Genomic DNA, 288,358 nt, shown 5'->3' on the forward strand with positions numbered 1-288,358 from the left:
ATCTGGAACGCACTGTCTGAGAGTGTGGTGGAAACAGGGTCAATTGAGCGGTTAGGATTTGGAATGCACTGTCTGAGAGTGTGGTGGAGACAGGGTCAATCGAGTGGTTAGGATCTGGAACGCACTGTCTGAGAGTTTGGGGGAGACAGGGTCAATCGAGTGGTTAGGGTCTGGAATGCACTGTCTGAGAGTGTCGGGGAGACAGGGTCAATCGAGTGGTTAGGGTTTGGAATGCACTGTCTGAGAGTATAGGGGAGACAGGGTCAATCAAGTGGCTAGGAACTGGACTGCACTGTCTGAGAGTGTGGGGGAGACAGGGTCATTCGAGTGGTTAGGATCTGGAATGCACTGTCTGAGATTGTGGGGGAGACAGGGTCAATCGCGTGGTTAGGATCTGGAATGCGCTGTCTGAGAGTCTGGTGGAGACAGGGTCAATCGAGTGGTTAGGATCTGGAAAGCACTGTCTGAGAGTGTGGTGGAGACAGGGTCAATCGAGTGGTTAGGATCTTTAACGCACTGTCTGATATTGTGGGGGAGACAGGATCAATCGAGTGGTTAGGATCTGGAACGCACTGTCTGAGAGTATGGAGGAGACATGGTCAATCGAATTGTTTGGATTTGGAACGCACTGTCTGAGAGTGTGGGGTAGACAGGGTCATTTGAGTCGTTAGGATCTGGAACGCACTGTCTGAGTTTGTGATGGAGACAGGGTCAATCGAGTGGTTAGGATCTGGAACGCACTGTCTGAGAGTGTGGTGGAGACAGGGTCAATCGAGTGGTTAGGATCTGGAATGCACTGTCTGAGAGTGTGGGGGAGACAGGGTCAATTGAGTGGTTAGGATCTGGAACGCACTGTCTGAGATTGTGGGGGAGATAGGGTCAATCGAGTTTTTAGGATCTGGAACGCACTGTTTGAGAGTGTGGTGGAGACAGGGCCAATCGTGTGGTTAGTATCTGGAACGCACTTCCGAGATGTGATGGAGACAGGGTCAATTGAGTCGTTAGGATCTGGAAAGCACTGTCTGAGTGTGTGGTGGAGACAGGGTCAATCGAGTGGTTAGTATCTGGAACGCACTGTCTGAGAGTGTGTGGGAGACAGGGTCAATCGAGTGGTTAGGATCTGGAACGCACTGTCTGAGAGCGTGGTGGAGACAGGGTCAATCGAGTGGTTAGGATCTGGAATGCGTTGTCTGAGAGTGTGGGGAGACAGGGTCAATCGAGTGGTTAGGATCTGGAACGCACTTGTCTGAGAGTCTGGGGTACAGGGTTAATCGAGTTTTTAGGATCTGGAACACACTGTCGAGAGTCTGGTGGAAGACAGGGTCAATCGAGTGGTTAGGATCTGGAATGCACTGTCTGAGAGTGTGGGGAGACAGGGTCAATCGAGTGGTTAGGATCTGGAACGCACTGTCTGAGAGTGTGGGGAGACAGGGTCAATCGAGTGGTTAGGATCTGGAAAGCACTGTCTGAGAGTGTGGTGGAGACAGGGTCAATCGAGTGGTTAGGATCTGGAACGCACTGTCTGAGAGTGTGGTGGAGACAGGGTCAATCGAGTGGTTAGGATCTGGAAAGCACTGTCTGAGAGTGTGGTGGAGACAGGGTCAATCGAGTGGTTAGGATCTGGAACGCACTGTCTGAGAGTATGGAGGAGACAGGGTCAATCGAGTGGTTAGGATCTGGAACGCACTGTCTAGAGTGTGGGGAGACAGGGTCAATCGAGTGGTTAAGATCTGGAACGCACTGTCTGAGAGTGAGCGGGAGACAGGGTCAATCGAGTGGTTAGGATCTGGAACGCACTGTCTGAGAGTGTGGGGGAGACAGGGTCAATCGAGTGGTTAAGATCTGGAACGCACTGTCTGAGAGTTTGGGGGAGACAGGGTCAATCGAGTGGTTAGGATCTGGAATGCACTGTCTGAGAGTGTGGGGGAGACAGGGTCAATCGAGTGGTTAGGATCTGGAACGCACTGTCTGAGAGTGTGGTGGAGACAGGGTCAATCGAGTGGTTAGGATTTGGAATGCACTGTCTGAGAGTGTTGGGGGAGACAGGGTCAATCGAGTGGTTAGGATCTGGAACGCACTGTCTGAGAGTGTGGTGGAGACAGGGTCAATTGAGTGGTTAGGATCTGGAACGCACTGTCTGAGATTGTGGGGGAGACAGGGTCAATCGAGTGGTTAGGATCTGGAACGCACTGTCTGAGATTGTGCGGGAGACAGGGTCAATCGAGTGGTTAGGATCTGGAACGCACTGTCTGAGAGTGTGGGGAAGACAGGGCCAATCGAGTGGTTAGATCTGGAACGCCCTGTCTCAGTGTGTGGTGGAGACAAGGTCAATCGAGTGGTTAAGATCTGGAACGCACTGTCTGAGAGTGTGGGGGAGACAGGGTCAATTGAGTGGTTAGGATCTGGAACGCACTGTCTGAGATTGTGCGGGAGACAGGGTCAATCGAATGGTTAAGATCTGGAACGCAGTGTCTGAGAGTGTGGGGGAGACAGGGTCAATTGAGTGGTTAGGATCTGGAACGCACTGTCTGAGAGTGTGTTGGAGACAGGGTCAATCGAGTGGTTAGGATCTGGAATGCGTTGTTCTAGAGTGTGGGGAAGACAGGGTCAATCGAGTGGTTAGGATTTGGAATGCACTGTCTGAGAGTGTCGGGGAGACAGGGTCAATCGAGTGGTTAGGGTTTGGAATGCACTGTCTGAGAGTGTGGTGGAGACAGGGTCAATCGAGTGGTTAGGATCTGGAACGAACTTTCCGAGAGTGTCGGGGAGACAAGTTCAATCGAGTGGTTAGGATCTGGAACGCACTGTCTGAGAGTGTGGGGAGACAGGGTCAATCGAGTGGTTAGGATTGGAAAGCACTGTCTGAGAGTGTGGAGGAGACAGGGTCAATCGAGTGGTTAGGATCTGGAACGCACTGTCTGAGAGTGTGGGGGAGACAGGGTCAATCGAGTGGTTAGGATCTGGAACGCACTGTCTGAGAGTGTGGGGGAGACAGGGTCAATCGAGTGGTTAGGATCTGGAACGCACTGTCTGAGAGTGTGGTGGAGACAGGGTCAATCGAGTGGTTAGGATCTGGAACGCACTGTCTGAGAGTGTGGGGGAGACAGGGTCAATCGAGTGGTTAGGATCTGGAACGCACTGTCTGAGAGTGTGGTGGAGACAGGGTCAATCGAGTGGTTAGGATCTGGAACGCACTGTCTGAGAGTGTGGGGGAGACAGGGTCATTTGAGTGGTTAGGATGTGGAACGCACTGTCTGAGATTGTGCGGGTGACATGGTCAATCGAGTGGTTAGGATCTGGAACGCACTGTCTGAGAGTGTGGTGGAGACAGGGTCAATCGAGTGGTTAGGATCTGGAATGCACTGTCTGAGAGTGTGGGGGAGACAGGGTCAATTGAGTGGTTAGGATCTGGAACGCACTGTCTGAGATTGTGGGGGAGATAGGGTCAATCGAGTTTTTAGGATCTGGAACGCACTGTTTGAGAGTGTGGTGGAGACAGGGCCAATCGTGTGGTTAGTATCTGGAACGCACTTCCGAGAATGTGATGGAGACAGGGTCAATTGAGTCGTTAGGATCTGGAAAGCACTGTCTGAGTGTGTGGTGGAGACAGGGTCAATCGAGTGGTTAGTATCTGGAACGCACTGTCTGAGAGTGTGTGGGAGACAGGGTCAATCGAGTGGTTAGGATCTGGAACGCACTGTCTGAGAGCGTGGTGGAGACAGGGTCAATCGAGTGGTTAGGATCTGGAATGCGTTGTCTGAGAGTGTGGGGAAGACAGGGTCAATCGAGTGGTTAGGATTTGGAACGCACTGTCTGAGAGTGTGGGGGACACAGGGTCAATCGATTGGTTAGCATTTGGAATGCACTGTCTGAGAGTGTGGTGGAGACAGGGTCAATCGAGTGGTTAGGATCTGGAATGCACTCCCTGAGAGTATAGGGGAGACAGGGTCAATCAAGTGGTTAGGATCTGGAATGCACTGTATGAGAGTGTGGGGGAGACAGGGTCATTCGAGTGGTTAGGATCTGGAATGCACTGTCTGGGAGTGTGGGGGAGACAGGGTCAATCGAGTGGTTAGGATCTGGAACGCGCTGTCTGAGAGTCTTGTGGAGACAGGGTCAATCGAGTGGTTAGGATCTGGAAAGCACTGTCTGAGAGTGTGGTGGAGACAGGGTCAATCGAGTGGTTAGGATCAGGAACGCACTGTCTGAGACTATGGAGGAGACAGGGTCAATCAAAATGGTTTGGAAAGGGAAGGCACTGTCTTAGAGTGTGGGGTAGACAGGATCAATTGAGTGGTTAGTATCTGGAACGCACTGTCTGAGAGTGTGTGGGAGACAGGGTCAATCGAGTGGTTAGGATCTGGAACGCACTGTCTGAGAGTGTGGGGGAGACAGGGTCAATCGAGTGGTTAAGATCTGGAACGCACTGTCCGAGAGTTTGGGGGAGACAGGGTCAATCGAGTGGTTAGCATCTGGAATGCACTGTCTGAGAGTGTCGGGGAGACAGGGTCAATCGAGTGGTTAGGATCTGGAACGCACTGTCTGAGAGTGTGGTGGAGACAGGGTCAATCGTGTGGTTAGGATTTGGAATGAACTGTCTGAGAGTGTGGCTGATACAGGGTCAATCGAGTGATTAGGATCTGGAACGCACTGTCTGAGAGTGTGGTGGAGACAGGGTCAATTGAATGGTTAGGATCTGGAACGCACTGTCTGAGATTGTGGGGGAGACAGGGTCAATCGAGTGGTTAGGATCTGGAATGCACTGTCTGAGATTGTGCGGGAGACAGGGTCAATCGAGTGGTTAGGATCTGGAACCCACTGTCTGAGAGTGTGGGGAAGACAGGGCCAATCGAGTGGTTAGATCTGGAACGCCCTGTCTCAGTGTGTGGTGGAGACAAGGTCAATCGAGTGGTTAAGATCTGGAACGCACTGTCTGAGAGTGTGGGGGAGACAGGGTCAATTGAGTGGTTAGGATCTGGAACGCACTGTCTGAGATTGTGCGGGAGACAGGGTCAATCGAATGGTTAAGATCTGGAACGCAGTGTCTGAGAGTGTGGGGGAGACAGCGTCAATTGAGTGGTTAGGATCTGGAACGCACTGTCTGAGAGTGTGTTGGAGACAGGGTCAATCGAGTGGTTAGGATCTGGAATGCGTTGTTCTAGAGTGTGGGGAAGACAGGGTCAATCGAGTGGTTAGGATTTGGAATGCACTGTCTGAGAGTGTGGTGGAGACAGGGTCAATCGAGTGGTTAGGATTTGGAATGCACTGTCTGAGAGTGTCGGGGAGACAGGGTCAATCGAGTGGTTAGGGTTTGGAATGCACTGTCTGAGAGTGTCGGGGAGACAGGGTCAATCGAGTGGTTAGGGTTTGGAATGCACTGTCTGAGAGTATAGGGGAGACAGGGTCAATCAAGTGGCTAGGAACTGGACTGCACTTTCTGAGAGTGTGGGGGAGACAGGGTCATTCGAGTGGTTAGGATCTGGAATGCACTGTCTGAGATTGTGGGGGAGACAGGGTCAATCGCGTGGTTAGGATCTGGAATGCGCTGTCTGAGAGTCTGGTGGAGACAGGGTCAATCGAGTGGTTAGGATCTGGAAAGCACTGTCTGAGAGTGTGGTGGAGACAGGGTCAATCGAGTGGTTAGGATCTTTAACACACTGTCTGAGATTTTGGGGGAGACAGGATCAATCGAGTGGTTAGGATCTGGAACGCACTGTCTGAGAGTATGGAGGAGACATGGTCAATCGAATTGTTTGGATTTGGAACGCACTGTCTGAGAGTGTGGGGTAGACAGGGTCAATCGAGTGTTTAGGATGTGGAACGCACTGTCTGAGTGTGTGGTGGAGACAGGGTCAATCGAGTGGTTAGGATCTGGAACGCCCTGTCTGAGAGTGTGGTGGAGACAGGGTCAATCGTGTGGTTAGTATCTGGAACGCACTGTCTGAGAGTGTGATGGAGACAGGGTCATTTGAGTCGTTAGGATCTGGAACGCACTGTCTGAGAGTGTGATGGAGACAGGGTCAATCGAGTGGTTAGGATCTGGAACGCACTGTCTGAGAGTGTGGTGGAGACAGGGTCAATCGAGTGGTTAGGATCTGGAATGCACTGTCTGAGAGTGTGGGGGAGACAGGGTCAATTGAGTGGTTAGGATCTGGAACGCACTGTCTGAGATTGTGGGGGAGATAGGGTCAATCGAGTGTTTAGGATCTGGAACGCACTGTCTGAGAGTGTGGTGGAGACAGGGTCAATCGTGTGGTTAGTATCTGGAACGCACTGTCCGAGAGTGTGATGGAGACAGGGTCAATTGTGTCGTTAGGATCTGGAACGCACTGTCTGAGTGTGTGGTGGAGACAGGGTCAATCGAGTGGTTAGTATCTGGAACGCACTGTCTGAGAGTGTGTGGGAGACAGGGTCAATCGAGTGGTTAGGATCTGGAACGCACTGTCTGAGAGTGTGTGGGAGACAGGGTCAATCGAGTGGTTAGGATCTGGAACGCACTGTCTGAGAGTGTGGTGGAGACAGGGTCAATCGAGTGGTTAGGATCTGGAATGCGTTGTTCTAGAGTGTGGGGACGACAGGGTCAATCGAGTGGTTAGGATCTGGAATGCACTGTCTGAGAGTGTCGGGGAGACAGGGTCAATCGAGTGATTAAGGCTTGGAATGCACTGTCTGAGAGTGTGGTGGAGACAGGGTCAATCGAGTGGTTAGGATCTGGAATGCACTGTCTGAGAGTATAGGGGAGACAGGGTCAATCAAGTGGCTAGGAACTGGACTGCACTGTCTGAGAGTGTGGGGGAGACAGGGTCAATTGAGTGGTTAGGATCTGGAATGCACTGTCTGAGATTGTGGGGGAGACAGGGTCAATCGCGTGGTTAGGATCTGGAACGCGCTGTCTGAGAGTCTGGTGGAGACAGGGTCAATCGAGTGGTTAGGATCTGGAAAGCACTGTCTGAGAGTGTGGTGGAGACAGGGTCAATCGAGTGGTTAGGATCTTTAACGCACTGTCTGAGATTTTGGGGAGACAGGATCAATCGAGTGGTTAGGATCTGGAACGCACTGTCTGAGAGTATGGAGGAGACATGGTCAATCGAATTGTTTGGATTTGGAATGCCCTGTCTGAGAGTGTGGTGGAGACAGGGTCAATTGAGTGTTTAGGATGTGGAACGCACTGTCTGAGAGTGTGGGGTTGACAGGGTCAATGGAGTGGTTAGGATCTGGAACGCACTGTCTGAGAGTGTGATGGAGACAGGGTCAATTGAGTCGTTAGGATCTGGAACGCACTGTCTGAGAGGGTGGTGGAGACAGGGTCAATCGAGTGGTTAGGATCTGGAACGCACTGTCTGAGAGTGTGGTGGAGACAGGGTCAATCGAGTGGTTAGGCTCTCGAATGCACTGTCTGGGAGTGTGGGGGAGACAGGGTCAATTGAGTGGTTAGGATCTGGAACGCACTGTCTGAGATTGTGGGGGAGATAGGGTCAATCGAGTTTTTAGGATCTGGAACGCACTGTCTGAGAGTGTGGTGGAGACAGGGCCAATCGTGTGGTTAGTATCTGGAACGCACTTCCGAGAATGTGATGGAGACAGGGTCAATTGTGTCGTTAGGATCTGGAATGCACTGTCTGAGTGTGTGGTGGAGACAGGGTCAATCGAGTGGTTAGTATCTGGAACGCACTGTCTGAGAGTGTGTGGGAGACAGGGTCAATCGAGTGGTTAGGATCTGGAAAGCACTGTCTGAGAGTGTGGTGGAGACAGGGTCAATCGAGTGGTTAGGATCTTGAACGCACTGTCTGAGATTTTGGGGGAGACAGGATCAATCGAGTGGTTAGGATCTGGAACGCACTGTCTGAGAGTATGGAGGAGACAGGGTCAATCGAAAAGTTTGGATTTGGAACGCACTGTCTGAGAGTGTGGGGTAGACAGGGTCAATCGAGTGGCTAGGATCTGCAACGCACTGTCTGAGTGTGTGGTGGAGACAGGGTCAATCGAGTGGTTAGGATCTGGAACGCACTGTCTGAGAGTGTGGTGGAGACAGGGTCAATCGTGTGGTTAGGATCTGGAACGCACTGTCTGAGAGTGTGATGGAGACAGGGTCAATTGAGTCGTTAGGATCTGGAACGCACTGTCTGAGAGTGTGATGGAGACAGGGTCAATCGAGTGGTTAGGATCTGGAACGCACTGTCTGAGAGTGTGGTGGAGACAGGGTCAATCGAGTGGTTAGGATCTGGAATGCACTGTCTGAGAGTGTGGGGGAGACAGGGTCAATTGAGTGGTTAGGATCTGGAACGCACTGTCTGAGAGTGTGGGGGAGACAGGGTCAATCGAGTTTTAGGATCTGGAACGCACTGTCTGAGAGTGTGGTGGAGACAGGGTCAATCGTGTGGTTAGTATCTGGAACGCACTGTCCGAGAGTGTGATGGAGACAGGGTCAATTGAGTCGTTAGGATCTGGAATGCACTGTCTGTGTGTGTGGTGGAGACAGGGTCAATCGAGTGGTTAGTATCTGGAACGCACTGTCTGAGAGTGTGTGGGAGACAGGGTCAATCGAGTGGTTAGGATCTGGAACGCACTGTCTGAGAGTGTGGGGGAGACAGGGTCAATCGAGTGGTTAGGATCTGGAACGCACTGTCTGAGAGTGTGGGGGAGACAGGGTCAATCGAGTGGTTAGGATCTGGAACGCACTGTCTGAGAGTGTGGGGGAGACAGGGTCAATCGAGTGGTTAGGATCTGGAACGCACTGTCTGAGATTGTGGGGGAGACAGGGTCAATTGAGTGGTTAGGATCTGGAACGCACTGTCTGAGAGTGTGGTGGAGACAGGGTCAATCGAGTGGTTAGGATCTGGAATGCACTGTCTGAGAGTGTGGGGAAGACAGGGTCAATCGAGTGGTTAGGATCTGGAACGCACTGTCTGAGAGTGTGGTGGAGACAGGGTCAATCGAGTGGTTAGGATCTGGAATGCTTGTTCTGAGAGTGTGGGGAGACAGGGTCAATCGAGTGGTTAGGATCTGGAACGCACTGTCTGAGAGTGTGGTGGAGACAGGGTCAATCGAGTGGTTAGGGTATGGAATGCACTGTCTGAGAGAGTGGGGAGACAGGGTCAATCGAGTGGTTAGGATCTGGAACGCACTGTCTGAGAGTGTGGTGGAGACAGGGTCAATCTTGTGTTAAGGATCTGGAATGCACAGTCTGAGAGTGTGGGGGAGACAGGGTCAATCGCGTGGATGGATCTGGAACGCGCTGTCTGAGAGTCTGGTGGAGACAGGGTCAATCGAGTGGTTAGGATCTGGAAAGCACTGTCTGAGAGTGTGGTGGAGACAGGGTCAATCGAGTGGTTAGGATCTTTAACGCACTGTCTGAGATTTTGGGGGAGACAGGATCAATCGAGTGGTTAGGATCTGGAACGCACTGTCTGAGAGTATGGAGGAGACATGGTCAATCGAATTGTTTGGATTTGGAACGCACTGTCTGAGAGTGTGGGGTAGACATGGTCAATCGAGTGTTTAGGATGTGGAACGCACTGTCTGAGAGTGTGGGGTAGACAGGGTCAATCGAGTGTTTAGGATGTGGAACGCACTGTCTGAGAGTGTGATGGAGACAGGGTCATTTGAGTCATTAGGATCTGGAACGCACTGTCTGAGAGTGTGATGGAGACAGGGTCAATCGAGTGGTTAGGATCTGGAACGCACTGTCTGAGAGTGTGGTGGAGACAGGGTCAATCGAGTGGTTAGGATCTGGAATGCACTGTCTGAGAGTGTGGGGGAGACAGGGTCAATTGAGTGGTTAGGATCTGGAACGCACTGTCTGAGATTGTGGGGGAGATAGGGTCAATCGAGTTTTTAGGATATGGAACGCACTGTTTGAGAGTGTGGTGGAGACAGGGCCAATCGTGTGGTTAGTATCTGGAACGCACTTCCGAGAATGTGATGGAGACAGGGTCAATTGTGTCGTTAGGATCTGGAATGCACTGTCTGAGTGTGTGGTGGAGACAGGGTCAATCGAGTGGTTAGTATCTGGAACGCACTGTCTGAGAGTGTGTGGGAGACAGGGTCAATCGAGTGGTTAGGATCTGGAAAGCACTGTCTGGGAGTGTGGTGGAGACAGGGTCAATCGAGTGGTTAGGATCTTTAACGCACTGTCTGAGATTTTGGGGGAGACAGGATCAATCGAGTGGTTAGGATCTGGAACGCACTGTCTGAGAGTATGGAGGAGACATGGTCAATCGAATTGTTTGGATTTGGAACGCACTGTCTGAGAGTGTGGGGTAGACAGGGTCAATCGAGTGTTTAGGATGTGGAACGCACTGTCTGAGTGTGTGGTGGAGACAGGGTCAATCGAGTGGTTAGGATCTGGAACGCCCTGTCTGAGAGTGTGGTGGAGACAGGGTCAATCGTGTGGTTAGTATCTGGAACGCACTGTCTGAGAGTGTGATGGAGACAGGGTCATTTGAGTCGTTAGGATCTGGAACGCACTGTCTGAGAGTGTGATGGAGACAGGGTCAATCGAGTGGTTAGGATCTGGAACGCACTGTCTGAGAGTGTGGTGGAGACAGGGTCAATCGAGTGGTTAGGATCTGGAATGCACTGTCTGAGAGTGTGGGGGAGACAGGGTCAATTGAGTGGTTAGGATCTGGAACGCACTGTCTGAGATTGTGGGGGAGATAGGGTCAATCGAGTTTTTAGGATCTGGAACGCACTGTTTGAGAGTGTGGTGGAGACAGGGCCAATCGTGTGGTTAGTATCTGGAACGCACTTCCGAGAATGTGATGGAGACAGGGTCAATTGTGTCGTTAGGATCTGGAATGCACTGTCTGTGTGTGTGGTGGAGACAGGGTCAATCGAGTGGTTAGTATCTGGAACGCACTGTCTGAGAGTGTGTGGGAGACAGGGTCAATCGAGTGGTTAGGATCTGGAACGCACTGTCTGAGAGTGTGGGGGAGACAGGGTCAATCGAGTGGTTAAGATCTGGAACGCAATGTCCGAGACTTTGGGGGAGACAGGGTCAATCGAGTATTTAGGATCTGGAACGCACTGTCTGAGAGTGTGGGGGAGACAGGGTCAATTGAGTCTTTAGGATCTGGAACGCACTGTCTGAGATTGTGCGGGAGACAGGGTCAATTGAGTGGTTAGGATCTGGAACGCACTGTCTGAGAGTGTGTTGGAGACAGGGTCAATCGAGTGGTTAGGATCTGGAATGCGTTGTTCTAGAGTGTGGGGAAGACAGGGTCAATCGAGTGGTTAGGATCTGGAACGCACTGTCTGAGAGTGTGTTGGAGACAGGGTCAATCGAGTGGTTAGGATCTGGAATGCGTTGTTCTAGAGTGTGGGGAAGACAGGGTCAATCGAGTGGTTAGGGTTTGGAATGCACTGTCTGAGAGTGTGGTGGAGACAGGGTCAATCGAGTGGTTAGGATCTGGAATGCACTGTCTGAGAGTATAGGGGAGACAGGGTCAATCAAGTGGCTAGGAACTGGACTGCACTGTCTGAGAGTGTGGGGGAGACAGGGTCATTCGAGTGGTTAGGATCTGGAATGCACTGTCTGAGATTGTGGGGGAGACAGGGTCAATCGCGTGGTTAGGATCTGGAACGCGCTGTCTGAGAGTCTGGTGGAGACAGGGTCAATCGAGTGGTTAGGATCTGGAAAGCACTGTCTGAGAGTGTGGTGGAGACAGGGTCAATCGAGTGGTTAGGATCTTTAACGCACTGTCTGAGATTTTGGGGGAGACAGGATCAATCGAGTGGTTAGGATCTGGAACGCACTGTCTGAGAGTATGGAGGAGACATGGTCAATCGAATTGTTTGGATTTGGAACGCACTGTCTGAGAGTGTGGGGTAGACATGGTCAATCGAGTGTTTAGGATGTGGAACGCACTGTCTGAGAGTGTGGGGTAGACAGGGTCAATCGAGTGTTTAGGATGTGGAACGCACTGTCTGAGAGTGTGATGGAGACAGGGTCATTTGAGTCATTAGGATCTGGAACGCACTGTCTGAGAGTGTGATGGAGACAGGGTCAATCGAGTGGTTAGGATCTGGAACGCACTGTCTGAGAGTGTGGTGGAGACAGGGTCAATCGAGTGGTTAGGATCTGGAATGCACTGTCTGAGAGTGTGGGGGAGACAGGGTCAATTGAGTGGTTAGGATCTGGAACGCACTGTCTGAGATTGTGGGGGAGATAGGGTCAATCGAGTTTTTAGGATCTGGAACGCACTGTTTGAGAGTGTGGTGGAGACAGGGCCAATCGTGTGGTTAGTATCTGGAACGCACTTCCGAGAATGTGATGGAGACAGGGTCAATTGTGTCGTTAGGATCTGGAATGCACTGTCTGAGTGTGTGGTGGAGACAGGGTCAATCGAGTGGTTAGTATCTGGAACGCACTGTCTGAGAGTGTGTGGGAGACAGGGTCAATCGAGTGGTTAGGATCTGGAACGCACTGTCTGAGAGTGTGGGGGAGACAGGGTCAATCGAGTGGTTAAGATCTGGAACGCAATGTCCGAGACTTTGGGGGAGACAGGGTCAATCGAGTGTTTAGGATCTGGAACGCACTGTCTGAGAGTGTGGGGGAGATAGGTCCTTTGAGATTTTGTGCGTGAGGGAAGGAATGTCGTGGAGGTTGAGATCCGAGGCGGGTGGAGTGCGGGGCTGGGACCAAGCGAGTTGCTTTTTGAAAGAGAGCAGGCTTGGTCCCGTGACCCCGAAGAGGCTTCTTTCTGTGCCGTTCATGAACTCCGGCCGCAGTGACATTGTCTCTCTCATCTCTCTCTTCCTCGCTCTGTCTGTCTCTGTCTCCCTCCCACCCCATCTCCCTCTCCCTCTCCCGCTCCCTCTCTCTCTCTCTCTCCCTCTCTCTCCAGGCCTGGAGGAGACGCTGGTGCAGCCTAACCTGTGCGGACTCTCGGCCCACCAGAGGATGGAGATCTCCAGTGCTGAGCACCAGGCGGTGCTGACCCTCAGCGAGGAAGGTGTGGAGGCTGCTGCTATCACCACCCTGTCTGTGGCCCGCAATGTCCTGGTCTTCGAGGTGCAGCGTCCCTTCCTCCTGCTGGTCTGGAACGACGACTTGGCTTTCCCCCTCTTCATGGGACGCGTCATGGACCCGTCCCAGTGACCGATCACAAAAGGTGTCCGGCTGCCTCCCCCCACTTCAGCCTTGGGGCAGGGGAGAGGCCGCTCCGCCCATCGGCCTCGGCGCTGACCCCGTCCTGAGCGGGTCAACCCGTCCCACGGTGCCTTTCTGGTCCATCACCTCTCACCCACCTCCCCCCCACCACCCCCCCGCCTCCCCCTCCATCTCTTCTATGGAATCTTCCTGTGCGCTGAGCGCTCTCCAGCCTCCTCCCAGACTGCCCTCGCGATCGCCCGTGTACCCGCTGGCTGTTTTCTCCACCCAACTGCAACACCACCACCCTCCCCCCCTCCTCCCAACACCCGACGCTTTCCCTTCGGTTGTATAATGCCCAATAAAAGGAAATTGAATGGAATCTTTGTCCGATCGTCATCTCTCACAGCCGGCTGCGAGGGCAGTGCCTGACTCTCCATTCCGCACCCCCACCCCCCACCCCCACCCCCCACCTGGAGAGGCCAGGGTGGAACTACTTGAGGTGATGGATTGTTTGGGGATGGTCCCTAACCTTCCTGCAGTTAGATGCGCAGGGGAGTTCATTTGTTAGAGTCTGTGTCTGGGGACGTTCCCTAATATTCCTGCAGTTAGATGCGCAGGAGAGTTGATTTGTTAGAGTCTGTGTTTAGAGACAGTCCCTAATGTTCCTGCAGTTAGATGAGCTGGGGAGTTGATTTGTTTGAGTCTGTATTTAGGGACGGTCCCTAATATTCCTGAAGTTAGATGTGTAGGAGAGTTGATTTGTTAGAGTCTGTGTTTGGGGGTGGTCCCTAATGTTCCTGCAGTCAGATGCGCAGGAGAGTTGATTTGTTAGAGTCCGTGTTTAGAGACGGTCCCTAATGTTCCTGCAGTTAGATGCGCAGGAGAGTTGATTTGTTAGAGTCCGTGTTTAGAGACGGTCCCTAATGTTCCTGCAGTTAGATGCGCTGGGGAGTTCATTTGTTAGTCTGTGTTTGGGGACAGTCCCTAATGTTCCTGCAGTCAGATGTGCAGTGGAGTTGATTTGTTAGAGTCCGTGTTTAGAGACGGTCCCTAATGTTCCTGCAGTTAGACAGGCAGGGGAGTTGATTTGTTAGATTCTGTGTTTAGGGACGGTCCCTAATGTTCCTGCAGTTAGACAGGCAGGGGAGTTGATTTGTTAAAGTCTGTGTTTAGGGACGGTCCCTAATGTTCCTGCAGTTAGATGCGCAGGGGAGTTGATTTGTGAAGTCTATGTTTAGGGACAGTTCCTAATGTTCCTGCAGTTAGACAGGCAGGGGAGTTGATTTGGTAGAGTCAGCGCTTATGGACGGTCCCTAATGTTCCTGCAGTTAGATGGTCAGTGGAGTTGATTTGGTAGATCCTGTGTTTAGGGACAGTCCCTAAAGTTCCTGCAGTTAGACGGGCAGGCAAGTACATTTGGTAGAGTCTGCGCTTATGGACGGTCCCTAACTTTCCATTATTGAAATGGGCCAGGAAATTAGAGAGCCGGGTTTAGGGGTGGTCCCTAACTCTTTGTCAGGCAGATAGGAAGGGAGATGCTTGAGGAGAGTATTGAGCAACAGTACAGCTAGAAAGGAGCTGATAGGTGAAAGTACGGATTTAAGGACGGTCCCTAACATGCATCGAGTAATAATTGAAGAGAGACTATGTTTGGACACAGTCCCTAACCTTCCATGGATTAGATGAGTAAGGGGACTGGTTAGAAACATAGGAACAGGAGGAGGCCCCATTCAGCCCCCCTCCTCCTCGAGCCTGTTACACAGGGACAGGAGGAGGCCCCATTCAGCCCCCTCCTCCTCCAGCCTGTTACACAGGAACAGGAAGAGGCCTATTCAGGCCCTCAAGCCTGCCCCGCTATTCAGTCAGACCGTGTCTGACCTGTGACCTAACTCCACATCCCCTCCTCCGCCCCATATCCCATAATACCTCCGGATAACAAAAACCCATCGATCTCGGATTTAAAATGAACAATCGATCCGGCATCGATTGCCGTTTGCGGGGGAGAGAGTTCCAAACCTCTGCCTCCCTTTGTGTGGAGACGTGTTTTCTAATTTCACTCCGGGAAGGTCCGGTTCGGATTTATCAGACTCTGCCCCACCCCCACTCCTCGACTCCCCAACCAGGGGGAACAGTCTCTCTCCATCGATCCTACCTGTTCCCCTTAACATCTGGAAAACGTGGATCCAATCACCCCCGGATCTCCTAAATTCCAGGGGACACTCTCCGAGGTTGTATCAACCTCCCCTCGTAAGTTAACCCTCGTAGTTCCGGACATGTTAAAGCGGAATTGTGTTCCGCTAACGCGCTGGAGTTTTTTCAGGCGAGGGGACAGAGAGGGGTCGGTGAGGGTCACGTGAGTGTGGCGCTCTACGTGGATTACCAAAAGGCTTTTGGTTTAGTGCCACACGGCAGGCTTTCCAGCGGAGCTGAAGCCCGGGTGGTGAATGGGAAGCTGGCCTCATGGGTACGATGTTGGTGGAGCGACACCAAAACCCACCGTCGTGATGAGCATTTGTGTTCCTGACCGTGTTACGATCGAGGCCGGGGGGTGGGAGTTGGGGGTAGTGCGCTGTCTGTCTCTCGCCCCACTGCTCTGCGGGTTACAACATTCATTTCAATGGTTTCTCCAGCTCGCTAGACGGCCAAATATGTGCTTCACCCATTAATCTCAGAACCACCACTCAAAGCCCAGGATTCTTCAGTAAACAACACAATTATTAGTTTATTATAAAACCAGACTTGTCTCACACACAAACACACACAAATTCACAATTACACACAAACACACACACACTCATCCACACACAGGCAAACACTCACACTCACACACAGTCACACACACACACACACACACACTCACACACACACACAAACACACACACAAACACGCACACACATACGGACTTACACACACACACACTCACATAACATGCATGCACATACACATGCTCACATACAAACATACACACACTCACCCACACACACACACACCCACACACACACAAACACAAACACATTCACACTTACTCACACATAAACACACACACACACACAAACACACACACACACACTTACTCACACACACACACAAACACACACACACACTTACACACACACATACTCACATCACATGCACGCCCACACACATGCTCACACACAAACACACACACACTCACCCACACACACACACCAACACACACACAGTCACACATACTCACACACAAGCACACACACATTCACACTTACTCACACATAAAAACACACACACACACACTCACCCACACACGCACAGACATACACACACACACTCACACACATACACACGGACATACACACACATACTCACACACAAACACACACTTACACTCACACACACACACTCACGCACAGACATACACACACATACTCACACACAAACTCACACTCACACACACACACTCACACACAGACCAAAAAAAATGAAAATTGAGGAATTCTGCCAAACGATTAAAAGTCAAAGATTCAAGGGAAAAGGGAGGCTGGTAAAGTCCTTGCAATGGTGTCCAGGTTATACGGTTGGTCTCACAGCCCTGGTCTGGGAAACAGTGGATGATTCCTGCACTGATTTCCAGGCGGCATCACAGACACACAATTCTAGCACATAGAGCAACCGTGAAACAGCTTCGATTCACTTCCAGCTGCGGACTGGCTCTGGACTGTAAAGAACTGCTGTCTTCTTTACTCAAGCAGTTGGTCCTTCTTTCTCTCCTCCAAAAGCAAAACCAAAGCCAGCTTTTTAAACGCAGTTTTCCAGACATGGTCTTTCCCCAGAGCCATAAACCACCACGTGACCCCCCCCTCTCCTTTTGTAAACAGTCCGCTGGGGTCAAGAGGTCTCCAGCTCCTTTAAAACTACTTAATTACCTTTTCCTGTAAAATGTTAAATGTGTATAAAACACCTGTTCAGCCTCAACTGGAGATCTGTGTCCAGTTCTGGGCTCCGCACTTTAGGAAGGATGTGAAGACTTTAGAGAGATAGTGTGGAAAAGATTCACGAGAATTGTTCCAGGGATGAGGAACTGCAGTGATGTGGAGAGATTGGAGAAGCCGGGACTGTTCTCCTCGGAGAAGAGAAGGTCGAGAGGAGATTTGATGGAGGTGTTCAAAATCATGAGGGATCTGGACAGAGTCGATCGGGACAAACTGTTCCCATTGGTGGAAGGATCGAGAACCAGGGGGACACAGATTGAAGGTGATTGGTGAAAGAAGCAACGGCGACATGAGGAGAAACCTTTTCACACAGCAAGTGGTTAGGATCTGGAACGCACTGTCTGAGAGTGTGGTGGAGACAGTGTCAATCGAGTGGTTAGGATCTGGAACACAGTGTCAGAGAGTGTGGGGGAGACAGGGTCAATCGAATGGTTAGGATCTGGAACGCACTGTCTGAGAGTGTGGGGGAGACAGGGTCAATCGAGTGGTTAGGATCTGGAATGCACTGTCTGAGAGTGTGGTGGAGACAGGGTCAATCGAGTGGTTAGGATCTGGAACGCACTGTCTGAGAGTGTGGGGGAGACAGGGTCAATCGAGTGGTTAGGATCTGGAACGCACTGTCTGAGAGTATGGTGGAGACAGGGTCAATCGAGTGGTTAGGATCTGGAACGCACTGTCTGAGAATGTGGGGGAGACAGGGTCAATCGAGTGGTTAGGATCTGGAACACACTGTCTGAGAGTGTGGTGGAGACAGGGTCAATCGAGTGGTTAGGATCTAGAACGCACTATCTGAGAGTGTGGGGGAGACAGGGTCAATCGAGTGGTTAGGATCTGGAATGCACTGTCTGAGAGCGTCGGGGAGACAGGGTCAGTCGAGGCTCTCAAAAGGGAATTGGATTATTATCTGGGGAGGATCTAGGCAGGGTTCTGGGGAGAAGGTGAGCGAGTGGGACAAGATGAGGTGCTGTTCCCCACTCGTGCCCAACGACTCACTGCATCCTGCCCCTGTCTCCCCATTACCCTCACTGATACCTGGAGGACCAGTCTCTGCTGGGAGCTGCGAGCGTTGGACTGAGTGTTTGCCCCTGCTGAGACAACTCTCGCTCTTGGTCTTTAGCCTCAGGCAGCGGTCCCTGGGAGTATGGAAGCATAAATGCACAAGGGGAACTCTGGGACGATGGAACTGGTGTCATGAGATGGGTAGCAAGAGGTCCATCGTTAAACAGACCCCAAGCCAGGTGGTGAAGTGTGAAACTAGACACAAATCCTTTTCTTGAGTCTAGGGTTATTTACAGAAAGCAGCACTGTGTGCATCTCCCTGCTCCCTGTCAGCACAGTGTCCCAGCAGTTTCTCTTTGTAAGTGCTCTAGGTACTCTTTTTATTCCATTAATCAATGTCCTTGTGAAGGTGGTTGGGAGGTGGTGGGTTTGGGAGGCGCTGTCGAAGGAGCCTTGGTGAGTTGCTGCAGTGCATCTTGTAGATGGTACACACACTGCTGCTACTGTGCGTCGGTGGTGGAGGGAGTGAATGTTTGTGGATGGGGGGGCCGATCAAGCGGGGCTGCTTTGTCCTGGACCGTGTCGAGCTTCTTGAGTGTTGTGGGAGCTGCAACTCATCCAGGCAAGTGGGGAGTATCCCATCACACTCCTGACTTGTGCCTTGTAGATGGTGGACAGGCTTTGGGGAGTCAGGAGGTGAGTTACTCTCCGCAGGATTCCCAGCCTCTGACCTGCTCTTGTAGCCACAGTATTTATATGGCTGTTCCCAGTTCAGTTTCTGGTCACAACCACAACCTTCTTCCTAAAATCAGATTCCAGGGACTCACCCGCTACCGTTCTTATCTCTCTGATCAGGGCCAGAGAACCACTCCAGCTCCCCCACCTTAACCTCCCGTGTTCCCCACACCCCAACACCACACCGAGGATCGATACCCGGCCTCCCTCCCCACTCCCCTCCCTATCCCTCATCCACCTGCTGTACCCTCGGAAACATCGCCCAGGAGACACGATGCTCGTTAACCCTCCCTATCTCTGTAACCTCCTCCAGCCCCTACACCCCTCCTTATCTCTGTAACCTCCTCCAGTCCCTACAACCCACCTATCTCTGTAACCTCCTCCAGCCCCCTACAACCCTCCCTATCTCTGTAACCTCCTCCAGTTCCGACAACCCTCCCTATCTCTGTAACCTCCTCCAGTCCCTATACCCCTCCCTATCTCTATAACCTCCTCCAGCCCCTACAACCCTCCCTATTTCTGTAAACTCCACCAGTTCCCTACAACCCTCCCTATTTTTGTAATCTCCTCCAGGGACCACAACCCTCCCAGCTCTTTCACCTCCTCCAGACCCTACAACCCTCCCTAACTCTGTAACCTGCTCCAGCCCCTACAAAGCTCTCTATCTCTGTAAACATCTCTATCCCCTACAACCCTCCGTAGCTCTGTAACCTCCTCCAGCCCCTACATCCCTCCCTATCTCTGTAAACACCTCCAGGCCCTACAACCCTCCCTATCTCTGTAACCTCCTCCAGCCCCTACACCCCTCCCTATCTCTGTAACCTCCGCCAGCCCCTACAACACTCTCTATCTCTGGAACCTCCTCCAGCCCATACAACCCTCCCTATCTCTGTAACGTCCCCCAGACCCTACAAGCCTCCCTATTCCAGTAAACTCCTCTAGACCCTACAACAGTCCCTATCTCTGTAACCTCCTCCTGAAACAACGACACTCCCTATCTCTGTAACCTCCACAATTCCCTTCAACCCTCCCTATCCCTGTAACCTCCTCCAGGCCCTACAACCCTCCCTATCTCTGTAACACCCTGCAGCACCTACACGAATCCCTATCTCTGTAACCTCCTCCAGCTCCTACACCCCTCCCTATCTCTGTAACCTCCTCCAGCCCCTACAACCCTCCCTATCTCTGTAACACCCTGCAGCACCTACACGAATCCCTATCTCTGTAACCTCCTCCAGCTCCTACACCCCTCCCTATATCTGTAAACACCTCCAACCCCTACAACCCTCCCTATCTCTGTAACCTCCTCCAGCCCCTACAACCCTCCCTATCTCTGTAACCACCTCCAGTCCCTACAACCCTCCCTATCTCTGTAAACTCCTCGAGCCCCTACACCCCTCCCTATCTCTGTAACCTCCTCCAGCCCCTACACCCCTCCCTATCTCTGTAACCTCCACCAGTTCCCTACAACCCACCCTATTTTTGTAACATCCTCCAGGGACTACAACACTCCCAGCTCTTTCACCTCCTCCAGACCCTGCAACCCTCCCTATCTCTGTAACCTCCTCCAGCCCCTACGACCCTCCCTATCTCTGTAACCTCCTCCAGGCCCCTACAACCATCCCTATCTCTGTAACCTCCTCCAGCCCCTACACCCCTCCCTCTCTCTGTAACCTCCTCCAGACCCTACAACTCTCCCTATCTCTGTAACCTCAAACAGTTCCCTACAACCCTCACTATTTTTGTATCCTCCTCCAGGGACTACAACCCTCCCAGCTCTTTCACCTCCATCAGACCCTCCAACCCGCCCTATCCCTGTATACTCCTCCAGCCCCGACAAAACTCCCTATCTCTGTAACTTACTCCAGCCCCTACACCCCTCCCTATCTATGTAAGGTCCTCCAGCCCCTACAACCATCACTATCTCTCTAACCACCTCCAGCCCCTACACTCCTCCCTATCTCTGTAACCTCCTCCAGCCCCTACAACACTCCCTATCTCTGTAACATCCTCCAGCCCATACAACCCTCCCTATCTCTGTAAAGTCCTCCAGACCCTACAAGCATCCCTATTCCTCTAGACCCTACAACACTCCCTATCTCTGTAACCTCCTCTTGAAACTACGACACTCCCTATCTCTGTAACCTCCACAATTCCCTTCAACCCTCCCTATCTCTGTAACCTCCACCAGGCCCTACAACCCTCCGCATCTCTGTAACAACCTATAGAACCTACACACATCACTATCTCTGTAACCTCCTCCAGCCCCTACAACCCTCCCTATCTCTGTAACATCCTCCAGCGCCTACACCCCTACCTATCTCTGTAACCTCCTCCAGAACCTACAACCATCTCTATCTCTGGAACCACCTCCAGCCCCTAAACCCCTCCCTATCTCTGTAACCTCCTCCAGTCCCTACAACCCTCCCTATCTCTGTAACCTCCTCCAGCCCCTACACCCCTCCATATCTCTGTAAGCTCCTCCAGCCCCTACACCCCCTCCCTATCTCTGTAACCTCCTCCAGTCCCTACAACCCACCCTATCTCTGTAACATCCTCCAGCCCCTAAAAACCTCCCTACCTCTGTAACCTCCTCCAGTCCCTACAACCCTTCCTATCTCTGTAACCACCTCCAGTCCCTACAAACCTCCCTATCTCTGTAACCTCCTCGAGCCCCTACACACATCCCTATCTCTGTAACCTCCTCCAGCCCCCTACAAACCTCCCTATCTCTGTAACCACCTCCAGTCCCTACAACCCTCCCTATCTCTGTAACCTCCTCGAGCACCTACAACCCCTCCTAACTCTGTAACCTCCACCAGTTCCCTACAACCCTCCCTATTTTGTAACCTCCTCCAGGGACTACAACACTCCCAGCTCTTTCACCTCCTCCAGACCCTACAACCCTCCCTATCTCTGTAACCTCCTCCAGCCCCTACAAAGCTCTCTATCTCTGTAAACATCTCTATCCCCTACAACCCTCCCTATCTCTGTATACTCCTCCAGCCATGACAAAAATCCCTATCTCTGTAAATTCCTCCAGCCCCTACACCCCTCCCTATCTCTGTAAGGTACTCCAGCCCCTACAACCCTCACTATCTCTCTAACCACCTCCAGCCCCTACACTCCTCCCTATCTCTGTAACCTCCATAATTCCCTTCAACCCTCCGTATCTCTGTAACTTCCTCCAGGCCCTACAAGCCTCCCTAACTCTGTAACCTCCTCCAGCCCCTACAACACTCCCTATCTCTGTAACCTCCTCCTGAAACTATGACACTCCCTATCTCTGTAACCTCCACAATTCCCTTCAACCCTCCGTATCTCTGTAACCTCCTCCAGGCCCTACAAGCCTCCCTATCTCTGTAACAACCTGCAGCACCTACACACATCCCTATCTCTGTAACCTCCTCCAGCCCCTACACCCCTCCCTATATCTGTAACCTCCTCCAACCCCTACAACCCTCCCTATCTCTGTAACCTCCTCCAGCCCCTACACCCCTTCCTATCTCTGTAACCTCCTCCAGGCCCTACAACCCTCTCTATCTCTGCAACCTCCTCCAGCCTCTACACCCCTCCCTATCTCTGTAACATCCTCCAGTCCCTACAACCCTCCCTATCTCTGTAACCTCATCCAGCCCCTACACCCCTCCATATCTCTGTAACCTCCTCCAGCCCATTACACCCCCTCCCTATCTCTGTAACCTCCTCCAGTCCCTACAACCCTCCCTATCTCTGTAACCTCCTCCAGCCCCTACAAATCTCCCTATCTCTGTAACCTCCTCCATTCACTACGACTCTCCCTATCTCTGTAACCTCCTCCAGTCCCTACAACCCTCCCGATCTCTGTAACCTCCTCCAGCCCCTACAACCCTCCCTATCTCTGTAACCTCCTCCAGCCCCTAAAAACCTCCCTACCTCTGTAACCACCTCCAGCCCACTACAACCCTCCCTATCTCTGTAACCACCTCCAGTTCCTACACCCCTCCCTATCTCTGTAACCTCCTCCATCCCCTACAAGTCTCCCGATCTGTGTAACCTCCTCCAGCCCCTACAATCCTCCCTATCTCTGTATCCTCCTCAAGACCCTACAACCCTCCCTATCTCTGTAACCTCTTCCAGACCCTACAACACTCCCTATCTCTGTAAACTCCTCCAGTCCCTACAACGCTCCCTATCTCTGTAACCTCCTCCATCGCCTACAACCCTCCCTATCGCTGTAACCTCCTCCATCCCCTACAACCCTCCCTATCTCTGTAACCTCCTCCAGCCCCTACAACCCCCCCTATCTCTGTAACCTGCTCCAACCCCTACACCCCTCCCTATCTCTGTAACCTCCTCCAACCCCTACAACACTCTCTATCCCTGTAACCTCCTCAAGCCCCTACAACCCTCTCTATCTCTGTAACCTCCTCCAACCCCTACACCCCTCCCTATCTCTGTAACCTCCTCCAGCCCCTACAACCCTCCCTATCTCTGTAACCTCCACCAGTTCCCTACAACCCTCCCTATTTTTGTAACCTCCTCCAGGGACTACAACCCTCCCAGCTCTTTCACCTCCCCCAGACCCTGCAACCCTCCCTATCTCTGTAACCTCCTCCAGCCCCTACAAAGCTCTCTATCTCTGTAAAAATCTCTATCCCCTACAACCCTCCCTATCTCTGTATACTCCTCCAGCCCCGACAAAACTCCCTATCTCTGTAACTTCCTCCAGCCCCTACGACCCTCCCTATCTCTGTAACCTCCTCCAGCCCCTACAACCCTCCCTATCTCTGTAATGTCCTCCAGACCCTACAAGCCTCCCTATTCCTTTAAACGCCTCTAGACCCTACAACCCTCCCTATCTCTGTAACCACCTCCAGCCCCTGCAACACTCCCTAAATCTGTAACCTCCTCCAGCCCATACAACCCTCCCTATCTCTCTAACCTCCTCCTGAAACTTCGAGACTCCCTATCTCTGTAACCTCCACATTCCCTTCAACCCTCCCTATCTCTGGAACCTCCTCCAGGCCCTACAACTCTTTCTATCTCTGTAATACCCTGCAGCACCTACACGCATCCCTATCACTGTAACCTCCTCCAGCTCCTACACCCCTCCCTATATCTGTAAAAACCTCCAACCCCTACAACCCTCCCTATATCTGTAACCTCCTCCAGCCCATACAACCCTCCCTATCTCTCTAACCTCCTCCTGAAACTTCGAGACTCCCTATCTCTGTAACCTCCACATTCCCTTCAACCCTCCCTATCTCTGGAACCTCCTCCAGGCCCTACAACTCTTTCTATCTCTGTAATACCCTGCAGCACCTACACGCATCCCTATCACTGTAACCTCGTCCAGACCCTACACCCTCCCTGTCTCTGTAACCACCTCCAGCCCCTACAAACCTCCCTTTCTCTGTATCCTCCTCCCGACCCTACAACCCTCCCTATCTCTGTAACCTCCTCCAGCCCAGACAACCCTCCCTATTTCTATAACCTCCTCCAGCCCCTACTAACCTCCCTACCTCTGTAACATCCTACAACACTCCCTAACACTGTAACACCCTCCAACCCCTACAACACACGATATCTCTGTAACCTCCTCCAGACCCTACAACCCTCCCTATCTCTGTACCCTCCTCCAGCCCCTACAACCCTCCCTATCTCTGTAACCTCCTCCAGCCCCTACACCCCTCCCTATCTCTGTAACCTCCTCCAGCCCCTACAACCCTCTCTGTCCCTGTAACCTCCACCAGCCCCTACAACCCTCCCTATCTCTGTAACCACCTCCAGCCCCTACAAACCTCCCTTTCTCTGTATCCTCCTCCAGCCCCTACACCCCTCCCTATCTCTGTAACTTCTCCAACCCCTACACCTCTCCCTATCTCTGTAACCTCCTCCAGCACCTACAACCCTCCCTATCTCTGTAACCCCCTCCAGCCCCTACAACTCTCCCTATCTCAGTAACCTCCTCCAGCCCCGACAACCCTCCCTATTTCTTTAACTTCCCCCAGCCCCTACTAACCTCCCTATCTCAGTTACCTCCTACAACACTCCCTCACTCTGTAACCCCCTCCAGCCCCTACAACACTCACTATCTCTGTAACCTCCTCCAGCCCCTATGGACATCCCTTTATCTGCAAACTCCTATAGTCCTTTCAACCCTCCCTAACTCTGTAAACTTCCCCAGCCCCTACAAACCTCCCTATCTCTGTAAACCCCTCTAATCCTACAACCCTCCCTATCTCTGTAACCTCCTCCAGCCCCTACAACCCTCCCTATGTCTGTAACCTCCTCCAGCCCCTACAACCCTCACTATCTTTGTAAACTCCTCCAGCCCTTACAACCCTCCCTATCTCTGTCACCTCCTCTCGCCCCTACTACCCTCCCTAACACTGTAACCTCCTACAACACTCCCTATCTCTGTAAACTCCTGCAGCACCTACAACTCTCCCTATCTCTGTAGCCTCCTCCAGCGCCTTAACACCTCCCTATCTCTGTAACCTCCTCCAGCCCAGACAACCCTCCCTATTTCTATAACCTCCTCCAGCCCCTACTAACCTCCCTATCTCTGTAACATCCTACAACACTCCCTAGCTCTGTAACACCCTCCAACACCTACAACACTCGATATCTCTGTAACCTCCTCCAGACCCTACAACACTCCCTATCTCTGTACCCTCCTCCAGCCCCTACACCCCTCCCTTTCTCTGTAACCTCCTCCAGTACCTACAACACTCCCTATCTCTGTAACCTCCTCCATCCCCTACAACCCTCCCTATCTCTGTAACCTCCTCCAGCCCCTACAACCCGCCCTATCTCTGTAACCTACTCCAGCCCCAACAACCCTCCCTATCTCTGTAACCTCCTCCAGCCCCTACAACCCTCTCTATCCCTGTAATCTCCTCCAGCCCCTACAACCCACCCTATCTCAGTAACCTCCTCCAGCCCAGACAACCCTCCCTATTTCTATAACCTCATCCAGCCCCTACTAACCTCCTATCTCTGTAACATCCTACAACACTCCCTAACTCTGTAACCCCCTCCAACCCCTACAACCCTCCCTATCTCTGTAACATCCTCCAGCCCCTATAACTCTCCCTAACACTGTAACCTCCTACAACACTCCCTATCTCTGTAACCATCTCCAGCCCCTTCAACACTCCCTATCTCTGTAACATCCTCCAGCTCCTACACTCCTCCCTATCTCTGTATCCTCCTCGAGCCCTTACAACCCTCTGTGAACGTGCAGCCAATCAGCTGCCTGGTTAATATTGTCCAGCACAACCATAAAGGGAAACAGGCAGCAGGATTCTCTCATAATCAGTGAGAGAGAGAGAGAGAGAGAGAGGGAGGCAGAAAAATAGTGACAGCGAGAAATAGAGAGAGTGATAGACATCTTGATGGAGGGAGGCAGAAAGAGATGAAAGTAGAGAAAAGCAACAGGGTGAGAGATGAGGCAGGAGAGAGACAGAGACAGAGACAACGAGAGGGAGAGGAACATGGAGAGAGAGACAGAGGGAAAGTGAGACAATGACAGAGAGAAAGGGGGAGAGAGAGAGAAGAATGCAGAGAGAGACACATAGAGGGAAGCAGAGAAGGACAGAGCGAGGGAGTGACAGAGAAAAACAGAGAAAGACAGAGAGACAGAGACAGAATGAAACAGAGTGGAGAGTAGAGACAGAGACACACCAGGAGCAAGAGGGAGTGAGCGATGATCATAGAGAGACTGGGAAAGCAAGAGAGAGAGAGAGATAGGCAGATACAGAGAGAAACAGAGAGACAGAGAGAGAGAGAGACTGAGCAAGAGGGAGAGACAGAGAGAGACAGAGACACAGAGGGAAAGAGGGAGAGAGAGAGGTGGAGGAGACAGGAACTGAGTTGAGAGGCAGTTCTGTTATCATCGTCGTGGGTCTTAGCACCAGTTGTGCCTTGTCAGGATCAGGAAAGACTGCTTGATGCTATCATGACACATGGCATCTTATTCAATATTCTTCCAACTGTAAACTTAGCACAAATCTTCACATCGATCCAACTTTCAGCATCCTCCTGTCATGTGACCTTACCCCACTACCGACGTTGACCGTGTTAAACCTTCCATGTGAACAGAGGACGTCAGAGAGACAGAAAGTGAAATAGAGAGAAAGAGAGAGAGACGGGAAAGAGGGAGAGTTAGAGAGACAGTGAGACAGAGAGAAACAGAGAGAGAGAGAGAGGCAGAGAGTTGGAGAGAGATAGAAAGAGACAGAGAGAAACAGGGAGAAATAGAGAGAAATAAATAGAGAGAAGGAGAGAGAGAAACAGAGGGACAGAAAGAGAGAGAGAGACAGAATGAGAAAGAGAGAGAAACAGAGAAGGTGAGAGGGAGAAAGAGAGAGAAAGAGGGGAGAGAGAGACAACGAGAGAGACAAAGAGAAACAGAGTTAAAAAGAGAGGGACAGAGAGTGAGAGAGAGAGAGAAATGGAGAGAGACAGAGATAGAGTGAGAGAGAGAGAGAGACAGGGACAGAAGGAGAGAGAGAGAGAGGGAGTGATGGGGAGATAGTGAGACAGAGAGAAGCAGAGAGAAATAGAAGGACAGAGAGAGAGGCAGAGAGAAAGAGACAGAGACAGAGAGAGAGACAGAGAGAGAGAGACAGAGACAGAGAGAGAGAGACAGAGAGAGAGAGACAGAGAGAGAAAGACAGAGAGAGAGAGAGGCAGAGAGAGAGAGACAGAGAGAGAGATAGAGGCAGAGAGAGAGGGACAGAAAGACAGAGAGAGAGAGAGAGACAGAGAGAGAGAGAGAGAGGCAGAGAGAGAGAGACAGAGAGAGAGAGAGAGGCAGAGAGAGAGGGACAGAAAGACAGAGAGAGAGAGAGAGAGACAGAGAGAGAGAGAGAGAGACAGAGAGAGAGAGAGAGAGGCAGAGAGAGAGGGACAGAGAGAGAGTGAGAGAGAGAGGCAGAGAGAGAGAGAGGGACAGGGAGAGGGATAGAGAGAGACAGAGAAAGGTTCAGATTCAAGGCACTTGCTCAGTGAATAAAGACACATGACTCCAAAGGGTTTTCAACAAACAGAAATAAACTTTACTCCCCAAGGTTAGAAAGAGAGAACAATTTACAACATGTATCTTACAATCTTAAGATTCAAGGTTAAAATGAGGTGCACGTGGGGCTAACAATCAAACACACCACACCGCAAAATACATGCCAAATGCGACCAAGGCAGATTCCATGGATTTTGCAATAGCCCAGACGTCAGTAACACAGTGAGTCACCCAATCCCACTGAAACTTGGTCTCTCTCGTGCTGCTTTCCAACGTCCCTCTTCGAAGATCTTGCCTAAGAATCGGCTCCGAAAATGGCACAAACTCAGGCCCACCCCCGGACTTCCTTTCTGCGACCTCCCCCCACCCTCCCTCCTCGCCCCTTTCCGTCTCCCTCTGGGAGACACCCCAACCCTGGCGCCCTGCACCCGCTCGCCCGGCTGCCTCTTTCTCTTTTATTCGTCCGGGAGCAGGCCCTGTCACAGAGTCACGCAGAATCTCACAGTGCAGGAGAGGCCCTTCGGCCCATCGAGTCTGCACCGACACGTGAGAAAAACCTGACCTACCTCCCTAACCCCATTCACCAGCACTTGCCCCCATAGCCTTGAATGTTATGACGATGCCGAGTGCTCATCCAGGTACTCTTTAAAGGGTGTGAGGCTAACCCACCTCCACCAGCCTCCCAGACAGCGCATTCCAGACCCTCACCACCCTCGGGGTGAAAAGGTTTCCCCTCACATCCCCTCCTAAACCTCCTGCCCTTCACCTTGAACTTATGTCCCCTCGTGACTGACCCTTCAACTAAAGGGGAACAGCTGCTCCCTATCCACCCTGTCCATGCCCCTCATAATCTTGTACACCTCGATCAGGTCACCCCTCAGTCTTCTCTGCTCCAACCAAAACAACCCAAGTCTATCCGACCTCTCTTCATAACTGAAATGTTTCATCCCAGGCAACATCCTGGTGAATCTCCTCTGCACCCCCCTCCAGTGCAATCACATCCTTCCTATAATGTGGCGACCAGAACTGCACATAGTACTCCAGCTGTGGCCTCACCAAGGTCCTATACAACTCCCAACATGACCTCCCTACTTTTGTAATCTACGCCTCGATTGATAAAGGCAAGTGTCCCAAATGCCTTTTTCACCACCCCACTAACATGCCCCTCCACCTTCAGAGATCTATGGACACACACGCCAAGATCCCTTTGTTCCTCAGAACTTCCTAGTGTCCTGCCGTTCATCGAATACTTCCTTGTCAAGTTACTTCTTCCAAAGTGTCCTCGGCCTGATGGATGCAAAGCTGGTCAGCGCAAGTGCCGCTCACTTCCGGTCTGCGCTCGTGCTCCGGAGGCCTGAAGACTGTCGGGATTTGAGGTTCCCGACAAGCGGGTGAGCAGGGGCTTCACATCCATATTGTTGTCTCTGTGTCCTGTACGAATCCCACCCCACCCCGGGAGATAAACTCTGATCGTCCAATCATGCACTGGGCCCACTCTGTGGCCTGTCCCCCAGTGCTCCGTCCCCCAGTGCCCAGTCCCCCAGTGCCCAGTTCCCCAGTGCCCAGTCCCCCAGTGCCCAGTCCCCCAGTGCCCAGTCTCCCAGTGTCCAGTCCCCCAGTGCCCAGTCCCCAGTGCCCAGTCTCCCAGTGCCCAGTCTCCAGTCCTCAGTGCCCAGTTCCCCAGTGCCCAGTCCCCCAGTGCCCTGTCCCCCAGAGCCCAGACCCCAGTGCCCAATCCCCCAGTGCCCAGTCCCCAGTGCCAAGACCATGCGCCCAGTCCCCAGTGCCCAGTTCCCCAGTGCCCAGTCCCCCAGTGCCCAATCTCCCAGTGCCCAGTCCCCCAGAGCCCAGTCCCCAGTGCCCAATCCCCCAGTGCCCAGTCCCCCAGTGCCCAGTCCCCCAGTGCCCAGTCCCCCAGAGCCCAGTCCCGAGTGCCCAATCCCCCAGTGCCCAGTCCCCAGTGCCTAGACCACGTGCCCAGTCCCCAGTGCCCAGACCACATGCCCAGTCCCCAGTGCCCAGACCACATGCCCAGTCCCCCAGTGCCCAGTCCCCCAGTGCCCAGTCCCCCAGTGTCCAGTCCCCAGTGCCCAGACCACGTGCCCAGTCCCCAGTGCCCAGACCATGTGCCCAGTCCCCAGTGCCCTGTTCCCCAGTGGCCAGACCCCCAGTGCCCAGTCCCCCAGTGCCCAGTCTCTAGTCCCCCAGTGCCCAGTTCCCAATGCCCAGTCCCCCAGTGCCCAGTCCCCAGTGCCCAGTCCTCCAGTGCCCAGTTCCCCAGTTCCCAGTCCCCAGTGCCCGGTCCCCAGTGCCCAGTCTCCCAGTGCCCAGTCCCCAGTGCCCAGTCTCCCAGTGCCCAGTCCCCAGTGCCCAGTTCCCCAGTGCCCAGTCCCCCAGTGCCCAGTCCCCAGTGCCCAGTCCCCAGTGCCCAGTCTCCCAGTGCCCAGACCCCAGTGGCCATTCCCCAGTGCCCATTCCCCCAGTGCCCAGTTCCCCAGTCCCCAGTTCCCCAGTGCCCAGTCTGTAGTCCCTCAGTGTCCAGTCTCCCAGTGCCCAGTTCTGCAGTTCCCAGTCCCCCAGTGCCCAGTTCCCCAATGCCCAGTCTCCCAGTGTCCAGTCCCCCAGTGCCCAGTCCCCCAGTGCCCAGTTCCCCAATGCCCAGTCCACCAGTGCCCAGTTCCCCAATGCCCAGTGCCCAGTCCCCCAGTGCCCAGTCTCCCAGTGTCCAGTCTCCAGTCCTCAGTGCCCAGTGCCCCAGTGCCCAGTTCCCCAGTGCCCAGTTCCCCAGTGCCCAGTCCCCAGTGCCCAGTCTCCCAGTGGCCAGTCCCCAGTGCCCAGTCTCCCAGTGCCCAGTACCCAGTGCCCAGTTCCCAGTGCCCAGTCCCCCAGTGCCCAGTCCCCAGTGCCCAGTCCCCAGTGCCCAGTCTCCCAGTGCCCAGTCCCCAGTGCCCAGTCCCCCAGTGCCCAGTCTCCAGTCCTCAGTGCCCAGTGCCCAGTCTCCAGTCCTCAGTGCCCAGTCCCCCAGTGCCCAGTTCCCCAGTGCCCAGTTCCCCAGTGCCCAGACCACGTGCCCAGTCCCCAGTGCCCAGTCCCTAGTGCCCAGTCTCCCAGTGCCCAGTACCCAGTGCCCAGTTCCCCAGTGCCCAGTTCCCCAGTGCCCAGTCCCCAGTGCCCAGTCCCCAGTGCCCAGTCTCCCAGTGCCCAGTCCCCAGTGCCCAGTCTCTCAGTGCCCAGTACCCAGTGCCCAGTGCCCCAGTGCCCAGTCCCCCAGTGCCCAGTCCCCAGTGCCCAGTCCCCAGTGCCCAGTCTCCCAGTGCCCAGACCCCAGTGGCCATTCCCCAGTGCCCATTCCCCCATTGCCCAGTTCCCCAGTCCCCAGTTCCCCAGTGCCCAATCCCCAGTGCCCAGTCTGTAGTCCCTCAGTGTCCAGTCTCCCAGTGCCCAGTTCTGCAGTGCCCAGTTCCCCAGTGCCCAGTCCCCCAGTGCCCAGTCCCCAGTGCCGAGTCCCCCAGTCCCCAGTCCCGCAGTGCACAGTCCCCAGTGCCCAGTCACCCAGTGCCCAGTCCCGGTTCCAAGTTCCCCAGTGCCCAGTCCCCCAGTGCCCAGTCCCCAGACCCCAGTGCACAGTCCCCCAGTGCCCAGTCCCCAGTGCCCAGTACCCAGTGCCCAGTCCACAGTCCCACAGTGTCCAGTCTCCCAGTGCCCAGTTCTGCAGTGCCCAGCTCCCCAGTGCCCAGTCCCCAGTGCCCAGTTCCCCAATGCCCAGTCTCCCAGTGTCCAGTCCCCCAGTGCCCAGTACCCAGCCCCCAGTTCCCCAGTGCCCAGTCCCCCAGTGCCCAGTCGCCAGTGCCCAGTCCCCCAGTCCCCAGTGCCCAGTTCCCCAGTCCCCAGTGCCCAGTCGCCAGTGCCCAGTTCCCCAGTCCTCAGTCCCCAGTGCCCAGTCCCCCAGTCTCTATTCCCCCAGTCTCCAGTCCCAATTGCCCATTCCCCCAGTGCCCTGTACCCAGTCACCAGTGTATAGTGCCCAATCCCCCATGCCCTGTACACAGTCCCCAGTGTATAGTGCCCAATCCCCCATGCACTGTACGCAGTGTATAGTGCCCAATCCCCCATGCCCTGTACCTAGTGTATAGTGCCCAATTCCCCATGCCCTGTACCTAGTGTATAGTACCCAATCCCCCATGCCCTGTACCCAGTGTATAGCGCCCAATCCCCCATGCCCTGTACCCAGTCACCAGTGTGTAGTGCCCAATCCCCCATGCCCTGTACCCAGTGTATAGTGCCCAATCCCCCATGCCCTGTACCCAGTAACCAGTATGTAGTACCCAATCCCCCATGCCCTGTACCCAGTCACCAGTGTGTAGTGCCCAATCCCCCATGCCCTGTACCCAGTCACAAGTTTATAGTGCCCAATCCGCCAGTGCCCTGTACCCTGTGTATAGTGCCCAATCCCCCATGTCCTGTGCCCAGTGTATAGTGCCCAATCACCCATGCCCTGTCCCTAGTTACCAGTGTATAGTGCCCAATCCCCCATACCCTGTACCCAGTGTATAATGCCCAATCCCCGTACCCTGTACCCAGTGTATAGTGCCCAATCCCCCATGCCAAGTCCCTAGTTACCAGTGTGTAGTGCACAATCACCCGTGCCCTGTAACCAGTGTATAGTGACCAATCCCATGCCCTGCACCCAGTCGCCAGTGTATAGTGCCCAATCCCCCATGCTCTGTACCCAGTGTATATTGCCCAATCCACCATGCACTGTCCCAGTTACCAGTGTGTAGTGCCCAATCCCCCATGCCCTGTACCCAGTGTATAGTGCCCAATCCCCCATGCCCTGCACCCAGTCGCCTGTGTATAGTGCCCAATCCCACATGCCCTGTAACCAGTGTATAATGCCCAATCCCCCATGCCCTGTACCCAGTGTATAATGCCCAAACCCCCATGCCCTGTACACAGTCCCCATTGTGTAGTGCCCAATCCCCCATGCCCTGTACCCAGTGTATAGTGCCCAATCACCCATGCCCTGTACCTAGTCACCAGTGTATAGTAACCAATGCCCCATGCCCTCTACCCAGTGAATAGTGCCCAATCAACTGTGCCCTGTACCCAGTGCATAGTGCCAAATCACCCATGCCCCGTACCCAGTGTATAGTGCCCAATCCCCGTGCCCTGTACCCAGTCCCCAGTATGTAGTGCCCAATCCCCCATGCCCTTTACCCAGTGTATAGTGCCCAATCCCCCATGCCCTGTACACAGTCCCCAGCGTGTAGTGTCCAATCCCCCATGCCCTGTACCCAGTGTATAGTGCCCAATTCCCCATGCCCTGTACCTAGTCACCAGTGTATAGTGCCCAATCCCCCATGCCCTGTACCCAGTAAACAGTGTATAGTGCCCAATCCCCCATGCCTTGTACCCAGTTACCAGTGTATAGTGCCCAATCCCCCATGCCCTGTACACAGTCCCCAGTGTATAGTGCCCAATCCCCCATGCAAAGTACGCAGTGTATAGTGCCCAATCCCCCATGCCCTGTACCTATTGTATAGTGCCCAATTCCCCATGCCCTGTACCTAGTGTATAGTACCTAATCCCCCATGCCCTGTACCCAGTGTATAGCGCCCAATCCCCCATGCCCTGTACCCAGTCACCAGTGTGTAGTGCCCAATCCCCCATGCCCTGTACCCAGTGTATAGTGCCCAATCCCCAATGCCCTGTACCCAGTAACCAGTGTGTAGTACCCAATCCCCCATGCCCTGTACCCAGTCACCAGTGTGTAGTGCCCAATCCCCCATGCCCTGTACCCAGTCACAAGTTTATAGTGCCCAATCCGCCAGTGCCCTGTACCCTGTGTATAGTGCCCAAACCCCCATGCCTTGTGCCCAGTGTATAGTGCCCAATCACCCATGCCCTGTCCCTAGTTACCAGTGTATAGTGCCCAATCCCCCATACCCTGTACCCAGTGTACAGTGCCCAAACCCCGTACCCTGTACCCAGTGTATAGTGCCCAATCCCCCATGCCAAGTCCCTAGTTACCAGTGTGTAGTGCACAATCACCCGTGCCCTGTACCCAGTGTATAGTGACCAATCCCATGCCCTGCACCCAGTCGCCAGTGTATAGTGCCCAATCCCCCATGCTCTGTACCCAGTGTATATTGCCCAATCCACCATGCCCTGTCCCTAGTTACCAGTGTGTAGTGCCCAATCCCCCATGCCCTGTACCCAGTGTATAGTGCCCAATCCCCCATGCCCTGCACCCAGTCGCCTGTGTATAGTGCCCAATCCCACATGCCCTGTAACCAGTGTATAATGCCCAATCCCCCATGCCCTGTACCCAGTGTATAATGCCCAAACCCCCATGCCCTGTACACAGTCCCCATTGTGTAGTGCCCAATCCCCCATGCCCTGTACCCAGTGTATAGTGCCCAATCACCCATGCCCTGTACCTAGTCACCAGTGTATAGTAACCAATGCACCATGCCCTCTACCCAGTGAATAGGGCCCAATCAACTGTGCCCTGTACCCAGTGCATAATGTCAAATCACCCATGCCCCGTACCCAGTGTATAGTGCCCAATCCCCGTGCCCGGTACCCAGTCCCCAGTGTGTAGTGCCCAATCCCCCATGCCCTTTACCCAGTGTATAGTGCCCAATCCCCCGTGCCCTGTACACAGTCCCCAGCGTGTAGTGCCCAATCCCCCATGCCCTGTACCCAGTGTATAGTGCCCAATTCCCCATGCCCTGTACCTAGTCACCAGTGTATAGTGCCCAATCCCCCATGCCCTGTACCCAGTAAACAGTGTATAGTGCCCAATCCCCCATGCCTTGTAACCAGTCACCAGTGTATAGTGCCCAATCCCCCATGCCCTGTACCCAATCACCAGTGTATAGAGCCCAATCCCACATGCACTGTACCCAGTGTATACTGCCCAATCCCCCGTGCCCTGTACCGAGTCACCAGTGTATAGAGCCCAATCCCCCATGGCCTGTACCCAAAGTATAGTGCCCAATACCCCATGCCCTGTACCCAGTGTATAGTACCCAATCCCCATGCCCTGTACCCAGTGTATAGTGCCCAATCCCCCATGCCCTGTACACAGTGTATAGTGCCCAATCCCTCGTGCCCTGTACCCAGTCGTAGTTTATAGTGCCCAATCCCCCATGCCCAGTACCCAGTCACCAGTGTATAGTGCCCAATCCCCCGTGCCCTGCACCCAGTGTATAGTGCCCAATCCCCCATGGCCTGTACCTAGTCACCTACGTAGAGTGCCCAATCCCCTATGCCCTGTACTCAGTCTCCAGTGTATAGTGCCCAATCCCCCATGCCCTGTACCTAGTCACCAGTGTATAGTGCCCAATCCCCCATGCCCTGTACTCAGTCACCAGTGTGTAGTGCCCAATAACCCATGCCCTGTACTCAGTCGCCAGTGTATAGTGCCAATCCCCCATGCCCTGTACTCAATCACCAGTGTATAGTGCCCTATCCCCGGGCCCTGTACCCAGTCATAGTGTATATTGCCCAATCCCCCATGCCCTTTACCTAGTCACCAGTGTATAGTGCCCAATCCCCCATGCCCTGTACCCAGTGTATAAGGCCCAATCCCCAATGCCCTGTACACAGTCCCCAGTTTATAGTGCCCAATACCCAATGCCCTGTACCATGTCACCTGTGTATAGTGCCCAATCCCCCATGCCCTGTACCCAGTCACCAGAGTGTAGTGCCCAATCCCACATGCCCTGTACCCAGTCACAAGTGTGTAGTGCCCAATCCCCCATGCCCTGTACCCAGTGTAAAGTGCCCAAACACCCATGCCCTGTACCCAGTCACCAGTGTGTAGTGCCCAATCCGCCATGCCCTGTACCCAGTCTCAAGTGTGTAGTGCCCAATCCCCCATGCCCTGTACACAGTCACCAGTGTGTAGTGCCCAATCCCCTATGCCCTGTAAACAGTCACCAGTGTATAGTGCCCAATCATCCAGTGCCCTGTACCCAGTCACCAGTGTATAGTGCACAATCCCCCATGCCCTGTACCCAGTGTATAGTGCCCAATCCCCCATGCCCTGTCCCTAGTTACCAGTGTGTAGTGCCCAATCCCCCATGCCCTGTACCCAGTGTATAGTGCCCAATACCCCATGCCCTGTACCCAGTGTATAGTGCCCAATCCCCATGCCCTGTACCCAGTGTATAGTGCCCAATCCCCCATGCCCTGTACACAGTGTATAGTGCCCAATCCCTCGTGCCCTGTACCCAGTCGTAGTTTATAGTGCCCAATCCCCCATGCCCTGTACCCAGTCACTAGTGTGTAGTGCCCAATCCCCCGTGCCCTGCACCCAGTGTATAGTGCCCAATCCCCCATGGCCTGTACCTAGTCACCTATGTAGAGTGCCCACTCCCCCATGCCCTGTACTCAGTCTCCAGTGTATAGTGCCCAATCCCCCATGCCCTGTACCTAGTCACCAGTGTATAGTGCCCAATCCCCCATGCCCTGAACCCAAAGTATAGTGCGCAATACCCAATGCCCTGTACCCAGTGTATAGTACCCAATCCCCATGCCCTGTACCCAGTGTATAGTGCCCAATCCCCCATGCCCTGTACCCAGTCACCAGTGTATAGTGCCCAATCCTCCATGCCCTGTACTCAGTCACTAGTGTATAGTGCCCAATCCCCCGTGCCCTGCACCCAGTGTATAGTGCCCAATCCCCCATGGCCTGTACCTAGTCACCTACGTAGAGTGCCCAATCCCCCATGCCCTGTACTCAGTCTCCAGTGTATAGTGCCCAATCCCCCATGCCCTGTACCTAGTCACCAGTGTATAGTGCCCAATCCCCCATGCCCTGTACTCAGTCACCAGTGTGTAGTGCCCAATAACCCATGCCCTGTACTCAGTTGCCAGTGTATAGTGCCAATCCCCCATGCCCTGTACTCAGTCACCAGTGTATAGTGCCCTATCCCCGGGCCCTGTAACCAGTCATAGTGTATATTGCCCAATCCCCCATGCCCTTTACCTAGTCACCAGTGTATAGTGCCCAATCCCCCATGCCCTGTACCCAGTCACCAGAGTGTAGTGCCCAATCCCACATGCCCTGTACCCAGTCACAAGTGTGTAGTGCCCAATCCCCCATGCCCTGTACCCAGTGTAAAGTGCCCAAACCCCCATGCCCTGTACCCAGTCACCAGTGTGTAGTGCCCAATCCCCCATGCCCTGTACACAGTCACCAGTGTGTAGTGCCCAATCCCCTATGCCCTGTAAACAGTCACCAGTGTATGGTGCCCAATCCCCCATGCCCTGTACCCAGTATATAGTGCCCAATCATCCAGTGCCCTGTACCCAGTCACCAGTGTATAGTGCACAATCCCCCATGCCCTGTACCCAGTGTATAGTGCCCAATCCCCCATGCCCTGTCCCTAGTTACCAGTGTGTAGTGCCCAATCCCCCATGCCCTGTACCCAGTGTATAGTGCCCAATCCCCCATGCCCTGTACCCAAAGTATAGTGCCCAATACCTCATGCCCTGTACCCAGTGTATAGTGCCCAATCCCCATGCCCTGTACCCATTGTATAGTGCCCAATCCTCCATGCCCTGTACACAGTGTATAGTGCCCAATCCCTCGTGCCCTGTACCCAGTCGTAGTTTATAGTGCCCAATCCCCCATGCCCTGTACCCAGTCACCAGTGTATAGTGCCCAATCCCTCATGCCCTGTACTCAGTCACTAGTGTGTAGTGCCCAATCCCCCGTGCCCTGCACCCAGTGTATAGTGCCCAATCCTCCATGGCCTGTACCTAGTCACCTATGTAGAGTGCCCAATCCCCCATGCCCTGTACTCAGTCTCCAGTGTATAGTGCCCAATCCCCCATGCCCTGTACCTAGTCACCAGTGTATAGTGCCCAATCCCCCATGCCCTGTACTCAGTCACCAGTGTGTAGTGCCCAATAACCCATGCCCTGTACTCAGTCGCCAGTGTATAGTGCCAATCCCCCATGCCCTGTACTCAGTCACCAGTGTATAGTGCCCTATCCCCGGGCCCTGTACCCAATCATAGTGTATATTGCCCAATCCCCCATGCCCTTTACCTAGTCACCAGTGTATAGTGCCCAATCCCCCATGCCCTGTACCCAGTGTATAGTGCCCAATCCCCCATGCCCTGAACCCAGTCGTCAGTGTATAGTGCCCAATCCTCCATGCCCTGTACCCAGTGTATATTGCCCAATCCCCCATGCCCTGTCCCTAGTGTCCAATATATATAGTGTCCAATCCCCTGTGGCCGGTACCCAATATATTCTGCCCTATCCCCCATGCCCTGTACCCAATTTCTAGTGCGCAATCCCGCATGCCCTGTACCCAGTGTATAGTGCACAATCCCCCATGCCCTGTACACAATATATAGTGCCCAATCACCCATGCCCTGTCCCCAGTGTATAGTGCCCAATCCACATTCCCTGTACCCAGTGTAAAGTTCCCAATCCCCCATGCCCTGTACCCAGTGTATATTGCCCAATCCCCCATCCCCTGCAACCAGTCACCAGTGTATAGGGCCCAATCCCCATGCCCTGTACCCAGTCACCAATGTACAGTGCCCAATCCACCATGCCCTCTACCCAGTGTATATTGCCCAATCCCCCATGCTCTGTCCCCAGTGTATAGTGTCCAATCCCCTCTGGCCTGTACCCAATGTATTGTGCCCAATCCCCCATGCCCTGTACCCAATTTTTAGTGCGCAATCCCGCATGCCCTGTACCCAGTGTATAGTGCACAATCCCTCATGCCCTGTACACAATATATAGTGCCCAATCACCCATGCCCTGTACCCAGTGTATAGTGCCCAATCCACATTCCCTGTACCCAGTGTATATTGCCCAATCCCGCATGCCCTGCACCCAGTCACCAGTGTATAGTGCCACATCCCACATGCCCTGTACGCAGTCAACAGTGTATAGTGCCCAATCCCCCATGCCCTGTACCCAGTCACCAGTGTATAGTGCCCAATCCCCCATGCCCTGTACCCAGTGAATAGTGCCCAATCCCCCATGATCTGTACCCAGTGTATAGTTCACAATCCCCCAAGACCTGCACCCAGTCACCAGTGTATAGGGCCCAATCCCCGGTGCCCTGTACCCAGTCCCCAGTGTATAGTGCCCAATCCCCCATGCCCTGCACCCAGTCACCAGTGTATAGTGCCCAATCCCCCATTCCCTGCACCCAGTCACCATTGTATAGTGCCCAATCCCCCGTGGCCTGTACCCAGTACCCAGTGTATAGTGCCCAATCCCCCATGCCCTGTACCCAGTCACCAGTGTATAGTGCGCAATCCCCCAGTGCCCAGTCCCCGGATCATAGTGCACAGTCCCCCAGTGCCCAGTCCCCCAGTGCTCAGTCACCAGTGCCCAGTACCCAGTGCCCAGGCCACAGTCCCACAGTGCGGAGTCTCTATTGCCCCAGTGCCCAGTACCCAGCCCCCAGTTCCCCAGTGCACAGTCCCCCAGTGCCCAGTCAGCAGTGCCCAGTCCCCCAGTCCCCAGTGCCCAGTTCCCCAGTCCATAGTCCCCAGTGCCCAGTCGCCAGTGCCCAGTTCCCAAGTCCTCAGTCCCCAGTGCCCAATCCCCCAGTCTCTATTCCGCCAGTCTCCAGTCCGAAATGCCCATTCCCCCAGTGCCCTGTACACAGTCACCAGTGTATAGTGCCCAATCCCCATGCCCTGTACCCAGTCACCAGTGTATAGTGCCCAATACCCCAAGCCCTGTACCTAGTGTATAGTGCCCAATCCCCCATGCCCTGTACCCAGTGTATTGTGCCCAATCCCCCATGCCCTGTTCCCAGTCACCAGTGTATAGTGCCCAATCCCCCATGCCCTGTACCCAGTCACCAGTGTATAGTGCCCAATCCCCTGTGCCCTGTACCCAGTCACCAGTGTGTAGTGCCCAATCCCCCATGCCCTGTACCCAGAAACCAGTGTGTAGTGCCCAATCCCCCATGCCCTGTACCCAGTCACCAGTGTATAGTGCCCAATCCCCTGTGCCCTGTACCCAGTCACCAGTGTGTAGTGCCCAATCCCCCATGCCCTGTACCCAGTCACCAGTGTGTAGTGCCCAATCCCCCATGCCCTGTACCCAGGCACAAGTTTATAGTGCCCAATCCCACTTGTCCTGTGCCCAGTGAATATTGCCCAATCCCCCATGCCCTGTTTCCAGTCACCAGTGTATAGTGTCCAATCCCCCATGCCCTGTACCCAGTCACCAGTGTATAGTGCCCAATCTCCTGTGCCCTGTACCCAGTCACCAGTGTGTAGTGCCCAATCCCCCATGCCCTGTACCCAGGCACAAGTTTATAGTGCCCAATCCCCCTTGCCCTCTGCCCAGTGAATAGTGCCCAATCCCCCATGCCCTGTACGCATTCACCAGAGTGTAGTGCCCAATCCCCCATGCCCTGTACCCAGTCACAAGTTTATAGTGCCCAATCCCCCAGTGCCCTGTACCCTGTGTATAGTGCCCAATCCCCCATGCCCTGTCCCTAGTTACCAGTGTATAGTGCCCAATCCCCCATGCCCTGTACCCAGTGTATAGTGCTCAATGCCCCGTGCCCTGTACCCAGTGTATAGTGCCCAATCCCCCATGCCCTGTCCCTAGTTACCAGTGTATAGTGCCCAATCCCCCGTGCCCTGTCCCTAGTTACCAGTGTGTAGTGCACAATCACCCGTGCCCTGTACCCAGTGTATAGTGCCCAATCCCCATGCCCTGCACCCAGTCGCCAGTGTATAGTGCCCAATCCCCCATGCCCTGTACCCAGTGTATAGTGCCCAATCCACCATGACCTGTCCCTACTTACCAGTGTGTAGTGCCCAATCCCCCATGCCCTGTAACCAATGTATAGTGCCCAATCCCCCACGCCCTGTAACCAGTGTATAATGCCCAATCCCCCATGCCCTGTACCCAGTGTATAATGCCCAAACACCCATGCCCTGTACCGAGTCCCCATTGTGTTGTGCCCAATCCCCCATGCCCTGTACCCAGTGTATAGTGCCCAATCACACATGCCCTGTACCTAATCACCAGTGTATAGTAACCAATGCCCCATGCCCTCTACCCAGTGAATAGGGCCCAATCAACTGTGCCCTGTACCCAGTGCATAGTGCCAAATCACCCATGCCCCACACCCAGTGTATAGTGCCCAATCCCCCGTGCCCTGTTCATAGTCACCAGTGTATAGTGCCCAATACCCCATGCACTGTACCCAGTGTATAGTGCCCAATCCCCCAAGCCCTAAACCCAGTGCATAGTGCCCAATCCCCCATGCCCTGTACCTAGTCGCCAGTGTATAGTGCCAATTCCCCTGTGCCCTGAACCCAGCGTATAGGGCCCAGTCCCCCGTGCCCTGTAACCAGTCCCCAGTGTGTATTGCCCAATCCCCCATGCCCTTTACCCAGTGTATAGTGCCCAATCCCCCGTGCCCTGTACACAGTCCCCAGCGTGTAGTGCCCAATACCCCATGCACTGTACGCAGTGTATAGTGCCCAATCCCCCATGCCCTGTACCTAGTGCATAGTGCCCAAACCCCCATGCCCTGTACCCAGTGTATTGTGCCCAATCCCCCATGCCCTGTTCCCAGTCACCAGTGTATAGTGCCCAATCCCCCATGCCCTGTACCCAGTCACCAGTGTATAGTGCCCAATCCCCCATGCCCTGTACCCAGTCACCAGTGTGTAGTGCCCAATCCCCCATGCCCTGTACCCAGGCACAAGTTTATAGTTCCCAATCCCCCTTGCCCTCTGCCCAGTGAATAGTGCCCAATCCCCCATGCCCTGTACGCATTCACCAGAGTGTAGTGCCCAATCCCCCATGCCCTGTACCCAGTCACAAGTTTATAGTGCCCAATCCCCCAGTGCCCTGTACCCTGTGTATAGTGCCCAATCCTCCATGCCCTGTCCCTAGTTACCAGTGTATAGTGCCCAATCCCCCATGCCCTGTACCCAGTGTATAGTGCTCAATCCCCCGTGCCCTGTACCCAGTGTATAGTGCCCAATCCCCCATGCCCTGTCCCTAGTTACCAGTGTATAGTGCCCAATCCCCCGTGCCCTGTCCCTAGTTACCAGTGTGTAGTGCACAATCACCCGTGCCCTGTACCCAGTGTATAGTGCCCAATCCCCATGCCCTGCACCCAGTCGCCAGTGTATAGTGCCCAATCCCCCATGCCCTGTACCCAGTGTATAGTGCCCAATCCACCATGCCCTGTCCCTAGTTACCAGTGTGTAGTGCCCAATCCCCCATGCCCTGTACCCAGTATATAGTGCCCAATCCCCCATGCCCTGCACCCAGTCGCCAGTGTATAGTGCCCAATCCCACATGCCCTGTAACCAGTGTATAGTGCCCAATCCCCCATGCCCTGTACCCAGTGTATAATGCCCAAACACCCATGCCCTGTACCCAGTCCCCATTGTGTAGTGCCCAATCCCCCATGCCCTGTACCCAGTGTATAGTGCCCAATCACACATGCCCTGTACCTAATCACCAGTGTATAGTAACCAATGCCCCATGCCCTCTACCCAGTGAATAGGGCCCAATCAACTGTGCCCTGTACCCAGTGCATAGTGCCAAATCACCCATGCCCCTCACCCAGTGTATAGTGCCCAATCCCCCATGCCCTGTACTTAGTCACCAGTGTATAGTGCCCAATCCCCCATGCACTGTACCCAGTGTATAGTGCCCAATCCCCCAAGCCCTAAACCCAGTGCATAGTGCCCAATCCCCCATGCCCTGTACCTAGTCGCCAGTGTATTGTGACAATACCCCTGTGCCCTGAACCCAGCGTATAGGGCCCAGTCCCCCGTGCCCTGTACCCAGTCCCCAAGGTGTATTGCCCAATCCCCCATGCCCTTTACCCAGTGTATAGTGCCCAATCCCCCGTGCCCTGTACACAGTCCCCAGCGTGTAGTGCCCAATACCCCATGCACTGTACGCAGTGTATAGTGCCCAATCCCCCATGCCCTGTACCTAGTGTATAGTGCCCAAACCCCCATGCCCTGTACCCAGTGTATTGTGCCCAATCCCCCATGCCCTGTTCCCAGTCACCAGTGTATAGTGCCCAATCCCCCATGCCCTGTACCCAGTCACCAGTGTATAGTGCCCAATCCCCTGTGCCCTGTACCCAGTCACCAGTGTGTAGTGCCCAATCCCCCATGCCCTGTACCCAGTCACCAGTGTGTAGTGCCCAATCCCCCATGCCCTGTACCCAGGCACAAGTTTATAGTGCCCAATCCCCCTTGCCCTCTGCCCAGTGAATAGTGCCCAATCCACCATGCCCTGTACGTAGTCACCAGAGTGTAGTGCCCAATCTCCCATGCCCTGTACCCAGTCACAAGTTTATAGTGCCCAATCCCCCAGTGCCTTGTACCCTGTGTATAGTGCCCGATCCCCCATGCCCTGTCCCTAGTTACCAGTGTATAGTGCCCAATCCCCCATGCCCTGTACCCAGTGTATAGTGCTCAATCCCCCGTGCCCTGTACCCAGTGTATAGTGCCCAATCCCCCATGCCCTGTCCCTAGTTACCAGTGTATAGTGCCCAATCCCCCGTGCCCTGTCCCTAGTTACCAGTGCGTAGTGCACAATCACCCGTGCCCTGTACCCAGTGTATAGTGCCCAATCCCCATGCCCTGCACCCAGTCGCCAGTGTATAGTGCCCAATCCCCATGCCCTGTACCCAGTGCATAGTGCCCAATCCACCATGCCCTGTCCCTAGTTACCAGTGTGTAGTGCCCAATCCCCCATGCCCTGTACCCAGTGTATAATGCCCAATCCCCCATGCCCTGTACCCAGTCCCCATTGTGTAGTGCCCAATCCCCCATGCCCTGTACCCAGTGTATAGTGCCCAATCACACATGCCCTGTACCTAATCAACAGTGTATAGTAACCAATGCCCCGTGCCCTCTACCCAGTGAATAGGGCCCAATCAACTGTGCCCTGTACCCAGTGCATAGTGCCAAATCACCCATGCCCCGCACCCAGTGTATAGTGCCCAATCCCCGTGCCCTGTACATAGTCACCAGTGTATAGTGCCCAATCCCCCATGCACTGAACCCAGTGTTTAGTGCCCAATCCCCCAAGCCCTAAACCCAGTGTATAGTGCCCAATCCCCCAAGCCCTAAACCCAGTGCATAGTGCCCAATCTCCCTGCCAAGTACCTAGTCGCCAGTGTATAGTGCCAATTCCCCTGTGCCCTGAACCCAGCGTATAGGGCCCAATCCCCCATGCCCTGTACCCAGTCCCCAGTGTGTATTGCCCAATCCCCCATGCCCTTTACCCAGTGTATAGCGCCCAATCCCACGTGCCCTGTAAACATTCCCCAGCGTGTAGTGCCCAATCCCCCATGCACAGTAACCAGTGCATAGTGCCCAATTCCCATGCCCTGTACCTAGTCACCAGTGTATAGGGCCCAATCCCTGGTGCCCAGTACCCAGTCGCCAGTGTATAGCGCCCATTCCCCAATGCCCTGCAGCCAGTCACCAGTGTATAGTGCCCAATCCCCCATTCCCTGCACCCAGTCACCATTGTATAGTGCCCAATCCCCCGTGGCCTGTACCCAGTACCCAGTGTATAGTGCCCAATCCCCCATGCCCTGCACCCAGTCACCAGTGTATAGTGCCACATCCCACATGCCCTGTACCCAGTCAACAGTGTATAGTGCCACATCCCCATGCCCTGTACCCAGTCACCAGTGTATAGTGCCCAATCCCCCATGTCCTGTACCCAGTGTATAGTGCCCAATCCCCAATGCCCTGTACACAGTCCCCAGCATGTAGTGCCCAATCCCCCATGCACTGTACCCAGTGCATAGTGCCCAATTCCCCATGCCCTGTACCTAGTCACCAGTGTATAGGGCCCAATCCCTGGTGCCCAGTACCCAGTCGCCAGTGTATAGCGCCCAATCCCCAATGCCCTGCAGCCAGTCACCAGTGTATAGTGCCCAATCCCCCATTCCCTGCACCCAGTCACCATTGTATAGTGCCCAATTCCCCGTGGCCTGTACCCAGTACCCAGTGTATAGTGCCCAATCCCCCATGCCCTGCACCCAGTCACCAGTGTATAGTGCCACATCCCACATGCCCTGTACCCAGTCAACAGTGTATAGTGCCCAATCCCCATGCCCTGTACCCAGTCACCAGTGCATAGTGCCCAATCCCCCATGCCCTGTACCCAGTGTATAGTGCCCAATCCCCCGTGCCCTGTACACTGTCCCCAGCGTGTAGTGCCCAATCCCCCATGCACTGTACCCAGTGCATAGTGCCCAATTCCCCATGCCCTGTACCTAGTCACCAGTGTATAGGGCCCAATCCCTGGTGCCCAGTACCCAGTCGCCAGTGTATAGCGCCCAATCCCCAATGCCCTGCAGCCAGTCACCAGTGTATAGTGCCCAATCCCCCATTCCCTGCACCCAGTCACCATTGTATAGTGCCCAATTCCCCGTGGCCTGTACCCAGTACCCAGTGTATAGTGCCCAATCCCCCATGCCCTGCACCCAGTCACCAGTGTATAGTGCCACATCCCACATGCCCTGTACCCAGTCAACAGTGTATAGTGCCCAATCCCCATGCCCTGTACCCAGTCACCAGTGTATAGTGCCCAATCCCCCATGCCCTGTACCCAGTGAATAGTGCCCAATCCCCAATGCCCTGTACCCAGTGTATAGTGCCCAATTGCCTGTCGCCTGTACCCAGTGTATAGTGCCAAATCCCCCATGCCCTGCACCCAATTTATATGCCCAATCCCACATGCCTTGTACCCACTGTATAGTTCACAATCCCCCAAGCACTTTACACAATATATAGTGCCCAATCCCCCATGCCCTGTACCCAGTGTATAGTGCCCAATCCCCATGCCCTGTACCCAGTGTACAGTGCTCAATCCCCCATGCCCTTTACCCAGTGTATAGTGCCCAATCCCCAATGCCCTGCAGCCAGTCACCAGTGTATAGTGCCCAATCCCCCATTCCCTGCACCCAGTCACCATTGTATAGTGCCCAATTCCCCGTGGCCTGTACCCAGTACCCAGTGTATAGTGCCCAATCCCCCATGCCCTGCACCCAGTCACCAGTGTATAGTGCCACATCCCACATGCCCTGTACCCAGTCAACAGTGTATAGTGCCCAATCCCCATGCCCTGTACCCAGTCACCAGTGTATAGTGCCCAATCCCCCATGCCCTGTACCCAGTGTATAGTGCCCAATCCCCCGTGCCCTGTACACAGTCCCCAGCGTGTAGTGCCCAATCCCCCATGCACTGTACCCAGTGCATAGTGCCCAATTCCCCATGCCCTGTACCTAGTCACCAGTGTATAGGGCCCAATCCCTGGTGCCCAGTACCCAGTCGCCAGTGTATAGCGCCCAATCCCCAATGCCCTGCAGCCAGTCACCAGTGTATAGTGCCCAATCCCCCATTCCCTGCACCCAGTCACCATTGTATAGTGCCCAATTCCCCGTGGCCTGTACCGAGTACCCAGTGTATAGTGCTCAATCCCCCATGCCCTGCACCCAGTCACCAGTGTATAGTGCCACATCCCACATGCCCTGTACCCAGTCAACAGTGTATAGTGCCCAATCCCCATGCCCTGTACCCAGTCACCAGTGTATAGTGCCCAATCCCCCATGCCCTGTACCCAGTGTATAGTGCCCAATCCCCCGTGCCCTGTACACAGTCCCCAGCGTGTAGTGCCCAATCCCCCATGCACTGTACCCAGTGCATAGTGCCCAATTCCCCATGCCCTGTACCTAGTCACCAGTGTATAGGGCCCAATCCCTGGTGCCCAGTACCCAGTCGCCAGTCTAGAGCGCCCAATCCCCAATGCCCTGCAGCCAGTCACAAGTGTTTAGTGCCCAACCCCCCATTCCCTGCACCCATTCACCATTGTATAGTGCCCAATTCCCCGTGGCCTGTACCGAGTACCCAGTGTATAGTGCTCAATCCCCCATGCCCTGCACCCAGTCACCAGTGTATAGTGCCACATCCCACATGCCCTGTACCCAGTCAACAGTGTATAGTGCCCAATCCCCATGCCCTGTACCCAGTCACCAGTGTATAGTGCCCAATCCCCCATGCCCTGTACCCAGTGTATAGTGCCCAATCCCCCGTGCCCTGTACACAGTCCCCAGCGTGTAGTGCCCAATCCCCCATGCCCTGTACCCAGTGTATAGTGCCCAATCACACATGCCCTGTACCTAATCAACAGTGTATAGTAACCAATGCCCCGTGCCCTCTACCCAGTGAATAGGGCCCAATCAACTGTGCCCTGTACCCAGTGCATAGTGCCAAATCACCCATGCCCCGCACCCAGTGTATAGTGCCCAATCCCCGTGCCCTGTACATAGTCACCAGTGTATAGTGCCCAATCCCCCATGCACTGAACCCAGTGTTTAGTGCCCAATCCCCCAAGCCCTAAACCCAGTGTATAGTGCCCAATCCCCCAAGCCCTAAACCCAGTGCATAGTGCCCAATCCCCCATGCCAAGTACCTAGTCGCCAGTGTATAGTGCCAATTCCCCTGTGCCCTGAACCCAGCGTATAGGGCCCAATCCCCCATGCCCTGTACCCAGTCCCCAGTGTGTATTGCCCAATCCCCCATGCCCTTTACCCAGTGTATAGCGCCCAATCCCCCGTGCCCTGTAAACATTCCCCAGCGTGTAGTGCCCAATCCCCCATGCACAGTACCCAGTGCATAGTGCCCAATTCCCCATGCCCTGTACCTAGTCACCAGTGTATAGGGCCCAATCCCTGGTGCCCAGTACCCAGTCGCCAGTGTATAGCGCCCAATCCCCAATGCCCTGCAGCCAGTCACCAGTGTATAGTGCCCAATCCCCCATTCCCTGCACCCAGTCACCATTGTATAGTGCCCAATCCCCCGTGGCCTGTACCCAGTACCCAGTGTATAGTGCCCAATCCCCCATGCCCTGCACCCAGTCACCAGTGTATAGTGCCACATCCCACATGCCCTGTACCCAGTCAACAGTGTATAGTGCCACATCCCACATGCCCTGTACCCAGTCACCAGTGTATAGTGCCCAATCCCCCATGTCCTGTACCCAGTGTATAGTGCCCAATCCCCAATGCCCTGTACACAGTCCCCAGCATGTAGTGCCCAATCCCCCATGCACTGTACCCAGTGCATAGTGCCCAATTCCCCATGCCCTGTACCTAGTCACCAGTGTATAGGGCCCAATCCCTGGTGCCCAGTACCCAGTCGCCAGTGTATAGCGCCCAATCCCCAATGCCCTGCAGCCAGTCACCAGTGTATAGTGCCCAATCCCCCATTCCCTGCACCCATTCACCATTGTATAGTGCCCAATTCCCCGTGGCCTGTACCCAGTACCCAGTGTATAGTGCCCAATCCCCCATGCCCTGCACCCAGTCACCAGTGTATAGTGCCACATCCCACATGCCCTGTACCCAGTCAACAGTGTATAGTGCCCAATCCCCATGCCCTGTACCCAGTCACCAGTGTATAGTGCCCAATCCCCCATGCCCTGTACCCAGTGAATAGTGCCCAATCCCCAATGCCCTGTACCCAGTGTATAGTGCCCAATTGCCTGTCGCCTGTACCCAGTGTATAGTGCCAAATCCCCCATGCCCTGCACCCAATTTATATGCCCAATCCCACATGCCTTGTACCCACTGTATAGTTCACAATCCCCCAAGCACTTTACACAATATATAGTGCCCAATCCCCCATGCCCTGTACCCAGTGTATAGTGCCCAATCCCCATGCCCTGTACCCAGTGTACAGTGCTCAATCCCCCATGCCCTTTACCCAGTGTATAGTGCCCAATCCCCAATGCCCTGCAGCCAGTCACCAGTGTATAGTGCCCAATCCCCCATTCCCTGCACCCAGTCACCATTGTATAGTGCCCAATTCCCCGTGGCCTGTACCCAGTACCCAGTGTATAGTGCCCAATCCCCCATGCCCTGCACCCAGTCACCAGTGTATAGTGCCACATCCCACATGCCCTGTACCCAGTCAACAGTGTATAGTGCCCAATCTCCATGCCCTGTACCCAGTCACCAGTGTATAGTGCCCAATCCCCCATGCCCTGTACCCAGTGTATAGTGCCCAATCCCCCGTGCCCTGTACACAGTCCCCAGCGTGTAGTGCCCAATCCCCCATGCACTGTACCCAGTGCATAGTGCCCAATTCTCCATGCCCTGTACCTAGTCACCAGTGTATAGGGCCCAATCCCTGGTGCCCAGTACCCAGTCGCCAGTCTAGAGCGCCCAATCCCCAATGCCCTGCAGCCAGTCACAAGTGTTTAGTGCCCAATCCCCCATTCCCTGCACCCAGTCACCATTGTATAGTGCCCAATTCCCCGTGGCCTGTACCCAGTACCCAGTGTATAGTGCCACATCCCACATGCCCTGTACCCAGTCAACAGTGTATAGTGCCCAATTCCCATGCCCTGTACCCAGTCACCAGTGTATAGTGCCCAATCCCCCATGCCCTGTACCCAGTGTATAGTGCCCAATCCCCCGTGCCCTGTACACTGTCCCCAGCGTGTAGTGCCCAATCCCCCATGCACTGTACCCAGTGCATAGTGCCCAATTCCCCATGCACTGTACCTAGTCACCAGTGTATAGGGCCCAATCCCTGGTGCCCAGTACCCAGTCGCCAGTGTATAGCGCCCAATCCCCAATGCCCTGCAGCCAGTCACCAGTGTATAGTGCCCAATCCCCCATTCCCTGCACCCAGTCACCATTGTATAGTGCCCAATTCCCCATGGCCTGTACCCAGTACCCAGTGTATAGTGCCCAATCCCCCATGCCCTGCACCCAGTCACCAGTGTATATTGCCACTTCCCACATGCCCTGTACCCAGTCAACAGTGTATAGTGCCCAATCCCCATGCCCTGTAGCCAGTCACCAGTGTATAGTGCCCAATCCCCCATGCCCTGTACCCAGTGAATAGTGCCCAATCCCCAATGCCCTGTACCCAGTGTATAGTGCCCAATTGCCTGTCGCCTGTACCCAGTGTATAGTGCCAAATCCCCCATGCCCTGCACCCAATTTATATGCCCAATCCCACATGCCTTGTACCCACTGTATAGTTCACAATCCCCCAAGCACTTTACACAATATATAGTGCCCAATCCCCCATGCCCTGTACCCAGTGTATAGTGCCCAATCCCCATGCCCTGTACCCAGTGTACAGTGCTCAATCCCCCATGCCCTGCACCCAGTCACCAGTGTATAGTGCCACATCCCACATGCCCTGTACCCAGTCAACAGTGTATAGTGCCCAATTCCCATGCCCTGTACCCAGTCACCAGTGTATAGTGCCCAATCCCCCATGCCCTGTACCCAGTGTATAGTGCCCAATCCCCCGTGCCCTGTACACTGTCCCCAGCGTGTAGTGCCCAATCCCCCATGCACTGTACCCAGTGCATAGTGCCCAATTCTCCATGCCCTGTACCTAGTCACCAGTGTATAGGGCCCAATCCCTGGTGCCCAGTACCCAGTCGCCAGTGTATAGCGCCCAATCCCCAATGCCCTGCAGCCAGTCACCAGTGTATAGTGCCCAATCCCCCATTCCCTGCACCCAGTCACCATTGTATAGTGCCCAATTCCCCATGGCCTGTACCCAGTACCCAGTGTATAGTGCCCAATCCCCCATGCCCTGCACCCAGTCACCAGTGTATAGTGCCACATCCCACATGCCCTGTACCCAGTCAACAGTGTATAGTGCCCAATCCCCATGCCCTGTACCCAGTCACCAGTGTATAGTGCCCAATCCCCCATGCCCTGTACCCAGTGAATAGTGCCCAATCCCCAATGCCCTGTACCCAGTGTATAGTGCCCAATTGCCTGTCGCCTGTACCCAGTGTATAGTGCCAAATCCCCCATGCCCTGCACCCAATTTATATGCCCAATCCCACATGCCTTGTACCCACTGTATAGTTCACAATCCCCCAAGCACTTTACACAATATATAGTGCCCAATCCCCCATGCCCTGTACCCAGTGTATAGTGCCCAATCCCCATGCCCTGTATCCAGTGTACAGTGCTCAATCCCCCATGCCCTTTACCCAGTGTATAGTGCCCAATCCCCAATGCCCTGCAGCCAGTCACCAGTGTATAGTGCCCAATCCCCCATTCCCTGCACCCAGTCACCATTGTATAGTGCCCAATTCCCCGTGGCCTGTACCCAGTACCCAGTGTATAGTGCCCAATCCCCCATGCCCTGCACCCAGTCACCAGTGTATAGTGCCACATCCCACATGCCCTGTACCCAGTCAACAGTGTATAGTGCCCAATCCCCATGCCCTGTACCCAGTCACCAGTGTATAGTGCCCAATCCCCCATGCCCTGTACCCAGTGTATAGTGCCCAATCCACCGTGCCCTGTACACAGTCCCCAGCGTGTAGTGCCCAATCCCCCATGCACTGTACCCAGTGCATAGTGCCCAATTCCCCATGCCCTGTACCTAGTCACCAGTGTATAGGGCCCAATCCCTGGTGCCCAGTACCCAGTCGCCAGTGTATAGCGCCCAATCCCCAATGCCCTGCAGCCAGTCACCAGTGTATAGTGCCCAATCCCCCATTCACTGCACCCAGTCACCATTGTATAGTGCCCAATTCCCCGTGGCCTGTACCGAGTACCCAGTGTATAGTGGTCAATCCCCCATGCCCTGCACCCAGTCACCAGTGTATAGTGCCACATCCCACATGCCCTGTACCCAGTCAACAGTGTATAGTGCCCAATCCCCATGCCCAGTACCCAGTCACCAGTGTATAGTGCCCAATCCCCCATGCCCTGTACCCAGTGTATAGTGCCCAATCCCCCGTGCCCTGTACACAGTCCCCAGCGTGTAGTGCCCAATCCCCCATGCACTGTACCCAGTGCATAGTGCCCAATTCCCCATGCCCTGTACCTAGTCACCAGTGTATAGGGCCCAATCCCTGGTGCCCAGTACCCAGTCGCCAGTGTATAGCGCCCAATCCCCAATGCCCTGCAGCCAGTCACAAGTGTTTAGTGCCCAATCCCCCATTCCCTGCATCCAGTCACCATTGTATAGTGTCCAATTCCCCGTGGCCTGTACCCAGTACCCAGTGTATAGTGCCCAATCCCCCATGCCCTGCACCCAGTCACCAGTGTATAGTGCCACATCCCACATGCCCTGTACCCAGTCAACAGTGTATAGTGCCCAATCCCCATGCCCTGTACCCAGTCACCAGTGTATAGTGCCCAATCCCCCATGCCCTGTACCCAGTGAATAGTGCCCAATCCCCAATGCCCTGTACCCAGTGTATAGTGCCCAATTGCCTGTCGCCTGTACCCAGTGTATAGTGCCAACTCCCCCATGCCCTGCACCCAATTTATATGCCCAATCCCACATGCCTTGTACCCACTGTATAGTTCACAATCCCCCAAGCACTTTACACAATATATAGTGCCCAATCCCCCATGCCCTGTACCCAGTGTATAGTGCCCAATCCCCATGCCCTGTACCCAGTGTACAGTGCTCAATCCCCCATGCCCTTTACCCAGTGTATAGTGCCCAATCCCCCATGCCCTGCACCCAGTCACCAGTGTATAGTGCCACATCCCACATGCCCTGTACCCAGTCAACAGTGTATAGTGCCCAATCCCCATGCCCTGTACCCAGTCACCAGTGTATAGTGCCCAATCCCCCATGCCCTGTACCCAGTGTATAGTGCCCAATCCCCCGTGCCCTGTACACAGTCCCCAGCGTGTAGTGCCCAATCCCCCATGCCCTGTACCCAGTGTATAGTGCCCAATCACACATGCCCTGTACCTAATCAACAGTGTATAGTAACCAATGCCCCGTGCCCTCTACCCAGTGAATAGGGCCCAATCAACTGTGCCCTGTACCCAGTGCATAGTGCCAAATCACCCATGCCCCGCACCCAGTGTATAGTGCCCAATCCCCGTGCCCTGTACATAGTCACCAGTGTATAGTGCCCAATCCCCCATGCACTGAACCCAGTGTTTAGTGCCCAATCCCCCAAGCCCTAAACCCAGTGTATAGTGCCCAATCCCCCAAGCCCTAAACCCAGTGCATAGTGCCCAATCCCCCATGCCAAGTAACTTGTCGCCAGTGTATAGTGCCAATTCCCCTGTGCCCTGAACCCAGCGTATATGGCCCAATCCCCCATGCCCTGTACCCAGTCCCCAGTGTGTATTGCCCAATCCCCCATGCCCTTTACCCAGTGTATAGCGCCCAATCCCCCGTGCCCTGTAAACATTCCCCAGCGTGTAGTGCCCAATCCCCCATGCACAGTACCCAGTGCATAGTGCCCAATTCCCCATGCCCTGTACCTAGTCACCAGTGTATAGGGCCCAATCCCTGGTGCCCAGTACCCAGTCGCCAGTGTATAGCGCCCAATCCCCAATGCCCTGCAGCCAGTCACCAGCGTATAGTGCCCAATCCCCCATTCCCTGCACCCAGTCACCATTGTATAGTGCCCAATCCCCCGTGGCCTGTACCCAGTACCCAGTGTATAGTGCCCAATCCCCCATGCCCTGCACCCAGTCACCAGTGTATAGTGCCACATCCCACATGCCCTGTACCCAGTCAACAGTGTATAGTGCCCAATCCCCCATGTCCTGTACCCAGTGTATAGTGCCCAATCCCCAATGCCCTGTACACAGTCCCCAGCATGTAGTGCCCAATCCCCAATGCACTGTACCCAGTGCATAGTGCCCAATTCCCCATGCCCTGTACCTAGTCACCAGTGTATAGGGCCCAATCCCTGGTGCCCAGTACCCAGTCGCCAGTGTATAGCGCCCAATCCCCAATGCCCTGCAGCCAGTCACCAGTGTATAGTGCCCAATCCCCCATTCCCTGCACCCAGTCACCATTGTATAGTGCCCAATTCCCCGTGGCCTGTACCCAGTACCCAGTGTATAGTGCCCAATCCCCCATGCCCTGCACCCAGTCACCAGTGTATAGTGCCACATCCCACATGCCCTGTACCCAGTCAACAGTGTATAGTGCCCAATTCCCATGCCCTGTACCCAGTCACCAGTGTATAGTGCCCAATCCTCCATGCCCTGTACCCAGTGTATAGTGCCCAATCCCCCGTGCCCTGTACACTGTCCCCAGCATGTAGTGCCCAATCCCCCATTCACTGTACCCAGTGCATAGTGCCCAATTGCCCATGCCCTGTACCTAGTCACCAGTGTATAGGGCCCAGTCCCTGGTGCCCAGTACCCAGTCGCCAGTGTATAGCGCCCAATCCCCAATGCCCTGCAGCCAGTCACCAGTGTATAGTGCCCAATCCCCCATTCCCTGCACCCAGTCACCATTGTATAGTGCCCAATTCCCCGTGGCCTGTACCCAGTACCCAGTGTATAGTGCCCAATCCCCCATGCCCTGCACCCAGTCACCAGTGTATAGTGCCACATCCCACATGCCCTGTACCCAGTCAACAGTGTATAGTGCCCAATCCCCATGCCCTGTACCCAGTCACCAGTGTATAGTGCCCAATCCCCCATGCCCTGTACCCAGTGAATAGTGCCCAATCCCAATGCCCTGTACCCAGTGTATAGTGCCCAATTGCCTGTCGCCTGTACCCAGTGTATAGTGCCAAATCCCCCATGCCCTGCACCCAATTTATATGCCCAATCCCACATGCCTTGTACCCACTGTATAGTTCACAATCCCCCAAGCACTTTACACAATATATAGTGCCCAATTCCACATGCCCTGTACCCAGTGTATAGTGCCCAATCCCCATGCCCTGTACCCAGTGTACAGTGCTCAATCCCCCATGCCCTTTACCCAGTGTATAGTGTCCAATCCCCAATGCCCTGCAGCCAGTCACCAGTGTATAGTGCACAATCCCCCATTCCCTGCACCCAGTCACCATTGTATAGTGCCCAATTCCCCGTGGCCTGTACCCAGTACCCAGTGTATAGTGCCCAATCCCCCATGCCCTGCACCCAGTCACCAGTGTATAGTGCCATATCCCACATGCCCTGTACCCAGTCAACAGTGTATAGTGCCCAATCCCCATGCCCTGTACCCAGTCACCAGTGTATAGTGCCCAATCCCCCATGCCCTGTACCCAGTGTATAGTGCCCAATCCCCCGTGCCCTGTACACAGTCCCCAGCGTGTAGTGCCCAATCCCCCATGCACTGTACCCAGTGCATAGTGCCCAATTCCCCATGCCCTGTACCTAGTCACCAGTGTATAGGGCCCAATCCCTGGTGCCCAGTACCCATTGGCCAGTGTATAGCGCCCAATCCCCAATGCCCTGCAGCCAGTCACCAGTGTATAGTGCCCAATCCCCCATTCCCTGCACCCAGTCACCATTGTATAGTGCCCAATTCCCCGTGGCCTGTACCCAGTACCCAGTACCCAGTGTATAGTGCCCAATCCCCCATGCCCTGCACCCAGTCACCAGTGTATAGTGCCACATCCCACATGCCCTGTACCCAGTCAACAGTGTATAGTGCCCAATCCCCATGCCCTGTACCCAGTCACCAGTGTATAGTGCCCAATCCCCCATGCCCTGTACCCAGTGAATAGTGCCCAATCCCCAATGCCCTGTACCCAGTGTATAGTGCCCAATTGCCTGTCGCCTGTACCCAGTGTATAGTGCCAAATCCCCCATGCCCTGCACCCAATTTATATGCCCAATCCCACATGCCTTGTACCCACTGTATAGTTCACAATCCCCAAGCACTTTACACAATATATAGTGCCCAATCCCCCATGCCCTGTACCCAGTGTATAGTGCCCAATCCCCATGCCCTGTACCCAGTGTACAGTGCTCAATCCCCCATGCCCTTTACCCAGTGTATAGTGCCCAATCCCCCATGCCCTGCACCCAGTCACCAGTGTATAGTGCCACATCCCACATGCCCTGTACCCAGTCAACAGTGTATAGTGCCCAATCCCCATGCCCTGTACCCAGTCACCAGTGTATAGTGCCCAATCCCCCATGCCCTGTACCCAGTGTATAGTGCCCAATCCCCCGTGCCCTGTACACATTCCCCAGCGTGTAGTGCCCAATCCCCCATGCACTGTACCCAGTGCATTGTGCCCAATTCCCCATGCCCTGTACCTAGTCACCAGTGTATAGGGCCCAATCCCTGGTGCCCAGTACCCAGTCGCCAGTGTATAGCGCCCAATCCCCAATGCCCTGCAGCCAGTCACCAGTGTATAGTGCCCAATCCCCCATTCCCTGCACCCAGTCACCATTGTATAGTGCCCTGTAATCTGCCACCAGTGTATAGTGCACAATCCCCCATGCCCTGCACCCAGAGTATAGTGCCCAATAGCCCATGGCCTGTACCTAGTCACCAGTGTATAGTGCCCAATCCCCCAAGCCCTGTACTCAGTCACCAGTGTATAGTGCCCAATCCCCCATGACATGTACCTAGTCACCAGTGTATAGTGCCCAATCCCCCATGCCCTGTACTCAGTTGCCAGTGTATAGTGCCAATCCCCCGTGCCCTGTACTCAGTCACCAGTGTATAGTGCCCAATCCCCCATGCCCTGTACCCAATTACCAGTGTATGGAGCCCAATCCCCCATGCCCTGTACCCAGTGTATACTGCCCAATCCCCCTTGCCCTGTACCCAGTATATAGTGCCCAATACCCCATGCCCTGTACCCAGTGTATAGTGCCCAATCCCCAATGCCCTGTACACAGTGTATAGAGCCCAATCCGCCATGCCCTGTACCCAGTGTATAGTGCCCAATCCCCCATGCCCTGTACCCAGTGTATAGTGCCCAATCCCCCGTGCCCTGTACCCAGTCGTAGTGTATAGTGCCCAAACCCCCAAGCCCTGTACCCAGTCACCAGTGTATAGTGCCCTATCCCCCATGCCCTGTAATCAGCCACCAGTGTGTAGTGCACAATCCCCCATGCCCTGCACCCAGAGTATAGTGCCCAATCCCCCATGGCCTGTACCTAGTCACCAGTGTATAGTGCCCAATCCCCCAAGCCCTTTACTCAGTCACCAGTGTATAGTGCCCAATCCCCCATGCCCTGTACCTAGTCACCAGTGTATAGTGCCCAATCCCCCATGCCCTGTACTCAGTTGCCAGTGTATAGTGCCAATCCCCCGTGCCCTGTACTCAGTCACCAGTGTATAGTGCCCAATCCCCCATGCCCTGTACCTAGTCACCAGTGTATAGTGCCCAATCCCCCATGCCCTGTACCCGGTCACAAGTTTATAGTGCCCAATCCCCCTTGCCCTCTGCCCAGTGAATAGTGCCCAATCCCCCATGCCCTGTACCCAGTCACAAGTTTATAGTGCCCAATCCCCCAGTGCCCTGTACCCTGTGTATAGTGCCCAATCCCCCATGCCCTGTCCCTAGTTACCAGTGTATAGTGCCCAATCCCCCATGCCCTGTACCCAGTGTATAGTGCTCAATCCCCCGTGCCCTGTACCCAGTGTATAGTGCCCAATCCCCCATGCCCTGTCCCTAGTTACCAGTGTATAGTGCCCAATCCCCCGTGCCCTGTCCCTATTTTCCAGTTTGTAGTGCACAATCACCCGTGCCCTGTAGCCAGTGTATAGTGCCCAATCCCCATGCCCTGCACCCAGTCGCCAGTGTATAGTGCCCAATCCCCCATGCCCTGTACCCAGTGTATAGTGCCCAATCCATCATGCCCTGTCCCTAGTTACCAGTGTGTAGTGCCCAATCCCCCATGCCCCGTACCCAGTGTATAGTGCCCAATCCCCCATGCCCTGCACACAGTCGCCAGTGTACAGTGCCCAATCCCCCAAGCCCTGTACTCAGTCACCAGTGTATAGTGCCCAATCCCCCATGCCCTGTACCTAGTCACCAGTGTATAGTGCCCAATCCCCATGCCCTGTACCCAGTCACAAGTTTATAGTGCCCAATCCCCCTTGCCCTCTGCCCAGTGAATAGTGCCCAATCCCCCATGCCCTGTACCCAGTCACAAGTTTATAGTGCCCAATCCCCCAGTGCCCTGTACCCTGTGTATAGTGCCCAATCCCCATGCCCTGTCCCTAGTTACCAGTGTATAGTGCCCAATCACCCATGCCCTGTACCCAGTGTATAGTGTTCAATCCCCCAGTGCCCTGTACCCAGTGTATAGTGCCCAATCCCCCATGCCCTGTCCCTAGCTACCAGTGTATAGTGCCCAATCCCCCGTGCCCTGTCCCTATTTTCCAGTTTGTCGTGCACAATCACCCGTGCCCTGTACCCAGTGTATAGAGCCCAATCCCCCATGCCCTGTACCCAGTGTATACTGCCCAATCCCCTGTGCCCTGTACCCAGTATATAGTGCCCAATACCCCATGCCCTGTACCCAGTGTATAGTGCCCAATACTCCAAGCCCTGTACCCAGTGTATAGTGCCCAATCCCCCATGCCCTGTACACAGTGTATAGAGCCCAATCCGCCATGCCCTTTACCCAGTGTATAGTGCCCAATCCCCCATGCCCTGTACCCAGTGTATAGTGCCCAATCCCCCGTGCCCTGTACCCAGTCGTAGTATATAGTGCCCAAACCCCCAAGCCCTGTACCCAGTCACCAGTGTATAGTGCCCTATCCCCCATGCCCTGTAATCTGCCACCAGTGTATAGTGCACAATCCCCCATGCCCTGCACCCAGAGTATAGTGCCCAATAGCCCATGGCCTGTACCTAGTCACCAGTGTATAGTGCCCAATCCCCCAAGCCCTGTACTCAGTCACCAGTGTATAGTGCCCAATCCCCCATGACATGTACCTAGTCACCAGTGTATAGTGCCCAATCCCCCATGCCCTGTACTCAGTTGCCAGTGTATAGTGCCAATCCCCCGTGCCCTGTACTCAGTCACCAGTGTATAGTGCCCAATCCCCCATGCCCTGTACCTAGTCACCAGTGTATAGTGCCCAATCCCCCATGCCCTGTACCCAGTCACAAGTTTATAGTGCCCAATTCCCCTTGCCCTCTGCCCAGTGAATAGTGCCCAATCCCCCATGCCCTGTACCCAGTCACAAGTTTATAGTGCCCAATTCCCCAGTGCCCTGTACCCTGTGTATAGTGCCCAATCCCCCATGCCCTGTCCCTAGTTACCAGTGTATAGTGCCCAATCCCCCATGCCCTGTACCCAGTGTATAGTGCTCAAACCCCCGTGCCCTGTACCCAGTGTATAGTGCCCAATCCACCATGCCCTGTCCCCAGTTACCAGTGTATAGTGCCCAATCCCCCGTGCCCTGTCCCTATTTTCCAGTTTGTAGTGCACAATCACCCGTGCCCTGTACCCAGTGTATAGTGCCCAATCCCCATGCCCTGCACCCAGTCGCCAGTGTATAGTGCCGAATCCCCCATGCCCTGTACCCAGTGTATAGTGCCCAATCCACCATGCCCTGTCCCTAGTTACCAGTGTGTAGTGCCCAATCCCCCATGCCCTGTACCCAGTCAACAGTGTATAGTGCCCAATCCCCATGCCCTGTACCCAGTCACCAGTGTATAGTGCCCAATCCCCCATGCCCTGTACCCAGTGAATAGTGCCCAATCCCCAATGCCCTGTACCCAGTGTATAGTGCCCAATTGCCTGTCGCCTGTACCCAGTGTATAGTGCCAAATCCCCCATGCCCTGCACCCAATTTATATGCCCAATCCCACATGCCTTGTACCCACTGTATAGTTCACAATCCCCCAAGCACTTTACACAATATATAGTGCCCAATCCCCCATGCCCTGTACCCAGTGTATAGTGCCCAATCCCCGTGGCCTGCACCCAGTACCCAGTGTATAGTGCCCAATCCCCCATGCCCTGTACACAATCACCAGTGTATAGTGCCCAATCCCCCGTTCCCTGTACCCAGTCACCAGTGTATAGTGCCCAATCCCCCATGCCCTGTACCCAATTACCAGTGTATGGAGCCCAAACCCCCATGCCCTGTACCCAGTGTATACTGCCCAATCCCCCTTGCCCTGTACCCAGTATATAGTGCCCAATACCCCATGCCCTGTACCCAGTGTATAGTGCCCAATACTCCATGCCCTGTACCCAGTGTATAGTGCCCAATCCCCCATGCCCTGTACACAGTGTATAGAGCCCAATCTGCCATGCCCTGTACCCAGTGTATAGTGCCCAATCCCCCATGCCCTGTACACAGTGTATAGAGCCCAATCTGCCATGCCCTGTACCCAGTGTATAGTGCCCAATCCCCCATGCCCTGTACACAGTGTATAGAGCCCAATCTGCCATGCCCTGTACCCAGTGTATAGTGCCCAATCCCCCGTGCCCTGTACCCAGTCGTAGTGTATAGTGCCCAAACCCCCAAGCCCTGTACCCAGTCACCAGTGTATAGTGCCCTATCCCCCATGCCCTGTAATCAGCCACCAGTGTGTAGTGCACAATCCCCCATGCCCTGCACCCAGAGTATAGTGCCCAATCCCCCATGGCCTGTACCTAGTCACCAGTGTATAGTGCCCAATCCCCCAAGCCCTTTACTCAGTCACCAGTGTATAGTGCCCAATCCCCCATGCCCTGTACCTAGTCACCAGTGAATAGTGCCCAATCCCCCATGCCCTGTACTCAGTTGCCAGTGTATAGTGCCAATCCCCCGTGCCCTGTACTCAGTCACCAGTGTATAGTGCCCAATCCCCCATGCCTTGTACCTAGTCACCAGTGTATAGTGCCCAATCCCCCATGCCCTGTACCCGGTCACAAGTTTATAGTGCCCAATCCCCCTTGCCCTCTGCCCAGTGAATAGTGCCCAATCCCCCATGCCCTGTACCCAGTCACAAGTTTATAGTGCCCAATCCCCCAGTGCCCTGTACCCTGTGTATAGTGCCCAATCCCCCATGCCCTGTCCCTAGTTACCAGTGTATAGTGCCCAATCCCCCATACCCTGTACCCAGTGTATAGTGCTCAATCCCCCGTGCCCTGTACCCAGTGTATAGTGCCCAATCCCCCATGCCCTGTCCCTAGTTACCAGTGTATAGTGCCCAATCCCCCGTGCCCTGTCCCTATTTTCCAGTTTGTAGTGCACAATCACCCGTGCCCTGTACCCAGTGTATAGTGCCCAATCCCCATGCCCTGCACCCAGTCGCCAGTGTATAGTGCCCAATCCCCCATGCCCTGTACCCAGTGTATAGTGCCCAATCCATCATGCCCTGTCCCTAGTTACCAGTGTGTAGTGCCCAATCCCCCATGCCCCGTACCCAGTGTATAGTGCCCAATCCCCCATGCCCTGCACACAGTCGCCAGTGTACAGTGCCCAATCCCCCAAGCCCTGTACTCAGTCACCAGTGTATAGTGCCCAATCCCCCATGCCCTGTACCTAGTCACCAGTGTATAGTGCCCAATCCCCATGCCCTGTACCCAGTCACAAGTTTATAGTGCCCAATCCCCCTTGCCCTCTGCCCAGTGAATAGTGCCCAATCCCCCATGCCCTGTACCCAGTCACAAGTTTATAGTGCCCAATCCCCCAGTGCCCTGTACCCTGTTTATAGTGCCCAATTCCCATGCCCTGTCCCTAGTTACCAGTGTATAGTGCCCAATCACCCATGCCCTGTACCCAGTGTATAGTGCTCAATCCCCCGTGCCCTGTACCCAGTGTATAGTGCCCAATCCCCCATGCCCTGTCCCTAGCTACCAGTGTATAGTGCCCAATCCCCCGTGCCCTGTCCCTATTTTCCAGTTTGTCGTGCACAATCACCCGTGCCCTGTACCCAGTGTATAGAGCCCAATCCCCCATGCCCTGTACCCAGTGTATACTGCCCAATCCCCCGTGCCCTGTACCCAGTATATAGTGCCCAATACCCCATGCCCTGTACCCAGTGTATAGTGCCCAATACTCCAAGCCCTGTACCCAGTGTATAGTGCCCAATCCCCCATGCCCTGTACACAGTGTATAGAGCCCAATCCGCCATGCCCTTTACCCAGTGTATAGTGCCCAATCCCCCATGCCCTGTACCCAGTGTATAGCGCCCAAACCCCCAAGCCCTGTACCCAGTCACCAGTGTATAGTGCCCTATCCCCCATGCCCTGTAATCAGCCACCAGTGTATAGTGCACAATCCCCCATGCCCTGCACCCAGAGTATAGTGCCCAATCCCCCATGGCCTGTACCTAGTCACCAGTGTATAGTGCCCAATCCCCCAAGCCCTGTACTCAGTCACCAGTGTATAGTGCCCAATCCCCCATGCCCTGTACCTAGTCACCAGTGTATAGTGCCCAATCCCCCATGCCCTGTACTCAGTTGCCAGTGTATAGTGCCAATCCCCCGTGCCCTGTACTCAGTCACCAGTGTATAGTGCCCAATCCCCCATGCCCTGTACCTAGTCACCAGTGTATAGTGCCCAATCCCCCATGCCCTGTACCCAGTCACAAGTTTATAGTGCCCAATCCCCCTTGCCCTCTGCCCAGTGAATAGTGCCCAATCCCCCATGCCCTGTACCCAGTCACAAGTTTATAGTGCCCAATCCCCCAGTGCCCTGTACCCTGTGTATAGTGCCCAATCCCCCATGCCCTGTCCCTAGTTACCAGTGTATAGTGCCCAATCCCCCATGCCCTGTACCCAGTGTATAGTGCTCAATCCCCCGTGCCCTGTACCCAGTGTATAGTGCCCAATCCCCCATGCCCTGTCCCTAGTTACCAGTGTATAGTGCCCAATCCCCCGTGCCCTGTCCCTATTTTCCAGTTTGTAGTGCACAATCACCCGTGCCCTGTACCCAGTGTATAGTGCCCAATCCCCATGCCCTGCACCCAGTCGCCAGTGTATAGTTCCCAATCCCCCATGCCCTGTACCCAGTGTATAGTGCCCAATCCATCATGCCCTGTCCCTAGTTACCAGTGTGTAGTGCCCAATCCCCCATGCCCTGTACCCAGTGTATAGTGCCCAATCCCCCATGCCCTGCACCCAGTCGCCAGTGTACAGTGCCCAATCCCCCAAGCCCTGTACTCAGTCACCAGTGTATAGTGCCCAATCCCCCATGCCCTGTACCTAGTCACCAGTGTATAGTGCCCAATCCCCATGCCCTGTACCCAGTCACAAGTTTATAGTGCCCAATCCCCCTTGCCCTCTGCCCAGTGAATAGTGCCCAATCCCCCATTCCCTGTACCCAGTCACAAGTTTATAGTGCCCAATCCCCCAGTGCCCTGTACCCTGTGTATAGTGACCAATCCCCATGCCCTGTCCCTAGTTACCAGTGTATAGTGCCCAATCCCCCATGCCCTGTACCCAGTGTATAGTGCTCAATCCCCCGTGCCCTGTACCCAGTGTATAGTGCCCAATCCCCCATGCCCTGTCCCTAGTTACCAGTGTATAGTGCCCAATCCCCCGTGCCCTGTCCCTATTTTCCAGTTTGTAGTGCACAATCACCCGTGCCCTGTACCCAGTGTATAGTGCCCAATCCCCATGCCCTGCACCCAGTCGCCAGTGTATAGTGCCTAATCCCCATTGCCCTGTACCCAGTGTATAGTGCCCATTCCACCATGCCCTGTCCCTAGTTACCAGTGTGTAGTGCCCAATCCCCCATGCCCTGTACCCAGTGTATAGTGCCCAATCCCCCATGCCCTGCACCCAGTCGCCAGTGTATAGTGCCCAATCCCAAATGCCCTGTAACCAGTGTATAATGCCCAATCCCCCATGCCCTGTACCCAGTGTATAATGCCCAAACACCCATGCCCTGTACCCAGTCCCCATTGTGTAGTGCCCAATCCCCCATGCCCTGTACCCAGTGTATAGTGCCCAATCACACATGCTCTGTACCTAATCACCAGTGTAGAGTAACCAATGCCCCATGCCCTCTACCCAGTGAATAGGGCCCAATCAACTGTGCCCTGTACCCAGTGCATAGTGCCAAATCACCCATGCCCCACACCCAGTGTATAGTGCCCAATCCCCCGTGCCCTGTACATAGTCACCAGTGTATAGTGCCAAATACCCCATGCACTGTACCCAGTGTATAGTGCCCAATCCCCCAAGCCCTAAACCCAGTGCATAGTGCCCAATCCCCCATGCCCTGTACCTAGTCGCCAGTGTATAGTGCCAATTCCACTGTGCCCTGAACCCAGCATATAGGGCCCAATCCCCCGTGCCCTGTACCCAGTCCCCAGTGTGTATTGCCCAATCCCCCATGCCCTTTACCCAGTGTATAGTGCCCAATCCCCCGTGCCCTGTACACAGTCCCCAGCGTGTAGTGCCCAATACCCCATGCACTGTACGCAGTGTATAGTGCCCAATCCCCCATGCCCTGTACCTAGTGTATAGTGCCCAAACCCCCATGCCCTGTACCCAGTGTATTGTGCCCAATCCCCCATGCCCTGTTCCCAGTCACCAGTGTATAGTGCCCAATCCCCCATGCCCTGTACCCAGTCACCAGTGTATAGTGCCCAATTCCATGTGCCCTGTAACCAGTCACCAGTGTGTAGTGCCCAATCCCCCATGCCCTGTACCCTGTCACCAGTGTGTAGTGCCCAATCCCCCATGCCCTGTACCCAGGCACAAGTTTATAGTGCCCAATCCCCCTTGCCCTCTGCCCAGTGAATAGTGCCCAATCCCCCATGCCCTGTACACAATCACCAGTGTATAGTGCCCAATCCCCCGTTCCCTGTACCCAGTCACCAGTGTATAGTGCCCAATCCCCCATGCCCTGTACCCAATTACCAGTGTATGGAGCCCAAACCCCCATGCCCTGTACCCAGTGTATACTGCCCAATCCCCCTTGCCCTGTACCCAGTATATAGTGCCCAATACCCCATGCCCTGTACCCAGTGTATAGTGCCCAATACTCCATGCCCTGTACCCAGTGTATAGTGCCCAATCCCCCATGCCCTGTACACAGTGTATAGAGCCCAATCTGCCATGCCCTGTACCCAGTGTATAGTGCCCAATCCCCCATGCCCTGTACACAGTGTATAGAGCCCAATCTGCCATGCCCTGTACCCAGTGTATAGTGCCCAATCCCCCATGCCCTGTACACAGTGTATAGAGCCCAATCTGCCATGCCCTGTACCCAGTGTATAGTGCCCAATCCCCCGTGCCCTGTACCCAGTCGTAGTGTATAGTGCCCAAACCCCCAAGCCCTGTACCCAGTCACCAGTGTATAGTGCCCTATCCCCCATGCCCTGTAATCAGCCACCAGTGTGTAGTGCACAATCCCCCATGCCCTGCACCCAGAGTATAGTGCCCAATCCCCCATGGCCTGTACCTAGTCACCAGTGTATAGTGCCCAATCCCCCAAGCCCTTTACTCAGTCACCAGTGTATAGTGCCCAATCCCCCATGCCCTGTACCTAGTCACCAGTGAATAGTGCCCAATCCCCCATGCCCTGTACTCAGTTGCCAGTGTATAGTGCCAATCCCCCGTGCCCTGTACTCAGTCACCAGTGTATAGTGCCCAATCCCCCATGCCTTGTACCTAGTCACCAGTGTATAGTGCCCAATCCCCCATGCCCTGTACCCGGTCACAAGTTTATAGTGCCCAATCCCCCTTGCCCTCTGCCCAGTGAATAGTGCCCAATCCCCCATGCCCTGTACCCAGTCACAAGTTTATAGTGCCCAATCCCCCAGTGCCCTGTACCCTGTGTATAGTGCCCAATCCCCCATGCCCTGTCCCTAGTTACCAGTGTATAGTGCCCAATCCCCCATACCCTGTACCCAGTGTATAGTGCTCAATCCCCCGTGCCCTGTACCCAGTGTATAGTGCCCAATCCCCCATGCCCTGTCCCTAGTTACCAGTGTATAGTGCCCAATCCCCCGTGCCCTGTCCCTATTTTCCAGTTTGTAGTGCACAATCACCCGTGCCCTGTACCCAGTGTATAGTGCCCAATCCCCATGCCCTGCACCCAGTCGCCAGTGTATAGTGCCCAATCCCCCATGCCCTGTACCCAGTGTATAGTGCCCAATCCATCATGCCCTGTCCCTAGTTACCAGTGTGTAGTGCCCAATCCCCCATGCCCCGTACCCAGTGTATAGTGCCCAATCCCCCATGCCCTGCACACAGTCGCCAGTGTACAGTGCCCAATCCCCCAAGCCCTGTACTCAGTCACCAGTGTATAGTGCCCAATCCCCCATGCCCTGTACCTAGTCACCAGTGTATAGTGCCCAATCCCCATGCCCTGTACCCAGTCACAAGTTTATAGTGCCCAATCCCCCTTGCCCTCTGCCCAGTGAATAGTGCCCAATCCCCCATGCCCTGTACCCAGTCACAAGTTTATAGTGCCCAATCCCCCAGTGCCCTGTACCCTGTTTATAGTGCCCAATTCCCATGCCCTGTCCCTAGTTACCAGTGTATAGTGCCCAATCACCCATGCCCTGTACCCAGTGTATAGTGCTCAATCCCCCGTGCCCTGTACCCAGTGTATAGTGCCCAATCCCCCATGCCCTGTCCCTAGCTACCAGTGTATAGTGCCCAATCCCCCGTGCCCTGTCCCTATTTTCCAGTTTGTCGTGCACAATCACCCGTGCCCTGTACCCAGTGTATAGAGCCCAATCCCCCATGCCCTGTACCCAGTGTATACTGCCCAATCCCCCGTGCCCTGTACCCAGTATATAGTGCCCAATACCCCATGCCCTGTACCCAGTGTATAGTGCCCAATACTCCAAGCCCTGTACCCAGTGTATAGTGCCCAATCCCCCATGCCCTGTACACAGTGTATAGAGCCCAATCCGCCATGCCCTTTACCCAGTGTATAGTGCCCAATCCCCCATGCCCTGTACCCAGTGTATAGCGCCCAAACCCCCAAGCCCTGTACCCAGTCACCAGTGTATAGTGCCCTATCCCCCATGCCCTGTAATCAGCCACCAGTGTATAGTGCACAATCCCCCATGCCCTGCACCCAGAGTATAGTGCCCAATCCCCCATGGCCTGTACCTAGTCACCAGTGTATAGTGCCCAATCCCCCAAGCCCTGTACTCAGTCACCAGTGTATAGTGCCCAATCCCCCATGCCCTGTACCTAGTCACCAGTGTATAGTGCCCAATCCCCCATGCCCTGTACTCAGTTGCCAGTGTATAGTGCCAATCCCCCGTGCCCTGTACTCAGTCACCAGTGTATAGTGCCCAATCCCCCATGCCCTGTACCTAGTCACCAGTGTATAGTGCCCAATCCCCCATGCCCTGTACCCAGTCACAAGTTTATAGTGCCCAATCCCCCTTGCCCTCTGCCCAGTGAATAGTGCCCAATCCCCCATGCCCTGTACCCAGTCACAAGTTTATAGTGCCCAATCCCCCAGTGCCCTGTACCCTGTGTATAGTGCCCAATCCCCCATGCCCTGTCCCTAGTTACCAGTGTATAGTGCCCAATCCCCCATGCCCTGTACCCAGTGTATAGTGCTCAATCCCCCGTGCCCTGTACCCAGTGTATAGTGCCCAATCCCCCATGCCCTGTCCCTAGTTACCAGTGTATAGTGCCCAATCCCCCGTGCCCTGTCCCTATTTTCCAGTTTGTAGTGCACAATCACCCGTGCCCTGTACCCAGTGTATAGTGCCCAATCCCCATGCCCTGCACCCAGTCGCCAGTGTATAGTTCCCAATCCCCCATGCCCTGTACCCAGTGTATAGTGCCCAATCCATCATGCCCTGTCCCTAGTTACCAGTGTGTAGTGCCCAATCCCCCATGCCCTGTACCCAGTGTATAGTGCCCAATCCCCCATGCCCTGCACCCAGTCGCCAGTGTACAGTGCCCAATCCCCCAAGCCCTGTACTCAGTCACCAGTGTATAGTGCCCAATCCCCCATGCCCTGTACCTAGTCACCAGTGTATAGTGCCCAATCCCCATGCCCTGTACCCAGTCACAAGTTTATAGTGCCCAATCCCCCTTGCCCTCTGCCCAGTGAATAGTGCCCAATCCCCCATTCCCTGTACCCAGTCACAAGTTTATAGTGCCCAATCCCCCAGTGCCCTGTACCCTGTGTATAGTGACCAATCCCCATGCCCTGTCCCTAGTTACCAGTGTATAGTGCCCAATCCCCCATGCCCTGTACCCAGTGTATAGTGCTCAATCCCCCGTGCCCTGTACCCAGTGTATAGTGCCCAATCCCCCATGCCCTGTCCCTAGTTACCAGTGTATAGTGCCCAATCCCCCGTGCCCTGTCCCTATTTTCCAGTTTGTAGTGCACAATCACCCGTGCCCTGTACCCAGTGTATAGTGCCCAATCCCCATGCCCTGCACCCAGTCGCCAGTGTATAGTGCCTAATCCCCATTGCCCTGTACCCAGTGTATAGTGCCCATTCCACCATGCCCTGTCCCTAGTTACCAGTGTGTAGTGCCCAATCCCCCATGCCCTGTACCCAGTGTATAGTGCCCAATCCCCCATGCCCTGCACCCAGTCGCCAGTGTATAGTGCCCAATCCCAAATGCCCTGTAACCAGTGTATAATGCCCAATCCCCCATGCCCTGTACCCAGTGTATAATGCCCAAACACCCATGCCCTGTACCCAGTCCCCATTGTGTAGTGCCCAATCCCCCATGCCCTGTACCCAGTGTATAGTGCCCAATCACACATGCTCTGTACCTAATCACCAGTGTAGAGTAACCAATGCCCCATGCCCTCTACCCAGTGAATAGGGCCCAATCAACTGTGCCCTGTACCCAGTGCATAGTGCCAAATCACCCATGCCCCACACCCAGTGTATAGTGCCCAATCCCCCGTGCCCTGTACATAGTCACCAGTGTATAGTGCCAAATACCCCATGCACTGTACCCAGTGTATAGTGCCCAATCCCCCAAGCCCTAAACCCAGTGCATAGTGCCCAATCCCCCATGCCCTGTACCTAGTCGCCAGTGTATAGTGCCAATTCCACTGTGCCCTGAACCCAGCATATAGGGCCCAATCCCCCGTGCCCTGTACCCAGTCCTCAGTGTGTATTGCCCAATCCCCCATGCCCTTTACCCAGTGTATAGTGCCCAATCCCCCGTGCCCTGTACACAGTCCCCAGCGTGTAGTGCCCAATACCCCATGCACTGTACGCAGTGTATGGTGCCCAATCCCCCATGCCCTGTACCTAGTGTATAGTGCCCAAACCCCCATGCCCTGTACCCAGTGTATTGTGCCCAATCCCCCATGCCCTGTTCCCAGTCACCAGTGTATAGTGCCCAATCCCCCATGCCCTGTACCCAGTCACCAGTGTATAGTGCCCAATTCCATGTGCCCTGTAACCAGTCACCAGTGTGTAGTGCCCAATCCCCCATGCCCTGTACCCTGTCACCAGTGTGTAGTGCCCAATCCCCCATGCCCTGTACCCAGGCACAAGTTTATAGTGCCCAATCCCCCTTGCCCTCTGCCCAGTGAATAGTGCCCAATCCCCCATGCCCTGTACGCAGTCACCAGAGTGTAGTGCCCAATCCCCCATGCCCTGTACCCAGTCACAAGTTTATAGTGCCCAATCCCCCAGTGCATTGTACCCTGTGTATAGTGCCCGATCCCCCATTCCCTGTCCCTAGTTACCAGTGTATAGTGCCCAATCCCCCATGCCCTGTACACTGTGTATAGTGCTCAATCCCCCGTGCCCTGTACCCAGTGTATAGTGCCCAATCCCCCATGCCCTGTCCCTAGTTACCAGTGTATAGTGCCCAATCCCCCGTGCCCTGTCCCTAGTTACCAGTGAGTAGTGCACAATCACCCGTGCCCTGTACCCAGTGTATAGTGCCCAATCCCCATGCCCTGCACCCCGTCGCCAGTGTATAGTGCCCAATCCCCATGCCCTGTACCCAGTGTATAGTGCCCAATCCACCATGCCCTGTCCCTAGTTACCAGTGTGTAGTGCCCAATCCCCCATGCCCTGTACCCAGTGTATAGTGCCCAATCCCCAATGCCCTGCACCCAGTCGCCAGTGTATAGTGCCCAATCCCACATGCCCTGTAACCAGTATATAATTCCCAATCCCCCATGCCCTGTACCCAGTGTATAATGCCCAATCCCCCATGCCCTGTACCCAGTGTATAGTGCCCAATCACACATGCCCTGTACCTAATCAACAGTGTATAGTAACCAATGCCCCGTGCCCTCTACCCAGTGAATAGGGCCCAATCAACTGTGCCCTGTACCCAGTGCATAGTGCCAAATCACCCATGCCCCGCACCCAGTGTATAGTGCCCAATCCCCGTGCCCTGTACATAGTCACCAGTGTATAGTGCCCAATCCCCCATGCACTGAACCCAGTGTATAGTGCCCAATCCCCCAAGCCCTAAACCCAGTGTATAGTGCCCAATCCCCCAAGCCCTAAACCCAGTGCATAGTGCCCAATCCCCCATGCCCTGTACCTAGTCGCCAGTGTATAGTGCCAATTCCCCTCTGCCCTGAACCCAGCGTATAGGGCCCAATCCCCCATGCCCTGTACCCAGTCCCCAGTGTGTATTGCCCAATCCCCCATGCCCTTTACCCAGTGTATAGTGCCCAATCCCCCGTGGCCTGTACCCAGTACCCAGTGTATAGTGCCCAATCCCCCATGCCCTGCACCCAGTCACCAGTGTATAGTGCCACATCCCACATGCCCTGTACCCAGTCAACAGTGTATAGTGCCCAATCCCCATGCCCTGTACCCAGTCACCAGTGTATAGTGCCCAATCCCCCATGCCCTGTACCCAGTGTATAGTGCCCAATCCCCCGTGCCCTGTACACAGTCCCCAGCGTGTAGTGCCCAATCCCCCATGCACTGTACCCAGTGCATAGTGCCCAATTCCCCATGCCCTGTACCTAGTCACCAGTGTATAGGGCCCAATCCCTGGTGCCCAGTACCCAGTCGCCAGTGTATAGCACCCAATCCCCAATGCCCTGCAGCCAGTCACCAGTGTATAGTGCCCAATCCCCCATTCCCTGCACCCAGTCACCATTGTATAGTGCCCAATTCCCCGTGGCCTGTACCCAGTACCCAGTGTATAGTGCCCAATCCCCCATGCCCTGCACCCAGTCACCAGTGTATAGTGCCACATCCCACATGCCCTGTACCCAGTCAACAGTGTATAGTGCCCAATCCCCATGCCCTGTACCCAGTCACCAGTGTATAGTGCCCAATCCCCCATGCCCTGTGCCCAGTGAATAGTGCCCAATCCCCAATGCCCTGTACCCAGTGTATAGTGCCCAATTGCCTGTCGCCTGTACCCAGTGTATAGTGCCCAATCCCCCATGCCCTATACCCAGTGTATAGTGCCCAATCCCCATGCCCTGTACCCAGTGTACAGTGCTCAATCCCCCGTGCCCTTTACCCAGTGTATAGCGCCCAATCCCCCATGCCCTGCACCCAGTCACCAGTTTATAGTGCCCAATCCCCCATTCCATGGAGCCAGTCACCATTGTATAGTGCCCAATCCCCGTGGCCTGCACCCAGTACCCAGTGTATAGAGCCCAATCCCCCATGCCCTGTACCCAGTGTATAGTGCCCAATCCCCCATGCCCTGTACCCAGTAAACAGTGTATAGTGCCCAATCCCCCATGCCCTGTACCCAGTGTATAGTGCCCAATCCCCCGTTCCCTGTACCCAGTCACCAGTGTATAGTGCCCAATCCCCCATGCCCTGTACCCAATTACCAGTGTATAGTGCCCAATCCCCCATGCCCTGTACCCAGTGTATACTGCCCAATCCCCCGTGCCCTGTACACAGTATATAGTGCCCAATACTCCATGCCCTGTACCCAGTGTATAGTGCCCAATCCCCCATGCCCTGTACACAGTGTATAGAGCCCAATCCGCCATGCCCTGTACACAGTGTATAGAGCCCAATCCCCCATGCCCTGTACCCAGTGTATAGTGCCCAATCCCCCATGCCCTGTACCCAGTGTATAGTGCCCAATCCCCCGTGCCCTGTACCCAGTCGTAGTGTATAGTGCCCAAACCCCCAAGCCCTGTACCCAGTCACCAGTGTATAGTGCCCTATCCCCCATGCCCTGTAATCAGCCACCAGTGTATAGTGCACAATCCCCCATGCCCTGCACCCAGAGTATAGTGCCCAATCCCCCATGGCCTGTACCTAGTCACCAGTGTATAGTGCCCAATCCCCCAAGCCCTGTACTCAGTCACCAGTGTATAGTGCCCAATCCCCCATGCCCTGTACTCAGTTGCCAGTGTATAGTGCCAATCCCCCGTGCCCTGTACTCAGTCACCAGTTTATAGTGCCCTATCCCCGTGCCCTGTACCCAGTCACAGTGAATATTGCCCAATCCCCCATGCCTTGTACCTAGTCACCAGTGTATAGTGCCCAATCCCCCATGCCCTGTACCCAGTGTAAAGTGCCCAATCCCCCGTGCCCTGTACCCAGTCATAGTGTATAGTGCCCAAACCCCCAAGCCCTCTACCCAGTCACCAGTGTATAGTGCCCAATCCCCCATGCCCTGTAATCAGCCACCAGTGTATAGTGCCCAATCCCCCATGCCCTGCACCCAGAGTATAGCGCCCAATCCCCCATGGCCTGTACCTAGTCACCAGTGTATAGTGCCCAATCCCCCAAGCCCTGTACTCAGTCACCAGTTTATAGTGCCCCTTCCCCCAGTGCCCAGTCCCCAGACCCCAGTGCACAGTCCCCCAGTGCCCAGTCCCCCAGTGCCCAGTCCCCAGTGCCCAGTACCCAGTGCCCAGGCCACAGTCCCACAGTGCGGAGTCTTTATTGCCCCAGTGCCCAGTACCGAGCCCCCAGTTCCCCAGTGCCCATTCCCTCAGTGGCCAGTCACCAGTGCCCAGTCCCCCAGTCCCCAGTGCCCAGTTCCCCAGTCCACAGTCCCCAGTGCCAGGTCGCCAGTGCCCAGTTCCCCAGTCCTCAGTCCCCAGTGCCCAATCCCCCAGTCTCTATTCCGCCAGTCTCCAGTCCCAATTGCCCATTCCGCCAGTGCCCTGTACCCAGTCACCAGTGTATAGTGCCCAATCCCCCATGCCCTGTACCTAGTCACCAGTGTATAGTGCCCAATCCCCCATGCCCTGTACTCAGTTGCCAGTGTATAGTGCCAATCCCCCGTGCCCTGTACTCAGTCACCAGTTTATAGTGCCCTATTCGGGCCCTGTACCCAGTCACAGTGAATATTGCCCAATCCCCCATGCCTTGTACCTAGTCACCAGTGTATAGTGCCCAATCCCCCATGCCCTGTACCCAGTGTATAGTGCCCAATCCCCCGTGCCCTGTACCCAGTCATAGTGTATAGTGCCCAAACCCCCAAGCCCTGTACCCAGTCACCAGTGTATAGTGCCCAATCCCCCATGCCCTGTAATCAGCCACCAGTGTATAGTGCCCAATCCCCCATGCCCTGCACCCAGAGTATAGCGCCCAATCCCCCATGGCCTGTACCTAGTCACCAGTGTATAGTGACAATCCCCCAAGCCCTGTACTCCGTCACCAGTGTATAGTGCCCCTTCCCCCAGTGCCCAGTCCCCAGACCCCAGTGCACAGTCCCCCAGTGCCCAGTCCCCCAGTGCCCAGTCCCCAGTGCCCAGTACCCAGTGCCCAGGCCACAGTCCCACAGTGCGGAGTCTCTATTGCCCCAGTGCCCAGTACCCAGCCCCCAGTTCCCCAGTGCCCATTCCCCCAGTGGCCAGTCACCAGTGCCCAGTCCCCCAGTCCCCAGTGCCCAGTTCCCCAGTCCACAGTCCCCAGTGCCAGGTCGCCAGTGCCCAGTTCCCCAGTCCTCAGTCCCCAGTGCCCAATCCCCCAGTCTCTATTCCGCCAGTCTCCAGTCCCAATTGCCCATTCCCCCAGTGCCCTGTACCCAGTCACCAGTGTATAGTGCCCCTTCCCCCAGTGCCCTGCACCCAGTCACCAGTGTATAGTGCCCAATCCCCCATGCCCTGTACCCAGTCACCAGCGTATAGTGCCCAATACCCCATGCACTGTACGCAGTGTATAGTGCCCAATCCCCCATGCCCTGTACCTAGTGTATAGTGCCCAATCCCCCATGCCCTGTACCCAGTGTATTGTGCCCAATCCCCCATGCCCTGTTCCCAGTCACCAGTGTATAGTGCCCAATCCCCCATGCCCTGTACCCAGTCACCAGTGTATAGTGCCCAATCCCCTGTGCCCTGTACCCAGTCACCAGTGTGTAGTGCCCAGTCCCCCATGCCCTGTACCCAGTCACAAGTTTATAGTGCCCAATCCCCCTTGCCCTCTGCCCAGTGAATAGTGCCCAATCCCCCATGCCCTGTACGCAGTCACCAGAGTGTAGTGCCCAATCCCCCATGCCCTGTACCCAGTCACAAGTTTATAGTGCCCAATCCCCCAGTGCCCTGTACCCTGTGTATAGCGCCCAATCCCCCATGCCCTGTCCCTAGTTAAACGTGTATAGTGCCCAATCCCCATGCCCTGTACCCAGTGTATAGTGCTCAATCCCCCGTGCCCTGTATCCAGTGTATAGTGCCCAATCCCCCATGCCCTGTCCCTAGTTACCAGTGTATAGTGCCCAATCCCCCGTGCCCTGACCCTATTTACCAGTTTGTAGTGCACAATCACCCGTGCCCTGTACCCAATGTATAGTGCCCAATCCCCATGCCCTGCACCCAGTCGCCAGTGTATAGTGCCCAATCCCCCATGCCCTGTACCCAGTGTATAGTGCCCAATCCACCATGCCCTGTCCCTAGTTACCAGTGTGTAGTGCCCAATCCCCCATGCCCTGTACCCAGTGTATAGTGCCCAATCCCCCATGCCCAGCACCCAGTCGCCAGTGTATAGTGCCCAATCCCCCATGCCCTGTACCTAGTCACCAGTGTATAGTGCCCAATCCCCCATGCCCTGTACTCAGTTGCTAGTGTATAGTGCCAATCCCCCGTGCCCTGTACTCAGTCACCAGTTTATAGTGCCCTATCCCCGGGCCCTGTACCCAGTCACAGTGAATATTGCCCAATCCCCCATGCCCTGTACCTAGTCACCAGTGTATAGTGCCCAATCCCCCATGTCTTGTACCTAGTCACCAGTGTATAGTGCCCAATCCCCCACTCCCTGCACCCAGTCACCATTGTATAGTGCCCAATCCCCCGTGGCCTGTACCCAGTACCCAGTGTATAGTGCCCAATCTCCCATGCCCTGCACCCAGTCACCAGTGTATCGTGCCACATCCCACATGCCCTGTACCCAGTCACCAGTGTATAGTGCGCAATCCCCCAGTGCCCAGTCCCCAGACCCCAGTGCACAGTCCCCCAGTGCCCAGTCCCCCAGTGCCCAGTCCCCAGTGCCCAGTACCCAGTGCCCAGGCCACAGTCCCACAGTGCGGAGTCTCTATTGCCCCAGTGCCCAGTACCCAGCCCCCAGTTCCCCAGTGCCCATTCCCCCAGTGCCCAGTCCCCAGTGCCCAGTTCCCCAGTCCACAGTCCCCAGTGCCAGGTCGCCAGTGCCCAGTTCCCCAGTCCTCAGTCCCCAGTGCCCAATCCCCCACTCTCTATTCCGGCAGTCTCCAGTCCCAATTGCCCATTCCCCCAGTGCCCTGTACCCAGTCACCATTGTATAGTGCCCCTTCCCCCAGTGCCCTGTACCCAGTCACCAGTGTATAGTGCCCAATCCCCCATGCCCTGTACTCAGTCACCAGTGTATAGTGCCCAATCCCCCATGCCCTGTACCCAGTCACCAGTGTATAGTGCCCAATCCCCTGTGCCCTGTACCCAGTCACCAGTGTGTAGTGCCCAATCCCCCATGCCCTGTACCCAGTCACCAGTGTGTAGTGCCCAGTCCCCCATGCCCTGTACCCAGTCACAAGTTTATAGTGCCCAATCCCCCTTGCCCTCTGCCCAGTGAATAGTGCCCAATCCCCCATGCCCTGTACGCAGTCACCAGAGTGTAGTGCCCAATCCCCCATGCCCTGTACCCAGTCACAAGTTTATAGTACCCAATCCCCCAGTGCCCTGTACCCTGTGTATAGTGCCCAATCCCCATGCCCTGTACCCAGTGTATAGTGCTCAATCCCCCGTGCCCTGTACCCAGTGTATAGTGCCCAATCCCCCATGCCCTGTCCCTAGTTACCAGTGTATAGTGCCCAATCCCCCGTGCCCTGTCCCTATTTACCAGTTTGTAGTGCACAATCACCCGTGCCCTGTACCCAGTGTATAGTGCCCAATCCCCATGCCCTGCACCCAGTCGCCAGTGTATAGTGCCCAATCCCCCATGCCCTGTACCCAGTGTATAGTGCCCAATCCACCATGCCCTGTCCCTAGTTACCAGTGTGTAGTGCCCAATCCCCCATGCCCCGTACCCAGTGTATAGTGCCCAATCCCCCATGCCCTGCACCCAGTCGCCAGTGTATGATGCCCAATCCCACATGCCCTGTAACCAGTGTATAATGCCCAAACACACATGCCCTGTACCCAGTCCCCATTGTGTTGTGCCCAATCCCCCATGCCCTGTACCCAGTGTATAGTGCCCAATCACACATGCCCTGTACCTAATCACCAGTGTATAGTAACCAATGCCCCATGCCCTCTACCCAGTGAATAGGGCCCAATCAACTGTGCCCTGTACCCAGTGCATAGTGCCAAATCACCCATGCCCCGCACCCAGTGTATAGTGCCCAATCCCCCGTGCCCTGTACATAGTCACCAGTGTATAGTGCCCAATCCCCCATGCACTGTACCCAGTGTATAGTGCCCAATCCCCCAGTCCCTGCACCCAGTCACCATTGTATAGTGCCCAATCCCCCGTGGCCTGTACCCAGTACCCAGTGTATAGTGCCCAATCCCCCATGCCCTGCACCCAGTCACCAGTGTATAGTGCCACATCCCACATGCCCTGTACCCAGTCACCAGTGTATATTGCCCAATCCCCCATGCCCTGTACCCAGTGAGTAGTGCCCAATCCTCCATGCTTTGTACCCAGTGTATAGCACCCAATCCCCCATGCCCTGCACCCAGTCACCAGTGTATAGTGCCCAATCCACCATTCCATGGAACCTGTCACCATTGTATAGTGCCCAATCCCCCGTGGCCTGCACCCAGTACCCAGTGTATAGAGCCCAATCCCCCATGCCCTGTTCCCAGTGTATACTGCCCAATCCCCCTTGCCCTGTACCCAGTATATAGTGCCCAATCCCCCATGCCCTGTACCCAGTGTATAGTGCCCAATACCCCATGCCCTTTACCCAGTGTATAGTGCCCAATCCACCATGCCCTGTACACAGTGTATAGTGCCCAATCCCCCATGCCCTGTACCCAGTGTATAGTGCCCAATCCCCATGCCCTGTACCCAGTGTATAGTGCCCAATCCCCCGTGCCCTGTACCCAGTCGTAGTGTATAGTGCCCAAACCCCCATGCCCTGTACCCAGTCACCAGTGTATAGTGCCCAATCCCCCAAGCCCTGTACTCAGTCACCATTGTATAGTGCCCAATCCCACATGCCTTGTACCCACTGTATATATCACAATCCCCCAAGTACTGTAAACAATACATAGTGCCCAATCCCCCATGCCCTGTACCCAGTGTGTAGTGACCAATCCCCATGCCTTGTACCCAGTGTACAGTGCTCAATCCCCCATGCCCTGTACCCAGTGCATAGCGCCCAATCCCCCATGCCTTGCACCCAGTCACCAGTTTATAGTGCCCAATCCCCCATTCCACGGAACCAGTCACCATTGTATAGTGCCCAATCCCCGTGGCCTGCACCCAGTACCCAGTGTATATTGCCCAATCCCCCATGCCCTGTACTCAGTAACCAGTGTTTAGTGCCCAATCCCCATGCCCTGTAAACAATCACCAGTGTATAGAGCCCAATCCCCCATGCCCTGTACCCAATCACCAGTGTATAGAGCCCAATCCCCCATGCCCTGTACCCAGTGTATACTGCCCAATCCCCCGTGCCCTGTACCCAGTATATAGTGCCCAATCCCCCATGCCCTGTCCCCAGTGTATAGTGCCCAATACCCCATGCCCTGTACCCAGTGTATAGTGACCAATCCCCCATGCCCTGTACCCAGTGTATAGTGCCAATCCCCCATGCCCTGTACACAGTGTATAGTGCCCAATCCCTCATAACCTGTACCCATTGTATAGTGCCCAATCCCCCATGCCCTGTACCCAGTGTATAGTGCCCAATCCCCCGTGCCCTGTACCCAGTGTATAGCGCCCAATCCCCCATGCCTTGCACCCAGTCACCAGTTTATAGTGCCCAATCCCCCATTCCATGGAACCAGTCACCATTGTATAGTGCCCAATCCCCGTGGCCTGCACCCAGTACCCAGTGTATAGTGCCCAATCCCCCATGCCCTGTACACAATCACCAGATTAGAGTGCCCAATCCCCCATGCCCTGTACCCAGTGTATAGTGTCCAATCCCCCGTGCCCTGTACCCAGTCATAGTGTATAGTGCCCGAACCCCCAAGCCCTGTACCCAGTCACCAGTGTATAGTGCCAAATCCCCCATGCCCTGTAATCAGTCACCAGTGTATAGTGCCCAATCCCCCATGCCCTGCACCCAGAGTATAGTGCCCAATCCCCCATGGCCTGTACCTAGTCACCAGTGTATAGTGCCCAATCCCCCAAGCCCTGTACTCAGTCACCAGTGTATAGTGCCCAATCCCCCATGCCCTGTACCTAGTCAGCAGTGTATATTGCCCAATCCCCCATGCCCTGTACTCAGTCACCAGTGTATAGTGCCCAATCCCCCATGCCCTGTACTCAGTCACCAGTGTGTAGTGCCCAATACCCCATGCCCTGTACTCATTTGCCAGTGTATAGTGCCAATCCACCGTGCCCTGTACTCAGTCACCAGTGTATAGTGCCCTATCCCCGGGCCCTGTACCCAGTCATAGTGAGTATTGCCCAATCCCCCATGCCCTGTACCTAGTCACCAGTGTATAGTGCCCAATCCCCCATGTCCTGTACCTAGTCACCAGTGTATAGTGTCCAATCCCCCATTCCCTACACCCAGTCTCCATTGTATAGTGCCCACTCACCCGTGGCCTGTACCCAGTACCCAGTGTATAGTGCCCAATCTCCCATGCCCTGCACCCAGTCACCAGTGTATAGTGCCACATCCCAAATGCCCTGTACCCAGTCACCAGTGTATAGTGCGCAATCCCCCAGTGCCCAGTCCCCAGACCCCAGTGCACAGTCCCCCAGTGCCCAGTCCCCCAGTGCCCAGTCCCCAGTGCCCAGTACCCAGTGCCCAGGCCACAGTCCCACAGTGCGGAGTCTTTATTGCCCCAGTGCCCAGTACCCAGCCCCCAGTTCCCCAGTGCCCAGTCCCCCAGTGCCCAGTCACCAGTGCCCAGTCCCCCAGTCCCCAGTGCCCAGTTCCCCAGTCCACAGTCCCCAGTGCCAAGTCGCCAGTGCCCAGTTCCCCAGTCCTCAGTCCCCAGTGCCCAATCCCCCAGTCTCTATTCTGCCAGTCTCCAGTCCCAATTGCCCATTCCCCCAGTGCCCTGTACCCAGTCAACAGTGTATAGTGCCCAATACCCCATGCACTGTACGCAGTGTATAGTGCCCAATCCCCCATGCCCTGTACCTAGTGTATAGTGCCCAATCCCCCATGCCCTGTACCCAGTGTATACTGCCCAATCCCCCGTGCCCTGTACCAGTATATAGTGCCCAATCCCCCATGCCCTGTACCCAGTGTATAGTGCCCAATACCCCATGCCCTGTACCCAGTGTATAGTGCCCAATCCCCCATGCCCTGTACACAGTGTATAGTGCCCAATCCCCCATGCCCTGTACCCAGTGTATAGTGCCCAATGCCCCATGCCCTGTACCCAGTGTATAGTGCCCAATCCCCCGTGCCCTGTACCCAGTCGTAGTGTATAGTGCCCAAAACCCCAAGCCCTGTACCCAGTCACCAGTGTATAGTGCCCAATCCCCCATGCCCTGTAATCAGTCACCAGTGTATAGTGCCCAATCCCCCATGCCCTGCACCCAGAGTATAGTGACCAATCCCCCATGGCCTGTACCTAGTCACCAGTGTATAGTGCCCAATCCCCCAAGCCCTCTACCTAGTCACCAGTGTATATTGCCCAATCCCCCATGCCCTGTACTCAGTCACCAGTGTATAGTGCCCAATCCCCCATGCCCTGTACTCAGTCACCAGTGTGTAGTGCCCAATACCCCATGCCCTGTACTCAGTTGCCAGTGTATAGTGCCAATCCCCCGTGCCCTGTACTCAGTCACCAGTGTATAGTGCCCTATCCCCGGGCCCTGTACCCAGTCATAGTGAATATTGCCCAATCCCCCATGCCCTGTACCTAGTCACCAGTGTATAGTGCCCAATCCCCCATGTCCTGTACCTAGTCACCAGTGTATAGTGCCCAATCCCCCATTCCCTACACCCAGTCACCATTGTATAGTGCCCAATCACCCGTGGCCTGTACCCAGTACCCAGTTTATAGTGCCCAATCTCCCATGCCCTGCACCCAGTCACCAGTGTATAGTGCCACATCCCACATGCCCTGTACCCAGTCACCAGTGTATAGTGCGCAATCCCCCAGTGCCCAGTCCCCAGACCCCAGTGCACAGTCCCCGAGTGCCCATTCCCCCAGTGCCCAGTCCCCAGTGCCCAGTACCCAGATCCCAGGCCACAGACCCACAGTGCGGAGTCTTTATTGCCCCAGTGCCCAGTACCCAGCCCCCAGTTCCCCAGTGCCCAGTCCCCCAGTGCCCAGTCACCAGTGCCCAGTCCCCCAGTCCCCAGTGCCCAGTTCCCCAGTCTCTATTCTGCCAGTCTCCAGTCCTAATTGCCCATTCCCCCAGTGCCCTGTACCCAGTCAACAGTGTATAGTGCCCAATACCCCATGCACTGTACTCAGTGTATAGTGCCCAATCCCCCATGCCCAGTACCTAGTGTATAGTGCCCAATCCCCCATGCCCTGTACCCAGTGAATACTGCCCAATCCCCCGTGCCCTGTACCCAGTATATAGTGCCCAATCCCCCATGCCCTGTACCCAGTGTATAGTGCCCAATACCCCATGCCCTGTACCCAGTGTTTAGTGCCCAATCCCCCATGCCCTGTACACAGTGTATAGTGCCCAATCCCCCATGCCCTGTACCCAGTGTATAGTTCCCAATCTGCCATGCCCTGTACCCAGTGTATAGTGCCCAATCCCCCATGCCCTGTACCCAGTCGTAGTGTATAGTGCCCAAAACCCCAAGCCCTGTACCCAGTCACCAGTGTATAGTGCCCAATCCCCCATGCCCTGTAATCAGTCACCAGTGTATAGTGCCCAATCCCCCATGCCCTGCACCCAGAGTATAGTGCCCAATCCCCCATGGCCTGTACCTAGTCACCAGTGTATAGTGCCCAATCCCCCAAGCCCTGTACTCAGTCACCAGTGTATAGTGCCCAATCCCCCATGCCCTGTACCTAGTCACCAGTGTATATTGCCCAATCCCCATGCCCTGTACTCAGTCACCAGTGTATAGTGCCCAATCCCCCATGCCCTGTACTCAGTCACCAGTGTGTAGTGCCCATTACCCCATGCCCTGTACTCAGTTGCCAGTGTATAGTGCCAATCTCCCGTGCCCTGTACTCAGTCACCAGTGTATAGTGCCCTATCCCCGGTCCCTGTACTCAGTCATAGTGAATATTGCCCAATCCCCCATGCCCTGTACCTAGTCACCAGTGTATAGTGCCCAATCCCCCATGTCCTGTACCTAGTCACCAGTGTATAGTGCCCAATCCCCCATTCCCTACAACCAGTCACCATTGTATAGAGCCCAATCACCCGTGGCCTGTACCCAGTACCCAGTGTATAGTGCCCAATCTCCCATGCCCTGCACCCAGTCACCAGTGTATAGTGCCACATCCCACATGCCCTGTACCCAGTCACCAGTGTATAGTGCGCAATCCCCCAGTGCCCAGTCCCCAGACCCCAGTGCACAGTCCCCCAGTGCCCAGTCCCCCAGTGCCCAGTCCCCAGTGCCCAGTACCCAGTGCCCAGGCCACAGTCCCACAGTGCGGAGTCTTTATTGCCCAGTGCCCAGTACCCAGCCCCCAGTTCCCCAGTGCCCAGTCCCCCAGTGCCCAGTCACCAGTGCCCAGTCCCCCAGTCCCCAGTGCACAGTTCCCCAGTCCACAGTCCCCATTGCCAAGTCGCCAGTGCCCAGTTCCCCAGTCCTCAGTCCCCAGTGCCCAATCCCCCAGTCTCTATTCTGCCAGTCTCCAGTCCCAATTGCCCATTCCCCCAGTGCCCTGTACCCAGTCAACAGTGTATTGTGCCCAATACCCCATGCACTGTACGCAGTGTATAGTGCCCAATCCCCCATGCCCAGTACCTAGTGTATAGTGCCCAATCCCCCATGCCCTGTACCCAGTGTATTGTGCCCAATCCCCCATGCGCTGTTCCCAGTCACCAGTGTATAGTGCCCAATCCCCCATGGCCTCTACCCAGTCACCAGTGTATAGTGCCCAATCCCCTGTGCCCTGTACCCAGTCACCAGTGTGTAGTGCCCAATCCCCCATGCCCTGTACCCAGTCACCAGTGTGTAGTGCGCAATCCCCCATGCCCTGTACCCAGGCACAAGTTTATAGTGCCCAATCCCACTTGCCCTCTGCCCAGTGAATAGTGCCCAATCCCCCATGCCCTGTATGCAGTCACCAGAGTGTAGTGCCCAATCCCCCATGCCCTGTACCCAGTCACAAGTTTAGAGTGCCCAATCCCCCAGTGCCCTGTACCCTGTGTATAGTGCCCAATCCCCCATTCCCTGTCCCTAGTTACCAGTGTATAGTGCCCAATCCCCCATGCCCTGTACCCAGTGTATAGTGCTCAATCCCCGGTGCCCTGTACCCAGTGTATAGTGCCCAATCCCCCATGCCCTGTCCCTAGTTACCAGTGTATAGTGCCCAATCCCCCGTGCCCTGTCCCTATTTACCAGTTTGTAGTGCACAATCACCCGTGCCCTGTACCCAGTGTATAGTGCCCAATCCCCATGCCCTGCACCCAGTCGCCAGTGTATAGTGCCCAATCCCCCATGCCCTGTACCCAGTGTATAGTGCCCAATCCCCCATGCCCTGTCCCTAGTTACCAGTGTGTAGTGCCCAATCCCCCATGCCCTGTACCCAGTGTATAGTGCCCAATCCCCCATGCCCTGCACCCAGTCGCCAGTGTATAGTGCCCAATCCCACATGCCCTGTAACCAGTGTATAATGCCCAATCCCCCATGCCCTGTACCCAGTGTATAATGCCCAAACACCCATGCCCTGTACCCAGTCCCCATTGTGTAGTGCCCAATCCCCCATGCCCTGTACCCAGTGTATAGTGCCCAATCACACATGCCCTGTACCTAATCACCAGTGTATAGTAACCAATGCCCCATGCCCTCTACCCAGTGAATAGGGCCCAATCAACTGTGCCCAGTTCCCAGTGCATAGTGCCAAATCACCCATGCCCCGCACCCAGTGTATAGTGCCCAATCCCCCGTGCCCTGTACATAGTCACCAGTGTATAGTGCCCAATCCCCCATGCACTGTACCCAGTGTATAGTGCCCAATCCCCCAAGCCCTAAACCCAGTGCATAGTGCCCAATCCCCCATGCCCTGTAGCTAATCGCCAGTGTATATTGCCAATTCCCCTGTGCCCTGAACCCAGCGTATAGGGCCCAATCCCCCGTGCCCTGTACCCAGTCCCCAGTGTGTATTGCCCAATCCCCCATGCCCTTTACCCAGTGTATAGTGCCCAATCCCCCGTGCCCTGTACACAGTCCCCAGCGTGTAGTGCCCAATCCCCTATGCCATGTACCCAGTGCATAGTGCCCAATTCCCCATGCCCAGTACCTAGTGTCCAGTGTATAGGGCCCAATCCCCGGTGCCCTGTACCCAGACGCCAGTGTATAGCGCCCAATCCCCAATGCCCTGCAGCCAGTCACCAGTGTATAGTGCCCAATCCCCCATTCCCTGCACCCAGTCACCATCGTATAGTGCCCAATCCCCCGTGGCCTGTACCCAGTACCCAGTGTATAGTGCCCAATCCCCCATGCCCTGCACCCAGTCACCAGTGTATAGTGCCACATCCCACATGCCCTGTACCCAGTCAACAGTGTATAGTGCCCAATCCCCATGCCCTGTACCCAGTCACCAGTGTATAGTGCCAATCCCCCATGCCCTGTACCCAGTGAGTAGTGCCCAATCCCCCATGCCCTGTACCCAGTGTATAGCGCCCAATCCCCCATGCCCTGCACCCAGTCACCAGTGTATAGTGCCCAATCCCCCATTCCAAGGAACTGTCACCATTGTATAGTGCCCAATCCCCCGTGGCCTGCACCCAGTACCCAGTGTATAGAGCCCAATCCCCCATGCCCTGTACCCAGTGTATACTGCCCAATCCCCCGTGCCCTGTACCCAGTATATAGTGCCCAATCCCCCATGCCCTGTACCCAGTGTATAGTGCCCAATACCCCATGCCCTGTACCCAGTGTATAGTGCCCAATCCCCCATGCCCTGTACCCAGTCGTAGTGTATAGTGCCCAAAACCCCAAGCCCTGTACCCAGTCACCAGTGTATAGTGCTCAATCCCCCATGCCCTGTAATCAGTCACCAGTGTATAGTGCCCAATCCCCCATGCCCTGCACCCAGAGTATAGTGCCCAATCCCCCATGGCCTGTACCTAGTCACCAGTGTATAGTGCCCAATCCCCCAAGCCCTGTACTCAGTCACCAGTGTATAGTGCCCAATCCCCCATGCCCTGTACCTAGTCACCAGTGTATATTGCCCAATCCCCCATGCCCTGTACTCAGTCACCAGTGTATAGTGCCCAATCCCCCATGCCCTGTACTCAGTCACCAGTGTGTAGTGCCCAATACCCCATGCCCTGTACTCAGTTGTCTGTGTATAGTGCCAATCCCCCGTGCCCTGTACTCAGTCACCAGTGTATAGTGCCCTATCCCCGGGCCCTGTACCCAGTCATAGTGAATATTGCCCAATCCCCCATGCCCTGTACCTAGTCACCAGTGTATAGTGCCCAATCCCCCATGTCCTGTACCTAGTCACCAGTGTATAGTGCCCAATCCCCCATTCCCTACACCCAGTCACCATTGTATAGTGCCCAATCACTTGTGGCCTGTACCCAGTACCCAGTGTATAGTGCCCAATCTCCCATGCCCTGCACCCAGTCACCAGTGTATCGTGCCACATCCCACATGCCCTGTACCCAGGCACAAGTTTATAGTGCCCAATCCCACTTGCCCTCTGCCCAGTGAATAGTGCCCAATCCCCCATGCCCTGTATGCAGTCACCAGAGTGTAGTGCCCAATCCCCCATGCCCTGTACCCAGTCACAAGTTTATAGTGCCCAATCCCCCAGTGCCCTGTACCCTGTGTATAGTGCCCAATCCCCCATTCCCTGTCCCTAGTTACCAGTGTATAGTGCCCAATCCCCCATGCCCTGTACCCAGTGTATAGTGCTCAATCCCTGGTGCCCTGTACCCAGTGTATAGTGCCCAATCCCCCATGCCCTGTCCCTAGTTACCAGTGTATAGTGCCCAATCCCCCGTGCCCTGTCCCTATTTACCAGTTTGTAGTGCACAATCACCCGTGCCCTGTACCCAGTGTATAGTGCCCAATCCCCATGCCCTGCACCCAGTCGCCAGTGTATAGTGCCCAATCCCCCATGCCCTGTACCCAGTGTATAGTGCCCAATCCACCATGCCCTGTCCCTAGTTACCAGTGTGTAGTGCCCAATCCCCCATGCCCTGTACCCAGTGTATAATGCCCAAACACCCATGCCCTGTACCCAGTCCCCATTGTGTAGTGCCCAATCCCCCATGCCCTGTACCCAGTGTATAGTGCCCAATCACACATGCCCTGTACCTAATCACCAGTGTATAGTAACCAATGCCCCATGCCCTCTACCCAGTGAATAGGGCCCAATCAACTGTGCCCTGTTCCCAGTGCATAGTGCCAAATCACCCATGCCCCGCACCCAGTGTATAGTGCCCAATCCCCCGTGCCCTGTACATAGTCACCAGTGTATAGTGCCCAATCCCCCATGCACTGTACCCAGTGTATAGTGCCCAATCCCCCAAGCCCTAAACCCAGTGCATAGTGCCCAATCCCCCATGCCCTGTAGCTAATCGCCAGTGTATATTGCCAATTCCCCTGTGCCCTGAACCCAGCGTATAGGGCCCAATCCCCCGTGCCCTGTACCCAGTCCCCAGTGTGTATTGCCCAATCCCCCATGCCCTTTACCCAGTGTATAGTGCCCAATCCCCCGTGCCCTGTACACAGTCCCCAGCGTGTAGTGCCCAATCCCCTATGCCATGTACCCAGTGCATAGTGCCCAATTCCCCATGCCCAGTACCTAGTGTCCAGTGTATAGGGCCCAATCCCCGGTGCCCTGTACCCAGACGCCAGTGTATAGCGCCCAATCCCCAATGCCCTGCAGCCAGTCACCAGTGTATAGTGCCCAATCCCCCATTCCCTGCACCCAGTCACCATCGTATAGTGCCCAATGCCCCGTGGCCTGTACCCAGTACCCAGTGTATAGTGCCCAATCCCCCATGCCCTGCACCCGGTCACCAGTGTATAGTGCCACATCCCACATTCCCTGTACCCAGTCAACAGTGTATAGTGCCCAATCCCCATGCCCTGTACCCAGTCACCAGTGTATAGTGCCAATCCCACATGCCCTGTACCCAGTGAGTAGTGCCCAATCCCCCATGCCCTGTACACAGTGTATAGCGCCCAATCCCCCATGCCCTGCACCCAGTCACCAGTGTATAGTGCCCAATCCCCCATTCCATGGAACTGTCACCATTGTATAGTGCCCAATCCCCCGTGGCCTGCACCCAGTACCCAGTGTATAGAGCCCAATCCCCCATGCCCTGTACCCAGTGTATACTGCCCAATCCCCCGTGCCCTGTACACAGTGTATAGTGCCCAATCCCCCATGCCCTGTACCCAGTGTATAGTGCCCAATCCCCCATGCCCTGTACCCAGTGTATAGTGCCCAATCCCCCGTGCCCTGTACCCAGTCGTAGTGTATAGTGCCCAAAACCCCAAGCCCTGTACCCAGTCACCAGTGTATAGTGCCCAATCCCCCATGCCCTGTAATCAGTCACCAGTGTATACTGCCCAATCACCCATGCCCTGCACCCAGAGTATAGTGCCCAATCCCCCATGGCCTGTACCTAGTCACCAGTGTATAGTGCCCAATCCCCCAAGCCCTGTACTCAGTCACCAGTGTATAGTGCCCAATCCCCCATGCCCTGTACCTAGTCACCAGTGTATATTGCCCAATCCCCCATGCCCTGTACTCAGTCACCAGTGTATAGTGCCCAATCCCCCATGCCCTGTACTCAGTCACCAGTGTGTAGTGCCCAATACCCCATGCCCTGTACTCAGTTGCCAGTGTATAGTGCCAATCCCCCGTGCCCTGTACTTAGTCACCAGTGTATAGTGCCCTATCCCCGTGCCCTGTACCCAGTCATAGTGAATATTGCCCAATCCCCCATGTCCTGTACCTAGTCACCAGTGTATAGTGCCCAATCCCCCATTCCCTACACCCAGTCACCATTGTATAGTGCCCAATCACCCGTGGCCTGTACCCAGTACCCAGTGTGTAGTGCCCAATCTCCCATGCCCTGCACCCAGTCACCAGTGTATCGTGCCACATCCCACATGCCCTGTACCCAGTCACCAGTGTATAGTGCGCAATCCCCCGTGCCCAGTCCCCAGACCCCAGTGCACAGTCCCCCAGTGCCCAGTCCCCCAGTGCCCAGTCCCCAGTGCCCAGTACCCAGTGCCCAGGCCACAGTCCCACAGTGCGGAGTCTTTATTGCCCCAGTGCCCAGTACCCAGCCCACAGTTCCCCAGTGCCCAGTCCCCCTGTGCCCAGTCACCAGTGCCCAGTCCCCCAGTCCCCAGTGCCCAGTTCCCCAGTCCACAGTCCCCAGTGCCAAGTCGCCAGTGCCCAGTTCCCCAGTCCTCAGTCCCCAGTGCCCAATCCCCCAGTCTCTATTCTGCCAGTCTCCAGTCCCAATTGCCCATTCCCCCAGTGCCCTGTACCCAGTCAACAGTGTATTGTGCCCAATACCCCATGCACTGTACGCAGTGTATAGTGCCCAATCCCCCATGCCCTGTACCTAGTGTATAGTGCCCAATCCCCCATGCCCTGTACCCAGTGTATTGTGCCCAATCCCACATGCCCTGTTCCCAGTCACCAGTGTATAGTGCCCAATCCCCCATGCCCTGTACCCAGTCACCAGTGTATAGTGCCCAATCCCCTGTGCCCTGTACCCAGTCACCAGTGTGTAGTGCCCAATCCCCCATGACCTGTACCCAGTCACCAGTGTCTAGTGCCCAATCCCCCATGCCCTGTACCCAGGCACAAGTTTATAGTGCCCAATCCCCCTTGCCCTCTGCCCAGTGAATAGTGCCCAATCACCCATGCCCTGTATGCAGTCACCAGAGTGTAGTGCCCAATCCCCCATGCCCTGTACCCAGTCACAAGTTTATAGTGCCCAATCCCCCAGTGCCCTGTACCCTGTGTATAGTGCCCAATCCCCCATTCCCTGTCCCTAGTTACCAGTGAATAGTGCCCAATCCCCCATGCCCTGTACCCAGTGTATAGTGCTCAATCCTCGGTGCCCTGTACCCAGTGTATAGTGCCCAATCCCCCATGCCCTATCCCTAGTTACCAGTGTATAGTGCCCAATCCCCCGTGCCCTTTCCCTATTTACCAGTTTGTAGTGCACAATCACCCGTGCCCTGTACCCAGTGTATAGTGCCCAATCCCCATGCCCTGCACCCAGTCGCCAGTGTATAGTGCCCAATCCCCCATGCCCTGTACCCAGTGTATAGTGCCCAATCCCCCATGCCCTGCACCCAGTCGCCAGTGTATAGTGCCCAATCCCACATGCCCTGTAACCAGTGTATAATGCCCAATCCCCCATGCCCTGTACCCAGTGTATAATGCCCAAACACCCATGCCCTGTACCTAGTCCCCATTGTGTAGTGCCCAATCCCCCATGCCCTGTACCCAGTGTATAGTGCCCAATCCCCCATGCCCTGCACCCAGTCGCCAGTGTATAGTGCCCAATCCCACATGCCCTGTAACCAGTGTATAATGCCCAATCCCCCATGCCCTGTACCCAGTGTATAATGCCCAAACACCCATGCCCTGTACCCAGTCCCCATTGTGTAGTGCCCAATCCCCCATGCCCTGTACCCAGTGTATAGTGCCCAATCACACATGCCCTGTACCCAATCACCAGTGTATAGTAACCAATGCCCCATGCCCTCTACCCAGTGAATAGGGCCCAATCAACTGTGCCCTGTTCCCAGTGCATAGTGCCAAATCACCCATGCCCCGCACCCAGTGTATAGTGCCCAATCCCCCATGCCCTGTACATAGTCACCAGTGTATAGTGCCCAATCCCCCATGCACTGTACCCAGTGTATAGTGCCCAATCCCCCAAGCCCTAAACCCAGTGCATAGTGCCCAATCCCCCATGCCCTGTACCTAATCGCCAGTGTATAGTGCCAATTCCCCTGTGCCCTGAACCCAGCGTATAGGGCCCAATCCCCCGTGCCCTGTACCCAGTCCCCAGTGTGTATTGCCCAATCCCCCATGCCCTTTACCCAGTGTATAGTGCCCAATCCCCCGTGCCCTGTACACAGTCCCCAGCGTGTAGTGCCCAATCCCCTATGCCATGTACCCAGTGCATAGTGCCCAATTCCCCATGCCCAGTACCTAGTGTCCAGTGTATAGGGCCCAATCCCCGGTGCCCTGTACCCAGACGCCAGTGTATAGTGCGCAATCCCCAATGCCCTGCAGCCAGTCACCAGTGTATAGTGCCCAATCCCCCATTCCCTGCACCCAGTCACCATTGTATAGTGCCCAATCCCCCGTGGCCTGTACCCAGTACCCAGTGTATAGTGCCCAATCCCCCATGCCCTGCACCCAGTCACCAGTGTATAGTGCCACATCCCACATGCCCTGTACCCAGTCAACAGTGTATAGTGCCCAATCCCCATGCCCTGTACCCAGTCACCAGTGTATAGTGCCAATCCCCCATGCCCTGTACCCAGTGAGTAGTGCCCAATCCCCCATGCCCTGTACCCAGTGTATAGCGCCCAATCCCCCATGCCCTGCACCCAGTCACCAGTGTATAGTGCCCAATCCCCCATTCCATGGAACCTGTCACCATTGTATAGTGCCCAATCCCCCGTGGCCTGCACCCAGTACCCAGTGTATAGAGCCCAATCCCCCATGCCCTGTACCCAGTGTATACTGCCCAAAACCCCGTGCCCTGTACCCAGTCGTAGTGTATAGTGCCCAAAACCCCAAGCCCTGTACCCAGTCACCAGTGTATAGTGCTCAATCCCCCATGCCCTGTAATCAGTCACCAGTGTATAGTGCCCAATCCCCCATGCCCTGCACCCAGAGTATAGTGCCCAATCCCCCATGGCCTGTACCTAGTCACCAGTGTATAGTGCCCAATCCCCCAAGCCCTGTACTCAGTCACCAGTGTATAGTGCCCAATCCCCCATGCCCTGTACCTAGTCACCAGTGTATAGTGCCCAATCCCCCATGCCCTGTACTCAGTCACCAGTGTATAGTGCCCAATCCCCCATGCCCTGTACTCAGTCACCAGTGTGTAGTGCCCAATACCCCATGCCCTGTACTCAGTTGCCAGTGTATAGTGCCAATCCCCCGTGCCCTGTACTCAGTCACCAGTGTATAGTGCCCTATCCCCGGGCCCTGTACCCAGTCATAGTGAATATTGCCCAATCCCCCATGCCCTGTACCTAGTCACCAGTGTATAGTGCCCAATCCCCCATGTCCTGTACCTAGTCACCAGTGTATAGTGCCCAATCCCCCATTCCCTACACCCAGTCACCATTGTATAGTGCCCAAACACCCGTGGCCTGTACCCAGTACCCAGTGTATAGTGCCCAATCTCCCATGCCCTGCACCCAGTCACCAGTGTATCATGCCACATCCCACATGCCCTGTACCCAGTCACCAGTGTATAGTGCGCAATCCCCCAGTGCCCAGTCCCCAGACCCCAGTGCACAGTCCCCCAGTGCCCAGTCCCCCAGTGCCCAGTCCCCAGTGCCCAGTACCCAGTGCCCAGGCCACAGTCCCACAGTGCGGAGTCTTTATTGCCCCAGTGCCCAGTACCCAGCCCCCAGTTCCCCAGTGCCCAGTCCCCCAGTGCCCAGTCACCAGTGCCCAGTCCCCCAGTCCCCAGTGCCCAGTTCCCCAGTCCACAGTCCCCAGTGCCAAGTCGCCAGTGCCCAGTTCCCCAGTCCTCAGTCCCCAGTGCCCAATCCCCCAGTCTCTATTCTGCCAGTCTCCAGTCCCAATTGCCAATTCCCCCAGTGCCCTGTACCCAGTCAACAGTGTATTGTGCCCAATACCCCATGCACTGTACGCAGTGTATAGTGCCCAATCCCCCATGCCCTGTACCTAGTGTATAGTGCCCAATCCCCCATGCCCTGTACCCAGTGTATTGTGCCCAATCCCCCATGCCCTGTTCCCAGTCACCAGTGTATTGTGCCCAATCCCCCATGCCCTGTACCCAGTCACCAGTGTATAGTGCCCAATCCCCTGTGCCCTGTACCCAGTCACCAGTGTGTAGTGCCCAATCCCCCATGCCCTGTACCCAGTCACCAGTGTGTAGTGCCCAATCCCCCATGCCCTGTACCCAGGCACAAGTTTATAGTGCCCAATCCCCCTTGCCCTCTGCCCAGTGAATAGTGCCCAATCCCCCATGCCCTGTATGCAGTCACCAGAGTGTATTGCCCAATCCCCCATGCCCTGTACCCAGTCACAAGTTTATAGTGCCCAATCCCCCAGTGCCCTGTACCCTGTGTATAGTGCCCAACCCCCCATTCCCTGTCCCTAGTTACCAGTGTATAGTGCCCAATCCCCTATGCCCTGTACCCAGTGTATAGTGCTCAATCCCCGGTGCCCTGTACCCAGTGTATAATGCCCAATCCCCCATGCCCTGTACCCAGTGTATAATGCCCAAACACCCATGCCCTGTACCCAGTCCCCATTGTGTAGTGCCCAATCCCCCATGCCCTGTACCCAGTGTATAGTGCCCAATCACACATGCCCTGTACCTAATCACCAGTGTATAGTAACCAATGCCCCATGCCCTCTACCCAGTGAATAGGGCCCAATCAACTGTGCCCTGTTCCCAGTGCATAGTGCCAAATCACCCATGCCCCGCACCCAGTGTATAGTGCCCAATCCCCCGTGCCCTGTACATAGTCACCAGTGTATAGTGCACAATCCCCCATGCCCTTTACCCAGTGTATAGTGCCCAATCCCCCGTGCCCTGTACACAGTCCCCAGCGTGTAGTGCCCAATCCCCTATGCCATGTACCCAGTGCATAGTGCCCAATTCCCCATGCCCAGTACCTAGTATCCAGTGTATAGGGCCCAATCCCCGGTGCCCTGTACCCAGACGCCAGTGTATAGCGCCCAATCCCCAATGCCCTGCAGCCAGTCACCAGTGTATAGTGCCCAATCCCCCATTCCCTGCACCCAGTCACCATCGTATAGTGCCCAATCCCCCGTGGCCTGTACCCAGTACCCAGTGTATAGTGCCCAATCCCCCATGCCCTGCACCCAGTCACCAGTGTATAGTGCCACATCCCACATGCCCTGTACCCAGTCAACAGTGTATAGTGCCCAATCCCCATGCCCTGTACCCAGTCACCAGTGTATAGTGCCAATCCCCCATGCCCTGTACCCAGTGAGTAGTGCCCAATCCCCCATGCCCTGTACCCAGTTTATAGCGCCCAATCCCCCATGCCCTGCACCCAGTCACCAGTGTATAGTGCCCAATCCCCCATTCCATGGAACCTGTCACCATTGTATAGTGCCCAATCCCCCGTGGCCTGCACCCAGTACCCAGTGTATAGAGCCCAATCCCCCATGCCCTGTACCCAGCGTATACTGCCCAATCCCCCGTGCCCTGTACCCAGTATATAGTGCCCAATCCCCCGTTCCCTGTACCCAGTGTATAGTGCCCAATACCCCATGCCCTTTACCCAGTGTATAGTGCCCAATCCCCCATGCCCTGTACACAGTGTATAGTGCCCAAACCCCTCATGCCCTGTACCCAGTGTATAGTGCCCAATCCCCCATGCCCTGTACCCAGTGTATAGTGCCCAATCCCCCGTGCCCTGTACCCAGTCGTAGTGTATAGTGCCCAAACCCCCATGCCCTGTACCCAGTCACCAGTGTATAGTGCCCAATCCCCCAAGCCCTGTACTCAGTCACCAGTGTATAGTGCCCAATCCCCCATGCCCTGTACCTATTCACCAGTGTATAGTGCCCAATCCCTCATGCCCTGTACTCAGTCACCAGTGTGTAGTGCCCAATACCCCATGCCCTGTGCTCAGTTGCCAGTGTATAGTGCCAATCCCCCGTGCCCTGTACTCAGTCACCAGTGTATAGTGCCCTATCCCCTGGCCCTGTACCCAGTCATAGTGAATATTGCCCAATCCCCCATGGCCTGTACCTAGTCACCAATGTATAGTGCCCAATCCCCCATGCCCTGTACCAAGTGTATAGGGCCCAATCCCCCGTGGCCTGTACCCAGTACCCAGTGTATAGTGCCCAATACCCAATGCCCAGTACCCTGTCACCAATGTATAGTGCCCAATCCCCCATGTCCTGTACTTAGTCACCAGTGTATAGTGCCCAATCCCCCATGCCCTGTACCAAGTGTATGGGGCCCAATCCCCCGTGGCCTGTACCCAGTACCCAGTGTATAGTGCCCAATACCCAATGCCCTGTACCCTGTCACCTGTGTATAGTGCCCAATCCCCGATGCCCTGTACCCAGTCACCAGTGTGTAGTGCCCAATCCCCCATGCCCTTTACCCAGTGTATAGTGCCCAATCCCCCATGCCCTGTACCCAGTGTATAGTGCCCAATCCCCCATGCTCTGTACCCAGTCACCAGTGTGTTGTGCCCAATCCCCCATGCCCTGTACCCAGTCTTAAGTGTGTTGTGCCTAATCACCCATGCCCCGTACACAGTCCCCATTGTGTATTGCCCAAGCGCCCATGCCCTGTACCCAGTGTATAGTGCCCAATCACCCATTCCCTGTAACTAGTCACCAGTGTATAGTAACCAATCCCCCATGCCCTCTTCCCAGTGAATAGTGCCCAATCAACTGTTCCCTGTACCCAGTGCATAGTGCCAAATCCCCCATGCACTGTGCCCAGTGTGTAGTGCCCAATCCCCCGTGCCCTGTACATAGTAACCAGTGTATCGTGCCCAATATTCAATGCACTGTACCCAGTGAATAGTGCCCAATCACCCATGCCCTGTACCTAGTCACCAGTGTTTAGTGCCCAATCCCCCATGCCCTGTACCTAGTCAACAGTGTATAAAGCCCAATCCCCCATGCCCTGTACTCAGTCACCAGTGTATAGTGCCCAATCCCCCATGCCCTGTACTCCGTCGCCAGTGTACAGTGCCCATCCCGCATGCCCTGTACTCAGTCACCAGTATATAGTGCCCTATCCCCGGGCCCTATACCCAGTCATGGTGTATATTGCCCAATCCCCCATGCCCTGTACCTAGTCACCAGTGTATAGTGCCCAATCCCCCATGCCCTGTACCTATTCACCAGTGTATAGTGCCCTATCCCCCATGCCCTGTACCTAGTCACCAGTGTATAGTGCCCACCCCCATGCCCTGTATCCAGTCACCAGTGTATAGTGCCAAATCACCCATGCCCTTTCCCTAGTCACCAGTGTATAGTGCCCAATCCCCCATGCCCTGTATCCAGTCACCAGTGTATAGTGCCCAATCCCCCATGCCCTGCACCTAGTCACCAGTGTATAGTGCCCAATCCCCCATGCCCTGTAAATAGTCACCCGTTTATAGTGCCCAATCCCCCATGCCCTGTTCCTAGTCACCAGTCTATAGTGCCCAATCCCCCATGCCCTGTATCCAGTCACCAGTGTTTAGTGCCCAATCCCCCATGCCCTGTACCTAGTCACCAGTGTATAGTGCCCAATCCCCCATGCCCTGCACCCAGTCAGCAGTGTATAGTGCCCAATCCCCCGTGCCCTGTAGCCAGTGTATAGTGCCCAATCCCCCATTCCCTGCACCCAGTGTATAGTGCCCAATCCCCCATGCCCTGTACCCAGTGTATATTGCCCAATCCCCTATGCTCTGTACCGAGTCGCCTGTGTATAGTGCCCAATCCCAGATGCCCTGTACCCAGAGTATAATGCCCAATCCCCCGGGCCCTGTTCCCATTGTATAGTGCCCAATACCCCATGACGTGTACACAGTCCCCATTGTGTAGTGCCCAATCACCCATGCCCTGTACCCAGTGTATAGTGCCCAATTCCCCATGACCTGTACCCGGTCCCCATTGTGTATTGCCCAATCCCCCATGCCCTGTACCCAGAGTATAGTTCCCAATCCCCCATGCCCTGTACAAAGTGTATATTGCCCAATCCCCCATGCACTGTACCCAATGTATAGTAACCAATCTCCCATGCCCTCTACCCAGTGAATAGTGTGCGATCAACTGTGCCCTGTACCCAGTGCATAGTGCCAAATTCCCCATGCCCTGTTCCCAGTCTATAGTGCCCAATCCCCCGTGCCCTGTACATAGTCACCAGTATATAGTGCCCAATCAACTGTGCGCTGTACCGAGTGTATAGTGCCCAATGCCACGTGCCCTGTACACAGTCACCAGTGTATAGTACCCAATCCCTCATGCCCTGTACACAGTCACCAGTGTATAGTGCCCAATACCCCATGCCCTGTACCCTGTCGCCAGTGTAAAGTGCCCAATCCCCCATGCACTGTACCCCGTCGTCAGTGTATAGTGCCCAATCCCCCATGCCCTGTACCCAGTGTATAGTGCCCAATCCCCCATGCCCTGTTCCCCATCCCCAGTGCATAGTTTCCAATCCCCCATGCCTTGTACCCAGTCAACAGTGTATAGTGCCCAATCCACCATGCCCTGTACCCAGTCACCAGTGTATAGTGCCCAATCCCCCATCCCCTGTACCTAGTCGCCAGTGTATAGTGCCCAATCCCCCATGCCCTGTTCCCAGTCACCAGTGTATAGTGCCCAATCCCCCGTGCCCTGTACCCAGTGTACAGTGCCCAATCCCCCGTGCCCTGTACCCACTGTATAGTGCCCAATCCCCCATGCCCTGTTCCCAGTCACCAGTGTATAGTTCCCAATCCCCCATGCCCTGTACCCAGTCACCAGTGTATCGTGCCCTATCCCCCATGCCCTGTACCTAGTCACAAGTGTATAGTGCCCAATCCTCCATGCCCTGTACCCAGTCACCAGTGTATAGTGCCCAATCCCCCATGCCCTGTTCCCAGTCACCAGTGTATAGTTCCCAATCCCTTATGCCCTGTACCGAGTCACCAGTGTATCGTGCCCTCTCCCCCATGCCCTGTAACTATTCACCAGTGTATAGTGCCCAATCCCCCGTGCCCTGTACCCTGTGTATAGTGCCCAATCCACCATGCCCTGTACCCAGTCACCAGTGTATAGTGCCCAATCCCCCGTGCCCTGTACCCAGTGTACAGTGCCCAATCCCCCGTGCCCTGTACCCACTGTATAGTGCCCAATCCCCCATGCCCTGTTCCCAGTCACCAGTGTATAGTTCCCATTCCCCCATGCCCTGTACCCAGTCACCAGTGTATCGTGCCCTATCCCCCATGCCCTGTACCTAGTCACCAGTGTATAGTGCCCAATTCACCTTGCCCTGTACCCAGTGTATAGAGCCCAAACCCCCATGTCCTGTATCTAGTGTATAGTGCCCAATCCCCCATGCCCTGTACGCAGTGTGTAGTGCCCAATCCCCCAAACCCTGTACCCAGTCACCAGTGCATAGTGCCCAATCCCCCATATCCTGTACCCAGTGTGTAGTGCCCAATCCCCAAAACCCTGTACCCAGTCACCAGTGTTTAGTGCCCAATCCCCCATGCCCTGTACCTAGTCACCAGTGTATAGTGCCCAATCCCCCATGCCCTGTATCTAGTCCCCAGTGTATAGTTTCCAATCCTCCGTGCCCTGTACTCAGTCACCAGTGTATAGTGCCCAATCCCCCATGCCCTGCACCCAGTCAGCAGTGTATAGTGCCCAATCCCCCGTGCCCTGTAGCCAGTGTATAGTGCCCAATCCCCCATTCCCTGCACCCAGTGTATAGTGCCCAATCCCCCATGCCCTGTACCCAGTGTATATTGCCCAATCCCCTATGCTCTGTACCGAGTCGCCTGTGTATAGTGCCCAATCCCACATGCCCTGTACCCAGAGTATAATGCCCAATCCCCCGGGCCCTGTTCCCATTGTATAGTGCCCAATACCCCATGACGTGTACACAGTCCCCATTGTGTAGTGCCCAATCACCCATGCCCTGTACCCAGTGTATAGTGCCCAATTCCCCATGACCTGTACCCAGTCCCCATTGTGTATTGCCCAATCCCCCATGCCCTGAACCCAGAGTATAGTTCCCAATCCCCCATGCCCTGTACAAAGTGTATATTGCCCAATCCCCCATGCACTGTACCCAATGTATAGTAACCAATCTCCCATGCCCTCTACCCAGTGAATAGTGTGCAATCAACTGTGCCCTGTACCCAGAGCATAGTGCCAAATTCCCCATGCCCTGTTCCCAGTCTATAGTGCCCAATCCCCCGTGCCCTGTACATAGTCACCAGTATATAGTGCCCAATCAACTGTGCGCTGTACCAAGTGTATAGTGCCCAATGCCACGTGCCCTGTGCACAGTCACCAGTGTATAGTACCCAATCCCTCATGCCCTGTACACAGTCACCAGTGTATAGTGCCCAATCCCCCATGCCCTGTACCCTGTCGCCAGTGTAAAGTGCCCAATCCCCCATGCACTGTACCCCGTCGTCAGTGTATAGTGCCCAATCCCCCATGCCCTGTACCCAGTGTATAGTGCCCAATCCCCCATGCCCTGTTCCCCATCCCCAGTGCATAGTTTCCAATCCCCCATGCCTTGTACCCAGTCAACAGTGTATAGTGCTCAATCCCCCATGCCCTGTACCCAGTCACCAGTGTATAGTGCCCAATCCCCCATCCCCTGTACCTAGTCGCCAGTGTATAGTGCCCAATCCCCCATGCCCTGTTCCCAGTCACCAGTGTATAGTTCCCAATCCCTTATGCCCTGTACCGAGTCACCAGTGTATCGTGCCCTCTCCCCCATGCCCTGTACCTATTCACCAGTGTATAGTGCCCAATCCCCCGTGCCCTGTACCCTGTGTATAGTGCCCAATCCACCATGCCCTGTACCCAGTCACCAGTGTATAGTGCCCAATCCCCGTGCCCTGTACCCAGTGTACAGTGCCCAATCCCCCGTGCCCTGTACCCACTGTATAGTGCCCAATCCCCCATGCCCTGTTCCCAGTCACCAGTGTATAGTTCCCAATCCCCCATGCCCTGTACCTAGTCACCAGTGTATAGTGCCCAATTCACCTTGCCCTGTACCCAGTGTATAGAGCCCAAACCCCCATGTCCTGTATCTAGTGTATAGTGCCCAAACCCCCATGCCCTGTACGCAGTGTGTAGTGCCCAATCCCCCAAACCCTGTACCCAGTCACCAGTGTATAGTGCCCAATCCCCCATATCCTGTACCCAGTGTGTAGTGCCCAATCCCCAAAACCCTGTACCCAGTCACCAGTGTATAGTGCCCAATCCCACCTGCCCTGTACCTAGTGTATAATGCCCAATCCCCCATGTCCTGTACCCAGTGTTTATTGGCCAATCCACCAAAATCTGTACCCAGTCACCAGTGTATAGTGCCCAATCCCCCATGCTCTGTACACAGTCACCAGTGTATAGTGCGTAATGCTCCATGCCATGTATACAGGCACCAGTGTATAGAGCCCAATCCCCCATGCCCTCTACCCAGAAACCAGTGCATAGTGCCCAATCCCCCCTGCACTGAACCCATTCACCAGTGTATAGTGCCCAATCCCCCATGCCCTTTACCCAGTGTATAGTGCCCAATCCCCCATGCCCTGTACCCAGTCACCAGAGTATAGTGCCCAATCCCGCATGCCCTGTACCCAGTCATAGTGTATAGTGCCCAATCCCCTATGCCCTGTTCCCAGTCACCAGTGTATAGTGCCCAATACCCCGTGACCTGTACCGAGTCACCAGTGTATCGTGCCCTCTCCCCCATGCCCTGTACCTATTCACCAGTGTATAGTGTCCAATCCCCCGTGCCCTGTACCCTGTGTATAGTGCCCAATCCACCATGCCCTGTACCCAGTCACCAGTGTATAGTGCCCAATCCCCCGTGCCCTGTACCCAGTGTATAGTGCCCAATCCCCCGTGCCCTGTACCCACTGTATAGTGCCCAATCCCCCATGCCCTTTTCCCAGTCACCAGTGTATAGTTCCCAATCCCCCATGCCCTGTACCCAGTCACCAGTGTATCGTGCCCTATCCCCCATGCCCTGTACCTAGTCACCAGTGTATAGTGCCCAATTCACCTTGCCCTGTACCCAGTGTATAGAGCCCAAACCCCCATGTCCTGTATCTAGTGTATAGTGCCCAATCCCCCATGCCCTGTACGCAGTGTGTAGTGCCCAATCCCCCAAACCCTGTACCCAGTCACCAGTGTATAGTGCCCAATCCCCCATATCCTGTACCCAGTGTGTAGTGCCCAATCCCCAAAACCCTGTACCCAGTCACCAGTGTATAGTGCCCAATCCCACCTGCCCTGTACCTAGTGTATAATGCCCAATCCCCCATGTCCTGTACCCAGTGTTTATTGGCCAATCCACCAAAATCTGTACCCAGTCACCAGTGTATAGTGCCCAATCCCCCATGCTCTTTACCCAGTCACCAGTGTATAGTGCGTAATCCTCCATCCCATGTATACAGGCACCAGTGTTTAGTGCCCAATCCCCCATGCCCTCTACCCAGTCACCAGTGCACAGTGCCCAATCCCCCCTGCACTGTACCCAGTCACCAGTGTATAGTGCCCAATCCCCCATGCCCTTTACCCAGTGTATAGTGCACAATCCCCCATGCCCTGTTCCCAGTCACCAGTGTATAGTGCCCAATACCCCGTGCCCTGTACCGAGTCACCAGTGTATAGTGCCCAATTCCCCCAAACCTTTTACCCAGTGTATATTGTCCAATCCCCCATGCCCTGTACCCAGTGTATAGAGCCCAATCCCCATGCCCTGTACCCAATCCCCAGTGTATAATGCCCAATCCCTCATGCCCTGTAGCCAGTCATAGTGTACAGTGCCCAATCCCCGTGTCCTGTACCTAGTCAACAGTGTATAGTGCCCAATCCCCCATGCCCTCTACTCAGTCATCAGTGTATAGTGCTCAATTCCCCATGCCCTGTACTCCGTCGCCAGTGTAGAGTGCCAATCCCCCGTGCCCTGTACTCAGTCACCAGTGTATAGTGCCCTATCCCCGGGCCCTCTACCCAGTCATGGTGTATATTGTCCAATCCCCCATGCCCTGTACCTAGTCACCAGTGTATAGTGCCCAATCCCCCATGCCCTGTACCTAGTCACCAGTGTATAGTGCCCAATCCCCATTGCCCTGTATCCAGTCACCAGTGTATAGTGCCCAATCCCCCATGCCCTGTATCCAGTCACTAGTGTATAGTGCCCAATGCCACGTGCCATGTACACAGTCACCAGTGTATAGTACCCAATCCTTCATGCCCTGTACCCAGTCACCAGTGTATAGGGCCCAATCCCCCATGCCCTGTACCCTGTCGCCAGTGTAAGGTGCCCAATCCCCCATGCACTGTACCCCGTCGTCAGTGTATAGTGCCCAATCCCCCGTGCCCTGTACGCAGTGTATAGTGCCCAATCCCCCATGCCCTGTTCCCCATCCCCAGTGCATAGTTTCCAATCCCCCATGCCCTGTACCCAGTCACCAGTGTACAGTGCCCAATCCCCCATGCCCTGTACATAGTCGCCAGTGTATAGTGCCCAATCCCCCATGCCCTGTTTCTAGTCACCAGTGTATTGTGCCCAATCCCCCATGCCCTGTTTCTAGTCGCCAGTGTATTGTGCCCAAACCCCCATGCCCTGTTCCCAGCCACCAGTCTATATTTCCCAATCCCCCATGCCCTGTACCCAGTCACCAGTCTATCGTGCCCTCTCCCCCATGCCCTGTACCTATTCACCAGTGTATAGTGCCCAATCCCCCATGCCCTGTACCTAGTCACCAGTGTATAGTGCCCAATCCCCCATGCCCTGTATCCAGTCACCAGTGTATAGTGCCCAATCCCCCATGCCCTGTATCCAGTCACCAGTGTATAGTGCCCAATGCCACGTGCCATGTACACAGTCACCAGTGTATAGTACCCAATCCTTCATGCCCTGTACCCAGTCACCAGTGTATAGGGCCCAATCCCCCATGCCCTGTACCCTGTCGCCAGTGTAAGGTGCCCAATCCCCCATGCACTGTACCCCGTCGTCAGTGTATAGTGCCCAATCCCCCGTGCCCTGTACGCAGTGTATAGTGCCCAATCCCCCATGCCCTGTTCCCCATCCCCAGTGCATAGTTTCCAATCCCCCATGCCCTGTACCCAGTCACCAGTGTACAGTGCCCAATCCCCCATGCCCTGTACATAGTCGCCAGTGTATAGTGCCCAATCCCCCATGCCCTGTTTCTAGTCGCCAGTGTATTGTGCCCAATCCCCCATGCCCTGTTTCTAGTCGCCAGTGTATTGTGCCCAAACCCCCATGCCCTGTTCCCAGCCACCAGTCTATATTTCCCAATCCCCCATGCCCTGTACCCAGTCACCAGTCTATCGTGCCCTCTCCCCATGCCCTGTACCTATTCACCAGTGTATAGTGCCCAATCCCCTGTGCCCTGTACCCTGTACCCTGTGTATAGTGCCCAATCCACCATGCCCTGTACCCAGTCACCAGTGTATAGTGCCCAATCCCCCGTGCCCTGTACCCAGTGTATAGTGCCCAATCCCCCATGCCCTGTTCACAGTCACCATTGTATAGTTCCCAATCCCCCATGCCCTGTACCCAGTCACCAGTGTATCGTGCCCTATCCCCCATATCCTGTACCTATTCACCAGTGTATAGTGCCCAATTCACCTTGCCCTGCACCCAGTGTATAGTGCTCAATCCCCCATGCCCTGTATGCAGTGTATAGTGCCCAATCCCCCAAACCCTGTACCCAGTCACCAGTGTATAGTGCCCAATCCCCCATATCTTGTACCCAGTGTGTAGTGCCCAATCCCCCAAACCCTTTAGCCAGTCACCAGTGTATAGTGCCCAATCCCACCTGCCCTGTACCTAGTGTATAGTGCCCAAACCCCCATGTCCTGTACCCAGTGTTTATTGGCCAATCCCCCAAACCCTGTACCCAGTCACCAGTGTATAGAGCGTAATCCTCCATGCCATGTACACAGGCACCAGTGTATAGTGCCCAATCCCCCATGCCCTCTACCCAGTCACCAGTGTATAGTGCCCAATCCCCACTGCACTGTACCCAGTCACCAGTGTATAGTGCCCAATCCCCCATGCCCTTTACCCAGTGTATAGTGCCCAATTCCCCATGCCCTGTACCCAGTCACCAGTGTATAGTGCCCAATCGCCGGTGCCCTGCACCCAGTCACCAGTGTATAGTGCCCAATACCCCATGCCCTGTACTCCGTTGCCAGTGTGGAGTGCCAATCCCCCGTGCCCTGTACTCAGTCACCAGTGTATAGTGACCTATCCCCGGGCCCTCTACCCAGTCATGGTGTATATTGCCCAATCCCCCATGCCCTGTTCCCAGTCACCAGTGTATAGTTCCCAATCGCCCATGCCCTGTACCCAGTCACCAGTGTATCGTGCCCTCTCCCCCATGCCCTGTACCTATTCACCAGTGTATAGTGCCCAATCCCCCGTGCCCTGTACCCTGTACCCTGTGTATAGTGCCCAATCCACCATGCCCTGTACCCAGTCACCAGTGTATAGTGCCCAATCCCCCGTGCCCTGTACCCAGTGTATAGTGCCCAATCCCCCATGCCCTGTTCACAGTCACCATTGTATAGTTCCCAATCCCCCATGCCCTGTACCCAGTCACCAGTGTATCGTGCCCTATCCCCCATATCCTGTACCTATTCACCAGTGTATAGTGCCCAATTCACCTTGCCCTGTACCCAGTGTATAGTGCCCAATCCCCCATGCCCTGTATGCAGTGTGTAGTGCCCAATCCCCCAAACCCTGTACCCAGTCACCAGTGTATAGAGCCCAATCCCCCATATCCTGTAACCAGTGTGTAGTGCCCAATCCCCCAAACCCTGTACCCAGTCACCAGTGTATAGTGCCCAATCCCACCTGCCCTGTACCTAGTGTATAGTGCCCAAACCCCCATGTCCTGTACCCAGTGTTTATTGGCCAGTCCCCCAAACCCTGTACCCAGTCACCAGTGTATAGTGCGTAATCCTCCATGCCATGTACACAGGCACCAGTGTATAGTGCCCAATCCCCCATGCCCTCTACCCAGTCACCAGTTTTAATGCGTAATCCTCCATGCCATGTACACAGGCACCAGTGTATAGTGCCCAATCCCCCGTGCCCTGTACCAGTCACCAGTGTATAGTGCCCAATCCCGCATGCACTGTACCCAGTCACCGGTGTATAGTGCCCAATCCCCCATGCCCTGTTCCCAGTCACCAGTGTATAGTGCCCAATCCCCCGTGCCATGTACCCAGTGTATAGTGCTCAATCCCCCATGCCCTGTACCCAGTCACCAGTGTATAGTGCCCAACACTCCGTGCCCTGTACCGAGTCACCAGTGTATAGTGCCCAATCCCCCATGCCTTTTACCCAGTGTATAGTGTCCAATCCCCCATGCCCTGTACCCAGTGTATAGTGCCCAATCCCCCACACCCTGTACCCAATCCCAGGTGTATAATGCCCAATCCCTCATGCCCTGTAGCCAGTCGTAGTGTATAGTGCCCAATCCCCGTGTCCTGTACCTAGACACCATTGTTTAGTGCCATATCACCGGGCCTTGTACTCAGTCACCAGTGAATAGTGCCCAATCCCCCATGACCTGTACCCAGTCCCCAGCTTATAGTGCCCAATTCCCATGCCCTGTACCCAGTCACCAGTGTATAGTGCCCAATCCCCCATGCCCTGTACCCAGTGTATAGTGCCCAATACCCCGTGCCCTGTACCGAGTCACCAGTGTTTAGTGCCCAATCCCCCATCCCTTTTACGCAGTGTATAGTGTCCAATCCCCCATGCCCTGTACCCAGTGTATAGTGCCCAATCCCCATGCCCTGTACCCAATCCCCAGTGTATAATGCCCAATCCCTCATGCCCTGTAGCCAGTCATAGTGTATAGTGCCCAATCCCCGTGTCCTGTACCTAGTCAACAGTGTATAGTGCCCAATCCCCCATGCCCTGTACTCAGTCACCAGTGTATAGTGCCCAATCCCCCATGCCCTGTACACCGTCAACAGTGTAGAGTGCCAATCCCCCATGCCCTGTACTCAGTCACCAGTGTATAGTGCCCTATCCCCGGGCCCTCTACCCAGTCATGATGTATATTGCCCAGTCCCCCATGCCCTGTACCTAGTCACCAGTGTATAGTGCCCAATCCGCCATGCCCTGTACCTAGTCACCAGTGTATAGTGCCCAATCCCCCATGCCCTGTACCTAGTCACCAGTGTATAGTGCCCAATACCCCATGCCCAGCATCCAGTCACCAGTGTATAGTGCCCAATCCCCCATGCCCTGTACCTAGTCACCAGTGTATAGTTCCCAATCCCCCATGCTCTGTATCCAGTTACCAGTGTATAGTGCCCAATCCCCCATGCCCTGCACCTAGTCACCAGTGTATAGTGCCCAATACCCCATGCCCTGTAAATAGTCACCCGTGTATAGTGCCCAATCCCCCATGCCCTGTACCTAGTCACCAGTGTATAGTGCCCAATCCCCCATGCCCTGTATCCAGTCATCAGTGTTTAGTGCCCAATACCCCATGCCCTGTACCTAGTCACCAGTGTATAGTGCCCAATCCCCCATGCCCTGTACCTAGTCACCAGTGTATATTGCCCAATCCCCCGTGCCCTGTACTCAGTCACCAGTGTATAGTGCCCAATCCCCATGCCCTGTACCTAGTCACCAGTGTATAGTGCCCAATCCCCCATGCCCTGTATCCAGTCACCAGTGTTTAGTGCCCAATCCCCCATGCCCTGTACCTAGTCACCAGTGTATAGTGCCCAATCCCCCATGCCCAGTACCTAGTCACCAGTGTATCGTGCCCAATCCCCCGTGCCCTGTACTCAGTCACCAGTGTATAGTGCCCAATCCCCCATGCCCTGTACCCAGTCACCAGTGCATAGTGCCCAATCCCCCCTGCACTGTACCCAGTCACCAGTGTATAGTGCCCAATCCCCCATGCCCTTTACCCAGTGCATAGTGCACAATCCCCCATGCCCTGTTCCCAGTCACCAGTGTATAGTGCCCAATACCCCGTGACCTGTACCGAGTCACCAGGGTATAGTGCCCAATCCCCCAAACCTATTACCCAGTGTATATTGTCCAATCCCCCATGCCCTGTACCCAGTGTATAGAGCCCAATCCCCATGCCCTGTACCCAATCCCCAGTGTATAATGCCCAATCCCTCATGCCCTGTAGCCAGTCATAATGTATAGTGCCCAATCCCCGTGTCCTGTACATAGTCAACAGTGTATAGTGCCCAATCCCCCATGCCCTCCGCACAGTCACCAGTGTATAGTGCCCAATTCCCCATGCGCTGTACTCCGTCGCCAGTGTAGAGTGCCAATCCCCCGTGCCCTGTACTCAGTCACCAGTGTATAGTGCCCTATCCCCGGACCCTCTACCCAGTCATGGTGTATATTGCCCAATCCCCCATGCCCTGTACCTTGTCACCAGTGTATAGTGCCCAATCCCCCATTCCCTGTACCTAGTCACCAGTGTATAGTGCCCAATCCCCCATGCCCTGTATCCAGTCACCAGTGTATAGTGCCCAATCCCCCATGCCCTGTATCCAGTCACCAGTGTATAGTGCCCAATGCCACGTGCCCTGTACACAGTCACCAGTGTATAGTACCCAATCCCTCATGCCCTGTACCCAGTCACCAGTGTATAGTGCCCAATCCCCCATGCACTGTACCCCGTCGTCAGTGTATAGTGCCCAATCCCCCGTGCCCTGTACGCAGTGTATAGTGCCCAATCCCCCATGCCCTGTTCCCCATCCCCAGTGCATAGTTTCCAATCCCCCATGCCCTGTACCCAGTCACCAGTGTATAGTGCCCAATCCCCCATGCCCTGTACCTAGTCGCCAGTGTATAGTGCCCTATCCCCCATGCCCTGTACATAGTCGCCAGTGTATAGTGCCCAATCCCCCATGCCCTTTTTCTAGTCGCCAGTGTATTGTGCCCAATCCCACATGCCCTGTTTCTAGTCGCCAGTGTATTGTGCCCAATCCCCCATGCCCTGTTCCCAGTCACCAGTCTATATTTCCCAATCCCCCATGCCCTGTACCCAGTCACCAGTCTATCGTGCCCTCTCCCCCATGCCCTGTACCTATTCACCAGTGTATAGTGCCCAATCCCCTGTGCCCTGTACCCTGTACCCTGTGTATAGTGCCCAATCCACCATGCCCTGTACCCAGTCACCAGTGTATAGTGCCCAATCCCCCATGCCCTGTTCACAGTCACCATTGTATAGTTCCCAATCCCCCATGCCCTGTACCCAGTCACCAGTGTATCGTGCCCTATCCCCCATATCCTGTACCTATTCACCAGTGTATAGTGCCCAATTCACCTTGCCCTGTACCCAGTGTATAGTGCTCAATCCCCCATGCCCTGTATGCAGTGTGTAGTGCCCAATCCCCCAAACCCTGTACCCAGTCACCAGTGTATAGTGCACAATCCCCCATATCTTGTACCCAGTGTGTAGTGCCCAATCCCCCAAACCCTGTACCCAGTCACCAGTGTATAGTGCCCAATCCCACCTGCCCTGTACCTAGTGTATAGTGCCCAAACCCCCATGTCCTGTACCCAGTGTTTATTGGCCAATCCCCCAAACCCTGTACCCAGTCACCAGTGTATAGTGCGTAATCCTCCATGCCATGTACACAGGCACCAGTGTATAGTGCCCAATCCCCCATGCCCTCTACCCAGTCACCAGTGTATAGTGCCCAATCCCCACTGCACTGTACCCAGTCACCAGTGTATAGTGCCCAAACCCCATGCCCTTTACCCAGTGTATAGTGCCCAATTCCCCATGCCCTGTACCCAGTCACCAGTGTATAGTGCCCAATCCCCCATGCCCTGCACCCAGTCACCAGTGTATAGTGCCCAAACCCCATGCCCTGTACTCCATCGCCAGTGTAGAGTGCCAATCCCCCGTGCCCTGTACTCAGTCACCAGTGTATAGTGCCCTATCCCCGGGCCCTCTACCCAGTCATGGTGTATATTGCCCAATCCCCCATGCCCTGTTCCCAGTCACCAGTGTATAGTTCCCAATCGCCCATGCCCTGTACCCAGTCACCAGTGTATCGTGCCCTCTCCCCCATGCCCTGTACCTATTCACCAGTGTATAGTGCCCAATCCCCCGTGCCCTGTACCCTGTACCCTGTGTATAGTTCCCAATCCACCATGCAAACTACCCAGTCACCAGTGTATAGTGCCCAATCCCCCGTGCCCTGTACCCAGTGTATAGTGCCCAATCCCCCATGCCCTGTTCACAGTCACCATTGTATAGTTCACAATCCCCCATGCCCTGTACCCAGTCACCAGTGTATCGTGCCCTATCCCCCATATCCTGTACCTATTCACCAGTGTATAGTGCCCAATTCACCTTGCCCTGTACCCAGTGTATAGTGCCCAATCCCCCATGCCCTGTATGCATTGTGTGGTGCGCAATCCCCCAAACCCTGTACCCAGTCACCAGTGTATAGAGCCCAATCCCCCATATCCTGTACCCAGTGTGTAGTGCCCAATCCCCCAAACCCTGTACCCAGTCACCAGTGTATAGTGCCCAATCCCACCTGCCCTGTACCTAGTGTATAGTGCCCAAACCCCCATGTCCTGTACCCAGTGTTTATTGGCCAATCCCCCAAACCCTGTACCCAGTCACCAGTGTAGAGTGCGTAATCCTCCATGCCATGTACACAGGCACCAGTGTATAGTGCCCAATCCCCCATGCCCTCTACCCAGTCACCAGTGTATAGTGCGTAATCCTCCATGCCATGAACACAGGCACCAGTGTATAGTGCCCAATCCCCACTGCACTGCACTCAGTCACCAGTGTATAGTGCCCAATCCCCCATGCCCTTTACCCAGTGTATAGTGCCCAATCCCCCATGCCCTGTACCCAGTCACCAGTGTATAGTGCCCAATCCCCCGTGCCCTGTACCAGTCACCAGTGTATAGTGCCCAATCCCGCATGCACTGTACCCAGTCACCAGTGTATAGTGCCCAATCCCCCATGCCCTGTTCCCAGTCACCAGTGTATAGTGCCCAATGCCCCGTGCCATGTACCCAGTGTATAGTGCTCAATCCCCCATGCCCTGTACCCAGTCACCAGTGTATAGTGCCCAACACTCCGTGCCCTGTACCGAGTCACCAGTGTATAGTGCCCAATCCCCCATGCCTTTTACCCAGTGTATAGTGTCCAATCCCCCATGCCCTGTACCCAGTGTATAGTGCCCAATCCCCCATGCCCTGTACCCAATCCCAGGTGTATAATGCCCAATCCCTCATGCCCTGTAGCCAGTCATAGTGTATAGTGCCCAATCCCCGTGTCCTGTACCTAGACACCATTGTTTAGTGCCATATCACCGGGCCCTGTACTCAGTCACCAGTGAATAGTGCCCAATCCCCCATGACCTGTACCCAGTCCCCAGCTTATAGTGCCCAATTCCGCATGCCCTGTACCCAGTCACCACTGTATAGTGCCCAATCCCCCATGCCCTGTTCCCAGTGTATAGTGCCCAATACCCCGTGCCCTGTACCGAGTCACCAGTGTTTAGTGCCCAATCCCCCATCCCTTTTACCCAGTGTATAGTGTCCAATCCCCCATGCCCTGTACCCAGTGTATAGTGCCCAATCCCCATGCCCTGTACCCAATCCCTAGTGTATAATGCCCAATCCCTCATGCCCTGTAGCCAGTCATAGTGTATATTGCCCAATCCCCGTGTCCTGTACCTAGTCAACAGTGTATAGTGCCCAATCCCCCATGCCCTGTACTCAGTCACCAGTGTATAGTGCCCAATCCCCCATGCCCTGTACTCCGTCAACAGTGTAGAGTGCCAATCCCCCATGCCCTGTACTCAGTCACCAGTGTATAGTGACCTATCCCCGGGCCCTCTACCCAGTCATGATGTATATTGCCCAGTCCCCCATGCCCTGTACCTAGTCACCAGTGTATAGTGCCCAATCCGCCATGCCCTGTACCTAGTCACCAGTGTATAGTGCCCAATCCCCCATGCCCTGTACCTAGTCACCAGTGTATAGTGCCCAATCCCCCATGCCCTGCATCCAGTCACCAGTGTATAGTGCCCAATCCCCCATGCCCTGTACCTAGTCACCAGTGTATAGTGCCCAATCCCCCATGCCCTGTATCCAGTCACCAATGTATAGTGCCCAATCCCCCATGCCCTGCACCTAGTCACCAGTGTATAGTGCCCAATCCCCCATGCCCTGTAAATAGTCACCCGTTTATAGTGCCCAATCCCCCATGCCCTGTACCTAGTCACCAGTGTATAGTGCCCAATCCCCCATGCCCTGTATCCAGTCACCAGTGTTTAGTGCCCAATCCCCCATGCCCTGTACCTAGTCACCAGTGTATAGTGCCCAATCCCCCATGCCCTGTACCTAGTCACCAGTGTATATTGCCCAATCCCACGTGCCCTGTACTCAGTCAACAGTGTATAGTGCCCAATCCCCCATGCCCTGTACCCAGTGTATAGTGCCCAATCCCCATGCCCTGTACCCAATCCCTAGTGTATAATGCCCAATCCCTCATGCCCTGTAGCCAGTCATAGTGTATATTGCCCAATCCCCGTGTCCTGTACCTAGTCAACAGTGTATAGTGCCCAATCCCCCATGCCCTGTACTCAGTCACCAGTGTATAGTGCCCAATCCCCCATGCACTGTACTCCGTCAACAGTGTAGAGTGCCAATCCCCCATGCCCTGTACTCAGTCACCAGTGTATAGTGACCTATCCCCGGGCCCTCTACCCAGTCATGATGTATATTGCCCAGTCCCCCATGCCCTGTACCTAGTCACCAGTGTATAGTGCCCAATCCGCCATGCCCTGTACCTAGTCACCAGTGTATAGTGCCCAATCCCCCATGCCCTGTACCTAGTCACCAGTGTATAGTGCCCAATCCCCCATGCCCTGCATCCAGTCACCAGTGTATAGTGCCCAATCCCCCATGCCCTGTACCTAGTCACCAGTGTATAGTGCCCAATCCCCCATGCCCTGTATCCAGTCACCAATGTATAGTGCCCAATCCCCCATGCCCTGCACCTAGTCACCAGTGTATAGTGCCCAATCCCCCATGCCCTGTAAATAGTCACCCGTGTATAGTGCCCAATCCCCCATGCCCTGTACCTAGTCACCAGTGTATAGTGCCCAATCCCACATGCCCTGTATCCAGTCACCAGTGTTTAGTGCCCAATCCCCCATGCCCTGTACCTAGTCACCAGTGTATAGTGCCCAATCCCCCATGCCCTGTACCTAGTCACCAGTGTATATTGCCCAATCCCCCGTGCCCTGTACTCAGTCACCAGTGTATAGTGCCCAATCCCCCATGCCCTGTACCCAGTCAGCAGTGTATAGTGCCCAATCCCCCGTGCCCTGTACCCAGTGTATAGTGCCCAATCCTTCATGCCCTGCACCCAGTGTATAGTGCCCAATCCCCCATGCCCTGCACCTAGTCACCAGTGTATAGTGCCCAATCCCCCATGCCCTGTAAATAGTCACCCGTGTATAGTGCCCAATCCCCCATGCCCTGTACCTAGTCACCAGTGTATAGTGCCCAATCCCCCATGCCCTGTATCCAGTCACCAGTGTTTAGTGCCCAATCCCCCATGGCCTGTACCTAGTCACCAGTGTATAGTGTCCAATCCCCCATGCCCAGTACCTAGTCACCAGTGTATCGTGCCCAATCCCCCGTGCCCTGTACTCAGTCACCAGTGTATAGTGCCCAAACCCCCATGCCCTGTACCCAGTCAGCAGTGTATAGTGCCCAATCCCCCGTGCCCTGTAGCCATTGTATATTGCCCAATCCTTCATGCCCTGCACACAGTGTATAGTGCCCAATCCCCCATGCCCTGTACCCAGTGTATATTGCCCAATCCCCCATGCTCTGTACCGAGTCGCCTGTGTATAGTGCCCAATCCCACATGCCCTGTACCCAGAGCATAATGCCCAATCCCCCGTGCCCTGTCCCATTGTATAGTGCCCAATCCCCCATGACGTGTACACAGTCCCCATTGTGTAGTGCCCAATCACCCATGCCATGTACACAGTGTATAGTGCCCAATTCCCCATGACCTGTACCAAGTCCCCATTTTGTATTGCCCAATCCCCATGCCCTGAACCCAGAGTATAATTCCCAATCCCCCATGCCCTGTACAAAGTGTTTAGTGCCCAATCCCCCATGCCTTGTACCCAGTGTATAGTAACCAATCCCACATGCCCTCTACCCAGTGAATAGTGCCCAATCAACTGTGCCCTGTACCCAGTGCATAGTGCCAAATCCCCCATGCCCTGTACCTAGTCACCAGTGTATAGTGCCCAATCCTCCATGCCCTGTACCTAGTCACCAGTGTATAGTGCCCAATCCCCCATGCCCTGTACCTAGTCACCAGTGTATAGGGCCCAAAACCCCATGCCCTGTATCCAGTCACCAGTGTATAGTGCCCAGTCCCCCATGCCCTGCACCTAGTCACCAGTGTATAGTGCCCAATCCCCCATGCCCTGTAAATAGTCACCCGTGTATAGTGCCCAATCGCCCATGCCCTGTACTCAGTCACCAGTGTATAGTGCCCAATCCCCCATGCCCTGTACTCCGTCAACAGTGTAGAGTGCCAATCCCCCATGCCCTGTACTCAGTCACCAGTGTATAGTGACCTATCCCCGGGCCCTCTACCCAGTCATGATGTATATTGCCCAGTCCCCCATGCCCTGTACCTAGTCACCAGTGTATAGTGCCCAATCCGCCATGCCCTGTACCTAGTCACCAGTGTATAGTGCCCAATCCCCCATGCCCTGTACCTAGTCACCAGTGTATAGTGCCCAATCCCCCATGCCCTGTACCTAGTCACCAGTGTATAGTGCCCAATCCCCCATGCCCTGTATCCAGTCACCAATGTATAGTGCCCAATCCCCCATGCCCTGCACCTAGTCACCAGTGTATAGTGCCCAATCCGCCATGCCCTGTACCTAGTCACCAGTGTATAGTGCCCAATCCCCCATGCCCTGTACCTAGTCACCAGTGTATAGTGCCCAATCCCCCATGCCCTGCATCCAGTCACCAGTGTATAGTGCCCAATCCCCCATGCCCTGTACCTAGTCACCAGTGTATAGTGCCCAATCCCCCATGCCCTGTATCCAGTCACCAATGTATAGTGCCCAATCCCCCATGCCCTGCACCTAGTCACCAGTGTATAGTGCCCAATCCCCCATGCCCTGTAAATAGTCACCCGTGTATAGTGCCCAATCCCCCATGCCCTGTACCTAGTCACCAGTGTATAGTGCCCAATCCCCCATGCCCTGTATCCAGTCACCAGTGTTTAGTGCCCAATCCCCCATGCCCTGTACCTAGTCACCAGTGTATAGTGCCCAATCCCCCATGCCCTGTACCTAGTCACCAGTGTATATTGCCCAATCCCCCGTGCCCTGTAATCAGTCACCAGTGTATAGTGCCCAATCCCCCATGCCCTGTACCCAGTGTATAGTGCCCAATCCCCATGCCCTGTACCCAATCCCTAGTGTATAATGCCCAATCCCTCATGCCCTGTAGCCAGTCATAGTGTATATTGCCCAATCCCCGTGTCCTGTACCTAGTCAACAGTGTATAGTGCCCAATCCCCCATGCCCTGTACTCAGTCACCAGTGTATAGTGCCCAATCCCCCATGCACTGTACTCCGTCAACAGTGTAGAGTGCCAATCCCCCATGCCCTGTACTCAGTCACCAGTGTATAGTGACCTATCCCCGGGCCCTCTACCCAGTCATGATGTATATTGCCCAGTCCCCCATGCCCTGTACCTAGTCACCAGTGTATAGTGCCCAATCCGCCATGCCCTGTACCTAGTCACCAGTGTATAGTGCCCAATCCCCCATGCCCTGTACCTAGTCACCAGTGTATAGTGCCCAATCCCCCATGCCCTGCATCCAGTCACCAGTGTATAGTGCCCAATCCCCCATGCCCTGTACCTAGTCACCAGTGTATAGTGCCCAATCCCCCATGCCCTGTATCCAGTCACCAATGTATAGTGCCCAATCCCCCATGCCCTGCACCTAGTCACCAGTGTATAGTGCCCAATCCCCCATGCCCTGTAAATAGTCACCCGTGTATAGTGCCCAATCCCCCATGCCCTGTACCTAGTCACCAGTGTATAGTGCCCAATCCCCCATGCCCTGTATCCAGTCACCAGTGTTTAGTGCCCAATCCCCCATGCCCTGTACCTAGTCACCAGTGTATAGTGCCCAATCCCCCATGCCCTGTACCTAGTCACCAGTGTATATTGCCCAATCCCCCGTGCCCTGTACTCAGTCACCAGTGTATAGTGCCCAATCCCCCATGCCCTGTACCCAGTCAGCAGTGTATAGTGCCCAATCCCCCGTGCCCTGTACCCAGTGTATAGTGCCCAATCCTTCATGCCCTGCACCCAGTGTATAGTGCCCAATCCCCCATGCCCTGTACCCAGTGTATATTGCCCAATCCCCCATGCTCTGTACCGAGTAGCCTGTGTATAGTGCCCAATCCCACATGCCCTGTACCCAGAGCATAATGCCCAATCCCCCGTGCCCTGTCCCATTGTATAGTGCCCAATCCCCCATGACGTGTACACAGTCCCCATTGTGTAGTGCCCAATCACCCATGCCATGTACCCAGTGTATAGTGCCCAATTCCCCATGAACTGTACCAAGTCTCCATTTTGTATTGCCCAATCCCCATGCCCTGAACCCAGAGTATATTTCCCAATCCCCCATGCCCTGTACAAAGTGTATAGTGCCCAATCCCCCATGCCTTGTACCCAGTGTATAGTAAGCAATCCCCCATGCCCTCTACCCAGTGAATAGTGCCCAATCAACTGTGCCCTGTACCCAGTGCATAGTGCCAAATCCCCCATGCCCTGTAACTAGTCACCAGTGCATAGTGCCCAATCCCCCATGCCCTGTACCTAATCACCAGTGTATAGTGCCCAATCCCCCATGCCCTGTACCTAGTCACCAGTGTATAGTGCCCAATCCCCCATGTCCTGTATCCAGTCACCAGTGTAGAGTGCCCAATCCCCCATGCCCTGTACCTAGTCACCAGTGTATAGGGCCCAAAACCCCATGCCCTGTATCCAGTCACCAGTGTATAGTGCCCAATCCCCCATGCCCTGCACCTAGTCACCAGTGTATAGTGCCCAATCCCCCATGCCCTGTAAATAGTCACCCGTGTATAGTGCCCAATCCCCCATGCCCTGTACCTAGTCACCAGTGTATAGTGCCCAATCCCCCATGCCCTGTATCCAGTCACCAGTGTTTAGTGCCCAATCCCCCATGGCCTGTACCTAGTCACCAGTGTATAGTGTCCAATCCCCCATGCCCAGTACCTAGTCACCAGTGTATCGTGCCCAATCCCCCGTGCCCTGTACTCAGTCACCAGTGTATAGTGCCCAAACCCCCATGCCCTGTACCCAGTCAGCAGTGTATAGTGCCCAATCCCCCGTGCCCTGTAGCCATTGTATATTGCCCAATCCTTCATGCCCTGCACACAGTGTATAGTGCCCAATCCCCCATGCCCTGTACCCAGTGTATATTGCCCAATCCCCCATGCTCTGTACCGAGTCGCCTGTGTATAGTGCCCAATCCCACATGCCCTGTACCCAGAGCATAATGCCCAATCCCCCGTGCCCTGTCCCATTGTATAGTGCCCAATCCCCCATGACGTGTACACAGTCCCCATTGTGTAGTGCCCAATCACCCATGCCATGTACACAGTGTATAGTGCCCAATTCCCCATGACCTGTACCAAGTCCCCATTTTGTATTGCCCAATCCCCATGCCCTGAACCCAGAGTATAATTCCCAATCCCCCATGCCCTGTACAAAGTGTTTAGTGCCCAATCCCCCATGCCTTGTACCCAGTGTATAGTAACCAATCCCACATGCCCTCTACCCAGTGAATAGTGCCCAATCAACTGTGCCCTGTACCCAGTGCATAGTGCCAAATCCCCCATGCCCTGTACCTAGTCACCAGTGTATAGTGCCCAATCCTCCATGCCCTGTACCTAGTCACCAGTGTATAGTGCCCAATCCCCCATGCCCTGTACCTAGTCACCAGTGTATAGGGCCCAAAACCCCATGCCCTGTATCCAGTCACCAGTGTATAGTGCCCAGTCCCCCATGCCCTGCACCTAGTCACCAGTGTATAGTGCCCAATCCCCCATGCCCTGTAAATAGTCACCCGTGTATAGTGCCCAATCGCCCATGCCCTGTACTCAGTCACCAGTGTATAGTGCCCAATCCCCCATGCCCTGTACTCCGTCAACAGTGTAGAGTGCCAATCCCCCATGCCCTGTACTCAGTCACCAGTGTATAGTGACCTATCCCCGGGCCCTCTACCCAGTCATGATGTATATTGCCCAGTCCCCCATGCCCTGTACCTAGTCACCAGTGTATAGTGCCCAATCCGCCATGCCCTGTACCTAGTCACCAGTGTATAGTGCCCAATCCCCCATGCCCTGTACCTAGTCACCAGTGTATAGTGCCCAATCCCCCATGCCCTGCATCCAGTCACCAGTGTATAGTGCCCAATCCCCCATGCCCTGTACCTAGTCACCAGTGTATAGTGCCCAATCCCCCATGCCCTGTATCCAGTCACCAATGTATAGTGCCCAATCCCCCATGCCCTGCACCTAGTCACCAGTGTATAGTGCCCAATCCCCCATGCCCTGTAAATAGTCACCAGTGTATAGTGCCCAATCCCCCATGCCCTGTAGCTAGTCACCAGTGTATAGTGCCCAATCCCCCATGCCCTGTATCCAGTCACCAGTGTTTAGTGCCCAATCCCCCATGCCCTGTACCTAGTCGCCAGTGTATAGTGCCCAATCCCCCATGCCCTGTACCTAGTCACCAGTGTATATTGCCCAATCCCCCGTGCCCTGTACTCAGTCACCAGTGTATAGTGCCCAATCCCCCATGCCCTGTACCCAGTCAGCAGTGTATAGTGCCCAATCCCCCGTGCCCTGTACCCAGTGTATAGTGCCCAATCCTACATGCCCTGCACCCAGTGTATAGTGCCCAATCCCCCATGCCCTGTACCCAGTGTATATTGCCCAATCCCCCATGCTCTGTACCGAGTAGCCTGTGTATAGTGCCCAATCCCACATGCCCTGTACCCAGAGCATAATGCCCAATCCCCCGTGCCCTGTCCCATTGTATAGTGCCCAATCCCCCATGACGTGTACACAGTCCCCATTGTGTAGTGCCCAATCACCCATGCCATGTACCCAGTGTATAGTGCCCAATTCCCCATGAACTATACCAAGTCTCCATTTTGTATTGCCCAATCCCCATGCCCTGAACCCAGAGTATATTTCCCAATCCCCCATGCCCTGTACAAAGTGTATAGTGCCCAATCCCCCATGCCTTGTACCCAGTGTATAGTAAGCAATCCCCCATGCCCTCTACCCAGTGAATAGTGCCCAATCAACTGTGCCCTGTACCCAGTGCATAGTGCCAAATCCCCCATGCCCTGTACCTAGTCACCAGTGCATAGTGCCCAATCCCCCATGCCCTGTACCTAATCACCAGTGTATAGTGCCCAATCCCCCATGCCCTGTACCTAGTCACCAGTGTATAGTGCCCAATCCCCCATGTCCTGTATCCAGTCACCAGTGTAGAGTGCCCAATCCCCCATGCCCTGTACCTAGTCACCAGTGTATAGGGCCCAAAACCCCATGCCCTGTATCCAGTCACCAGTGTATAGTGCCCAATCCCCCATGCCCTGCACCTAGTCACCAGTGTATAGTGCCCAATCCCCCATGCCCTGTAAATAGTCACCCGTGTATAGTGCCCAATCCCCCATGCCCTGTACCTAGTCACCAGTGTATAGTGCCCAATCCCCCATGCCCTGTATCCAGTCACCAGTGTTTAGTGCCCAATCCCCCATGGCCTGTACCTAGTCACCAGTGTATAGTGTCCAATCCCCCATGCCCAGTACCTAGTCACCAGTGTATCGTGCCCAATCCCCCGTGCCCTGTACTCAGTCACCAGTGTATAGTGCCCAAACCCCCATGCCCTGTACCCAGTCAGCAGTGTATAGTGCCCAATCCCCCGTGCCCTGTAGCCATTGTATATTGCCCAATCCTTCATGCCCTGCACACAGTGTATAGTGCCCAATCCCCCATGCCCTGTACCCAGTGTATATTGCCCAATCCCCCATGCTCTGTACCGAGTCGCCTGTGTATAGTGCCCAATCCCACATGCCCTGTACCCAGAGCATAATGCCCAATCCCCCGTGCCCTGTCCCATTGTATAGTGCCCAATCCCCCATGACGTGTACACAGTCCCCATTGTGTAGTGCCCAATCACCCATGCCATGTACACAGTGTATAGTGCCCAATTCCCCATGACCTGTACCAAGTCCCCATTTTGTATTGCCCAATCCCCATGCCCTGAACCCAGAGTATAATTCCCAATCCCCCATGCCCTGTACAAAGTGTTTAGTGCCCAATCCCCCATGCCTTGTACCCAGTGTATAGTAACCAATCCCACATGCCCTCTACCCAGTGAATAGTGCCCAATCAACTGTGCCCTGTACCCAGTGCATAGTGCCAAATCCCCCATGCCCTGTACCTAGTCACCAGTGTATAGTGCCCAATCCTCCATGCCCTGTACCTAGTCACCAGTGTATAGTGCCCAATCCCCCATGCCCTGTAGCTAGTCACCAGTGTATAGGGCCCAAAACCCCATGCCCTGTATCCAGTCACCAGTGTATAGTGCCCAGTCCCCCATGCCCTGCACCTAGTCACCAGTGTATAGTGCCCAATCCCCCATGCCCTGTAAATAGTCACCGGTGTATAGTGCCCAATCCCTCATGCCCTGTACCTAGTCACCAGTGTATAGTGCCCAATCCCCCATGCCCTGTATCCAGTCACCAGTGTTTAGTGCCCAATCCCCCATGCCCTGTACCTAGTCACCAGTGTATAGTGCCCAATCCCCCATGCCCAGTACCTAGTCACCAGTGTATCGTGCCCAATCCCCCGTGCCCTGTACTCAGTCACCAGTGTATAGTGCCCAATCCCCCATGCCCTGTACCCAGTCAGCAGTGTATAGTGCCCAATCCCCCGTGCCCTGTAGCCATTGTATATTGCCCAATCCTTCATGCCCTGCACACAGTGTATAGTGCCCAATCCCCCATGCCCTGTACCCAGTGTATATTGCCCAATCCCCCATGCTCTGTACCGAGTCGCCTGTGTATAGTGCCCAATCCCACATGCCCTGTACCCAGTGTATAATGCCCAATCCCCCGTGCCCTGTCCCATTGTATATTGCCCAATCCCCCATGACGTGTACACAGTCCCCATTGTGTAGTGCCCAATCACCCATGCCATGTACCCAGTGTATAGTGCCCAATTCCCCATGACCTGTACCCAGTCTCCATTGTGTATTGCCCAATCCCCATGCCCTGAACCCAGAGTATATTTCCCAATCCCCCATGCCCTGTACAAAGTGTATAGTGCCCAATCCCCCATGCCCTGTACCCAGTGTATAGTAACCTACCCCCATGCCCTCTACCCAGTGAATAGTGCCCAATCAACTGTGCCCTGTACCCAGTGCATAGTGCCAAATCCCCCATGCCCTGTACCCAGTCTATAGTGCCCAATCCCCCGTGCCCTGTACATAGTCACCAGTATATAGTGCTCAATCAACTGTGCGCTGTACCGAGTGTATAGTGCCCAATGCCATGTGCCCTGTACACAGTCACCAGTGTATAGTACCGAATCCCTCATGGCCTGTACCCAGTCACCAGTGTATAGTGCCCAATCCCCCATGACCTGTACCCTTTCGCCAGTGTAAAGTGCCCAATCCCCCATGCACTGTACCCCTTCATCAGTGTATAGTGCCCAATCCACCGTGCCCTGTACCCAGTGTATAGTGCCCAATCCCCCATGCCCTGTTCCCCATCCCCAGTGCATAGTTTCCAATCCCCCATGTCCTGTACCCAGTCACCAGTGTATATTGCCCAATCCCACATGCCCTGTACGTGGTCGCCAGTGTATAGTGCCCTATCCCCCATGCCCTGTACCTAGTCATCAGTGTATAGTGCCCAATCCCCCATGCCCTGTTTCTAGTCGCCAGTGTATAGTGCCCAATCCCCCATGCCCTGTTCCCAGTCACCAATGTATAGTTCCCAATCCCCCAGGCCCTGTACCCAGTCACCAGTGTATAGTGCCCTCTCCCCCACGCCCTGTACCTATTCACCAGTGTATAGTGCCCAATTCCCGTGCCCTGTACCCTGTACACTGTGTATAGTGCCCAATCCACCATGCCCTGTACCCAGTCACCAGTGTATAGTGCCCAATCCCCCGTGCCCTGTACCTAGTGTATAGTGCCCAATTCACCGTGCCCTGTACCCAGTGTATAGTGCCCAATCCTCCGTGCCCTAAACCCAGTGTATCGTGCCCTCTCCCCCATGCCCTGTACCTATTCACCAGTGTATAGTGCCCAATCCCCGTGCCCTGTACCCTGTACCCTGTGTATAATGCCCAATCCACCATGCCCTGTACCCAGTCACCAGTGTATAGTGCCCAATCCCCCGTGCCCTGTACCTAGTGTATAGTGCCCAATTCCCCGTGCCCTGTACCCAGTGTATAGTGCCCAATTCACCGTGCCCTGTACCCAGAGTATAGTGCCCAATCCCCCGTGCCCTGTACCCAGTGTATCGTGCCCTCTCCCCATGCCCTGAACCTATTCACCAGTGTATAGTTCCCAATCCCCCGTGCCCTGTACCCTGTACCCTGTGTATAGTGCCCAATCCACCATGCCCTGTACCCAGTCACCAGTGTATAGTGCCCAATTCCCCGTGCCCTGTACCCAGTGTATAGTGCCCAATCCCCCGTGCCCTGTACACAGTGTATAGTGCCCAATCCCCCGTGCCCTGTACCCAGTGTATAGTGCCCAATCCCCCATGCCCTGTTCCCAGTCACCAATGTATAGTTCCCAATCCCCCATGCCCTGTACCTAGTCGTCAGTGTATAGTGCCCAATCCCCCATGCCCTGTTTCTAGTCGTCAGTGTATAGTGCCCAATCCCCCATGCCCTGTTTCTAGTCGCCAGTGTATAGTGCCCAATCCCCCATGCCCTGTTCCCAGTCGCCAATGTATAGTTCCCAATCCCCCAGGCCCTGTACCCAGTCACCAGTGTATAGTGCCCTCTCCCCCACGCCCTGTACCTATTCACCAGTGTATAGTGCCCAATTCCCGTGCCCTGTACCCTGTACACTGTGTATAGTGCCCAATCCACCATGCCCTGTACCCAGTCACCAGTGTATAGTGCCCAATCCCCCGTGCCCTGTACCTAGTGTATAGTGCCCAATTCACCGTGCCCTGTACCCAGTGTATAGTGCCCAATCCCCCGTGCCCTAAACCCAGTGTATCGTGCCCTCTCCCCCATGCCCTGTACCTATTCACCAGTGTATAGTGCCCAATCCCCGTGCCCTGTACCCTGTACCCTGTGTATAATGCCCAATCCACCATGCCCTGTACCCAGTCACCAGTGTATAGTGCCCAATCCCCCGTGCCCTGTACCTAGTGTATAGTGCCCAATTCCCCGTGCCCTGTACCCAGTGTATAGTGCCCAATTCACCGTGCCCTGTACCCAGAGTATAGTGCCCAATCCCCCGTGCCCTGTACCCAGTGTATCGTGCCCTCTCCCCATGCCCTGAACCTATTCACCAGTGTATAGTGCCCAATCCCCCGTGCCTCTACCCTGTACCCTGTGTATAGTGCCCAATCCACCATGCCCTGTACCCAGTCACCAGTGTATAGTGCCCAATTCCCCGTGCCCTGTACCCAGTGTATAGTGCCCAATCCCCCGTGCCCTGTACACAGTGTATAGTGCCCAATCCCCCGTGCCCTGTACCCAGTGTATAGTGCCCAATCCCCCATGCCCTGTTCCCAGTCACCAATGTATAGTTCCCAATCCCCCATGCCCTGTACCCTGTCAACAGTGTATCGTGCCCTCTCCCCCATATCCTGTACCCAGTCAAGAGTGTATAATGCCCAATTCACCTTGCCCTGTACCCAGTGTATAGAGCACAAACCCCCATGCCCTGTACCTAGTGTATAGTGCCCAATACCCAATGCCCTGTACCCAGTCACCAGTGTATAGTTCCCAATCCCCCATATCCTGTACCCAGTGTGTAGTGCCCAATCCCCCAAACCCTGTACCCAGTCACCAGTGTATAGTGCCCAATCCCCCATGCCCTGTACCTAGTCACCAGTGTATAGTGCCCAAAACCCCATGCCCTGTATCCAGTCACCAGTGTATAGTGCCCAATCCCCCATGCCCTGCACCTAGTCACCAGTGTATAGTCCCCAATCCCCCATGCCCTGTAAATAGTCACCCGTGTATAGTGCCCAATCCCCCATGCCCTGTACCAAGTCACCAGTGTATAGTGCCCAATCCCCCATGCCCTGTACCTAGTCACCAGTGTATCGTGCCCAATCCCCCGTGCCCTGTACTCAGTCACCAGTGTATAGTGCCCAATCCCCCATGCCCTGTACCCAGTCAGCAGTGTATAGTGCCCAATCCCCCGTGCCCTGTAGCCAGTGTATAGTGCCCAATCCTTCATGCCCTGCACCCAGTGTATAGTGCCCAATCCCCCATGACCTGTACACAGTGTATATTGCCCAATCCCCCATGCTCTGTACCGAGTCGCCTGTGTATAGTGCCCAATCCCACATGCCCTGTACCCAGAGTATAATGCCCAATCCCCCGTGCCCTGTCCCATTGTATATTGCCCAATCCCCCATGACGTGTACACAGTCCCCATTGTGTAGTGCCCAATCACCCATGCCATGTACCCAGTGTATAGTGCCCAATTCCCCATGACCTGTACCCAGTCCCCATTGTGTATTGCCCAATCCCCATGCCCTGAACCCAGAGTATATTTCCCAATCCCCCATGCCCTGTACAAAGTGTATAGTGCCCAATCCCCCATGCCCTGTACCCAGTGTATAGTAACCTACCCCCATGCCCTCTACCCAGTGAATAGTGCCCAATCAACTGTGCCCTGTACCCAGTGCATAGTGCCAAATCCCCCATGCCCTGTACCCAGTCTATAGTGCCCAATCCCCCGTGCCCTGTACATAGTCACCAGTATATAGTGCCCAATCAACTGTGCGCTGTACCGAGTGTATAGTGCCCAATGCCACGTTCCCTGTACACAGTCACCAGTGTACAGTACCCAATCCCTCATGCCCTGTACCCAGTCACCAGTGTATAGTGCCCAATCCCCCATGACCTGTACTCTTTCGCCAGTGTAAAGTGCCCAATCCCCCATGCACTGTACCCCTTCGTCAGTGTATAGTGCCCAATCCACCGTGCCCTGTACCCAGTGTATAGTGCCCAATCCCCCATGCCCTGTTCCCCATCCCCAGTGCATAGTTTCCAATCCCCCATGCCCTGTACCCAGTCACCAGTGTATATTGCCCAATCCCACATGCCCTGTACGTGGTCGCCAGTGTATAGTGCCCAATCCCCCATGCCCTGTTTCTAGTCGCCAGTGTATAGTGCCCAATCCCCCATGCCCTGTTCCCAGTCACCAGTGTATAGTTCCCAATCCCCCATGCCCTGTACCCAGTCACCAGTGTATCGTGCCCTCTCCCCCATGCCCTGTACCTATTCACCAGTGTATAGTGCCCAATCCCCCGTGCCCTGTACCCTGTACCCTGTGTATAGTGCCCAATCCACCATGCCCTGTACCCAGTCACCAGTGTATAGTGTCCAATTCCCCGTGCCCTGTACCCAGTGTATAGTGCCCAATCCCCCGTGCCCTGTACCCAGTGTATAGTGCCCAATTCCCCGTGCCCTGCACCCAGTGTATAGTGCCCAATCCCCCGTGCCCTGTACCCAGTGTATCGTGCCCTCTCCCCATGCCCTGTACCTATTCACCTGTGTATAGTGCCCAATCCCCGTGCCCTGTACCCTGTACCCTGTGTATAGTGCCAAATCCACCATGCCCTGTACCCAGTCACCAGTGTATAGTGCCCAATTCCCCGTGCCCTGTAACAAGTGTGTAGTGCCCAATCCCCCGTGCCCTGTACACAGTGTATAGTGCCCAATCCCCCATGCCCTGTACCCAGTGTATAGTGCCCAATCCCCCATGCCCTGTTCCCAGTCACCAATGTATAGTTCCCAATCCCCCATGCCCTGTACCCTGTCAACAGTGTATAGTGCCCTCTCCCCCATATCCTGTACCCAGTCACCAGTGTATAATGCCCAATTCACCTTGCCCTGTACCCAGTGTATAGTGCCCAATCCCCCATGCCCTGTACCCAGTCACCAGTGTATAGTTCCCAATCCCCCATATCCTGTACCCAGTGTGTAGTGCCCAATCCCCCAAACCCTGTACCCAGTCATGAGTGTATAGTTCCCAATCCCCCATATCCTGTACCCAGTGTGTAGTGCCCAATCCCCCAAACCCTGTACCCAGTCACCAGTGTATAGTGCCCAATCCCACCTGCCCTGTACCTAGTGTATAATGCCCAAACCCCCATGTCCTGTACCCAGTGTTTATTGGCCAATCCCCCAAACCCTGTAACCAGTCACCAGTGTATAGTGCGTAATTCTCCATGCCATGTACACAGGCACCAGTGTATAGTGCCCAATCCCCCATGCCCTCTACCCAGTCACCTGTGTAGTGCGTAATCCTCCATGCCATGTATACAGGCACCAGTGTATAGTGCCCAATCCCCCATGCCCTCTACCCAGTCACCAGTGTATAGTGCCCAATCCCCCCTGCACTGTACCCAGTCACCAGTGTATAGTGCCCAATCCACCATGCCCTTTACCCAGTGTATAGTGCCCAATCCCCCGTGCCCTGTACCTAGTGTATAGTGCCCAATTCACCGTGCCCTGTACCCAGTGTATAGTGCCCAATCCCCCGTGCCCTGTACCCAGTGTATCGTGCCCTCTCCCCCATGCCCTGTACCTATTCACCAGTGTATAGTGCCCAATCCCCGTGCCCTGTACACTGTACCCTGTGTATAGTGCCCAATCCACCATGCCCTGTACCCAGTCACCAGTGTATAGTGCCCAATCCCCCGTGCCCTGTACCTAGTGTATAGTGCCCAATTCCCCGTGCCCTGTACCCAGTGTATAGTGCCCAATTCACCGTGCCCTGTACCCAGAGTATAGTGCCCAATCCCCCGTGGCCTGTACCCAGTGTATCGTGCCCTCTCCCCATGCCCTGAACCTATTCACCAGTGTATAGTGCCCAATCCCCCGTGCCCTTTACCCTGTACCCTGTGTATAGTGCCCAATCCACCATGCCCTGTACCCAGTCACCAGTGTATAGTGCCCAATTCCCCGTGCCCTGTACCCAGTGTATAGTGCCCAATCCCCCGTGCCCTGTACACAGTGTATAGTGCCCAATCCCCCGTGCCCTATACCCAGTGTATAGTGCCCAATCCCCCATGCCCTGTTCCCAGTCACCAATGTATAGTTCCCAATCCCCCATGCCCTGTACCCTGTCAACAGTGTATCGTGCCCTCTCCCCCATATCCTGTACCCAGTCAAGAGTGTATAATGCCCAATTCACCTTGCCCTGTACCCAGTGTATAGAGCACCATCCCCCATGCCCTGTACCTAGTGTATAGTGCCCAATCCCCCATGCCCTGTACCCAGTCACCAGTGTATAGTTCCCAATCCCCCATATCCTGTACCCAGTGTGTAGTGCCCAATCCCCCAAACCCTGTACCCAGTCACCAGTGTATAGTTCCCAATCCCCCATATCCTGTACCCAGTGTGTAGTGCCCAATCCCCCAAACCCTGTACCCAGTCACCAGTGTAGAGTGCCCAATCCCCCATGCCCTGTACCTAGTCAGCAGTGTATAGTGCCCAAAACCCCATGCCCTGTATCCAGTCACCAGTGTATAGTGCCCAATCCCCCATGCCCTGCACCTAGTCACCAGTGTATAGTCCCCAATCCCCCATGCCCTGTACCCTGTCAACAGTGTATCGTGCCCTCTCCCCCATATCCTGTACCCAGTCAAGAGTGTATAATGCCCAATTCACCTTGCCCTGTACCCAGTGTATAGAGCACAAACCCCCATGCCCTGTACCTAGTGTATAGTGCCCAATCCCCCATGCCCTGTACCCAGTCACCAGTGTATAGTTCCCAATCCCCCATATCCTGTACCCAGTGTGTAGTGCCCAATCCCCCAAACCCTGTACCCAGTCACCAGTGTATAGTTCCCAATCCCCCATATCCTCTACCCAGTGTGTAGTGCCCAATCCCCCAAACCCTGTACCCAGTCACCAGTGTATAGTGCCCAATCCCCCATGCCCTGTACCTAGTCAGCAGTGTATAGTGCCCAAAACCCCATGCCCTGTATCCAGTCACCAGTGTATAGTGCCCAATCCCCCATGCCCTGCACCTAGTCACCAGTGTATAGTCCCCAATCCCCCATGCCCTGTAAATAGTCACCCGTGTATAGTGCCCAATCCCCCATGCCCTGTACCAAGTCACCAGTGTATAGTGCCCAATCCCCCATGCCCTGTACCTAGTCACCAGTGTATCGTGCCCAATCCCCCGTGCCCTGTACTCAGTCACCAGTGTATAGTGCCCAATCCCCCATGCCCTGTACCCAGTCAGCAGTGTATAGTGCCCAATCCCCCGTGCCCTGTAGCCAGTGTATAGTGCCCAATCCTTCATGCCCTGCACCCAGTGTATAGTGCCCAATCCCCCATGACCTGTACCCAGTGTATATTGCCCAATCCCCCATGCTCTGTACCGAGTCGCCTGTGTATAGTGCCCAATCCCACATGCCCTGTACCCAGAGTATAATGCCCAATCCCCCGTGCCCTGTCCCATTGTATATTGCCCAATCCCCCATGACGTGTACACAGTCCCCATTGTGTAGTGCCCAATCACCCATGCCATGTACCCAGTGTATAGTGCCCAATTCCCCATGACCTGTACCCAGTCCCCATTGTGTATTGCCCAATCCCCATGCCCTGAACCCAGAGTATATTTCCCAATCCCCCATGCCCTGTACAAAGTGTATAGTGCCCAATCCCCCATGCCTTGTACCCAGTGTATAGTAACCTACCCCCATGCCCTCTACCCAGTGAATAGTGCCCAATCAACTGTGCCCTGTACCCAGTGCATAGTGCCAAATCCCCCATGCCCTGTACCCAGTCTATAGTGCCCAATCCCCCGTGCCCTGTACATAGTCACCAGTATATAGTGCCCAATCAACTGTGCGCTGTACCGAGTGTATAGTGCCCAATGCCACGTTCCCTGTACACAGTCACCAGTGTACAGTACCCAATCCCTCATGCCCTGTACCCAGTCACCAGTGTATAGTGCCCAATCCCCCATGACCTGTACCCTTTCGCCAGTGTAAAGTGCCCAATCCCCCATGCACTGTACCCCTTCGTCAGTGTATAGTGCCCAATCCACCGTGCCCTGTTTCTAGTCGCCAGTGTATAGTGCCCAATCCCCCATGCCCTGTTCCCCATCCCCAGTGCATAGTTCCCAATCGCCCATGCCCTGTACCCAGTCACCAGTGTATCGTGCCCTCTCCCCCATGCCCTGTACCTATTCACCAGTGTATAGTGCCCAATCCCCCGTGCCCTGTACCCTGTACCCTGTGTATAGTGCCCAATCCACCATGCCCTGTACCCAGTCACCAGTGTATAGTGCCCAATTCCCCGTGCCCTGTACCCAGTGTATAGTGCCCAATCCCCCGTGCCCTGTACACAGTGTATAATGCCCAATCCCCTGTGCCCTGTACCCAGTGTATAGTGCCCAATCCCCCATGCCCTGTTCCCAGTCACCAATGTATAGTTCCCAATCCCCCATGCCCTGTACCCTGTCAACAGTGTATCGTGCCCTCTCCCCAATATCCTCTACCCAGTCACCAGTGTATAATGCCCAATTCACCTTGCCCTGTACCCAGTGTATAGAGCCCAAACCCCCATGCCCTGTACCTAGTGTATAGTGCCCAATCCTCCATGCCCTGTACCCAGTCACCAGTGTATAGTTCCCAATCCCCCATATCCTGTACCCAGTGTGTAGTGCCCAATCCCCCAAACCCTGTACCCAGTCACCAGTGTATAGTTCCCAATCCCCCATATCCTGTACCCAGTGTGTAGTGCCCAATCCCCCAAACCCTGTACCCAGTCACCAGTGTATAGTGCCCAATCCCACCTGCCCTGTACCTAGTGTATAATGCCCAAACCCCCATGTCCTGTACCCAGTGTTTATTGGCCAATCCCCCAAAACCTGTAACCAGTCACCAGTGCATAGTGCGTAATCCTCCATGCCATGTACACAGGCACCAGTGTATAGTGCCCAATCCCCCATGCCCTCTACCCAGTCACCAGTGTATAGTGCGTAATCCTCCATGCCATGTACACAGGCACCAGTGTATAGTGCCCAATCCCCCATGCCCTCTACCCAGTCACCAGTGTATAGTGCCCAATCCCCCCTGCAATGTACCCAGTCACCAGTGTATAGTGCCCAATCCCCCATGCCCTTTACCCAGTGTATAGTGCCCAATCCCCCATGCCCTGTAGCCAGTCACCAGTGTATAGTGCCCAATCCCCCGTGCCCTGTACCCAGTCACCAGTGTATAGTGCCCAATCCCGCATGCCCTGTACCCAGTCACCAGTGTATAGTGCCCAATCCCCCATGCCCTGTTCCCAGTCACCAGTGAATAGTGCCCAATCCCCCGTGCCCTGTACCCAGTGTATAGTACTCAATCCCCATGCCCTGTACCCAGTCACCAGTGTATAGTGCCCAATAACCCGTGCTTTGTACCGAGTCACCAGTGTATAGTGCCCAAACCCCCATGCCTTCTACCCAGTGTATAGTGTCCAATCCCCCATGCACTGTACCCTGTGTATAGTGCCCAGTCCCCATGCCCTGTACCCAATCCCCAGTGTATAATGCCCAATCCTTCATGCCCTGTAGCCAGTCATAGTGTATAGTGCCCAATCCCCGTGTTCTGTACCTAGACCCCATTGTTTAGTGCCATATCACCAGGCCCTGTACTCAGTCACCAGTGAATAGTGCCCAATCCCCCATGACCTGTACCCAGTCCCCAGCTTATAGTGCCCAATCCCCCATGCCCTCTACCCAGGCACCAGTGTATAGTGCCCAATCCCCCATGACCTGTACTCTGTCACCAGTGTGTAGTGACCAATCCCCCGTGGCCTGTGCACAGTCACCAGTGTATAGTGCCCAATCCCCCATGCCCTGTACCCAGTATATAGTGTCCAAACACCCATGCCCAGTACCCAGTGTATAGTGCCGAATAACCCATGCCCTGTGCCCAGTGTATAGTGCCCAATCCCCCATGCCCCATACCTAGTGTATAGATCCCAATCCCCCATGCCCTGTACCCTGTGTAGAGTGCCCAATCCCCCATGCCCTGTACACAGTGTATAGTGCCCAATCACCCATGCCCTGTACCCAGTGTATAGTGCCCAATCCCCCATGCCCTGTACACAGTCGTAATGTATAGTACCCAATCCCACATGCCCTGTACCCAGTCGTAATGTATAGTGCCCAATCCCCCATGCCCTGTACCCAGTCACCAATGTATAGTGCCAATCCCCCATGCCCTGCACTCAGTCACCAGTGTGTAGTGCCCAATCAACCATGCCCTGTACCTTGTCACCAGTGTATATTGCCCAATCCCCCATGCCCTGTACTCAGTCACCAGTGTATAGTGCCCAGTCCCCCATGCCCTGTACTCAGTCACCAGTGTGTAGTGCCCAATCCCCCATGCCCTGTACATAGTCACCAGTGTATAGTGCCCAATCCCCCATGCCCTGTACTCAGTCACCAGTGTATAATGCCCAATCCCCCATGCCCTTAACTCAGTCGCCAGTGTGTAGTGCCAATCCCCCGTGCCCTGTACTCAGTCACCAGTGTATAGTGCCCTATCCCCGGGCCCTGTACCCAGTCATGGTGTATATTGCCCAATCTCCAATGCCCTGTACCTAGTCACCAGTGTATAGTGCCCAATCCCTCATGACCTGTACTCAGTCACCAGTGTGTAGTGCCCAATCCCCCATGCCATGTACCTAGTCACCAGTGTATAGTGCCAAATCCCACATGCCCTGTACGTAGTCACCAGGGGATAGTGCCCAATCCCCCATGCCCTGTATCCAGTCACCAGTGTATAGTGCCCAAACCCACATGCCCTGTACCTAGTCACCAGTGTTTAGTGCCCAATTTCCCATGCCCTGTACCTAGTCACCAGTGTATAGTGCCCAATCCCCCATGCCCTGTACTCAATCACCAGTTTATTGAGCCGAATCCCCCATGCCCTGTACCCAGTCAGCAGTGTATAGTGCCCAATTACCCGTGCCCTGTAGCCAGTGTATAGTGCCCAATCCCCCATGGCATGTACCCAGTGTATAGTACCCAATCCCCCATGTCATGTACCCAGTGTTTAGTGCCCAATCCCCCATGCCCTGTACCCAGTGTATATTGCCCAATCCCCCATGCCCTGTACCCAGAGTATAGTTCCCAATCCCCCATGCCCTGTACAAAGTGTATAGTGCCCAATCCCCATGCCCTGTACCCAATGTATAGTAACCAATCCCCCATGCCCTCTACCCAGTGAATAGTGCCCAATCAACTGTGCCCTGTACCCAGTGCATAGTGCCAAATCCCCCATGCCCTGTACCCAGTCTATAGTGCCCAATCCCCCGTGCCTTGTACATAGTCACCAGTGTATAGTGCCCAATCAACTGTGCGCTGTACCGAGTGTATACTGGCCTATCCAACGTGCCCTGTACACAGTCACCAGTGTATAGTACCAAATCCCTCATGCCCTGTACCCAGTCACCAGTGTATAGTGCCCAATCCCCCATGCCCTGTACCCAGTGCATATTGCCCAATCCCCAATGCCCTGTACACAGTCCCCAATGTATAGTGCCCAATCCCCCATGCCCTGTACTATGTCACCAGTGTATATTGCCCAATCCCCCTTGCCCTCTACCCAGGCACCAGTGTATAGTGCCCAATCCACCGTGCCCTGTACTATGTCACCAGTGTGTAGCGACCAATCCCCCGTGGCCTGTACCCAGTCACCAGTGTATAGTGCCCAATCCCCCATGCCCTGTACCCAGTATGTAGTGCCCAAACACCAATGCCGTGTACCCCGTGTATTGTGCCGAATACCCCATACCCTGTACCCAGTGTATAGTGCCCAATCCCTCATGCCCTGTACCTAGTGTATAGAGCCCAATCCCCCAAGCCCTTTACCCAATGTATAGTGCCCAATCCCCCATGCCCTGTACACAGTGTATAGTGCCCAATCACCCATGCCCTTTACCCAGTGTATAGTGCCCAATCCCCCATGCCCTGTACCCAGTCGTTGTGTATAGTGCCAAATCCCCCATGCCCTGTACCCAGTCACCAGTGTGTAGTGCCCAATCACCCATGCCCTGTACCAAGTCACCAGTGTATAGTGCCCAATCCCCCATGCCCTGTACTCAGTCACCAGTGTGTAGTGACCAATCCCCCATGCCCTTGACATAGTCATCAGTGTATAGTGCCAAATCCCCCATGCCCTGTACTCAGTCACCAGTGTATAGTGCCCAATCCCCCATGCCCTGAACTCAGTTGCCAGTGTATAGTGCAAATCCCCCGTGCCCTGTACTCAGTCACCAGTGTATCGTGCCCTATCCCCCGGCCCTGTACCCAGTCATGGTGTATATTGCCCAATCCCCCATGCCCTGTACCTAGTCACCAGTGTATAGTGCCCAATCCCCCATGCCCTTTACCTTGTCACCAGTGTATAGTGCCCAATCCCCCATGCCCTGTATCCAGTCACCAGTGTATAGTGCCCAATCCCCCATGCCCTGTACCTAGTCACCAGTGTATAGTGCCCAATCCCCCATGCCCTGTATCCAGTCAGCAGTGTATAGTGCCCAATCCCCCATGCCCTGTACCTAGTCCCCAGTGTATAGTGCCCAATCCCCCGTGCCCTGTACGCAGTCACCAGTGTATAGTGCCAAATCCCCCATGCCATATACCCGGTCAGCAGTGTATAGTGCCCAATCCCCCGTGCCCTGTACCCAGTGTATAGTGCCAATCCCCCATGCCCTGCACCCAGTGTATAGTGCCCAATCCCCCATGGCATGTACCCTGTGTATAGTGCCCAATCCCCCATGTCATATACCCAGTGTTTAGTGCCCAATCCCCCATGCCCTGTACCCAGTGTATATTGCCCAATCCCCCATGCTCTGTACAGAGTCGCCTGTGTATAGTGCCCAATCCCACATGCCCTGTACCCAGAGTATAATGCCCAATCCCCCGTGCCCTGTACTCAGTCACCAGTGTATAGTGCCCAATCTCCCATGCCCTGAACTCAGTTGCCAGTGTATAGTGCCAATCCCCCGTGCCCTGTACTCAGTCACCAGTGTATCGTGCCCTATCCCCGGGCCCTGTACCCAGTCATGGTGTATATTGCCCAATCCCCCATGCCCTGTACCTAGTCACCAGTGTATAGTGCCCAATCCCCAATGCCCTGTACATAGTCACCAGTGTATAGTGCCCAAACCCCCATGCCCTGTACTTAGTCACCAGTGTATAGTGCCCAATCTCCCATGCCCTGTATCCAGTCACCAGTGTATAGTGCCCAATCCCCCATGCCCTGTACCTAGTCACCAGTGTATAGTGCCCAATCCCCCATGCCCTTTATCCAGTCACCAGTGTATAGTGCCCAATCCCCCATGCCCTTTATCCAGTCACCAGTGTTTAGTGCCCAATCCCCCATGCCCTGTACCTAGTCACCAGTGTATAGTGCCCAATCCCCCATGCCCTGTATCCAGTCACCAGTCTATAGTGCCCAATCCCCCAAGCCCTGTACCTAGTCCCCAGTGTATAGTGCCCAATCCCCTGCGCCCTGTACGCAGTCACCAGTATATAGTGCCAAATCGCCCATGCCATGTACCCGGTCAGCAGTGTATAGTGCCAAATCCCCCGTGCCCTGTACCCAGTGTATAGTGCCCAATCCCCCATGGCATGTACCCAGTGTTTAGTGCTCAATCCCCCATGCCCTGTACCCAATGTATATTGTCCAATCCCCTATGCTCTGTACCGAGTCGCCTGTGTATAGTGCCCAATCCCACATCCCCTGTACCCAGAGCATAATGCCCAATCCCCCGTGCCCTGTTCCCATTGTATAGTGCCCAATCCCCCATGACGTGTACACAGTCCCCATTGTGTAGTGCCCAATCACCCGTGCCCTGTACCCAGTCACCAATGTATAGTGCCAATCCCCCATGCCCTGTACTCAGTCACCAGTGTGTAGTGCCCAATCACCCTTGCCCTGTACCTTGTCACCAGTGTATATTGCCCAATCCCCCATGCCCTGTACTCAGTCACCAGTGTATAGTGCCCATTCCCCCTTGCCCTGTACCCAATCCCCAGTGTATAATGCCCAATCCCTCATGCCCTGTACCCAGTCATATTGTATAGTGCCCAATCCGTGTGTCCTGTACCTAGAACCCTTTGTTTAGTGCCATATCACCAGGCCCTGTACTCAGTCACCAGTGAATAGTGCCCAATCCCCCATGACCTGTACCCAGTCCCCAGCTTATAGTGCCCAATCCCCCATGACCTGTACCCAGTCCCCAGCTTATAGTGCCCAATCCCCCAAGCCCTCTACCCAGGCACCAGTGTATAGTGCCCAATCCCCCATGACCTGTACTATGCCACCAGTGTGTAGTGACCAATCCCCCGTGGCCTGTGCCCAGTCACCAGTCTATAGTGCCCAATCCCCCATGCCCTGTACCCAGTATATAGTGCCCAAACACCCATGCCCTGTTCCCAGTGTATAGTGCCGAATAACCCATGCCCTGTGCCCAGTGTATAGTGCCCAATCCCCCATGCCCCGTACCTAGTGTATACATCCCAATCCCCAATGCCCTGTACCCAATGTATAGTGCCAAATCCCCCATGCCCTGTACCCAGTCTATAGTGCCCAATCCCCCCTGCCTTGTACATAGTCACCAGTGTATAGTGCCCAATCAACTGTGCGCTGTACCGAGTGTATACTGGCCAATCCAACGTGCCCTGTACACAGTCACCAGTGTATAGTACCCAATCCCTCATGCCCTGTACCCAGTCACCAGTGTATAGTGCCCAATCCCCCATGCCCTGTAGCCAGCGTACAGTGCCCAATCCCCAATGCCCTGTACACAGTCCCCAGTGTATAGTGCCCAATCCCCCGTGCCCTGTACTATGTCACCAGTGTATATTGCCCAATCCCCCTTGCCCTCTACCCAGGCACCAGTGTATAGTGCCCAATCCCCCGTGCCCTGTACTATGTCACCAGTGTGTAGCGACCAATCCCCCGTGGCCTGTACCCAGTCACCAGTGTATAGTGCCCAATCCCCCATGCCCTGTATCCAGTCACCAGTGTATAGTGCCCAAACCCTCATGCCCTGTACCTTGTCACCAGTGTTTAGTGCCCAATCCCCCATGCCCTGTACCAAGTCACCAGTGTATAGTGCCCAATCCCCCATGCCCTGTACCTAGTCCCCAGTGTATTGTGCCCAATCCCCCGTGCCCTGTACTCAATCACCAGTTTATTGAGCCGAATCCCCCATGCCCTGTACCCAGTCAGCAGTGTATAGTGCCCAATTACCCGTGCCCTGTAGCCAGTGTATAGTGCCCAATCCCCCATGGCATGTACCCAGTGTATAGTACCCAATCCCCCATGTCATATACCCAGTGTATAGTGCCCAATCCCCCATGCCCTGTACCCAGTGTATATTGCCCAATCCCCCATGCCCTGTACCCAGAGTATAGTTCCCAATCCCCCAAGCCCTGTACAAAGTGTATAGTGCCCAATCCCCATGCCCTGTACCCAATGTATAGTAACCAATCCCCCATGCCCTCTACCCAGTGAATAGTGCCCAATCAACTGTGCCCTGTACCCAGTGCATAGTGCCAAATCCCCCATGCCCTGTACCCAGTCTATAGTGCCCAATCCCCCGTGCCTTGTACATAGTCACCAGTGTATAGTGCCCAATCAACTGTGTGCTGTACCGAGTGTATACTGGCCAATCCAACATGCCCTGTACACAGTCACCAGTGTATAGTACCCAATCCCTCAGGCCCTGTACCCAGTCACCAGTGTATAGTGCCCAATCCCCCATGCCCTGTACCCAGTGTACAGTGCCCAATCCCCAATGCCCTGTACACAGTCCCCAGTGTTTAGTGCCCAATCCCCCGTGCCCTGTACTATGTCACCAGTGTATATTGCCCAATCCCCCTTGCCCTCTACCCAGGCACCAGTGTATAGTGCCCAATCCCCCGTGCCCTGTACTATGTCACCAGTGTGTAGTGACCAATCCCCCGTGGCCTGTACCCAGTCACCAGGGTATAGTGCCCAATCCCCCATGCCCTGTACCCAGTATATAGTGCCCAAACACACATGCCCTGTACCCCGTGTATTGTGCCGAATACCCCATACCCTGTACCCAGTGTATAGTGCCCAATCCCTCATGCCCTGTACCTAGTGTATAGAGCCCAATCCCCCAAGCCCTTTACCCAATGTATAGTGCCCAATCCCCCATGCCCTGTACAGAGTGTATAATGCCCAATCACCCATGCCCTGTACCCAGTGTATAGTGCCCAATCCCCCATGCCCTGTACCCAGTCGTTGTGTATAGTGCCCAATCCCCCATGCCCTGTACCCAGTCACCAGTGTGTAGTGCCCAATCACCCATGCCCTGTACCAAGTCACCAGTGTATAGTGCCCAATCCCCCATGCCCTGTACTCAGTCACCAGTGTGTAGTGATCAATCCCCCATGCCCTGTACATAGTCATCAGTGTATAGTGCCAAATCCCCCATGCCCTGTACTCAGTCACCAGTGTATAGTGCCCAATCCCCCATGCCCTGAACTCAGTTGCCAGTGTATAGTGCAAATCCCCCATGCCCTGTACTCAGTCACCAGTGTATCATGCCCTATCCCCCGGCCCTGTACCCAGTCATGGTGTATATTGCCCAATCCCCCATGCCCTGTACGTAGTCACCAGTGTATAGTGCCCAATCCCCAATGCCCCGTACATAGTCACCAGTGTATAGTGCCCAATCCCCCATGCCCTGTACTTCGTCACCAGTGTATAGTGCCCAATCCCCCATGCCCTGTATCCAGTTACCAGTGTATAGTGCCCAATCCTCCATGCCCTGTACCTAGTCACCAGTGTATAGTGCCCAATCCCCCATGCCCTGTACTTCGTCACCAGTGTATAGTGCCCAATCCCCCATGCCCTGTATCCAGTCACCAGTGTATAGTGCCCAATCCCCCATGCCCTGTACCTAGTCACCAGTGTATAGTGCCCAATCCCCCATGCCCTGTATCCAGTCACCAGTGTATAGTGCCCAATCCCCCATGCCCTGTACCTAGTCACCAGTGTATAGTGCCCAATCCCCCATGCCCTGTATCCAGTCAGCAGTGTATAGTGCCCAATCCCCCATGCCCTGTACCTAGTCCCCAGTGTATAGTGCCCAATCCCCCATGCCCTGTACGCAGTCACCAGTGTATAGTGCCAAATCCCCCATGCCATATACCCGGTCAGCAGTGTATAGTGCCCAATCCCCCGTGCCCTGTACCCAGTGTATAGTGCCCAATCCCCCATGCCCTGCACCCAGTGTATAGTGCCCAATCCCCCATGGCATGTACCCTGTGTATAGTGCCCAATCCCCCATGTCATATACCCAGTGTTTAGTGCCCAAACCCCATGCCCTGTACCCAGTGTATATTGCCCAATCCCCCATGCTCTGTACCGAGTCGCCTGTGTATAATGCCCAATCCCCCGTGCCCTGTACTCAGTCACCAGTGTATAGTGCCCAATCTCCCATGCCCTGAACTCAGTTGCCAGTGTATAGTGCCAATCCCCCGTGCCCTGTACTCAGTCACCAGTGTATCGTGCCCTATCCCCGGGCCCTGTACCCAGTCATGGTGTATATTGCCCAATCCCCCATGCCCTGTACCTAGTCACCAGTGTATAGTGCCCAATCCCCAATGCCCTGTACATAGTCACCAGTGTATAGTGCCCAAACCCCCATGCCCTGTACTTAGTCACCAGTGTATAGTGCCCAATCCCCCATGCCCTGTATCCAGTCACCAGTGTATAGTGCCCAATCCCCCATGCCCTGTACTCAGTCACCAGTGTATAGAGCCCAATCCCCCATGCCCTGTATCCAGTCACCAGTGTGTAGTGCCCAATCCCCCATGCCCTTTATCCAGTCACCAGTGTTTAGTGCCCAATCCCCCATGCCCTGTACCTAGTCACCAGTGTATAGTGCCCAATCCCCCATGCCCTGTATCCAGTCACCAGTCTATAGTGCCCAATCCCCCGTGCCCTGTACCTAGTCCCCAGTGTATAGTGCCCAATCCCCTGTGCCCTGTACGCAGTCACCAGTATATAGTGCCAAATCGCCCATGCCATGTACCCGGTCAGCAGTGTATAGTGCCAAAACCCCCGTGCCCTGTACCCAGTGTATAGTGCCCCATCCCCCATGCCCTGCACCCATTGTATAGTGCCCAATCCCCCATGGCATGTACCCAGTGTTTAGTGCCCAATCCTCCATGCCCTGTACCCAGTGTATATTGTCCAATCCCCTATACTCTGTACCGAGTCGCCTGTGTATAGTGCCCAATCCCACATCCCCTGTACCCAGAGTATAATGCCCAATCCCCCGTGCCCTGTTCCCATTGTATAGTGCCCAATCCCCCATGACGTGTACACAGTCCCCATTGTGTAGTCCCCAATCACCCGTGCCCTGTACCCAGTGTATAGTGCCCAATCCCCCATGCCCTGTACCCAGTGTATAGGGCCCAATCCCCCATGCCCTGTACCCAGTGTATAGGGCCCAATCCCCAATGCCCTGTACACAGTCCCCAGTGTATAGTGCCCAATCCCCCGTGCCCTGTACTATGTCACCAGTGTATATTGCCCAATCCCCCATGCCCTCTACCCAGGCACCAGTGTATAGTGCCCAATAACCCGTGCCCTGTACTATGTCACCAGTGTGTAGTGACCAATCCCCCGTGGGCTGTACCCAGTCACCAGTGTATAGTGCCCAATCCCCCATGCCCTAAACCCAGTATATAGTGCCCAAACACCCATGCCCTGTACACAGTGTATAGTGCCGAATACCCCATACCCTGTACCCAGTGTATAGTGCCCAATCCCCCATGCCCTGTACCTAGTGTACAGAGCCCAATCCCCCATGCCCTGTACCCAATGTATAGTGCCCAATCCCCCATGCCCTGTACACAGTGTATAGTGCCCAATCACCCATGCCCTGTACCCAGTGTATAGTGCCCAATCCCCCATGGCCTGTACCCAGTCGTTGTGTATAGTGCCCAGTCCCCCATGCCCTGTACCCAGTCACGAATGTATAGTGCCCAATCCCCCATGCCCTGCACTCAGTCACCAGTGTGTAGTGCCCAATCACCCATGCCCTGTACCTAGTCACCAGTGTATAGTGCCCAATCCCACATGCCCTGTACAGAGTCACCAGTGTGTAGTGCCCAATCCCCCATGCCCTGTACATATTCACCAGTGTATAGTGCCAAATCCTCCATGCCCTGTACTCAGTCACCATTGTATAGTCCCCAATCCCCCATGCCCTGAACTCAGTTGCCAGTGTATAGTGCCAATCCCCCGTGCACTCTACTCAGTCACATGTGTATAGTGCCCTATCCCCCAAACCCTGTACCCAGTCACCAGTGTATAGTGCACAATCCCCCATGCCCTGTACCCAGTCACCAGTGTATAGTGCCTTATCCTCCATGCCCTGTACCTAGTCACCAGTGTATAGTGCCCAATCCCCCATGCCCTGTACCCAGTAAACAGTGTATAGTGCCCAATCCCCCATGCCTTGTACCCAGTTACCAGTGTATAGTGCCCAATCCCCCATGCCCTGTACCTAGTCACCAGTGTATAGTGCCCAATCTCCCATGCCCTGTATCCAGTCACCAGTGTATAGTGCCCAATCCCCCATGCCCTGTACCTAGTCACCAGTGTATAGTGCCCAATCCCCCATGCCCTGTATCCAGTCACCAGTGTATAGTGCCCAAACCTCCGTGCCCTGTATCCAGTCACCAGTGTTTAGTGCCCAATCCCCCATGCCCTGTACCTAGTCACCAGTGTATAGTGCCCAATCCCCCATGCCCTGTATCCAGTCACCAGTGTATATTGCCCAATCCCCCATGCCCTGTAGAAAGTGTGTCATGCCCAATCCCCCATGCCCTGTACCCAGTGTATAGTAACCAATCCCCCATGCCCTCTACCCAGTGAATAGTGCCCAATCAACTGTGCCCTGTACCCAGTGCATAGTGCCAAATCCCCCATGCCCTGTACCCAGTCTATAGTGCCCAATCCCCCGTGCCTTGTACATAGTCACCAGTGTATAGTGCCCAATCAACTGTGCGCTGTACCGAGTGTATAGTCTCCAATCCAACGTGCCCTGTACACAGTCACCAGTGTATAGTACCCAATCCCTCATGCCCTGTACCCAGTCACCAGTGTATAGTGCCCATTCCCCCATCCCCTGTACTTAGTGTATAGGGCCCAATCCCCAATGCCCTGTACACAGTCCCCAGTGTATAGTGCCCAATCCCCCGTGCCCTGTACTATGTCACCAGTGTATATTGCCCAATCCCCCATGCCCTCTACCCAGGCACCAGTGTATAGTGCCCAATCCCCCGTGCCCTGTACTATGTCACCAGTGTGTAGCGACCAATCCCCCGTGGCCTGTACCCAGTCACCAGTGTATAGTGCCCAATCCCCCATGCCCTGTACCCAGTATATAGTGCCCAAACACCCATGACCTGTACCCCGTGTATTGTGCCGAATACACCATACCCTGTACCCAGTGTATAGTGCCCAATCCCTCATGCCCTGTACCTAGTGTATAGATCCCAATCCCCCAAGACCTTTACCCAATGTATAGTACCCAATCCCCCATGCCCTGTACACAGTGCATAGTGCCCAATCACCCATGCCCTGTACCCAGTGTATAGTGCCCAATCCCCCATGCCCTGTACCCAGTCGTTGTGTATAGTGCCCAATCCCCCATGCCCTGTACCCAGTCACCAGTGTGTAGTGCCCAATCACCCATGCCCTGTACCTAGTCACCAGTATATAGTGCCCAATCCCCCATGCCCTGTACTCAGTCACCAGTGTGTAGTGACCAATCCCCCATGCCCTGTACATAGTCATCAGTGTATAGTGCCCAATCCCATATGCCCTGTACTCAGTCACCAGTGTATAGTGCCCAATCCCCCATGTCCTGAACTCAGTTGCCAGTGTATAGTGCCAATCCCCCGTGCCCTGTACTCAGTCACCAATGTATCGTGCCCTATCCCCGGGCCCTGTACCCAGTCATGTTTTATATTGCCCAATCCCCCATGCCCTGTACCTAGTCACCAGTGTATAGTGCCCAATCCCCAATGCCCTGTACATAGTCACCAGTGTATAGTGCCCAATCCCCCATGTCCTGTATCCAGTCACCAGTGTATAGTGCCCAATCCCCCATGCCCTGTACCTAGTCACCAGTGTATAGTGCCCAATCCCCCATGCCCTGTATCCAGTCACCAGTGTATAGTGCCCAATCCCCCATGCCCTTTATCCAGTCACCAGTGTTTAGTGCCCAATCCCACATGCCCTGTACCTAGTCACCAGTGTATAGTGCCCAATCCCCCATGCCCTGTATCCAGTCAGCAGTGTATAGTGCCCAATCCCCCAAGCCCTGTACCTAGTGCCCAGTGTATAGTGCCCAATCCCCCGTGCCCTGTACGCAGTCACCAGTGTATAGTGCCAAATCCCCCATGTCATGTACCCGGTCAGCAGTGTATAGTGCCCAATCCCCCGTGCCCTTTACCCAGTGTATAGTGCCCAATCCCCCATGTCCTGCACCCAGTGTATAGTGCCCAATCCCCCATGGCATGTACCCAGTGTATAGTGCCCAATCACCCATGTCATATACCCAGTGTTTAGTGCCCAATCCCCCATGCCCTTTACCCAGTGTATATTGTCCAATCCCCTATGCTCTGTACCGAGTCGCCTGTGTATACTGCACAATCCCTCATGCCCTGTACCCAGTCACCAGTGTATAGTGCCCAATCCCCCATGCCCTGTGCCCAGTGTATAGTGCCCAATCCCCAATGCCCTGTACACAGTCCCCAGTGTATAGTGCCCAATCCCCCGTGCCCTGTACTATGTCACCAGTGTGTAGTGACCAATCCCCCGTGGGCTGTACCCAGTCACCAGTGTATAGTGCCCAATCCCCCATGCCCTGAACCCAGTATATAGTGCCCAAACACCCATGCCCTGTACACAGTGTATAGTGCCGAATACCCCATACCCTGTACCCAGTGTATAGTGCCCAATCCCCCATGCCCTGTACCTAGTGTACAGAGCCCAATCCCCCATGCCCTGTACCCAATGTATAGGGCCCAATGCCCCATGCCCTGTACACAGTGTATAGTGCCCAATCACCCATGCCCTGTACCCAGTGTATGGAGCCCAATCCCCCATGCCCTGTACCCAGTCGTTGTGTATAGTGCCCAATCCCCCATGCCCTGTACCCAGTCACGAATGTATAGTCCCCAATCCCCCATGCCCTGTACTCTGTCACCAGTGTGTAGTGCCCAATCACCCATGCCCTGTACCTAGTCACCAGTGTATAGTGCCCAATCCCCCATGCCCTGTACTCAGTCACCAGTGTATAGTGCCCAATCCCCCATGCCCTGTACTCAATCACCAGTGTGTAGAGCCCAATCCCCCATGCCCTGTACATATTCACCAGTGTATAGTGCCAAATCCCCCATGCCCTGTACCCAGTCACCAGGGTATAGTGCCCAATCCCCCATGCCCTGAACTCAGTTGCCAGTGTATAGTGCCAATCTCCCGTGCACTGTACTCAGTCACCTGTGTATAGTGCCCTATCCTCGGGCCCTGTACCCATTCATGGTGTATATTGCCCAATCCCCCATGCCCTGTTCCTAGTCACCAGTGTATAGTGCCCAATCCCCAATGACCTGTACATATTCACCAGTGTATAGCGCCCAATCCCCAATGCCCTGTACCTAGTCACCAGTGTATAGTGCCCAATCTCCCATGCCCTGTATCCAGTCACCAGTGTATAGTGCCCAATACCCCATGCCCTGTACATAGTCACCAGTATATAGTGCCCAATCCCCCATGCCCTCTATCCAGTCACCATTGTATAGTGCCCAATCCCCCATGCCCTGAACTCAGTTGCCAGTGTATAGTGCCAATCTCCCGTGCACTGTACTCAGTCACCTGTGTATAGTGCCCTATCCTCGGGCCCTGTACCCATTCATGGTGTATATTGCCCAATCCCCCATGCCCTGTTCCTAGTCACCAGTGTATAGTGCCCAATCCCCAATGACCTGTACATATTCACCAGTGTATAGCGCCCAATCCCCAATGCCCTGTACCTAGTCACCAGTGTATAGTGCCCAATCTCCCATGCCCTGTATCCAGTCACCAGTGTATAGTGCCCAATACCCCATGCCCTGTACATAGTCACCAGTATATAGTGCCCAATCCCCCATGCCCTCTATCCAGTCACCATTGTATAGTGCCCAATCCCCCATGCCCTGTATCCAGTCACCAGTGTTTAGTGCCCAATCCCCCATGCCCTGTACCTAGTCACCAGTGTATAGTGCCCAATCCCCCATGCCCTGTATCCAGTCACCAGTGTACAGTGCCCAATCCCCCATGCCCTGTATCCATTCACCAGTGTTTAGTGCCCAATCCCCCATGCCCTGTACCTAGTCACCAGTGTATAGTGCCCAATCCCCCAAGCCCTGTACCTAGTCCCCACTGTATAGTGCCCAATCCCCCGTGCCCTGTACGCAGTCACCAGTGTATAGTGCCAAATCCCCCATGCCATGTACCCAGTCAGCAGTGTATAGTGCCCAATCCCCCGTGCCCTGTACCCAGTGTATAGTGCCCAATCCCCCATGCCCTGCACCCAGTGCATAGTGCCCAATCCCCCATGGCATGTACCCAGTGTATAGTGCCCAATCCCCCATGTCATATACCCAGTGTTTAGTGCCCAATCCCCATGCCCTGTACCCAGTGTATATTGCCCAATCCCCCATGCTCTGTACCGAGTCGCCTGTGTATAGTGCCCAATCCCACATGCCCTGTACCAAGAGTACAATGCCCAATCCCCCGTGCCCTGTTCCCATTGTAGAGTGCCCAATCCCCCATGACTTGTACACAGTCCCCATTGTGTAGTGCCCAATCACCCATGCACTGTACCCAGTGTCTAGTGCCCCATTCCCCATGACCTGTACCCAGTCCCCATTGTGTATTGCCCAATCCCCCATGCCCTGTACCCAGAGTATAGTTCCCAATCCCCCATGCCCTGTACGAAGTGTATTGCGCCCAATTCCCCATGCCCTGTACCCAGTGTATAGTAACCAATCCCCCATGCCCTCTACCCAGTGAATAGTGCCAAATCAACTGTGCCCTGTACCCAGTGCCTAGTGCCAAATCCCCCATGCCCTGTACCCAGTCTATAGTGCCCAATCCCCCGTGCCTTGTACATAGTCACCAGTATATAGTGCCCAATCAACTGTGCGCTGTACCGAGTGTATAATGCCCAATGCCACGTGCCCTGTACACAGTCACCAGTGTATAGTACCCAATCCCTCATGCCCTGTACACAGTCAACAGTGTATAGTGCCCAATCCCCCATGCCCTGTACCCTGTCACCAGTGTAAAGTGCCCAATCCCCCATGCACTGTACCCCGTCGTCAGTGTATAGTGCCCAATCCCCCGTGCCCTGTACCCAGTGCATAGTGCCCAATCCCCCATGCCCTGATCCCCATCCCCAGTGTATAGTTTCCAATCCCCCATGCCCTGTACCCAGTCACCAGTGTGTAGTGACCAATCCCCCGTGGCCTGTACCCAGTCACCAGTGTATAGTGCCCAATCACCCATGTCCTGTACCTAGTCGCCAGTGTATAGTGCCCAATCCCCCATGCCCTGATCCCAGTCACCAGTGTTTAGTGCCCAATCCCCCATGCCCTGTACCCAGTCACCAGTGTATCGTGCCCTATCCCCCATGCCCTGTACCCTGTGTATAGTGCCCAATCCACCATGCCCTGTACCCAGTCACCAGTGTATATTGCCCAATCCCCCCTGCCCTGTACCCAGAAAACAAAGCCCAATCCCCCATGCCCTGTACCCAGTCACCAGTGTATAGTGCCCAAACCCCCATGCCCTGTACCTATTGTATAGTGCCCAATCCCCCATGCCCTGTACGCAGTGTGTAGTGCCCAATCCCCCAAACCCTGTACCCAGTCACCAGTGTATAGTGCACAATCCCCCATGCCCTGTACCCAGTCACCAGTGTATAGTGCCTTATCCTCCATGCCCTGTACACAGGCACCAGTGTATAGTGCCCAATCCCCCATGCCCTCTACCGAGTCACCAGTGTATAGTGCCCAATCCCCCCTGCACTGTACCCAGTCACCAGTGTATAGTGCCCAATCCCCCATGCCCTTTACCCAGTGTATAGTGCCCAATCCCCCATGCCCTGTACCCAGTCACCAGTGTATAGTGCCCAATCCCGCATGCCCCGTACCCAGTCACCAGTGCATATTGCCCAATCCCCCGTGCACTGTACCCAGTGTATAGTGCCCAATCCCTATGCCCTGTACCCAGTCACCAGTGTATAGTGCCCAATCCCCCATGCCCTGTACCCAGTCACCAATGTATAGTGCCCAATCCCCCGTGCCCTGTACCGAGTCACCAGTGTATAGTGCCCAATCCCACATGCCTTTTACCCTTTGTATAGTGCCCAATTCACCATGCCCTGTACCCAGTGTATAGTCCCCAATCCCCATGCCCTGTACCCAATCCCCAGTGTATAATGCCCAATCCCTCATGCCCTGTAGCCAGTCATAGTGTATAGTTCCCAATCCCCGTGTCCTTTACATAGACCCCATTGTTTAGTGCCATATCACCGGGCCCTGTACTCAGTCACCAGTGAATAGTGCCCAATCCCCCATGACCTGTACCCAGTCCCCAGTTTATAGTGCCCAATTCCCCATGCCCTGTACCCAGTCCACAGTGTATAGAGCCCAATCCCCCGTGCCCTGTACTATGTCACCAGTGTATATTGCCCAATCCCCCATGCCCTCTACCCAGGCACCAGTGTATAGTGCCCAATCCCCCGTGCCCTGTACTATGTCACCAGTGTGTAGTGACCAATCCCCCGTGTCCTGTACCAGTCACCAGTGTATGGTGCCGAATACACCATGCCCTGTACCCAGTGTATAGTGCCCAATCCCCCATGCCCTGTACCTAGCGTATAGAGCCCAATCACCCATGCCCTGTACCCAATGTATAGTGCCCAATCCCCCATGCCCTGTACACAGTGTATAGTGCCCAATCACCCATGCCCTGTACCCAGTGTATAGTGCCCAATACCCCGTGCACTGTAGCCCGTCATAGTGTATAGTGCCCAATCCCCCATCCCCTGTACCCAGTCACCAATGTATAGTGCCCAATCCCCCATGCCCTGTACTCAGTCACCAGTGTGCAGTGCCCAATCACGTTTGCCCTGTACCTAGTCACCAGTGTATAGTGCCCAATCCCACATGCCCTGTACACAGTCACCAGTGTATAGTGCCCAATCCCCCATGCCCTGTACTCAGTCACCAGTGTATATTGCCCAATCCCCCATGCCCTGTACTCTGTCACCAGTGTATATTGCCAATCCCCCGTGCCCTGTACACAGTCACCAGTGTATAGTGCCCAATCCCCCATGCCCTGTACTCAGTCGCCAGTGTATATTGCCAATCCCCCGTGCCCTGTACTCAGTCACCAGTGTATAGTGCCCTATCCCCGGGCCCTGTACCCAGTCATGGTGTATATTGCCCCATCCCCCATGCCCTGTACCTAGTCACCAGTGTATAGTGCCCAATCCCCCATGCCCTGTACCTAGTCACCAGTGTATAGTGCCCAATCCCCCATGCCCTGTACCTAGTCACCAGTGTATAGAGCCCAATCCCCCATGCCCTGTATAGAGTCACCAATGTATAGTGCCCATTCCCCCATGCCCTGTACCTAGTCACCAGTGTATAGTGCCCAATCCCCCATGCCCTGTACCCAGTCACCATTGTATAGTGCCCAATCCCCCTTGCCCCGTACCCAGTCACAGGTGTATAGTGCCCAATCCCCCATGCCCTGTTCCCAGTCACCAGTGTATATTGCCCAATCCCCCATGCCCTGTACCCAGTGTATAGTGCCCAATCCCCATGCCGTGTACCCTGTCACCAGTGTATAGTGCCCAATCCCCCATGCCCTGACCCATTCACCAGTGTATAGTGCCCAATTCCCCATGCCCTGTATCCAGTCACCGGTGTATAGTGCCCAATCCTCCGTGCCCTGTACCGAGGCACCAGTGTATAGTGCCCAATCCCCCATGCCTTTTACCCAGTGTATACTGTCCAATCCCCCATGCCCTGTACCCAGTGTATAGTGCCCAATCCCCATGCCCTGTACCCAATCCCCAGTGTATAATGCCCAATCCCTCATGACCTGTAGCCAGTCATAGTCTATAGTGCCCTATCCCCAGGCCCTGTACCCAGTCATGGTGTATATTGCCCCATCCCCCATGCCCTGTACCTAGTTACCAGTGTATAGTGCCCAATCCCCCATGTCCTGTACCTAGTCACCAGTGTATAGTGCCCAATACCCCATGCCCTGTACCTAGTCACCAGTGTATAGTGCCCAATCCCCCATGCCCTGTATAGAGTCACCAATGTATAGTGCCCATTCCCCCATGCCCTGTACCTAGTCACCAGTGTATAGTGCCCAATCCCCCATGCCCTGTACCCAGTCACCAGTGTATAGTGCCCAATCCCCCATGCCCTGCACCTGGTCTCCAGTGTATAGTGCCCAATCCCCCATGCATTTTACCTAGTGTATAGTGTCCAATCCCCCATGCCCTGTACCCAGTGTATAGTGCCCAATCCCCATGCCCAGTACCCAATCCCCAGTGTATAATGCCCAATCCCTCATGCCCTGTAGCCAGTCAGAGTGTGTAGTGCCCAATCCCCGTGTCTTGTACCTAGACCCCATTGTTTAGTGCCATATCACCGGGCCCTGTACTCAGTCACCAGTGAATAGTGCCCAATCCCCCAATACCTGCACCCAGTCCCCAGTTTATAGTGCCCAATTCCCCATGCCCTGTACCCAGTCCACAGTGTTTAGAGCCCAATCCCCTGTGCCCTGTACTATGTCACCAGTGTATATTACCAAATCCCCCATGCCCTCTACCCAGGCACCAGTGTATAGTGCCCAATCCCCCGTGCCCTGTACTATGTCACCAGTGTGTAGTGACCATTCCCCCGTTGCCTGTACCCAGTCACCAGTGTATTGTGCCCAATCCCCCATGCCCTGTACCCAGTATATAGTGCCCAAACACCAATGCCCTGTACCCAGTGTATAGTGCCGAATACCCCATGCCCTGTACCCAGTGTATAGTGCCCAATCCCCCATGCCCTGTACCTAGTGTATAGAGCCCAATCCCCCATGCCCTGTACCCAATGTATAGTGCCCAATCCCCCATGCCCTGTACACAGTGTATAGTGCCCAATCACCCATGCCCTGTAACCCATGTATAGTGCCCAATGCCCCGTGCCCTGTACCCAGTCATAGTGTATAGTCCCCAATCCCCCATGCCCTGTACCCAGTCACAATGTATAGTGCCCAATCCCCCTTGCCCTGTACCTAGTCACCAGTGTGTAGTGCCCAATCACCCTTGCCCTGTACCTAGTCACCAGTGTATAGTGCCCAATCCCCCATGCCCTGTACTCAGTCACCAGTGTATAGTGCCCAATCCCCCATGCCCTGTACTCAGTCACCAGTGTATAGTGCCCAATCCCCCACGCCCTGTACATAGTCACCAGTGAATAGTGCCCAATCCCCCATGCCCTGTACTCAGTCACCAGTGTATAGTGCCCAATCCCCCATGCCCTCTACTTTGTCGCCAGTGTATATTGCCAATCCCCCGTGCCCTGTATCAGTCACCAGTGTATAGTGACCTATCCCCGGGCCCTGTACCCAGTCATGGTGTATATTGCCCAATCCCCCATGCCCTGTATCCAGTCACCAGTGTATAGTGCCCAATCCCCCATGCCCTGTACCTAGTCACCAGTGTATAGTGCCCAATCCCCCAGCCCTGTACGTAGTCACCATTGTATAGTGCCCAATCCCCCATGCCCTCTTCCAGTCACCAGTGTATAGTGCCCAATCCCCCATGCCCTGTACCTAGTCACCAGTGTATAGTGCCCAATCACCCATGCCCTGTACCCAGTCACCAGTGTATAGTGCCCAATCCCCCATGCCCTGCACCTAGTCTCCAGTGTATAGTGCCCAATTCACCATGCCCTGTATCCAGTCACCAGTATTTAGTGCCCAATCCCCCATGCCCTGTACCTAGTCACCAGTGTATAGTGCCCAATCCCACATGCACTGTACAAATCCCCAGTGTTTATTGCCCAATCCCCCGTGCCCTGTACTCAGTCACCATTGTATAGTGCCCAATCCCCCATGCCCTGTACCCAGTCAGCAGTGTATAGTGCCCAATCCCCCGTGCCCTGTACCCAGTCACCAGTGTATAGTGCCCAATCCCCCATGCCCTCTACCCAGTGTATAGTGCCCAATCCCCCATGCCCTGCTCCCAGTGTATAGTGCTCAATCCCCCATGGCATGTACCCAGTGTATAGTCCCCAATCCCCCATGTCATATACCCAGTGTTTATTGCCCAATCCCCCATGCCCTGTACACAGTGTATATTGCCCAATCCCCCAGGCTCTGTACCGAGTCGCCTGTGTATAGTGCCCAATCCCACATGCCCAGTACCCAGAGTATAATGCCCAATCCCCCGTGCCCTGTTCCCATTGTATAGTGCCCAAATACCCATGCCCTGTACCCAGTGTATAGTGCCCCCTTCCCCATGACTTGTACCCAGTCCCCATTGTGTATTGCCCAATCACTCATGCCCTGTAACTATTCCCCAGTACATAGTGCCCAATCCCCCGTGCCTTGTACTCATTCAGCAGTGTATAGTGCCCAATCCCCCATGCCCTGTACCCAGTTAGCAGTGTATAGTGGCCAATTACCCGTGCCCTGTTCCCAGTGTATAGTGCCCAATCCCCCATGCCCTGCACCCAGTGTATATTGCCCAATCCCCCATGGCATGTTCCCAGTGTATAGTGCCCAATCCCCCATGTCATATACCCAGTGTTTAGTGCCCAATCCCCCATGCCCTGTACCCAGTGTATATTGCCCAATCCCCCATGCTCTGTACCGAGTCGCCTGTGTATAGTGCCCAATCCCACATGCCCTGTACCCAGAGTATAATGCCCAATCCCCCGTGCCCTGTTCCCATTGTATAGTGCCCAATCCCCCATGACTTGTACACAGTCCCCATTGTGTAGTGCCCAATCACCCATGCCCTGTACCCAGTGTATAGAGCCCAATTCCCCATGACCTGTACCCAGTCCCCATTGTGTATTGCCCAATCCCCCATGCCCTGTACCCAGAGTATATTTCCCAATCCCCCATGCCCTGTACCCAGTGTACAGTAACAAATCCCCCATGCCCTCTACCCAGTGAATAGTGCCCAATCAACTGTGCCCTGTACCCAGTGCATCGTGCCAAATCCCCCATGCCCTGTACCCAGTCTATAGTGCCTAATCCCCCGTGCCCTGTACATAGTCACCAGTATATAGTGTCCAATCAACTGTACGCTGTACCGAGTGTATAGTGCCCAATCCCCCATGCCCTGTACTCAGTCACCCATGTATAGTGCCCAATCCCCCATGCCCTCTACTCAGTCACCAGTGTGTAGTGCCCAATCCCCCATGCCCTGTACATAGTCACCAGTGTATAGTGCCCAATCCCCCATGCCCTGTACTTAGTCACCAGTGTATAGTGCCCAATCCCCCATGCCCTGTACTCAGTCGCCAGTGTATATTGCCATTCCCCCGTGCCCTGTACTCAGTCACCAGTGTATATTGCCAATCCCCCGTGCCCTGTACTCAGTCACCAGTGTATAGTGCCCTATCCCCGGTCCCTGTACCCAGTCATGGTGTATATTGCCCAATCCCCCATGCCCTGTACCTAGACACCAGTGTATAGTGCCCAATCCCCCATGCCCTGTACCTAGTCACCAGTGTATAGTGCCCAATTCCCCATGCCCTGTACCCAGTCCACAGTGTATAATGCCCAATCCCTCATGCCCTGTAGCCAGTCATAGTGTGTAGTGCCCAATCCCCGTGTCTTCTACCTAGACCCCATTGTTTAGTGCCATATCACCGGGCCCTGTACTCAGTCACCAGTGAATAGTGCCCAATCCCCCAAGACCTGTACCCAGTCCCCAGTTTATAGTGCCCAATTCCCCATGCCCTGTACCCAGTCCACAGTGTATAGAGCCCAATCCCCCGTGCCCTGTACTATGTCACCAGTGTATATTACCAAATCCCCCATGCCCTCTACCCAGGCACCAGTATATAGTGCCCAATCCCCCGTGCCCTGTACTATGTCACCAGTGTGTAGTGACCATTCCCCCGTTGCCTGTACCCAGTCACCAGTGTATTGTGCCCAATCCCCCATGCCCTGTACCCAGTATATAGTGCCCAAACACCAATGCCCTGTACGCAGTGTATAGTGCCGAATACCCCATGCCCTGTACCCAGTGTATAGTGCCCAATCCCCCATGCCCTGTACCTAGTGTATAGAGCCCAATCCCCCATGCCCTGTACCCAATGTATAGTGCCCAATCCCCCATGCCCTGTACACAGTGTATAGTGCCCAATCACCCATGCCCTGTAACCCATGTATAGTGCCCAACGCCCCGTGCCCTGTACCCAGTCATAGTGTATAGTCCCCAATCACCCATGCCCTGTACCCAGTCACAATGTATAGTGCCCAATCCCCCTTGCCCTGTACCTAGTCACCAGTGTGTAGTGCCCAATCACCCTTGCCCTGTACCTAGTCACCAGTGTATAGTGCCCAATCCCCCATGCCCTGTACTCAGTCACCAGTGTATAGTGCCCAATCCCCCATGCCCTGTACTCAGTCACCAGTGTATAGTGCCCAATCACCCATGCCCTGTACATAGTCACCAGTGAATAGTGCCCAATCCCCCATGCCCTGTACTCAGTCACCAGTGCATAGTGCCCAATCCCCCATGCCCTGTACTCAGTCGCCAGTGTATAGTGCCCTATCCCCGGGCCCTGTACCCAGTCATGGTGTATATTGCCCAATCCCCCATGCCCTGTACCCAGTCACCAGTGTATAGTGCCCAATCCCCCATGCCCTGTACCTAGTCACCATTGTATAGTGCCCAATCACCCATGCCCTGTACCCAGTCACCAGTGTATAGTGCCCAATCCCCCATGCCCTGCACCTAGTCTCCAGTGTATAGTGCCCAATCCCCCATGCCCTGTATCCAGTCACCAGTATTTAGTGCCCAATCCCCCATGCCCTGTACCTAGTCACCAGTGTATAGTGTCCAAACGCCCATGCCCTGTACCCAGTGTATAGTGCCCAATCCCCAAGCCCAATACCCATTCCCCAGTGTATAATGCCCAATCCCTCATGCCCTGTAGCCAGTCATAGTGTATAGTGCCCAATCCCCGTGTCTTGTACCTAGACCCCATTGTTTAGTGCCATATCACCGGGCCCTGTACTCAGTCACCAGTGAATAGTGCCCAATCCCCCATGACCTGTACCCAGTCCCCAGTTTATAGTGCCCAATTCCCCATGCCCTGTACCCAGTCCACAGTGTATAGAGCCCAATCCCCCGTGCCCTGTACTATGTCACCAGTGTATATTGCCCAATCCCCCATGCCCTCTACCCAGGCACCAGTGTATAGTGCCCAATCCCCCGTGCCCTGTACTATGTCACCAGTGTGTAGTGGCCATTCCCCCATTGCCTGTACCCAGTCACCAGTGTATTGTGCCCAATCCCCCATGCCCTGTACCCAGTATATAGTGCCCAAACACCAATGCCCTGTACCCAGTGTATAGTGCCAAATACCCCATGCCCTGTACCCAGTGTATAGTGCCCAATCCCCCATGCCCTGTACCTTGTGTATAGAGCCCAATCCCCCATGCCCTGTACCCAATGTACAGTGCCCAATCACCCATGCCCTGTACCCAGTGTATAGTGGCCAATACCCCGTGCCCTGTACCCAGTCATAGTGTATAGACCCAATCCCCCATGCCCTGTACCCAGTCACCAATGTATAGTGCCCAATCCCCCTTGCCCTGTACCTAGTCACCAGTGTGTAGTGCCCAATCACCCTTGCCCTGCACCTAGTCACCAGTGTATAGTGCCCAATCCCCCATGCCCTGTACTCAGTCACCAGTGTATAGTGCCCAATCCCCCATGCCCTGTACTCAGTCACCAGTGTGTAGTGCCCAATCCCCCATGCCCTGTACATATTCACCAGTGTATAGTGCCCAATCCCCCATGCCCTGTACTCAGTCGCCAGTGTATATTGCCAATCCCCCGTGCCCTGTGCTCAGTCACCAGTGTATAGTGCCCTGTCCCTGGGCCCTGTAACCATTCATGGTGTATATTGCCCAATCCCCCATGCCCTGTACCCAGTCACCAGTGTATAGTGCCCAATCCCCCATGCCCTGCACCTAGTCTCCAGTGTACAGTGCCCAATCCCCCATGCCCTGTATCCAGTCACCAGTGTTTAGTGCCCAATCCCCCATGCCCTGTACCTTGTCACCAGTGTATAGTGCCCAATCCCCCATGCACTGTACCAATCCCCAGTGTTTAGTGCCCAATCCCCCGTGCCCTGTACTCAGTCAACATTGTATAGTGCCCAATCCCCCATACTCTGTACCCAGTCAGCAGTGTATAGTGCCCAATCCCCCATGCCCTGTACCCAGTCACCAGTGTGTAGTGCCCAATCCCCCAAGCCCTGTACCCAGTGCATAGTGCCCAATCGCCCATGCCCTGCTCCCAGTGTATAGTGCTCAATCCCCCATGGCATGTACCCAGTGTATAGTGCCCAATCCCCCATGTCATATACCCAGTGTTTATTGCCCAATACCCCATGCCCTGTACCCAGTGTATATTGCCCAATCCCCCATGCTCTGTACCGAGTCGCCTGTGTATAGTGCCCAATCCCACATGCCCTGTACCCAGAGTATAATGCCCAATCCCCCGTGCCCTGTTCCCAGTGTATAGTGCCCAATCACCCATGCCCTGTACCCAGTGTATAGTGCCCCCTTCCCCATGACTTGTACCCAGTCCCCATTGTGTATTGCCCAATCCCTCATGCCCTGTACCTATTCCCCAGTATATAGTGCCCAATCCCCCGTGCCTTGTACTCAGTCACCAGTGTATAGTGCCCAATCCCCCATGCCCTGTACCCAGTTAGCAGTGTATAGTGTCCAATTACCCGTGCCCTGATCCCAGTGTATAGTGCCCAATCCCCCATGCCCTGCACCCAGTGTATAGTTCCCAATCCCCCATGGCATGTACCCAGTGTATAGTGCCCAATCCCCCATGTCATATACCCCGTGTTTAGTGCCCAATCCCCCATGCCCTGTACCCAGTGTATATTGCCCAATCCCCCATGCTCTGTACCGAGTCGCCTGTGTATAGTGCCCAATCCCACATGCCCTGTACCCAGAGTATAATGCCCAATCCCCCGTGCCCTGTTCCCATTGTATAGTGCCCAATCCCCCATGACGTGTACACAGACCTCATTGTGTAGTGCCCAATCCCCCATGCCCTGCACCCAGTGTATAGTGCCCAATTCCCCATGACCTGTACCCAGTCCCCATTGTGTACTGCCCAATCCCCCATGCCCTGTACCCTGAGTATATTTCCCAATCCCCCATGTCCTGTACAAAGTGTATAGTGCACAATCCCCCATGCCCTGTACCCAGTGTATAGTAACAAATCCCCCATGCCCTCTACCCAGTGAATAGTGCCCAATCAACTGTGCCCTGTACCCAGTGCATCGTGCCAAATCCCCCATGCCCTGTACCCAGTCTATCGTGCCCAATCTCCCGTGCCCTTTACATAGTCACCAGTATATAGTGCCCAATCAACTGTACGCTGTACCGAGTGTATAGTGCCCAATGCCACTTGCTCTGTACACAGTCACCAGTGTATAGTACACATTCCCTCATGCCCTGTACCCAGTCACCAGTGTATAGTGCCCAATCCCCCATGCCCTGTATCCTATCGCCAGTGTAAAGTGCCCAAAACCACATGCACTGTACCCCGTCATCAGTGTATAGTGCACAATCCCCCGTGCCCTGTACCCAGTGTATAGTGCCCAATCCCCTATGCCCTGTTCCCCATCCCCAGTGTATAGTTTCCAATCCCCCGTGCCTTTACCCAGTCACCAGTGAATAGTGCCCAATCCCCCATGCCCTGTACCCAGTCACCAGTGTATGGTGCCCAATCACCCATGCCCTGTACCTAGTCACCAGTGTATAGTGCCCAATCCGCCATGCCCTGTTCCCAGTCACCAGTGTATCGTGCCCTATCCCCCATGCCCTGTACCTATTCACCAGTGTATAGTGCCCAATCCCTCGTGCACTGTACCCTGTGTATAGTGCCCAATCCCCCATGCCCTGTACCCAGTCACCAGTGTATAGTGCCCAATCCCCCATGCCCTGCACCCAGTGTATAGTGCCCAATTCCCCGTGCCCTGTACCCTGTGTATAGTGCCCAATCCCCCATGCCCTGTACCCAGTCACCAGTGTATAGTGCCCAATCCCCCATGCCCTGCACCAAGTGTATAGTGCCCAATCCCCCGTGCCCTGTACCCAGTGTATAGTGCCCAATCCCCCATGCCCTGTTCCCAGTCACTAGTGTATAGTGCCCAATCTCCCATGCCCTGTACCTAGTGTATAGTGCCCAATTCAACTTGACCTTTACCCAGTGTATAGTGCCCAAACCCCCATGCCCTGTACCTAGTGTATAGTGCCCAATCCCCCATGCACTGTACACAGTGTGTAGTGCCCAATCCCCCAAACCCTGTACCCATTCACCAGTGTGTAGTGCCCAATCCCCCATATCCTGTACCCAGTGTGTAGTGCCCAATCCCCCAAACCCTGTACCCAGTCGCCTGTGTATAGTGCCCAATCCCACATGCCCAGTACCCAGAGTATAATGCCCAATCCCCCGTGCCCTGTTCCCATTGTATAGTGCCCAATCACCCATGCCCTGTACCCAGTGTATAGTGCCCCCTTCCCCATGACTTGTACCCAGTCCCCATTGTGTATTGCCCAATCACTCATGCCCTGTACCTATTCCCCAGTACATAGAGCCCAATCCCCCGTGCCTTGTACTCATTCAGCAGTGTATAGTGCCCAATCCCCCATGCCCTGTACCCAGTTAGCAGTGTATAGTGGCCAATTACCCGTGCCCTGTTCCCAGTGTATAGTGCCCAATCCCCCATGCCCTGCACCCAGTGTATATTGCCCAATCCCCCATGGCATGTACCCAGTGTATAGTGCCCAATCCCCCATGTCATATACCCAGTGTTTAGTGCCCAATACCCATGCCCTGTACCCAGTGTATATTGCCCAATCCCCCATGCTCTGTACCGAGTCGCCTGTGTATAGTGCCCAATCCCACATGCTCTGTACCCAGAGTATAATGCCCAATCCCCCGTGCCCTGTTCCCATTGTATAGTGCCCAATCCCCCATGACGTGTACACAGTCCCCATTGTATAGTGCCCAATCCCCCATGACGTGTACACAGTCCCCATTGTGTAGTGCCCAATCACCCATGCCCTGTACCCAGTGTATAGAGCCCAATTTCCCATGACCTGTACCCAGTCCCCATTGTGTATTGCCCAATCCCCCATGCCCTGTACCCAGAGTATATTTCCCAATCCCCCATGCCCTGTACCCAGTGTACAGTAACAAATCCCCCATGCCCTCTACCCAGTGAATAGTGCCCAATCAACTGTGCCCTGTACCCAGTGCATCGTGCCAAATCCCCCATGCCCTGTACCCAGTCTATAGTGCCCAATCCCCCGTGCCCTGTACATAGTCACCAGTATATAGTGCCCAATCAACTGTACGCTCTACCGAGTGTATAGTGCCCAATCCCCCATGCCCTGTACTCAGTCACCCGTGTATAGTGCCCAATCCCCCATGCCCTCTACTCAGTCACCAGTGTGTAGTGCCCAATCCCCCATGCCCTGTACATAGTCACCAGTGTATAGTGCCCAATCCCCCATGCCCTGTACTCAGTCACCAGTGTATAGTGCCCAATCCCCCATGCCCTGTACTCAGTCGCCAGTGTATATTGCCATTCCCCCGTGCCCTGTACTCAGTCACCAGTGTATATAGCCAATCCCCCGTGCCCTGTACTCAGTCACCAGTGTATAGTGCCCAATCCCCGGTCCCTGTACCCAGTCATGGTGTATATTGCCCAATCCCCCATGCCCTGTACCTAGACACCAGTGTATAGTGCCCAATCCCCCATGCCCTGTACCTAGTCACCAGTGTATAGTGCCCAATTCCCCATGCCCTGTACCCAGTCCACAGTGTATAGAGCCCAATCCCCCGTGCCCTGTACTATGTCACCAGTGTATATTGCCCAATCCCCCCATGCCCTGTACCCAGTCACCAGTGTATAGTGCCCAATCCCCCAGCCCTGTACCCAGTCACCAGTGTATAGTGCCCAATCCCCCATGCCCTTTATCCAGTCACCAGTGTATAGTGCCCAATCCCCCATGCCCTGTACCTAGTCACCAGTGTATAGTGCCCAATCCCCCATGCCCTGTACCCAGTCACCAATGTATAGTGCCCAATCCCCCATGCCCTGCACCTAGTCTCCAGTGTATAGTGCCCAATCCCCCATGCCTTTTACCCAGTGTATAGTGTCCAAACGCCCATGCCCTGTACCCAGTGTATAGTGCCCAATCCCCAAGCCCAATACCCATTCCCCAGTGTATAATGCCCAATCCCTCATGCCCTGTAGCCAGTCATAGTGTATAGTGCCCAATCCCCGTGTCTTGTACCTAGACCCCATTGTTTAGTGCCATATCACCGGGCCCTGTACTCAGTCACCAGTGAATAGTGCCCAATCCCCCATGACCTGTACCCAGTCCCCAGTTTATAGTGCCCAATTCCCCATGCCCTGTACCCAGTCCACAGTGTATAGTGCCCAATCCCCCGTGCCCTGTACTATGTCACCAGTGTATATTGCCCAATCCCCCATGCCCTCTACCCAGGCACCAGTGTATAGTGCCCAATCCCCCGTGCCCTGTACTATGTCACCAGTGTGTAGTGGCCATTCCCCCATTGCCTGTACCCAGTCACCAGTGTATTGTGCCCAATCCCCCATGCCCTGTACCCAGTATATAGTACCCAAACACCAATGCCCTGTACCCAGTGTATAGTGCCGAATACCCCATGCCCTGTACCCAGTGTATAGTGCCCAATCCCCCATGCCCTGTACCTAGTGTATAGAGCCCAATCCCCCATGCCCTGTACCCAATGTACAGTGCCCAATCACCCATGCCCTGTACCCAGTGTATAGTGGCCAATACCCCGTGCCCTGTACCCAGTCATAGTGTTTAGACCCAATCCCCCATGCCCTGTACCCAGTCACCAATGTATAGTGCCCAATCCCCCTTGCCCTGTACCTAGTCACCAGTGTGTAGTGCCCAATCACCCTTGCCCTGCACCTAGTCACCAGTGTATAGTGCCCAATCCCCCATGCCCTGTACTCAGTCACCAGTGTATAGTGCCCAATCCCCCATGCCCTGTACTCAGTCACCAGTGTGTAGTGCCCAATCCCCCATGCCCTGTACATATTCACCAGTGTATAGTGCCCAATCCCCCATGCCCTGTACTCAGTCGCCAGTGTATATTGCCAATCCCCCGTGCCCTGTACTCAGTCACCAGTGTATAGTGCCCTGTCCCCGGGCCCTGTACCCATTCATGGTGTATATTGCCCAATCCCCCATGCCCTGTACCCAGTCACCAGTGTATAGTGCCCAATCCCCCATGCCCTGCACCTAGTCTCCAGTGTACAGTGCCCAATCCCCCATGCCCTGTATCCAGTCACCAGTGTTTAGTGCCCAATCCCCCATGCCCTGTACCTTGTCACCAGTGTATAGTGCCCAATCCCCCATGCACTGTACCAATCCCCAGTGTTTAGTGCCCAATCCCCCGTGCCCTGTACTCAGTCAACATTGTATAGTGCCCAATTCCCCATACTCTGTACCCAGTCAGCAGTGTATAGTGCCCAATCCCCCATGCCCTGTACCCAGTCACCAGTGTGTAGTGCCCAATCCCCCAAGCCCTGTACCCAGTGCATAGTGCCCAACCGCCCATGCCCTGCTCCCAGTGTATATTGCCCAATCCCCCATGGCATGTACCCAGTGTATAGTGCCCAATCCCCCATGTCATATACCCAGTGTTTAGTGCCCAATACCCATGCCCTGTACCCAGTGTATATTGCCCAATCCCCCATGCTCTGTACCGAGTCGCCTGTGTATAGTGCCCAATCCCACATGCTCTGTACCCAGAGTATAATGCCCAATCCCCCGTGCCCTGTTCCCATTGTATAGTGCCCAATCCCCCATGACGTGTACACAGTCCCCATTGTATAGTGCCCAATCCCCCATGACGTGTACACAGTCCCCATTGTGTAGTGCCCAATCACCCATGCCCTGTACCCAGTGTATAGAGCCCAATTTCCCATGACCTGTACCCAGTCCCCATTGTGTATTGCCCAATCCCCCATGCCCTGTACCCAGAGTATATTTCCCAATCCCCCATGCCCTGTACCCAGTGTACAGTAACAAATCCCCCATGCCCTCTACCCAGTGAATAGTGCCCAATCAACTGTGCCCTGTACCCAGTGCATCGTGCCAAATCCCCCATGCCCTGTACCCAGTCTATAGTGCCCAATCCCCCGTGCCCTGTACATAGTCACCAGTATATAGTGCCCAATCAACTGTACGCTCTACCGAGTGTATAGTGCCCAATCCCCCATGCCCTGTACTCAGTCACCCGTGTATAGTGCCCAATCCCCCATGCCCTCTACTCAGTCACCAGTGTGTAGTGCCCAATCCCCCATGCCCTGTACATAGTCACCAGTGTATAGTGCCCAATCCCCCATGCCCTGTACTCAGTCACCAGTGTATAGTGCCCAATCCCCCATGCCCTGTACTCAGTCGCCAGTGTATATTGCCATTCCCCCGTGCCCTGTACTCAGTCACCAGTGTATATAGCCAATCCCCCGTGCCCTGTACTCAGTCACCAGTGTATAGTGCCCAATCCCCGGTCCCTGTACCCAGTCATGGTGTATATTGCCCAATCCCCCATGCCCTGTACCTAGACACCAGTGTATAGTGCCCAATCCCCCATGCCCTGTACCTAGTCACCAGTGTATAGTGCCCAATTCCCCATGCCCTGTACCCAGTCCACAGTGTATAGAGCCCAATCCCCCGTGCCCTGTACTATGTCACCAGTGTATATTGCCCAATCCCCCATGCCCTGTACCCAGTCACCAGTGTATAGTGCCCAATCCCCCAGCCCTGTACCCAGTCACCAGTGTATAGTGCCCAATCCCCCATGCCCTTTATCCAGTCACCAGTGTATAGTGCCCAATCCCCCATGCCCTGTACCTAGTCACCAGTGTATAGTGCCCAATCCCCCATGCCCTGTACCCAGTCACCAATGTATAGTGCCCAATCCCCCATGCCCTGCACCTAGTCTCCAGTGTATAGTGCCCAATCCCCCATGCCTTTTACCCAGTGTATAGTGTCCAAACGCCCATGCCCTGTACCCAGTGTATAGTGCCCAATCCCCAAGCCCAATACCCATTCCCCAGTGTATAATGCCCAATCCCTCATGCCCTGTAGCCAGTCATAGTGTATAGTGCCCAATCCCCGTGTCTTGTACCTAGACCCCATTGTTTAGTGCCATATCACCGGGCCCTGTACTCAGTCACCAGTGAATAGTGCCCAATCCCCCATGACCTGTACCCAGTCCCCAGTTTATAGTGCCCAATTCCCCATGCCCTGTACCCAGTCCACAGTGTATAGTGCCCAATCCCCCGTGCCCTGTACTATGTCACCAGTGTATATTGCCCAATCCCCCATGCCCTCTACCCAGGCACCAGTGTATAGTGCCCAATCCCCCGTGCCCTGTACTATGTCACCAGTGTGTAGTGGCCATTCCCCCATTGCCTGTACCCAGTCACCAGTGTATTGTGCCCAATCCCCCATGCCCTGTACCCAGTATATAGTACCCAAACACCAATGCCCTGTACCCAGTGTATAGTGCCGAATACCCCATGCCCTGTACCCAGTGTATAGTGCCCAATCCCCCATGCCCTGTACCTAGTGTATAGAGCCCAATCCCCCATGCCCTGTACCCAATGTACAGTGCCCAATCACCCATGCCCTGTACCCAGTGTATAGTGGCCAATACCCCGTGCCCTGTACCCAGTCATAGTGTTTAGACCCAATCCCCCATGCCCTGTACCCAGTCACCAATGTATAGTGCCCAATCCCCCTTGCCCTGTACCTAGTCACCAGTGTGTAGTGCCCAATCACCCTTGCCCTGCACCTAGTCACCAGTGTATAGTGCCCAATCCCCCATGCCCTGTACTCAGTCACCAGTGTATAGTGCCCAATCCCCCATGCCCTGTACTCAGTCACCAGTGTGTAGTGCCCAATCCCCCATGCCCTGTACATATTCACCAGTGTATAGTGCCCAATCCCCCATGCCCTGTACTCAGTCGCCAGTGTATATTGCCAATCCCCCGTGCCCTGTACTCAGTCACCAGTGTATAGTGCCCTGTCCCTGGGCCCTGTAACCATTCATGGTGTATATTGCCCAATCCCCCATGCCCTGTACCCAGTCACCAGTGTATAGTGCCCAATCCCCCATGCCCTGCACCTAGTCTCCAGTGTACAGTGCCCAATCCCCCATGCCCTGTATCCAGTCACCAGTGTTTAGTGCCCAATCCCCCATGCCCTGTACCTTGTCACCAGTGTATAGTGCCCAATCCCCCATGCACTGTACCAATCCCCAGTGTTTAATGCCCAATCCCCCGTGCCCTGTACTCAGTCAACATTGTATAGTGCCCAATTCCCCATACTCTGTACCCAGTCAGCAGTGTATAGTGCCCAATCCCCCATGCCCTGTACCCAGTCACCAGTGTGTAGTGCCCAATACCCCAAGCCCTGTACCCAGTGCATAGTGCCCAACCGCCCATGCCCTGCTCCCAGTGTATAGTGCTCAATCCCCCATGGCATGTACCCAGTGTATAGTGCCCAATCCCCCATGTCATATACCCAGTGTTTATTGCCCAATACCCCATGCCCTGTACCCAGTGTATATTGCCCAATCCCCCATGCTCTGTACCGAGTCGCCTGTGTATAGTGCCCAATCCCACATGCCCTGTACCCAGAGTATAATGCCCAATCCCCCGTGCCCTGTTCCCATTGTATAGTGCCCAATCACCCATGCCCTGTACCCAGTGTATAGTGCCCCCTTCCCCATGACTTGTACCCAGTCCCCATTGTGTATTGCCCAATCCCTCATGCCCTGTACCTATTCCCCAGTATATAGTGCCCAATCCCCCGTGCCTTGTACTCAGTCACCAGTGTATAGTGCCCAATCCCCCATGCCCTGTACCCAGTTAGCAGTGTATAGTGTCCAATTACCCGTGCCCTGATCCCAGTGTATAGTGCCCAATCCCCCATGCCCTGCACCCAGTGTATAGTTCCCAATCCCCCATGGCATGTACCCAGTGTATAGTGCCCAATCCCCCATGTCATATACCCCGTGTTTAGTGCCCAATCCCCCTTGCCCTGTACCCAGTGTATATTGCCCAATCCCCCATGCTCTGTACCGAGTCGCCTGTGTATAGTGCCCAATCCCACTTGCCCTGTACCCAGAGTATAATGCCCAATCCCCCATGACGTGTACACAGTCCTCATTGTGTAGTGCCCAATCCCCCATGCCCTGCACCCAGTGTATAGTGCCCAATTCCCCATGACCTGTACCCAGTCCCCATTGTGTATTGCCCAATCCCCCATGCCCTGTACCCTGAGTATATTTCCCAATCCCCCATGCCCTGTACAAAGTGTATAGTGCACAAACCCCATGCCCAGTACCCAGTGTATAGTAACAAATCCCCCATGCCCTCTACCCAGTGAATAGTGCCCAATCAACTGTGCCCTGTACCCAGTGCATCGTGCCAAATCCCCCATGCCCTGTACCCAGTCTATCGTGCCCAATCTCCCGTGCCCTTTACATAGTCACCAGTATATAGTGCCCAATCAACTGTACGCTGTACCGAGTGTATAGTGCCCAATGCCACTTGCTCTGTACACAGTCACCAGTGTATAGTACCCATTCCCTCATGCCCTGTACCCAGTCACCAGTGTATAGTGCCCAATCCCCCATGCCCTGTATCCTATCGCCAGTGTAAAGTGCCCAAAACCACATGCACTGTACCCCGTCATCAGTGTATAGTGCACAATCCCCCGTGCCCTGTACCCAGTGTATAGTGCCCGATCCCCTATGCCCTGTTCCCCATCCCCAGTGTATAGTTTCCAATCCCCCGTGCCCTTTACCCAGTCACCAGTGAATAGTGCCCAATCCCCCATGCCCTGTACCCAGTCACCAGTGTATAGTGCCCAATCACCCATGCCCTGTACCTAGTCACCAGTGTATAGTGCCCAATCCCCCATGCCCTGTTCCCAGTCACCAGTGTATCGTGCCCTATCCCCCATGCCCTGTACCTATTCACCAGTGTATAGTGCCCAATCCCTCGTGCACTGTACCCTGTGTATAGTGCCCAATCCCCCATACCCTGTACCCAGTCACCAGTGTATAGTGCCCAATCCCCCATGCCCTGCACCAAGTGTATAGTGCCCAATCCCCCGTGCCCTGTACCCAGTGTATAGTGCCCAATCCCCCATGCCCTGTTCCCAGTCACCAGTGTATAGTGCCCAATCTCCCATGCCCTGTACCTAGTGTATAGTGCCCAATTCAACTTGACCTTTACCCAGTGTATAGTGCCCAAACCCCCATGCCCTGTACCTAGTGTATAGTGCCCAATCCCCCATGCCCTGTACACAGTGTGTAGTGCCCAATCCCCCAAACCCTGTACCCATTCACCAGTGTATAGTGCCCAATCCCCCATATCCTGTACCCAGTGTGTAGTGCCCAATCCCCCAAACCCTGTACCCAGTCACCTTTGTATAGTGCCCAATCCCACCTGCCCTGTACCTAGTGTATAGTGCCCAATCCCCCATGTCCTGTCCTCAGTGTATATTGCCCAATCCCTCAAACCCTGTACCCAGTCACCAGTGTATAGTGCCCAATCCCCCATGCCCTCTACCCAGTCACCAGTGTATAGTGCCTTATCCGCCATGCCCTGTACCCAGTCACCAGTGTATAGTGCCCAATCCCCCCTGCACTGTACCCAGTCACCAGTGCATAGTGCCCAATCCCCCAAGCCCTTTATCCAGTGTATAGTGCCCAATCCCCCATGCCCTGTACCCAGTCACCAGTGTATAGTGCCCAATCCCGCATGCCCTGTGCCCAGTCACCAGTGTATAGTGCCCAATCCCCATGCCCTGTTCCCAGTCACCAGTGTATATTGCCCAATCCCCCGTGCCCTGTGCCCAGTGTATTGTGCCTACTCCCCCATGCCCTGTACCCAGTCACCAGTGTATAGTGCCCAATCCCCCATGCCCTGTAACCAGTCACCAGTGTATAGTGCCCAATCCCCCATGCCCTGTACCCAGTCACCAGTGTAGAGTGCCCAATCCCCCGATCCCTGTACCGAGTCACCAGTGTATTTTGCCCATTCCCCCATGCCTTTTACCCTATGTATAGTGTCCAATCCCCCATGCCCTGTACCCAGTGTATAGTGCCCAATCCCCATGCCCTGTATCCAATCCCCAGTGTATAATGCCCAATCCCTCATGCCCTCTAGCCAGTCATAGTGTATAGTTTCCAATCCCCGTGTCATGTACCTAGAACCGATTGTTTAGTGCCATATCACCTGGCCCTGTACTCAGTCACCAGTGAATAGTGCCCAATCCCCCATGACCTGTACCCAGTCCCCAGTTTATAGTGCCCAATTCCCCATGCCCTGTACCCAGTCCACAGTGTATAGAGCCCAATCCCCCGTGCCCTGTACTATGTCACCAGTGTATATTGCCCAATCCCCCATGCCCTCTACCCAGGCACCAGTGTATAGTGCCCAATCCCCCGTGCCCTGTACTATGTCATCAGTGTGTAGTGACCAATCCCCCGTGGCCTGTACCCAGTCACCAGTGTATAGTGCCCAATCCCCCATGCCTTTTACCCAGTATATAGTGCCCAAACACCCATGCCCTGTACCCAGTGTATAGTGCCGAATACCCCATGCCTTGTACCCAGTGTATAGTACCCAATCCCCCATGCCCTGTACCTTGTGTATAGAGCCCAATCCCCCATGCCCTGTACCCAATCTATAGTGCCCAATCCCCCATGCCCTGTACACAGTGTATAGTGCCCAATTACCCATGCCCTGTACCCAGTGTATAGTGCCCAATACCCCATGCCCTGTACCCATTCATCATGTATAGTGCCCAATCCCCCATGCCCTGTATCCTATCACCAGTGCCCAAAACCACATGCACTGTAACCCGTCATCAGTGTATAGTGCACAATCCCCCGTGCCCTGTACCCAGTGTATAGTGCCCGATCCCCTATGCCCTGTTCCCCATCCCCAGTGTATAGTTTCCAATCCCCCGTGCCCTTTACCCAGTCACCAGTGAATAGTGCCCAATCCCCCATGCCCTGTACCCAGTCACCAGTGTATAGTGCCCAATCACCCATGCCCTGTACCTAGTCACCAGTGTATAGTGCCCAATCCCCCATGCCCTGTTCCCAGTCACCAGTGTATCGTGCCCTATCCCCCATGCCCTGTACCTATTCACCAGTGTATAGTGCCCAATCCCTCGTGCACTGTACCCTGTGTATAGTGCCCAATCCCCCATGCCCTGTACCCAGTCACCAGTGTATAGTGCCCAATCCCCCATGCCCTGCACCCAGTGTATAGTGCCCAATTCCCCGTGCCCTGTACCCTGTGTATACTGCCCAATCCCCCATGCCCCGTAACCAGTCACAAGTGTATAGTGCCCAATCCCCCATGCCCTGCACCAAGTGTATAGTGCCCAATCCCCCGTGCCCTGTACCCAGTGTATAGTGCCCAATCCCCCATGCCCTGTTCCCAGTCACCAGTGTATAGTGCCCAATCTCCCATGCCCTGTACCTAGTGTATAGTGCCCAATTCAACTTGACCTTTACCCAGTGTATAGTGCCCAAACCCCCATGCCCTGTACCTAGTGTATAGTGCCCAATCCCCCATGCACTGTACACAGTGTGTAGTGCCCAATCCCCCAAACCCTGTACCCATTCACCAGTGTATAGTGCCCAATCCCCCATATCCTGTACCCAGTGTGTAGTGCCCAATCCCCCAAACCCTGTACCCAGTCACCTTTGTATAGTGCCCAATCCCACCTGCCCTGTACCTAGTGTATAGTGCCCAATCCCCCATGTCCTGTACTCAGTGCATATTGCCCAATCACCCAAACCCTGTACCCAGTCACCAGTGTATAGTGCCCAATCCCCCATGCCCTGTACCCAGTCACCAGTGTATAGTGCCTTATCCGCCATGCCCTGTACACAGGCACCAGTGTATAGTGCCCAATCCCCCATGCCCTGCACCTAGTCTCCAGTGTACAGTGCCCAATCCCCCATGCCCTGTATCCAGTCACCAGTGTTTAGTGCCCAATCCCCCATGCCCTGTACCTTGTCACCAGTGTATAGTGCCCAATCCCCCATGCACTGTACCAATCCCCAGTGTTTAGTGCCCAATCCCCCGTGCCCTGTACTCAGTCAACATTGTATAGTGCCCAATCCCCCATACTCTGTACCCAGTCAGTAGTGTATAGTGCCCAATCCCCCATGCCCTGTACCCAGTCACCAGTGTGTAGTGCCCAATCCCCCAAGCCCTGTACCCAGTGCATAGTGCCCAATCGCCCATGCCCTGCTCCCAGTGTATAGTGCTCAATCCCCCATGGCATGTACCCAGTGTATAGTGCCCAATCCCCCATGTCATATACCCAGTGTTTATTGCCCAATACCCCATGCCCTGTACCCAGTGTATATTGCCCAATCCCCCATGCTCTGTACCGAGTCGCCTGTGTATAGTGCCCAATCCCACATGCCCTGTACCCAGAGTATAATGCCCAATCCCCCGTGCCCTGTTCCCATTGTATAGTGCCCAATCACCCATGCCCTGTACCCAGTGTATAGTGCCCCCTTCCCCATGACTTGTACCCAGTCCCCATTGTGTATTGCCCAATCCCTCATGCCCTGTACCTATTCCCCAGTATATAGTGCCCAATCCCCCGTGCCTTGTACTCAGTCACCAGTGTATAGTGCCCAATCCCCCATGCCCTGTACCCATTTAGCAGTGTATAGTGTCCAATTACCCGTGCCCTGATCCCAGTGTATAGTGCCCAATCCCCCATGCCCTGCACCCAGTGTATAGTTCCCAATCCCCCATGGCATGTACCCAGTGTATAGTGCCCAATCCCCCATGTCATATACCCCATGTTTAGTGCCCAATCCCCCATGCCCTGTACCCAGTGTATATTGCCCAATCCCCCATGCTCTGTACAGAGTCGCCTGTGTATAGTGTCCAATCCCACATGCCCTGTACCCAGAGTATGATGCCCAATCCCCCGTGCCCTGTTCCCATTGTATAGTGCCCAATCCCCCATGACGTGTACACAGTCCTCATTGTGTAGTGCCCAATCCCCCATGCCCTGCACCCAGTGTATAGTGCCCAATTCCCCATGACCTGTACCCAGTCCCCATTGTGTATTGCCCAATCCCCCATGCCCTGTACCCTGAGTATATTTCCCAATCCCCCATGCCCATGGTACAAAGTGTATAGTGCACAATCCCCCATGCCCTGTACCCAGTGTATGGTAACAAATCCCCCATGCACTCTACCCAGTGAATAGTGCCCAATCAACTGTGCCCTGTACCCAGTGCATCGTGCCAAATCCCCCATGCCCTGTACCCAGTCTATCGTGCCCAATCTCCCGTGCCCTTTACATAGTCACCAGTATATAGTGCCCAATCAACTGTACGCTGTACCGAGTGTATAGTGCCCAATGCCACTTGCTCTGTACACAGTCACCAGTGTATAGTACCCATTCCCTCATGCCCTGTACCCAGTCACCAGTGTATAGTGCCCAATCCCCCATGCCCTGTATCCTATCGCCAGTGTAAAGTGCCCAAAACCACATGCACTGTACCCCGTCATCAGTGTATAGTGCCCAATCCCCCGTGCCCTGTACCCAGTGTATAGTGCCCAATCCCCCATGCCCTGTTCCCAGTCACCAGTGTATAGTGCCCAATCTCCCATGCCCTGTACCTAGTGTATAGTGCCCAATTCAACTTGACCTTTACCCAGTGTATAGTGCCCAAACCCCCATGCCCTGTACCTAGTGTATAGTGCCCAATCCCCCATGCACTGTACACAGTGTGTAGTGCCCAATCCCCCAAACCCTGTACCCATTCACCAGTGTATAGTGCCCAATCCCCCATATCCTGTACCCAGTGTGTAGTGCCCAATCCCCCAAACCCTGTACCCAGTCACCTTTGTATAGTGCCCAATCCCACCTGCCCTGTACCTAGTGTATAGTGCCCAATCCCCCATGTCCTGTCCTCAGTGTATATTGCCCAATCCCTCAAACCCTGTACCCAGTCACCAGTGTATAGTGCCCAATCCCCCATGCCCTCTACCCAGTCACCAGTGTATAGTGCCTTATCCGCCATGCCCTGTACACAGGCACCAGTGTATAGTGCCCAATCCCCCATGCCCTCTACCCAGTCACCAGTGTATAGTGCCCAATCCCCCCTGCACTGTACCCAGTCACCAGTGCAAAGTGCCCAATCCCCCAAGCCCTTTATCCAGTGTATAGTGCCCAATCCCCCATGCCCTGTACCCAGTCACCAGTGTATAGTGCCCAATCCCGCATGCCCTGTACCCAGTCACCAGTGTATAGTGCCCAATCCCCATGCCCTGTTCCCAGTCACCAGTGTATATTGCCCAATCCCCCGTGCCCTGTGCCCAGTGTATTGTGCCTACTCCCCCATGCCCTGTACCCAGTCACCAGTGTATAGTGCCCAATCCCCCATGCCCTGTAACCAGTCACCAGTGTATAGTGCCCAATCCCCCATGCCCTGTACCCAGTCACCAGTGTAGAGTGCCCAATCCCCCGATCTCTGTACCGAGTCACCAGTGTATTTTGCCCATTCCCCCATGCCTTTTACCCTATGTATAGTGTCCAATCCCCCATGCCCTGTACCCAGTGTATAGTGCCCAATCCCCATGCCCTGTATCCAATCCCCAGTGTATAATGCCCAATCCCTCATGCCCTGTAGCCAGTCATAGTGTATAGTGCCCAATCCCCGTGTCATGTACCTAGAACCGATTGTTTAGTGCCATATCACCGGGCCCTGTACTCAGTCACCAGTGAATAGTGCCCAATCCCCCATCACCTGTACCCAGTCCCCAGTTTATAGTGCCCAATTCCCCATGCCCTGTACCCAGTCCACAGTGTATAGAGCCCAATCCCCCGTGCCCTGTACTATGTCACCAGTGTATATTGCCCAATCCCCCATGCCCTCTACCCAGGCACCAGTGTATAGTGCCCAATCCCCCGTGCCCTGTACTATGTCACCAGTGTGTAGTGACCAATCCCCCGTGGCCTGTACCCAGTCACCAGTGTATAGTGCCCAATCCCCCATGCCTTTTACCCAGTATATAGTGCCCAAACACCCATGCCCTGTACCCAGTGTATAGTGCCGAATACCCCATGCCTTGTACCCAGTGTATAGTACCCAATCCCCCATGCCCTGTACCTTGTGTATAGAGCCCAATCCCCCATGCCCTGTACCCAATCTATAGTGCCCAATCCCCCATGCCCTGTACACAGTGTATAGTGCCCAATTACCCATGCCCTGTACCCAGTGTATAGTGCCCAATACCCCGTGCCCTGTACCCATTCATCATGTATAGTGCCCAATCCCCCATGCCCTGTATCCTATCACCAGTGTAAAGTGCCCAAAACCACATGCACTGTACCCCGTCATCAGTGTATAGTGCCCAATCCCCCATGCCCTGTTCCCAGTCACCAGTGTATCGTGCCCTATCCCCCATGCCCTGTACCTATTCACCAGTGTATAGTGCCCAATCCCTCGTGCACTGTACCCTGTGTATAGTGCCCAATCCCCCATGCCCTGTACCCAGTCACCAGTGTATAGTGCCCAATCCCCCATGCCCTGCACCCAGTGTATAGTGCCCAATTCCCCGTGCCCTGTACCCTGTGTATAGTGCCCAATCCCCCATGCCCTGTACCCAGTCACCAGTGTATAGTGCCCAATCCCCCATGCCCTGCACCCAGTGTATAGTGCCCAATTCCCCGTGCCCTGTACCCAGTCACCAGTGTATAGTGCCCAATCCCCCGTGCCCTGTACCGAGTCACCAGTGTATAGTGCCCAATCCCCCATGCCTTTTACCCAGTGTATAGTGTCCAATCCCCCATGCCCTGTACCCAGTGTATAGTGCCCAATCCCCATGCCCTGTACTCAATCCACAGTGTATAATGCCCAATCCCTCTTGCCCTTTAGCCAGTCATAGTGTATAGTGCCCAATCCCCGTGTCCTGTACCTAGACTCCATTGTTTAGTGCCATATCACCGGGCCCTGTACTCAGTCACCAGTGAACAGTGCCCAATCCCCCATCACCTGAACCCAGTCCCAAGTTTATAGTGCCCAATTCCCCATGCCCTGTACCCAGTCCACAGTGTATAGAGCCCAATCCCCCGTGCCCTGTACTATGTCACCAGTGTATATTGCCCAATCCCCCATGCCCTCTACCCAGGCACCAGTGTATAGTGCCCAATCCCCCGTGCCCTGTACTATGTCACCAGTGTGTAGTGACCAATCCCCCGTGGCCTGTACCCAGTCACCAGTGTATTGTGCCCAATCCCCCATGCCTTTTACCCAGTATATAGTGCCCAAACACCCATGCCGGGTACCCAGTGTATAGTGCCGAATACCCCATGCCTTGTACCCAGTGTATAGTACCCAATCCCCCATGCCCTGTACCTAGTGTATAGAGCCCAATCCCCCATGCCCTGTACCCAATGTATAGTGCCCAATCCCCCATGCCCTGTACACAGTGTATAGTGCCCAATCACCCATGCCCTGTACCCAGTGTATAGTGCCCAATACCCCGTGCCCTGTACCCATTCATCATGTATAGTGCCCAATCCCCCATGCCCTGTACCCAGTCACCAATGTATAGTGCCCAATCCCCCTGCACTGAACCCAGTCACCAGTGTATAGTGCCCAATCCCCCATGCCCTTTACCCAGTGTATAGTGCCCAGTCCCTCATGCCCTGTACCCAGTCACCATTGTGTATTGCCCAATCCCCCATGCCCTGTACCCAGAGTATATTTCCCAATCCCCCATGCCCTGTACCCAGTGTACAGTAACAAATCCCCCATGCCCTCTACCCAGTGAATAGTGCCCAATCAACTGTGCCCTGTACCCAGTGCATCGTGCCAAATCCCCCATGCTCTGTACCCAGTCTATAGTGCCTAATCCCCCGTGCCCTGTACATAGTCACCAGTATATAGTGTCCAATCAACTGTACGCTGTACCGAGTGTATAGTGCCCAATCCCCCATGCCCTGTACTCAGTCACCCGTGTATAGTGCCCAATCCCCCATGCCCTCTACTCAGTCACCAGTGTGTAGTGCCCAATCCCCCATGCCCTGTACATAGTCACCAGTGTATAGTGCCCAATCCCCCATGCCCTGTACTTAGTCACCAGTGTATAGTGCCCAATCCCCCATGCCCTGTACTCAGTCGCCAGTGTATATTGCCATTCCCCCGTGCCCTGTACTCAGTCACCCGTGTATATTGCCAATCCCCCGTGCCCTGTACTCAGTCACCAGTGTATAGTGCCCTATCCCCGGTCCCTGTACCCAGTCATGGTGTATATTGCCCAATCCCCCATGCCCTGTACCCTGTACCCTGTGTATAGTGCCCAATCCCCCATGCCCTGTACCTAGTCACCAGTGTATAGTGCCCAATTCCCCATGCCCTGTACCCAGTCCACAGTGTATAATGCCCAATCCCTCATGCCCTGTAGCCAGTCATAGTGTGTAGTGCCCAATCCCCGTGTCTTCTACCTAGACCCCATTGTTTAGTGCCATATCACCGGGCCCTGTACTCAGTCACCAGTGAATGTTGCCCAATCCCCCAAGACCTGTACCCAGTCCCCAGTTTATAGTGCCCAATTCCCCATGCCCTGTACCCAGTCCACAGTGTATAGAGCCCAATCCCCCGTGCCCTGTACTATGTCACCAGTGTATATTACCAAATCCCCCATGCCCTCTACCCAGGCACCAGTATATAGTGCCCAATCCCCCGTGCCCTGTACTATGTCACCAGTGTGTAGTGACCATTCCCCCGTTGCCTGTACCCAGTCACCAGTGTATTGTGCCCAATCCCCCATGCCCTGTACCCAGTATATAGTGCCCAAACACCAATGCCCTGTACCCAGTGTATAGTGCCGAATACCCCATGCCCTGTACCCAGTGTATAGTGCCCAATCCCCCATGCCCTGTACCTAGTGTATAGTAACAAATCCCCCATGCCCTGTACCCAATGTATAGTGCCCAATCACCCATGCCCTGTACACAGTGTATAGTGCCCAATCACCCATGCCCTGTAACCCATGTATAGTGCCCAACGCCCCGTGCCCTGTACCCAGTCATAGTGTATAGTCCCCAGTCCCCCATGCCCTGTACCCAGTCACAATGTATAGTGCCCAATCCCCCTTGCCCTGTACCTAGTCACCAGTGTATAGTGCCCAATCCCCCATGCCCTGTACTCAGTCACCAGTGTATAGTGCCCAATCACCCATGCCCTGTACATAGTCACCAGTGAATAGTGCCCAATCCCCCATGCCCTGTACTCAGTCACCAGTGTATAGTGCCCAATCCCCCATGCCCTGTACTCAGTCGCCAGTGTATATTGCCAATCCCCGTGCCCTGTACTCAGTCACCAGTGTATAGTGCCCTATCCCCGGGCCCTGTACCCAGTCATGGTGTATATTGCCCAATCCCCCATGCCCTGTACCCAGTCACCAGTGTATAGTGCCCAATCCCCCATGCCCTGTACCTAGTCACCATTGTATAGTGCCCAATCACCCATGCCCTGTACCCAGTCACCAGTGTATAGTGCCCAATCCCCCATGCCCTGCACCTAGTCTCCAGTGTATAGTGCCCAATCCCCCATGCCCTGTATCCAGTCACCAGTATTTAGTGCCCAATCCCCCATGCCCTGTACCTAGTCACCAGTGTATAGTGCCCAATCCCACATGCACTGTACCAATCCCCAGTGTTTAGTGCCCAATCCCCCGTGCCCTGTACTCAGTCACCATTGTATAGTGCCCAAAACCCCATGCCCTGTACCCAGTCAGCAGTGTATAGTGCCCAAACCCCCGTGCCCTGTACCCAGTCACCAGTGTATAGTGCCCAATCCCCCATGCCCTGTACCCAGTGTATAGTGCCCAATCCCCCATGCCCTGCTCCCAGTGTATAGTGCTCAATCCCCCATGGCATGTACCCAGTGTATAGTCCCCAATCCCCCATGTCATATACCCAGTGTTTATTGCCCAATCCCCCATGCCCTGTACACAGTGTATATTGCCCAATCCCCCATGCTCTGTACCGAGTCGCCTGTGTATAGTGCCCAATCCCACATGCCCAGTACCCAGAGTATAATGCCCAATCCCCCGTGCCCTGTTCCCATTGTATAGTGCCCAATCACCCATGCCCTGTACCCAGTGTATAGTGCCCCCTTCCCCATGACTTGTACCCAGTCCCCATTGTGTATTGCCCAATCACTCATGCCCTGTACCTATTCCCCAGTACATAGTGCCCAATCCCCCGTGCCCTGTACTCATTCAGCAGTGTATAGTGCCCAATCCCCCATGCCCTGTACCCAGTTAGCAGTGTATAGTGGCCAATTAACCGTGCCCTGTTCCCAGTGTATAGTGCCCAATCCCCCATGCCCTGCACCCAGTGTATATTGCCCAATCCTCCATGGCATGTACCCAGTGTATAGTGCCCAATCCCCCATGTCATATACCCAGTGTTTAGTGCCCAATCCCCATGCCCTGTACCCAGTGTATATTGCCCAATCCCCCATGCTCTGTACCGAGTCGCCTGTGTATAGTGCCCAATCCCACATGCCCTGTACCCAGAGTATAATGCCCAATCCCCCGTGCCCTGTTCCCATTGTATAGTGCCCAATCCCCCATGACGTGTACACAGTCCCCATTGTATAGTGCCCAATCCCCCATGACGTGTACACAGTCCCCATTGTGTAGTGCCCAATCACCCATGCCCTGTACCCAGTGTATAGAGCCCAATTTCCCATGACCTGTACCCAGTCCCCATTGTGTATTGCCCAATCCCCCATGCCCTGTACCCAGAGTATATTTCCCAATCCCCCATGCCCTGTACCCAGTGTACAGTAACAAATCCCCCATGCCCTCTACCCAGTGAATAGTGCCCAATCAACTGTGCCCTGTACCCAGTGCATCGTGCCAAATCCCCCATGCCCTGTACCCAGTCTATAGTGCCCAATCCCCCGTGCCCTGTACATAGTCACCAGTATATAGTGCCCAATCAACTGTACGCTCTACCGAGTGTATAGTGCCCAATCCCCCATGCCCTGTACTCAGTCATCCGTGTATAGTGCCCAATCCCCCATGCCCTCTACTCAGTCACCAGTGTGTAGTGCCCAATCCCCCATGCCCTGTACATAGTCACCAGTGTATAGTGCCCAATCCCCCATGCCCTGTACTCAGTCACCAGTGTATAGTGCCCAATCCCCCATGCCCTGTACTCAGTCACCAGTGTATATTGCCAATCCCCCGTGCCCTGTACTCAGTCACCAGTGTATAGTGCCCTATCCCCGGTCCCTGTACCCAGTCATGGTGTATATTGCCCAATCCCCCATGCCCTGTACCTAGACACCAGTGTATAGTGCCCAATCCCCCATGCCCTGTACCTAGTCACCAGTGTATAGTGCCCAATTCCCCATGCCCTGTACCCAGTCCACAGTGTATAGAGCCCAATCCCCCGTGCCCTGTACTATGTCACCAGTGTATATTGCCCAATCCCCCATGCCCTGTACCCAGTCACCAGTGTATAGTGCCCAATCCCCCAGCCCTGTACCCAGTCACCAGTGTATAGTGCCCAATCCCCCATGCCCTTTATCCAGTCACCAGTGTATAGTGCCCAATCCCCCATGCCCTGTACCTAGTCACCAGTGTATAGTGCCCAATCCCCCATGCCCTGTACCCAGTCACCAGTGTATAGTGCCCAATCCCCCATGCCCTGCACCTAGTCTCCAGTGTATAGTGCCCAATCCCCCATGCCTTTTACCCAGTGTATAGTGTCCAAACGCCCATGCCCTGTACCCAGTGTATAGTGCCCAATCCCCAAGCCCAATACCCATTCCCCAGTGTATAATGCCCAATCCCTCATGCCCTGTAGCCAGTCATAGTGTATAGTGCCCAATCCCCGTGTCTTGTACCTAGACCCCATTGTTTAGTGCCATATCACCGGGCCCTGTACTCAGTCACCAGTGAATAGTGCCCAATCCCCCATGACCTGTACCCAGTCCCCAGTTTATAGTGCCCAATTCCCCATGCCCTGTACCCAGTCCACAGTGTATAGAGCCCAATCCCCCGTGCCCTGGACTATGTCACCAGTGTATATTGCCCAATCCCCCATGCCCTCTACCCAGGCACCAGTGTATAGTGCCCAATCCCCCGTGCCCTGTACTATGTCACCAGTGTGTAGTGGCCATTCCCCCATTGCCTGTACCCAGTCACCAGTGTATTGTGCCCAATCCCCCATGCCCTGTACCCAGTATATAGTGCCCAAACACCAATGCCCTGTACCCAGTGTATAGTGCCGAATACCCCATGCCCTGTACCCAGTGTATAGTGCCCAATCCCCCATGCCCTGTACCTAGTGTATAGAGCCCAATCCCCCATGCCCTGTACCCAATGTACAGTGCCCAATCACCCATGCCCTGTACCCAGTGTATAGTGGCCAATACCCCGTGCCCTGTACCCAGTCATAGTGTATAGACCCAATCCCCCATGACCTGTACCCAGTCACCAATGTATAGTGCCCAATCCCCCTTGCCCTGTACCTAGTCACCAGTGTGTAGTGCCCAATCACCCTTGCCCTGCACCTAGTCACCAGTGTATAGTGCCCAATCCCCCATGCCCTGTACTCAGTCACCAGTGTATAGTGCCCAATCCCCCATGCCCTGTACTCAGTCAACATTGTATAGTGCCCAATCCCCCATGCCCTGTACCCAGTCACCAGTGTGTAGTGCCCAATCCCCCAAGCCCTGTACCCAGTGCATAGTGCCCAATCGCCCATGCCCTGCTCCCAGTGTATAGTGCTCAATCCCCCATGGCATGTACCCAGTGTATAGTGCCCAATTCCCCATGACCTGTACCCAGTCCCCATTGTGTATTGCCCAATCCCCCAGGCCCTGTACCCTGAGTATATTTCCCAATCCCCCATGCCCTGTACAAAGTGTATAGTGCACAATCCCCCATGCCTTGTACCCAGTGTATAGTAACAAATCCCCCATGCCCTCTACCCAGTGAATAGTGCCCAATCAACTGTGCCCTGTACCCAGTGCATCGTGCCAAATCCCCCATGCCCTTTACCCAGTCTATCGTGCCCAATCTCCCGTGCCCTTTACATAGTCACCAGTATATAGTGCCCAATCAACTGTACGCTGTACCGAGTGTATAGTGCCCAATGCCACTTGCTCTGTACACAGTCACCAGTGTATAGTACCCATTCCCTCATGCCCTGTACCCAGTCACCAGTGTATAGTGCCCAATCCCCCATGCCCTGTATCCTATCGCCAGTGTAAAGTGCCCAAAACCACATGCACTGTACCCCGTCATCAGTGTATAGTGCACAATCCCCCGTGCCCTGTACCCAGTGTATAGTGCCCAATCCCCTATGCCCTGTTCCCCATCCCCAGTGTATAGTTTCCAATCCCCCGTGCCCTTTACCCAGTCACCAGTGAATAGTGCCCAATCCCCCATGCCCTGTTCCCAGTCACCAGTGTATAGTGCCCAATCACCCATGCCCTGTACCTAGTCACCAGTGTATAGTGCCCAATCCCCCATGCCCTGTTCCCAGTCACAAGTGTATCGTGCCCTATCCCCCATGCCCTGTACCTATTCACCAGTGTATAGTGCCCAATCCCTCGTGCACTGTACCCTGTGTATAGTGCCCAATCCCCCATGCCCTGTACCCAGTCACCAGTGTATAGTGCCCAATCCCCCATGCCCTGCACCCAGTGTATAGTGCCCAATTCCCCGTGCCCTGTACCCTGTGTATAGTGCCCAATCCCCCATGCCCTGTACCCTGTCACCAGTGTATAGTGCCCAATCCCCCATGCCCTGCACCAAGTGTATAGTGCCCAATCCCCCGTGCCCTGTACCCAGTGTATAGTGCCCAATCCCCCATGCCCTGTTCCCAGTCACCAGTGTATAGTGCCCAATCTCCCATGCCCTGTACCTAGTGTATAGTGCCCAATTCAACTTGACCTTTACCCAGTGTATAGTGCCCAAACCCCCACGCCCTGTACCTAGTGTATAGTGCCCAATCCCCCATGCACTGTACACAGTGTGTAGTGCCCAATCCCCCAAACCCTGTACCCATTCACCAGTGTATAGTGCCCAATCCCCCATATCCTGTACCCAGTGTGTAGTGCCCAATCCCCCAAACCCTGTACCCAGTCACCTTTGTATAGTGCCCAATCCCACCTGCCCTGTACCTAGTGTATAGTGCCCAATCCCCCATGTCCTGTCCTCAGTGTATATTGCCCAATCCCTCAAACCCTGTACCCAGTCACCAGTGTATAGTGCCCAATCCCCCATGCCCTCTACCCAGTCACCAGTGTATAGTGCCTTATCCGCCATGCCCTGTACACAGGCACCAGTGTATAGTGCCCAATCCCCCATGCCCTCTACCCAGTCACCAGTGTATAGTGCCCAATCCCCCCTGCACTGTACCCAGTCACCAGTGCATAGTGCCCAATCCCCCAAGCCCTTTATCCAGTGTATAGTGCCCAATCCCCCATGCCCTGTACCCAGTCACCAGTGTATAGTGCCCAATCCCGCATGCCCTGTACCCAGTCACCAGTGTATAGTGCCCAATCCCCATGCCCTGTTCCCAGTCACCAGTGTATATTGCACAATCCCCCGTGCCCTGTGCCCAGTGTATTGTGCCTACTCCCCCATGCCCTGTACCCAGTCACCAGTGTATAGTGCCCAATCCCCCATGCCCTGTAACCAGTCACCAGTGTATAGTGCCCAATCCCCCATGCCCTGTACCCAGTCACCAGTGTAGAGTGCCCAATCCCCCGATCCCTGTACCGAGTCACCAGTGTATTTTGCCCATTCCCCCATGCCTTTTACCCTATGTATAGTGTCCAATCCCCCATGCCCTGTACCCAGTGTATAGTGCCCAATCCCCATGCCCTGTATCCAATCCCCAGTGTATAATGCCCAATCCCTCATGCCCTGTAGCCAGTCATAGTGTATAGTGCCCAATCCCCGTGTCATGTACCTAGAACCGATTGTTTAGTGCCATATCACCGGGCCCTGTACTCAGTCACCAGTGAATAGTGCCCAATCCCCCATGACCTGTACCCAGTCCCCAGTTTATAGTGCCCAATTCCCCATGCCCTGTACCCAGTCCACAGTGTATAGAGCCCAATCCCCCGTGCCCTGTACTGTGTCACCAGTGTATATTGCCCAATCCCCCATGCCCTCTACCCAGGCACCAGTGTATAGTGCCCAATCCCCCGTGCCCTGTACTATGTCACCAGTGTGTAGTGACCAATCCCCCGTGGCCTGTACCCAGTCACCAGTGTATAGTGCCCAATCCCCCATGCCTTTTACCCAGTATATAGTGCCCAAACACCCATGCCCTGTACCCAGTGTATAGTGCCGAATACCCCATGCCTTGTACCCAGTGTATAGTACCCAATCCCCCATGCCCTGTACCTTGTGTATAGAGCCCAATCCCCCATGCCCTGTACCCAATCTATAGTGCCCAATCCCCCATGCCCTGTACACAGTGTATAGTGCCCAATTACCCATGCCCTGTACCCAGTGTATAGTGCCCAATACCCCGTGCCCTGTACCCATTCATCATGTATAGTGCCCAATCCCCCATGCCCTGTATCCTATCACCAGTGTAAAGTGCCCAAAACCACATGCACTGTACCCGTCATCAGTGTATAGGGCACAATCCCCCGTGCCCTGTACCCAGTGTATAGTGCCCGATCCCCTATGCCCTGTTCCCCATCCCCAGTGTATAGTTTCCAATCCCCCGTGCCCTTTACCCAGTCACCAGTGAATAGTGCCCAATCCCCCATGCCCTGTACCCAGTCACCAGTGTATAGTGCCCAATCACCCATGCCCTGTACCTAGTCACCAGTGTATAGTGCCCAATCCCCCATGCCCTGTTCCCAGTCACCAGTGTATCGTGCCCTATCCCCCATGCCCTGTACCTATTCACCAGTGTATAGTGCCCAATCCCTCGTGCACTGTACCCTGTGTATAGTGCCCAATCCCCCATGCCCTGTACCCAGTCACCAGTGTATAGTGCCCAATCCCCCATGCCCTGCACCCAGTGTATAGTGCCCAATTCCCCGTGCCCTGTACCCTGTGTATAGTGCCCAATCCCCCATGCCCTGTTCCCAGTCACCAGTGTATAGTGCCCAATCTCCCATGCCCTGTACCTAGTGTATAGTGCCCAATTCAACTTGACCTTTACCCAGTGTATAGTGCCCAAACCCCCATGCCCTGTACCTAGTGTATAGTGCCCAATCCCCCATGCACTGTACACAGTGTGTAGTGCCCAATCCCCCAAACCCTGTACCCATTCACCAGTGTATAGTGCCCAATCCCCCATATCCTGTACCCAGTGTGTAGTGCCCAATCCCCCAAACCCTGTACCCAGTCACCTTTGTATAGTGCCCAATCCCACCTGCCCTGTACCTAGTGTATAGTGCCCAATCCCCCATGTCCTGTACTCAGTGCATATTGCCCAATCCCCCAAACCCTGTACCCAGTCACCAGTGTATAGTGCCCAATCCCCCATGCCCTGTACCCAGTCATCAGTGTATAGTGCCTTATCCGCCATGCCCTGTACACAGGCACCAGTGTATAGTGCCCAATCCCCCGTGCCCTGTACCCAGTCACCAGTGTATAGTGCCCAATCCCGCATGCCCTGTACCCAGTCACCAGTGTATAGTGCCCAATCCCCATGCCCTGTTCCCAGTCACCAGTGTATATTGCCCAATCCCCCGTGCCCTGTGCCCAGTGTATTGTGCCTACTCCCCCATGCCCTGTACCCAGTCACCAGTGTATAGTGCCCAATCCCCCATGCCCTGTAACCAGTCACCAGTGTATAGTGCCCAATCCCCCATGCCCTGTACCCAGTCACCAGTGTAGAGTGCCCAATCCCCCGATCCCTGTACCGAGTCACCAGTGTATTTTGCCCATTCCCCCATGCCTTTTACCATATGTATAGTGTCCAATCCCCCATGCCCTGTACCCAGTGTATAGTGCCCAATCCCCATGCCCTGTATCCAATCCCCAGTGTATAATGCCCAATCCCTCATGCCCTGTAGCCAGTCATAGTGTATAGTGCCCAATCCCCGTGTCATGTACCTAGAACCCATTGTTTAGTGCCATATCACCGGGCCCTGTACTCAGTCACCAGTGAATAGTGCCCAATCCCCCATGCCCTGTACACAGTGTATAGTGCCCAATTACCCATGCCCTGTACCCAGTGTATAGTGCCCAATACCCCGTGCCCTGTACCCATTCATCATGTATAGTGCCCAATCCCCCATGCCCTGTATCCTATCACCAGTGTATAGTGCCCAAACCCACATGCACTGTACCCCGTCATCAGTGTATAGTGCACAATCCCCCGTGCCCTGTACCCAGTGTATAGTGCCCAATCCCCTATGCCCTGTTCCCCATCCCCAGTGTATAGTTTCCAATCCCCCGTGCCCTTTACCCAGTCACCAGTGAATAGTGCCCAATCCCCCATGCCCTGTTCCCAGTCACCAGTGTATAGTGCCCAATCACCCATGCCCTGTACCTAGTCACCAGTGTATAGTGCCCAATCCCCCATGCCCTGTTCCCAGTCACCAGTGTATCGTGCCCTATCCCCCATGCCCTGTACCTATTCACCAGTGTATAGTGCCCAATCCCTCGTGCACTGTACCCTGTGTATAGTGCCCAATCCCCCATGCCCTGTACCCAGTCACCAGTGTATAGTGCCCAATCCCCCATGCCCTGCACCCAGTGTATAGTGCCCAATTCCCCGTGCCCTGTACCCTGTGTATAGTGCCCAATCCCCCATGCCCTGTACCCAGTCACCAGTGTATAGTGCCCAATCCCCCATGCCCTGCACCAAGTGTATAGTGCTCAATCCCCCGTGCCCTGTACCCAGGGTATAGTGCCCAATCCCCCATGCCCTGTTCCCAGTCACCAGTGTATAGTGCCCAATCTCCCATGCCCTGTACCTAGTGTATAGTGCCCAATTCAACTTGACCTTTACCCAGTGTATAGTGCCCAATCCCCCATGCCCTGTACCTAGTGTATAGTGCCCAATCCCCCATGCACTGTACACAGTGTGTAGTGCCCAATCCCCCAAACCCTGTACCCATTCACCAGTGTATAGTGCCCAATCCCCCATATCCTGTACCCAGTGTGTAGTGCCCAATCCCCCAAACCCTGTACCCAGTCACCTTTGTTTAGTGCCCAATCCCACCTGCCCTGTACCTAGTGTATAGTGCCCAATCCCCCATGTCCTGTACTCAGTGTATATTGCCCAATCCCCCAAACCCTGTACCCAGTCACCAGTGTATAGTGCCCAATCCCCCATGCCCTGTACCCAGTCATCAGTGTATAGTGCCTTATCCGCCATGCCCTGTACACAGGCACCAGTGTATAGTGCCCAATCCCCCATGCCCTCTACCCAGTCACCAGTGTATAGTGCCCAATCCCCCCTGCACTGTACCCAGTCACCAGTGCATAGTGCCCAATCCCCCAAGCCCTTTATCCAGTGTATAGTGCCCAATCCCCCATGCCCTGTACCCAGTCACCAGTGTATAGTGCCCAATCCCGCATGCCCTGTACCCAGTCACCAGTGTATAGTGCCCAATCCCCATGCCCTGTTCCCAGTCACCAGTGTATATTGCCCAATCCCCCGTGCCCTGTGCCCAGTGTATTGTGCCTACTCCCCCATGCCCTGTACCCAGTCACCAGTGTATAGTGCCCAATCCCCCATGCCCTGTAACCAGTCACCAGTGTATAGTGCCCAATCCCCCATGCCCTGTACCCAGTCACCAGTGTAGAGTGCCCAATCCCCTGATCCCTGTACCGAGTCACCAGTGTATTTTGCCCATTCCCCCATGCCTTTTACCCTATGTATAGTGTCCAATCCCCCATGCCCTGTACCCAGTGTATAGTGCCCAATCCCCATGCCCTGTATCCAATCCCCAGTGTATAATGCCCAATCCCTCATGCCCTGTTGCCAGTCATAGTGTATAGTGCCCAATCCCCGTGTCATGTACCTAGAACCCATTGTTTAGTGCCATATCACCGGGCCCTGTACTCAGTCAACAGTGAATAGTGCCCAATCCCCCATGACCTGTACCCAGTCCCCAGTTTATAGTGCCCAATTCCCCATGCCCTGTACCCAGTCCACAGTGTATAGAGCCCAATCCCCCGTGCCCTGTACTATGTCACCAGTGTATATTGCCCAATCCCCCATGCCCTCTACCCAGGCACCAGTGTATAGTGCCCAATCCCCCGTGCCCTGTACTATGTCACCAGTGTGTAGTGACCAATCCCCCGTGGCCTGTACCCAGTCACCAGTGTATAGTGCCCAATCCCCCATGCCTTTTACCCAGTATATAGTGCCCAAACACCCATGCCCTGTACCCAGTGTATAGTGCCGAATACCCCATGCCTTGTACCCAGTGTATAGTACCCAATCCCCCATGCCCTGTACCTTGTGTATAGAGCCCAATCCCCCATGCCCTGTACCCAATCTATAGTGCCCAATCCCCCATGCCCTTTGCACAGTGTATAGTGCCCAATTACCCATGCCCTGTACCCAGTGTATAGTGCCCAATACCCCGTGCCCTGTACCCATTCATCATGTATAGTGCCCAATCCCCCATGCCCTGTATCCTATCACCAGTGTAAAGTGCCTAAAACCACATGCACTGTACCCCGTCATCAGTGTATAGTGCACAATCCCCCGTGCCCTGTACCCAGTGTATAGTGCCCGATCCCCTATGCCCTGTTCCCCATCCCCAGTGTATAGTTTCCAATCCCCCGTGCCCTTTACCCAGTCACCAGTGAATAGTGCCCAATCCCCCATGCCCTGTACCCAGTCACCAGTGTATAGTGCCCAATCACCCATGCCCTGTACCTAGTCACCAGTGTATAGTGCCCAATCCCCCATGCCCTGTTCCCAGTCACCAGTGTATCGTGCCCTATCCCCCATGCCCTGTACCTATTCACCAGTGTATAGTGCCCAATCCCTCGTGCACTGTACCCTGTGTATAGTGCCCAATCCCCCATGCCCTGTACCCAGTCACCAGTGTATAGTGCCCAATCCCCCATGCCCTGCACCCAGTGTATAGTGCCGAATTCCCCGTGCCCTGTACCCTGTGTATAGTGCCCAATCCCCCATGCCCTGTACCCAGTCACCAGTGTATAGTGCCCAATCCCCCATGCCCTGCACCAAGTGTATAGTGCCCAATCCCCCGTGCCCTGTACCCAGTGTATAGTGCCCAATCCCCCATGCCCTGTTCCCAGTCACCAGTGTATAGTGCCCAATCTCCCATGCCCTGTACCTAGTGTATAGTGCCCAATTCAACTTGACCTTTACCCAGTGTATAGTGCCCAAACCCCCATGCCCTGTACCTAGTGTATAGTGCCCAATCCCCCATGCACTGTACACAGTGTGTAGTGCCCAATCCCCCAAACCCTGTACCCATTCACCAGTGTATAGTGCCCATTCCCCCATATCCTGTACCCAGTGTGTAGTGCCCAATCCCCCAAACCCTGTACCCAGTCACCTTTGTTTAGTGCCCAATCCCACCTGCCCTTTACCTAGTGTATAGTGCCCAATCCCCCATGTCCTGTACTCAGTGCATATTGCCCAATCCCCCAAACCCTGTACCCAGTCACCAGTGTATAGTGCCCAATCCCCCATGCCCTGTACCCAGTCATCAGTGTATAGTGCCTTATCCGCCATGCCCTGTACACAGGCACCAGTGTATAGTGCACAATCCCCCATGCCCTGTACCCAGTCACCAGTGTATAGTGCCCAATCCCGCATGCCCTGTACCCAGTCACCAGTGTATAGTGCCCAATCCCCATGCCCTGTTCCCAGTCACCAGCGTATATTGCCCAATCCCCCGTGCCCTGTGCCCAGTGTATTGTGCCTACTCCTCCATGCCCTGTACCCAGTCACCAGTGTATAGTGCCCAATCCCCATGCCCTGTAACCAGTCACCAGTGTATAGTGCCCAATCCCCCATGCCCTGTACCCAGTCACCAGTGTAGAGTGCCCAATCCCCCGATCCCTGTACCGAGTCACCAGTGTATTTTGGCCATTCCCCCATGCCTTTTACCATATGTATAGTGTCCAATCCCCCATGCCCTGTACCCAGTGTATAGTGCCCAATCCCCATGCCCTGTATCCAATCCCCAGTGTATAATGCCCAATCCCTCATGCCCTGTAGCCAGTCATAGTGTATAGTGCCCAATCCCGGTGTCATGTACCTAGAACCCATTGTTTAGTGCCATATCACCGGGCCCTGTACTCAGTCACCAGTGAATAGTGCCCAATCCCCCATGCCCTGTACACAGTGTATAGTGCCCAATTACCCATGCCCTGTACCCAGTGTATAGTGCCCAATACTCCGTGCCCTGTACCCATTCATCATGTATAGTGCCCAATCCCCCATGCCCTGTATCCTATCACCAGTGTAAAGTGCCCAAACCCACATGCACTGTACCCCGTCATCAGTGTATAGTGCACAATCCCCCGTGCCCTTTACCCAGTGTATAGTGCCCAATCCCCTATGCCCTGTTCCCCATCCCCAGTGTATAGTTTCCAATCCCCCGTGCCCTTTACCCAGTCACCAGTGAATAGTGCCCAATCCCCCATGCCCTGTTCCCAGTCACCAGTGTATAGTGCCCAATCACCCATGCCCTGTACCTAGTCACCAGTGTATAGTGCCCAATCCCCCATGCCCTGTTCCCAGTCACCAGTGTATCGTGCCCTATCCCCCATGCCCTGTACCTATTCACCAGTGTATAGTGCCCAATCCCTCGTGCACTGTACCCTGTGTATAGTGCCCAATCCCCCATGCCCTGTACCCAGTCACCAGTGTATAGTGCCCAATCCCCCATGCCCTGCACCCAGTGTATAGTGCCCAATTCCCCGTGCCCTGTACCCTGTGTATAGTGCCCAATCCCCCATGCCCTGTACCCAGTCACCAGTGTATAGTGCCCAATCCCCCATGCCCTGTTCCCAGTCACCAGTGTATCGTGCCCTATCCCCCATGCCCTGTACCTATTCACCAGTGTATAGTGCCCAATCCCTCGTGCACTGTACCCTGTGTATAGTGCCCAATCCCCCATGCCCTGTACCCAGTCACCAGTGTATAGTGCCCAATCCCCCATGCCCTGCACCCAGTGTATAGTGCCCAATTCCCCGTGCCCTGTACCCTGTGTATAGTGCCCAATCCCCCATGCCCTGTACCCAGTCACCAGTGTATAGTGCCCAATCCCCCATGCCCTGCACCAAGTGTATAGTGCCCAATCCCCCGTGCCCTGTACCCAGTGTATAGTGCCCAATCCCCCATGCCCAGTTCCCAGTCACCAGTGTATAGTGCCCAATCTCCCATGCCCTGTACCTAGTGTATAGTGCCCAATTCAACTTGACCTTTACCCAGTGTATAGTGCCCAATCCCCCATGCACTGTACCTAGTGTATAGTGCCCAATCCCCCATGCACTGTACACAGTGTGTAGTGCCCAATCCCCCAAAACCCTGTACCCATTCACCAGTGTATAGTGCCCAATCCCCCATATACTGTACCCAGTGTGTAGTGCCCAATCCCCCAAACCCTGTACCCAGTCACCAGTGTATAGTGCCCAATCCCTCATGCCCTGTACCCAGTCTTCAGTGTATAGTGCCTTATCCGCCATGCCCTGTACACAGGCACCAGTGTATAGTGCCCAATCCCCCATGCCCTCTACCCAGTCACCAGTGTATAGTGCCCAATCCCCCCTGCACTGTACCCAGTCACCAGTGCATAGTGCCCAATCCCCCAAGCCCTTTATCCAGTGTATAGTGCCCAATCCCCCATGCCCTGTACCCAGTCACCAGTGTATAGTGCCCAATCCCGCATGCCCTGTACCCAGTCACCAGTGTATAGTGCCCAATCCCCATGCCCTGTTCCCAGTCACCAGTGTATATTGCCCAATCCCCCGTGCCCTGTGCCCAGTGTATTGTGCCTACTCCCCCATGCCCTGTACCCAGTCACCAGTGTATAGTGCCCAATCCCCCATGCCCTGTAACCAGTCACCAGTGTATAGTGCCCAATCCCACATGCCCTGTACCCACTCACCAGTGTAGAGTGCCCAATCCCCCGATCCCTGTACCGAGTCACCATTGTATTTTGCCCATTCCCCCATGCCTTTTACCATATGTATAGTGTCCAATCCCCCATGCCCTGTACCCAGTGTATAGTGCCCAATCCCCATGCCCTGTATCCAATCCCCAGTGTATAATGCCCAATCCCTCATGCCCTGTAGCCAGTCATAGTGTATAGTGCCCAATCCCCGTGTCATGTACCTAGAACCCATTGTTTAGTGCCATATCACCGGGCCCTGTACTCAGTCACCAGTGAATAAAGCCCAATCCCCCATCACCTGTACCCAGTCCCCAGTTTATAGTGCCCAATTCCCCATGCCCTGTACCCAGTCCACAGTGTATAGAGACCAATCCCCCGTGCCCTGTACTATGTCACCAGTGTATATTGCCCAATCCCCCATGCCCTCTACCCAGGCACCAGTGTATAGTGCCCAATCCCCCGTGCCCTGTACTATGTCACCAGTGTGTAGTGACCAATCCCCCGTGGCCTGTACCCAGTCACCAGTGTATAGTGCCCAATCCCCCATGCCTTTTACCCAGTATATAGTGCCCAAACACCCATGCCCTGTACCCAGTGTATAGTGCCGAATACCCCATGCCTTGTACCCAGTGTATAGTACCCAATCCCCCATGCCCTGTACCTTGTGTATAGAGCCCAATCCCCCATGCCCTGTACCCAATCTATAGTGCCCAATCCCCCATGCCCTGTACACAGTGTATAGTGCCCAATTACCCATGCCCTGTACCCAGTGTATAGTGCCCAATACCCCGTGCCCTGTACCCATTCATCATGTATAGTGCCCAATCCCCCATGCCCTGTACCCAGTCACCAATGTATAGTGCCCAATCCCCCTGCACTGAACCCAGTCACCAGTGTATAGTGCCCAGTCCCCCATGCCCTGTACCCAGTCACCAGTGTATACTGCCCAATCCCTCATGCCCTGTACCCAGTCACCAGTCTATAGAGCCCAATCCCCCATGCCCTGTTCCCAGTCCCCAATGTATCGTGCCCAATCCCCCGTGCCCTGTACCCAGTGTATAGTGCCCAATCCCCCATGCCCTGTACCCAGTCACCAGTGTATAGTGCCCAATCCCCCATGCCCTGTACCCAGTCACCAGTGTATAGTGCCCAATCCCCCGTGCCCTGTACCGAGTCACCAGTGTATAGTGCCCAATCCCCCATGCCTTTTACCCAGTGTATAGTGTCCAATCCCCCATGCCCTGTACCCAGTGTATAGTGCCCAATCCCCATGCCCTGTACTCAATCCACAGTGTATAATGCCCAATCCCTCTTGCCCTTTAGCCAGTCATAGTGTATAGTGCCCAATCCCCGTGTCCTGTACCTAGACTCCATTGTTTAGTGCCATATCACCGGGCCCTGTACTCAGTCACCAGTGAACAGTGCCCAATCCCCCATCACCTGAACCCAGTCCCCAGTTTATAGTGCCCAATTCCCCATGCCCTGTACCCAGTCCACAGTGTATAGAGCCCAATCCCCCGTGCCCTGTACTATGTCACCAGTGTATATTGCCCAATCCCCCATGCTCTCTACCCAGGCACCAGTGTATAGTGCCCAATCCCCCGTGCCCTGTACTATGTCACCAGTGTGTAGTGACCAATCCCCCGTGGCCTGTACCCAGTCACCAGTGTATTGTGCCCAATCCCCCATGCCTTTTACCCAGTATATAGTGCCCAAACACCCATGCCCTGTACCCAGTGTATAGTGCCGAATACCCCATGCCTTGTACCCAGTGTATAGTACCCAATCCCCCATGCCCTGTACCTAGTGTATAGAGCCCAATCCCCCATGCCCTGTACCCACTGTATAGTGCCCAATCCCCCATGCCCTGTACACAGTGTATAGTGCCCAATCACCCATGCCCTGTACCCAGTGTATAGTGCCCAATACCCCGTGCCCTGTACCCATTCATCATGTATAGTGCCCAATCCCCCATGCCCTTTACCCAGTGTATAGTGCCCAGTCCCCCATGCCCTGTACCCAGTCACCAGTGTATACTGCCCAATCCCTCATGCCCTGTACCCAGTCACCAGTGTATAGATCCCAATCCCCCATGCCCTGTTCCCAGTCCCCAATGTATCGTGCCCAATCCCCCGTGCCCTGTACCCAGTGTATAGTGCCCAATCCCCCATGCCCTGTACCCAGTCACCAGTGTATAGTGCCCAATCCCCCATGCCCTGTACCCAGTCACCAGTGTATAGAGCCCAATCCCCCATGCCCTGTTCCCAGTCCCCAATGTATCGTGCCCAATCCCCCATGCCTTTTACCCAGTGTATAGTGTCCAATCCCCCATGCCCTGTACCCAATGTATAGTGCCCAATCCCCATGCCCTGTACCCAATCCCCAGTGTATAATGCCCAATCCCTCATGCCCTTTAGCCAGTCATAGTGTATAGTGCCCAATCCCCGTGTCATGTACCTAGACCCCATTGTTTAGTGCCAAATCACCGGGCCCTGTACTCAGTCACCAGTGACCAGTGCCCAATCCCCCATCACCTGAACCCAGTCCCCAGTTTATAGCGCCCAATTCCCCATGCCCTGTACCCAGTCCACAGTGTATAGTGCCCAATCCCCCGTGCCCTGTACTATGTCACCAGTGTATATTGCCCAATCCCCCATGCCCTCTACCCAGGCACCAGTGTATAGTGCCCAATCCCCCGTGCCCTGTACTATGTCACCAGTGTGTAGTGACCAATCCCCCGTGGCCTGTACCCAGTCACCAGTGTATAGTGCCCAATCCCCCGTGCCCTTTACCCAGTGTATAGTGCCCAATCCCCTATGCCCTGTTCCCCATCCCCAGTGTATAGTTTCCAATCCCCCGTGCCCTTTACCCAGTCACCAGTGAATAGTGCCCAATCCCCCATGCCCTGTTCCCAGTCACCAGTGTATAGTGCCCAATCACCCATGCCCTGTACCTAGTCACCAGTGTATAGTGCCCAATCCCCCATGCCCTGTTCCCAGTCACCAGTGTATCGTGCCCTATCCCCCATGCCCTGTACCTATTCACCAGTGTATAGTGCCCAATCCCTCGTGCACTGTACCCTGTGTATAGTGCCCAATCCCCCATGCCCTGTACCCAGTCACCAGTGTATAGTGCCCAATCCCCCATGCCCTGCACCCAGTGTATAGTGCCCAATTCCCCGTGCCCTGTACCCTGTGTATAGTGCCCAATCCCCCATGCCCTGTACCCAGTCACCAGTGTATAGTGCCCAATCCCCCATGCCCTGCACCAAGTGTATAGTGCCCAATCCCCCGTGCCCTGTACCCAGTGTATAGTGCCCAATCCCCCATGCCCTGTTCCCAGTCACCAGTGTATAGTGCCCAATCTCCCATGCCCTGTACCTAGTGTATAGTGCCCAATTCAACTTGACCTTTACCCAGTGTATAGTGCCCAATCCCCCATGCACTGTACCTAGTGTATAGTGCCCAATCCCCCATGCACTGTACACAGTGTGTAGTGCCCAATCCCCCAAAACCCTGTACCCATTCACCAGTGTATAGTGCCCAATCCCCCATATACTGTACCCAGTGTGTAGTGCCCAATCCCCCAAACCCTGTACCCAGTCACCTTTGTTTAGTGCCCAATCCCACCTGCCCTGTACCTAGTGTATAGTGCCCAATCCCCCATGTCCTGTACTCAGTGTATATTGCCCAATCCCCCAAACCCTGTACCCAGTCACCAGTGTATAGTGCCCAATCCCTCATGCCCTGTACCCAGTCTTCAGTGTATAGTGCCTTATCCGCCATGCCCTGTACACAGGCACCAGTGTATAGTGCCCAATCCCCCATGCCCTCTACCCAGTCACCAGTGTATAGTGCCCAATCCCCCCTGCACTGTACCCAGTCACCAGTGCATAGTGCCCAATCCCCCAAGCCCTTTATCCAGTGTATAGTGCCCAATCCCCCATGCCCTGTACCCAGTCACCAGTGTATAGTGCCCAATCCCGCATGCCCTGTACCCAGTCACCAGTGTATAGTGCCCAATCCCCATGCCCTGTTCCCAGTCACCAGTGTATATTGCCCAATCCCCCGTGCCCTGTGCCCAGTGTATTGTGCCTACTCCCCCATGCCCTGTACCCAGTCACCAGTGTATAGTGCCCAATCCCCCATGCCCTGTAACCAGTCACCAGTGTATAGTGCCCAATCCCACATGCCCTGTACCCACTCACCAGTGTAGAGTGCCCAATCCCCCGATCCCTGTACCGAGTCACCAGTGTATTTTGCCCATTCCCCCATGCCTTTTACCATATGTATAGTGTCCAATCCCCCATGCCCTGTACCCAGTGTATAGTGCCCAATCCCCATGCCCTGTATCCAATCCCCAGTGTATAATGCCCAATCCCTCATGCCCTGTAGCCAGTCATAGTGTATAGTGCCCAATCCCCGTGTCATGTACCTAGAACCCATTGTTTAGTGCCATATCACCGGGCCCTGTACTCAGTCACCAGTGAATAAAGCCCAATCCCCCATCACCTGTACCCAGTCCCCAGTTTATAGTGCCCAATTCCCCATGCCCTGTACCCAGTCCACAGTGTATAGAGACCAATCCCCCGTGCCCTGTACTATGTCACCAGTGTATATTGCCCAATCCCCCATGCCCTCTACCCAGGCACCAGTGTATAGTGCCCAATCCCCCGTGCCCTGTACTATGTCACCAGTGTGTAGTGACCAATCCCCCGTGGCCTGTACCCAGTCACCAGTGTATAGTGCCCAATCCCCCATGCCTTTTACCCAGTATATAGTGCCCAAACACCCATGCCCTGTACCCAGTGTATAGTGCCGAATACCCCATGCCTTGTACCCAGTGTATAGTACCCAATCCCCCATGCCCTGTACCTTGTGTATAGAGCCCAATCCCCCATGCCCTGTACCCAATCTATAGTGCCCAATCCCCCATGCCCTGTACACAGTGTATAGTGCCCAATTACCCATGCCCTGTACCCAGTGTATAGTGCCCAATACCCCGTGCCCTGTACCCATTCATCATGTATAGTGCCCAATCCCCCATGCCCTGTACCCAGTCACCAATGTATAGTGCCCAATCCCCCTGCACTGAACCCAGTCACCAGTGTATAGTGCCCAGTCCCCCATGCCCTGTACCCAGTCACCAGTGTATACTGCCCAATCCCTCATGCCCTGTACCCAGTCACCAGTCTATAGAGCCCAATCCCCCATGCCCTGTTCCCAGTCCCCAATGTATCGTGCCCAATCCCCCGTGCCCTGTACCCAGTGTATAGTGCCCAATCCCCCATGCCCTGTACCCAGTCACCAGTGTATAGTGCCCAATCCCCCATGCCCTGTACCCAGTCACCAGTGTATAGTGCCCAATCCCCCGTGCCCTGTACCGAGTCACCAGTGTATAGTGCCCAATCCCCCATGCCTTTTACCCAGTGTATAGTGTCCAATCCCCCATGCCCTGTACCCAGTGTATAGTGCCCAATCCCCATGCCCTGTACTCAATCCACAGTGTATAATGCCCAATCCCTCTTGCCCTTTAGCCAGTCATAGTGTATAGTGCCCAATCCCCGTGTCCTGTACCTAGACTCCATTGTTTAGTGCCATATCACCGGGCCCTGTACTCAGTCACCAGTGAACAGTGCCCAATCCCCCATCACCTGAACCCAGTCCCCAGTTTATAGTGCCCAATTCCCCATGCCCTGTACCCAGTCCACAGTGTATAGAGCCCAATCCCCCGTGCCCTGTACTATGTCACCAGTGTATATTGCCCAATCCCCCATGCTCTCTACCCAGGCACCAGTGTATAGTGCCCAATCCCCCGTGCCCTGTACTATGTCACCAGTGTGTAGTGACCAATCCCCCGTGGCCTGTACCCAGTCACCAGTGTATTGTGCCCAATCCCCCATGCCTTTTACCCAGTATATAGTGCCCAAACACCCATGCCCTGTACCCAGTGTAGAGTGCCGAATACCCCATGCCTTGTACCCAGTGTATAGTACCCAATCCCCCATGCCCTGTACCTAGTGTATAGAGCCCAATCCCCCATGCCCTGTACCCAATGTATAGTGCCCAATCCCCCATGCCCTGTACACAGTGTATAGTGCCCAATCACCCATGCCCTGTACCCAGTGTATAGTGCCCAATACCCCGTGCCCTGTACCCATTCATCATGTATAGTGCCCAATCCCCCATGCCCTTTACCCAGTGTATAGTGCCCAGTCCCCCATGCCCTGTACCCAGTCACCAGTGTATACTGCCCAATCCCTCATGCCCTGTACCCAGTCACCAGTGTATAGATCCCAATCCCCCATGCCCTGTTCCCAGTCCCCAATGTATCGTGCCCAATCCCCCGTGCCCTGTACCCAGTGTATAGTGCCCAATCCCCCATGCCCTGTACCCAGTCACCAGTGTATAGTGCCCAATCCCCCATGCCCTGTACCCAGTCACCAGTGTATAGAGCCCAATCCCCCATGCCCTGTTCCCAGTCCCCAATGTATCGTGCCCAATCCCCCATGCCTTTTACCCAGTGTATAGTGTCCAATCCCCCATGCCCTGTACCCAATGTATAGTGCCCAATCCCCATGCCCTGTACCCAATCCCCAGTGTATAATGCCCAATCCCTCATGCCCTTTAGCCAGTCATAGTGTATAGTGCCCAATCCCCGTGTCATGTACCTAGACCCCATTGTTTAGTGCCAAATCACCGGGCCCTGTACTCAGTCACCAGTGACCAGTGCCCAATCCCCCATCACCTGAACCCAGTCCCCAGTTTATAGCGCCCAATTCCCCATGCCCTGTACCCAGTCCACAGTGTATAGTGCCCAATCCCCCGTGCCCTGTACTATGTCACCAGTGTATATTGCCCAATCCCCCATGCCCTCTACCCAGGCACCAGTGTATAGTGCCCAATCCCCCGTGCCCTGTACTATGTCACCAGTGTGTAGTGACCAATCCCCCGTGGCCTGTACCCAGTCACCAGTGTATAGTGCCCAATCCCCCATGCCCTGTACCCAGTGTATAGTGCCCAATCCCCCGTGCCCTGTACGCAGTCACCAGTGTATAGTGCCCAATCCACCATGCCCTGTACCAATTGTATAGTGTCCAATCCCCCATGCCTTGTACCCAGTCACCAGTGTATAGTGCTCAATCCCTTATGCCCTGTACCCAGTGTATAGTGCCCAATCCATCATGCCCTTTACCCAGTGTATAGTGCCCAATCCCCCATGCCCTTTACCCAGTGTATAGTGCCCAATCCCCCATGCCATTTACCCAGTGTATAGTGCCCAATCGCCCATGCCCTTTACCCAGTTTATAATGCCCAATCCCCCGTGCCCTGTACCCAGTGTATAGAGCCCAAACCTCCATGCCCTTTACCCAGTTTATAGTGCCCAATCCCCCATGCCCTGTACCCAGTGTATACTGCCCAATCCCCCATGCTCTGTACCGAGTCGCCAGTGTATAGTGCCGAATCCCACATGCCCTGTACCCAGAGTATAGTGCCCAATCCCCCGTGCGCTGTACCCATTGTATAGTGCACAATCCCCCTGACATGTACCCAGTACCCATTGTGTAGTGCCCAATCCCCCAAGCCCTGTACCAAGTCTATAGTAACCAATCCCCCTTGCCCTCTACCAGGTGAATAGTGCCAAATCCCCTGTGCCCTGTACATAGTCACCAGTGTATATTGGCCAATCCCCGATGCCCTGTACCTAGTCAACAGTGTATAGTGCCCAATCCCACATGCCCTGTACCTAGTCACCAGTGTGTAGTGCCCAATCCCTCGAGCCCTGTCCCCAGTGTATAGTGCCCAATCCCCCATGCCCTGTACCCAGTCCCTAGTGTATAGTGCCCAAACCCCCATGCCCTGTACCCAGTCGTAGTGTATAGTGCCAAATCCCCCATGCCCTGTACCCAGTGTATAGTGCCCAATCCCCCATGCCATGTACCCAGTGTGAATTGCCCAATCCCCCGTGCTCTGTACCCAGTCACCAGTGTATAGTGCCCAATCCCCCGTGCGCTGTACCCATTGTATAGTGCACAATCCCCCATGAAATGTACCCAGTACCCATTGTGTAGTGCCCAATCCCCCAAGCCCTGTACCCAGTCTATAGTAACCAATCCCCCTTGCCCTCTACCAGGTGAATAGTGCCCAATCCCCTGTGCCCTGTACATAGTCACCATTGTATAATGGCCAATCCCCCATGCCCTCTACCTAGTCACCAGTGTATAGTGCCCAATCCCACATGCCCTGTACCTAGTCACCAGTGTATAGTGCCCAATCCCTCGAGCCCTGTACCCAGTGTATAGTGCCCAATCCCCCATGCCCTGTTCCCAGTCCCCAGTGTATAGTGCCCAAACCCCCATGCCCTGTACCCAGTCGTAGTGTATAGTGCCCAATCCCCTGTGCCCTGTACCCAGTGTGAATTGCCCAATCCCCCGTGCCCTGTACCCAGTCACCAGTGTATAGTGCCCAATCCCCCGGGCCTTGTACCTAGACCCCATTGTGTAGTGCCCAATCCCACATGCCCTGTACCCAGTGTATAGTGGCCATTCCCCCATGCCTTGTACCCAGTGTATAGTGCCCAATCCCCATGCCCTGTACTCAGTCACCAGTGTATAGTGCCCAATACGCCATGCCCTGTACTCAGTCCCAGTGTATAGGGCCCAATCCCCCATGTCCTGTCCCCAGTGTATACTGCCCAATCCCCCGTGCCCTGTACCCAGTCACCAGTGTATTGTCGCCAGTCCCCCATGCGCTGTACCTAGTCACCAGTGTATAGCGCCCAATCCCCCATGCCCTGTTCCTAGTCACCAGTGTATAGTGCCCAAACCCCCATGCCCTGCACCTAGTCACCAGTGTATAGTGCCCAATCCCCCATGGCCTGTACCCAGTGTATAGTGCCAATCCCCCATGGCCTGTACCCAGTGTATAGTGCCCAACCCCCCTTGCCCTGTACCCAGTCCCCAGTGTATAGTGCCCAATCCCCCATGCCCTGTATCCATTCGTAGTGTATAGTGCCCAATCCCCCTTGCCCTGTACCCAGTCACCAGTGTATAGTGCCCATTCCCCTGTGACGTGTACCCAGTCACCAGTGTACAGTGCCCAATCCCAAATGCCCTGTACCCAGTCACCAGTGTATAGTGCCCAATCCACCATGCCCTGTACCCAGTCACCAGTGTATAGTGCCCAATCCCCCATGCCCTGTACCGAGTCACCAGTGTAATATGCCCAATCCCCATTGCCCTGTACCCTGTGTATAGTGCCCAATCGCCCTTGCCCTTTACCCAGTCACCAGTGTATAGTGCCCAATCCCCCATGCCCTGTACCCAGTGTATAGTGCCCAATCCCCCATGCCCTGTACCCAGTCACCAGTTTTTAGTGCCCAAGCCGCCTTGCCCTCTACCCAGTGTATAGGGCCTAATCCCCCATGCCCCGTACCCAGTGTACAGTGCCAATCCCCTTGCCCTGTACCCAGTGTATAATGCCAATCCCCCATGCCCTGCAGCCAGTGTATAGTGCCTTATCCCCCATGCGCTGTATCCAGTGTATAGTGCCCAATCCCCTATGCCCTGTACCCAGTCACCAGTGTATAGTGCCTTATCCCCCATGCGCTGTATCCTGTGTATAGTGCCCAATCCGCCTTGCCCTGTACCCAGTCTCCAGTGTATAGTGCCCAATCCCCCGTCCCCTTTACCCAGTGTATAGTGCACAATACTCCATGCCCTGTACCCAGTCTCCATTGTATAGTGCCAAATCCCCCATGCCCTGTACCCAGTCTCCAGTGTATAGTGCCCAATCCCCCGTGCCCTTTACCCAGTGTATAGTGCCCAATCCCCCATGCCCTGTACCCAGTCACCAGTGTATTGTGCCCAATCCCCCATGCCCTGTACCCAGTCACCAGTGTATTGTGCCCAATCCCCCATGCCCTGTACCCAGTCACCAGTGTATAGTGCCCAATCCCCCATGCCCTGTTCCCAGTCACCAGTGTATAGTGCCCAATCCCCCATGCCCTTTACCCAGTCACCAGTGTGTAGTGCCCAATCCCCCAGTGCCCTGTACCTAGTAACCAGTGTATAGTGCCCAATCCCCCATGCCCTGTACCCAGTGTATAGTGCCCAATCCCCCATGCCCTGTACCCTGTGTATAGTGTCCAATCCCCCATGCCCTTTACCCAGTGTATAGTGCCCAGTCCCCCGTGCCCTGTACCCAGTGTATAGTGCCAATCCCCCATGCCCTATACCCAGTGTATAGTGCCTAATCCTCCATGCCCTGTACCCAGTGTATAGTGCCAATCCCCCATGCCCTGTACCCAGTGTATAGTGCCCTATCCCACTTGACCTGTACCCAGTCACCAGTGTATATTTCCCAATCCCCCGTGCCCTGTACCCAGTGTAAATTGCCCAATAACCCGTCCACTTTACCCAGTGTATAGTGCCCAATAACGCATGCCCTGTCCCTAGTAGCCAATGTATAGTGCCCAATCACCCGTGCCCTGTTCCCTGTCGCCAGTTTATAGTGCCCAATCCCCGTGCCCTGTACCCAATCACCAGTGTATAGTGCCCAATCCCCGTGCCCTGTACCCAGTCACCAGTGTATAGTGCCCAATCCCCCATGCCCTGTAACCAGTCACCAGTGTATAGTGCCCAGCCCCGTGCCCTGTACCCAGTCACCAGTGTATAGTGCCCAATCTCCCATGCCCTGTACCCAGTCACCAGTGTATAGTGCCCAATCCTCGTGCCCTGTACCCAGTCACCATTGTAATATGCCCAATTCCCCATGCCCTTTACCCAGTCACCAGTGTTTAGTGCCCAATCCCTCATGCCCTGTACCCAGTGTATAGTGCCCAATCCCCTCTGCCCTGTACCCAGTCACCAGTTTATAGTGCCCAATCCACCTTGCCCTGTACCCATTCACCAGTGTATAGTGCCCAATCCCCCATGCCCTGCACCTAGTGTATAGTGCCTAATCCCCCATGTCCTGTATCCAGTCTCCAGTGTATAGTGCTCAATCCCCCGTGCGCTGTACCCAGTGTATAATGCCAATCCCCCATGCCCTGTACCCAGTGTATAGTGCCTAATCCCCCATGCCCTGTATCCAGTCTCCAGTGTATAGTGCCTAATCCCACGTGCCCTGTACCCAGTGTATAGTGCCCAATTCCCCACGCCCTGTTCCCAGTGTATAATGCCAATCCCCCATGCTCTGTATCCAGTGTATAGTACCAGTCCCCCAAGCCCTGTATCCAGTCTCCAGTGTATAGTGCCAAATCCCCCATGCCCTGTACCAAGTCTCCCGTGTATAGTGCCCAATCCCCTGTTCCCTTTACCCAGTGTATAGTGCCCAATCGCCCATGCCATGTACCCAGTCACCAGTGTATAGTGCCCAATCCTCCGTGCCATGTACCCAGTCACCAGTGTATAGTGATCAATCCCCCGTGCCCTGTACCCAGTCACCAGTTTATAGTGCCCAATCAACCTTGCTCTGTACCCAGTCACCAGTGTAATATGCCCAATCCCACTTGCCCTGTACCCAGTGTATATTTCCTAACCCCACATGCCCTGTACCCAGTGTACAGTGACAATCCCCCATGCCCTGTTCCCAGTGTCCAGTGTATAGTGCCCAATCCCCCGTGCCCTGTACCCAGTATATATTGCCCAATCCCCCATGCCCTGTACCCTGTCACCAGTGTATAGTGCCCTATCCCCCATGACCTGTACCCAGTGTATAGTGCCCAATCCCCCATGCCCTGTACCCAGTGTATAGTGCCCAATCCCCCGTGCCCTGTACACAGTCACCAGTGTATAGTGCCCAATCCCCGTGCCCTGTACCCAGTGTATAGTGCCCAATAACACGTGCACTGTACCCAGTGTATAGTGCCCAATAACCCGTGCCCTGTCCATAGTCGCCAGTGTATAGTGCCCAATCCCCCGTGCCCTGTACCCAGTCCCCAGTGTATAGTGCCCAATCCCCCATGCCTGTAAACAGTCACCAGTGTATAGTGCCCAATCCCACATGACCTGTACCTAGTCACCAGTGTGTAGTGCCCAATCCCCCATGCCCTGTACCGAGTCACCAGTGTATAGTGCACAATCCCCCAAGCCCTGTAACTAGTCACCAGTGTGTAGTGCCATACTCCATGCTCTGTACACAGTCACCAGTGTATAGTGCCCAATCCCCCATGCCCTGTACCCATTGTATACTGCCAATCCCCCATGCCCTGTACCCAGTCCCCAGTGTATAGTGCCAAATCCCCCATGCCCTTTACCCAGTGTATAGCGCCCAATCCCCCATGTCCTGTACCCATTCAACAGTGTATAGTTCCCAATCCCCCATGCCCTGTAACTAGTCACCAATGTATAGTGCCCAATCCCCCATGCCCTGTACCCAGTCCCCAGTATATAGTGCCCAATCCCCCATGCCCTGTACCCAGTCACCAGTGTATTGTGCCCAATCCCCCATGCCCTGTACCCAGTCACCAGTGTATTGTGCCCAATCCCCCATGCCCTGTACCCAGTCACCAGTGTATAGTGCCCAATCCCCCATGCCCTGTTCCCAGTCACCAGTGTATAGTGCCCAATCCCCCTTGCCCTTTACCCAGTCACCAGTGTGTAGTGCCCAATCCCCCAGTGCCCTGTACCTAGTAACCAGTGTATAGTGCCCAATCCCCCATGCCCTGTACCCAGTGTATAGTGCCCAATCCCCCATGCCCTGTACCCTGTGTATAGTGTCCAATCCCCCATGCCCTTTACCCAGTGTATAGTGCCCAGTCCCCCGTGCCCTGTACCCAGTGTATAGTGCCAATCCCCCATGCCCTATACCCAGTGTATAGTGCCTAATCCTCCATGCCCTGTACCCAGTGTATAGTGCCAATCCCCCATGCCCTGTACCCAGTGTATAGTGCCCTATCCCACTTGACCTGTACCCAGTCACCAGTGTATATTTCCCAATCCCCCGTGCCCTGTACCCAGTGTATATTGCCCAATAACCCGTCCACTGTACCCAGTGTATAGTGCCCAATAACGCATGCCCTGTCCCTAGTAGCCAATGTATAGTGCCCAATCACCCGTGCCCTGTTCCCTGTCGCCAGTTTATAGTGCCCAATCCCCGTGCCCTGTACCCAATCACCAGTGTATAGTGCCCAATCCCCGTGCCCTGTACCCAGTCACCAGTGTATAGTGCCCAATCCCCCATGCCCTGTAACCAGTCACCAGTGTATAGTGCCCAGCCCCGTGCCCTGTACCCAGTCACCAGTGTATAGTGCCCAATCTCCCATGCCCTGTACCCAGTCACCAGTGTATAGTGCCCAATCCTCGTGCCCTGTACCCAGTCACCATTGTAATATGCCCAATTCCCCATGCCCTTTACCCAGTCACCAGTGTTTAGTGCCCAATCCCTCATGCCCTGTACCCAGTGTATAGTGCCCAATCCCCTCTGCCCTGTACCCAGTCACCAGTTTATAGTGCCCAATCCACCTTGCCCTGTACCCATTCACCAGTGTATAGTGCCCAATCCCCCATGCCCTGCACCTAGTGTATAGTGCCTAATCCCCCATGTCCTGTATCCAGTCTCCAGTGTATAGTGCTCAATCCCCCGTGCGCTGTACCCAGTGTATAATGCCAATCCCCCATGCCCTGTACCCAGTGTATAGTGCCTAATCCCCCATGCCCTGTATCCAGTCTCCAGTGTATAGTGCCTAATCCCACGTGCCCTGTACCCAGTGTATAGTGCCCAATTCCCCACGCCCTGTTCCCAGTGTATAATGCCAATCCCCCATGCTCTGTATCCAGTGTATAGTACCAGTCCCCCAAGCCCTGTATCCAGTCTCCAGTGTATAGTGCCAAATCCCCCATGCCCTGTACCAAGTCTCCCGTGTATAGTGCCCAATCCCCTGTTCCCTTTACCCAGTGTATAGTGCCCAATCGCCCATGCCATGTACCCAGTCACCAGTGTATAGTGCCCAATCCTCCGTGCCATGTACCCAGTCACCAGTGTATAGTGATCAATCCCCCGTGCCCTGTACCCAGTCACCGGTTTATAGTGCCCAATCTACCTTGCTCTGTACCCAGTCACCAGTGTAATATGCCCAATCCCACTTGCCCTGTACCCAGTGTATATTTCCTAACCCCACATGCCCTGTACCCAGTGTACAGTGACAATCCCCCATGCCCTGTTCCCAGTGTCCAGTATAAAGTGCCCAATCCCCCGTGCCCTGTACCCAGTATATATTGCCCAATCCCCCATGCCCTGTACCCTGTCACCAGTGTATAGTGCCCTATCCCCCATGACCTGTACCCAGTGTATAGTGCCCAATCCCCCATGCCCTGTACCCAGTGTATAGTGCCCAATCCCCCGTGCCATGTACACAGTCACCAGTGTATAGTGCCCAATCCCCGTGCCCTGTACCCAGTGTATAGTGCCCAATAACACGTGCACTGTACCCAGTCCCCAGTGTATAGTGCCCAATCCCCCATGCCTGTAAACAGTCACCAGTGTATAGTGCCCAATCCCACATGACCTGTACCTAGTCACCAGTGTGTAGTGCCCAATCCCCCATGCCCTGTACCGAGTCACCAGTGTATAGTGCACAATCCCCCATGCCCTGTAACTAGTCACCAGTGTGTAGTGCCATACTCCATGCTCTGTACACAGTCACCAGTGTATAGTGCCCAATCCCCCATGCCCTGTACCCATTGTATACTGCCAATCCCCCATGCCCTGTACCCAGTCCCCAGTGTATAGTGCAAAATCCCCCATGCCCTTTACCCAGTGTATAGCGCCCAATCCCCCATGTCCTGTACCCATTCAACAGTGTATAGTTCCCAATCCCCCATGCCCTGTAACTAGTCACCAATGAATAGTGCCCAATCCCCCATGCCCTGTACCCAGTCCCCAGTATATAGTGCCCAATCCCCCATGCCCTGTACCCAGTTACCAGTGTATAGTGCCCAATTCCCCTTGCCCTGTACCCAGTCACCAGTGTATTATGCCCAATCACCCTTGCCCTGTACCCAGTCACCAGTGTATAGTGCCCAATCCCCCATGCCCTGTACCCAGTACCCAGTGTATAGTGCCCAATCCCCCATGCCCTGTACCTAGTCACCAGTGTATAGTGCCCAATCCCCATGCCCTGTACCCAGTCACCAGTGTACAGAGCCCAATCCCCCAGTGCCCTGTACCTAGTCACCAGTGTATAGTGCCCAATCCCCTATGCCCTGTACCCAGTGTATAGTGCCCAATCCCCCATGCCCTGTACCCAGTCACCAGTTTATAGTGCCCAATCCCTCATGCCCTGTACCCAGTGTATACTGCCAATCCCCATGCCCTGTACACAGATTATATTGCCTAATCCCCCATGCCCTGTATCCAAGTATTGTGCCCAATCCCCCATGCCCTGTATCCAGTGTATAGTGCCTAATCCCCCATACCCTGTACCCACTGTATAGTGCCTAATCCCCCATGCCCTGTACCCACTGTATAGTGCCCAATCCCCCAAGACCTGTACCCAGTCTCCAGTGTATAGTGACCAATCCCCCGTGCCCTTTACCCAGTGTATAGTGCCCAATCCCCCAAACCCTGTACCCAGTCACCAGTGTATAGTGCCCAATTCCCCGTGCCCTGTATCCAGTCACCAGTGTATAGTGCCAGTCCTCCAAGCCCTGTACCCAGTCTCCAGTGTATAGTGCCCAATAACCCGTGCCCTTTACCCAGTCACCAGTGTATAGTGCCAGTCCTCCAAGCCCTGTACCCAGTCTCCAGTGTATAGCGCCCAATACCCCGTGCCCTTTGCCCAGTGTATAGTGCCCAATCCCCCATGCCCTGTACCCAGTCACCAGTGTATAGTGCCCAATCTCCCGTGCCCTGACCCAGTCACCAGTGTATAGTGCCCAATCCCCCATGCCCTGTACCCAGTCACCAGTGAAGAGTGCCCAATCCCCATGCCCTGTACCCAGTCACCTGTGTGTAGTGCCCAATATCCCAGTGCCCTGTACCTAGTCACTTGTGCATGGTGCCCAAACCCCCATGCCCTGTACCCAGTGTATAGTGCCCAATCCCCCATGCCCTGTACCCAGTGTATAGTGTCCAATCCCCCATGCCCTTTACCCTGTGTATAGTGCCTAATTTCCCATGTCCTGTACCCAGTGAATTGTCCGATTCCCCATGCCCTGTACCCAGTGTATAGTGCCTAATCCCCCGTGCCCTGTATCCAGTGTATAGTGCCCAATAACCCGTTACCTGTCCCTAGTCACCAGTGTATAGTGCCCAATCACCCGTGCCCTGTACCCAGTCGCCAGTGTATAGTGCCCAATCCCCCGTGCCCTGTACCCAGTGTATAGTGCACAATAACCCGTTACCTGTCCCTAGTCACCAGTGTATAGTGCCCAATCACCCGTGCCCTGTACCCAGTCGCCAGTGTATAGTACCCAATCCCCCATGCCCTGTACCCAGTCACCAGTGTATAGTGCCAATCCCCGTGCCCTGTACCCAGTCACCAGTGTATAGTGCCCAATCCCCCATGCCCTGTAACCAGTGTATAGTGCCCAGTCCCCCATGCCCTGTACCCAGTGTATAGTGTCCAATCCCCCATGCCCTTTACCCTGTGTATAGTGCCTAATTTCCCATGCCCTGTAACCAGTGAATTGTGCCATTCCCCATGCCCTGTACCCAGTGTATAGTGCCTAATCCCCCGTGCCCTGTACCCAGTGTATAGTGCCATTCCCCCATGACCTGTACCCAGTGTATAGAGCCAATCCCCCATGTCCTGTACCGAGTGTATAGTGCCCTATCCCCTTACCCTGTACCCAGTCACCAGTGTATAGTGCCCAATACCCCATGCCCTGTACCCAGTGTATAGTGCCCAACAACCCGTTACCTGTCCCTAGTCACCAGTGTATAGTACCCAATCCCCCATGCCCTGTACCCAGTCACCAGTGTATAGTGCCAATCCCCGTGCCCTGTACCCAGTCACCAGTGTATAGTGCCCAATCCCCCATGCCCTGTAACCAGTGTATAGTGCCCAGTCCCCCATGCCCTGTACCCAGTCACCAGTGTATAGTGCCCAATCCCCCTTGCCCTGTACCCAGTCACCAGTGTAATTTGCCCAATCCCACTTGCCCTGTACCCAGTGTATAGTGCATAACCCCCCATGCCCTGTACCCAGTATACAGTGCCAACCCCCCATGCCCTGTACCCAGTGTATAGTGCCTAATCCCCCATGCCCTGTATCCAATGTATTGTGCCTATCACCCATGCCCTGTACCCAGTCACAAGTGTATAGTGCCCAATCCCCCGTGCCCTGTACCCAGTCACCAGTGTATAGTACCCAATCTCCCATGCCCTTTACCCAGTCACCAGTGTGTAGTGCCCAATCCCCCAGTGCCATCTACCTAGTCATCAGTGTATAGCGCCCAATCCCCCATGCCCTGTACCCAGTGTATAGTGCCCAATCCTCCATGCCCTGTACCCAGTGTATAGTGTCCAATCCCCCATGTCCTTTACCCAGTGTATAGTGCCTATTCCCCCATGCCCTGTACCCAGTGTATAGTGCCCTATCCCCCTTGCCCTGTACCCAGTCACCAGTGTATAGTGCCCAATCCCCCATGCCCTGTACCCAGTTACCAGTGTATAGTGCCCAATCCCCCATGCCCTCTACCCAGTCACCAGTGTAAGTGCCCAATCGCCCGTGCCCTGTACCCACTCACCAGTGTATAGTGCCCAATCCCCCATGCCCTGTACCCAGTCACCAGTGTGTAGTGCCCAATCCCCCATACACTTTACCCAGTCACCAGTGTGTAGTGCCCAATCCCCTAGTGCCCTGTACCTAGTCACCAGTGTATAGTGCCCAATCCCCCATGCCCTGTACCCAGTGTATAGTGCCCAATCCCCCATGCACTGTACCCAGTGTATAGTGTCCAATCCCCCATGCCATTTACCCAGTGTATAGTGCCTAATCCCCCGTGCCCAGTACCCAGTGTATAGTGCCAATCCCCATGCCCTGTACCCAGTCTATACTGCCTAATCCCCGTGCCCTGTATCCAGTGTATAGTGCCAATCCCCCATGCCCTGTACCCAGTCTATAGTGCCTAATTCCCCGTGCACTGTACCCAGTGTATAGTGCCAATCCCCCATGCCCTGTACCCAGTGTATAGTGCCCTATCCCCCTTGCCCTGTACCCAGTCACCAGTGTATAGTGCCCAATCCCCCGTGCCCTTTACCCAGTCACCAGTGTATAGTGCCCAATCCCCCGTGCCCTTTACCCAGTCATCAGTGTGTAGTGCCCAATCCCCCATGCCCTGTACCCAGTGCATAGTGCCCAATCCCCCATGCCCTGTACCCAGTGTATAGTGTCCAATCCCCCATGTCCTTTACCCGGTGTATTGTGCCTAATCCCCAGTGCCCTGTACCCACTGTATAGTGCCCAATCCCCCATGCCCTTTACCCAGTGTATAGTGCCTAATCCCCCATGCCCTGTACCCAGTGTATAGTGCCCTATCCCCCTTGCCCTGTACCCAGTCACCAGTGTATAGTGCCCAATCCCCCATGCCCTGTACCCAGTCACCAGTGCATAGTGCCCAATCCCCCATGCCCTGTACCCAGTCACCAGTGTAAGTGCCCAATCCCCCGTGCCCTGTTCCCACTCACCAGTGTATAGTGCCCAATCCCCCATGCCCTGTACCCAGTCACCAGTGTGTAGTGCCCAATCCCCCATACACTTTACCCAGTCACCAGTGTGTAGTGCCCAATCCCCCAGTGCCCTGTACCTCGTCACCAGTGTATAGTGCCCCATCCCCCATGCCCAGTACCCAGTGTATAGTGCCCAATCCCCCATGCACTGTACCCAGTGTATAGTGTCCAATCCCCCATGCCCTTTACCCAGTGTATAGTGCCTAATCCCCCGTGCCCAGTACCCAGTGTATAGTGCCAATCCCCATGCACTGTACCCAGTGTATAGTACCTAATCCCCGTGCCCTGTATCCAGTGTATAGTGCCAATCCCCCATGCCCTGTACCCAGACTATAGTGCCTAATTCCCCGTGCCCTGTACCCAGTGTATAGTGCCAATCCCCCATGCCCTGTACCCAGTGTATAGTGCCCTATCCCCCTTGCCCTGTACCCAGTCACCAGTGTAAAGTGCCCAATCCCCCGTGCCCTTTACCCAGTCACCAGTGTGTAGTGCCCAATCCCCCAGTGCCATCTACCTAGTCATCAGCTTATAGTGCCCAATCCCCAATGCCCTGTACCCAGTGCATAGTGCCCAATCCCCCATGCCCTGTACCCAGTGCATAGTTTCCAATCCCCTATGCCCTTTACCCAGTGTATAGTGCCTAATCCCCGTGCCCTCTACCCACTGTATAGTGCCCAATCCCCCTTGCCCTTTACCCAGTGTATAGTGCCTAATCCCCCATGCCCTGTACCCAGTGTATAGTGCCCTATCCCCCTTGCCCTGTACCCATTCACTAGTGTATAGTACCCTAAACCCATGCCCTGTACCCAGTCACCAGTGTATAGTGCCCTAAACCCATGCCCTGTACCCAGTCACCACTGTAAGTGCCCAATCCCCCATTCCCTGTACCTAGTCACCAGTGTAGAGTGCCCAATCCCCCGTGCCCTGTACCCAGTGTATAGTGCCAATCCCCCATGCCCTGTACCCAGTGTATAGTGCCTAATCCCCGTGCCCTGTACCCAATGTATAGTGCCAATCCCCCATGCCCTGTACCCAGTGTATAGTGCCAATCCCCCATGCCCTGTACCCAGTTTATAGTGCCCTATCACCCTTGCCCATACCCAGTCACCAGTGTATAGTGCCCAATCACCCGTGCCCTGTACCCAGTGTATAGTGCCCAATAACCCATGCACTGTACCCAGTGTATAGTGCCCAATAACGCGTGCCCTTTCCCTAGTCGCCAGTGTATAGTGCCCAATCACCCATGCCCTGTACCCAGTCGCCAGTGTATAGTGCCCAATCACCCATGCCCTGTACCCAGTCACCAGTGTATAGTGCCCAATCCCCATGCCCTAAACCCAGTCACCAGTGTATAGTCCCCAATCCCCCATGCCCTGTAAACAGTGTATAGTGCACAGTCCCCCATGCCCTGTAACCAGTCACCAGTTTATTGTGCCCAATCCCCCTTGCCCTGTACACATTCACCAGTGTATAGTGCCTAACCCCCCATGCACTGTACCCAGTGTACATTGCCAATCCCCCATGCCCTGTACCCAGTGTATAGTTCCTAATCCCCCGTGCCCTGTACCCAGTGTATAGTGCCCAATCCCCCATGCCCTGTACCAGTACCCAGTGTATATTGCCCAATCCCCCATGCCCTGTACCTAGTCACCAGTGTATAGTGCCCAATCCCCCATGCCCTGTACCCTGTGACCAGTGTACAGAGCCCAATCCCCCAGTGCCCTGTACCTAGTCACCAGTGTATAGTGCCCAATCCCCTATGCCCTGTACCCAGTGTATATTGCCCAATCCCCCATGCCCTGTACCCAGTCACCAGTTTATAGTGCCCAATCCCTCATGCCCTGTACCCAGTGTATACTGCCAATCCCCATGCCCTGTACACAGATTATATTGCCTAATCCCCCATGCCCTGTATCCAAGTATTGTGCCCAATCCCCCATGCCCTGTATCCAGTGTATAGTGCCTAATCCCCCATACCCTGTACCCACTGTATAGTGCCTAATCCCCCATGCCCTGTACCCACTGTATAGTGCCCAATCCCCCATGCTCTGTACCCAGTCTCCAGTGCACAGTGCCAAATCCCCCATGCCCTGTACCCAGTCACCAGTGTCTAGTGCCCAATCCCCCGTGCCCTTTACCCAGTGTATAGTGCCCAATCCCCCAAACCCTGTACCCAGTCACCAGTGTATAGTGCCCAATCCCCCGTGCCCTTTACCCAGTCACCAGTGTATAGTGCCAGTCCTCCAAGCCCTGTACCCAGTCTCCAGTGTATAGTGCCAAATCCCCCATGCCCTGTACCTAGTCTCCAGTGTATAGTGCCCAATACCCCGTGCCCTTTGCCCAGTGTATAGTGCCCAATCCCCCATGCCCTGTACCCAGTCACCAGTGTATAGTGCCCAATCTCCCATGCCCTGTACCCAGTCACCAGTGTATAGTGCCCAATCCCCCATGCCCTGTACCCAGTCACCAGTGAAGAGTGCCCAATCCCCATGCCCTGTACCCAGTCACCAGTGTGTAGTGCCCAATACCCCAGTGCCCTGTACCTAGTCACTTGTGCATGGTGCCCAAACCCCCATGCCCTGTACCCAGTGTATAGTGCCCAATCCCCCATGCCCTGTACCCAGTGTATAGTGTCCAATCCCCCATGCCCTTTACCCTGTGTATAGTGCCTAATTTCCCATGCCCTGTACCCAGTGAATTGTGCCATTCCCCATGCCCTGTACCCAGTGTATAGTGCCTAATCCCCCGTGCCCTGTACCCAGTGTATAGTGCCATTCCCCCATGCCCTGTACCCAGTGTATAGAGCCAATCCCCCATGTCCTGTACCCAGTGTATAGTGCCCTATCCCCTTACCCTGTACCCAGTCACCAGTGTATAGTGCCCAATCCCCCGTGCCCTGTACCCAGTGTATAGTGCCCAATAACCCGTTACCTGTCCCTAGTCACCAGTGTATAGTGCCTAATCACCCGTGCCCTGTACCCAGTCGCCAGTGTATAGTACCCAATACCCCATGCCCTGTACCCAGTCACCAGTGTATAGTGCCCAATCACCCGTGCCCTGTACCCAGTCGCCAGTGTATAGTACCCATTCCCCCATGCCCTGTACCCAGTCACCAGTGTATAGATGCCCAATCACCCGTGCCCTGTACCCAGTCGCCAGTGTATAGTACCCAATCCCCCATGCCCTGTACCCAGTCACCAGTGTATAGTGCCAATCCCCGTGCCCTGTACCCAGTCACCAGTGTATAGTGCCCAATCCCCCATGCCCTGTAACCAGTGTATAGTGCCCAGTCCCCCATGCCCTGTACCCAGTCACCAGTGTATAGTGCCCAATCCCCCTTGCCCTGTACCCAGTCACCAGTGTAATTTGCCCAATCCCACTTGCCCTGTATCCAGTGTATAGTGCATAACCCCCCATGCCCTGTACCCAGTATACAGTGCCAACCCCCCATGCCCTGTACCCAGTGTATCGTGCCTAATCCCCCATGCCCTGTATCTAATGTATTGTGCCTATCACCCATGCCCTGTACCCAGTCACCAGTGTATAGTGCACAATCCCCCGTGCCCTGTACCCAGTCACCAGTGTATAGTACCCAATCTCCCATGCCCTTTACCCAGTCACCAGTGTGTAGTGCCCAATCCCCCAGTGCCATCTACCTAGTCATCAGTGTATAGCGCCCAATCCCCCATGCCCTGTACCCAGTGTATAGTGCCCAATCCCCCATGCCCTTTACCCAGTGTATAGTGTCCAATCCCCCATGTCCTTTACTTAGTGTACTGTGCCTAATCCCCCGTGCCCTGTACCCACTGTAGATTGCCCATTCCCCCATGCCCTTTACCCAGTGTATAGTGCCTAATCCCCCATGCCCTGTACCCAATGTATAGTGCCCTATCCCCCTTGCCCTGTACCCAGTCACCAGTGTATAGTGCCCAATCCCCCATGTCCTGTACCCAGTCACCAGTGCATAGTGCCCAATCCCCCATGCCCTCTACCCAGTCACCAGTGTAAGTGCCCAATCCCCCGTGCCCTGTACCCACTCACCAGTGTATAGTGCCCAATCCCCCATGCCCTGTACCCAGTCACCAGTGTGTAGTGCCCAATCCCCCATACACTTTACCCAGTCACCAGTGTGTAGTGCCCAATCCCCTAGTGCCCTGTACCTAGTCACCAGTGTATAGTGCCCAATCCCCCATGCCCTGTACCCAGTGTATAGTGCCCAATCCCCCATGCACTGTACCCAGTGTATAGTGTCCAATCCCCCATGCCATTTACCCAGTGTATAGTGCCTAATCCCCCGTGCCCAGTACCCAGTGTATAGTGCCAATCCCCATGCCCTGTACCCAGTGTATAGTGCCTAATCCCCGTGCCCTGTATCCAGTGTATAGTGCCAATCCCCCATGCCCTGTACCCAGTCTATAGTGCCTAATTCCCTGTGCCCTGTACCCAGTGTATAGTGCCAATCCCCCATGCCCTGTACCCAGTGTATAGTGCCCTATCCCCCTTGCCCTGTACCCAGTCACCAGTGTATAGTGCCCAATCCCCCGTGCCCTTTACCCAGTCACCAGTGTATAGTGCCCAATCCACCGTGCCCTTTACCCAGTCATCAGTGTGTAGTGCCCAATCCCCCAGTGCCATCTACCTAGTCATCAGTGTATAGTGCCCAATCTCCCATGCCCTGTACCCAGTGCATAGTGCCCAATCCCCCATGCCCTGTACCCAGTGTATAGTGTCCAATCCCCCATGTCCTTTACCCAGTGTATTGTGCCTAATCCCCCGTGCCCTGTACCCACTGTATAGTGCCCAATCCCCCATGCCATTTACCCAGTGTATAGTGCCTAATCCCCCATGCCCTGTACCCAGTGTATAGTGCCCTATCCCCCTTGCCCTGTACCCAGTCACCAGTGTATAGTGCCGAATCCCCCATGCCCTGTACCCAGTCACCAGTGCATGGTGCCCAATCCCCCATGCCCTGTACCCAGTCACCAGTGTAAGTGCCCAATCACCCGTGCCCTGTTCCCACTCACCAGTGTATAGTGCCCAATCCCCCATGCCCTGTACCCAGTCACCAGTGTGTAGTGCCCAATCCCCCATACACTTTACCCAGTCACCAGTGTGTAGTGCCCAATCCCCCAGTGCCCTGTACCTCATCACCAGTGTATAGTGCCCAATCCCCCATGCCTTGTACCCAGTGTATAGTGCCCAATCCCCCATGCACTGTACCCAGTGTATAGTGTCCAATACCCCATGCCCTTTACCCAGTGTTTAGTGCCTAATCCCCCGTGCCCAGTACCCAGTGTATAGTGCCAATCCCCATGCCCTGTACCCAGTGTATAGTACCTAATCCCCGTGCCCTGTATCCAGTGTATAGTGCCAATCCCCCATGCCCTGTACCCCGTCTATAGTGCCTAATTCCCCGTGCCCTGTACCCAGTGTATAGTGCCAATACCCCATGCCCTGTACCCAGTGTATAGTGCCCTATCCCCCTTGCCCTGTACCCAGTCACCAGTGTATAGTGCCCAATCCCCCGTGCCATTTACCCAGTCACCAGTATATAGTGCCCAATCCCCCGTGCCCTTTACCCAGTCACCAGTGTGTAGTGCCCAATCCCCCAGCCATCTACCTAGTCATCAGTGTATAGTGCCCAATCCCCAATGCCCTGTACCCAGTGCATAGTGCCCAATCCCCCATGCCCTGTACCCAGTGCATAGTTTCCAATCCCCTATGCCCTTTACCCAGTGTATATTGCCTAATCCCCGTGCCCTCTACCCACTGTATAGTGCCCAATCCCCCTTGCCCTTTACCCAGTGTATAGTGCCTAATCCCCATGCTCTGTACCCAGTGTATAGTGCCCTATCCCCCTTGCCCTGTACCCAGTCACTAGTGTATAGTACCCTAAACCCATGCCCTGTACCCAGTCACCAGTGTATAGTGCCCTATACCCATGCCCTGTACCCAGTCACCACTGTAAGTGCCCAATCCCCCATTCCCTGTACCTAGTCACCAGTGTAGAATGCCCAATACCCCGTGCCCAGTACCCAGTGTATAGTGCCAATCCCCCGTGCCCTGTACCCAGTGTATAGTGCCTAATCCCCGTGCCCTTTACCCAATGTATAGTGCCAATCCCCCATGCCCTGTACCCAGTGTATAGTGCCAATCCCCCATGCCCTGTACCCAGTGTATAGTGCCCTATCATCCTTGCCCATACCCAGTCACCAGTGTATAGTGCCCAATCACCCGTGCCCTGTACCCAGTGTATAGTGCCCAATAACCCATGCACTGTACCCAGTGTATAGTGCCCAATAACGCGTGCCCTTTCCCTAGTCGCCAGTGTATAGTGCCCAATCCCCCATGCCCTGTACCCAGTCTCCAGTGTATAGTGCCCAATCCCCGTGCCCTAAACCCAGTCACCAGTGTATAGTCCCCAATACCCCATGCCCTGTAACCAGTGTATAGTGCCCAGTCCCCCATGCCCTGTAACCAGTCACCAGTTTATTGTGCCCAATCCCCCTTGCCCTGTACACATTCACCAGTGTATAGTGCCCAATCCCCCATGGCCTGTACCCAGTGTATAGTGCCAATCCCCCATGCCCTGTACCCAGTGTATAGTGCCAATCAACCATGCCCTGTACCCAATCTCCAGTGTATAGTGAAAATCCCCAATGCCCTGTACCCAGTCTCCAGTGTTTAGGGCCCAATCCCCCGTGCTCTTTACCCAGTGTATAGTGTCCAATCCCCCGTGCCCTGTACCCAGTGTATAGTTCCTAATCCCCCGTGCCCTGTACCCAGTGTAAAGTGCCAATCCCCCATGCCCTGTACCCAGTGTATAGTGCCCTATCTCCCTTGCCCTGTACCCAGTCACCAGTGTAGAGTGCCCAATCCCCCCTGCCCTGTACCCAGTGTATAGTGCCCAACAACCCGTGCAAGGTACACAGTGTATAGTCCCCAATAACCCGTGCCCTGTCCCTTATCGCCAGTGTATAGTGCCCAATTCCCCATGCCCTGTACCCAGTCTCCAGTGTATAGTGCCCAATCCCCCATGCCCTGTACCCTGTCACCAGTGTATAGTGCCCAATCCCCTGTGCCATGTACCCAGTCCACAGTGTGTAGTGCCCAATCCCCATGCCCTGTACCCAGTCACCAGTGTATAGTGGCCAATTCCCCATGCCCTGTACCCAGTCACCAGTGCGTCATGCCCAATCCCCCAGTGGCCTGTACCTAGTCACCAGTGTATAGTGCCCAATCCCCCATGCCCTATACCCAGTCTATATTGCCAATCCCCCATTCGCTGTACCCAGTGTATTATGCCAATCCCCATGCCCTGTACCCAGTGTATAGTGATGTATCCCCCTTGCCCTGTACCCAGTCACCATTTTATAGTGCCCAATCCCCCGTGCCCTGTACCCAGTTTATAGTGCCAAATAACCCGTGCACTGTACCCAGTGTATAGTGCCCAATAACCCGTGCCCTGTCCCTAGTCGCCTGTGTATAGTGCCCAATCCCCCGTGCCCTGTACCCAGTCACCAGTGTATAGTGCCCTATACCCATGCCCTGAACCAAGTCACCAGTGTATAGTGCCCAATCCCCCATGCCCTGTACCCAGTGTATAGTGCCCAGTCCCCCATGCCCTGTACCCAGTCACCAGTTTATAGTGCCCAAACCCCCTTGACCTGTACCCAGTCACCAGTGTAATATGCCCAATCCCACTTGCCCTGTACCCAGTCACCAGTGTATAGTGCCTAATCACCCGTGCCCTGTACCCAGTCACCAGTGTATAGTGCCTAATCCCCCATGCCCTGTACCCAGTGTACAGTGCCAATCCCCATGCCCTGTACCCAGTGTATAGTGCTTAATCCCCCATGCCCAGTATCCAGTGTATAGTGTCAATCTCCCATGCCCTGTACCCAGTCTCCAGTGTATAGTGCCAAATCCCCCATGCCCTGTACCCAGTGTATAGTGCCCAATCCCCCTGCAATGTACCCAGTCACCAATGTATAGTGCCCAATCCCCCATGCCCTGACCCAGTGTTTAGTGCCCTATCCCCATGCCCTGTACACAGTGTTTAGTTCCCAATCCCCCGTGCCCTGTACACAGTGTATAGTCCCCAATTCCCCATGCCCTGTACCCAGTCACCAGTGTATAGTGCCCAATCGCCCGTGCCTTGTACCCAGTCACCAGTGTATAGTGCCCAATCCCCCATGCCCTGTACCCAGTCACCAGTGTATAGTGCCCAATCCCCCGTGCCCTGTACCCAGTCACCAGTGTTTACTGCCCAATCCCCTTGTGGCCTTTACGTAGTCACCAGTGTATAGTGCCCAATCCCCCATGCCCTATACCCAGTGTATAGTGCCCAATCCCCCATGCCCTGTACCCAGTGTATAGTGTCCAAACCCCCATGCCCTGTACCCAGTGTATAGTGCCTAATCCCCCATGCCCTGTACCCAGTGTATAGTGCCAATCCCCCGTGCCCTGTACCCCGTGTATAGTGTGAATCCCCCATGCCCTGTACCCAGTGTATAGTGCCAATCCACCATGCCCTGTACCCAGTGTATAGTGCCCAATCCCCCTTGCCCTGTACCCAGTCACCAGTGTATAGTGCCCAATCCCATGTGCACTGAACCCTGTCACCAGTGTATAGTGCCCAATCCCCCATGCCATGTACCCAGTCACCAGTGCATAGTGTCCAATCCCCCATACCCTGTACCCAGTGTATAGAGCCCAATCCCACATGCCCTGCACCCAGTCACCAGTGTATAGTGCCCAATCCCCCATGCCCTGTACCCAGTCACCATTGTTTAGTGCCCAATCCCCTGTGCCCTGTACCCAGTCACCAGTGTATAGTGCCCAATCCATCGTGCCCTTTACCCATTCACCAGAGTGTAGTGCCCAATCCCCCAGTGCCCTGTACCCAGTCACCAGTGTATAGTGGCCAATTCCCCATGCCCTGTACCCAGTCACCAGTGCGTCATGCCCAATCCCCCAGTGGCCTGTACCTAGTCACCAGTGTATAGTGCCCAATCCCCCATGCCCTATACCCAGTCTATATTGCCAATCCCCCATTCGCTGTACCCAGTGTATTATGCCAATCCCCCATGCCCTGTACCCAGTGTATAGTGACGTATCCCCCTTGCCCTGTACCCAGTCACCATTTTATAGTGCCCAATCCCCCGTGCCCTGTACCCAGTTTATAGTGCCAAATAACCCGTGCACTGTACCCAGTGTATAGTGCCCAATAACCCGTGCCCTGTCCCTAGTCGCCTGTGTATAGTGCCCAATCCCCCGTGCCCTGTACCCAGTCACCAGTGTATAGTGCCCTATACCCATGCCCTGAACCAAGTCACCAGTGTATAGTGCCCAATCCCCCATGCCCTGTACCCAGTGTATAGTGCCCAGTCCCCCATGCCCTGTACCCAGTCACCAGTTTATAGTGCCCAAACCCCCTTGACCTGTACCCAGTCACCAGTGTAATATGCCCAATCCCACTTGCCCTGTACCCAGTCACCAGTGTATAGTGCCTAATCACCCGTGCCCTGCACCCAGTCACCAGTGTATAGTGCCTAATCCCCCATGCCCTGTACCCAGTGTACAGTGCCAATCCCCATGCCCTGTACCCAGTGTATAGTGCTTAATCCCCCATGCCCAGTATCCAGTGTATAGTGTCAATCTCCCATGCCCTGTACCCAGTCTCCAGTGTATAGTGCCAAATCCCCCATGCCCTGTACCCAGTGTATAGAGCCAATCCCCCTTGCCCTGTACCCAGTGCATATTGCCCTATCCCTCTTGCCCTGTACCCAGTCACCAGTGTATAGTGCCCAAACCACCGTGCCCTTTACCCAGTGTATAGTGTCCAATCTCCCATGCCCTGTTCCCAGTGTATAGTGCCTAATCCCCCGTGCCCTGTACCCAGTGTATAGAGCCAATCCCCCTTGCCCTGTACCCAGTGCATATTGCCCTATCCCTCTTGCCCTGTACCCAGTCACCAGTGTATAGTGCCCAAACCACCGTGCCCTTTACCCAGTGTATAGTGTCCAATCTCCCATGCCCTGTTCCTAGTGTATAGTGCCTAATCCCCCTGCCCTGTACCCAGTGTATAGTGCCAATCCCCCATGCCCTGTACCCAGTGTATAGAGCCAATCCACCTTGCCCTGTACCCAGTGTATAGTGCCCTATCCCTCTTGCCCTGTACCCAGTCACCAGTGTATAGTGCCCAATCCACCGTGCCCTGTACCCAGTGTATAGTGTCCAATAACCCGTGCACTGTACCCAGTGTATAGTACCCAATAACCCATGCCCTGTCCCTAGTCGCCAGTGTATAATGCCCAATCCCCCATGGCCTGTACCCAGTGTATAGTGCCCAATCCCCCTGCAATGTACCCAGTCACCAATGTATAGTGCCCAATCCCCCATGCCCTGTCCCCAGTGTTTAGTGCCCTATCCCCATGCCCTGTACACAGTGTTTAGTTCCCAATCCCCCGTGCCCTGTACACAGTGTATAGTCCCCAATTCCCCATGCCCTGTACCCAGTCACCAGTGTATAGTGCCCAATCGCCCGTGCCTTGTACCCAGTCACCAGTGTATAGTGCCCAATCCCCCATGCCCTGTACCCAGTCACCAGTGTATAGTGCCCAATCCCCCGTGCCCTGTACCCAGTCACCAGTGTTTACTGCCCAATCCCCTTGTGGCCTTTACGTAGTCACCAGTGTATAGTGCCCAATCCCCCATGCCCTATACCCAGTGTATAGTGCCCAATCCCCCATGCCCTGTACCCAGTGTATAGTGTCCAAACCCCCATGCCCTGTACCCAGTGTATAGTGCCTAATCCCCCATGCCCTGTACCCAGTGTATAGTGCCAATCCCCCATGCCCTGTACCCAGTGTTTAGTGCCTAATCACCCGTGCCCTGTACCCCGTGTATAGTGTGAATCCCCCATGCCCTATACCCAGTGTATAGTGCCAATCCACCATGCCCTGTACCCAGTGTATAGTGTCCAATCCCCCTTGCCCTGTACCCAGTCACCAGTGTATAGTGCCCAATCCCATGTGCACTGAACCCTGTCACCAGTGTATAGTGCCCAATCCCCCATGCCATGTACCCAGTCACCAGTGCATAGTGTCCAATCCCCCATACCCTGTACCCAGTGTATAGAGCCCAATCCCCCTTGCCCTGTACCCAGTCACCAGTGTATAGTGCCCAATCCCCTGTGCCTTGTACCCGGTGAAAAGTGTATAGTGTCCAATTCCCCATGCCCTGTACCCAGTTTATAGTGCCAAATATAACGTGCCCTGTACCCAGTCGCCAGTGTATAGTGCCCAATCCCCCATGCCCTGTACCCAGTCACCAGTGTATAGAGCCCAATCCCACATGCCCTGTACCCAGTCACCAGTGTATAGTGCCCAATCCCCCATGCCCTGTACCCAGTCACCATTGTTTAGTGCCCAATCCCCTGTGCCCTGTACCCAGTCACCAGTGTATAGTGCCCAATCCCCCATGCCCTGTACCCAGTCACCAGTGTGTAGTGCCCAATCCATCGTGCCCTTTACCCATTCACCAGAGTGTAGTGCCCAATCCCCCAGTGCCCTGTACCCAGTCACCAGTGTATAGTGGCCAATTCCCCATGCCCTGTACCCAGTCACCAGTGCGTCATGCCCAATCCCCCAGTGGCCTGTACCTAGTCACCAGTGTATAGTGCCCAATCCCCCATGCCCTATACCCAGTCTATATTGCCAATCCCCCATTCGCTGTACCCAGTGTATTATGCCAATCCCCCATGCCCTGTACCCAGTGTATAGTGACGTATCCCCCTTGCCCTGTACCCAGTCACCATTTTATAGTGCCCAATCCCCCGTGCCCTGTACACAGTTTATAGTGCCAAATAACCCGTGCACTGTACCCAGTGTATAGTGCCCAATAACCCGTGCCCTGTCCCTAGTCGCCTGTGTATAGTGCCCAATCCCCCGTGCCCTGTACCCAGTCACCAGTGTATAGTGCCCTATACCCATGCCCTGAACCAAGTCACCAGTGTATAGTGCCCAATCGCCCGTGCCTTGTACCCAGTCACCAGTGTATAGTGCCCAATCCCCCATGCCCTGTACCCAGTCACCAGTGTATAGTGCCCAATCCCCCGTGCCCTGTACCCAGTCACCAGTGTTTAGTGCCCAATCCCCTTGTGGCCTTTACGTAGTCACCAGTGTATAGTGCCCAATCCCCATGCCCTATACCCAGTGTATAGTGCCCAATCCCCCATGCCCTGTACCCAGTGTATAGTGTCCAAACCCCCATGCCCTGTACCCAGTGTATAGTGCCTAATCCCCCATGCCCTGTACCCAGTGTATAGTGCCAATCCCCCATGCCCTGTACCCAGTGTTTAGTGCCTAATCCCCCGTGCCCTGTACCCCGTGTATAGTGTGAATCCCCCATGCCCTGTACCCAGTGTATAGTGCCAATCCACCATGCCCTGTACCCAGTGTATAGTGTCCAATCCCCCTTGCCCTGTACCCAGTCACCAGTGTATAGTGCCCAATCCCATGTGCACTGAACCCTGTCACCAGTGTATAGTGCCCAATCCCCCATGCCATGTACCCAGTCACCAGTGCATAGTGTCCAATCCCCCATACCCTGTACCCAGTGTATAGAGCCCAATCCCCCTTGCCCTGTACCCAGTCACCAGTGTATAGTGCCCAGTCCCCAGTGCCTTGTACCCGGTGAAAAGTGTATAGTGTCCAATTCCCCATGCCCTGTACCCAGTTTATAGTGCCAAATATAACGTGCCCTGTACCCAGTCGCCAGTGTATAGTGCCCAATCCCCCATGCCCTGTACCCAGTCACCAGTGTATAGAGCCCAATCCCACATGCCCTGTACCCAGTCACCAGTGTATAGTGCCCAATCCCCCATGCCCTGTACCCAGTCACCATTGTTTAGTGCCCAATCCCCTGTGCCCTGTACCCAGTCACCAGTGTATAGTGCCCAATCCCCCATGCCCTGTACCCAGTCACCAGTGTGTAGTGCCCAATCCATCGTGCCCTTTACCCATTCACCAGAGTGTAGTGCCCAATCCCCCAGTGCCCTGTACCCAGTCACCAGTGTATAGTGGCCAATTCCCCATGCCCTGTACCCAGTCACCAGTGCGTCATGCCCAATCCCCCAGTGGCCTGTACCTAGTCACCAGTGTATAGTGCCCAATCCCCCATGCCCTATACCCAGTCTATATTGCCAATCCCCCATTCGCTGTACCCAGTGTATTATGCCAATCCCCCATGCCCTGTACCCAGTGTATAGTGACGTATCCCCCTTGCCCTGTACCCAGTCACCATTTTATAGTGCCCAATCCCCCGTGCCCTGTACCCAGTTTATAGTGCCAAATAACCCGTGCACTGTACCCAGTGTATAGTGCCCAATAACCCGTGCCCTGTCCCTAGTCGCCTGTGTATAGTGCCCAATCCCCGTGCCCTGTACCCAGTCACCAGTGTATAGTGCCCTATACCCATGCCCTGAACCAAGTCACCAGTGTATAGTGCCCAATCGCCCGTGCCTTGTACCCAGTCACCAGTGTATAGTGCCCAATCCCCCATGCCCTGTACCCAGTCACCAGTGTATAGTGCCCAATCCCCCGTGCCCTGTACCCAGTCACCAGTGTTTAGTGCCCAATCCCCTTGTGGCCTTTACGTAGTCACCAGTGTATAGTGCCCAATCCCCCATGCCCTATACCCAGTGTATAGTGCCCAATCCCCCATGCCCTGTACCCAGTGTATAGTGTCCAAACCCCCATGCCCTGTACCCAGTGTATAGTGCCTAATCCCCCATGCCCTGTACCCAGTGTATAGTGCCAATCCCCCATGCCCTGTACCCAGTGTTTAGTGCCTAATCCCCCGTGCCCTGTACCCCGTGTATAGTGTGAATCCCCCATGCCCTGTACCCAGTGTATAGTGCCAATCCACCATGCCCTGTACCCAGTGTATAGTGTCCAATCCCCCTTGCCCTGTACCCAGTCACCAGTGTATAGTGCCCAATCCCATGTGCACTGAACCCTGTCACCAGTGTATAGTGCCCAATCCCCCATGCCATGTACCCAGTCACCAGTGCATAGTGTCCAATCCCCCATACCCTGTACCCAGTGTATAGAGCCCAATCCCCCTTGCCCTGTACCCAGTCACCAGTGTATAGTGCCCAGTCCCCTGTGCCTTGTACCCGGTGAAAAGTGTATAGTGTCCAATTCCCCATGCCCTGTACCCAGTTTATAGTGCCAAATAAAACGTGCCCTGTACCCAGTCGCCAGTGTATAGTGCCCAATCCCCCATGCCCTGTACCCAGTCACCAGTGTATAGAGCCCAATCCCACATGCCCTGTACCCAGTCACCAGTGTATAGTGCCCAATCCCCCATGCCCTGTACCCAGTCACCATTGTTTAGTGCCCAATCCCCTGTGCCCTGTACCCAGTCACCAGTGTATAGTGCCCAATCCCCCATGCCCTGTACCCAGTCACCAGTGTGCAGTGCCCAATCCCTCGTGCCCTTTACCCATTCACCAGAGTGTAGTGCCCAATCCCCCAGTGCCCTGTACCTAGTCACCAGTGTATAGTGCCCAATCCCCCATGCCCTGTACCCAGTGTATAGTGCCCAATCCACCATGCCCTTTAGCCAGTATATAGTGCCCAATCCCCCATGCCTGGTACCCAGTGTATAGTGCCCAATCCCCCATGCACTGTACCCAGTGTATAGTGTCCAATCCCCCATGCCCTTTACCCAGTGTATAGTGCCTAATCCCCCGTGCCCTGTACCCAGTGTATAGTGCCAATCCCCATGCCCTGTACCCAGTGTATAGTACCTAATCCCCGTGCCCTGTATCCAGTGTATAGTGCCAATCCCCCATGCCCTGTACCCAGTCTATAGTGCCTAATTCCCCGTGCCCTGTACCCAGTGTATAGTGCCAATCCCCCATGCCCTGTACCCAGTGTATAGTGCCCTATCCCCCTTGCCCTGTACACAGTCACCAGTGTAGAGTGCCCAATCCCCCCTGCCCTGTACCCAGTGTATAGTGCCCAACAACCCGTGCAAGGTACACAGTGTATAGTGCCCAATAACCCGTGCCCTGTACCCAGTCTCCAGTGTATAGTGCCCAATCCTCCATGCCCTGTACCCTGTCACCAGTGTATAGTGCCCAATCCCCTTTGCCATGTACCTAGTCCACAGTGTGTAGTGCCCAATCCCCATGCCCTGTACCCAGTCACCAGTGTATAGTGGCCAATTCCCCATGCCCTGTACCCAGTCACCAGTGCGTAGTGCCCAATCCCCCAGTGGCCTGTACCTAGTCACCAGTGTATAGTGCCCAATCCCCCATGCCCTATACCAAGTCTATATTGCCAATCCCCCATTCGCTGTACCCAGTGTATTATGCCAATCCCCCATGCCCTGTACCCAGTGTATAGTGTCCAAACCCCCGTGCCCTGTACCCAGTGTATAGTGCCAAATATAACGTGCCCTATACCCAGTCGCCAGTGTATAGTGCCCAATACCCCATGCCCTGTACCCAGTCACCAGTGTATAGAGCCCAATCCCACATGCCCTGTACCCAGTCACCAGTGTATAGTTCCCAATCCCCCATGCCCTGTACCCAGTCACCATTGTTTAGTGCCCAATCCCCTGTGCCCTGTACCCAGTCACCAGTGTATAGTGCCCAATCCCCCTTGCCCTGTACCCAGTCACCAGTGTGTAGTGCCCAATCCCCCATGCCCTGTACCCAGTGTATAGTGCCCAATCCTCCGTGCCCTTTAGCCAGTATATAGTGCCCAATCCCCCATGCCTTGTACCCAGTGTATAGTGCCCAATCCCCCATGCACTGTACCCAGTGTATAGTGTCCAATCCCCATGCCCTTTACCCAGTGTATAGTGCCTAATGCCCCGTGCCCAGTACCCAGTGTATAGTGCCAATCCCCATGCCCTGTACCCAGTGTATAGTACCTAATCCCCGTGCCCTGTATCCAGTGTATAGTGCCAATCCCCCATGCCCTGTACCCAGTCTATAGTGCCTAATTCCCCGTGCCCTGTACCCAGTGTATAGTGCCAATCCCCCATGCCCTGTACCCAGTGTATAGTGCCATATCCCCCTTGCCCTGTACCCAGTCACCAGTGTATAGTGCCCAATCCCCTGTGCCCTTTACCCAGTCACCAGTGTGTAGTGCCCAATCCCCTGTGCCCTGTACCCAGTCACCAGTGTATAGTGCCCAATCCCCCTTGCCCTGTACCCAGTCACCAGTGTGTAGTGCCCAATCCCTCGTGCCCTTTACCCATTCACCAGAGTGTAGTGCCCAATCCCCCAGTGCCCTGCACCTAGTCACCAGTGTATAGTGCCCAATCCCCCATGCCCTGTACCCAGTGTATAGTGCCCAATCCTCCGTGCCCTTTAGCCAGTATATAGTGCCCAATCCCCCATGCCTTGTACCCAGTGTATAGTGCCCAATCCCCCATGCACTGTACCCAGTGTATAGTGTCCAATCCCCATGCCCTTTACCCAGTGTATAGTGCCTAATGCCCCGTGCCCAGTACCCAGTGTATAGTGCCAATCCCCATGCCCTGTACCCAGTGTATAGTACCTAATCCCCGTGCCCTGATCCAGTGTATAGTGCCAATCCCCCATGCCCTGTACCCAGTCTATAGTGCCTAATTCCCCGTGCCCTGTACCCAGTGTATAGTGCCAATCCCCCATGCCCTGTACCCAGTGTATAGTGCCATATCCCCCTTGCCCTGTACCCAGTCACCAGTGTATAGTGCCCAATCCCCTGTGCCCTTTACCCAGTCACCAGTGTGTAGTGCCCAATCCCCTGTGCCCTGTACCCAGTCACCAGTGTATAGTGCCCAATCCCCCTTGCCCTGTACCCAGTCACCAGTGTGTAGTGCCCAATCCCTCGTGCCCTTTACCCATTCACCAGAGTGTAGTGCCCAATCCCCCAGTGCCCTGTACCTAGTCACCAGTGTATAGTGCCCAATCCCCCATGCCCTGTACCCAGTGTATAGTGCCCAATCCTCCGTGCCCTTTAGCCAGTATATAGTGCCCAATCCCCCATGCCTTGTACCCAGTGTATAGTGCCCAATCCCCCATGCACTGTACCCAGTGTATAGTGTCCAATCCCCATGCCCTTTACCCAGTGTATAGTGCCTAATGCCCCGTGCCCAGTACCCAGTGTATAGTGCCAATCCCCATGCCCTGTACCCAGTGTATAGTACCTAATCCCCGTGCCCTGTATCCAGTGTATAGTGCCAATCCCCCATGCCCTGTACCCAGTCTATAGTGCCTAATTCCCCGTGCCCTGTATCCAGTGTATAGTGCCAATCCCCCATGCCCTGTACCCAGTGTATAGTGCCATATCCCCCTTGCCCTGTACCCAGTCACCAGTGTATAGTGCCCAATCCCCTGTGCCCTTTACCCAGTCACCAGTGTGTAGTGCCCAATCCCCCAGTGCCATCTACATAGTCATCAGTGTATAGTGCCCAATCCCCCATGCCCTGTACCCAGTGCATAGTGCCCAATCCCCCATGCCCTCTACCCAGTGCATAGTTTCCAATCCCCCTTGCCCTTTACCCAGTGTATAGTGCCTAATCCCCCATGCCCTGTACCCAGTGTATAGTGCCCTATCCCCCTTGCCCTGTACCCAGTCACCATTGTATAGTGCCCAATCCCCCTTGCCCTGTACCCAGTCACCAGTGTATAGTACCCTAAACCCATGCCCTGTACCCAGTCACCAGTGTATAGTGCCCTAAACCCATGCCCTGTACCCAGTCACCACTGTAAGTGCCCAATCCCCCATGCCCTGTACCCAGTGTATAGTGCCTAATCCCCACGCCCTGTACCCAGTGTATAGTGCCAATCCCCCATGCCCTGTACCCAGTATATAGTGCCAATCCCCCATGCCCTGTACCCAGTGTATAGTGCCCTATCACCCTTGCCCATACCCAGTCACCAGTGTATAGTGCCCAATCACCCATGCCCTGTACCCAGTGTATAGTGCCCAATAACCCATGCACTGTACCCAGTGTATAGTGCCCAATAACGCATGCCCTTTCCCTAGTCGCCAGTGTATAGTGCCCAATCACCCATGCCCTGTACCCAGTCGCCAGTGTTTAGTGCCCAATCCCCCATGCCCTGTACCCAGTCACCAGTGTATAGTGCCCAATCCCCGTGCCCTAAACCCAGTCACCAGTGTATAGTCCCCAATCCCCCATGCCCTGTAACCATTGTATAGTGCCCAGTCCCCCATGCCCTGTAACCAGTCACCAGTTTATTGTGCCCAATCCCCCTTGCCCTGTACACAGTCACCAGTGTAATATGCCCAATCCCTCTTGCCCTGTACACATTCACCAGTGCTTAATGCCTAACCCCCATGCCCTGTACACAGTGTACATTGCCAATCCCCCATGCCCTGTACACAGTGTATAGTGCCTAATCCCCCATGCCCTGTATCCAGTGTATAGTGCCAATCAACCATGCCCTGTACCCAGTCTCCAGTGTATAGTGCCAAATCCCAAATGCCCTGTACCCAGTCTCCAGTGTATAGTGCCCAATCCCCCCTGCTCTTTACCCAGTGTATAGTGTCCAATCCCCCGTGCCCTGTACCCAGTGTATAGTGCCTAATCCCCCGTGCCCTGTACCCAGTGTATAGTGCCAATCCCCCATGCCCTATACCCAGTGTATAGTGCCCTATCCCCCTTGCCCTGTACCCAGTCACCAGTGTAGAGTGCCCAATCCCCCCTGCCCTGTACCCAGTGTATAGTGCCCAACAGCCCGTGCAAGGTACACAGTGTATAATGCCCAATAACCCGTGCCCTGTCCCTTGTCGCCAGTGTATAGTGCCCAATTCCCCGTGCCCTGTACCCAGTCACCAGTGTATAGTGCCCTATCCCCCATGCCCTGTACCCTGTCACCAGTGTATAGTGCCCAATCCCCTGTGCCATGTACCCAGTCCACAGTGTGTAGTGCCCAATCCCCATGCCCTGTACCCAGTCACCAGTGTATAGTGGCCAATTCCCCATGCCCTGTACCCAGTCACCAGTGCGTAGTGCCCAATCCCCCGGTGGCCTGTACCTAGTCACCAGTGTATAGTGCCCAATCCCCCATGCCCTATACCCAGTCTATATTGCCAATCCCCCATTCGCTGTACCCAGTGTATCGTGCCAATCCCCCATGCCCTGTACCCAGTGTATAGTGACCTATCCCCCTTGCCCTGTACCCAGTCACCATTTTATAGTGCCCAATCCCCAGTGCCCTGTACCCAGTTTATAGTGCCAAATAACCCGTGCACTGTACCCAGTGTATAGTGCCCAATAACCCGTGCCCTGTCCCTAGTCGCCTGTGTATAGTGCCCAATCCCCCGTGCCCTGTACCCAGTCACCAGTGTATAGTGCCCTAACCCCCATGCCCTGTACCCAGTCACCAGTGTATAGTGCCCTATACCCGTGCCCTGTACCAAGTCACCAGTGTATAGTGCCCAATCCCCCATGCCCTGTACCCAGTGTATAGTGCCCAGTCCCCCATGCCCTGTACCCAGTCACCAGATTATAGTGCCCAAACCCCCTTGACCTGTACCCAGTCACCAGTGTAATATGCCCAATCCCACTTGCCCTGTACCCAGTCACCAGTGTATAGTGCCTAATCACCCGTGCCCTGTACCCAGTCACCAGTGTATAGTGCCTAATCCCCCATGCCCTGTATCCAGTGTACAGTGCCAATCCCCATGACCTATACCCAGTGTATAGTGCTTAATCCCCCATGCCCTGTATCCAGTGTATAGTGTCAATCACCCATGCCCTGTACCCAGTGTATAGAGCCAATCCCCCTTGCCCTGTCACCAGTGCATAGTGCCCTATCCCTCTTGCCCTGTACCCAGTCACCAGTGTATAGTGCCCAAACCACCGTGCCCTTTACCCAGTGTATAGTATCCAATCTCCCATGCCCTGTACCCAGTGTATAGTGCCTAATCCCCCGTGCCCTGTATCCAGTGTATAGAGCCAATCCCCCTTGCCCTGTACCCAGTGTATAGTGCCCTATCCCTCTTGCCCTGTACCCAGTCACCAGTGTATAGTGCCCAATCCACCGTGCCCTGTACCCAGTGTATAGTGCCCAATAACCCGTGCACTGTACCCAGTGTATAGTACCCAATAACCCATGCCCTGTCCCTAGTCGCCAGTGTATAGTGCCCAATCCCACTTGGCCTGTACCCAGTGTATAGTGCCCAATCCCCCTGCACTGTACCCAGTCACCAATGTATAGTGCCCAATCCCCCATGCCCTGTCCCCAGTGTTTAGTGCCCAATAACCCGTGCACTGTACCCAGTGTATAGTACCCAATAACACATGCCATGTCCCTAGTCGCCAGTGTATAGTGCCCAATCCCCCATGGCCTGTACCCAGTGTATAGTGCCCAATCCCCCTGCACTGTACCCAGTCACCAATGTATAGTGCCCAATCCCCCATGCCCTGTCCCCAGTGTTTAGTGCCCTATCCCCATGCCCTGCACACAGTGTATAGTCCCCAATCCCCCATGCCCTGTACCCAGTCACCAGTGTATAGTGCCCAATCCCCCGTGCCTTGTACCCAGTCACTAGTGTATAGTGCCCAATCCCCCATGCCCTGTACCCAGTCACCAGTGTATAGTGCCCAATCCCCCGTGCCCTGTACCCAGTCACCAGTGTGTAGTGCCCAATCCCCTTGTGGCCTTTACCTAGTCACCAGTGTATAGTGCCCAATCCCCCATGCCCTATACCCAGTGTATAGTGCCCAATCCCCCATGCCCTGTACCCAGTGTATAGTGTCCAATCCCCCATGCCCGGTACCCAGTGTATAGTGCCCAATCCCCCATGCCCTGTACCCAGTGTATATTGCCAATCCCCCATGCCCTGTACCCAGTGTTTAGTGCCTAATCCCTCGTGCCCTGTACCCCGTGTATAGTGCGAATCCCCCTTGCCCTGTACCCAGTGTATAGTGCCAATCCACCATGCCTAGTACCCAGTGTATAGTGCCCAATCCCCCTTGCCCTGTACCCAGTCACCAGTGTATAGTGCCCAATCCCATGTGCACTGAACCCTGTCACCAGTGTATAGTGCCCAATACCCCATGCCATGTACCCAGTCACCAGTGCATAGAGTCCAATCCCCCATACCCTGTACCCAGTGTATAGAGCCCAATCCCCCTTGCCCTGTACGCAGTCACCAGTGTATAGTGCCCAATCCCCCGTGCCTTGTACCCAGTCAAAAGTGTATAGTGTCCAATTCCCCATGCCCTGTACCCAGTGTATAGTGCCAAATATAACGTGCCCTGTACCCAGTCGCCAGTGTATAGTGCCCAATCCCCCATGCCCTGTACCCAGTCACCAGTGTTTAGTGCCCAATCCCCCATGCCCTGTACCCAGTCACCAGTGTATAGTGCCCAATCCCCCATGCCCTGTACCCAGTCACCAGTGCGTAGTGCCCAATCCCTCGTGCCCTTTACCCATTCACCAGAGTGTAGTGCCCAATCCCCCAGTGCCCTGTACCTAGTCACCAGTGTATAGTGCCCAATCCCCCATGCCCTGTATCCAGTGTATAGTGCCCAATCCTCCGTGCCCTTTAGCCAGTGTATAGTGCCCAATGCCCCATGCCCTGTACCCAGTAACCAGTGTTTAGTGCCCAATCCCCCATGCCCGTTACCCAGTGTATAGTGCCCAATCCCCCATGCCCTGCACCCAGTCATCAGTGTTTATTGCCCAATACCCCATGCCCTTTACCCAGTGTATAGTGCCAAATCCCCAATGCCCTGTAACTAGTCACCAGTGTATAGTGCCCAATCCTCCATGCCCTGTACCCAGTCACCAGTGTATAATTTCCAATCCCCCATGCCCTGTACCCAGTGTATAATGCCAATCCCCCATGCCCTGTACCCAGTCCCCAGTGTATAGTGCCCAATCCACCATTTCCTTGATCTAGTCACCAGTGTGTAGTGCCAATCCCCCATGCCCTGTAAACAGTCACCAGTTTATAGTGCCAATCCCCCATGCCCTGTACCCAGTCACCAGTGTATAGTGCCCAATCCCCCATGCCCTGTACCCAGTCACCAGTGTATAGTGCCCAATCCCTCATGCCCTGTACCCAGTCACCAGTGTGTAGTGCCCACTCCCCTTGTGGCCTTTACCTAGTCACCAGTGTATAGTGCCCAATCCCCCATGACCTATGCCCAGTGTATAGTGCCCAATCCCCCATGCCCTGTACCCAGTGTATAGTGTCCAATCCCCCATGCCCTGTACCCAGTGTATAGTGCCAATCCCCATGCCCTGTACCCAGTGTTTAGTGCCTAATCCCCCGTGCCCTGTGCCCCGTGTATAGTGCGAATCCCCCATGCCCTGTACCCAGTGTATAGTGCCAATCCCCCATGCCCTGTACCCAATGTATAGTGCCCAATCCCCCTTGCCCTGCACCCAGTCACCAGTGTATAGTGCCCAATCCCACGTGCACTGAACCCTGTCACCAGTGTATAGTGCCCAATCCCCCATGCCCTGTACCCAGTCACCAGTGCATAGTGTCCAATCCCCCATGCCCTGTACCCACTGTATAGAGCCCAATCCCCCTTGCCCTGTACCCAGTCACCAGTGAATAGTGCCCAATCCCCCTGCCTTGTACCCAGTCAAAAGTGTATAGTGTCCAATTCTCCATGCCCTGTACCCAGTGTTTAGTGCCTAATATAACGTGCCCTGTACCCAGTCACCAGTGTATAGTGCCCTATCCCCCGTTCCCTGACCCAGTCACCAGTGTGTAGTGCCCAATCCCCCATGCCCTTTACCCATTCACCAGTGTGTAGTGCCCAATCCCCCAGTGCCCTGTACCTAGTCACCAGTGTATAGTGCCCAATCCCCCATGCCCTGTACCCAGTGTATAGTGCCCAATTCCCCGTGCCCTTTACCCAGTGTATAGTGCCCAATCCCCATGCCCTGTACCCAGTTACCAGTATTTAGTGCCCAATCCCCCTTGCCCATTACCCAGTGTATAGTGCCCAATCCCCCATGCCCTGCACCCAGTTGCCAGTGTATATTGCCCAATACCCCATGCCCTTTACCCAGTGTACAGTGCCAAATCCCCAATGTCCTGTACCTAGTCACCAGTGTATAGTGTCCAATCCTCCATGCCCTGTTCCTAGTCACCAGCGTATTGTTTCCAATCCCCCATGCCCTGTACCCAGTGTATAATGCCATTCCCCCATGCCCTGTAAACAGTCCCAGTGTATACTGCCAATCCCCCATGCCCTGTACCCAGTGTATAGTGCCAATCACCCATGCCCTGTAAACAGTCCCCAGTGTATAGTGCCAATCCCCCATGCCCTGTACCCAGTTTATTGTGCCCAATCCGCCGTGCCCTGTACCCAGTCACCAGTGTATAGTGCCAATCCCCCATGCCCTGTACCCAGTGTATAGTGCCCAATCTGCCGTGCCCTGCACCCAGTCACCAGTGTATAGTGCCCAATCCACAATGCCCTGTACCCAGTGTATAGTGCCAATCCCCCATGACCTTTACCCAGTCCCCAGTGTATAGTGCCAATCCCCCATGCCCTGTACCCAGTCCCCAGTGTATAGTGCCAATCCTTCATGCCCTGTACCAGTCCCCAGTGTATAGTGTCCAATACCCCATGCCCTGTACCCAGTGTAGAGTGCCTAATCCCCCATGCCCTGTACCCAGTGTATAGTGCCAATTCCCCATGCCCTGTACCCAGTGTATAGTGCCTAATCCCCCGTGCCCTGTACCCAGTGTATAGTGCCCAATCCCCCGTGCCCTTTACCCAGTGTATAGTGCCCAATCCCCATGCCCTGTACCCAGTTACCAGTATTTAGTGCCCAATCCCCCTTGCCCATTACCCAGTGTATAGTGCCCAATCCCCCATGCACTGCACCCAGTTACCAGTGTATATTGCCCAATACCCCATGCCCTTTACCCAGTGTACAGTGCCAAATCCCCAATGTCCTGTACCTAGTCACCAGTGTATAGTGCCCAATCCTCCATGCCCTGTACCCAGTCACCAGCGTATTGTTTCCAATCCCCCATGCCCTGTACCCAGTGCATAATGCCATTCCCCCATGCCCTGTAAACAGTCCCAGTGTATACTGCCAATCCCCCATGCCCTGTACCCAGTGTATAGTGCCAATCACCCATGCCCTGTAAACAGTCCCCAGTATATAGTGCCAATCCCCCATGCCCTGTACCCAGTTTATTGTGCCCAATCCGCCGTGCCCTGTACCCAGTCACCACTGTATAGTGCCAATCCCCCATGCCCTGTACCCAGTGTATAGTGCCCAATCCGCCGTGCCCTGCACCCAGTCACCAGTGTATAGTGCCCAATCCACAATGCCCTGTACCCAGTGTATAGTGCCAATCCCCCATGACCTTTACCCAGTCCCCAGTGTATAGTGCCAATCCCCCATGCTCTGTACCCAGTCCCCAGTGTATAGTGCCAATCCCTCATGCCCTGTACCAGTCCCCAGTGTATAGTGTCCAATACCCCATGCCCTGTACCCAGTGTAGAGTGCCTAATCCCCCATGCCCTGTACCCAGTGTATAGTGCCAATTCCCCATGCCCTGTACCCAGTGTATAGTGCCTAATCCCCCGTGCCCTGTACCCAGTGTATAGTGCCCAATCCCCCGTGCCCTTTACCCAGTGTATAGTGCCCAATCCCCATGCCCTGTACCCAGTTACCAGTATTTAGTGCCCAATCCCCCTTGCCCATTACCCAGTGTATAGTGCCCAATCCCCCATGCCCTGCACCCAGTTACCAGTGTATATTGCCCAATACCCCATGCCCTTTACCCAGTGTACATTGCCAAATCCCCAATGTCCTGTACCTAGTCACCAGTGTATAGTGCCCAATCCTCCATGCCCTGTACCCAGTCACCAGCGTATTGTTTCCAATCCCCCATGCCCTGTACCCAGTGTATAGTGCCCAATCCCCTGTGCCCTTTACCCAGTGTATAGTGCCCAATCCCCATGCCCTGTACCCAGTTACCAGTATTTAGTGCCCAATCCCCCTTGCCCATTACCCAGTGTATAGTGCCCAATCCCCCATGCCCTGCACCCAGTTACCAGTGTATATTGCCCAATACCCCATGCCCTTTACCCAGTGTACATTGCCAAATCCCCAATGTCCTGTACCTAGTCACCAGTGTATAGTGCCCAATCCTCCATGCCCTGTACCCAGTCACCAGCGTATTGTTTCCAATCCCCCATGCCCTGTACCCAGTGTATAATGCCATTCCCCCATGCCCTGTAAACAGTCCCAGTGTATACTGCCAATCCCCCATGCCCTGTACCCAGTGTATAGTGCCAATCACCCATGCCCTGTAAACAGTCCCCAGTGTATAGTGCCAATCCCCCATGCCCTGTACCCAGTTTATTGTGCCCAATCCGCCGTGCCCTGTACCCAGTCACCAGTGTATAGTGCCAATCCCCCATGCCCTGTACCCAGTGTATAGTGCCCAATCCGCCATGCCCTGCACCCAGTCACCAGTGTATAGTGCCCAATCCACAATGCCCTGTACCCAGTGTATAGTGCCAATCCCCCATGACCTTTACCCAGTCCCCAGTGTATAGTGCCAATCCCCCATGCCCTGTACCCAGTCCCCAGTGTATAGTGCCAATCCCTCATGCCCTGTACCAGTCCCCAGTGTATAGTGTCCAATACCCCATGCCCTGTACCCAGTGTAGAGTGCCTAATCCCCCATGCCCTGTACCCAGTGTATAGTGCCAATTCCCCATGCCCTGTACCCAGTGTATAGTGCCTAATCCCCCGTGCCCTGTACCCAGTGTATAGTGCCCAATCCCCCGTGCCCTTTACCCAGTGTATAGTGCCCAATCCCCATGCCCTGTACCCAGTTACCAGTATTTAGTGCCCAATCCCCCTTGCCCATTACCCAGTGTATAGTGCCCAATCCCCCATGCCCTGCACCCAGTTACCAGTGTATATTGCCCAATACCCCATGCCCTTTACCCAGTGTACAGTGCCAAATCCCCAATGTCCTGTACCTAGTCACCAGTGTATAGTGCCCAATCCTCCATGCCCTGTACCCAGTCACCAGCGTATTGTTTCCAATCCCCCATGCCCTGTACCCAGTGTATAATGCCATTCCCCCATGCCCTGTAAACAGTCCCAGTGTATACTGCCAATCCCCCATGCCCTGTACCCAGTGTATAGTGCCAATCACCCATGCCCTGTAAACAGTCCCCAGTGTATAGTGCCAATCCCCCATGCCCTGTACCCAGTTTATTGTGCCCAATCCGCCGTGCCCTGTACCCAGTCACCAGTGTATAGTGCCAATCCCCCATGCCCTGTACCCAGTGTATAGTGCCTAATCCGCCGTGCCCTGCACCCAGTCACCAGTGTATAGTGCCCAATCCACAATGCCCTGTACCCAGTGTATAGTGCCAATCCCCCATGACCTTTACCCAGTCCCCAGTGTATAGTGCCAATCCCCCATGCCCTGTACACAGTCCCCAGTGTATAGTGCCAATCCCTCATGCCCTGTACCAGTCCCCAGTGTATAGTGTCCAATACCCCATGCCCTGTACCCAGTGTAGAGTGCCTAATCCCCCATGCCCTGTAACCAGTGTATAGTGCCAATTCCCCATGCCCTGTACCCAGTGTATAGTGCCTAATCCCCCGTGCCCTGTACCCAGTGTATAGTGCCCAATCCCCCGTGCCCTTTACCCAGTGTATAGTGCCCAATCCCCATGCCCTGTACCCAGTTACCAGTATTTAGTGCCCAATCCCCCTTGCCCATTACCCAGTGTATAGTGCCCAATCCCCCATGCCCTGCACACAGTTACCAGTGTATATTGCCCAATACCCCATGCCCTTTACCCAGTGTACAGTGCCAAATCCCCAATGTCCTGTACCTAGTCACCAGTGTATAGTGCCCAATCCTCCATGCCCTGTACCCAGTCACCAGCGTATTGTTTCAAATCCCCCATGCCCTGTACCCAGTGTATAATGCCATTCCCCCATGCCCTGTAAACAGTCCCAGTGTATACTGCCAATCCCCCATGCCCTGTACCCAGTGTATAGTGCCAATCCCCCATGCCCTGTACCCAGTTTATTGTGCCCAATCCGCCGTGCCCTGTACCCAGTCACCAGTGTATAGTGCCAATCCCCCATGCCCTGTACCCAGTGTATAGTGCCCAATCCGCCGTGCCCTGCACCCAGTCACCAGTGTATAGTGCCCAATCCACAATGCCCTGTACCCAGTGTATAGTGCCAATCCCCCATGACCTTTACCCAGTCCCCAGTGTATAGTGCCAATCCCCCATGCCCTGTACCCAGTCCCCAGTGTATAGTGCCAATCCCTCATGCCCTGTACCAGTCCCCAGTGTATAGTGTCCAATACCCCATGCCCTGTACCCAGTGTAGAGTGCCTAATCCCCCATGCCCTGTACCCAGTGTATAGTGCCAATTCCCCATGCCCTGTACCCAGTGTATAGTGCCTAATCCCCCGTGCCCTGTACCCAGTGTATAGTGCCCAATCCCCCGTGCCATTTACCCAGTGTATAGTGCCAATCCCCCATGCCCTGTACCCAGTTTATTGTGCCCAATCCGCCGTGCCCTGTACCCAGTCACCAGTGTATAGTGCCAATCCCCCATGCCCTGTACCCAGTGTATAGTGCCCAATCCGCCGTGCCCTGCACCCAGTCACCAGTGTATAGTGCCCAATCCACAATGCCCTGTACCCAGTGTATAGTGCCAATCCCCCATGACCTTTACCCAGTCCCCAGTGTATTGTGCCAATCCCCCATGCCCTGTACCCAGTCCCCAGTGTATAGTGCCAATCCCTCATGCCCTGTACCAGTCCCCAGTGTATAGTGTCCAATACCCCATGCCCTGTACCCAGTGTAGAGTGCCTAATCCCCCATGCCCTGTACCCAGTGTATAATGCCAATTCCCCATGCCCTGTACCCAGTGTATAGTGCCTAATCCCCCGTGCCCTGTACCCAGTGTATAGTGCCCAATCCCCCGTGCCCTTTACCCAGTGTATAGTGCCCAATCCCCATGCCCTGTACCCAGTTACCAGTATTTAGTGCCCAATCCCCCTTGCCCATTACCCAGTGTATAGTGCCCAATCCCCCATGCCCTGCACCCAGTTACCAGTGTATATTGCCCAATACCCCATGCCCTTTACCCAGTGTACAGTGCCAAATCCCCAATGTCCTGTACCTAGTCACCAGTGTATAGTGCCCAATCCTCCATGCCCTGTACCCAGTCACCAGCGTATTGTTTCCAATCCCCCATGCCCTGTACCCTGTGTATAATGCCATTCCCCCATGCCCTGTAAACAGTCCCAGTGTATACTGCCAATCCCCCATGCCCTGTACCCAGTGTATAGTGCCAATCACACATGCCCTGTAAACAGTCCCCAGTGTATAGTGCCAATCCCCCATGCCCTGTACCCAGTTTATTGTGCCCAATCCGCCGTGCCCTGTACCCAGTCACCAGTGTATAGTGCCAATCCCCCATGCCCTGTACCCAGTGTATAGTGCCCAATCCGCCGTGCCCTGCACCCAGTCACCAGTGTATAGTGCCCAATCCACAATGCCCTGTACCCAGTGTATAGTGCCAATCCCCCATGACCTTTACCCAGTCCCCAGTGTATAGTGCCAATCCCCCATGCTCTGTACCCAGTCCCCAGTGTATAGTGCCAATCCCTCATGCCCTGTACCAGTCCCCAGTGTATAGTGTCCAATACCCCATGCCCTGTACCCAGTGTAGAGTGCCTAATCCCCCATGCCCTGTACCCAGTGTATAGTGCCAATTCCCCATGCCCTGTACCCAGTGTATAGTGCCTAATCCCCCGTGCCCTGTACCCAGTGTATAGTGCCAATCCCCCATGCCTTTTACCGAGTCCTCAGTGTACAGTGTCCAATCCCCCATGCCCTGTACCCAGTGTATGGTGCCTAATCCCCGTGCCCTGTACCCAGTCACCAGTGTACATTGCCCTATCCCCGTGCCCTGTACCCAGTATATAGTGCCCAATCCCGTGTGCCCTGTACCCAGTCGCCAGTGTATATTGCCCAATCCCCCGTGCCCTGTACCCAGGCACCAGTCTATAGTGCCCAATCCCCCATGCCCTGTACCCAGTCACCAGTGTATAGTGACAAATCCTTCGTGCCCTGTACCCAGTCTATAGTGCCCAATCCCCCATGCCCTATACCCAGTGTATAGTGCCCAATCCCCCATGCCCTGTACCTATTCACCAGTGTATAGTGCCCTATCCCCCATGCCCTGCACCATTCACCAGTGTGTAATGCCCAATATCCCATGCACTCTACCCAGTCACCAGTGCATAGTGCCCAATCCCCCATTTCCTGTAACTAGTCACCAGTGTGTAGTGCCAATCCTCCATGCCCTGTAAACATTCACCAGTGTATAGTGCCCAATAACCCGTGCCCTGTACCTAGTCACCAGTGTATATTGCCGAATCCCCCATGCCCTGTAAAGATACACCAGTTTATAGTGCCAATCCCCCATGACCTGTACCTAAACACCAGTATATAGTGCCCAATCCCCCATGCTCTGTACCCAGTCACCAGTGTATAGTGCCCAATCCCCCGTGCCCTGTACCCAGTGTATAGTGCCCAATCACCCATGCCATGTACCCAGTGTATAGTGCCGAATCCCCCGTGCACTGTACCCAGTGTATAGTGCCCATTCCCCCATGCCATGTACCAGTCACCAGTGTGTAGTGCCAAATCCCCTATGCTCTGTACCCAGTCACCAGTGTATAGTGCCCAATCCCCCGTGCCCTGTACCCAGTGTATAGTGCCCAATCACCCATGCCCTGTACACAGTGTATAGTGCCCAATCCCCCGTGCCCTGTACCCAGTGTATAGTGCCCATTCCCCCATGCCATGTACCAGTCACCAGTGTGTAGTGCCCAATCTCCCATGCCCTGTACCCAGTCACCAGTGTGTAGTGCCCAATCCCCCATGCCCTGTACCCATTCACCAGTGTGTAGTGCCCAATCCCCCATGCCCTGTGCCCAGTCACCAGTGTGTAGTGCCCAATCCCCCATGCCCTGTACCCTGTCCCCAGTGTATAGTGCCAATTCCCCGTGCCCTGTACCCAGTGTATAGTGCCCAATCACCCATGCCCTGTACACAGTGTATAGTGCCCAATCCCCCGTGCCCTGTACCCAGTGTATAGTGCCCATTCCCCCATGCCATGTACCAGTCACCAGTGTGTAGTGCCCAATCCCCCATGCCCTGTACCCATTCACCAGTGTATAGTGCCCAATCCCCCATGCCCTGTGCCCAGTCACCATTGTGTAGTGCCCAATCCCCCATGCCCTGTACCCTGTCTCCAGTGTATAGTGCCCAATCCCCCATGTCCTGTACCCAGTCACCAGTGTGTAGTGCCCAATCCCCAAGGCCCTGTACCCAGTCACCAGTTTGCAGTGCCCAATCACCCATGCCCTGTACCCTCTCCCCAGTGTATAGTGCCAATCCCCCGTGCCCTTTACCCAGTGTATAGTGCCCAATCCCCCTTGCCGTGTACCCTTTCCCCAGTGTATAGTGCTCAATTCCCCATGCCCTTACACAGTCACCAGGGTATAGTGCCCAATCCCCCATGCCCTGTACCCAGTCGCCCGTGTATTGTGACCAATCCTTCGTGCCCTGTACCCAGTGTATAGTGCCCAATCCCCCATGCCCTGTACCCAGTCACCAGTGTATAGTGCCCAATACCTCATGCCCTGTACCCAGTCACCAGTGTATAGTGACCAATCCCCCTTGCCCTGTACCCAGTCCCCGGTGTATTGTGACCAATCCTTCGAGCCCTGTACCCAGTCACCAGTGTATAGTGCCCATTCCCCCATGCCCTGTACCCATCACCAGTGTATTGTGACCAATCCTTTGTGCCATGTACCCAGTCACCAGTGTATAGTGCCCAATCCCCCATGCACTGTACCCAGTCACCAGTGTATAGTGCCCAATACCCCATGCCCTGTACCCAATAACCAGTGTATAGTAACCAATCCCCCGCGCCCTGTACCCAGTGTATAGTGCCCAATCACCCATGCCCTGTTCCTAGTCACCAGTGTATAGTGCCCTATCCCCCATGCCCTGTATCCAGTCACCAGTGTATTGTGACCAATCATTCATGCCCTGTACCCAGTCACCAATGTGTAGTGCCCAATACCCCATGCCCTGTACCCTGTTGCCAGTGTATAGTGCCCAATCCCCCGTGCCTTGTACCCAGTCAAAAGTGTATAGTGTCCAATTCCCCATGCCCTGTACCCAGTGTATAGTGCCTAATATAACGTGCCCTGTACCCAGTCGCCAGTGTATAGTGCCCAATCCCCCATTCCCTGTACCCAGTCACCAGTGTTTAGTGCCCAATCCCCCGTGCCCTGTACCCAGTCACCAGTGTATAGTGCCCAATCCCCCATGCCCTGTACCTAGTCACCAGTGTATAATGCCCAATCCCCCATGCCATGTACCCAGTGTATAGTGCCCAATCACCCGTGCCCTTTACCCAGTGTACAGTGCGCAATCCCCCATGCCCGTTACCCAGTGTATAGTGCCCAATCCCCCATGCCCTGCACCCAGTCACCAGTGTATGTTGCCCAATACCCGATGCCCTTTTCCCAGTGTATAGTGCCAAATCCCCAATGCCCTCTACCTAGTCACCAGTGTATAGTGCCCAATCCTCCATGCCCTGTACCCACACCCCAGTGTATAGTTTCCAATCCCCCATGCCCTGTACCCAGTGTATAATGCCAATCCCCCATGCCCTGTACCCAGTCCCCAGTGTATAGTGCCAATCCCCCATGCCCTGTACCCAGTGTATAGTGCCAATCCCCCATGCCCTGTACACAGTCCCCAGTGTATAGTGCCAATCCACCATGCCCTGTACCCAAAGTATAGTGCCCAATCCGCCATGCCCTGTACCCAGTCACCAGTGTATAGTGCCAATCCCCATGCCCTGTACCCAGTGTATAGTGCCCAATCCGCCGTGCCCTGTACCCAGTCACCAGTGTATAGTGCCCAATCCCCCTGCCCTGTACCCAGTGTTTAGTGCCAATACCGCATGAAATTTACCCAGTCCCCAGTGTATAGTGCCAATCTCCCATGCCCTGTACCCAGTCCCCAGTGTATAGTGCCGATCCCTCATGCCCTGTACCCAGTCCCCAGTGTATAGTGTCCAATACCCCATGCCCTGTACCCAGTCACCAGTGTGTAGTGCCCAATCCCCGTGCCCTTTACCCATTCACCAGTGTGTAGTGCCCAATCCCCCAGTGCCCTGTACCTAGTCACCAGTGTATAGTGCCCAATCCCCCATGCCCTGTACCAATGTATATTGCCCAATCCCCCGTGCCCTTTAGCCAGTGTATAGTGCCCAATCCGCCATGCCCTGCACCCAGTCACCAGTGTATGTTGCCCAATACCCGATGCACTTTTCCCAGTGTATAGTGCCAAATCCCAAATGCCCTGTACCTAGTCACCAGTGTATAATGCCCAATCCTCCATGCCCTGTACCCACTCACCAGTGTATAGTTTCCAATGCCCCATGCCCTTTACCCAGTGTATAATTCCAATCCCCCATGCCCTGTACCCAGTCCCCAGTGTATAGTGCCAATCCTCCATGCCCTGTACCCAGTGTATAGTGCCAATCCCCCATGCCCTGTACACAGTTCCAAGTGTATAGTGCCCAATCCCCCTGCCCTGTACCCAGTGTTTAGTGCCAATCCCGCATGAACTTTACCCAGTCCCCAGTGTATAGTGCCAATCCCCCATGCCCTGTACCCAGTGTTTAGTGCCAATCCCGCATGAACTTTACCCAGTCCCCAGTGTATAGTGCCAATCCCCCATGCCCTGTACCCAGTCCCCAGTGTATAGTGCCCAATCCGCCATGCCCTGTACCCAGTCACCAGTGTATAGTGACCAATCCCCCTGCCCTGTACCCAGTGTTTAGTGCCAATCCCGCATGAACTTTACCCAGTCCCCAGTGTATAGTGCCAATCCCCCATGCCCTGTACCCAGTCCCCAGTGTATAGTGCCAATCCCTCATGCCCTGTACCCAGTCCCCAGTGTATAGTGTCCAATACCCCATGCCCTGTACCCAGTCACCAGTGTGTAGTGCCCAATCCCCGTGCCCTTTACCCATTCACCAGTGTGTAGTGCCCAATCCCCCAGTGCCCTGTACCTATTCACCAGTGTATAGTGCCCAATCCCCCATGCCCTGTACCCAGTGTATAGTGCCCAATCCCCCGTGCCCTTTACCCAGTGTATAGTGCCCAATCCCCCATGCCCTGTACCCAGTAACCAGTGTTTAGTGCCCAATCCCCCATGCCCGTTACCCAGTGTATAGTGCCCAATCCCCCATGCCCTGCACCCAGTCACCGGTGTATATTGCTCATTACCCCATGCCCTTTACCCACTGTATAGTGCCATATCCGCAATGCCCTGTACCTAGTCACCAGTGTATAGTGCCCAATCCTCCATACCCTGTACCCACTCACCAGCGTATAGTTTCCAATCCCCCATGCCCTGTACCCAGTGTATAATGCCAATCCCCCATGCCCTGTACCCAGTCCCCAGTGTATAGTGCCAATCCCCCATGCCCTGTACCCAGTGTTTAGTGCCAATCCCCCATGCCCTGTGCACTGTCCCCAGTGTATAGTGCCAATCCCCCATGCCCTGTACCCATTGTATAGTGCCCAATCCGCCATTCCCTGTACCCAGTCACCAGTGTATAGTGCCAATCCCCCATGCCCTGTACCCAGTGTATAGTGGCCAATCCACCGTGCCCTGTACCCAGTCACCAGTGTAGAGTGCCCAATCCCCCATGCCCTGTACCCAGTGTTTAGTGCCAATCCCCCATGACCTTTACCCAGTCCCCAGTGTATAGTGCCAATCCCCCATGCCCTGTACCCAGTGTATAGTGCCTAATCCCCCGTGCCCTGTACCCAGTGTATAGTGCCAATCCCCCATGCCCTGTACCCAGTGTATAGTGCCAATTCCCCATGCCCTGTACCCAGTGTATCGTGCCTAATTCTCCGTGCCCTGTACCCAGTATATAGTGCCAATCCCGTGTGCCCTGTACCCAGTTGCCAGTGTATATTGCCCAATCCCCCATGCCCTGTACCCAGGCACCAGTGTATAGTGCCCAATCCCCCATGCCCTGTACCCAGTCACCAGTGTGTAGTGCCCAATCACCCATGCCCTGTACCAAGTCACCAGTGTATAGTGCCCAATCCCCCATGCCCTGTACTCAGTCACCAGTGTGTAGTGACCAATCCCCCATGCCCTGTACATAGTCATCAGTGTATAGTGCCCAATCCCCCATGCCCTGTACCCAGTGTATAGTGCCCAATCCCCCATGCCCTTTACCCAGTGTATAGTGCCCAATCCCCCATGCCCTGTACCCAGTAACCAGTGTTTAGTGCCCAATCCCCCATGCCCGTTACCCAGTGTATAGTGCCCAATCCCCCATGCCCTGCACCCAGTCACCGGTGTATATTGCCCATTACCCCATGCCCTTTACCCAGTGTATAGTGCCATATCCGCAATGCCCTGTACCTAGTCACCAGTGTATAGTGCCCAATCCTCCATACCCTGTACCCACTCACCAGCGTATAGTTTCCAATCCCCCATGCCCTGTACCCAGTGTATAATGCCAATCCCCCATGCCCTGTACCCAGTCCCCAGTGTATAGTGCCAATCCCCCATGCCCTGTACCCAGTGTTTAGTGCCAATCGCCCATGCCCTGTACACTGTCCCCAGTGTATAGTGCCAATCCCCCATGCCCTGTACCCATTGTATAGTGCCCAATCCGCCATTCCCTGTACCCAGTCACCAGTGTATAGTGCCAATCCCCCATGCCCTGTACCCAGTGTATAGTGGCCAATCCACCGTGCCCTGTACCCAGTCACCAGTGTAGAGTGCCCAATCCCCCATGCCCTGTACCCAATGTTTAGTGCCAATCCCCCATGACCTTTACCCAGTCCCCAGTGTATAGTGCCAATCCCCCATGCCCTGTACCCAGTGTATAGTGCCTAATCCCCCGTGCCCTGTACCCAGTGTATAGTGCCAATCCCCCATGCCCTGTACCCAGTGTATAGTGCCAATTCCCCATGCCCTGTACCCAGTGTATCGTGCCTAATTCTCCGTGCCCTGTACCCAGTATATAGTGCCAATCCCGTGTGCCCTGTACCCAGTTGCCAGTGTATATTGCCCAATCCCCCATGCCCTGTACCCAGGCACCAGTGTATAGTGCCCAATCCCCCATGCCCTGTACCCAGTCACCAGTGTATGGTGACCAATCCTTCGTGCCCTGTACCCAGTGTATAGTGCCCAATAACCCGTGCCCTGTACCCAGTGTATAGTGCCCAATTACACGTGCCTTGTCCCTAGTCGCCAGTGTTTAGTGCCCAATCCCCCATGCCCTGTACCCAGTCACCAGTGTATAGTGCCCAATCCCCCATGCCCTGTACCTAGTCACCAGTGTATAGTGCCCAAGCCCCCATGCCCTATACCCAGTGTATATTGCCAATCCCCCATGCCCTGTACCTAGTCCCCAGTGTATAGTGCCCTATCCCCCATGCCCTGTACCTAGTCACCATTGTTTAATGCCCAATCCCCCATGCACTCTACCCAGTCACCAGTGTATAGTGCCCAATCCCCCATTTCCTGTAACTAGTCACCAGTGTGTAGTGCCAATCCTCCATGCCCTGTAAGTATTCACCAGTGTATAGTGCCCAATAACCCGTGCCCTGTACCTAGTCACCAGTGTATCTTGGCAAATCCCCCATGCCCTGTAAACAGTCACCAGTTTATAGTGCCAATCCCCCATGCCCTGTACCTAAACACCAGTGTATAGTCCCCAATCCCCCATGCACTGTACCCAGTCACCAGTGTATGGTGCCCAATCCCCCGTGCCCTGTACCCAGTGCATAATGCCCAATCCCCCGTGCCCTGTACCCAGTGTATTATGCCCATTCCCCCATGCCATGTACCAGTCACCAGTGTGTAGTGCCCGATCCCCCATGCCCTGTACCCAGTCACCAGTGTGTAGTGCCCAATCCCACATGCCCTGTACCCAGTCACCAGTGTATAGTGCCCAATCCCCATGCCCTGTCCCTCGTCGCCAGTGTATAGTGCCCAATCCCCCATGCCCTCTACCCAGTCACCATTGTATAGTGCCCAAACCACCATGCCCTTTACCCATCACCAGTGTGTAGTGCCCAATCACCCATGCCCTCTACCTAGTCACCAGTGTGTAGTGCCCAATCCCCCATGCCCTGTACCCAGTCACCAGTGTATAATGCCCAATCCCCCATGCCCTCTATCTATTCACCAGTGTATAGTCCCCAATCCCCCATGCCCTGTACCTAGTCACCAGTGTATAGTGCCCAATCCCCTGTGCCCTGTAACTAGTCACCATTGTGTAGTGCCCAATCCTCCATGCCCTGTACCCAGTGTATAGTGCCTAATCCCCCGTGCCCTGTACCCAGTGTATAGTGCCAATCCCCCATGCCCTGTGCCCAGTCCCCAGGGCATAGTGCACAATCCCCCATGCCTTGTACCCAGTCACCAGTGTATAGTGCCCAATCCCCCATGCCCTGTAACCATTCGTGGGATATAGTGCCCATTCCCCCATGCCATGTACCCGGTCATGAGTGTATAGTGCCCAATCCCCGTTGCCCCGTACCCAGTGTATAGTGCCCAATCCACCATGCCCTGTACACAGTTTATAGAGCCCAATCACCCATGCCCTGTACCGAGTGTATAGCGCCCAATCCCCATGCCCTGTACCCAGTCGTAGTGTATAGTGCCCGATCCCCCATGCCCTGTACCCAGTCACCAGTGTATAGTGCCCACTCCCTCATGCCCTGTACCCAGTCCCCAGTGTATAGTGACCAATACCCCGTGCCCTGTACCCAGTCACCAGTGTATAGAGCCAACTCCCCCATGCCCTGTACCCAGTCCCCAGTGTATAGTGACCAATACCCCGTGCCCTGTACCCAGTCACCAGAGTATATTGGCAAATCCCTCATGCCCTGTCCCAGTCACCAGTGTATAGTGCCCAATCACCCATGCCCTGTACCCATTGTATATTGCCCAATCCTCCGTGCCCTGTACCCAGTGTATAGTGACCAATCCCCCGTGCCCTGTACCCAGTGTATTGTGCACAATCCCCCGTGCCCTGTACCCAGTGTATAGTGAACAAACCCCATGCCCTGTACCCAGTGTATAGTGCCCAATCCCCCATGCCCTTTACCCAGTGTATAGTGCCCAGTCCCCCATGCCCTGTACCCAGTCACCACTTTATAGTGCCCAAACCCCCTTGCCCAGTACCCAGTCACGAGTGTAATATGCCCATTCCCACTTGCCCTGTACCCAGTCACCAGTGTATGGTGCCTATTCCCCCGTGCCCTGTACCCAGTCACCAGTGTATGGTACCTAATCCCCCATGTCCTGTACCCAGTGTACAGTGCCAATCCCCCATGCCCTGTACCCAGTGTATAGTGCCTAATCCCCCATGCCCTGTATCCAGTGTATAGTGTCAATCACCCATGCCCTGTACCCAGTCTCCAGTGTATAGTGCCAAATCCCCCATGCCCTGTACCCAGTCTCCAGTGTCTAGTGCCCAATCCCCCATGCCCTTTACCCAGCATATAGTGTCCAATCTCCCATGACCTGTACCCATTGTATAGTGCCTAATACCCCGTGCCCTGTACCCAGTGTATAGTGCCAATCCCCCATGCCCTGTACCCAGTGTATAGAGCCAATCCCCCATGCCCTCTACCCAGTGTATAGTGCCCTATCTCTCTTGCCCTGTACCCAGTCACCAGTGTATAGTGCCCAATCCCCCGTGCCCTCTACCCAGTGTATAATGCCCAATAACCCGTGCACTGTACCCAGTGTATATTACTCAATAACCCGTGCCCTGTCCCTAGTCGCCAGTGTATAGTTCCCAAACCCCCATGCCCTGTACCCAGTGTATAGTGCCCAATCCCCACTGCACTGTACCCAGTCACCAATGTATAGTGCCCAATCCCCCATGCCCTGTCCCCAGTGTATAGTGCCCTGTCCCCCATGCCCTGTACACAGTGTATAGTGCCCAATCCCCATTGCCCTGTACACAGTGTATAGTCCCCAATCCCCCATGCCCTGTACCCAGTCACCAGTGCATAGTGCCCAATCCCCCATGCCCTGTACCCAGTCACCAGTGTAGAGTGCCCAATCCCCCATGCCCTGTACCCAGTCACCAGTGTGTCGTGCCCAATCCCCTTGTGGTCTTTACCTAGTCACCAGTGTATAGTGCCCAATCCCCCATGCCCTATACCCAGTGTATAGTGCCCAATCCCCCATGCCCTGTACCCAGTGTATAGTGCCTAATCCCCCGTGCCCTGTACCCAGTGTATAGTGCCAATCCCCCAATCCATGTACCCAGTATTTAGTGCCTAATCCCCCGTGCCCTGTACCCCGTGTATAGTGCGAATCCCCCATGCCCTGTACCCAGTGTATAGTGTCCAATTCCCCATGCCCTGTACCCAGTGTATAGTGCCAATCCCCCATGCCATGTACCCAGTCCCCAGTGCAAGGTGCACAATCCCCCATTCCCTGTACCCAGTCACCAGTGTATAGTGCCCAATCCCCCATGCCCTGTAACATTCGTGGGGTATAGTGCCCATTCCCCCATGCCATGTACCCTGTTGCCAGTGTATAGTGCCCAATCCCCCGTGCCTTGTACCAAGTCAAAAGTGTATAGTGTCCAATTCCCCATGCCCTGTACCCAGTGTATAGTGCCTAATATAACGTGCCCTGTACCCAGTCGCCAGTGTATAGTGCCCAATCCCCCATTCCCTGTACCCAGTCACCAGTGTTTAGTGCCCAATCCCCCGTGCCCTGTACCCAGTCACCAGTGTATAGTGCCCAATCCCCCATGCCCTGTACCCAGTCACCAGTGTGTAGTGCCCAATCCCCCGTGCCCTTTACCCATTCACCAGTGTGTAGTGCCCAATCCCCCAGTGCCCTGTACCTAGTCACCAGTGTATAGTGCCCAATCCCCCATGCCCTGTACCCAGTGTGTAGTGCCCAATCACCCGTGCCCTTTACCCAGTGTACAGTGCGCAATCCCCCATGCCCGTTACCCAGTGTATAGTGCCCAATCCCGCATGCCCTGCACCCAGTCACCAATGTATGTTGCCCAATACCCGATGCACTTTTCCCAGTGTATAGTGCCAAATCCCCAATGCCCTGTACCTAGTCACCAGTGTATAGTGCCCAATCCTCCATGCCCTGTACCCACTCACCAGTGTATAGTTTCCAATCCCCCATGCCCTGTACCCAGTGTATAATGCCAATCCCCCATGCCCTGTACCCAGTCCCCAGTGTATAGTGCCAATCCCCATGCCCTGTACCCAGTGTATAGTGCCAAACCCCATGCCCTGTACACAGTCCCCAGTGTATAGTGCCAATCCACCATGCCCTGTACCCAAAGTATAGTGCCCAATCTGCCATGCCCTGTACCCAGTCACCAGTGTATAGTGCCATACCCCAGGCCCTGTACCCAGTGTATAGTGCCCAATCCGCCGTGCCCTGTACCCAGTCACCAGTGCATAGTGCCCAATCCCCCTGCCCTGTACCCAGTGTTTAGTGCCAATCCCACATGACCTTTACCCAGTCCTCAGTGTATAGTGCCAATCCCCCATGCCCTGTACCCAGTCCCCAGTGTATAGTGCCAATCCCTCATGCCCTGTACCCAGTCCCCAGTGTATAGTGTCCAATACCCCATGCCCTGTACCCAGTGTGTAGTGCCCAATCCCCCATGCCCTTTACCCATTCACCAGTGCATAGTGCCCAATCCCCCAGTGCCCTGTACCTAGTCACCAGTGTATAGTGCCCAATCCCCCATGCCCTGTACCCAGTGTATAGTGCCCAATCCCCCGTGCCCTTTACCCAGTGTATAGTGCCCAATCCCCCATGCCCTGTACCGAGTAACCAGTGTTTAGTGCCCAATCCCCCATGCCCGTTACCCAGTGTATAGTGCCCAATCCCCCATGCCCTGCACCCAGTCACCAGTGTATATTGCCCATTACCCCATGCCCTTTACCCAGTGTATAGTGCCAAATCCCCAATGGCCTGTACCTAGTCACCATTGTATAGTGCCCAATCCTCCATACCCTGTACCCACTCACCAGTGTATAGTTTCCAATCCCCCATGCCCTGTACCCAGTGTATAATGCCAATCCCCCATGCCCTGTACCCAGTCCCCAGTGTATATTGCCAATCCCCCATGCCCTGTACCCAGTGTTTAGTGCCAATCCCCCATGCCCTGTACACAGTCCCCAGTGTATAGTGCCAATCCCCCATGCCCTGTACCCATTGTATAGTGCCCAATCCGCCATTCCCTGTACCCAGTCACCAGTGTATAGTGCCAATCCCCATGCCCTGTTCCCAGTGTATAGTGCCCAATCCACCGTGCCCTGTACCCAGTCACCAGTGTAGAGTGCCCAATCCCCCATGCCCTGTACCCAGTGCTTAGTGCCAATCCCCCATGACCTTTACCCAGTCCCCAGTGTATAGTGCCAATCCCCCATGCTCTGTACCCAGTGTATAGTGCCAAACCCCATGCCCTGTACACAGTCCCCAGTGTATAGTGCCAATCCACCATGCCCTGTACCCAAAGTATAGTGCCCAATCTGCCATGCCCTGTACCCAGTCACCAGTGTATAGTGCCAATCCCCCAGGCCCTGTACCCAGTGTATAGTGCCCAATCCGCCGTGCCCTGTACCCAGTCACCAGTGCATAGTGCCCAATCCCCCTGCCCTGTACCCAGTGTTTAGTGCCAATCCCACATGACCTTTACCCAGTCCTCAGTGTATAGTGCCAATCCCCCATGCCCTGTACCCAGTCCCCAGTGTATAGTGCCAATCCCTCATGCCCTGTACCCAGTCCCCAGTGTATAGTGTCCAATACCCCATGCCCTGTACCCAGTGTGTAGTGCCCAATCCCCCGTGCCCTTTACCCATTCACCAGTGCATAGTGCCCAATCCCCCAGTGCCCTGTACCTAGTCACCAGTGTATAGTGCCCAATCCCCCATGCCCTGTACCCAGTGTATAGTGCCCAATCCCCCGTGCCCTTTACCCAGTGTATAGTGCCCAATCCCCCATGCCCTGTACCGAGTAACCAGTGTTTAGTGCCCAATCCCCCATGCCCGTTACCCAGTGTATAGTGCCCAATCCCCCATGCCCTGCACCCAGTCACCAGTGTATATTGCCCATTACCCCATGCCCTTTACCCAGTGTATAGTGCCAAATCCCCAATGGCCTGTACCTAGTCACCATTGTATAGTGCCCAATCCTCCATACCCTGTACCAACTCACCAGTGTATAGTTTCCAATCCCCCATGCCCTGTACCCAGTGTATAATGCCAATCCCCCATGCCCTGTACCCAGTCCCCAGTGTATATTGCCAATCCCCCATGCCCTGTACCCAGTGTTTAGTGCCAATCCCCCATGCCCTGTACACAGTCCCCAGTGTATAGTGCCAATCCCCCATGCCCTGTACCCATTGTATAGTGCCCAATCCGCCATTCCCTGTACCCAGTCACCAGTGTATAGTGCCAATCCCCATGCCCTGTTCCCAGTGTATAGTGCCCAATCCACCGTGCCCTGTACCCAGTCACCAGTGTAGAGTGCCCAATCCCCCATGCCCTGTACCCAGTGTTTAGTGCCAATCCCCCATGACCTTTACCCAGTCCCCAGTGTATAGTGCCAATCCCCCATGCTCTGTACCCAGTGTATAGTGCCTAATCCCCCGTGCCCTGTACCCAGTGTATAGTGCCAATCCCCCATGCCCTGTACCCAGTGTATAGTGCCAATTCCCCATGCCCTGTACCCAGTGTATCATGCCTAATTCTCCGTGCCCTGTACCCAGTATATAGTGCCAATCCCGTGTGCCCTGTACCCAGTTGCCAGTGTATATTGCCCAATCCCCCGTGCCCTGTACCCAGGCACCAGTGTATAGTGCCCTATCCCCCATGCCCTGTACCCAGTCACCAGTGTATGGTGACCAATCCTTCGTGCCCTGTACCCAGTGTATAGTGCCCAATAACCCGTGCCCTGTACCCAGTGTATAGTGCCCAATTACACGTGCCTTGTCCCTAGTCGCCTGTGTATAGTGCCCAATCCCCCGTGCCCTGTACCCAGTCACCAGTGTATAGTACCCAATCCCCCATGCCCTGTACCTAGTCACCAGTGTATAGTGCCCAATCCCCCATGCCCTATACCCAGTGTATAGTGCCCAATCCCGCATGCCCTGTACCTAGTCCCCAGTGTATAGTGCCCAATCCCCCATGCCCTGTACCCAGTGTATAGTGTCCAATTCCCCATGCCCTGTACCCAGTGTATAGTGCCTAATATAACGTGCCCTGTACCCAGTCGCCAGTGTTTAGTGCCCAATGCCCCGTGCCCTTTACCCAGTCAAAAGTGTTTAGTGCCCAATCCCCCATGCCCTTTACCCAGTCACCAGTGTTTAGTGCCCAATCCCCCGTGCCCTTTACCCATTCACCTTTGTGTAGTGCCCAATCCCCCAGTGCCCTGTACCTAGTCACCAGTGTATAGTGCCCAATCCCCCATGCCCTGTACCCAGTCACCAGTGTATATTGCCCAATCCCCCATGCCCTGTACCCAGTCACCAATGTATAGTGACCAATCCCCCTTGCCCTGTACCCAGTCACCGGTGTATAGTGCTCAATCCGCCGTGCCCTGTACCCAGTCACCAGTGTATAGTGCCAATCCCCCATGCCCTGTACCCAGTATATAGTGCCCAATCCGCCGTGCCCTGTACCCAGTCACCAGTGTATAGTGCCCAATCCCCCATGCCCTGTACCCAGTGTATAGTGCCTAATCCCCCATGCCCTGTACCCAGTGTATAGTGCCAATCCCCCATGCCCTGTACCAAGTGTATAGTGCCAATTCCCAATGCCCTGTACCCGGTGTATAGTGCCTAATCACCCGTGCCCTGTACCCAGTGTATAGTGCCAATCCCCCATGCCTTTTACTCAGTCCTCAGTTTTTAGTGTCCAATCCCCCATTCCCTGTACCCAGTGTATGGTGCCTAATCCCCGTGCCCTGTACCCAGTCGCCAGTGTATATTGCCCAATTCCCCTTTGCCCTGTACCCAGCATATAGTGCCCAATCCCGTGTGCCCTGTACCCACTCGCCAGTCTATATTGCCCAATCCCCTGTGCCCTGTACCCAGGCACCAGTGTATAGTGCCCAATCCCCCATGCCCTGTACCCAGTCACCAGTGTATAGTGACCAATCCTTCGTGCCCTGTACCCAGTGTATAGTGCCCAATAACCCGTGCCCTGTACCCAGTGTATAGTGCCCAATAACACGTGCCTTGTCCCTAGTCGCCAGTGTATAGTGCCCAATCCCCCGTGCCCTGTACTCAGTCACCAGTGTATAGTGCCCAATCCCCCATGCCCTGTACCTAGTCACCAGTGTATAGTGCCCAATCTCCCATGCCCTATACCCAGTGTATAGTGCCCAATCCCCCATGCTCTGTACCTAGTCACCAGTGTATAGTGCCCTATCCCCCATGCCCTGTACCTAGTCACCAGTTTGTAATGCCCAATCCCCCATGCACTCTACCCAGTCACCAGTGTATAGTGCCCTATCCCCCATTTCCTGTAACTTGTCACCAGTGTGTAGTGCCAATCCTCCATGCCCTGTAAACATTCACCAGTGTATAGTGCCCAATAAGCCGTGCCCTGTACCTAGTCACCAGTGTATAGTGCTGAATCCCCCATGCCCTGTAAAGAGTCACCTGTTTATAGTGCCAATCCCCCATGCCCTGTACCTAAACACCAGTGTATAGTGCCCAATCCCCCATGCTCTGTACCCAGTCACCAGTGTATAGTGCCCAATCCCCCGTGCCCTGTACCCAGTGTATAGTGCCTAATCACCCATGCCCTGTACCCAGTGTATAGTGCCCAATCACCCATGCCATGTACCAGTCACCAGTGTGTAGTGCCCAATCCCCCATGGCCTGTACCCATTCACCAGTGTATAGTGCCCAATCCCCCATGCCCTGTACCCAGTGTATAGTGCCCAATCACCCATGCCCTGTACCCAGTGTATAGTGCCCAATCCCCCATGCCGTGTACCCTTTCCCCAGTGTGTAGTGCTCAATTCCCCATGCCCTGTACCCAGTCACCAGGGTATAGTGCCCAATCCCCCATGCCCTGTACCCAGTCGCCAGTGTATTGTGACCAATCCTTCGTGCCCTGTACCCAGTGTATAGTGCCCAATCCCCCATGCCCTGTACCCAGTCACCAGTGTGTAGTGCCCAATCCCCCATGCCCTGTACCCAGTCACCAGTGTATAGTGCCCAATCCCCGGTGCCCTGTACCCAGTGTATAGTGCCCAATCACCCATGCCCTGTACCCAGTGTATAGTGCCCAATCACTCATGCCCTGTACCCAGTGTATAGTGCCCATTCCCCCATGCCATGTACCAGTCACCAATGTGTAGTGCCCAATCCCCCATGCCCTGTTCCCAGTCACCAGTGTGTAGTGCCCAATCCCCCATGCCCTGTACCCATTCACCAGTGTGTAGTGCCCAATCCCCCCTGCCCTGTGCCCAGTCACAGTGTGTGGTGCCCAATCCCCCATGCCCTGTACCCTGTCCCCAGTGTATAGTGCCCAATCCCCCATGCCCTGTACCCAGTGTATAGTGCCCAATCCCCCATGCCGTGTACCCTTTCCCCAGTGTATAGTGCTCAATTCCCCATGTCCTGTACCCAGTCACCAGGGTATAGTGCCCAATCCCCCATGCCCTGTACCCAGTCGCCAGTGTATTGTGACCAATCCTTCGTGCCCTGTACCCAGTGTATAGTGCCCAATCCCCCATGCCCTGTACCCAGTCACCAGTGTATAGTGCCCAATCCCCCATTTCCTGTAACTAGTCACCAGTGTATAGTGCCGAATCCCCCATGCCCTGTAAAGAGTCACCAGTTTATAGTGCCAATCCCCCATGCCCTGTACCTAAACACCAGTGTATAGTGCCCAATCCCCCATGCTCTGTACCCAGTCACCAGTGTATAGTGCCCAATCCCCCGTGCCCTGTACCCAGTGTATAGTGCCCAATCACCCATGCCCTGTACCCAGTGTATAGTGCCCAATCACCCATGCCCTGTACACAGTGTATAGTGCCCAATCCCCCGTGCCCTGTACCCAGTGTATAGTGCCCATTCCCCCATGCCATGTACCAGTCACCAGTGTGTAGTGCCCAATCCCCCATGCCCTGTACCCAGTCACCAGTGTGTAGTGCCCAATCCCCCATGCCCTGTACCCATTCACCAGTGTGTAGTGCCCAATCCCCCATGCCCTGTACCCTGTCCCCAGTGTATAGTGCCCAATCCCCCATGCCCTCTTCCCAGTGTATAGTGCCCAATCCCCCATGCCGTGTACCCTTTCCCCAGTGTATAGTGCTCAATTCCCCATGTCCTGTACCCAGTCACCAGGGTATAGTGCCCAATCCCCCATGCCCTGTACCCAGTCGCCAGTGTATTGTGACCAATCCTTCGTGCCCTGTACCCAGTGTATAGTGCCCAATCCCCCATGCCGTGTACCCTTTCCCCAGTGTATAGTGCTCAATTCCCCATGTCCTGTACCCAGTCACCAGGGTATAGTGCCCAATCCCCCATGCCCTGTACCCAGTCGCCAGTGTATTGTGACCAATCCTTCGTGCCCTGTACCCAGTGTATAGTGCCCAATCCCCCATGCCCTGTACCCAGTCACCAGTGTATAGTGCCCAATCCCCCATTTCCTGTAACTAGTCACCAGTGTATATTGCCGAATCCCCCATGCCCTGTAAAGAGTCACCAGTTTATAGTGCCAATCCCCCATGCCCTGTACCTAAACACCAGTGTATAGTGCCCAATCCCCCATGCCCTGTACCCAGTGTATAGTGCCAATTCCCCATGCCCTGTACCCAGTGTATCATGCCTAATTCTCCGTGCCCTGTACCCAGTATATAGTGCCAATCCCGTGTGCCCTGTACCCAGTTGCCAGTGTATATTGCCCAATCCCCCGTGCCCTGTACCCAGGCACCAGTGTATAGTGCCCTATCCCCCATGCCCTGTACCCAGTCACCAGTGTATGGTGACCAATCCTTCGTGCCCTGTACCCAGTGTATAGTGCCCAATAACCCGTGCCCTGTACCCAGTGTATAGTGCCCAATTACACGTGCCTTGTCCCTAGTCGCCTGTGTATAGTGCCCAATCCCCCGTGCCCTGTACCCAGTCACCAGTGTATAGTACCCAATCCCCCATGCCCTGTACCTAGTCACCAGTGTATAGTGCCCAATCCCCCATGCCCTATACCCAGTGTATAGTGCCCAATCCCGCATGCCCTGTACCTAGTCCCCAGTGTATAGTGCCCAATCCCCCATGCCCTGTACCCAGTGTATAGTGTCCAATTCCCCATGCCCTGTACCCAGTGTATAGTGCCTAATATAACGTGCCCTGTACCCAGTCGCCAGTGTTTAGTGCCCAATGCCCCGTGCCCTTTACCCAGTCAAAAGTGTTTAGTGCCCAATCCCCCATGCCCTTTACCCAGTCACCAGTGTTTAGTGCCCAATCCCCCGTGCCCTTTACCCATTCACCTTTGTGTAGTGCCCAATCCCCCAGTGCCCTGTACCTAGTCACCAGTGTATAGTGCCCAATCCCCCATGCCCTGTACCCAGTCACCAGTGTATATTGCCCAATCCCCCATGCCCTGTACCCAGTCACCAATGTATAGTGACCAATCCCCCTTGCCCTGTACCCAGTCACCGGTGTATAGTGCTCAATCCGCCGTGCCCTGTACCCAGTCACCAGTGTATAGTGCCAATCCCCCATGCCCTGTACCCAGTATATAGTGCCCAATCCGCCGTGCCCTGTACCCAGTCACCAGTGTATAGTGCCCAATCCCCCATGCCCTGTACCCAGTGTATAGTGCCTAATCCCCCATGCCCTGTACCCAGTGTATAGTGCCAATCCCCCATGCCCTGTACCAAGTGTATAGTGCCAATTCCCAATGCCCTGTACCCGGTGTATAGTGCCTAATCACCCGTGCCCTGTACCCAGTGTATAGTGCCAATCCCCCATGCCTTTTACTCAGTCCTCAGTTTTTAGTGTCCAATCCCCCATTCCCTGTACCCAGTGTATGGTGCCTAATCCCCGTGCCCTGTACCCAGTCGCCAGTGTATATTGCCCAATTCCCCTTTGCCCTGTACCCAGCATATAGTGCCCAATCCCGTGTGCCCTGTACCCACTCGCCAGTCTATATTGCCCAATCCCCTGTGCCCTGTACCCAGGCACCAGTGTATAGTGCCCAATCCCCCATGCCCTGTACCCAGTCACCAGTGTATAGTGACCAATCCTTCGTGCCCTGTACCCAGTGTATAGTGCCCAATAACCCGTGCCCTGTACCCAGTGTATAGTGCCCAATAACACGTGCCTTGTCCCTAGTCGCCAGTGTATAGTGCCCAATCCCCCGTGCCCTGTACTCAGTCACCAGTGTATAGTGCCCAATCCCCCATGCCCTGTACCTAGTCACCAGTGTATAGTGCCCAATCTCCCATGCCCTATACCCAGTGTATAGTGCCCAATCCCCCATGCTCTGTACCTAGTCACCAGTGTATAGTGCCCTATCCCCCATGCCCTGTACCTAGTCACCAGTTTGTAATGCCCAATCCCCCATGCACTCTACCCAGTCACCAGTGTATAGTGCCCTATCCCCCATTTCCTGTAACTTGTCACCAGTGTGTAGTGCCAATCCTCCATGCCCTGTAAACATTCACCAGTGTATAGTGCCCAATAAGCCGTGCCCTGTACCTAGTCACCAGTGTATAGTGCTGAATCCCCCATGCCCTGTAAAGAGTCACCTGTTTATAGTGCCAATCCCCCATGCCCTGTACCTAAACACCAGTGTATAGTGCCCAATCCCCCATGCTCTGTACCCAGTCACCAGTGTATAGTGCCCAATCCCCCGTGCCCTGTACCCAGTGTATAGTGCCTAATCACCCATGCCCTGTACCCAGTGTATAGTGCCCAATCACCCATGCCATGTACCAGTCACCAGTGTGTAGTGCCCAATCCCCCATGGCCTGTACCCATTCACCAGTGTATAGTGCCCAATCCCCCATGCCCTGTACCCAGTGTATAGTGCCCAATCACCCATGCCCTGTACCCAGTGTATAGTGCCCAATCCCCCATGCCGTGTACCCTTTCCCCAGTGTGTAGTGCTCAATTCCCCATGCCCTGTACCCAGTCACCAGGGTATAGTGCCCAATCCCCCATGCCCTGTACCCAGTCGCCAGTGTATTGTGACCAATCCTTCGTGCCCTGTACCCAGTGTATAGTGCCCAATCCCCCATGCCCTGTACCCAGTCACCAGTGTGTAGTGCCCAATCCCCCATGCCCTGTACCCAGTCACCAGTGTATAGTGCCCAATCCCCGGTGCCCTGTACCCAGTGTATAGTGCCCAATCACCCATGCCCTGTACCCAGTGTATAGTGCCCAATCACTCATGCCCTGTACCCAGTGTATAGTGCCCATTCCCCCATGCCATGTACCAGTCACCAATGTGTAGTGCCCAATCCCCCATGCCCTGTTCCCAGTCACCAGTGTGTAGTGCCCAATCCCCCATGCCCTGTACCCATTCACCAGTGTGTAGTGCCCAATCCCCCCTGCCCTGTGCCCAGTCACAGTGTGTGGTGCCCAATCCCCCATGCCCTGTACCCTGTCCCCAGTGTATAGTGCCCAATCCCCCATGCCCTGTACCCAGTGTATAGTGCCCAATCCCCCATGCCGTGTACCCTTTCCCCAGTGTATAGTGCTCAATTCCCCATGTCCTGTACCCAGTCACCAGGGTATAGTGCCCAATCCCCCATGCCCTGTACCCAGTCGCCAGTGTATTGTGACCAATCCTTCGTGCCCTGTACCCAGTGTATAGTGCCCAATCCCCCATGCCCTGTACCCAGTCACCAGTGTATAGTGCCCAATCCCCCATTTCCTGTAACTAGTCACCAGTGTATAGTGCCGAATCCCCCATGCCCTGTAAAGAGTCACCAGTTTATAGTGCCAATCCCCCATGCCCTGTACCTAAACACCAGTGTATAGTGCCCAATCCCCCATGCTCTGTACCCAGTCACCAGTGTATAGTGCCCAATCCCCCGTGCCCTGTACCCAGTGTATAGTGCCCAATCACCCATGCCCTGTACCCAGTGTATAGTGCCCAATCACCCATGCCCTGTACACAGTGTATAGTGCCCAATCCCCCGTGCCCTGTACCCAGTGTATAGTGCCCATTCCCCCATGCCATGTACCAGTCACCAGTGTGTAGTGCCCAATCCCCCATGCCCTGTACCCAGTCACCAGTGTGTAGTGCCCAATCCCCCATGCCCTGTACCCATTCACCAGTGTGTAGTGCCCAATCCCCCATGCCCTGTACCCTGTCCCCAGTGTATAGTGCCCAATCCCCCATGCCCTCTTCCCAGTGTATAGTGCCCAATCCCCCATGCCGTGTACCCTTTCCCCAGTGTATAGTGCTCAATTCCCCATGTCCTGTACCCAGTCACCAGGGTATAGTGCCCAATCCCCCATGCCCTGTACCCAGTCGCCAGTGTATTGTGACCAATCCTTCGTGCCCTGTACCCAGTGTATAGTGCCCAATCCCCCATGCCGTGTACCCTTTCCCCAGTGTATAGTGCTCAATTCCCCATGTCCTGTACCCAGTCACCAGGGTATAGTGCCCAATCCCCCATGCCCTGTACCCAGTCGCCAGTGTATTGTGACCAATCCTTCGTGCCCTGTACCCAGTGTATAGTGCCCAATCCCCCATGCCCTGTACCCAGTCACCAGTGTATAGTGCCCAATCCCCCATTTCCTGTAACTAGTCACCAGTGTATATTGCCGAATCCCCCATGCCCTGTAAAGAGTCACCAGTTTATAGTGCCAATCCCCCATGCCCTGTACCTAAACACCAGTGTATAGTGCCCAATCCCCCATGCTCTGTACCCAGTCACCAGTGTATAGTGCCCAATCCCCCGTGCCCTGTACCCAGTGTATAGTGCCCAATCACCCATGCCCTGTACCCAGTGTATAGTGCCCAATCACCCATGCCCTGTACACAGTGTATAGTGCCCAATCCCCCGTGCCCTGTACCCAGTGTATAGTGCCCATTCCCCCATGCCATGTACCAGTCACCAGTGTGTAGTGCCCAATCCCCCATGCCCTGTACCCAGTCACCAGTGTGTAGTGCCCAATCCCCCATGCCCTGTACCCATTCACCAGTGTGTAGTGCCCAAGCCCCCATGCCCTCTACCCTGTCCTCAGTGTATAGTGCCCAATCTCCCATGCCCTGTACCCAGTGTATAGTGCCCAATCCCCCATGCCGTGTACCCTTTACCCAGTGTATAGTGCTCAATTCCCCATGCCCTGTACCCAGTTTCCAGGGTATAGTGCCCAATCCCCCATGCCCTGTACCCAGTCGCCAGTGTATTGTGACCAATCCTTCATGCCCTCTACCCAGTGTATAGTGCCCAATCCCCCATGCCCTGTACCCAGTCACCAGTGTATAGTGCCCAATCCCCCATGCCCTGTACCCAGTCACCAGTGTATAGTGACCAATCCCCCTTGCCCTGTACCCAGTCCCCCGTGTATTGTGACTAATCCTTCATGCCCTGTACCCAGTCACCAGTGTATAGTGCCCAATCCCCCATGTCCTGTACCCAGTGTATTATGCCCAATCCCCCATGCCCTGTACCCAGTCCCCAGTATAATATGCCGAATCCCCCATGCCCTGTACCCAGTCACCAGTGTAATATGCCCAAACCCCTTGCCCTTTACACAGTCACCAGTGTATAGTGCCCAATCCCCCATGCACTGTACCCAGTCACCAGTGTATAGTGCCAAATCCCCCATGCCCTGTACCCAGTCACCAGTGTATAGTTCCAAATCCCCCATGCCCTGTACCCAGTCACCAGTGTATAGTGCCCAATCCCCCATACCCTGTACCCAGTCACCAGTGTATAGTGCCCAATCCCCCATGCCCTGTACCCAATGTATAGTGCCCAATCCCCCATGCCCAGTACCCAGTCACCAGTATATAGAGCCCAATCCTCCTTGCCCTGTACCCAGGGTATAGTGTCCAATCCCCCATGCCCTCTACCCAGTCACCAGTGTAGAGTGCGCAATCCCCGGTGCCCTGTACCTAGTCACCAGTGTATAGTGCCCAATCCCCCATGCCCTGTACCCTGTCGCCAGTGTATAGTGCCCAAACCCCCATGCCCTGTACCCAGTCACCAGTGTATAGTGCCCAATCCCCCATGCCCTCTACCCATTGTTTAGTTCCCAATCCCCCATGCCCTTTACACAGTGTATAGTGCCAAATCTCCCATGCCCTTTACCCTGTCGCCAGTGTATAGTGCCCAATCCCCCATGCCCTGTACCCAGTGTATAGTGCCCAATCCCCCATGTCCTGTACCCAGTGTATAATGCCCAATCCCCCATGCCCTGTACCCAGTCCCCAGTGTAATATGCCGAATCCTCCGTGCCCTGTACCCAGTCACCAGTGTAATATGCCCAAACCCCTTGCCCTTTACACAGTCACCAGTGTATAGTGCCCAATCCCCCATGCCCTGTACCCAGTCACCAGTGTATAGTGCCAAATCCCCCATGCCCTGTACCCAGTCACCAGTGTATAGTGCCAAATCCCCCATGCCCTGTACCCAGTCACCAGTGTATAGTGCCCAATCCCCCATGCCCTGTACCCAGTCACCAGTGTATAGTGACCAATCCCCCTTGCCCTGTACCCAGTCCCCGGTGTATTGTGACTAATCCTTCATGCCCTGTACCCAGTCACCAGTGTATAGTGCCCATTCCCCCATGCCCTGTACTGATCACCAGTGTATTGTGACCAATCCTTCATGCCATGTACCCAGTCACCAGTGTATAGTGCCCAATCCCCCGTGCACTGTACCCAGTGTATAGTAACCAATCCCCCATGCCCTGTTCCTAGTCACCAGTTTATAGTGCCCTATCCCCCATGCCCTTTATCCAGTCACCAGTGTATTGTGACCAATCCTTCGTGCCCTGTACCCAGTCACCAGTGTGTAATGCCCAATCCCCCATGCCCTGTACCCTGTTGCCAGTGTATAGTGCCCAATCCCCCATGCCCCGTACCCAGTGTATAGTGCCCAATCGCCCGTGCCCTGTACTTGGTCACCAGTGTGTAGTGCCCAATCCCCCATGCCCTGTACCTATTCACCAGTGTATAGTGCCCAATCACACATGCCCTCTTCCCAGTCACCAGAGTATAGTGCCCAATCCCCCATGCCCTGTACCCAATGTAGAGTGCCCAATCCCCCATGCCCTGTACCCAGTGTATAGTGCCCAATCCCCCGTGCCCTGTGCCCAGTTTATAGTGCCCAATCCCCCATGCCCTGTACCCAGTACCATTGTATAGTGCCCAATCCCCCATGCCCTGTACCCTGTCGCCAGTGTATAGTGCCCAATCCCCCATGTCCTGTACCCAGTGTATAATGCCCAATCCCCCATGCCCTGTACACAATCCCCAGTATAATATGCCGAATCCCCCGTGCCCTGTACCCAGTCACCAGTGTAATATGACCAAACCCCTTGCCCTTTACACAGTCACCAGTGTATAGTGCCCAATCCCCCATGCCCTGTACCCAGTCACCAGTGTATAGTGCCCAATCCCCCATGCCCTGTACCCAGTCACCAGTGTATAGTGCCAAATCCCCCATGCCCTGTACCCAGTCACCAGTGTATAGTGCCCAATCCCCCATACCCTGTACCCAGTCACCAGTGTATAGTGCCCAATCCCCCATGCCCTGTACCCAATGTATAGTGCCCAATCCCCCATGCCCAGTACCCAGTCACCAGTGTATAGAGCCCAATCCTCCTTGCCCTGTACCCAGGGTATAGTGTCCAATCCCCCATGCCCTCTACCCAGTCACCAGTGTATAGTGCGCAATCCCCGGTGCCCTGTACCTAGTCACCAGTGTATAGTGCCCAATCCCCCATGCTCTGTACCCAGTACCATTGTATAGTGCCCAATCCCCCATGCCCTGTACCCTGTCGCCAGTGTATAGTGCCCAAACCCCCATGCCCTGTACCCAGTCACCAGTGTATAGTGCCCAATCCCCCATGCCCTCTACCCATTGTTTAGTTCCCAATCCCCCATGCCCTTTACACAGTGTATAGTGCCAAATCTCCCATGCCCTTTACCCTGTCGCCAGTGTATAGTGCCCAATCCCCCATGCCCTGTACCCAGTGTATAGTGCCCAATCCCCCATGTCCTGTACCCAGTGTATAATGCCCAATCCCCCATGCCCTGTACCCAGTCCCCAGTGTAATATGCCGAATCCCCCGTGCCCTGTACCCAGTCACCAGTGTAATATGCCCAAACCCCTTGCCCTTTACACAGTCACCAGTGTATAGTGCCCAATCCCCCATGCCCTGTACCCAGTCACCAGTGTATAGTGCCAAATCCCCCATGCCCTGTACCCAGTCACCAGTGTATAGTGCCAAATCCCCCATGCCCTGTACCCAGTCACCAGTGTATTGTGCCCAATCCCCCATACCCTGTACCCAATGTATAGTGCCCAATCCCCCATGCCCTGTACCCAGTCACCAGTGTATAGAGCCCAATCCCCCATGCCCTGTACCCAGGGTATAGTGTCCAATCCCCCATGCCCTCTACCCAGTCACCAGTGTATAGTGCGCAATCCCCGGTGCCCTGTACCTAGTCACCAGTGTATAGTGCCCAATCCCCCATGCCCTGTACCCAGTGTATAGTGCCCAATCCCCCATGCCCTGTACCCAGTGTATAGTGCCCAGTCCCCCATGCCCTGTACACAGTCACCAGTGTATAGGGCCCAATCCCCCATGCCCTGTACCCAGTAGCCAGTTTCTAGCGGCGGGTGCCCTGTCCTGACTCATGCCGAGTAATGTGGAAGGAATGCGGATTTGGGGGATTGTTTTTACATTCCCCCTGAGTGAGACAGTCTGGTTTGTAAATAAAGGTGTCCCTGCTCACCAGGGGACAGGCCTAGACGCGAACCTCTTTGATGGGCCTGCGCAGGCGATGATGGAGGCACCCGCATGGGTTTTGTGAACTGTCAGCATGTATCCCTGTGGCTTTGAGGTGTCTATAATTGTCTTGTGGGAATCCAGTCTCAACTCGTGAGATTAAACAGCTCAACACCTCTCTCATCCCTTCAGGTACTTCTGTCAAAACGTAGACAGGGAGTGGGCAGGAGAGAGAGAGAGAGAGAGAGAGAGAGGGAGATAGAGAGAGACAGAGGTAGATAAAATGAGGCAGAGAGGGAGACAGGGAAGAGAAAGAGGCAGGGACTCAAGGGCAAAAGGGAGAGATGGGCAGGGAGCAAGAGACAGAGAGTGACCCGGAGCTATAACAACACAGAGGCAGGGCGAGAGAGCGGCACAGACACACAGAGAGAGAAGCAGTGAGAGGTAGGATCAGAACGAGCGAGATTGAGAGAGAGAGAGAGAGAAAAACAGAGAGAGAGAAACAGAAGAGATGAAGACAGCAAGATAATTCGATGCAGACTTTAGTCATGATTGGCACCCATGTCGGGGAACAGCTTTACTCCACAAGATACGCTTGGGCAAACACCCTCTTTAAACAGGGACCCTGACAGAGAGACTCCCCCTTTAAACAGGGTCCCCGAAGGAGAGACTTCCTTGTTAAACAGAGTCCCCGAGGGAGAGACTCCCTCTTTAAACAGGGTCCCCGAGGGAGAGACTCCCTCTTTAAACAGGGCCCCCGAGGGAGAGACTCCCTCTTTAAACAGGGTCCCTGATGGAGAGATTCCTCTTTAAACTGCGTCCCTGACAGAGAGATTCCCTCTTTAAACAGAGTCCCCGACAGAGAGACTCCCTCTTTAAACAGGGTCCCCGAGGGAGAGACTCCCTCATTAAACAGGGTCCCCGAGGGAGAGACTCCCTCTTTAAACAGAGTCCCTGATGGAGAGATTCTTCTTTAAACTGGGTCCCTGACAGAGAGATTCCCTCTTTAAACAGGGTCCCTGACGGAGAGACTCCTTCTTTAAACAGAGTCCCCGACAGAGAGACTCCCTCTTTAAACAGGGTCCCCGAGGGAGAGACTCCCTCAATTAACAGGGTCCCCGAGGGAGAGATTCCCTCTTTAAACAGGGTCCCCGAGGGAGAGACTCCCTCTTTAAACAGGGTCCCCGAGGGAGAGACTCCCTCTTTAAACAGGGTCCCTGAGGGAGAGACACCCTCTCCTAAAGAACTGACCTGTAATAGAGCTAAATTAATTTAATTCAAGAATTATTAACGTACAATAAATCAGTTGTTAACAGTGAGTTTGGCTCCAAACATTGACAATAGTTGAACATGTTAGAGCAGTAAGAATCAGTTGAGGTGTAAAACAGTTAAATATTATTTGGTATTGTTGATGGCAGCCGATGGTGTTACTGATTGGCCTCCGGTTCCTGTGAGATCTCACCACTGTTTTGTGGAGTGTGAAGGGGAAGCCATGAACCTTTTCTCTCTCCGTCTAGCTCTCTACATCTTTCTAACTCTTTCTCTCCATCCCAATCTCTCTTATTCTCCCGATCACTAATCCCTCTCTATCCTATTTTCTCTATCCCCATTCAATTTGCTGCATCTCTTTGTGCTTTCTGGCCTCTATCTACCACACTCCCACGTTCTAACCATCCCCCTTTGTCACACTCTATCCATCTCTCTCTGCCTCTTTACCTCTCTCTAGCTCTTTCTCCCTTCGATTCTTGCTCCCTGTCACGCTCTCTATGCCTTCCTGTTTCTTCCTCCCTCCCCCTCTCTCACTTCCTCACCCTCTTCCTCCCTCTCCCTCCCTCTCTCCTCCAACCTCTCCCTCCCTCCCCTTCCTCTCTCCCCCACCCTCTCCCTCCCTCTCCCTCACTCACTTCCCCACCCTCTCCCTCCCTCTCCCTCACTCACTCCCACCCTCTTCCTCCCTCTCCCTCCCTCTCTCCTCCAACCTCTCCCTCCCTCCCCTTCCTCTCTCCCCCACCCTCTCCCTCCCTCTCCCTCACTCACTTCCCCACCCTCTTCCTCCCTCTCCCTCCCTCTCTCCCCCACCCTCTCCCTCCCTCTCTCCTCCAACCTCTCCCTCCCTCTCCCTCCTTCTCTCCTCCAACCTCTCCCTCCCTCTCCCTCCCTCTCTCCTCCAACCTCTCCCTCCCTCTCCCTCCTTCTCTCCTCCAACCTCTCCCCCACCCTCTCCCTCCCTCTCTCCTCCAACCTCTCCCTCCCTCTCCCTCCTTCTCTCCCCCACCCTCTCCCTCCCTCTCTCCTCCAACCTCTCCCTCCCTCCCCTTCCTCTCTCCCCCACCCTCTCCCTCCCTCTCCCTCACTCACTTCCCCACCCTCTTCCTCCCTCTCCCTCCCTCTCTCCCCCACCCTCTCCCTCCCTCTCTCCTCCAACCTCTCCCTCCCTCTCCCTCCTTCTCTCCTCCAACCTCTCCCTCCCTCTCCCTCCCTCTCTCCTCCAACCTCTCCCTCCCTCTCCCTCCCTCTCTCCTCCAACCTCTCCCTCCCTCTCCCTCCCTCTCTCCTCCAACCTCTCCCTCCCTCTCCCTCCCTCTCTCCCCCACCCTCTCCCTCCCTCTCCCTCACTCACTTCCCCAACCTCTCCCTCCCTCTCTCCTCCAACCTCTCCCTCCCTCCCCTTCCTCTCTCCCCCCACCCTCTCCCTCTCTCTCTCTCCCTGCCCACCCCTCTCTCACCATTCCCCACCCCCTCTCTCTCTCTTCCCCACCCTCTCCCTCACCCCACCCTCTCCTTCTCCTTCCCCTGCCCTCTCTCTCTCTCCATCTCTCCCATCCTCTCTCTCTCTCTCTAACCTCTCTCTCCATCTCCCTCCCTCTCCCTCCCACAAACTCCCTATGCATCTGTTCACCCCTCTAGTGCCCTCCACCTCCTCCCAGTCCCCGGGAAGATGACATGAAGCGGCTGAGTGAAGAACCCGGTGGAATTGCGAACGAGGCGGCACATTTCCGAGTCCAAGGGGTTGACCGGGCCTCCCCCGATTTTAACTCCCGGCGATAAAAAAATAAAGGAGGAAGAACGTGTGGGTCAATGTGATCTCAATCCCCTCAGGTTGGCATTTCCTGTCTTCGCAAAAATGCAGTTCACCATCCTTAATTTGGAGTGGGGGTGTGAAAAGTCCAAGGCCTTGCACCCCCACCCTCCCCCCAACACCCCACTCCCCCCCCAACCCACCCCCCACCCCCCCACCCCCACCCCGGCCCAAGTTTTTGGAATCCGTCTGAACCGGCCGCTCGGGACTCATCCCTAGCCGGTCACCGCCGCTCGGGCTGTGGGTGGAGTGGTCAGAGTCAGGCTGCTGGCTTCGCCGATGAGAAGGCCCAGGTCGCCGATCAGGTCACGAATCACGTAGGCACCCCCGATCACCTCCGAAGACCAGAAGGTGGGCCCGGGGGTCTCGACCTTTCCGCACGAGTCGCCTTGAGCCTGCGTGTGCTTTGGTGGGGGGGAGGGGAGACTGGAATGAGTGTCAGGCTCCTGGGCTGCGTGCTTGCGCCTCGAGATAAAGTGAAGACCTGAGCGCACACCGACGACGACGCCTGTCCGGCCACTTCCAAACTCCGCGGGTGGGGGTGGCCACACACACACACACACACACACACACACACACACACACACACACACACACACACACACACACACACACACACTCACACACAGAAGGGGGAAGAGAGCCAGCAATACTCATGGGTTAGTTCACCTGCAGAGGGAACCACTTAAAAACTGGACTGCTTTTTAAGGTAGGGATAAAACGACTGAGAGACGTGAATTTACAAGGTCAGGCATGGGCCACGTTTTATTGCAGACTATGCCAACGCCACCAGTACTTTAGGATTGTCGAGACACTGATGGGCAGAATGGGCATCGTGGAGTTTCTTATGGTTTTGTGGCCTTTAAATGTGATCGGGGGTTGAGGTGGGGGGGGCGGGGTGCAGAAGCTTTGAAACAGCCTAAAGAACACCGCCTGTGGCAGGCTCGTCAACCATGTGAAAGGCTTGGGCATCATGTAACAGTCAAAAAAGGGCATTTTGAAACAGTTCACAGGGACTCTGTCTATGAGGGGGGATGTCATCTTTCACCAGTCGCAGCGCTGACCATGCTGGGTGTAGCCAATCCTTGGCTTGCCAGAGGTTTTCAATGCATGGACAGAGGGGTGTAGGAAAGGCATCCCTTTCCTTTGTTCCTTGTTATCCATCTGGAATGTGCCAAACCGTCAGAAGTTAGGGTTTTTCCCCAGAGTCCCGATTGAGATTCCAAGTGTGAACAAGGACTAGGGTAGGGTGACTATTGTTCAGGGAAAGTGTAACTTCTCCAGTTTCCAGTTTGAGTTAAAGCAAGAGGGCTGGAGGTAAAGTCCAGTATTTCTGCGGGTTCAAGACAGAGGCCTGGGTGAAAAAGACAAGTAGTTCTCAAGGGGTTCAAGCAAAGAGGTAAAGAGATTGAGGGGCAAAGCTGGGGAATGTGTGCATGATTCAGATTTGGGGGTGTATTCAGTTAAGATATTGTCGGGTTAGATATTGTAGGCTTAGATATTGTAGTGTGAGATATTCTGGGGATAAATATTGTATGGTTAGATATTGTGGAGTTAGATATTGCAGGGTTAGATATTGTGCAGTTAGATATTGTGGAGTAAGATATTGTAGCCTTAGATGTTGTTGGATTAGGTACTGTAGAGTTTGATATTGTAGAATGTGATTTGTAGAGTTCGATATTATAGGGTTAGATATTGTAGAGTTAGATATTGTAGGGTAAGATATTGTGGGGTTAGATATTGTAGAGTTTGAGATTGTAGGGTTAGATATTGCAGAGTTAGATATCGTGGGGTAAGATATTGTGGTGTTAGATATTGTAGAGTTAGATATTGTAGAGTTAGATATTGCAGAGTTAGATATTGTAGATTTAGATATTGTAGAGTTAGACATTGTAGAGTTAAATATTGCAGAGTTAGATATTGTAGAGTCAGATATTGTAGAGTTAGACATTGTAGAGTTAGACATTTTAGAGTTAGATATTGTAGAGTTAGACATTGTAGAGTTAGATATTGTTGAGTTAGATATTGTTGAGTTAGATATTGTAGAGTTAGACATTGTAGTTAGATGTTGTAGATTCGAATATTGTAGGGTTAGACATTGTAGATTTAGATATTGTAGAGTTAGTATTTCCAGAGTTAGATATTGTAGAGTTCGACATTGTAGAGTTAGATATTGTAGGATTAGTTATTGTAGATGTAGATATTGCAGAGTTTAATATTGTAGAGTTAGATATTGATGATTTAGATATTATAGAGTTAGATATTGTGGGGTTAGATATTGTAGGTTTAGATATTGTAGGGTTAGATATCGTAGGGTTAGATATTGTAAGGCTCGATATTGTAATGGTTGATAATGTAGGTTTAGATATTATAAGTTTAGATATTGTAGAGTTTAATAGTGTATTTAGATATCGTAGAGTTATGTATCGTAGGGTCAGATACTGTAAGGTTAGATATTGTAGAGTTAGACACGTTAGAGTTAGTCTCTGTAGAGTTAGTCTCTGTAGAGTTAAATCCTGTAGAGTTTGATACTGTAGAGTTAGATACTGCCTAGTTCGATATTGCACAATTAGATATTGTAGGGTTTGACATTTTAGAGTCTGATTTATGTAAAGGTTGCTATTGCAGGGTTAGCTGTTGTAGATTTAGATATTGTAGAGTTAAATATTGTGGAGTTCGATATTGTGCAGTTAGATATTTTAGCATTTGATATTGTAGGGCTAGAAATTATCAAGTTAGATATTGTCAAGTTAGATATTGTCAAGTTAGATATTATAGAGTTAGATAGTGTAGGGTTAGATATTCTAGGGTTAGATATTGTAACGTTTGATATTTTGGAGTGTGATTTTGTAGAGTTTGGTACTGGGTTAGATATCAGTTAGATATTGTGGAGTTAGATATTGTAGGGTTAGATATTGTAGAGTTAGATATTGTAGAGTTAGACATTGTAGAGTTAGATATCATAGATTTAGATATTGTAGAATTAGACATTGTAGATTTAGATATTGTAGAGTTAGATATTGTAGAGTTAGATTCTGGAGAGTTAGATTCTGTAGAGTTAGATGTTGTGGAGTTAGATATTGTTGAGTTAGATACTGTAGAGTTTGATATTGTAGAGTTTGAGATTGTAGAGTCTGATTCTTTAGAGTTAGATATTGTAGAGTTATATAATTTTGAGTTAGATATTATAGAGTTAGATGTTGTAGAGTTAGATATTGTGGGATAAGTTATTGTAGAGTTAGCTATAGTAGAGTTAGATATTGTAGAGTTAGGTCTTTTAGGATTAGATATTGTAGTTTTAGACATTGTAGAGTTAAGGCTAGTAGGTTTAGATAGTGTAGTCTTAGATATGTAGGGTTAGACATTATAGAATTAGACATTGTAGAGTTAGATATTGTAGAGTTAGATATTGTAGAGTTAGGCATTGAAGAATTAGACATTGAAGAGTTAGATATCATAGATTTAGATATTGTAGAATTAGACATTGTAGCTTTAGATATTGTAGAGTTGGGTATTGTAGAGCTAGATTCTGTAGAGTTAGATTCTGTAGAGTTAGATTTTGTGGAGTTAGATATTGTGGAGTTAGATACTGTAGAATTTGATATTGTAGAGTTTGAGATTGCAGAGTCTGATTCTTTAGAATTAGATATTGTAGAGTTATATAATGTTGAGTTAGATATTGTAGAGTTAGATAATGTAGAGTTAGATATTGTCAAGTTAAGTATTGTAGAGTTAGGTATTGTAGAATTAGGTATTGTAGAATTAGGTATTGTGGGATTAGGCATTGTAGAGTTAGATATTGTAGAGTTAGATACTGTAGAGCTAGATAATGTAGAGTTAGATGTTGTAGAGTTAGATATTATGGGATTAGTTATTGCAGAGTTAGCTATTGTGGAGTTAGATATTGTAGAGTTAGGTCTTTTAGGATTAGATATTGTAGACTTAGATACGGAGGGTTAGACATTATAGAATTAGACATTGTAGAGTTAGACATGGTAGAATTGGATATTGTAGAGTTAGATATTGTAGAGTTAGATATTGTAGAGTTAGATATTGTAGAGTTAGAGATTGTAGGGACAGATATTGTGGGGTTAGATATTGTAGGGTTAGATATTGTAATGTTTGACATTTTGGAGTGTGATTTTGTAGAGTTTGATATTGTAGGGTTAGATATTGTAGATTTAGATATTGTATGATGAGATATTGTAGGATGAGGTATTGGAGTGCTATATATTGCAGGGTTAGATCTTGCAGGGTTAGATATTGTGTTAGAAATTGTAGAGTTAGATATTGTCGAGTTACATATTATAGGGTTAGATATTGTAGAGTTAGATATTGTAGAATTGAATATTGTAGAGTGTGATTTTGTAGATGTTGATATTATGGGGTTAGATATTGCTGAGTTAGATATTGTAGACTTACACATTCTGGAGTTAGACATTGTAGAGTAAGGTCTTGCAAGATTAGATATTGTAGAGTTTGATATTGTAGGGTTAGATATTGTAGAGTTAGATATTGTAGAATTGAATATTGTAGAGTGTGATTTTGTAGTCGTTGATATTATGGGGTTAGATATTGCTGAGTTAGATATTGCAGACTTAGACATTCTGGAGTTAGACATTATAGCGTTAGACATTGTAGAGTAAGGTCTTGCAAGATTAGATATTGTAGAGTTTGATATGGTGGAGTTAGATATTGTAGGGTAAGATATTGTAGGGTTAGATATTGTCGAGTTAGATGTATAGTGTGAGACATTGGAGAGTTAGATATTGTAGAGTGAGATGTTGTACGGTGAGATATTGTAGGGTGAGATATTGTAGAGTGAGATATTGTAGGGTGAGATATTGTAGGGTGAGATATTGTAGAACTAGATATTGTAGAGTGAGATATTGTAGGGTGAGATATTGTAGAACTAGATATTGTAAGGTGAGATATTGTAGGGTGAGATATTGTAGGGTGAGATATTGTAGAATTAGATATTGTAGGGTGAGATATTGTAGGGTTAGATATTGTAGGGTGAGATATTGTAGAGTGAGATATTGTAGGGTGAGATATTGTAGGGTGCGATATTGTAGGATGAGGTATCAGAGTGCTATATATTGTAGGGTTAGATATTATAGTTAGATATTGCAGGTTTAGGTATTGTAGTGTTAGATACTGTAGGATTAGATACTGTGGAGTTAGATATTGTAGAATGTGATCTTGTAGATTTTGATATTGAAGGGATACATGTTGTAGGGTTAAATATTTTTGGGGCTTGACATTTTTGGGTTAGATTTGGAGAGTGAGGTAATATAGGGTGAGATATTGCAGGGATAGATATTGTGTTAGGTTTGTAGTTAGACATTTTAGCATTAGGTATTGTAGGGTGAGTTATTGTGGGGTGAGATATTGTAGGGCCAAATATTATAGGGTGAGATATTGTCAGGTGAGATATTGTAGGTTGAGATATTTTAGGATGAGATATTGCAGGATGAGATATTGCAGGATGAGATATTGGAGTGCTATATATTGTAGGGTTAGATATCTCAGGGTTAGATATTGTAGAGATAGACATTGTAGAGTTAGATATTGTGGGGTTACACGTTGTAGGTTTCGATATTTTAGAGTTAGATATTGTGGGGTTGGATATTATAGGGTTAGGTATTGCAGAGTTAGATGTTGTAGGGTTGGACATTGTAGAGTGAGATATTGTAGCATTGGATATTGTAGAGTTAGATATTGTAGCGTTGGATATTGTAGCGTTGGATATTGTAGAGTTAGATATTGTAGCGTTGGATATTGTAGAGTTAGATATTGTAGCGTTGGATATTGTAGTGTTAGATATTGTAGGGTTGGATATTGTAGGGTTAGATATTGTAGGATTAGGTATTGTAGGGCTATTTTTTTTAGAGTTTGACATTGTTCAGTTTGATATTGTTGGGTGAGGTATTGTAAGGTTCTTTTGGAGGACATCATGGTGTATTGAGCACATCACTGCTCCATTCACCTTGGGACTCAGGTTAATGAGCTGGGGACTGTGATTCAAAGCCTGCACTTGGCATTTAATGTAAAATCTGGAATTAAGAATCTTATAGTATCATCGGTCTAAATGTTTTCTTGTTAGATGTGGTAGGGTTATTTATTTTCTGGTTACAGTTTGGCGGCTTAGATTTTGAGGACATTTTTACAGAGCTTGGGGTGTGATCCCATGGTGTTTACCTATCAGGAGATAGGGGAGTGAGCAAACAGTACCTCTATTTTGTAGATGCTGTTGAACAGGGTCTGGACTCCCTGCAGCGTGTCATTCAAACTGAAGCTGTATTTATTTTGTAGTATTTTGTCCAGGTGATCCAAGCACTTCTTGTAGAGACAGAATCTGTAACCCGCCAGAGTCTACAGGGGGAAAAAGCTTTCATCACTCCAGCCATGATATTCAATCTATTACAACATTGCATGTCAGTCCTTAGACTGTTCCCTTGTTGAACAATGTCACTGATTAGACAATATCCCTGATTGGACACACTCACCGATTAGACGTGGGTCACTGATTGGACAATATCCCTGATTGGACACACTCACTGAATGGATGTGAGTCACTGATTGGACAATATCCCTGATTGGACACACTCACTGAATGGATGTGAGTCACTGATTGGACAATATCCCTGATTGGACACACTCACTGATTGTATGTGGGTCACTGATTGGACAATATCCCTGATTGGACACACTCACCGATTAGATGTGGGTCACTGATTGGACAATATCCCTGATTGGACACACTCACTGAATGGATGTGAGTCACTGATTGGACAATATCCCTGATTGGACACACTCACTGATTGTATGTGGGTCACTGATTGGACAATATCCCTGATTGGACACACTCACCGATTAGATGTGGGTCACTGATTGGACATGGGTCACTGATTGGATGTGGGTTGCCGTTGTACAGAGTAACTGATTGGACATGGTCACGAACTGGACATGATAAGTGATTGAACATGGTCACTGATTGGACACAGTCAATGATTGGACAAGGTCGCTGATTGGATAAGGCCACTGATTGGACACAGTCACTGAATGGACACAATCTCTGATTGGATATGGTCATTGATTGGACACTGTCACTGATTGGAAATGGTCATTGATTGGACACAGTCATTGATTGGACATGGTCACTGACACAGTCACTGATTGGACACAGTCGCTGATTGGATATGGTCATTGACTGGACACAGTCATTGATTGGACACTGTCACTTATTGGACACAGTCACTGATTGGATATGGTCATTGAGTGGCCACGGTTGCTTATTGGACACTGTCACTTATTGGACACAGTCACTGATTGGATATGGTCATTGATTAGCCACGGTTGCTTATTGGACACTGTCACTGATTGGACACGGTCGCTGATTGGACACTGTCACTGATTGGATATGGGCACTGATTAGACACTGTCACTGATTGGATATGGTCATTGATTGGACACAGTCACTGATTTGATATGGTCATTGATTGGACACAGTCACTGATTTGATATGGTCATTGATTGGACACTGTCACTGATTGGACACTGTCTCTGATTGGACATGGTCACTGATTGGACACAGTCACTGATTGGATATGGTCATTGATTGGCCACGGTTGCTTATTGGACATGGTCATTGATTGGACACAGTCACTTATTGGACACGGTCACTGATTGGACACGGTCGCTGATCGGATATGGTCACTGATTGGCCACAGTCGCTTATTGGACACGGTCACTTATTGGACATGGTCACTGATTGGACATGGTCACTGATTGGACACCGTCTCTGATTGGATATGGTCACTGATTGGACACGGTCACTGATTGGACACAGTCTCTGATTGGATATGGGCACTGATTAGACACTGTCACTGATTGGATATGGTCATTGATTGGACACAATCACTGATTTGATATGGTCATTGATTGGACACAGTCACTGATTTGATATGGTCATTGATTGGACACTGTCACTTATTGGACACGGTCACTGATTGGACATGGTCGCTGATTGGACACTGTCACTGATTGGACATGGTCGCTGATTGGACACAGTCTCCGATTGGATATGGTCACTGATTGGCCAGAGTCGCTTATTGGACACGGTCACTTATTGGACACGGTCACTGATTGGACACCGTCTCTGATTGGATATGATCACTGATTGGACACGGTCACAGATTGGACACTGTCACTGATTGGACACAGTCTCTGATTGGATATGGGCACTGATTAGACACTGTCACTGATTGGATATGGTCATTGATTGGACACAGTCACTGATTTGATATGGTCATTGGACACAGTCACTGACTGGACACCGTCTCTGATTGGATATGGTCATTGATTGGACACAGTCACTGATTTGATATGGTCATTGATTGGACACTGTCACTGACTGGACACCGTCTCTGATTGGACACGGTCACTGATTGGACGCGGTCGCTGATTAGACACGGTCATTGTTTGGACACTGTCACTGATTGGACACGGTCGCTGATTGGACACGATCATTGTTTGGACACTGTCACTGATTGGACACGGTCGCTGATTGGACACGGTCATTGTTTGGACACTGTCACTGATTGGACACGGTCGCTGATTGGACACGGTCATTGTTTGGACACTGTCATGGATTGGACACGGCAGCTGATTGGACACAGTAGCTGATTGGGCACAGTCGCTGATTGGAAATGGTCATTGATTGGACACGGTCATTGATTGGATATGGTCATTGATTGGACACTGTCACTGATTGGACATGGTCATTGTTTGGACACTGTCACTGATTGGACACGGCAGCTGATTGGACACAGTAGCTGATTGCACACAGTCGCTGATTGGACACGGTCATTGATTGGATATGGTAATTGATTGGGCACAGTCTCTGATTGGATATGGTCATTGATTGGACACTGTCACTGATTGGACACAGTCGCTGATTGGATATGTTCATTGATTGGGCACTGTCACTGATTGGCTATGGTCACTAATTAGACATGGTCACTGATTGGACACGGTCGTGATTGGCCTCGAAAACTGAGTGGACACCGGCGCTGATTGGAGACAGTCATTGATTGGATATGGTCATTGATTGGACACTGTCACTGATTAGATATGGTCACTAATTAGACATGGTCACTGATTGGACGCGGTCGCTGATTGGGCAAAGTCGTTGATTGGACACAGTCAATGATTGGACACGATCACTAATTGGACATGGTCATTGATTGGATATGGTCATTGATTGGACACTGTTTCTGATTGGACACAGTCGTTGATTGGATATGGTCATTGATTGGACACTGTTTCTGAATGGACATAGTCGTTGATTGGACACATTCACTGATTGGATATGATCACTTATTGGATATGGTCACTGATTGGACACAAAGTCACTGATTGGCCACATCTTGCCAAAGCGACTGACCCTCAGGTCTCTAACGCAGATTCAGACGTGGTGTCTAAGGGTTTCCTGTGTCCCATGGGGATCTGCCCGGAATATAGCTTCACATGCTGACTGAGAGAGGGTATAATGGATTAGAGTGGATCGAATAGGCTTACCGAGTGCTTGTACCAGTGCAATTTAATTCTCTCTGAGACAGGGAGGCAGGTAGAGGGCTGACTGTCACCTTCAAGTCCCAGGTGATGCTGCAGTAAAGGAAAAAAATCAAGCTTAGACACAATGTTACTGAATACAGGCTGGGTATAAAGTGGGGGTCACACACTGTCAGGGTAATGTAGAGGGAGCTCTACACTGTATCTAACCCGTGCTGTACCTGCCCTGGGAGCGCTCGATGCTGACACTGGGTATAAAGTGGAGAGGGAAACACTGTAAGGGTAATGTAGAGGAAACTCTAAACTGTATATATCCCGTGCTGTTCCTGCCCTGGGAGCGCTCGATGCTGACACTGGGTATAAAGTGGGAGGGACACACTGTCAGGGTAATGTAGAGGGAGCTCTAAACTGTATCTACCCTGCGCTATACTTGCCCTGGGAGTGCTCGATGCTGACACTGGGTATAAAGTGGGGGAGACACACTGTCAGGGTAATGTAGAGGGAGATCTACACTGCATCTAACCCGTGCTGTACCTGCCCTGGGAGAGCTCGATGCTGACACTGGGTATAAAGTGTGGGCGACACACTGTCAGGGTAATGTAGAGGGAGCTCTACACTGTATCTAACCCGTGCTGTACCTGCCCTGGGAGCGCTCGATGCTGACACTGGGTACAAAGTGGGGGACACACAATGTCAGGATAATGTAGAGGGAGCTCTACACTGTATCTAACCCGTGCTGTACCTGCCCTGGGAGTGCTCGATGCTGACACTGGGTGTAAAGTTGGGGGAGGGACACACTGTCAGTATAATGTAGAGGGAGCTCTACACTGTATCTAACCTGCGCTGTACCTGTCCTGGGAGAACTCGATGCTAACACAGGATATAAAGTGGGGGACACACACTGTCAGGGTAATGTAGAGGGAGGTCTACACTATATCTATCCCGTGCTGTACCTGCCCTGGGAGCGCTCGATGCTAACACAGGATATAAAGTGGGGGACACACACTGTCCGGGTAATGTAGAGGGAGCTCTACACTGTATCTAACCCGTGCTGTACCTGCCCTGGGAGCACTCGATGCTGACATTGGGTACAAAGAGGGTAGGGACACACTGTCAGGGTAATGTAGAGGGAAATCTACACTGTATCTAACCCGTGCTGTACGTGCTCAGGGAGCGCTCGACGCTGACACTTGGTATAAAGTGGGGGACACACAATGTCAGGATAATGTAGAGGGAGATCTACACTGTATCTAACCCGTGCTGTACCTGCCCTGGGAGCGCTCGATGCTGACACTGGGTATAAAGTGGGGGACACACACTGTCAGGGTAATGTAGAGGGAGATCTACACTGTGTCTAACCCGTGCTGTACCTGCCCTGGGAGCACTCGATGCTGATACTGGGTACAAAGTGGGGGGAGGGACACACTGTCAGGGTAAAGTAGAGGGAGATCTAAACTGTATCTAACCGGTGCTGTACCTGCCCTGGGAGTGCTCGATGCTGACACTGGGTATAAAGTGGGGGAGACACACTGTCAGGGTAATGTAGAGGGAACTCTACAATGTATCTATCCAGTGCTGTACCTGCCCTGGGAGCACTCGATGCTGGCACTGGGTATAACGTGGGGGGAGGGACACACTCTCAGGGTAATGTAGAGGGAGATCTACACTGTATCTAACCCATGCTGTACCTGCCCTGGGTGCGCTCGATGCTGACACTGGGAATAAAGTGGGGGGAGGGACACACTGTCAGGGTAATGTAGAGGGAGCTCTACACTGTATCTAACCTGTGCTGTACCTGCCCTGGGAGCGCTCAAAGCTGACACTGGGTATAAAGTGGGAGGGACACACTGTCGGGGTAATGTAGAGGGAGCTCTACACTGTATCTAACCTGTGCTGTACCTGCCCTGGGTGCGCTCGATGCTGACACTGGGTATAAAGTGGGAGGGACACACTGTCGGGGTAATGTAGAGGGAACTCTACACTGTATCTAACCCGTGCTGTACCTGCCCTGGGAGCGCTCGATGCTGACACTGGGTATAAAGTGGGAGGGACACACTGTCGGGGTAATGTAGAGGGAGATCTACACTGTATCTAACCCGTGCTGTAACTGCCCTGGGAGCGCTCGATGCTGACACTGGGTATAAAGTGGGAGGGACACACTGTCGGGGTAATGTAGAGGGAACTCTACACTGTATCTAACCCGTGCTGTAACTGCCCTGGGAGCGCTCGATGCTGACACTGGGTATAAATTGGGGGGAGGGACACACTGTGGGGGTAATGTAGAGGGAGCTCTACACTGTATCTAACCCGTGCTGTACCTGCCCTGGGTGCGCTCGATGCTGACACTGGGTATAAAGTTGGGAGGGACACACTGTCCGGGTAATGTAGAGGGAGATCTACACTTTATCTAACCCGTGCTGTACCTGCCCTGGGAGAGCTCGATGCTGACACTGGGTATAAAGTGGAAAGGGACACACTGTCAGGGTAATGTAGAGGGAGATCTACACTGTTTCTAACCCGTGCTGTACCTGCCCTGGGAGAGCTCGATGCTGACACTGGGTATAAAGTGGGGGAGGGACACACTGTCAGGGTAATGTAGAGGGAGATCTACACTGTTTCTAACCCGTGCTGTACCTGCCCTGGGAGAGCTCGATGCTGACACTGGGTATAAAGTGGGGGAGGGACACACTGTCAGGGTAATGTAGAGGGAGCTCTACACTGTATCTAACCCATGCTGTACCTGCCCTGGGAGCGCTCGATGCTGATACTGGGTATAAAGTGGGGGACACAATGTCAGGGTAATGTAGAGGGAGATCTACACTGTATCTAACCCGTGCTGTACCTGCCCTGGGAGCGCTCGATGCTGACACTTGGTATAAAGTGGGGGAGACACACTGTCATGCTAATGTAGAGGGAGATCTACACTGTATCTAACCCGTGCTGTACCTGCCCTGGGAGCGCTCGATGCTGACACTGGGTATAAAGTTGGGGGAGGGACACACTGTCAGGGTAATGTAGAGGGAGATCTACACTGTATCTAACCCGTGCTGAACCTGCCCTGGGAGCGCTCGATGCTGACACTAGGTAAAAAGTGGGAGGGACACACTGTCAGGTTAATGTAGGGAACTCTACACTGTATCTAACACAGGCTGTACCTGCCCTGGGAGCGCTTCATACTGACACTGGGAATAAAGTGGGAGGGACACACTGTCAGGGTCATGTAGAGGGAGATCTACACTGTATCTAACCCGTGCTGTACCTGCCCTGGGTGCGCTCGATGCTGACACTGGGTATAAAGTGGGAGGGACTCACTGTCAGGGTAATGTAGAGGGAGCTCAACACTGTATCTAACCCATGCTGTACCTGCCCTGGGTGCGCTCGATGCTGACACTGGGTATAAAGTGGGGAGGGACACACTGTCCGGGTAATGTAGAGGGAGATCTACACTGTATCTAACCCGTGCTGTACCTGCCCTGGGAGCGCTCGATGCTGACACTGGGTATAAAGTGGGGAGGGACACACTGTCATTGTAATGTAGAGGGAAATCTACACTGTATCTAACCAGTGCTGTACCTGCTCTGGGAGAGCTCGACGCTGACTTTGGGTATAAGGTCGGGGACACACACTGTCAGAGTAATGTAGAGGGAGCTCTACAGTGTATCTAACCCGTGCTGTACCTGCCCTGGGAGCGCACGATGCTGACACTGGGTATAAAGTGGGGGGAGGGACACACTGTCAGGGTAATGTAGAGGGAGCTCTACACTGTAATTAAACCGTGCTGTACCTGCCCTGGGAGTGCTCGATGCTGACACTGGGTATAAAGTGGGGGACACACACTATCAGGGTAAAGTAGAGGGAGCTCTACTCTCTATCTAACCCGTGCTGTACCTGCTCTGGGAGCGCTCGATGCTGAAACTGGGTTTAACGTGGGGGGAGGGACACACTGTCAGGGTAATGTAGAGGGAGCTCTACACTGTATCTAACCCGTGCTGTACCTGCCCTGGGAGAGCTCGATGCTGACACTGGGTATAAAGTAGGGGACACACTGTCAGGGTAATGTAGAGGGAGATCTACACTGTATCTAACCCGCGCTGTACCTGCCCTGGGAGCGCTCGATGCTGACACTGGGTATAAATTGGGGGACACACTGTCAGAGTAATGTAGAGGGAGCTCTACACTGTATCTAACCCGTGCTGTACCTGCCCTGGGAGCGCTCAATGCTGACACTGGGTATAAAGTGGGGAGGGAAACACTGTCCGGGTAATGTAGAGGCAGATCTAGACTTTATCTATCCTGTGCTGTTCCTGCCCTGGGAGCGCTCGATGCTAACACCGTGTACAAAGTGGGTAGGGACACACTGTCAGGGTAATGTAGAGGGAAATCTACACTGTATCTAACCTGTGCTGTACCTGAACTGGGAGCGCTCGATGCTGACACTGGGTATAAAGTGGGTGACACACTGTCAGGGTAATGTAGACGGAAGTCTACACTGTATCTAACCCGTGCTGTACCTGCCCTGGGAGCGCTCGATGCTGACATTGGGTATAAAGTTGGGGGAGTGACACAAAGTCAGGGTAATGTAGCGAGAGATCTACACTGTATCTAACCCGTGCTGTACCTGCTCTGGGAGCGCTCGATGCTGACACTGGGTATAAAGTGGGGGAGACACACTGTCAGGGTAATGTAGAGGGAGGTCTACACTCTATCTAACCTGTGCTGTACCTGCCCTGGGAGCGCTCGATGCTGACACAGGGTACAAAATGTGTAGGGACACACTGTCAGGGTAACGTAGAGGGAAATCTACACTGTATCTAACCCGTGCTGTACATGCCCTGGGAGCGCTCGATGCTAACACTGGGTATAAAGTGGGGAGGGACACACTGTCAGGGTAATGTAGAGGGAGCTCTACACTGTATCTAACCCGTGCTGTACCTGCCCTGGGAGTGTTTGATGCTGACACTGGGTATAAAGTGGGGGAGACACACTGTCAGGGTAATGTAGAGGGAGCTCTACTCTCTATCTAACCCGTGCTGTACCTGCCCTGGGAGTGTTTGATGCTGACACTGGGTATAAAGTGGGGGAGACACACTGTCAGGGTAATGTAGAGGGAGCTCTACTCTCTATCTAACCCGTGCTGTACCTGCTCTGGGAGCGCTCGATGCTGAAACTGGGTTTAACGTGGGGGGAGGGACACACTGTCAGGGTAATGTAGAGGGAGCTCTACACTGTATCTAACCCGTGCTGTACCTGCCCTGGGAGTGTTTGATGCTGACACTGGGTATAAAGTGGGGAGGGACACACTGTCAGGGTAATGTAGAGGGAGCTCTACACTGTATCTATCCCGTGCTGTACCTACCCTGGGTGTGCTCGATGCTGACACTGGGTATAAAGTGGGGAGGGACACACTGTCAGGGTAATGTAGAGGGAGCTCAACACTGTATCTAACCCATGCTGTACCTGCTCTGGGAGTGCTCGATGCTGACACTGGGTATAATTTGGGAGACACACTGTCAGGGTAATGTACAGGGAGATCTACACTGTATCTAACCCGTGCTGTACCTGCCCTGGGATTGCTCGATGCTGACACTAGGTATAAAGTGGGGGACACAATGTCAGGGTAATGTAGAGGGAGATCTACACTGTATCTAACCCGTGCTGTACCTGTCCTGGGAGCGCTCGATGCTGACACCGGGTACAAAGTGGGTAGGGACAAACTGTCCGGGTAATGTAGAGGGAAATCTACACTGTATCTATCCCGTGCTGTAACTGCCCTGGGAGTGCTCGATGCTGACACTGGGTATAAAGTGGGGGGAGGGACACACTGTCAGGGTAATGTAGAGGGAGCTCTACACTGTATCTAACCTGTGCTGTACCTGCCCTGGGAGCACTCGATGCTGACACTGGGTATAAAGTGGGGGACACACACTGTCAGGGTAATGTAGAGGGAGATCTACACTGTATCTGACTCGTGCTGTACCTGCCCTGGGATCGCTCGATGCTGACACTTTGTGTAAAGTGGGAGGGACAAACTGTCAGGGTAATGTAGAGGGAGATCTACACTGTATCTATCCCGTGCTGTACCTACCCTGGGTGTGCTCGATGCTGACACTGGGTATAAAGTGGGGAGGGACACACTGTGGGGGTAATGTAGAGGGAGCTCTACCCTGTATCTAACCCATGCTGTACCTGCTCTGGGAGCGCTCGATGCTGACACTGGGTATAATTTGGGAGACACACTGTCAGGGTAATGTACAGGGAGATCTACACTGTATCTAACCCGTGCTGTACCTGCCCTGGGAGCGCTCAATGCTGATACTGGGTATAAAGTGGGGGACACAATGTCAGGGTAATGTAGAGGGAGCTCTACACTGTATCTCACTCGTGCTGTACAATCCCTGGGAGCGCTCGATGCTTACACTGTGTATAAAGTGGGGGAGACACACTGTCAGGGTAATGTAGAGGGAGATCTACACTGTATCTAACCCGTGCTGTACCTGTCCTGGGAGCGCTCGATGCTGACACCGGGTACAAAGTGGGTAGGGACAAACTGTCCGGGTAATGTAGAGGGAAATCTACACTGTATCTATCCCGTGCTGTAACTGCCCTGGGAGTGCTCGATGCTGACACTGGGTATAAAGTGGGGGGAGGGACACACTGTCAGGATAATGTAGAGGGAGCTCTACACTGTATCTAACCTGTGCTGTACCTTCCATGGGAGCACTCGATGCTGACACTGGGTATAAAGTGGGGGACACACACTGTCAGGGTAATGTAGAGGGAGATCTACACTGTATCTGACTCGTGCTGTACCTGCCCTGGGATCGCTCGATGCTGACACTGGGTATCAAGTGGGGGACACAATGTCAGGGTAATGTAGAGCGAGCTCTACACTGTATCTATCCCGTGCTCTTCCTGCCCTGGGAGCGCTCGATGCTGACACTGGGTATAAAGTTGGGGGAGTGACACAATGACAGGGTAACGTAGGGGGAAATCTAACTGTATCTATCCCGTGCTGTACCTGCCCTGGGAGCGCTCGATGATTACACTGGGTATAAAGTTGGGGGAGGGACACACTGTCAGGGTAATGTAGAGGGAGATCTACACTGTATCTAACCCGTGCTTTACCTGCCCTGGGAGTGCTCGATGCTGACACTGGGTATATTTGGGGGGAGGGACACAATGTCAGGGTAATGTAGAGGGAGCTCTACCCTGTATCTAACCCGTGCTGTACCTGCCCTGGGAGCGCTCGATGCTGACACTGGGTATAAAGTGGGGGACACACACTGTCAGAGTAATGTAGAGGGAGATCTACACTCTATCTAACCCGTGCTGTACCTGCCCTGGGAGCGCTCGATGCTGACACTGGGTATAAAGTGGGGGAGACACACCATCAGGATAATGTAGAGGGAGCTCTACACTGTATCTAACCCGTGCTGTACCTGTCCTGGGAGCGCTCGATGCTGACACTGGGTATAAAGTGGGGGACACACACTGTCATGGTAATGTAGAGGGAGATCTACACTGTATCTAACCCGTGCTGTACCTGCCCTGGGAGCACTCGATGCTGGCACTGGGTATAAAGTGGGGGACACACAATGTCAAAGTAATGTAGAGTGAGCTCTAAACTGCATCTAACCCGTGCTGTACCTGCCCTGGGAGCGCTCGATGCTGACACTGGGTATAAAGTGGGGGACACACACTGTCAGATTAATGTAGAGGGAGCTCTACACTCTATCTAACCCGTGCTGTACCTGTCCTGGGCGTGCTCGATGCTGACACTGGGTTTAACGTGGGGGGAGGGACACACTGTCAGGGTAATGTAGAGGGAGATATAAACTGTATCTATCCCGTGCTGTACCTGGCCTGGGAGCGCTCGATGCTGACACTGGGTATAAAGTGGGGGACACACACTGTCAGAGTAATGTAGAGGGAGATCTACACTGTATCTATCCCGTGCTGTACCTGGCCTGGGAGCGCTCGATGCTGACACTGGGTATAAAGTGGGGGACACACACTGTCAGAGTAATGTAGACGGAGGTCTACACTGTATCTAACCCGTGCTGTAATTGCCCTGGGAGAGCTCGATGCTGACACTGGGTATAAAGTGGGAGGGACACACTGTCAGGGTAATGTAGAGGGAGCTCTACACTCTATCTAACCCGTGCTGTACCTGCCCTGGGAGCGCTCGATGCTGACACTGGGTATAAAGTGGGGGAGACACACCATCAGGATAATGTAGAGGGAGCTCTACACTGTATCTAACCCGTGCTGTACCTGTCCTGGGAGCGCTCGATGCTGACACTGGGTATAAAGTGGGGGACACACACTGTCATGGTAATGTAGAGGGAGATCTACACTGTATCTAACCCGTGCTGTACCTGCCCTGGGAGCACTCGATGCTGGCACTGGGTATAAAGTGGGGGACACACAATGTCAAAGTAATGTAGAGTGAGCTCTAAACTGCATCTAACCCGTGCTGTACCTGCCCTGGGAGCGCTCGATGCTGACACTGGGTATAAAGTGGGGGACACACACTGTCAGATTAATGTAGAGGGAGCTCTACACTCTATCTAACCCGTGCTGTACCTGTCCTGGGCGTGCTCGATGCTGACACTGGGTTTAACGTGGGGGGAGGGACACACTGTCAGGGTAATGTAGAGGGAGATCTAAACTGTATCTATCCCGTGCTGTACCTGGCCTGGGAGCGCTCGATGCTGACACTGGGTATAAAGTTGGGGAGACACACTGTCAGAGTAATGTAGAGAGAACTCTACACTGTATCTAACCCGCACTGTACCTGCCCTGGGAGCGCTCAAAGCTGGCACTGGTTATAAAGTGGGAGGGACACACTGTCAGGGTAATGTAGAGGGAGATCTACACTGTATCTAACCTGTGCTGTACCTGCCTCGGAGCACTCGATGCTGACACTGGGAATAAAGTGGGAGGGACACACTCTCAGGGTAATGTAGAGGCAGCTCTACACTGTATCTAACCCGTGCTGTACCTGCCTTGGGAGCGCTCGATGCTGATACTGGGTATAAAGTGGGGAGGGACACACTGTCATTGTAATGTAGAGGGAAATCTACACTGTATCTATCCCGTGCTGTACCTACCCTGGGAGTGCTCGATGCTGACACTGGGTATAAAGTTGGGGGAGGGACACCCTGTCAGCGTAATGTAGAGGGAGCTCTACACTGTATCTAACCCGTGCTGTACCTTCCCTGGGAGCGCTCGATGCTGACACTGGGTATAAAGTGGGGGACACACTGTCAGGGTAATGTAGAGCGAGATCTACACTGTATCTAACCCGTGCTGTAGCTTCCCTGGGAGCGCTCGATGCTGATACTGGGTATAAAGTGGGGAGGGACACACTCTCAGGGTAATGTAGAGGGAGATCTACACTATATCTAACCCATGCTGTACCTGCCCTGGGAGTGCTCGATGCTGACACTGGGTATAAAGTGATAGGGACACACTGTCAGGGTAATGTAGAGGGAGCCCCTCACTGTATCTATCCCGTGCTGTTCCTGCCCTGGGAGCGCTCGATGCTGACACCGGGTACAAAGTGATAGGGACACACTGTCAGGGTAATGTAGAGGGAAATCTACACTGTATCTATCCCGTGCTGTAACTGCCCTGGGAGTGCTCGATGCTGACACTGGGTATAAAGTTGGGGGAAGGACACACTGTCAGGGTAATGTAGAGGGAGCTCTACACTGTATCTAACCTGCGCTGTACCTTCCACGGGAGCACTCGAAGCTAACACTGGTTATAAAGTGGGGGACACACACTGTCAGGGTAATGTAGAGGGAGATCTACACTGTATCTAACCTGCGCTGTACCTTCCACGGGAGCACTCGATGCTAACACTGGTTATAAAGTGGGGGACACACACTGTCAGGGTAATGTAGAGGGAGATCTACACTGTATCTAACCCGTGCTGTACCTGCCCTGGGAGCGCTCGATGCTGACACTGGGTATAAAGTGGGAGACACATTGTCAGGGTAATGTAGAGCGAGCTCTACACTGTATCTATCCCGTGCTCTTCCTGCCCTGTGAACGCTCGATGCTGACACTGGGTATAAAGTTGGGGGAGTGACACACTGTCAGTGTAATGTAGAGGGAAATCTACACTGTATCTATCCCGTGCTGAACCTGCCCTGGGAGTGCTCGATGCTAACACTGGATATAAAGTGGGGGACACACACTGTCAGGGTAATGTAGAGCGAGCTCTACACTATATCTATCCCGTGCTCTTCCTGCCCTGGGAGCGCTCGATGCTGACACTGGGTATAAAGTTGGGGGAGTGACACAATGTCATGGTAATGTAGAGGGATCTCTACGCTGTATCTAACCTGTGCTGTACCTGCCCTGTGAGCGCTCGATGCTGACACAGGGTATAAATTGGGAGGGACACACTGTCAGGGTAATGTGGAGGGAGCTCTAAAGTGTATCTAACCCGTGCTGTACCTGCCCTGGGAGAGCTCGATGCTGACACTGGGTATAAAGTCGGGGAGACACAGTGTCAGGGTAATGTAGAGGGAGCTCTAGACTGTATCTAACCTGTGCTGTACATGCCCTGGGAGCGCTCGATGCTGACACTGGGTATAAAGTGGGGAGGGACTCACTGTCAGGGTAACGTAGAGGGAGCTCTACAATGTATCTAACCCGTGCTGTACCTGCCCTGGGAGCGCTCGATTCTGACACTGGGTATAAAGTGGGGGAGACACACTGTCAGGGCAATGTAGAGGGAGCACTACCCTGTAAATATCCCGTGCTGTTCCTGCCCTGGCAGCGCTCGATGCGGACACCATGTACAAAGTGGGTAGGGACACACTCTCAGGGTAATGTAGAGGGAAATCTACACTGTATCTAACCTGTGCTGTACCTGCCCTGGGAGCGCTCGATGCTGACACTGGGTATAAAGTGGGGAGGGACACACTGTCAGGGTAATGTAGAGGGAGATCTACACTGTATCTAACCTGCGCTTTACCTTCCATGGTAGCACTCGATGCTAACACTGGGTATAAAGTGGGGAACACAAACTGTCAGGGTAATGTAGAGCGAGCTCTACACTATATCTATCCCGTGCTCTTCCTGCCCTGGGAGCGCTCGTTGCTGACACTGGGTATAAAGTGGGGAGGGACACACTGTCAGGGTAATGTAGAGGGAGCTCTACACTGTATCTATCCCGTGCTGAACCTGCCCTGGGAGCGCTCGATGCTGACTCTGGGTATAAAGTGGGGAGGGACACACCGTCAGGGTAATGTTGATGGAACTCTACACTGTATCTATCCCGTGCTGTACCTGCCCTGTGAGTGCTCGATGCTGACATTGGGTATAAAGATGGGGGAGTGACACACTGTCAGGGTAATGTAGAGGGAGGTCTACACTGTATCTAACCCGTGCTGTACCTGCACTGGGAGCGCTCGATGCTGACACTGGTTATAAAGTGGGGAAACACAATGTCAGGGTAATGTAGAGTGAGATCTACACTGCATCTAACCCGTGCTGTACCTGCCCTGGGAGCGCTCGATGCTGACACTGGGTGTAAAGTGGGGAGGGACACACTGTCAGGGTAATGTAGAGTGAACTCTACAATGTATCTATCCCGTGCTGTACCTGCCCTGGGAGCGCGCGATGCTGGCACTGGGTATAAAGTGGGGGACACAGAATGTCAAAGTAATGTAGAGGGAGCTCTAAACTGCATCTAACCCGTGCTGTAGCTGCCCTGGGAGATCTCGATGCTGACACTGGATATAACGTGGGTGGAGGGACACACTGTCAGGGTAATGTAGAGGGAGATCTACACTGTATCTAACCCGTGCTGTACCTGCCATGGGAGCGCTCGATGCTGACACTGGCTATAAAGTGGGGGACACAATGTCAGGGTAATGTAGAGGGAGATCTACACTGTATCTAACCCGTGCTGTTCCTGCCCTGGGAGCGCTCGATGCTGACACTGGGTATAAAGTTGGGTGAGTGACACACTGTCAGGGTAATGTAGGGGGAAATCTAACTGTATCTATCCCGTGCTGTACCTGCCCTGGGAGTGCTCGATGCTGACACTGGGTAAAAAGTTGGGGGAGGGAGACACTGTCAGGGTAATGTAGAGGGAGATCTACACTGTATCTAACCCGTGCTTTACCTGCCCTGGGAGCGCTCGATGCTGACACTGGGTATAAAGTGGGGGAAACACACTGTCAGGGTAATGTAGAGGGAGCTCTACACTGTATCTAACCCGTGCTGTACCTGCCCTGGGAGCGCTCGATGCTGACACTGGGTATAAAGTCGGGAGGGACACACTGTCAATGTAACGTAGAGCGAGCTCTACAATGTATCTAACCCGTGCTGTACCTGTCCTGGGAGCGCTCGATGCTGACACTGGGTATAAAGTGGGGGAGACACACTGTCAGGGTAATGTAGAGGGAGATCTACACAGTATCTAACCCATGCTGTACCTGCCCTCGGATCACTCGATGCTGACACTGGGTATAAAATGGGTAGGGAAAAACTGTCAGGGTAATGTTGACGGAAATCTACACTGTATCTCTCCCGTGCTGTACCTGCCCTGGGAGCGCTCGATGCTGACACTGGGTATAAAGTGGGGAGGGACACACTGTCCGGGTAATGTAGAGGGAAATCTACACTGTATTTATCCCGTGCTGTACCTGCCCTGGGAGCGCTCAATGCTGACACTGGGTATAAAGTGGGGAGGGTCACACCGTTAGGGTAATGTAGATGGAACTCTACACTGTATCTAACCCATGCTGTACCTGCCCTGGGAGCGCTCGATGCTGACACTGGGTATAAAGTGGGGGACACACACTGTCAGGGTAATGTAGAGTGAGCTCTACACTGTATCTAACCCGTGCTGTACCTGCCCTGGGAGCGCTCGATGCTGACACTGGGTATAAAGTGGGGGGGGACACACTGTCAGGGTAATGTAGAGGGAGGTCTAAACAATATCTAACCTCTGCTGTACCTGCCCTGGGAGCACTCGATGCTGACACTGGGTATAAAGTGGGGGGAGGGACACACTGTCAGGGTAAAGTAGAGGGAACTCTAAACTGTATCTATCCCGTGCTGTACCTGACCTGGGAGCTCTCGATGCTGACACTGGGTATAAAGTGGGAGAGGGACACACACGCTGTCAGGGTAATGTAGAGGGAACTCTAAACTGTATATATCCCGTGCTGTTCCTGCCCTGGGAGCGCTCGATGCTGACACTGGGTATAAAGTGGGAGGGACACACTGTCAGGGTAATGTAGAGGGAGATCTAAACTCTATCTACCCTGCGCTGTACCTGCCCTGGGAGTGTTCGATGCTGACACTGGTTATAAAGTGGGGAAACACAATGTCAGGGTAATGTAGAGGGAGATCTACACTGTATCTAACCCGTGCTGTACCTGCCCTGGGAGCGCTCGATGCTGACACTCGGTATAAAGTGGGAGGGACACACTGTCAGGGTAATGTAGAGGGATATCTACACTGTATCTAACCCGTGCTGTACCTGCCCTGGGAGCGCTCGATGCTGACACTGGGTATAAAGTGGGAGAGGGACACACTGTCAGGATAATGTAGAGGGTGCTCTACACCCTATCTAACCTGTGCTGTAGCTGCCCTGGGAGCGCTCGATGCTGACACTGGGTATAAAGTGGGGGGACACACTGTCAGGGTAATGTAGAGGGTGCTCTAAACTGTATCTACCCTGCGCTGTACCTGCCCTGGGAGTGCTCGATGCTGACACTGGGTATAAAGTGGGGGAGACACACTGTCAGGGTAATGTAGAGGGAGATCTACACTGCATCTAATCCGTGCTGTACCTGCCCTGGGAGCGCTCGATGCTGACACTGGGTGTAAAGTGGGGAGGGACACACTGTCAGGGTAATGTAGAGGGAACTCTACACTGTATCTATCCCGTGCTGTACCTGCCCTGGGAGCACTCTATGCTGGCTCTGGGTATAAAGTGGGGGACACACAATGTCAAAGTAATGTAGAGGTAGCTCTAAACTGCATCGAACCCGAGCTGTAGCTGCCCTGGGAGAGCTCTATGCTGACACTGGGTATAAAGTGGGGGACACACACTGTCAGGGTAATGTAGAGGGAGCTCTAAACTGCATCTAACCCGTGCTGTACCTGCCCTGGGAGAGCTCGATGCTGACACTGGGTATAAAGTAGGGGAGACACACTGTCAGGGTAATGTAGAGGGAGATCTACACTCTATCTAACCCGTGCTGTACCTGCCCTGGGAGCACTCGATGCTGACACTGGGTATAAAGTGGGGGACACACTGTCAGGGTAATGTAGAGGGAGCACTACACTGTATCTAACCCGTGCTGTACCTGCCCTGGGAGCGCTCGATGCTGACACTGTGTATAAAGTGGGGGAGGGACACACTTTCAGGGTAATGTAGAGGGAGATCTACACTGTATCTAACCCGTGCTGTACCTGCCTTGGGAGGTCTCGATGCTTACCAATAGTTTCCTGTAGATTTGTGGCAAGTTCCTATTCAGTAGGACAGCATTGTTGATTGCGTGGTCCCTGTTGATCTCTTGCGAATGTTGGATGGGGCTCCCTCGACTTGATGTCCAAAGGTAAAGACTGAGGACCAGTATGTAGATGGTCTGCTGGAGTCCTGGTGAAGGAGGAGGAGGAGAGAGAGAGAGAGGGAACAGGATGAGTGCTGTGCCTGGACACAGTGAGCATTAGTAGACGGATCACTTGGGTTATGGGTGAAGGTGGGGGGGGCGGTGGGGGGGGGCACTCATGACTTGGAAGGTTACCCATCCCATGCCCCAGTGAGGGTTCGGTGCCCAGGACTCTAGTGTACCCCCATGAGAGATCTTCATCCAGGATGTCCTTACCCCAGGCTGGGTTCACTGCCCATGGTCTCCTTCTTTGTCTGTCTCTCCCGCACTTTGTCCATTTCTCTCTTCCCCTTCCACTACCTTGCTTTCTCTCTCTGTCTTCAATCTGCCTCTCTCTCTCTCTCTCTCTCCGTCTCTCTCTCTCTCCATCTCTCTCTCTCTCTGTCTCTCTCTCTCTCTCTCTCTCCGTCTCTCTCTCTCTCTCTCCAGCTCTCTCTCTCTCTGTCTTCAATATGCTTACCTTTCTCACTCTCTCTCTCCATCTCTCTCTCTTTTTCTCCGTCTCTCTCTCTCTCTCCGTCTCTCTCTCTCTCTCTCCCTCTGTCTATCTCTCTCTCTCTGTTTTTCTCCATCTCTCTCTCTCTCTCTCTCCGTCTCTCTCTCTCTCCCTCTGTCTATCTCTCTCTCTGTCTCTCTGTCTGTCTGTCTCTCTCTCTCTCTCTCTTGGTCTTTTCCCCTGTCCCTCTGTCTCTCTCTATCTGCCTGCTTGTTTCTCTCTCTGTCTTTCTCTCTCTTTCTCTCCGTCTTTCTCCCTGTCCCCCTCTCTCTCTCTACCTGTCTGTCTCCCTGCCTTTCTCTCTCTCTCTCTCTCTCTGTCTATTTGGGCTCTCTTTCTATCTCGCTCTCTCTATCTTCATTCTCTGTCCCTGTTTCTTTCCTTCTCCCTCTGCCTCTTGTACTCCTTCTCCCTCTGTTTTGCTCACACTCTTTTCCTCTCATTCTATCTCTCTCTACCTCACTCCAACTAAGTCTCTCTATCACTGCCTCTTTCTCACCCTCTTTCTGTCCCTGTCTCTCTATTCCCCCCTCTCTCTCTCTCTCTCTCTATTCTCCTTCTCTCCATCTGTCTCTCTAATCTCCCTCTCTCATCCTCTCTTTCTGTCTCTGTCTCTCTTTTCTCCCTCTCTCCATCTGCCTCTCTATTCTCTCTCTCACTATCTCCCTGTCCCTCTATTCTCCCTCTCTCTATCTCTCTCTCTCTCTATTCTCCCCCTCACTATCTCCTTGTCCATCTATTCTCCCTCTCTCTATCTCTCTGTCTCGCTATTCTCTCTCTATCTCTTGATTCCCCCTCTCAATATCTCTCTCTCTCCTCCCATCTCTCTTTCTGTCTCCCTGCCTCAAAATCACTCCCTCTCTCTCTTTATCTCTCTCTCTCCCTCTCTCTCTCTCTCCTCCCATCTCTCTTTCTGTCTCCCTGCCTCAAAATCACTCCCTCTCTCTCTCTTTATCTCTCTCTCTCTTTCCTCCTGTCTCTCTTTCTGTCTCCCTGCCTCAAGATCTCTCCCTGTCTTTCTCTCTCTCTTTCTCTCTCTCTCTCTCTGTTCTTCCCTCTGCCTTCATGTGCATTGTCCGTCTTGGTGTCCCTCGCTCTCCCCCTCCTCTCTCTCTCTCTCTATTTCCCTCTCTCGCCCTCTGTCTTGCTCTCTCTCTGTCTCCCTCCGTCCCCTCACTCTGTTGTGCCTCCCCCTGAATCCAGTTGGACAAAACGCCCAACACTTGAGAATGAGTTGGAGGTGGTACCTGACACTACTCAGGTAGCAACTCGAGGGACCTAGCCCTCCCAACCGATCTCAGATACCTCCAGATATCACCATAACTTACTAGGCATGTTTGGAGGGAATATTGCCTGAATCGTCTCGATGCCTCCATAAACCAGAGTGCCCACAGTGTGTGTGAGTGTGTGTGAGAGAGTGTGTGAGAGAGCACGTGTGTGTGTGTGAGTGTGTGTGAGAGAGTGTGTGAGAGAGTATGTGTGTGTGTGTGTGTGTGTGTGAGTGTGCGTGTGTATATTGCAACCTGGGCAGTATATATACTGAGTGATGGTGGATTCCCACATTTCAATCGACAGCTCAGAGTTAAACCACATTGGCATAATTCAGTCATAACTTTCTCAACTTTGAATACTAAGAAACGGGGCAGGGATTCACAACAAGCTCCCAGCTGAAAAAGGAAAGTCGGGTCTTGCACACAATCCAGAGTAAACCTGCTTGTGAAATCTGCCGGGAAGGACATGTAGAGTTCAGAAAGAGGCAACACCAAAAGCCCAAGGCAAAAATGTCATCCGTTTGGACTGATGCACACACGAGGCAAGTCCAATCCTAAATAGAGATTGCAATTTTCACCAATGAAGGTACTGAGGGAGTGCCGCACTGTCAGAGGGTCAGTACTGAGGGAGCGCCGCACTGTCAGAGGGTCAGTACTGAGGGAGCGCCGCACTGTCGGAGGGTCAGTACTGAGGGAGCGCCGCACTGTCGGAGGGTCAGTACTGAGGGAGCGCCGCACTGTCGGATGTTCAATACTGAGGGAGCGACGCACTGTCGGAGGGTCAGTATAGAGGGGCTGCTGCACTGTCAGAGGGTCAGTACTGAGGGAGTGCCGCAAAGTTGGAGGTTAAGTAGTGAGGAAGTGCTGCACTGTTGGAGGGTCAGTACTGAGGGAGTGCTGCACTGTCAGAGGGTCAATACTGAGGGAGTGCCGCACTGTCGGAGGGTCAGTACTGAGGGAGTGCCGCACTGACGGAGGGTCAGTACTGAGGGAGTGCTGCACTGTCAGAGGGTCAGTACTGAGGGAGCGCCGCACTGTCGGAGGGTCAGTACTGAGGGAGTGCCGCAATGTCAGAGGGTCAGTATTGAGGGAGTGCTGCACTGTCGGAGGTTCAGTACTGAGGGAGCGCTGCACTGTCAGAGGGTCAGTACTGAGGGAGAGCTGCACTGTCGGAGTGTCAGTACTGAGGGAGCGCCGCACTGTCAGAGGGTCAGTACTGAGGGAGAGCCGCACTGTCGGAGTGTCAGTACTGACGGAAAGCCGCACTGTCGGAGGGTCAGTACTGAGGGAGTGCTGCACTGTCGGAGGGTCAGTACTGAGGGAGTGCTGCACTGTCGGAGTGTCAGTTGTGAGGGAGCGCCGCACTGTCGGAGGGTCAGTACTGAGGGAGTGCCGCATTGTCGGAGGGTCAGTACTGAGGGAGTGCCGCACTGTCGGAGGTTCATTACTGAGGGAGTGCCGCACTGTCGGAGGTTCATTACTGAG

The sequence above is a fragment of the Carcharodon carcharias genome, chromosome 24 (assembly GCF_017639515.1).
Source record: "Carcharodon carcharias isolate sCarCar2 chromosome 24, sCarCar2.pri, whole genome shotgun sequence".
NCBI lineage: Eukaryota > Metazoa > Chordata > Chondrichthyes > Lamniformes > Lamnidae > Carcharodon > Carcharodon carcharias.